This window comes from Oncorhynchus gorbuscha, linkage group LG15 (assembly GCF_021184085.1).
Source record: "Oncorhynchus gorbuscha isolate QuinsamMale2020 ecotype Even-year linkage group LG15, OgorEven_v1.0, whole genome shotgun sequence".
In the NCBI taxonomy this organism is placed as follows: Eukaryota; Metazoa; Chordata; class Actinopteri; order Salmoniformes; family Salmonidae; genus Oncorhynchus; species Oncorhynchus gorbuscha.
Genome location: NC_060187.1, coordinates 63,788,804 through 64,017,202, shown reverse-complemented (window position 1 = coordinate 64,017,202; position 228,399 = coordinate 63,788,804). Strand labels below are relative to the sequence as shown.

Here is a 228,399-nt window from a genome sequence, read left to right as displayed (position 1 = left end):
TGCCTTACCTTTTGAAGATCTTCTTCTGTTGGCACTTCAAAAGCCCCAGTTACATCACAAATGGTCCTTTTGTTCGATAAAGTCCTTCTTTATATCCATAAAAACTTAATTCAATAATCCACGGGTTTCCCTCCTTCAAAATGCATTCAAAATTAATCCTAAACATTACCAATAAACTTATCCAAACAAGTCAAACAATGTTTATAATCAAACCTCAGGTACCCTAATACGTAAATAAACGATAAAATTTAAAACGGAGAATAGTATGTTCATTACCGGAGATGAATAACAAATAATATGCTTTCACCCACGCGCATGGAAACACTACAGCCAAAATGAGAGCCACTTAGAAAAACTACAACTTCTACCTCATTGTTTTCCAAAAACCAGCCTGAAGCTCTTTCTAAAGACTGACATCTAGTGGAAGTCCTAGGAACTGCAATCTGGGAGGACTCGCCTCATAATAAACATTGAAAGCCATTGGAAACAGTGGAAGGCTGAACATCTTTTTTTTTTGGATTGTTTGTCCTCTGGGTTTTGCCTACCATATCAGTTCTATTCTACTCACAGACATCTTTTTAGCAGTTTTACAAACTTTTTCTATCCAAATCTACCAATTATATGCTTATCCAAGCTTCTGGGCCTGAGTAACAGGCAGTTTACTTTGGGCACGCTTTTCATCCGGACGTGAAAATACTGCCCCCTACCCAAGAGAGGTTAAGAATTGTTGCCTACTCTTACCACCTGGAGTTTACCCGTCAGGAAGTCCAGGATCTAGGGAGGTGTTCAGTCCCAGGTTCCTGAGCTTGGTGACGAGCTTGGTGGGCACTATGGTGTTGAACGCTGAGCTGTAGTCAATGAACAGCATCAATGATATGGACTCAGCATTATTCATGTTCATGTTTTCTTTGCAATTCCTACCATTCACATCAACTTATATGTGCAACTTGTCCTTTTCAACATGGCCGCTGTCTTCTGTTCTTCCCTCCATAGGTGCTCTATTAGGAGGTGAACTGAACAACTCCAACGGAGGATGCCCGAGCCCTGTTCGTAAGTGACGTCTACTTCTGCTAAAATACCTAGTTGAGTCGTTTTTACCTAGCAAATAAGATGATACCGTATACACAGTGAACTGCGTCTCTGTTGTAGCTGTGACAATAGATTATTAGCTTGTTAGTTTTTACCCTTCATGGATTTCCTTGACGTGATGAGAGTTGTGGGTTATAGTAAAGCATAAAAGGTGTATGGATTACACTTTGGGACAGACTCCACTGTTTGATGGAAGAGAAAAAGATGTCACGTTAGCTGGTCGATTGCAACCTCCACAAACACTGACACTCATGTACTCAAACACACACACACACACACACACCTGTTGGCCAGCGACAGCTGAGGGTCACAGGAATGCCGCTTGTAAATAGCCCAGGGGGTTGATGGGAAATAGAATGAGAGAGAATGAAAGACTGAGGAAACGAGGGAGAAAGAGAGGTGTAGAGAGAGACCTGAATGACATGAACACTCTGACCTAGCATCTTCACCGTCTCCTCACCCCCCCTTCTTCTGTCTCCCCTGACCCCGCTTTCTCCCTCCCTCTCTCTGTCCTTCTCTCCCTCTATCGCAGCTGTTCCCCCATGTCCCCCCCTTTACACACACACACACACACACACACACACACACACACACACACACACACACACACACACACACACACACACACACACACACACACACACACACACACACACACACACACACACACACACACACACACACACACACACACACACTCCAATCCCCTGTGGTTCAAACTGTACCTTGTCTTGGCAGAGCCATCTCCTCAGAGGTGACTTTGACACCGGCCAGAGCCTCACTTCTAATCTAATTGCTCAAGGCATGCAGTCATCGGTAGATTACAATATAATCAGATATTGTACTACAACATCTTCCCCAAAAATGAATGGCTGTATTATTGTGTAGAGCAGAATATGTTTTTCTATTTGAGACTAAGGGACTAAGCAACAAATTTTAACCTAGATTTTGTGAGCATAGGTTCGGCTTTCACATTGATATCAATGAAAGACTCGTACGACAATGAGTTACACAATCCTATCTCAAGTTTCAGAATCAGACCCAAGTCACATAGTCATGGAACAGGGACCACAGTAGTCACGATGCCTTTCTCTCTCTAAACTGGGGTTGTCTCAGTAACCCTCCAGTGCAGTAAACAGTGCGGTGGTCCCAAGACGCAGCCTGCTAGCCCGCTGACTCTCTCTCTCTTCCCCCTCCTCCCTCCAAATCCTCCTCCCCCTCGCTCTGTCGTTCTCAGCTGTTGAACACAGACCCAGGCTCTGGGCTCAGGGAATGTCACCATTGACGTCACCCGACATTCTTGAGATTCCCACGCCCGGCACTGGGTAATAGGAGTAGAGCCTGGGAGAGCGAGTACACACACACACTCACAGGTATACACTAAAACGCATATGTTGATGCATGCATACATACAACACATAAACACATACATGAACATGTACTTACACAAACACATGCATGGATAAGCATTCACACAGGCATATAATGAGTGTGAATTCTTACACACTAGAGCCCTGTTGTTCAAAGAGCCCAGGGCCTGGGGCCAACATCTGACTAACACATGTTCTTTCTCCTCCTTCATCTCCCTCTGTTGCTGGGGTAGATGAGTGAGCATCCAGTTTCTTAGAGGAAGGACTGAGCGAGTGTCTGTCTGCTAGGTCAGGTACAACTCAAAAATCCACCATCGCCCTGTTCCACTTTTTGCCTCGGCTGTGGCTCACACTCGTGAATTCACATATTCCCATCCCAAAACACCTCAGTATAAAGTAACCTTCACTGGCTGCCCAGAGTCCTCTATCCAGTTATGAATGGCGCGAGCAAAATTATGGTAACTGTTACGCATTTGTATGTTTGATGGAAGTAGTGTGTTATTGATACTGCTGACACAAATGAGTCTGGAGCAAACATCATTCTCTCCTTGCCACTCGTGTGTGTGTGCGTGTGCGTGTGCGCGTGTGCGTGTGCGTGTGTGTGTGTGTGTGTGTGTGTGTGTGTGTGTGTGTGTGTGTGTGTGTGTGTGTGTGTGTGTGTGTGTGTGTGTGTGTGTGTGTGTGTGTGTGTGTGTGTGTGTGTGTGTCTGAACTGAAGTATGTGTGACTGAGATGAAACGGTGTCACATGCTGGTAGCATCTGGGACACGTCATGGAGCAACTTTTATCTGCTATCGCAGAACCCTGCCCAGCTCTAGGGAGTGTGTGTGTGTGTGCGCGTGTGTAGTTGTGCATCTGACTGTGTGCCTGCCCACAGTATGTGTGCATGTCTCTTTGTATATATCTCTCTCTCTCTCTCTCTCTCTCTGTTTTTCTCTCTCGGTCTGTGTGTGTCTACTGTCTGTGTTTGCCTGGTTGTGTTCCTGACAGTGCTGGGAAAGTCCCCCGCTCCCCCATCCACACAGTGTGCCTGTCTTTCTTTGAGTCAACGGCTCCTTTTAACCAAGTAAGGGGAAATCAGGCTGAGGGTCTGTCCCATGGCAAGAAGGAATGCTGTTGTCTGAGTAGCTTGATGCTGTCCCAGATTAACACTGCTCACCATTGAGCCGTTCGATGGCTCTTCATAATGAGTGAAACCAAAACGAAGCGTACGCTGTTTGAATTGTGAACAAATTCAAATATTAGAGTTTTTTTTATTTTTTATTGTGTCTTATGAGACGACCCATTAGGAGGTTGGAATGTCTTGTGTAATAACAAAAGGTTGTTTCTCTTAGGGATGTGTCACATGACGTAACCTGAAGGGGACTGTCTGAATGTTGACATAGGGATGCCGTAGGGTTGACATAGGAATGACATTGCTCCTGTAGTGAAAAGCTATGATGTTTTGTCAGTAGTGTTACAGTGTAATGCGTGAAAGGGTCAAACGAGTAATGTTTACAGATTCATACTAATATTCACAGCGTTACAGTTGTCCTACAGTAAGTGATAGGCATACACACACCACACAAACACTCCTTGCATTCCTTAACACCATATTAATATCTCCTCTCCGTCTCCCTCTCAACCAGCGAACGGCTACATCAGTGCCAGGGCCTCCCCCGGCCTCCTCTCCGTCTCCAACGGCAACAGCCTGGGGAAAGTAGTCCTGGCCAAGTCTCCACCTCCGCCCAGCCCTCAGATGGTGAACAGCCGCAAGCCTGATCTCCGGGTCATCACCTCTCAGAGCGGCAAGAGCCTGATGCAGCTGGTGAGCCACAGAGAGATTCACTACGGGAGCTCTACTGGCCCAAACTGAGTGTTGTTTTCTCACATTGATAAATGCTTCATTGGTGTCCCGCCAGTCACAAAACAATGGGCTGCTGAATCTTTATGAATCTCTATTCCTTCTGAGATAAACATTTAATACCAAAATGAAGCGTATGCTGTTTGATTTGTAAACGGTTGAAATAGAGGTATTTATTTATTATTGTGTCTTGTAACTCAACACATTTTAGGAGGTTGGGATGTCTACAGTAATAAAGTTTTGTTTCTCAGAGTGGTGTCACTCGGAAGCTCACATTTTTCTACAAAACAGATGCTGAGTCATTATTTGTTTATAAAGCAATTGAACAATTAATAGGACAGCAATTATAATAAGATTAAATTCAAAGGTTGATTTTGGCACACACTGAGTGTGGCTTTAGACTGTGCTAAAGAAGGATTGACTTCAAAATGCATCCATGCATCTCATCATTGCCGTTCTGAATTTGATATTTTCGTGAGTGTGTGATGAAATATCCCCCCAGAAGCTGATCTGAGTTCAGTTTTGCATTTCCCCTTAATGAGCCCAATGGTTAATATTAGGAATGGGGGCTGATCCTAGATCAGCAGGTTAGTACAGAGCCGTAACCCGTGTTCTCTGTCCTACTGCCCCCTGCAGACCGATGAGGAGCTGGAGTTGGTGAGTGAGGTGAATAGAAACTCCTAGACTTGACTGTGGTTGCTGTGTCAACACTGTGGTCTCACAGGCATGAGTGTCATACTGGTATACTGTCGTACTGGTATATTAGTAGATAATTAGTATACAGTATTTACAGTGTAGTATCAGTCGAATAAGAGCACAGTACAATGTACAGTACCAGTCAAAAGTTTGGACACCTACTCATTCCATGGTTTTTCTTAATGTTTTACTATTTTCTACATTGTAGAATAATAATGAAGGCATCAAAACTATAAAATAGCACATGGAATCATGTAGTTACCAAAAAAGTGTTAAACAAATCAAAATATATTTATATTTATATATAAATATAATATAACAAGGCACACCTGTTAATTCTAATGCATTCCAGGTAACTACATTTATAAAGCTGGTTGAGAGAATGCCAAGAGTGTGCAAAGCTGTCATCAAGGCAAAGGGCTGCTTTGAATAATCTCAAATATATTTTGATTTGTTTAAAACTTTTTTGCTCACTACATACTTCCATATGTGTTATTTAATAGTTCTGATGTATTCACTATTATTTTACAATGTAGAAAGTAGTAAAAAATAAACCCTTGAATGAGTAGGTATGTCCAAACTTTTGACTGGTATTGTATGTTATAGAGTAGTGTGTATGCATACTATGTGTGGTAAATCCAAAATGGAGGTAAAGCTCTCTGTGAATGCATTGTATTTTGGCATGTGCATGGGTCAACTCCATGTGTGTGTAATCCATGTTGGGATGGTCATTGTGTATAGGCTACAGTACTCTCTGGAGTGTGTGTATCCATTGACTAGGACAAACTGTTTACAAGGTGATACCAATGGCACAATGACCTCCACCCCTGGAGAGTCTGAGCCCCGACTCACACACTTATCACCACGCACCAACACACACACAATCACTTTGACGCTCACTCTGGTTGTTCTGCCCGATGCATGCCTCTCAAGCAATTCGCATGATTCTCCATTTGAGTGGAACACTTCCGAACACCTCCACCAACTGTCCGTTCACGTGGCCGTGAATATTGGTGTTTCCGTGTCATAGAGAAGTCCGTACAGGCCATGAACCATACAGGCCAGGATGTCCCCACCATCGTTTCTATTTGATACTGTTAGCGAATGTCATGGTACTGCGTGGGCACAAACCTTCTGGTTTAAAATAAGTCTTTACTTCCTGTGTCCTGATGTTCAAGCGTCTTTCCTGTGTCCTCTGTCTTCCCAGAATGCTCAGAGGTTAGGCGGTTCACAAGGGAACCTGTCCACGCCAGTGATTTCCGTGGCGACGCCCAGTCTCCTAGCCCCCTTCTCCGCCATGCAGACGGCCTACAACACTGGTGAGGAAAAGGGTACTCGCTGCTCACGGGCAAAGCTTGCAGAATATTGGAATTGGACACACACTGTATGTCTTAAAGCAAGTGTATTAGGGCCAGTGGATGACAGAAACACAAGGGTGAATACTTTTGATTAGTTTCTTCAGTTATTCTCTTTTTGTCAGTCTGCTCTGTAATTACCCAAATTGGCAAAGGCAGAAAATAACACAATTTACCACTGTAAGTGAATCGTGTGCATATTCACTTTGATCAATGTGTGAGTATTTCTCCTTCTCTCTCCATCTCTCTCTTCCCCTCCCTCCCCCTCCCTCCATCTCAGAGTACCAGCTGACAAGTGCAGATCTCACAGCGCTCCAGACATTCACACCATCAGGGTTGCTGCCTAGCAACATGTCCACCTGGCAACAGCAACCAGCAGTATCCCAGCAGCAGCAACAACAACAACAGCAGCAGCAGCAACAACAACAACAGCAGCAGCAACAACAACAACAGATCAGCTTGGCGTCACTCAGTAATTTGGTGTAAGTACACTTCCCCGGTCACCCTATTGTATAAGTGTAGCTAGCTGCATCCTAAACCAGTGGCATTCAAAGTTGGGGTCGCGACCCCTAGTGGGTCCCCCCATATTTTTAATAATAATAATACAATTAAGAGTACAGATTATTGTATGGAACAATATACAAAAACAATTATTAAGTAAATGTATTTATTGGTTTCTTTTCATTTTAATAAGAGCAGAAAATGCAATTCATTGACGGTTGTGTCATTCAATTTTAACATTGTGTCGTTAGATTTGGGTTGGGATGGGAGAAGTTCATGGGGGGAAAAATGGGGTCACCAGAAATTAAAGCTGAAAAAATTGAGTCCCCACTGAAAAAGTTTGAATACCCCTGCCCTAAACCGATATCTGCGTTGCTCTCAATTCATGAGTTTTAGTTCAAGGGAATTAACCCAAAACTTTCCCCATACTATGTGACCAATCATTGAACAGTAACTTCTCTCCCATGCCATACAGACTATCCCTCTGTACTTACCTGTTCTTTAGCCCATAGACCCGTAAACACACATGCACTTACTGTCTGCACACAATTCCATCAGCAAGTCTGAGTTACTAAAGCCGTGCATCATTGGCATTTGACATGAAATTAAGCATTTGTCCTCGAGAGAAGCATAGCATGGTTGATAGCTACAATAAACTGCGACCCAAACTGAACACCTCAGACTGTCACTGGTATCCACTTGCTATAGTATAGTATGCATCAGAGGAGGCTGGTGGGAGGAGCTATAGGAGGACAGGCTCATTGTAATGGCTGGAATGACCACCTGCTGTAGGCTAATGCTAGCTAGTGATCCTCATTAGCTCTCAGCTTTGTCTCGTTATTAGCATTGTTAGCGCTAAATTGTGGCGGCTAGGCTAGCCGCGGGGTAGCTGTATGTAACCGCCTGTTTGTTCTCCCCCTTGTCCACAGCATGTGGGGCGCAGAGAAACAGAACGGGGAGATGGCTAACTGCATTTCCAATTTCGCTGCTAACCTGAGGTGAAGGAATTAGCATCTAGCGCTACATGTGTGGTTATCATCATGCATTTACTGTTTGTCGTATCAAATTAAGTTTGTGCGGCTCTCAGGTTGGGTTAAATTCATAAGAACATAATGAAGGTATAGCAGTTTAGATTTCATGTACACTTACACTGTAAAACATTATTTATATATTATTCTTTTCCCCCCTATTTCATGACATCCAATTGGTAGTTAGTCTTGTCCTATCGCTGCAACTCCCGTACGGACTCGGAAGAGGCGAATGTCGAGAACCGTGCGTCCTCTGAAACACAAGTGTGCTTCTTGACACACTGCACGATAAACCCGGAAGCCAGTCGCACCAATGTGTCGCGGGAAACACCATACACCTGGTGACCGTGTCAGCGTGCATGCACCCGGCCCGCCACAGGAGTCGCTAGAGTGCGATGTGACAAGGACATCCCAGCCTTGCCAAACCACCACTAACCTGGAGGACACTGGGCCAATTGTACGCTGCTTCATGGGTCTCCCGGTCGCGGCCGGCTGCGACACAGCCATGTATTGAACCCGGATCTGCGTCTTTCCTCTTTCTTTTATATCTTGTTTCTGAGGCTTGTTTCTGAGTGTTGGAACCAAAGAGAGAAATATGGCAGCCGCCCAACGCTGTGTGCGTCAGTCTCACAGGACCGCATTGACACACACCAAGAATGAGTAGTGTAGTCCTCCTTTTTTGTCTTGAAGCACAGGTCTATTAATCTCTCTCACCTGGATGGCCTGATAGTAAGACCAATAGTTAGATTTCACTCATCCGTACTTCATATGATCAGTGAAACTGCTGCTTCAAAGTAAGGCACTTGATCAAACCGTTCTCATTTTGCCCTGAAGAGCACGTTCCACCCACGATTTGTTCTCTCACACAAGCGTTTGATTACATAGGCTATACGTACAGTCCCGCTGTTTCTGTTATTTATTCCCTTGCACAGTAGCTGCAGTGAGCAGACACTTCCAATCAAAGGTGATTGACGGTTTTTCACTGCAAACCTTGCGTTCCCTGTCGGCCCTGGTTACTCGCCGTGGGAAGTGAGGGGGGAAATGATTTCTGCCAGTTTTTTTTTTCTCCACTTCCTTCTCTTGCACTGAGTGGCCAATCATTCCAGAGCCTCCTGTAAAGACTCACTGCAACTAGCGTGCACCTGTTGACTAGCACACCAATCTAAATGTTAATGCTGTGTCAAGGGCGTCCCGCTAGCCTTCCCACGGTGACTTGTTTATTGAATGGCTGCCTTCAGCCTTGCAGGATGTGTTGGTCTCTGTGTTTGAGGAACCCAGCTGATGCATTCAGGAGAGAAGGGGTCTGAGTTGAGGAGGTTTAAGGGGTTTTGGAGAAATGCATCCTGTTTAGGGAACATGTCCTTAATGCAAGGACAGACAGATATGTCCTTTTGCATTGGAGAAATGGTGCACACACACACACACACACAACTCGCTACCTCAGTATGTTGCTATCTGTCTATCACTTAACTCGCTCTCTGTCTGTCTCTTCCTTTCAATATCGCTTTCTGTCTGTCTGTCTGTCTCTCTGTCTGTCTGTCTCTGTCTGTCTGTCTCTGTCTGTCTGTCTGTCTGTCTGTGTCTCTGTGTCTCACGCATGTTTTACAATGTACACAGAAATGAATAGTTGTTTGTGTACACACTGCTGATTTGTGTGCTGTGCACATAATATCCTATTTAGTTCAGAGAAAGCTCCTTTCTCCTCAAGGAATAGTTGTTTGTTTGCACAGGCAACAGGATAGGGAATAATTGTGTCAACACATCCACTCCAGCTTGATTACCCTACATTGCAGGAAAGGGAAAAATAATAGAATCGATAAAATAACATTTATTTAGGGACTACATTGATGTCTTGGTCAATAAATTCAAAATGATGAGTCTATAATTACATTTTATTTAGAAAATTAATACCCAATGTTTGAATGTAGAGTGATTTAGTCATGTTTATAATAAGTATTTTCTAACTCTGCCAAGTTGTTGGGCTGTCTGTTATGTACATTAATGGAGAGCAGGTTTCTGAATCACCCTCCCTGTGTTAGTTTCTCAAACTTTCTTGTTTACCCTCCCTTTACAGCATGGCCTCTCAATCAAACTTGCTATTTGGCAGGGAAGAGGGTCTCTGCTGGTACTGTATATCTCCTCAGTCAGAGGAGACTGGTGGGATGAGCTATAGGAGGATGGGTCATTGTAATGGGTGGAATGGAATAAATGGAACAGAGCTTAACATGTGGTTTCCAAATGTTTGACATGTTTGATACTGTTCCATTCCAGCCATTACAATGAACACATCTTCCCATAGCTCCTCCCACCAGCCTCTTCTATCTTCAGTGTATAACTAGCCACACAGCATGGCACTGTTTCCCAAACCTGGTCTTTGAGGACCCCCATGCATGCTGGTTTTCATTTAAAACCAGATCCAATAACTATTCAACAGAAGCTACTGGTAATAATCATCCATGCAACTCACTATCAACTCAGTTTAAGCTAATTTATTGAGAGATTGGTTTAATGTGAAAACTGTGCACACAATGGTCCTTCTGGACCAGGTTTTGGGAAATGGCGCTATACTGTACTGTACTGTAACCGTGTGCTTCTGACTGCGCCAGCTGTGTTAGTGCTCTGAGCGAGCCTTCATCACTGTCACCAGCCTGCTGACTCTAACCGTATTATTCTCCATAGCAACAGGACCCTTGTGACACTATAATCCATCAACCTGTACAAGTCCATAATGCCGGGCTTACACTTGATAAAGTGGTACATAGAGGCAGAGTAACACAGTCAAGGGTTTAGGGAGTGAGTGTGCACATGAGCGAGAGCATGTGTGTGTGTTGTAGGGTACAGAATCACATTCTTGCATCTTTTACTGTGCAATCGTGAATATATAAAATAATATGAATGGGTCATTGTGCCCTATAAGTACACTAGCTTAAAGGCCCAGTGCAGTCAAAAACATGATTTACCTGTGTGTTATGTAGAGTGAGCAAAAAAAGTATTTGAACAGTGATTTATTTGATTTGTTGTTTTGGCTCTTTACTCCAGCACTTTAGATTTGAAATGATACAGTGACAAAATGCAGACTGTTAGCTTTAATTTGAGGGCATTTTCATCCATATCTGGTGAACCGTTTAGAAATGACAGCACTTTATGTACATAGTCCTACCATTTTATGGGACCAAAAGTATTGGGACAAATTCACTTATGTGTATTAAAGAAGTCAAAAGTTGAGTATTTGGTCCCATATTCCTAGCACGCCATGTTTACATCACTGTTGTTGTTGTTTCACCTTATTTTGTGACCAATCATTTTGGAGTCACTTTTAGTGTAAATAAGAATAGAATACGTTTCTAAACACTTCTACATTAATGGGGATGCTACCATGATTCTGGTTCATTTTGAATGAATTGTGAATAATGATCACTGAGAAAGTTACAGACACAGAAATATCATACCCCGCGAAAAATGCTAACCTCCCCTGTTATTCTAATGGTGAGAGGTTTGCATGTCTTGGGGATATGCTATTTGTAACTTTCTCACTCATCATTATTCACGATTCATTCAGGACTATCTGTAATCATGGTAGCATTCACATGAATGTAGGAATGTTTAGAAATACATTCTATTCTTATTTGTGCCAATACTTTTGGTCCCCTAAAATGGGGGGACAAAAAGTGCTGTAATTTCTAAACGGTTCACCTGATATGGATGAAAATACGCTCAAATCAAAGCTTGACAGTTTAACCTCATAGTATCATTTCAAGTCCAAAGTCCTGGAGTACAGAGCCAAAACAACACAAACTGAGTCACTGTCCCGATAGTTTTGGAGCTCACCGTATATTCCCACACTGAGGATGGAATAATACTGTGAAAAGGCCCTTTTAGTGTAAGAGCTGTTTGAAAATACTTTTGGAAAAAAATGGCTGCTTGTTTTTGTGGGATGGAGATTTTGCCTGCCTGGTGAATATCTTTTTTATTGGTCTGTTCACTAATTTACCGCCTGGTGACGTCCAAACCTCTCTGCCAATAACAGCTAGTTTTCAGTTTTCCACTCCACACTCATGAGAAATTGCTCTTTGCAAGAAAGCTATTTTTGTTTGTTTTCAATTAAAATAGTCAAAAAATAATCACAGTAACATATTTACTTGTTAGCCAGAAATGATTTGATATTGAGATGAAAACTGCTGCGTTGAACCTTTTTTGAAGGGTGATCTGATTTAAGGGTGAAGTGATTCAAGTGAGTTGGCTTTTCCAATCGAGGGGAGTGGTGTGGGAGAGAGGGGGAGGGTGCTAGGGAGTGGTGTGGGATAGAGGGGGGAGGGTGCTGGGGAGTGGTGTGGGAGAGAGGGGGAGGGTGCTGAGGGCTGTGTGAATTTACAGATGGGACTTGTTGGCGGGGTGTGAAGTTGGAGATGTCTGGGTACAATTGCATGAGTTACTAAATGCTAAAGATAAGTGACTGTGGACACATGGCACAAGGCATGGGAGTGGTCTTTCGGAATCCAGAGTCCGTCTGCATGGCTTGTGGACCGTGCACTTCCGTGTGGCCTTTTCATCCAGTCTGTTTGCGCCTCTGTTTGTGTGTCTAACCTCAGTCCATCAACCTATAGTCACTTTTAAAAGCTATTCCAATCCTAATCTTGACACAGTGTTCCCTAAAACATTTAGCAGTGAAACATTACCTGTCGTTAAAAATTAGCCAAAACAGCCCAGGGTGTGAATGAAGAGTAGGGTGGAACACAGAGCACGGCACATAGAATTGAAGACCTACGCGAAGACCTATCTACCACTCCCATAAACAATTACATTCTTTCTCTCTGCAAGGTTCTGTTTGTGTTTCCGCTACTCAATTTGCTGACACATTTGGCATCTAGGATCCTCCCCCCTCCACCTATTGTGTGGAGGTGTTGACTCTATGTTCCATCAGCGCTTACTACACTGTGTGCTGGTTAGCAGGTCCCTCTCTGGGATCCTGTATTTAAAGTGATGTTCGTGGTAATGTTGATATGTGTGTTTGTAAGTAGTGTTGCAGTTACCCTGGCTGACCAGCAGATGTCAGCACACGTCTCACCATTTCTCTCTCTTTTCTCGGTCCCTCCAGGCCGGTGGGCCACTTACCTCAGGGCACCATGCTGACGATTAACACCAACCCCAACATCAGCATCAAGTCGGAGCCCGTGTCGCCCAACCGCGACCGCAGCACCCCATGCTCAACAGCTGGGGGTGGCGGAGGAGGGGGCCTAGTGACCATCACAGGGGCCCCTATGTCAGGCCAGTACCCAGGGGCCTTGCGCCTGGAGCCGTCCACCCTGCAGGGCCGCTCACCCGTCGGCAGCCTGAGCAGCAATGGCAGCTCCTACGAGGGTGACCGGGACAATGGGGCCCAGGGGCAGGCCCAGGACTTCCACCACCAGGGAGGGGCCTCCTCGGCCATGGGGCTCCTGAGGCCCTCGTCCACTCAGGAGCAGCAGGAGCAGGAGGGGGCCAATGTGAAAAGAATGAGACTGGACACCTGGGTCACATAGATGTGTAGAACAAGAGAGTGAAGGGGAGAGATGCCCCATCCCACACCCTTTTAACGTATGTACAGTAAATGCTGACCTCACACCCATGCCTCCACAACACACAAACACACACATGCACCGGACACGCCCATTTGCGCATGCTCTTCTACTCTTGCACACACTCTTTCTCTCACAAATGTATGCGTTGACACACAAGCTGCATACTGTTTTCACACTATATTGTACTACACACACACACACACACACACACACACACACACACACACACACACACACACACACACACACACACACACACACACACACACACACACACACACACACACACACACAAACACCCTCTATAGGGGCAGAGTTACCGAACCAGGGATTACATGTCAACATAGTGTGTTGGACAAGATTAGGATTGGAATGAATGAGTTCTCTTTTGATCAAGCAGGCTCGGTCTCCTTTTCGTTTTGAAGGGACAGAGAGCAGCTACAAAACTGACTGACTATTGACTGACTAATGACATTGCTGGGTTTTCTCTTCATCCTCTACATCACATAATACACACCTGGTATCCTCTAGTCTTTTATCCACAGTAGGTCTCTAGTCCAGCTGCACTGCTCTGTTGAGAAACAGTAGAACAACCAAAATGAATCCACTTCTTTGTATCTGCCCAGTGGCACTGTTATATCCAGCTTTTGGTGTTTTTGTAAAGAGTATGAGATTTGTGAATGAGATTTAAACTTTTTTTTAAATATATTGCGTCCTCTCTCTGTCTGACTGTTGTCCATCAACCATCTTTAAATTTCTATTAACATTTCTGTTTTAGATTTGAGAACCCAAAATTCACTGAGTCAATCTGATTAGCGATCCATTTTATAAGACAGGATTTACTCTTCTAAAGTGGACGATTCTTGTTTTGTTTAGTTTTAGCCAGGTATTTAATCTGAAACATCGATACCTTATCTAGGTCAAATACTGTTTTATCAGGGAAGGGCTGCACTAGCTCTGACACATGCTACAGATACCTACCGATCAACTTCAGATGCTGCGTGTGTTTCCTGTTCTGTGATATCTATTTCAAATGCTCTTTTTGTGTTTTTTTTTTTTTTTTACTACCTTCTTGACTTTTCGATTTTCACCACGTTCAAATCCATCCACACTCACACACACATATTTTTGTTAAACAATGCCTGTGATTCAGAAGGCTCTGAATAGGAGATGAAAAAGTGAAGAACTGTGTATATAAACAATTTGTTCTGTTTCCTTCTGTATGGCTTTTGTATAGCAGGGACATTGTTTTTTTGAGGGTAAACATATAGAGCATATAAATATATATTTAAACAGCAGCGATAGCAGATTTTGAGAGTAAGTGATGAACTGCATACGATGCAGAGGAAATGATAGATGACAGGGATTGTATATAGAAATATATGTTCACATATGTTCAGCAGGATATCCCTAAAAGCTAATGTGTTGATTCTCAGTGGGTCTTTCTATTTATGTGTACATAAGTGTACTAGGTTGCAAAGCCAGGTGAGGGTGCTAGAGGGACAGAAAAGGAAGTAGCAGTGGATTGGACTGTTTGAGTGAGCAGTGGTTAGTGGAGTGCACTTTAACCCCTTCCTCCCCCCAAGCCCCCAAAATGCCCCCTCTCTTTAAAAGCCAGGTGTCCTCCAGAAAGGGACAGTCATGTCTGCATGTCCTCGGGCACGTCAAACTCATTCAACACACACACACACAAACACATTTTCACACATTAGCCAGACAAGTATCCCCTGTGCTTTCTGTTAGAGGAGAGTTCCCTGGCCACATTAATTAATTACAGCATTTCACTCATTGAACCGTAGTGTAAACTCGACCGCTCCCTACCAGTGACTTAAGACAAGTCCATCTCACGCTCATTTGACCCCTGCCACTATCAATTGTCTGCCAAAACGCCTCATTGCTCCACACACTCAAACACCATACTCGCATATACTCTGCACTCCGTCCAGAACATGTTCAAATGACCTCCCATTGGCTCTTTATCGTTTTATATTGTTGTAGTTGTTGCCGTAGGGATTGTGCAGCCTGACTCGTCAGGAGTCTAGACGATCGTCTAGAGGTGGATGGCAGAGAGAGAGGGTGATCACGCCTGCCGGTATATTCACACACCCTTAGACTGTAAGACTGTTGTGTCCTGAGCTTTGAACAAAACGTTGACCCTGATGTTTTAAAGTTTTTTAAATAATAATGGTAGCCATGTCTTGAATAGGGCCACATGCCATGAAGCGATGTTTCATACCTAGACTAAATGGTGACTAGCGGAAGCAGGCGATGGGGTTGGTTAGTACTATGGACGCTGGCCAATCGAGGTGTTGTATAAAGCCCTGACATTATCCCAGAACAACACTAAGGGTCACTGTAATCACAAATGAAAAGACAATCGTCATGACAATAGTTAACCTGCGCCCCCATATTCCCCATATATAATGAATGATGTTTAGAGAATCTCACTTTCCAGTGTTAATTTGTGCTGGTGACAGTTCTATTGTCTGTTTTTATTATAATTGTTCTATGATAATTGCTATTATTACTGTTAATATTATCATTATTGTGACCATCGATGGTAATTGTAATGATGATATAGAAAAGGCCATTTTATTTTTTGCGGTTTTGTGTAGGTTAGGAATCTTGTTTTATTTGAATTTTATTTGATTATATATAAATATATTTTTGTTTTGTTTTCATTTTTTGTTTAGTTTTTTCTTCAAAGGGTGTACTAAAATTGCACGATTTATGACGCAAAACAAAACGGCTGTAGTAATATTAGTACATGTGAGATCATGAAAGGTGGTAAACAAGTTTAATATGATAACCAGTTCAATGCTGCAATTTTTTTGTCAAATGTACAAAACTTAGTCTACAGATAGTAAAGTGACGACAAGACACATTTAATTTATTTCTGACCAGACACAAAGATGTCAATGCATGGGCATAACACAAACAAAGAATGAATCCTGTTATAGGAAATGCATATGAAATGTAATATTAATAAGAATATACATCACCCAGAAATAAAATAGAAATTGAAGAAAAAAAGTACAATTATAGCTAATATATTGTGTTCGGCTAGTCTGCTTTTTGTTGTAAACAAAATGAACTTTTTTGTTGTTTTTGGAGAATGATATACAATTTGTGTATATTTTCATAAATAAAGTATGCACTGATGTTATTACAAATTCTATACTGCTTTTACAAAAAGTGTTTGTTATTGTACCAAAGTATCCATTTGTCCCTTCTTACCCTGTTTTCTGGTATTTTATATATTAAATAGACAAGTTGACCTACAAAAAGGTTTGGTTTGTTATTATGATTTACATTAGAATGTGCATTTGTGTTGTTCACCATCAAAACATGATCATTTATCAATACAAACTTGTTTTCTGAAAAAAGTTTTCTGAAACGTGATTTATCAGCTATGTTTGGTAAGTGACAGACAATATGGGACTATTGAGAGAGTAGTTTATTAACTGCCAGAGATCTGTGAAGTGGAATGATGTATTTTCACCATAAGATGTCATCACATGTGCTGGTAATGCTTTGGGCATCATTATCACGTGTTCAGATCTACTGAATTATTTTAAACCTAAACCAAACTTGTTCTGGTTTGTCTTAGTTTTATGAAATGGAAATGTTTCTAGAAATCATTTTCTATTTCGAGTCACATTTAAAGCATTCCATTTTTCGCAAGCGAAGTAATAAACTTAATTGACTTAAACTGCATGTTATGTGAGACACTATGCCACGGTATTTGAATGACATAACTAAGATTAATACAAATAAAACTAATGTTGATATAAAATTATTCTGTTTCTAAATCATAACTCATGGGAGGGAAAGAGAAAGTCAAATGAACTTGGAAGGAGAGACTTGGGAGAGTTCTCATGGAGAAATGTTGTATTGAGGCGTCTATTCACTGCATGATAACTTTTCCACTGACATAATCTCTACTTATTTAGAGAAGTGCAAGATTTAAGTTTCTAAATGTATCATTGGACATTTAAATTGCACAGTAAACAAATAGTTAATAAATAAGACCCTGTGTAGTCCCAATTTTCTGAATGAGAGAGAGATGAAGTAACGAGACAAGAGGATTGGAGCGATGTGGTGGGGGTGTAATTTCCCTCCTCCAGACAGTTGACCATAGTGTCAGCTGGAAGTGGCAGCTGTTCTGTCCTGTGTGGCCCATGAACACATGTCTCAGACGCACACTTCTGTCTCCAATGGCAATGGCCAACTAATAATCATGTCTAATCCAGACCACTCAGTCTGTGGCAGTATACCTTGCAGGTTAGCGTTTTTTGTCATGAATCTTATTCTGGAGGCAGCTCTGCAGAGTGTAATACAAAGTAATTCAATATGATTTGAAACCTAACCTTAACCACACTGCTAACCCTAATGCCTAACCCTAAATGAATACCAAAAATATCATTGTTGTTTTCATTAATTATTACAATTTAGCCAATTTTGACTTTGCAGCTGGCCTAAGGGGAAATCACTCAGTTCTGCCTCCAGGACAAGACTCATGACAATAAACACCAACCTACTTGTATATCATCCTTTTATCACTATTTACGGAGAGCAAGCTACGTTGTGTGTGTGTGTGTCACGTGGCCAGCGATGAGCCAGGGTGTGGCTCCACTATTGCAATCAAGGTCATTGGCTGGACGTGTGTGATTATTTCTGTTACCCAGTTGCTGATTGCCAGACATGACCTTATCTCATCATAAGGGGACCTTTTTCTGTGAGAATGATTCACACATTCTTTGGAGCAGCTGATGTGGTTGTGAGATAGCAGCTGGAGCCAAACCCTGTCAGATGCAGCTCTGTCTAAAGTGCTTTGTCGTTTGTCCTTGGTAAGTGGCACTTGTCCTTAGTGATGTATTCATACAATTATTTGAGTCTAACAGAACGAGTACATACTGTATATGCATCAGGTTGCACTGATTGAATATATCTTTCTATTCTGTTTACAACATGGCACGTATAACATTTCTTTTCCTTATAGCCCATTGTTTTCAAGGGGTGGGCCAGTTGAAACTTTAGAACAGAGAAAAGGAAGGCCAGCTAAGGAGCCACCCCTTCCTCCGTCTGATTTTACAGGTCTTCCGTCACATGAAGTAAATCAACAGAATGGGAATAATGGATGACAGATGGTTGTCGAAAGAGAGCAAACACACTCCCTGTAGAGATCTGGTATAGTTTTACATCCCTCCTGTGTCAAATCCACATACACTCACCAGCCCTGCAGCTGAGCCCATCCCCCCAGGTTAGCCAGAATGGCCCAGCTGAAATGGCGCCTCTGGTCGCAGCCGGACATAGTGACCAAGCACTTTCAGCCTCTTGCATCAGATATGGTCATCCTGGCTGTTTGTCAGGAAACTATTCTTCTATTAATAGCACTAGGCATGTGTTCCTGGGATAGACATAGCTTGTCCATCCACAACATCTCTTTCTATAAGTATTGTTATTTCATATACTGTAGATCATCTTGTGCCTATATAACCTAGTTAGTTTATTCTTATTCCCTGAATGGAATATGTAAAGTTGTATTGCCATAGCTAGTTATAAGGCTGACTGGGAGCCATAGACATTAGAGAATAAGAGCATGCCAGACAGCTGCCGTAATGCCATTCCAGCACCCAGCCTTTCACTCTCTGAATGGCTGTGGTTTCCCCCTTTATTCAATCAGTCATTGCACAGACTTGGGCTGTGAGCAGGCAACCGGCAGCTAAAATAGCCAACATTGTTCTGAAGACTGACTAATGAATGACAAAAAAAGGGGGAAAGAAGGCCGTGAGGCGGGAAGAGGAGGTGGTGAGGGGAGGTCATCCATTGTTCCTTGTTGCCCATTTTATCCCTCGGTCTTCCCATGGGATGGTTGTTTGTTATGGAGGGCCCAGTGTGGCTTTGAGGTCCTGCTTTGAGGTCAGTAAAGCTGGGATGGTGCCAAATCTCACCTCCCACACCGCCCCCGGGTCTCACTCACTTTAATGTAATACACAGAGGAAACAGATCGATGCTGAGGGAGAAGCCAGCTGTTTTCTTGGCCTGGTCTAAAGGTATACTTTCCTCTGAGCTTCATCCAGATTTCAACAGACACTGGATAATTATTCTCAGAACCCGTTGTGCGCTGGTCTTTCCTCTATCAGAAGAGACACATACCCTGGATAATAGACCGTCCTTGTAAAATAACTGACAGTTTCTTAACTGACTTGTTTAGTTAAATAAACGTTAAATTGACCACAAACAATGGACCGTGGTGTGTTTATTTGTTTATATTTCTGTTTTTCTCCCTTACTTTTTCAAAAGCTTTTTGTAAATATTTCAATGTCGAGTAATATCAAACGTGCATCGTGAAATAAGTCCTACACAGTTCTTAAGCAAAAAATAAAATGTATAAACATATTTGTCAATTTGTTTTATTTTTCCAGGTATGTTTTTTTTTTTGCGTGCATTTCTACAGAAAGAACACTGGCCAAAGAACAACACACGTTTATTTTTGCTGTAATCGTGAACAAAGCATAACTAATATGGTACCATGTTGTTTCATTGTATGTTAGTTATACGTTGTGACACTGTGTTGTGAAACGCTTTAATAAAATGAAGGCAAACTGTTCTTCTGGGATTTCAAACCATGCACTGCTGAACATCTAGACAAATGGCTACCCAGACTATTCACACCCCCCCCCCCCATCCACACCACTGCCACTCTCTGTTGTCATCTATGCATAATCACTTTAATAACTCTACCTACATGTACATACTACCTCAACTAACCGGTGCCCCTGCACATTGACTCTGTACCGGCACTCCTCTGTATATATTGTTATTTTTTACTGCTCTTCTTTAATTACTTGTTACTTTTATCTCTTATTCTTATCTGTATTGTTTTAAACAGGCACTGTCGTTAGGGGCTCGTAAGTAAGCATTTCACTGTAGGGTCTACACCTGTTGTATTCAGCGCATGTGACTAATACAATTTGATTTGATTTGCTGCTTGTAGTGTGTGAGTTGAAATATCAAATGACAATCATAAATAGCACTATTCAATGGAGTAAGTCAAGGGGGTATGAATACCTTCTGAAGGCACAGCTGGAGTCCTTATCAAATGGACTTAAGATGTTTTTAAAAAATGTTGCTGCTAGAGAAAACAAGCTCCCAGGTCTTGTGCAGTGAAATACCTTGGTTCTGACTTTTGCTCTGATTGATTTCCTTCAATCAGTGCAATCAAATCAACTATCAATTAATGGCAGTTTGGAATGCTTTGACTTTCAAATGTCCTTTCTTTGGTTTTTAATTTGTTCTTCAAAGGGGGGAGGCAAAATAAACAAATTCTATTCAAACATCAATTTGTAAAACTTACAAAAAATGGCCCTCAATGTCTTGAAATGGAGTAGGTACACTGGTGGTTAGTGCCAGCAGGGTGTGCACCAAAGCACAACTTTTTGGTTTTTGAAAACAGCATAAATATTTGACGGTCTGTGCTATCTCGCATCCTTGGGACGTCCCTACCCCATTGAAGTTGACATTTGAAATGGTGTAGGTAAGGATTATGGTGATAGTTAGGGTTTAGGGCAGGGACATCCGAAGGATCCCGGAGAGCACTGAATTGTCATGACATTCTGTGACATAGTACATTCATGTTTGGATGAAATTATCGTTTCATTTACTTTCCACTGTGAGGACCTATGTGAATCAATGCTCAAATTCAAAGCCTGTAAAATGTAAATAGTTTTACACTCTCAGTAACACTTGTTACTTATACTTTACTCCTTTATAGAAACCATGCTGAAATTGTTCCTATTCTTCCCCAGATGACCAGGAGTCTCCATCTTCAGAACCTTCAGAAGTAACATTCACACCCTCTACCACATCTTTACAAACAAGCTGCTTCACCTGTGAGGGCATCTGTTTGTCCTCTTCTTCAAGGGTGGAAGCTTTAGGTGTGTCACTGTCCATCTTTGTGTTCCAATTAGTTGCCTGTGGATTCTCCAAATCCACCCAAGATAGGTTGTTAGCCAAGGCTAGGTTCTGATTGGGTAGATCGGTCACATGGTCATATGGCTCATCCGGTTGATAGGGGGCTCCTGTCTCCAGATTGGAACCCCAGAAGTTGTTTTGTACACCAGAGCTGAGGAAGCTGTGGAGGTCCCGGCCTTCGCTGTCAGTTTTGGATGATCTCTCGGAGTCTCTCTTGTGACCTGCAAAAGGATCTCCAGATTCCAGGTGTTTGTTTGGACTTTCTAAGACTTCCCATTCATCTGTCTGAAGACATTCATTACTTGCCTGATAGCTAGTGACCTCTTCTGCAGAATGTTTAATAAGAGTATTGCAATCCTCATAGTGAGAGACTGCCACATCTAACAAGTCTTCCTGATCTGCAGTTAGATTTGCTTTGGTGACAGGTTGCAAATACTGGCTTGCATTTGGCGACTCATCATCTGTGCTGTTGGACTCTTCTATATCCAAGTTGTTCATGTCAGTTTGACTCTCAGGCCTGCTGTTTAAACTGCTGTAGATAGAATGGCTTTCAGTGAAGTCTGCATGAGTCGACATATAAAGGTTCTGGTCATCCTGTCCTTCTATTTTGTCTGGTACAGCTTCAGTTCCCAGTCCCCCACTGAATACCTTACCTTGAGCCAAATATTCTGCTTTGGATATTTCTACTGAACCTTCTCTAACAGATGTGTGTTCAGGTGTCATTAGAATCCTAGAGTGCACCGAATACATAACCTCTGAGGAAATACACTCTTGCTCAGACTGATTCTGTTTCTCTGCACCTGGAGGTATACGCTCTTGCTCAGACTGATTCAGTTTCTCTCCACCTGAAGGTATACGCTCTTGCTCAGACTGATTCAGTTTCTCTCCACCTGAAGGTATACACTCTTGCTCAGACTGATTCAGTTTCTCTCCACCTGAAGGTATACGCTCTTGCTCAGACTGATTCAGTTTCTCTGCACCTGGAGGTATACACTCTTGCTCAGACTGATTCAGTTTCTCTCCACCTGAAGGTATACGCTCTTGCTCAGACTGATTCAGTTTCTCTCCACCTGAAGGTATACGCTCTTGCTCAGACTGATTCTGTTTCTCTGCACCTGGAGGTATACACTCTTGCTCAGACTGATTCTGTTTCTCTGCACCTGAAGGTATACACTCTTGCTCAGACTGATTCAGTTTCTCTGCACCTGAAGGTATACACTCTTGCTCAGACTGATTTAGTTTCTCTGCACATGAAGGTATATACTCGGGATCGGATTGATTCATTTTCTCTCCACCTGAAGGTATATTCTCTTGTTCAGATTGACTCAGTTTCTCTCCGCCTGAAATTATATACTCTGGCTCGGATTGATTCAGTTTTTCTCCGCCTAAAGGTATATTTTCTTGCTCGGATTGATTCATTTTCTCTCTGTCTGAGGGGTATATTTTCTCCGCCTGTTATATCCTCTTGTTCAGATTGATTCATTTTCTCTCTGTCTGAGGATATATGTTCTTGCTCACATATATCCAGTGTCTCTCCGCCTGAAGTTATATCCTCTTGTTCAGATTGATTCATTTTCTCTCTGTCTGAGGATATATGTTCTTGCTCACATATATCCAGTGTCTCTCCGCCTAAAGGTATATTTTCTTGCTCGGATTGATTCATTTTCTCTCTGTCTGAGGATATATGTTCTTGCTCACATATATCCAGTGTCTCTCCGCCTGAAGTTATATCCTCTGTCTCGGATTGATTCAGTTTCTCTCCGCCTGAAATTATATACTCTGGCTCAGATTGATTCAGTTTCTCTCCATCTGAGGGTATGTTTTCTTGCACATATAGATTCAGTTTCTCTCCGCCTGAGGGTATATACTCTTGTTCAGATTGATTCAGATTCTCTCCATCTGAGGGTATGTGTTCTTGTGCATTTAGATTCCGTTTCTCTCCGCCTGAGGGTATATACTCTTGTTCAGATTGATTCAGTCTCTCTGAGTGTATCTGCTCTACCTCCTCACTGTATAATATGTCTTGTGTCTGGTTAAGTTCAGTGTGAGACTCAATTTGAAGACTCAGTACTGACTCACTCTCAATCATCTGCCCAGTAAAGTGTTCACTGTAACTGGATATAGATAAGTTCTCAAGCTCTTGCTCCACCAATCTATCAATTCTTTCTTCATTATAGTCCTCATCAGAGCACACCATGGAGTACTCTCCAGGTTCTGTAAGTTCCTCATAGGATTGCTCCTCTTCCGCCTCCTGAATCAACTGATCTACAGCATTCTCCTCATCGTTCTCCTGTGTAGCATGCTCCTTTGTTTGGCTAGCATCCATGTCCTCTTGGTGAGTGGAGCCCATGTTACGTTCCTGATCTATGACATCCCCTTCTGACTCTTCACACAGATCCTCCATGGTGTCAAACTGTTTGGACTTGCCTTCGCCCCAGGTGTCTGTTCCTGTCTGGCAAACCTCCCTGTCCTCTTCACCATCACTGGAGTCACTCTCGCCCATGTGTGAAGCCTGAGTGTTGACATCAGTCTCGTCACTCTTGTAACGGATCAAGGGGTGTGTGTCGGCTAGTGTGTTGTCCTGAGCATAGCTGTCGCCTTCTAGCTCAGCCCTACATGAAACAGAATTATTTTGACAGTAGTTTGCCTCATCATGATCCTCTTTGTCATTGTCGGATATGTTCAGTTTCTCTCCTCCTGAAGGTATTTGCTCTTGCTCAGATTGATTCAGTTTCTCTCCTCCTGAAGGTATTTGCTCTTGCTCAGATTGATTCAGTTTCTCTCCTCCTGAAGGTATTTGCTCTTGCTCAGATTGATTCAGTTTCTCTCCGCCTGAAGGTATATGCTCTTGCTCAGATTGATTCAGTTTCTCTCCTCCTGAAGGTATTTGCTCTTGCTCAGATTGATTCAGTTTCTCTCCGCCTGAAGGTATATGCTCTTGCTCAGATTGATTCAGTTTCTCTCCGCCTGAAGGTATATGCTCTTGCTCAGATTGATTCAGTTTCTCTCCGTTTGAATTGATATACCTTTGCTCAGATTGATTCAGTTTCTCTCCGCATGAAGGTATTTGCTCTTGCTCAGATTGATTCAGTTTCTCTCCGCCTGAAGGTATATGCTCTTGCTCAGATTGATTCAGTTTCTCTCCGCCTGAAGGTATTTGCTCTTGCTCAGATTGATTCAGTTTCTCTCCTCCTGAAGGTATTTGCTCTTGCTCAGATTGATTCAGTTTCTCTCCGCCTGAAGGTATATGCTCTTGCTCAGATTGATTCAGTTTCTCTCCGCCTGAAGGTATTTGCTCTTGCTCAGATTGATTCAGTTTCTCTCCGCCTGAAGGTATTTGCTCTTGCTCAGATTGATTCAGTTTCTCTCCGCCTGAAGGTATATGCTCTTGCTCAGATTGATTCAGTTTCTGTCCGCCTGAAGGTATTTGCTCTTGCTCAGATTGATTCAGTTTCTCTCCGCCTGAAGGTATTTGCTCTTGCTCAGATTGATTCAGTTTCTCTCCGCCTGAAGGTATTTGCTCTTGCTCAGATTGATTCAGTTTCTCTCCGCCTGAAGGTATTTGCTCTTGCTCAGATTGATTCAGTTTCTCTCCGCCTGAAGGTATATGCTCTTGCTCAGATTGATTCAGTTTCTCTCCGCCTGAAGGTATTTGCTCTTGCTCAGATTGATTCAGTTTCTCTCCGCCTGAAGGTATATGCTCTTGCTCAGATTGATTCAGTTTCTCTCCGTTTGAATTGATATACCTTTGCTCAGATTGATTCAGTTTCTCTCCGCCTGAAGGTATTTGCTCTTGCTCAGATTGATTCAGTTTCTCTCCATTTGAATTGATATACCTTTGCTCAGATTGATTCAGTTTCTCTCCATTTGAATTGATATACCTTTGCTCAGATTGATTCAGTTTCTCTCCGCCTGAAGGTATTTGCTCTTGCTCGAATTGCTTTAGTTTCTCTTCATTTGAAGGTATATACTCTTGATCAGACCGATTGGGTTTGGTTTCTCTGTTATTCCACATCTCTTCCTCTTTCACATGATACTTTGCTTCTTTCCAATCATACATTCTTTCTCCAATTCCATTCTCTTCATTGTACCCTCCCACTCTATCCCATGCATCCTTTACCTCCCCATTGGGGTTCAGTGCATGTTGTTCCTCACGTTTGTTAGACATATCATTTTCATCATCCACTTTTGTGAAATGTATGTCACCTTCCTCCACTCTTTCAACATGGTGAAATACCTCTTCTGACCAGTGAGAAGCTTGAGCAGATTCATATGAGATCATCTCCTCTTGGTTGAACTTATCGATTCTTTCTGTCATATCATTTTCCTTAATGAATCCTCCCAATCTTTCACGATCCTCCTTACCATACCCATAGGGGTGCAATTCATCTTCCAATTGCTCCTCATGTTTGTTAGACATATCATTTTCATCCTCTTTTGGGGGATGAATAACATCTTCCTCCAGTCTTTTAACATGGCGAAATGCCTCTTCTGAACCGTGGGAGGCTTGAGTGGATTCATATGACATATTGTCCTCTTGGTTGAACTCTATTGGCTTGTTGTAACTTTTCCCCGCCCCATACTCAAAAGCTTGACTGCTTGTGAAGGTCTCAAATGCTTGTTCTAGCACTGATGCAGTTTCAGATTCCAAGCCTTCATTTCCCACCCATTCAGCATCTTTCTTTGCTGTTTCAAGATCTCTTTCCTCCGATGCATTCATGGGACCATAAGGCAGATCTAGTAGAGGTTCCTCTTTTTCAAAAGACATTTCAAAAGGTACATCATTATCATCATTCGCTGAGAAAGCAGAATGTGCCCCTGTCACCGAACCTGCTCTCTCATAGCTCACTGAAGGGCTGTAGAGCTCTTGAGCATCAGTGCTGAACACAGTTGGCATACTGAAGCTGGTCTCGACCCGGTGACTCATGGCAGATTCCAGAACGGGTTTCTCTTCAGCAAACCAGGTTCTGACTATGTTCTGATCCTCTTCCTCCTTTTCCAAATCCCACATGGATTGTTCCTTGTGGTCAGATCCAAGCCAAGATACAACATCAGCACCTGCCTCTTCAGTGGGAGGTGAGAGAGGCTCAGCATAGTTGACTTCTTTATGGACATCTTGGGGACTGAAGGGGTGGGCTGAAATTCCGTCCTGTGGTACTTTGGGGAAAGGCGTTGAACAACTTACCTGGTGGTTGGACCCTACGCCAAAGTCGATATGCTCTCCTGTCTTTCGACAACTCTCAGGTGTTTCATTCAGAGTTACCCGATTTTGAGTCCAGATTGGTGATGTGGACATCAATGTCACATTGGATCGTGGGCTTGCTCTATGGATGGTAGAGATGGGCCTGATCATGTGACTGGTAGCCAGCTGTGTCTGGAAGCTTTGCTTAACCCCTCGGGAGCTGGGCACTCCATCTGTGAATTACATAGGAAGATTATTGAATAGGTAGACCATACATAATGGTACTGGGTAGGCCACAGGCCAGGGACTATTGTAGATAGACATCAATAAGGTTGAAATGACACTGACAGTAATCTTAACAATACCAGGAAACATTCACCAATGCTTTGATTGTAAGACAAAAAGCAATCTCTGTCTATTCCAAAATGTCTTCAGTTTTATCTTAGGTTGACAGAGATCTCGAAACCCCATCCCAAAGGCAATATTAGGAGACATGGTCTCCTGAACAGAGGTTAGACAGTAATGGAGAGATATTGATCATGACTTCCTTCCCCTCCAGTCTGAATTACCGGAAAGCAAAGCCATATGGCTCAATGACCTTTGGGGACTAGGTAGCTTGCGTTACAGAGCACAAAGCGTCTAGCTCAGCCCCCTAACCAACCCACACCATCCCCCACTCGTTTTGGTCTAATGTGAATATATACACTGTACAGTACAGAGTCAGGACTCGCCCACCTTAAGTATGAGGAAGATTCCTTTTGGTTTACAGTACAATTATACAGCAACAGGAGTACATGTCATGGAGGTGTTGGCTTTGACACCTATCAATATCATGTTGTACTACAACACAGTCACTGATCTAGCTGGCAGATTCCTGTATGAAGTGATCATTTACCAGAGATGTAGGTGCTCCTTAGCTGATTTGTTGAAGAGAAATCCCCCTTCAGACTTTCATTGTCCAGTAAAGCTCTGAGGGAAAATAACAGACAAACGAGAGAAGGATTCATAAAGGGAAAGTGATGTAACATTTTGTTTGCAACACTATCTAGAAAATCTTATGTCCTGGTTAGAAGCAGCTTGAATACTAATGTGACGAATAACCAAAATAATGTGTACTTTGGCCACACTAGGGGGTATTCTGAAATGATGTGTCATAGGGTGGGGTGAGAGGAGTGAAGTGGGAGGGCCTTTGTTGCCAACATGAGATCTGTTGTTATGGAAATGTGGGGACGACATTGTCATTTGACGAGCCATCTGCTGTGCATACCACTGCCATCAATTCCCCCTCTCACATACTCACAGCCTAAAATACAGGCATGCACGCCCTGACATTCTGATGAGCCCAAGCAGAACTAATACCATTTGTATTCTCAGATGTGGACCATGCCCATTCCAACACACATTCAAACCAGCATCTCTAATGAAACAATACTTAGAAACTGGTGCACATGTATATCCCAATATGATCCCAGAATCACATTCCAAGTGTTGCTCAATGTGTTCTATTGCGCGTTGGGATGTACTGTATAGGTGCCGATAATATGAATTTGATGCATTTACGAAATCTCTTTTGAGACCTGCTGTCTGCTTCTCCCCCTGCCTCTTATTCCTGTTCCTCTAGACTCCCATAGCTCATACGTTGGTCATCCCCTGCTGAAACCTTGGGGTCACTATGGAGGGGGAAGAGACCAAGGGAAAGATAAAGGCGCCACTATAGAGGCCCATATAAAGTTACCCTGCTCAAGACAGCTGAGACTGGCCTTTTCAAGGGGATGACCTTTTGGGCCAGACGGCTGAGCCCTATTGGACAACAGGCCTTGGGCATCTACATATTGTTCCACATTCTCACAGGGGGAGGGGTGATGGGGCTCAGTCCAGTTGAAAAGCCATCTTTGAATGTGATAAACTAGACATCTAAATCAGCATGGACATGGGGACTAATAATAACGGCTTTCTCACAAATCGGTAGAAAAGTACAAAGAAAAAGAACATGTTTGGAAAATAACTATTTTCATATTCTGATCGACAAGCTCTTTTGCAGACGTCAAACATGCGTGGGCTTGGTGTCGCTTTTTCAGCCGTTGCCGCCTGCATCAGAGTTCAAACCAACTCGAGGTGACACTTTTATTTGAAAATTCCCACGTCTCTCTTACATGAAAAAAATGACACTACCTCTCATCACCTTTGGCTGTGTGCCAATAGTCTTTCATGGCTTCCTCCCCATGTCTCCTTTCCCTCTACAGTTGATAAGTAAAATAACTGGATGGATGGCCATCAACATACTTTCATCTGTCATGGTCTATCCGATCAGTGGTTGTGAAGATAAACAAGTTAGTAAAGACTGATGTCCAACTTGAGATCATTGTGTACAAGTAAAGCTCCAATTGACATCAATGCATGATTTACTAGTTACCCTTTAGCATTTGGCCCAAAATGTCTATAGTTTTGTGCTAAAGATATGATGAAAGAGGTACTGTAGCTTCTGATATATGTACTGTGACATGTACCGTACCTGTATGTGGCCACCTCCATGCCCAGAGACATCTTCAGCTGCAGCAGACCCCTACTTTCTGTCAGGAGAGTGTCAATCTGATTTCCCAGCGCCCCCTTCTCCATCTCCAACACGTCCAGATGGGCCTGTGGAACAGGAAAAGGGAAGAGAATTGATTGGAAATGGCATTGATGTTATCCAACCATAGCACATGAACAGGTATTGAAGGCACCTGATTATGGTTCCTGGTCCCATGGCAAGAGCTTATGACCAGCATAGAACATAGAATGTTCAATGTTGTGTTCCCTGCATCTAATGGTTGGGCCCCAGTGTGGATTTTTGACCTTTCTGGACAAATAATGACCTGGAACTAATTCCCAGAGCCCCAGCCTAGGCCGAGTCCAACATGCTGTTTCTGTCCAAACATTTCATTAGCATTTCAAATGAAAGGGAGCACAATATAAGCCTTCTCAGAGATACTGCGTTGGTATGTTTCTACGTCATAGATATCGTCAGACTCATTTGGACAAAAACACCTCGTTTTCCTAAAATTACCATATTGTTCCTGTTTTTATTTTGGGCCATGTCCATTTGAAAAACGTTCTGCTATGACTGACATTTGAAACACTGTTTTACCCTGGTTTGCTCAACTGGAAGCAGCTTTAGCTGTCTAAATTAACTGGCAAGATACACAACGAAGCACATTGTAATTTGTCTTTGGACTGAAATCATTTGAAGGTCCTATATCCCAGACAGCAGTCACATTCAGACAACACACTCAAGATGTTTTAAACAATGCATGATTATTAAAGCATAACTCGATATGGAATTTAATAGTATGGTTAGGAATCTCACTTATATGGCTCAGTTCAGGTTCAGGTGAACAGGAGTTTTAAATAATCTAATTGACACTGTTTTATGATTGAATTGGCAAATGACACTGTTAACAAAGTTATGCGATATTGACATGAATAAACCCACACCCATAAATACGCCCACACCCAAAGACCAGGGTCGGCTACTTTAACTGTTCTTACCTGCAGGTTTTGTATCTCTTGCCTCTGCATGTCTCTCTGTTTGGCCACACTCCTCTCCAGACACTGCCTTCTATCCTGGGCTGATTGCAGCTCATTCTCCAGGGCATGAAGTTTCAGTTGGCTCTCATTCTTCTCTTGGCCCACCTGGGCCAACCGGGTTCTGGCCTGGTTTAGAGACTCGTCCAGGCTGTCCACCTGGCCCTGAAACACCATGGCCGCCTCATGCCACGCCCTGACAGCCATCTGGGAGTACTCCTCACCCAGCTCCTGGAGGCTGGGCAGCTGGGTGCCCGTTTGGGGTGGAGGGGGTGGCAGTGCAGGTCTGACATGGATTAGTGTAGCCTGGAAGCCGGCAACATCTTCCTGGTGGGTTTTTATCTGGAACTGGATTTGTTTCTCTAGCTGGCTCACCTTCTCTCCTAACCAGATCTGAGCCCTCCTCTCCTCCTCCATCTGCTTCCTGCTGTCTGCCAGCTTCTTCTTCACCTCCCCATGGGCGTCCGCCTCCCACTGTCTCTGCAGCCCCAGGACGTAGAGCTCTTCACCCAGGCTCCCTAGCTCCAGCTCCACCCGATCCTTCTCCCTCCAGACTTCCTCTACCTCTTGCCTGGCCAGGCTCAGCTTGTCCTCCAGGCCCATCCGCCCCCCCTGGCCGCTGCCCCTCAGGGCCTGGATCTCCTGGCATAGTAGCTTGTTCTCCTCCTCCAGCAGCCTCACTCGGCCCAGGTAGGTCTCCAGGCGTTGGTTGAGGTTCAGCATCTGGAGCTTGTCGTCAGTCCGGTGGCTGTGGTGGTGTCGGAGGCGGTGGAGCTCCATGTCAGAGAGAGAGGACAGATAGTAATGCTGGTTGAGTAATTCAAATTTCTTTAAGTAAAGAATTCCTCACCCTGGAGCGAGCAGGTTCTGGCAATGTGTGTGAGGTGCTGATTCGGTCTCTCTCGCTCTCTCCCTCTCTCTCCAAGCCTGTGTGTGATGGTCAGAATGTGCTGTGAGGCTGCTTGCCTACTGGAGTGTGACCGCTGGTGAGACACTCTCCTTTCATACTGGAATTAATGCAGGGGCAGGGCAGAGGGGAAGAACGGGGAGGAGGGATGGAGAGGAGGGAAGAGAGGGAGGTGGGAGTGAGCGGTGATGTCATTTGAGGGTTAACTCTAGCTCTGCTGGGAATGTCTTTTTCTTATTCACTGGGAGAAATTCACATTTTGATTGAATGATTTCTGTTATCTCTCTACAAGTACATATTCAGTTATAATTTATGAAATGATGTATTTCTTTAGACCATTTCTTTTTCTGATAAAAAAAAACATATTGTGTGTAATTGTTAGACTACTGAATGTAATATGTAAGGCTAAATGGCATAGCACGAATACAATACTCTAATACGGCACTGTAAATGAAGAGACTTGACAGGAAGCCTAGAGGAAACATTTGTAGTTGGACTAAGACAACTCTGATTGTCACACATGTTTAGAAACTATAGGCCAAATCAATCTAATTGGATAGTTTTTTGATAAAATAATAGTGATGTCCATTTTGACCTCACTACTACCCTCTGGTGACAGTATTTCAACATTGCAGCAGCCCCACGTCCATACAGTATCAAGTCCACTTCCATTCAAACTTGATCTTATGGTTGGGAAAGGGGGGTACTTAATCAATTGTGCATCTGAATGCCAACAACTGAAATGTGTCTTCCGCATTTAACCCAACCCCTCTGGCTTAATAGTGTCCTGAAGATCTATTGCAGACATATGGGAAATGAATTAAAGACAAATGAGAAACACATTACAACATGTTCTGAAGTCTTAGCAAGCCAGGGTATTCCCTTGGACTTGTAATCCAGTCAACCACAATGTGAATTGGCCAACTTCTCAAACTTCTCAAACTTCTCAAGCAACCACTGACAGGAGGATCTTCAGAGGTGTCCTCATGCTAAAACAAGTGAGCATAGAATGAGATACACTATGCACAAAAGTATTTCTGTTTTCCATGCACAGTTGTCTGCCTATTGTTTCCGTACAGTTTTTCATATTGAGTACAGGTGTATTGACAATGGCACGTCAACACGACTTCCTCTTCTCAGTCAGGTGAAATTGTTGTCTGACATGAGTAATGCAAACCAGAGTCTAAGCAGAAGTACTAATACAGGTCCTAATTGGAGCCATCGCCACTCGTGTAGATCAATACTGGGTAAGGTTTCTCTGTACTTGTATCTCTAAGAAACACACTGTTGACAACTAAAGGATGTCAGAAGAGCTGCATTATTCTACAGTGGTTTTCAAGAATCCCATAATTTCTTTGCTGGAAGGTGAGTCTTGGCCTTTCTTTCTCATCTCTTCATCAATGTCACTCACTTTTATTTAATTTCGTTCAGTTTCAAAAAATGTCAATTCCAGACTGAAGACTATAACAATCACAGTTGTTTGTGAATATTCCAAGTAAAGGGCCCATAAATCAAGTGAGCCAGATATGGCTGCTACAGTATGCTGAGTCATGTTCATGTTTTTCTACTCTGCCGTTATGTTTTAATCAAGTACAAATTACATTCTTAACCCATGTCATCTCATGGCAAGAATATGTCACAATAGCAAGAATATATTTGTTGTACTTTACAGGCTCTAGAGAAGTTAAAGCTGTATTTATAATCAATGTTTCAAATATTATATATTATCATATCATTTAGAGAAGTTTCATTTGATTTCTCAGAAATGGTCAGAAGACCACAAGCATATTTCCCAATGATGTACTTTTACAGACAAACTTGGCACCAGAGGTCTGTACTCAACAGATTTAAAAAACAAATACCTGGTTGAAATAAAAATATATTTTCCATATAAATATATTTTTTAAACGGTCTAGTTTACAAACACTATATATACCAAGGTATGTGGACACTTGTTCAAATTAGTGGATTCGGCTATTTCAGCCACACCTGTTGCTGACGGGTGTATAAAATTGAGCACACAGTTATGCAATCTCCATAAACAAACATTGGCAGTAGAATGTACTTACTGAAGAGCTCAGTGACTTTCAACGTGGTACCGTCATAGGATGCCACCTTACCAACAAGTCAGTTTGTCAAATTTCTGTCCTGCTAGAGCTGCCCCGGTCAATTAAGTCCTGTTATTGTGAAGTGGAAACAATGAGGAGCAACAACAGCTCAGCCGTGAAGTGGTAGGCCACACAAGCTCACAGAACGGAACCACCTAGTGATGAAGTGCATACCGTGTAAATATTGCCTGTTCTCGGTTGCAACACTCACTACCGAGTTCCAAATTGCCTCTGGAAGCAACATCAGCACAAGAACTGTTCGTCGGGAGCTTCATGAAATGGGTTTCCATGGCCGAGCAGCGCACACAAGCCTAAGATCACCATGTGCAATGCCACGCGTAGGCTGCAGTGGTGTAATGCTCACTGCTATTGGACTCTTGAGCAGTGGAAACTCGTTCTCTGGAGTGATGAATCATGCTTCCCCATCTGGCGGTCCGATGGACGATTCTGGGTTTGGCGGATGCCAGGAGAACGCTACCTGCCCCAATGCATAGTGCCAACTGTAAAGTTTGGTGGAGGAGGAATAATGGTCTGGGGACGTTTTTCATGGTTCGGATTAGGCACCTTAGTTCCAGTGGAGGGAAATCTTAACACTACGGCATACAATGACATTTTAGACGATTCTGTTCTTTCAACTTTGTGGCAACCTTTTAGGGAAGGTCCTTTCCTGATTTAGCACGACAATGCCCCCATGCACAAAGCAAGGTCCATACAGAAATGGTTTGTCGAGATCGGTGTGGAAGAACTTGACTGGCCTGCATAGAGCCCTGACCTCAACTCATCGAACACCTTTGGAATGAACTGGGACGCCGACTGAGAGCCAGGCCTAATCGCCCAACATCAATGCCCAACCTCACTAATGCTCTTGTGGCTGAATGGAAGTTCCCGCAGCAGTGTTCCAACATCTAGTTTAAAACCTTCCCAGAAGAGTGGAGACTGTTAATACAGCAAAAGTGGGAGCAACTCCATTATTAATGCCCACGACTTTGGAATGAGATGTGTCCACACACTTTTGGTCATGTAGCACATGTGCCTTAATTTTCAATACATTGAATCCATGTACTTGAGGTAAATTAATTAATCCACATACACAGTGTCTCTAATTTATAAAATACAGTACCGGTCAAAAGTTTGGACACACATACTCATTCAATTATTTTAAAAAAAACTATTTTCTACATTGCAGCATAATAGTGAAGACATCAAAACTATGAAATAACACATGGAATCACATAGTAACCACAAAAAGTGTTAAACAAATCCAAATATATTTTATACCTAATATTATTCAAAGTAGCCACCCTTTGCCTTGATGACAGCTTTGCACACTCTTGTCATTCTCTCAACCAGCTTCATGAGGTAGTCACCTGGAATCCATTTCAATTAACAGGTGTACCATGAGGAATGCTTTTCCAACAGTATTGAAGGAGTTCCCACATATGCTGAGCACTTGTTAGCTGCTTTTCCTTCACTCTGAGGTCCCCAAACCATCTCAATTGGGTTGAGGTCGGGTGATTGTGGAGGCCAGGTCATCTGATGCAGCACTCCTTCACTCTCCTTGGTGAAATAGTCCTTACACAGCCTGGAGGTGTGTTTTGTGTCATTGTCCTATTGAAAAATGTATTATTGTCCCACTAAGCGCAAACCATATGGGATGGCGTATCGCTGCAGAATGCTGTGATAGACATGCTTGTTAATTGTGCCTTGAATTCTAAATAAGTCACAGACAGTGTCACCAGCAAAGCACCCCCATACCATCACATCTCCTCCATATATCACTAGCCACTTTAAACAATGCTACCTTATATAATGTACTTACCCTACATTATTAATCTCATATGCATACGTATATACTGTACTCTACATCATCTACTGCATCCTTATGTAATACATGTATCACTAGCCACTTTAACTATGCCACTTTTTTTACTTTGTCTACATACTTATCTCATATGTATATACTGTACTCGATACCATCTACTGTATGCTGCTCTGTACCATCACTTATTCATATATCCTTATGTACATATTCTTTATCCCCTTACACTGTGTATAAGACAGTAGTTTTGGAATTGTTAGTTAGATTACTTGTTGGTTATCACTGCATTGTCGGAACTAGAAGCACAAGCATTTCGCTACACTCACATTAACATCTGCTAACCATGTGTATGTGACAAATAAAATTTGATTTGATTTGATTTTTATTTGATTTGATTTGATACTTCACGATGGGAACCACACATGCGGAGATCATTTATTCACCTACTCTGTCTCTCACAAAGCTACGGCGGTTGGAACCAAAAATCTAAAATTTTGACTAATCTGACCAAAGGACAGATTTCCATCAGTCTAATGTCCATTGCTATTTTTTGGGGGCCAAGCAAGTCTCTTCTTCTTATTGATGTCCTTTAGGAGTGGTTTCTTTGCAGCAATTTGACAGTTGATGTTGAGATGTGTCTGTTACTTGAACTCTGTGAAGCATTTTATTTGGGCTGCAATCTGAGGTGCAGTTAAATGCTGATTTCTGAGTCTGGTAATGCTAATGAATTCTGGCTCTTGATAGACTGTCGTTTCTCTTTGCCTATTTGAGCTATTCTTGCCATAATATGGACTTCTGGTCTTTTACGAAATTGGGCTATCTTCTGTATACCACCCCTACCTTGTCACAACACAACTAGCAACTGCAAGCTAGCTAGCTAAATTGCCAAAAATGTTTCATGCTTTTCAACCTGCCCCCAAATTAACATAATTGGTTCAGAGTTTGTTTAGATATTTCAACCTGCGTGTTGTGATTGCGTTTGGTGTGTGGGACCAAATCAATTTGTGCATGTGCGGTTCGGGCATGGTGTTTTGGTGGAAATGGCACACACAGGGATGAGACGCCATACACCTCGTCCAATTCTCCCTTGTGCCGATAGGGTGAACTTCTGACTGCATAATACAGCCACCATCCGCTGGGATATTGTGCTGTATCGCTACCATCTTTCTACAACACACACACTCCTACTCTAGCCATTACCTGGCAGCATCCCCACTCACACCAGTTTGTGTTTGCCCTCTAGCTGAGGTGTTTCAGGAGGCATATCTGTGTTGTTACTGCTACGAGAACAAACTCTTTGATCTGGGGCAACGATCGGCTCAAACATGAACGGCTTCAGTAGGTTTATTGGCTCCCTAACTAACAATTATGTCATTCTCTGTAATAAACTCATTCTCAGACTTGGAGCTACTCTGTAAATTCAGGCATTTTGGGGAATTCCAAAATACTCTCTCCTGCCAGTGACGCAACAATGCCAATATGGTGATTTACAATTACAGTTAGATGGCATTCTTAATCATAGTGTTTCCATTTCCCTTTAATGATTTTCAAACTCCTCATATATCTTCTTACGAATCTTCTTATGTTTGGTCTGATGTCTGGTGCTAGGCAACCAATTTAGCAAGCTATCTAGCTAGCAATGGCAATCATGTTAGCATATTTCCTACTGAGATGACTGTTCTAAAATATGTACTTTGGTTTAAAATAATCTATACTGAAACTTTAATTTGACGTTTGAGTGGATTAAACATGTTCAATTGCTTATTCTCTCACTGCCCAGAGTTTAAGACAAGGGTTTATCTATCATGGAATTAAGAACAAATCCAATAACTTTATTTTCAAGAATCTAATTTCTTGTAAACTTTTTGCTTAAGGAGAAACATAAGAAATAGTGCAATAACATTTCCAATAACCTTTTTGAGGAATAGCAACTTTGCTTAACTTTCTTTAAGTTAATAATACATTTATTGTTAAGATGACTTTGTGAATCTGGGCCCAGATGACTACCTCATGAAGCTGGTTGAGAGAATGCCAAGAGTGTGCAAAACTGTCATCAAGGCAAAGGGTGGCTACTTTGAAGAATAGGAAAGCAACAGGGACGAGGAGTTTTGACAAAGAAACTGGGGTCTATGAGTAACAAATAGTAACATCTAAGCGTAGGATATGGATGTATCAGTACTTGATTGTTTCAATATTAGGGTATGGGGCATGTCTGGGAAAATGTAGGAAGAAATGGGTTAATATTATTGAATATGTATGTGTCCCCTTTCTCTTCCCCACAGAGAAAAAAGAGGAAGAAACAGTATATGCTGAAGTTAAGGGAAGTGCGGTCACTCAACGGAATCCTGCCACAGCAGGTACATTTGAGAGATACCGAACTGCGGAAGATCTGCGTTATTGTGCAATTAGTCTCTCTAGATATCCGGGTTGCCTCAACAATTAAAAAATGTTTCGCTTTAACATCGTCTGAACGGCAATTTGGCATAGAGGAATTATGTCTCTGCCTGTGGGAGTACCTTATCCGCTTGAATAAAATAAGAAATAGCAACAAAGAAAAAAGCTAAATGTAGATAGATTTCCTCAAATTATCCACCATTTACTGTTCAATTATTAGATTTCATCAAATTATGGAATAACGCTTACCATTAAATGTATACACTGCTAACATGCTAACAATTTGGCTATAATAACATGAATCTTATTTTTGCTATTCCTAGTGGATGAGAGGCCTGCTCTCCACTCTCAACCCTTTCGAGGAGTGGCGGTGTGTTTGGGTGTTCTTTGTGTCCTCTTGGTTTCAGCCATTATAGGCCTCTATGTGTACTGTGAGTATGTGGATCATAACATAATATGGATTGTGGAGTGGTGCAGGATGACATCATAGAGTAAACATGTCCTTCTCTCTCCATAGTCAGCACTGCCCTGTCAGAGCACAACACAAAGTTGGTGAGGGAACTGGAGCAACTAACAGATGTGCGTGCATTCCTACTGGCGGCCAATCAGGACCTTACGAACCTCAACAGCAATCTGAGTACAGCCAATCACATTTTGCAGTGTGATTATAGCAAAGTAAGCACTGCAAACCAACGTTTAGCGGCTGAGAAAGAAGCATTGTCAAGAGAGAGGGATAGACTGAACTGGAATCTTAGGTACATATATCAGTTTGAAAATTTTCCAGTCAATCAATATTGTTCACCAAAGGATGATGTAGGAGGTAAGCCCCCTTCCTGTTGGCCTTGTTTTCGTCATAGTGTACACCACGTGTCAAACTCATCCCACGGAGTGCCAAGTGTCTGCGGGTTTTCGCTCCACCCTTGTACTTGATTGATGATTTAAGGTAACTAATTAGTAAGGAACTCCCCTCACCTGGTTGTCTAGGTCTTAATAGAAGGACAAAACTAAAACCTGAAGACACTCTGCCCTCCACGGAATGAGTTTGACACCCTTAGTGTACACTAAAGACAAACTTTACACTTTCTATCTTACTCTGTAATATTGATAATACGTATGTAGTACAATTACCAACTAATAATTATTACCTGTAATTCTTCATCGTTGCAGAGAGAAAGTGTAACCCTTGTCGAAGTGGTTGGATGTTGTTCCAATCTAGTTGTTACCAGATTTTATACCATTCCAGTCCCTGGAAGACCTGGGAACAAAGCAGAGAGAATTGCAAAAAAAATCATTCTGATCTGCTTGTCATAGGAAGTCAAACGGAACAGGTGGGACAATGCTACAGACTAGAGTTTTGAGGGACAGATGAATTTCACTTTTAAAGTGGATCTCCAAAAAGTGAAATGGGAACTATATTATAATGTGTGACATGTAGATATGAGCTCAAGGTAAACCAGTTGTTACTGAAAAACAAAAGCTCAAAGGTCATTATACTGCTGCTACCTGTTATGCCTTTTGTTATTCTCGCTCATTTGGACCTGATTAGATACATTTATTCGTAACGTTTAGACACTCTCTCCTGAAACTGTGGATTACCATATAAAAAATGTTTTTACTTGTGGTTTTATTCATTTCACATTCAGGAATTCATTCATAACCACACTCAATACTACTTTGATATTCATCATGGATACTGGATCGGTTTGACTGACATAGCTAATGTCAACCAATGGCTCTGGGTTAATGGAAGTCACCAGACTGATGGGTAAGGACCTTTCATGCAATGTAAATACAACAAAGACACATTGTTAAATCATTATTTGACTCAGTCATTTCTTTTCATTCATGGCGGTGTTCTCTTTTCACAGGTTTTGGAAGAGACAAACTGGGGGGGGTAATTGCGTGTTAACTGTCCCAAATAATGCGCCTTTGGCTAATTGGAATGCTGAATCATGTAGCATGCAGAACCGTTGGATCTGTGAGAGTAGAGCCTTACTATGGTCAGATTAAATTGCAGGGACACTCTCTCAAGAGGTATTCTCACATACTGAACTCATATATTATTGCATCTCCACTTGAGAATTACATTGAGTTTTATTCTGATTTAAGGACCCCTGCAACTGTCTGTTGTGGTCAATTCAAATTCACTCAATTCAGGAAGTGATTTTCATTTACAATGGAAAACCTTCATTAGCTGACTTCAATTTGAATTGACCCCAATCTGTTTCTGTTTGTATGTTTTTGAATCGAGGATCTGTCGTAATGTAGCTATAGAGAAGTTTTTTAAAATAATGTTCCGTTTTGACCTTTCATATAAATCAGGCATATTTTCTTTAATGTCAATCATTTCACTTTGACAATAAATGTATGTTCTTCTATTGTCTTACTGTATTATGTTCGTAGTGTTTTAGAATAACATTTGTTTTGGCCTTTTCATAGATCAGAAATCATATCATATTCAGTTTACAAAGCAAAGCAGGACTTGTCTTCCAAGATTGTCTTCTTTCGATTTTGAAAGATCTTACTTAGCATATGAAGTACAAGTTTAATACATGGAGTGGAAGTTTAAAGTTTTTAATGAAATCACTGTTTTATAAACTATACAATACTTCTAAATCAGTAGCTTTAGGCACTTGATTAAATCTGTATTTAAAGCAGCAATCAGGAGTTGAAACCGTAACAAAGTACATCCCGCCCCTGTTTTGGTAAAAAAACAAAAACAAAAGGCTGAGGGATGGGGCTGGAGAAATGTTACCGCTGTCAAATTCATAGAAGGAGCCATGGATGCAATGCCTGACCATCCATGATATCAAAATGATAGTTTTAACAATGCTATGAGGCTATGCAGTGTTTGTTTACATGTATTTTGATGACAAACATTGGAGGAAAACAAGCTTATATTTTTGGTTCTGATGGAGAATCACAGTTGAACGAAGCTCATGAGGCATTTATAAGTTATATTCTTTAAGAGTCCATGGGTACATATCATTCATTTAAGTCCAAAATGGATTCCTCTTTAAGCATCATGCAAATGTGTCACATCAGAGAGTAGTAAGGAAAGCTCATTGAGCAAAAGACGGGCTCCAATCCTTTATTCAGCCCATCAATTATCCAATAAGATGAATTTGATAAGATTACTAAATCTTTTACACAAAATAGTCTCAATCTTTATCAGATAAACTAAAAACCATTGTGTCCATATTTAATTAAATAATTGCAAATGTATATGCAGAGACGGTCTTCTACAAAACAGTAATGTCAATCAAATCATGAATTTCTCCAAGTGACTGACTCAGACACGAATATCAAAAATAAGAAGTCATCCAAGAACCAAGAGGATTCAGCGGAGATAGTGTGTTCTAACGTAGAGAAACCAACCAATCAGAAACTCCGGTGGACTCTCCTCCGAAAAAGAAATTGGATGCAGCAATAGAGGAGAGAGAGATGAAGGGAGAACCGTGGAGGAGGAACCTAAAATAAAAGGTCAAAACAAAAAATGTGAAGAGGACAAGCAGACAGTAGAGGACAGGTAACATGAGTCCATACCTCTAAAAAATAAATCAAATGGAACAAGATTGATGAGGACTTGCCTAAGATTGTTGGAGAGGCAAATAGGTCAGGCATTTAGAAGGTTGTGGTCAGAGCTCCAATGTTCACTTCATCTCAGACACATGAAACCACCATATGAAACACAGTATATTTGAATCTGACATTATTGCAAAACCATGAAAAAAGGATGCTTTGTTTCCTGTCAACAATCTACTTCATAGTGGAATGGATATTAGAAAGAATTTTGTGTGCATCAACTGGTGTTTATATACCGCTTCTTGTACGGTGGTCCTGTATTGTTAATATTCTCAACATGGATGTTTTAAACAATGCCACATCAGATAAAAGGTTGCTAGATATGAGCATAGTAGTGTCCATGTTTATTTGGAATAAACAAATGGCGTAGCTATTTTCTCAGATCCATTTTGACCTCAGTACTACCCTCTGGTGACTGTATTCAACATTGCAACAGCCCCACGTCCATATTGTACTGTAGCAACCCCGCTTCCATTCAACCTCAATAGTGTACTGAAGATCTACTGCATTCATATGGGAAATGACTTAATATCTATTGCAGACAAATTGGAAAACTGTTACATTTTCTGACATCTTAGCAAGTCAGGGAATTTCCTTGAAATAGTAACCAGTCAATGTGGCTCGATCTACTTATTTTTTTAAGAATCAATCAGTGACTGGAGGGTATGGCAAGTCTTCAGAGATATGCTCACCCTAAAACAAGAGAGGAATGAAAGACAATCGTATTTCTGCTTCCCACAGCTATGGAGCTTTCCATATTGAGTAGCACACAGCAATGTTACCATCATGACACGTAAACATACATTCCCCTTTTGAGTCAGACGTGTGAATCTGTACAGTGAAATGTCTGCCTGTGAAGTAACCTCATCGCCAGGCTCAATTGCTACAGTGACAGAGAGCCGGCTGGGTGGAGATTATCTGTGAGTAATTAATGCAGACCAGAGTCAACCCAGAAGTACTTATACAGATCCTATTGGGGATAACAACAGTAGTCGCACTTGTAGAAATAAAGCGTATCGAATCACGCTTCAGACCAGCTTGAAACAAAAAGGGAATCCCAAAACGCCTTCCTCATTCCAGGACACTTCAACAGGTAAATAAATACATTTAAATAAACTGAGAAATAAAGAAAAGGCGCTTAGGAAAGGCGTCCAATGATGAAACATAAGACTGTTTGCTTTAAATGAAACAGATCAATGCAGACAGAGAGCTATTTTTCTTTATTTTCCTGATAGTCACCTGTTGAAAGGTCCTGTAGTAAGGAATGCTTTTTAACAGTAGTCGCACATGTATTTCAGACAATGTTGGTTATGACTGTCTTTTTATCTGAAGGATGCCAGAAGAGCTGCATTACTCTACAGTGGTTTAAAAAAAATAAAAAATGTCTTCACCAAAAGGTGAGTCTTCGCATTTCTTTCTCTCTTCATCTATCTTACTCTCTTATAGTGCATTTCTACCAATTCAGCTCATTCTCACTGCCAGACCTAGCAATAAAACGGTTTTACTTAAATTGCCATGTTTTTAAATGTTCAAATTGATTGATGCTTAAAACAAGCAAGCCGGTTATGGCAGCTATTTATTCCAGATTATTTGAATGTTTTACCAATTCTATGTTGGAGAACATTGATGCCAAATTAATTGTAAATTAAGGTTTAATCAAGTACCTCTGTGTAAAAATGAATGAATAATCTCCCTATCCCACGAAATAAGGGGAAAAGAAGGAACATATGCCATATATTGAAGTAAAGGCAAGGTGCACTCAGTCAACCTGGTCCTGCCACAGCATGTCTTAAATAAGAGCTCAATATCCACCACTTATTGTTCAATTATTTGACTCCTTCGAATAATAGCATACTGTCAGATTCACTAATGAAGCATATTAAAATGTAGCTATAATGCACTCCTATCTTTGCTATTCCTAGTGGAGGAGGGCCCTGCTCCCCACTCTCAAACCTTTGGAGGAGTGGCATTCTGTTTGGGGGTTCTTTGTGTCCTGTTGGTGTCAACCATTTTACCTCTCTGTGTCTACTGTGAGTATGTGCATCATAAAGACATCATAATATGGAATTTGGAGAGGTGCAGGTTGAGTAAACATGTCCTTCTCTCCACAGTCAGCACTGCCCTCTCAGAGCACAACACAAATTTGGTGAGGGAACTGGAGCAGCTAACAGATGAGCATATATCCCTACTGGCAGCCAATCAGGACCTAATGAATCTCTACTGCAAGCTGAGTGTAGCCAATCACATTTTGCAGAGCGATTACATCAAAGTGTCTACTGAAAACCAACAATTGAAGGCAGAGAGGATGAACTTGTCAAGAGACAGGGATGGGCTCAACTGGACTCTTGGGGTCATATTTGAGTTGAAGAATTTCCCAGTTGATAACTACTGCCCATATGAAGATGCCAACACCAAAGGTAAAGTTTCCATCCTTGTTAATATTTCCTCATTCATTTGAATTGTTTCATATGCTGATGGTCTAGAATGTGTCACAATGATACATTGTTACTTTAAATGTCAAAAACACTATGTAGCTGGTCGTAGTGGTCCTCTGTTGCCCAGTTGATAGAGCATGGCAATGCCAGGATAGTGGGTTTGATTCCCAGGACCACTCGTAGAACAAATGTATGCACGCATGACTAAGTCGCTTTTTTTAGCATCTGCTAAATGGTATATATTAATATTATTCTATTACTTTGCATGTTTCATGTTGCACAGATAGAGAGTGCAAACCTTGTCAAGTTGGCTGGGTGCTGTTCCAATCCAGTTGTTACCTGTTTCTGCACATTAAAGTCCCCTTCGGTCACCTTTGGAGGACCTGGCAAGGAAGCAGACAGCACTGCAAAAACAACAATGCCGATTTGGTTGACATAGGCAATCAAGAGGAACAGGTAGGACACTACTACAGGTAAATGCTTTAATAAGGGAGATTCACACAGCCTTTAAAGGGTTGCTCAAGCAATACAAATGTACAAAAAGTAGGAATAGGAACCATATTAAAATGTGATATATAGCTACTGAATGTTCATGGAAACATCCTCATAACATGATGTTCATTAACACTGCTACAACTGTGCTCCTTGTTATACGGTATGAAAGTGGTACTTCCTGTTGTCTCGTTTTGTAGGCTAAGAATGGGCTTCAAATAAGACTTTTCTAACTTTTGGCAATGTGTCGTACTTCTTGAGCATCAAATATTTTGATAAAAGGAATCGGCTATGAGCTAATCAACAACTTAATAGAATTGTGTGTGTGTGTGTGTATATATATATATATATAATACACTGAGTGTACAAAACATTAGGAACACCTTCCAAACATTAAGTTGCGCCTCAATTTGTCAGGGCGTGGACTCTACAAGGTGTTCGAAAGCGTTCAACAGGAATTCTGGCCCCATGTGGACAATGCTTTCCACAGTTGTGTCAAGTTGGCTGGATGTCCTTGGGGTGGTGGACTATTCTTGATAAACACAGGGGGAAAAAACAGCAGCCTTGCCGTCCTTGACACACTCAAACTGGTACACCTGGCACCTACCACCATACCCCCATACCCCATGCAAAGGCACTTCAGAAAATCTTGCCCATTCACCCTCTGAATGGCACACACGGTCCATGTCTCTAGGCCTAAAATCCTTCTTTAACCTGTCTACTCACCTTCATCTACAATGATTAAAGTGTATTTAACAGGTGACATCAATAAAGGATCATAGCTTTTCACCTGGTCAGTCTGTCATGGAAAGAGCACGTGTTCCTAATGTGCAATCAGTGTATTTAATTATGTAAACTTGAAGCCCATTCAAAAAAGTAGGGGACTGACAACAGGAAATACTTTCATACTGTATTATCTTTCATTTGCACCAGATAAGATACATTTAGACAAGTCACACTGCCTCACAAAACTGTGGATTACTGTTAAATGTATCCTGTATTTATTTATATCTACTTGTGGTTTCCTTCATTTCTCATTCAGGAATTCATTCTCAACAACACTCAAGCCTACTATGATGAAGATCATGGGTACTGGATCGGCCTGACTGACATAGCAGAAGACGGTCAATGGCTTTGGGTTGATGGACGTAATCAGAATCTGACTGATGGGTAAGGACATTCCAAAGAAGCATGTTGCCTAAAACAATTCTTCACTAAGGGCTGGATTCAATTGGCACCGCAGAAGATTCACAAAATTTTAAATCAATGTTCCCACGTTTGCAGACTGCATTCATGGTCAACGCTGCATGCCGGCCCAATTGGAAACCATTACCTTTGAATCTTAACGTGGCTCTTCCACGATACAGATTGAATCCAGCCTTAAATCATTGTTTTTTCATTCATTGTAGGATTTCCTTTCACAGGTTTTGGAAGATTCAACCTGTATGGGGTCGCGATTGTGCTTTAACTAACCCAAACAATGCACCTTTGGCTAATTGGAATGCTGCATCATGTGGCCAGAGAAACCGATGGATCTGTGAGAGTAAAGCATTAATATGGTCAGGATAAATTGAGCCACGTTCAGTCAAAAAAAATATTGTATAGCAGTGTATAACAATTCTTAAATAGAACACTTGTGTAGGGCTTTCATAGGTTCCGTTTATTTATTTTTTAATAATTGCTGTTTTATAAGCGATGCAATACTTCTAAATCAGCAGCTTTAATTGTCACTTCATGTAAATGTACCTCAGAGTAGTAAGGAAAGTTATTTGAGCAAAGAAAATGCATTACTGTGCTCAAATGTAGCAACCTCATATCTGATGTTGATATCACATTGTTTAAAACAGCCGTGTTGAGAATATTTAATACAAGACCACCAGACAAGTATAAAAACACCAGTTGACGCTGAAATATATATTTTCTTATAGTCTGTAGCTGAATTTTTCCATACAAATAAATATGTTGACAAGAAACAAAACATCCTTTTTGCATGGTGTTGCAATAATGGCCATTGAGCGTTAATTAGAAATATACTTCACTTCATTAGATGGTTTCATGTGTCTGAGACTTATTAGAGCGCTGACCCAAATCCCTGACCCGTTTCCTCTCCAACTAGTCCTCATCAATCTGGTTGCTGTTGTTTAGCTTTCTTCTATTTTTTTAGAGGTATGGAGTCCGATACATCATGCAACCTGTCCTCTACTGTCTGCTTGTCCTCCTTGCATTTTTTCTTTTGACCTTTTATTTTAGGTTCCTCCTACACAGTTCTCACTTCCTCTATTGCTCCATCCCGTTTCTTTTTCTCTTTTGGAGGAGAGTCCACCAGGTTCCGATTGGTTGGTTTCTCTATCAGAGTGTTCCATCTCCCCAGCCACCATAGCCACCTCTGTTCTTGGAGGACTTCTTCTTGGTAGTAGTGTCTGAGTCAGTCTGTTGCCGAGTGGCACCTTCTCCCTCTGAAGCCTCTTCACAGCCACCTCCGGCTTAACTCCCTATAGAGATGACAGCAGTTTCACACCTCTCCATTTAGATGACAGCTCTCGCCCTCTTCCAACACCTTCCTCTGTTTTGAACGTTTCCTCTTGGTTGGCTGAGCGTTGTCTGTTGTATTATCTTCCACAGAAGATAATAGTCCTTCCTCTACAGGAACCACTGCCACCTCTCCAGTGTTCTCCTTTGAACTTCCCTTTATTTCCATGTTGGTACTTCTGTAGACGACAGCAGAATCAGCATTCTCTTCAGCCACATTCTCACGGGTGTCCTCAGTGACTCTTCCTCTCCCCCCCCGGGTCTCATCCTTCAGTTCATCCTCGGGGATCTGGGCAGCTGGCTGGGTAACGGTGGTGACGCTATCTGGTGTTGCAGCCGCTAGTTGGTTTTTCTTGCCATACTTTGCCATGAACTCTTGCTCCTGCTGCTCCAGTCTGGCTAGCTTGGCACTCATGGTAAGGCCGTATCTGGCTCCTCTGTGGCGAACAGGAATAGGGACAAACAATGTTTAGCTTCCTTATTAAGACGTGCAAGACCAGGTTCAAGCCCTTCACGAACAGCATGCACCAAGATAGAACACACATTCATGTGATTTGTTTATGGTTTATTACAAACTTATTGGTGACAAGCAACTTACTTACTTGTGAGCGGTGCGTCCTCCACAAGCCTTCACCAGGTCAGCGTCAAAGGGAAATAACATTTATTATTTAACCCTGTGAGTACATAAAACCACTGTCGTTAATCTTCACATTGATATGAAAACAAATAACCTTCAAATTTATATTAATCCCTGTATGGTGGTGGATGGTTTTGGGCAGTGCGGTTCTTACTTGGTGGTGCTGGAGAGTTCCAGTCTCTGGTCTTCATCGTCAGAGCTGTACTATCAAGAGGGCTCATTGGCACAGATATGGAAGTGTGTTCCAGTTAGATTTGTTTATCTGTACCTTCACAAAGCATCCATAAAGTTTATCTTCCCAGCATGGCTTTCGTTGGCTGCTGGTTGGAAATCATTCCTTCCTCTTCCTCCTCAACCAACTTCTTCACCTGCACACCATTCTACAACAGAAAGGTGGAGATGTAGCCTAGGCCCAATGTAAGTGTGTGTGTGTGTGTGTGTTAGTGGTAAAATACTCTTTCATTTCACTCACCCCTTCTGAGGACTTATTTCTCCAAATTAGAAGATGTCCCACCCCTCCCTTGCCACATTCACTATGCTAGCCTCACATACCATTCTTCTGCCGACAAAGACCTTTACCTGTGAACAGTAAGTACTGCAGTGAATCTCCTCCTCGTGGACTGCACCAGATTTGCCAGGTCTTGCTGTGAGATGTTACCCCACTCTTCCACCAAGTCACCTGCAAGTTCTCTAGCCCTCACCCTCCCATCCGTTCCAACAGGTCCCAGACGTGCTCAATGGGATTGAGATCCGGGCTCTTCGCTGGCCATGGCAGAACACTAACATTCCTGTCTTGCAGGAAATCACGCACAGAACGAGCAGTATGGCTGGTGGCATTGTCATGCTGAAGGGTCATGTCAGGATGAGCCTGCAGGACGGGTACCACATGAGGGAGGATGACATCGTTCCCTTTAACGCACAGCATTGAGATTGCCTACAATGACGACAAGCTCAGTCCAATGATGCTATGACACACTGGCCCAGACCATGAAGGACCCTCCACCTCGATCCCGCTCCAGAGTACAGGGCTCGGTGTAACGCTCATTCCTTTGACGATAAATGTGAATCCGATCACCACCCCCGAAGAGACAAAACCACGACTCGTCAGTGAAGAGCAATTTTCGCCAGTCCTGTCTGGTCCAGCAACGGTGGGTTTGCGCCCATAGGCGACGTTGTTGCCGGTGATGTCTGGTGAGGACCCGCCTTACAACAGGCCTACAAGCCCTCAGTCCAGCCTCTCTCAGCCTATTGTGGACAGTCTGAGCACTGATAGAGGGATTGTGCGTTCCTGGTGTAACTCGGGCAGTTGTTGTTGCTATCCTATACCTGTCCCGCAGGTGTGATGTTCGGATGTACCGATCCTGTGCAGGTGTTGTTACACGTGGTCTGCCACAGCGAGGACGATCAGCTATCCGTCCTGTCTCCCTGTAGCGCTGTCTTAGGCTTCTCACAGTACGGACATTGCAATTTATTGCCCTGCCCACATCTGCAGTCCTCATGCCTCCTTGCAGCATGCCTAAGGCATGTTCATGCAGATGAGCAGGGACCCTGGCTATCTTTCTTTTGGTGTTTTTCCAGAGTCAGTAGAAAGGCCTCTTTAGTGTCCTAAGTTTTCATAACTGTGACCTTAATTGCCTACCGTCTGTAAGCTGTTTGGGTCTTAATTAATGACCGTTCCAAAGGTGCATGTTCATTAATTGTTTATGGTTCAATGAACAAGCATGGGAAATCATGTTTAAATCCTTTCAAATTATCTTTGAAAGACAGGGTCCTGAAAAAGGGACATCTCTTTTTTTGCTGAGTTTATTTAGTGGAATTACATATCCTTTAACCTCAGATTGGTGATGTTAGTATAAAAGAATATAGTCATCACGAAGACAAGATTGATTACTTAAAACCAGATCAATATATTTGGTTTTGTACACACGTGCTGGGATGCGCAGAACGCGGCGTTAATGAAATGGCACGAAAAATTTTGGGTCAGTCTCTCTATAATAAAGTTTCTAGCCACACCAATGGATTTGACAATCAAACTATCACTTAAATATCAGCCAACCGTCATCACTGTTGATGTCCTATGGGTCGTGATAACTTAAACAAATCACAACATTTGGGTTAACAGAAAGTAGTTTGTTCTCTTTTTTTGTGATGCAGCTTCCGGAAATCAACGTCCGACATTCCAAAATATAGATATCAGCCTTCTACAAGTTCTCATCTAACCAACCATATACAGGTTATTCCAAGATTCTGTGTGGCCTTTGAATAGTGTTAGTTTAAACAGCGCTACACTCCAAACGTTTGCCCCCTGTTCAACACTTGTTTACCCCCTGTTCAACAATTGTAGCTAGCAGTCACCTACAACATTGTCCTCAGTGATGTACACATTATTCCATGTGGTTTTCGATATGAGTGATTGACAAATGTGTTGGGTTTCTTTTTCTGTTTAGGCAAACCTCAAATCAAAATGAATCACCCCAATGTAGCCCACTGTCTTCTACAGGTGATGTAAAAATATCTCCAGTGTTTTTAGTTTCAACAGGGCGTACCCGATTTCCCCCCCGAATCGATATCAATGATTTATTGCCACCAGTCAAAACAGGGTTTTTGGTGCATAACAAAATACAAGTAATATGATTACTAATTGTTGCACATGTATGATAGTACATTTTATGTTTAGGTTTTCAAGATACACGGTTTCTGCATATTGGGTATTGTTTTGGACACGTTAAAACTGTTTTGACATTGGGCTATTTATCCAAATGGCTTGTGGAAAGGAAGCAGTAACAGCATCATTTAACAAGTTTTAGGAATATAAATTTAACTTTCAACATTAAATTCCAATGGTATTGTACTTAAATCTGGTTAAAAAAAAACTGCTGAATGAGTCCAAAAATGTGCTGTGATGGATTTAAATCACCAAAATCGCCCTGCCTACTAAGTTCAAGCTGACATATGTATAACGTTACACTTGATATATTATCATTGCTACTGTTATTTTCACTGTTGTTTTTATTTCTTTACTTACCTATTGTTCACCTAATACATTTTTTTAACTTAGAAATTACACTGTAAGTAAGCATTTCACTGTAAGGTTGTATTTGGCACACGTGACAAATAAACTTTGATTTGAGAAACTCCTGTCCGTAATCGATGTTCATTAGCTAACAGATTGTCTATCATTAATTGACTATACTGTTACTAAATACAATTCTTGAAAATCTAACATTAACGTTACCTTGTACCCAGCCACGACGCAGTAGTTGTTACCGAGTCTAGTTGATAGGTATTCGACTAGCCGGACTGTTCCCCGGACTCCATGTGTAGGGATTTGTACAATGCACAAACAAGGCTATTGAACCTGACATTGGTGTCTGTCTTTATTCCTTTATCCAACATGTCATACTGAAACAGTAGTTGTTGCTCTGCAAACTTCAGTCCACGGCTCCTTCCCCTAACAGTCTCTGCCATTTACTTCCGAAGAAATGAACATACAATTATGTATTAATTAGATAGTTGAACAGTAATGCACAAAGAATACACTATTTCCTCAAATATAATACACAAATTCCCGTTTGGAAGTCTGCAATAACAAAAAAAAACAAAAATACTGCTCAGACAAAGTTCAGTTTGGGTTTAGCTAATCTAACAATAGTAACGTTAGCTAGGAAGTTTTAAGAGAACATTTACACTTGAATGCAAGTCATTAACGTTACTGTGCTAATAAGGGCTGGAAATGAAATCATAAACAACGACCGGAGTAATGGAACTAATTACTTTCACCTCGTCTGGTTATCTAGACTCACATCGTTGTTCAAAAGAGATACACAAAAACGTTTTCACAGTTCTATTGAAACCATGAGATAAATTCAGCACGCTGACACGACACCGGAAAATACTAAACTTCTTGTTCTTCTTCGACGAGGTTTAACGGCAGTTGGCATCCAATAAATGTTCCATTACCGCCACCTACGAGACTGGAGTATAACTAACTCCCTTGTACTTTGCTTGTAAATTCAAAATAAAAACAAATCACCAAATACCCTACCATCTAACCCTACACTCACCACCCTACTCCACTATTTAAATATATCTAGGCTACTTCAGGCCAACAGCCTGAAAGGACAGGTCACCACCACTCAATACACCCTGTAACCCTTCTGACATTAAGTCTCTTACACCTAAATATCTCTCTGTAGCATCCACCACAACTTTTCTGCGACTTACATTCCATCCCTGCAGTACAGTTGAAAATCATTGCTATAAATGCAAAAACTCCAATCTGACTGAAGCATACAGTAACTGTCGAAAGATTGAACACACCTACTCATGCAAGGGTTTTTAGTTTTACTATTTTCTACATAATAATGGTGTCAGGTAACCTAGTGGTTAGAGTGTTGGACTAGTAACCGAAAGGTTGCAGGATCAAATCACTGAGCTGACAAGGTAAAAATCTGTCGTTCTGCCCCTGAACAAGGCAGTTAACCCACTGTTCCAAGGCCATCATTAAAAATAAGAATTTGTTCTTAACTGACGTGCCTAGTTAAATAAAGGTAAAATAAAAACATCAAAGCTATGAACACATATGGAATCATGTAGTAACCAAAAAAGTGTTAAACAAATCTAAATATATTTTATCTTAAACAGCTTCACCTGGAATGCTTTTCCAACAGTCTTGAAGGAGTTCCCACATATGCTGAGCACTTGTTGGATGCTTTTTCTTCACTCTGCGGTCCAACTCATCCCAAACCATCTCAACTGGGTTGAGGTCGGGTGATAGTGGAGGCCAGGTTATCTGATGCAGCACTCCATCACTCTCCTTCTTTGTGGTCAAATAGTCCTTACACAGCCTGGAGGTGTGTTTTGGGTCATTGTCCTGTTGAAAAGCAAATTATAGTGGGACTAAGCGCAAACCAGATGGGTTGGTGTATTGCTGCAGAATACTGTGGTAGCCAAGCTGTTTAAGTGTGTCTTGAATTCTGAATAAATCACAGACAGTGTCACGAGCAAAGCACTCCCACACCATCACACCACCTCCTCTATGCTTCACGGTGGAAACCACACATGCGGAGATCATCCGTTCACCTACTCTGCATCTCACAAAGACATGGCGGTTGGAACCAAAAAGTCAAATTTGAATTAATCAGAACAAAGGACAGATTTCCACCGGTCTAATGTCCATTGCTCGTGTTTCTTGGCCCAAGCAAGTCTTTTCTTCTTATTGGTGTCCTTTAGTAGTGGTTTCTTTGCAGCAATTTGATCATGAAGGCCGGATTCACGCATTCTCCTCTGAACAGTTGATGTTGAGATGTGTCTGTTACTTGAACCCTGTGAAGCATTTATTTGGGCTGCAATCTGAGGTGCAGTTAATTGCCGATTTCTCAGTCTGGTAATGCTAATGACGTCCTCTGCAGCAGAGGTAACTCTGGGTCTTCCTTCCCTCTGACGGTCCTCATGAGAGACAGTTTTTCACAGTTTCTTAGTAGTTTCTGCGACTGCACTTGAAGAAACGTTCAAAGTTCTTGACATTTTCTGCATTGACTGACCCTCATGTCTTAAAGTAATGATGGACTGTCATTTCTCTTTGCTTATTTGAGCTGTTCTTGCCATAATATGGACTTGGTATTTTACCAAATTAGGCTATCTACTGTATACCACCCCTATCTTGTCACAACACAACTGATTGGCTCAAACGCATTAAAGGAGGAAAGAAATTCCACATATTCGCTTTTAACAAGGCACAACTGTTAAAGTTAAAACCCCTCTGGGATATGTGGGAACTAGCGTTCCACCTGGCCAAAAGCCAGAGCGCCAAATTCAAATAAATTACTATAAAAATCAAACTTTCATGAAATCACACATGTAAGAAAAAAAAAGAAAAAAGAAAAAACGTAAGACACCAAATTAAAGCTACACGTGTTGTGAATCCAGGCAAAATGTCAGATTTCAAAAAGGCTTTTCGGCGAAAGCAAACAATGCTATTATCTGAGAGTAGCACCTCCGTAAACAAAGAGAGAAAACATATTTCAACCCTGCAGGCGCGACACAAAACGCAGAAAGAAAAATATAAATCATGCCTTAGCTTTGACGAGCTTCTTCTGTTGGCACTCCAATGTCCCATAAACATCACAAATGGTCCTTTTGTTCGATTATTTCCGGCGATATATATCCCAAATTTATTTATTTGGCGTGTTTGATCCAGAAAAACACTGGTTCCAACTTGTGCAACGTGACGACAAAATATCTCAAAAGTTACATGTAAACTGTGCCAAAACATTTCAAACTACTTTTGTAATACAACTTTAGGTATTTTCTAAAGTAAATAATCGATCAAATTGAAGACGGGATGATCTGTGTTCAACACAGGAAGAAAACAAACTGACGCTACCTTTCTGGTCACACTTGAAGTGACCCTCGTTTTGAACAGGACTACTTCTTCATTACACAAAGGAAAAACCTCAACCAATTTCTAAAGACTGGTGACATCCAGTGGAAGTGGTAGGAACTGCAAGAAGGTCACTTAAAAATCTGGATTCCCAATGAAAACCCATTGAAAAGAAAGTGACCTAAAAAACAACAACATCTGAATGGTTTTTCCTCAGTGTTTCACCTGCTACATAAGTTCTGTTATACTCACAGACATGATTCAAACAGTTCTAGAAACTTCAGAGTTTATATCTTATCTTCTGGGGATGAGTAGCAGGCAATTGAATTTGGGCATGCATTTGATCTGGATATGAATATACTGCCCCCTGTCACCAAGAAGTTAATTGAAATGCAAACCAGGTGACTACCTCATGAAGCTGGTTGAGAGAATGCCAAGAGTGTGAAAAGCTGTCATCAAGGCAAAGGGTGGCTATTTTGAAGAATCTCAAATATATTTGTTTAACACTTTTTTGGTTACTACATGATTCCATATGTGTTATTTCATAGTTTTGATGTCTTCACTATTATTCTACAATGTATAAAATAGTAAAAATAAAGAAAATTAGTAGGAATGAGTAGGTGTATCCAAACTATTGACTGGTAGTGTTTATCACTTGTTGGCCTATCCCTCTGTACTGGTACAGATCTACTACAGTACTCACACCACTCCTCTCAAAGTCCCTCCCCCTTGACCCATCTTCCTCTACTTTCTTCACTGCCTCAGCATATGATAACTTCTACACTCTAGCCCTGAAAACCTCAACCTGCCTCTTTCGCACTGCACATTTCTGATCCACAGTCCCATGGGCACCCCTACAATTAACACATATCCTGTGGTGTAAAGTACTTAAGTAAAAATACTTGAAAGTACTACTTAAGTTTTTCAGGGTATCTGTACTTTACTTTGCTATTTTTGACAACTTTTACTTCACTACATTCCTAAAGATTAAAAAAAAACTTTTTACTCCATACATTTTCCCTGACACCCAAAAGTACTCGTTACATTTTGATTGCTTAGCAGGACAGGAAAATGGTCCAATTTACACACTTGCCAAGAGAACATCCCGGGTCACCCTACTGCCTCTGATCTGGCGGACTCACTAAACACACATGCTTCGTCTGTAAATTATGTCAGTGTTGGGAGTGTGCCACTGGCTATCCGTACATTAAAATAACAAGAAAATGGTGCCGCCTGGTTTGCTTAATATAAGGACTTTTACATTTTAATTTACCTTTTGATACTTATGTATATGTTAGCAATTACATTTACTTTTGATAGTTAAGTATATTTAAAACCAAAATAACTTTAGACTTTTATTCAAGTAGTATTTTACTGAGTGACTTTCATTTTTACTTGAGTAAGTTTCTATTAAAAGGTATCTTTATTTGTACTCAAGTATGACAATTTGTTACTTTTTCCACCATTGCACATATCCCTACTTTCCCCAATGCTACACATTCCTTTGTCTTATGCCCTTATGCACACTTCTCACACCTAGGAACCTCCCTCCTACACACTGCTGCCACCTGTCCAAAGGCTTGACACGTGTAACAACGTAAGGCACAAAAGCTCATACGGGATAACTAACATCACTTTGTCGGGCAAAGACTCAACATCAAAACTCAAAAGAACAGACAACGACTTCTGTTTCACCACTCATGCCACCCTGTCTGCGTTGCACCAAGTGACTAAACACTGTGGTGTATTCTTTACGTTTCTGAAACAGAAGCAAACAGAACGCAACAGGGAGAGACCTAGCGGAATTTGTCCAATAGTAACTCTCGTTTGGACCACAGGAGGTTGGTGGCAAGTTGGTGGCACATTAATTGGGGAGGACGGTCTCGTGGTAATGGCTGGAGTGGAATTAGTGGAAAGGTATCAAATAAATCAAACACATGGTTTCCATATGCTTGATGCAATTCCATTTACTTCGTTCCTGACATTATTATGAGCCATCCTCCCATCAGCAGCCTCCACTGGTTTGGACTAATGATTACACCCCAATGTGCAGAATCGGCAACATTCTGAACTTGTTTCCAGTTTTAGTTGATTAGAAGTGGTTTTGAACATGCAAATAATCATTATTTAATTGGTAAATTTAGTACTTGTCAGCCAAACTGAACAGAGAATGTATTGCATTGCCATTCCAATACCAACCCTTACCCAATACATATGTGAAACTCACAGAAGGCTGCTGAGGGGAAGACGGCTCATAACAAAGCCTGGAACGGAGCTAATGTAATGGCATCAAACACATGGAAAACATGTGTTGGATGCATTTGATACCATTACACCTATTCCGTTCCAGTCCTTACCACAAGGCCATCCTCCCCAATTAAGATTCCACAAACCTCCTGTTTTGAAACTACAGTCATTTGAAATGAATGTACCCTATATCCTTCCGACAGTGGACTCTTGATTAGCCTGTCACAGTTCTGACAGTGGGCCTACCTGCCCCCTTGTTCTTGCAAACCTGCTTCCTAGGGCCCCAATGGAGAAACCCCATGTTAGGGCCCCAGAGAATATTGCATTGTGATAATGTTTTCCTCAACAGCTGTTTTCCCAACATTTCCAACTTATACCCTCGGCAGATCATGGAACTTCTTTAATTGGTCTAGCTGCTCGCCATTAATGGAGGGTTTCTTGGCCGCTGAGAGGAGTTCCGTTCCCTTCCATGATTTCCTCCAACATTGCCGCCAGTTACTTCCTGCCGAGTTTATAAAAATGTTGCATGTTTCTTATAATTAATGGAGCCTATGGGAAGACATTGTAATTGTTTTACTTATCATGCTTTGAAAATGTCAATGATTTATAATTAATATCATATTTATCACAATATTTTAAAGCAGCAGCTTGCCACATGAGTAAGTCTTTCATAACCCACAAGGGGTCATATGAGATAGAGAGAGAGAGAGAGAGAGAGAGAGAGAGAGAGAGAGAGAGAGAGAGAGAGAGAGAGAGAGAGAGAGAGAGAGAGAGAGAGAGAGAGAGAGAGAGAGCAATCTGAAAATCAACAGATGGGCCATGATCAAGTACATCTTTACATAATATGTCATTTGTCTTATTCCATGAATTTCTGCATGACATGAGCTCAATTGATTTTAATTTAGCTTTTGAGTTTGTGTAGAGACATAGGTTACAGTTCCATTCTAACTGTGTCCCCTGGCTCAATTAGTGCACTTCCGGCAGGTGGACATGATTAGTTCCATCCTACAGGAGTCCACTCAGGCTTTGCCTCATAGGGCCCTGGTTGGGCACTCCAGCCTACAGGAAACCATTTTATTTCTTCCTTGGGCTCTTGGTTTCCTCACGACAAGGATGTGTGCACCATTAACCCACCATGCTGTGCTGTTTATCTGTGTGAACACTCGGCGGTAGGAAAAACCCACGTCCTGAAGTCCCCAGTTATCATCACCAGCCTACTGTTTACCAGGAGACTCTTCTCTTGCTGCCGTACAGTCCCTATATACCACCCAGACACACGGTTAGCACAGCAGTCGCAACATATATTGTGAGCCAGAAATACCCAATGTCAATAAAACGTGTGTCCACTGTCTGGTCATGTTTAACATTCCTGTCCTGAAACTCAGTGCCCTACTGAGGAGGGGAAAACCCCAAGGGGAAAGAAAGAAGAGGAAAATAAGGTATAATGTGCAGTATGCATATTGTCATTTTTCAACAGGAGTACATTTACATGACTAAACCTTTACAACACCAGGCCTACTATGTTGAATTATTGGTTCTGTACAGTGGTGAAAAATGATTTAAAGATGCCTTCATCAAACACTGCGTCTACATGATATCACGGATGTACTCGGTCTGTCCTCCATATGAGCCAGTCGTAGCAAACTGATGTTCTGTCTACCTAGCATGCAATGAGTTATTTAGTTTCCCATCGAGTATTCATTGCCGATTGGTCCTTACTTACAATCTGAACCACAAATTCTTGATCATATCTCCTCATCCACTTCTTCAGATCTTAAAACTACTCTACAGTAATGAATAGCGATCATGTATGACAAAGAATTGAATAAAACTCCAATGTGCACTTTGAAGTGATCACCTGCTGTATTAGTTCAATACCACCGAAAATGTACTAACCATATACTTTAGGCCTTCAACAAGATAATAAATCAATTTGCCAATTTCGTTTTTGTTTATTGTGAAAAGTCTAATTGCAATCAAATGTTTACTATTCTATACTTGTATCTCTCTTTCTCTTTCTCTTTCTCTTTCTCTTTCTCTTTCTCTCTCTCTCTCTCTCTCTCTCTCTCTCTCTCTCTCTCTCTCTCTCTCTCTCTCTCTCTCTCTCTCTCTCTCTCTCTCTCTCTCTCTCTCTCTCTCTCTTCTCTCGTTCTTCTTTCCTGTCACAGTTTTTCAATTCGCTACTTGCCTCTCCTCTCAATCCACGATCTGCGACGACAGACCCTCCCCCGATGGATGCGGCTGAAACCAATGCACTGAAGTTGTGAAGTTATGCTACTGCTCTTTCTTCACTGACTTCATCTGGAACTCATTTTGCACCGCTGAAAATTTGTTATAATATCTTGAGGTAGCCTACTTTGAGATCGCAAATACAGTGGATTAACAACAAATGATTTTCACCCAGGTGAGTACAGAAAACATATGCGTTTAGAAAACAAACGATAAAGTCTCTATTGTAAAACCAAGATTATGATTATGCCTGATTATTTGCATATTATTCAAACTGTAGCGGTCATATTTAGATCTGTATGATTTTTAAAATTCTCTCCCATACTGTTGTCTTGCTTTTTTCACTGAAGTACAGCACATACAGTAATAACACGTGAATACTGAACATTTGTATTTGGAGTGCCGATTTTGTGAGTATTTCTTGTCATTAATGTTTGCTGGGACATAGCCATATCCTCAGTCTTCATAACTAAACCGGGTCAATTCATATTTTGTTAAAAGGATTAGCCTATAGTCTTGATATGCAATGCATGATCTGACTATCATAGAGTGCCATCTTAATGGGTATTGTTTGATCAGGCTTGCAGTTGATTGGTTTAGCGTTCAAGTTGTTTCAAAGAGGGTGCCACTTTTCATTTTATTAAGTGCCTCTGGGGTATTCCAAGATCTTAATTGACCTTGAGGCCTATGTTGTGGCAAGGCAAGAGTCATGACTAATGGCAATGAAACGTGGAGATGAGGTGGTTGTCACTTCTAGCAGTGTGCGACACATTGTGACACGGCCTGAGTGACTGAGTCAACTAACCTTCAACTCTTCCATGTGTAGTCTGTCAAGTTGGAAACATACCAAATAGGACAATCATAGGGCAACGAAACGTGGACATGGATCTGGCGGATCTGTCTCACCCAGTGGCTTTCATATCTATGTGGAGCACATTTCCTCTTTGGATGACACATATAAAGTTGAAGTCGTAAGTTTACATACACTTAGGTTGGAGTCATTAAAACTCGTTTTTCAACCACTCCACAAATTTCTTGTTAGCAAACTATAGTTTTGGCAAGTTGGTTAGGACATCTACTTTGTGCATGGCACAAGTAATGTTTCCAACAATTGTTTACAGACAGATTATTTATCTTATAATTCACTGAATTACAATTCCAGTGGGTCAGAAGTTTACATACACTAAGTTGACTGTGCCTTTAAACAGCTTGGAAAATTCCAGAAAAAGATGTCATGGTTTTAGAAGCTTCTGATAGGCTAATTGACATCATTTGAGTCTATTGGAGGCGTACCTGTGGATGTATTTCAAGGCCTACCTTCAAACTCAGTGCCTCTTTGCTTGACATCACAGGAAAATCAAAAGAAATTGGCCAAGTCCTTAAACCTCCACAAGTCTGGTTCATCCTTGGGAGCAATTTCCAAATGCCTGAAGGTACCACATTCATCTGTACAAACAATAGTACGCAAGTATAAACACCATGGGACCACGCGGACGTCATACGAGTCCTATATTGACATAACCTGAAAAGCCGTTCAGCAAGGAAGAAGCCACTGCTCCAAAACAGCCATAAAAAAGCCAGACTACGGTTTGCAACAGCACATGGGGACAAAGAACATCCTTTTTGGATAAATGTCCTTTGGTCTGATGAAATAAAAATATTGCTGTTTGGCCATAATGCCCATCATTATGTTTGGAGGAAAAAGGGCGACGCCTGCAAGCTGAAGAACACCATCCCAATCGTGAAGCACGGGGGTGGCAGCATCATGTTGTGGGGGTGCTTTGCTGCAGGAGGGACTGATGCACTTCACAAAATAGATGGCATCATGAGGGAGAAAAATTATGTGGATATATTGAAGCAACATCTAAAGACATCAGTCAGGAAGTTAAAGCTTGGTTGCAAATGGGTCTTCCAAACGGACAATGACCCCAAGCAAATTTGAAAGCATAGTTGTGGAAAAATGGCTTAAGGACAACAAAGTCAAGGTATTGGAGTGGCCATCACAAAGACCTGACCTCAATCCTCTAGAAAATTTGTGGGCAGACCTGAAAAAGCGTGTGTGAGCAAGGAGGCTTACAAACCTGGCTCAGTTACACCATCTCTGTCAAGAGGAATGGGCCAATATTCACCCAACTTATTGAGGGAAGCTTGTGGAAGACTACCCAAAACATTTGACCCAAGTTAAACAAGTTAAAGCCAATGCTACCAAATACAAATTGAGTGTATGTAAATTTCTGACCAACTGGGAATGTGATGAAAGAAATAAAAGCTGAAATAAATCATTCTCTCTACTATTATTCTGACATTTCACATTATTAAAATAAGTGGTGCTCCTAACTGACCTAAAACAGGGAATTTTTATTTGGATTAAATGTCAGGAATTGTGGAAAAACTGTGTTTAAATGTAATTGGCTAAGGTGTATGTAAACTTCTGACTTCAACTGTACTCTTTGTATGGCTATTTCTTATTGCTATAAAGGTAAGCTATATGTCTTTGTTTTTCACCCAGCTTTACCTTAGGACTGCGAACTGGCCTAAAATCCTCCAGTGTAGTACCCAAAGAGATCTTGTGAATGGAGGCTCTTGGGAGAACCTGGCGCTGTTGCACATAGAAACACATGAACACTCAACACCTGGAAATGAAAGATAGGACATGTGATTTACACAGTAAGCCGCTGCCACCTGGACCTGACAGCACCTAAACTCCCATCTACTGTGCTCTTTAAGACAGCTCACCAAAATCCTCAGGAAAACACATTGATATTTGTCTGTAGTATGCTGACCTCTTTACAATTTTAGATACCCACTGGGCACAGACGTCAATTCAACATCTATTCCACGTTGGTTCAATACCATTTCATAGAATTGTTATTTGATTATTTTTACATTTTTAATTTCACCTTCATTTAACCAGGTAGGCTAGTTGAGAACAAGTTCTCATTTACAACTGCGACCTGGCCAAGAAAAAGCATAGCAGTGTGAACAGACAACAACACAGAGTTACACATGGAGTAAACAATAAACAAGTCAATAACACAGTAGAAAGAAAAAAGGAGTCTATATACATTGTGTGCAAAAGGCATGAGGAGGTAGGCGGATAGTTACAATTTTGCAGATTAACACTGGAGTGATAAACGATCAGATGGTCATGTGCAGGTAGAGATACTGGTGTGTAAAAGAGCAGAAAAGTAAATAAATATAAACAGTATGGGGATGAGGTAGGTAAATTGGGTGGGCTATTTACCGATGGACTATGTACAGCTGCAGCGATCGGTTAGCTGCTCAGATAGCAGATGTTTGACGTGGAAACATAATGAATTCAACCAGCGTGTGCCCAGTGGATAAATCGAGATTCCGTGTGGATTTTTCTGTCTGATGTCCATACATACTGCTCTGCATATTTACAGTACACCTCTTGGATACGTGTCTGTTTGTCTACAGACTGTTACTGACATCAGTCAGTACTGTATGAAGATTTGGTGATCTCTTTTCTGTCTGTGGTCTAACTACAGATTCCTCTCTTCAATCAAACAGCTGGAGTTTCTCCATTGCTCTCCTCAGACTGGCCTTCTATGACCATCTGTTTCTCCATCCAAGAGGTGAAGTATGGAGGTCTGGTGAGCCATCGGATATGTTTTGATTTGGGATGACACTGGCCAGACACACCAGAGCCGAGGTAGAAATAGGACGAGTAGAGATGAGGTAGTTACAGAATATTTACTTCACGTTAATTTGATCTTCCAAATGGCAGAAACCCTCTGTTTGTAAAAGTTTATTTTAACACCACAGAGTACACTGGGTCTCTATGTGTTTTCTTTTGAAAGCTAGGGCTTTTCATGAAAGGTTTATACCAGGCCACACACCATTTGTGTGTTGTTATTGAGTTGAGATTGTAGTTGTGGATCCTTGCTTGTTTTTTATCCAAACATGTCACTTTATGGACTCAAAACATTGTTTATATAGAAGGTGGATTAATGGTTGTACTGTACAGAGGGCCCGGGAGGTTCTTACAAGGTTTTTTGACATCGTAGTCTGGCAGATTTAATGTTGTCAAATCTACACAGCAAACTCCCAGTTGATTCATAAACCTCCCAAGGATTTCTTTCCCTGCCAAAGTGATTGTCAATATTAAAATTAGTACTCGACTTGATTTGATGATTGGTCAATCTTGTCTTTTCAGTCTTTTGTGCAGATAAATCATCGTAATGGAAAACAGCAAAAAGCAATGGCACGTTCAAAAGAAGGTAACAGAGATGTAATATTCCTACGACATGATTGTATAAGTTTCAACTCCATATGCTCTGCAGCCGTGCAGATCATTTGGAGCAGATACGACTGCAGCCATGCAAGATGTGGTTTTGGACCAGTTTTGCTGTGGAACATGGACAGTTACTATAGGCTCTGGCTCAAATAAACTTTCATAAAGAACAGTTGGATAGAGGATCGGGGGGGAGGGGACTGGAAATGGCTAATGGAGTGACCACAGAGGACTTGTACTGTGGTGAGTGTCTTTGAAGCTGCTTGTGTTGTTGGTTGGTTGGGTGGGTGGGTGATGTTGGGTAGGGAGGGTGGTATTGTGGAGGAGGTGGTGGAGACGTGTAATTAAGATTTGGGGGCCTGTTCTGGTGCCTCTCGTTTCATGTCTATAGAGGAAGGCTGTAGCAAACAGAAACCTGAGCTGTGGAGGGAGGAAATGTATTCCCTTTAACGTCTCATTGCTTTCTCAAGTCGTCTTGAGAAAATGGCTGTGCTTTTTCCACTCTTCGTTTCTTTCAGCAGCTGGTGTGAGGTCATTTATGTAAATGGAGCAAGAGCCATTTATTTTCTCAACTGTTGGATAATAGGTCATATTTATAATATAATGTGAAATCTGAATGCTAAAATAAAGAACTGTTATGTCATGCTTGGCACCCCAGTGACATGAATAGGTAGAGCCCCACTTGATGTTTTTCCCAGATCCTGACCTACAGCCAACCCAGTCGTCCACCAGCTGTGTGGAGCAGTGACTCCATGGCTCTCCATCATGCATTTTATGAGATCCCCTCCGCTCACAAACATTTCCATTATTCAGGTCAGGTAATAAAAGGGAGAGTTAGTCACAGAGAAATGCAGAATGAGAGAGTATCCCTCGTCAACATCACCATTATTCAAAATAACAGACTATGTTAGCGTCCCAGTGGATTTGCTCTTAGAAATTCTGGATACAGCAATGCCAGGATGGGTATGATGGTGTTGGTAGAGGATCGTTTTTGTTTTACCCGCCAGAATCCCTCCTCAGATGTGTTTACTTGTCAGAGGAAGGGAAGGTTGGAATGCAGACCTGGGTTTACAGGCAAGATGTTTCCTATCTGCTTCCTATTGTTTGTCCTAGTTCTGTCGTCTCCCTGCGCTCCACAGCGATGAGCGAGGGAAAGAGCTATGAGAATGTGGACTTGTGGGGGTTTGGGAGACTGGGGATGTTTTAACTTCATTTTCTTTTTGCACCCTGGCAGATAAACAGAGCAGAACAAACAAACTATTTGCGTGAAGAGACAGCTTGGCCCCTGTGTTTTATAAGAGGTGAGCGAGCACATGAGTTAGTAGAGTCCATATTGAGCCATCTTTTTTTTAAATGATAGAATGACCTACAGTGCCTTGCGAAAGTTTTCGGTCCCCTTGAACTTTACAACCTTTTGCCACATTTCAGGCTTCAAACATAAAGATATAAAACTATATTTTTTGTGAAGAATCAACAACAAGTGGGACACAATCATGAAGTGGAACGCAATTTATTGGATAATTCAAACTTTTTTAACAAATCAAAAACTGAAAAATTGGGCGTGCAAAATTATTCAGCCCCTTTACTTTCAGTGCAGCAAACTCTCTCCAGAAGTTCAGTGAGGATCTCTGAATGATCCAATGTTGACCTAAATGACTAATGATGATAAATACAATCCACCCGTGTGTAATCAAGTCTCCGTATAAATGCACCTGCACTGTGATAGTCTCAGTCTCCGTTAAAAGCGGCGCATAGAGCATCATGAAGAACAAGGAACACACCAGGCAGGTCTGAGATACTGTTGTGAAGAAGTTTAAAGCCGGATTTGGAGACAAAAAGATTTCCCAAGCTTTAAACATCCCAAGGAGCACTGTGCAAGCGATAATATTGAAATGGAAGGAGTATCAGACCACTGCAAATCTACCAAGACCTGGCCGTCCCTCTAAACTTTCAGCTCATACAAGGAGAAGACTGATCAGAGATGCAGCCAAGAGGCCCATGATCACTCTGGATGAACTGCAGAGATCTACAGCTGAGGTGGGAGACTCTGTCCATAGGACAACAATAAGTTGTATATTGCACAAATCTGGCCTTTATGGAAGAGTGGCAAGAAGAAAGCCATTTCTTAAAGATATCCATAAAAAGTGTCGTTTAAAGTTTGCCACAAGCCACCTGGGAGACACACCAAACATGTGGAAGAAGGTGCTCTGGTCAGATGAAACCAAAATTGTACTTTTTGGCAACAATGCAAAACGTTATGTTTGGCGTAAAAGCAACACAGCTCACCACCCTGAACACACCATCCTCACTGTCAAACATGGTGGTGGCAGCATCATGGTTTGGGCCTGCTTTTCTTCAGCGGGGACAGGGAATATGGTTTAAGTTGATGGGAAGATGGATGGAGCCAAATACAGGACCATTCTGGAAGAAAACCTGATGGAGTCTGCAAAAGACCTGAGACTGGGACTGAGATTTGTCTTCCTACAAGACAATGATCCAAAACATAAAGCAAAATCTACAATGGAATGGTTCAAAAATAAACATATCCAGGTGTTAGATTGGCCAAGTCAAAGTCCAGACCTGAATCCAATCGAGAATCTGTGGAAAGAACTGAAAACTGCTGTTCACAAATGCTCTCCATCCAACCTCACTGAGCTCGGGCTGTTTTTTGATAGAGACATACCCCAAGCGACTTACAGCTGTAATCGCAGCAAAAGGTGGCGCTACAAAGTATTAACTTAACTTTGTATTTATCATCATTAGTCATTTAGGTCAACATTGGATCATTCAGAGATCCTCACTGAACTTCTGGAGAGAGTTTGCTGCACTGAAAGTAAAGGGGCTGAATAATTTTGCACGCCCAATTTTTCAGTTTTTGATTTGTTAAAAAAGTTTGAAATATCCAATAAATGTCGTTCCACTTCATGATTGTGTCCCACTTGTTGTTGATTCTTCACAAAAAAATACAATTTTATATCTTTATGTTTGAAGCCTGAAATTTGGCAAAAGGTCGCAAAGTTCAAGGGGGCCGAATACTTTCGCAAGGCACTGTATATGATCAAGATGACCCCATTTAAAGGATGCTTTTGAAGTAGTGCTGAAGGAAAGGAAGAAGCAGTAACACTTACTTTTACAGTGTGTTAACTGCAAGGAAATGACTTGGTACCTACTCACAGCTATAGCCATTTATAGTTATTAGTTGTTAGGCTACCATTAGTGCATGCTGCATTTCCACTTCAACTTATTTTTTATATTTTTTTACATAAGTTCAGATCTCTACTGATTAGTTCCCACTTTCCACACATGAAAATAAAGTGTTACATTTGTTTGCCGTGTCCTTGATGGGCTAAGATCATACCCAAAGAGGAAGGGATGCTCCTGGCCCCTCTCCTTCCTTGCCTGCCCCCCGCGTTATTTGCCCAGGACGTCCTGTGTGGTGGCGGTGGTGTGCATCTGGCCCTTGTTTCCAGGTCGCCCCCTGCCTTCCTGTTCTGTCGAGCAGACCTGCAGGTGTGACACAAAGCATTTGTTTTACCATATGATTACATTTTGCATAATGACCACATGGCTGTATTTTCCTCTTACTCTTTGCTGAATGTATCGCTTTTATGTTTTGGAGCCAAAGTGAAAAAAGTAATGCTGCCACCTATAGGTCTGGGAATAGGTTACAGCACCACAGCTGTGAAAAGCATAGTCGCAAAGACAAAGGATAGGAACATTTCTAAGGGTTCACCTTCAGGGTAGCACACGTGGCTCAAGTTCTAAAGTGACAAAATAAAAAAAATGAGTTTGGTCTTTGACTTCCAAATGCTCAGAACGAGGGATATATTTTGGTTCTGTGAAGAAAAAGCTGCGATAAAAGAATCACATTAATAAGGAGCAGATTTCCTCCTCGTCCTCCAAAGGCAGTGCACCGAAGGCCAGAGGCAGGCCAGTAAATCTATTGGGTTTAACTGAGAGGACTTTACTGGCCCAGACTGAACTTCCTGGAAAAACAGAGAGGTAGTAGAGATAGAGAAAGAAAGAGACAAGTACCTTATGATATGCATCCCACTCTTAGTTCTTTCCCTGGTTACTGTCCCATTGAGTTATTTTTGCTAGCATGTCACAGTACCTTTCTGATGTGCAGTCATTCAGCCATAATGCAGACAGAGGGACGAGTCTGTAGATGCACATCTGCCTGCATGTGTTTAGGTCTATGTCTCTTCATGCATTATGCATAATGACCGAACCACATACCCTGCAGGCTTTTTACATTTAGGGGGTACATGAGGTAAATAAATGCCCAGATGGGACACCATTATTGCTCCCCAAACAGGAAACGATGCCCAGAACTCATCCTGTAGATTTAAAGAAGATGAAAAACAACAACAGTAACAGAGAAAAGATATACCAACAGCTACTCAAATGGGTTCCAGCTCGCGCCTGTCTCACTGACTGCAAATAAACTTGCCAGGCAGTTACATTAGAAGTGTTGTCTTAATCGAAAGCAGATGCTGCGCGGTCATAGTCTGTTATCGTAAATTGCTCTTAGTTTCATGGAACTGTGAAGTAAAAAAAAAATGTGAAGGCCCAGTGCAGTCAAACTTCTGTTTTGTATCATATTGTAAAGAGCTTATGAAACGAACAATGTAAAAGTATGAACAAATGTGATCAGTGGTATTTCCTGATAGTTGCTGGTTGAAAATACAATATACACAGGACCTTCTAATTAGCAGGTTTTCATGGGAGGGAGTTTGGGCTTTCCATGGCGACATGGGGTAAATTGGTTAATAGACTAATAACAAAGAAAGTTCTAAACCTCTCTGCCAATAACAGCTAGTTTTCAGTTTTCCCCTTCCCACTCTGAGCATTCCCAGACAGTCCTTGCAAATGTTTTGCTTGAGAGATAGTTTTTTGCTTATATACAATTTTGCCCATTTGAATTGAAATCTATTACAGTAAAGTACTTAATTGTTACCAAGAAATGATTTAATATTGATATAAAACGGCTTCATTAGGCCTTTAAAGCTAAATACCCATGGCATGAAATGTGTGGTGCTTGAACCATGTGTTATTGAAGAGGACACTGAATCGGATACTCAACCATGGGATTCTGAAGGATCAGTGTATGTTACACTAAATGTTGAAAATCTGTATTTATTTATTCCTTGAAATGTCTTTAGTTTTTCTAAAGATCTGCATTGCACCAAAACTTATATATTAGGAATTACAATGTCTGTATTGTAGAAATACTTAAACTAAGGTATATTGTAACATCCAACTCTGTGTTATTGTACCTATCAGGGCCGCTGTGTGTCCTGTTTGAGACCATGGTTCTGTTTGCTTTAGTGTTAGCCAAGGCAGAGGGGGGTTGCTACCACACCTTGCCACTGGAGAAGGGACTGCAGCAAACATATGGGACTAGTAGTATGAAATCTGCATGGGATTCAACCAAGGGAAAGGGGATAGTGGATAGAGATGGAAAGTGTGCGTGCACACACTTGTTGTGGGGGAGGGCATGTGAGGCCCTCCATGAAGTCACTGTTGGTCTCTGTGTGTGCACATCTGTGTTTATGTGGATGTTTGATCAAAGTTTCTTTGATGGCTAGGCAATTCTTGCTGTCCACATCAGTTCAGCATTTCCTTTTGTTAAAGTACATTATGCTTGGCTGTTTCCCTTAGTGAGAAAATACAGAGCAAAACATTATTGGAATACTGTACCAGTGCTGCTCTATGGCCACGATTAATTGGGTATTGATTGACAGACCGCAAAATTGAGGAAGTAGGAGAGGCAGAGAGTGTTTTTGAATATGCCACCTCCAGTGTAGTAAATCCAGATGTGCACAGTTTCAGACTACGGTGTGGTCATAAAACAGGCATGACTTTTCTAGACTTGGGTGATCATAAGGAGGAGAATTGATATCGTAACAGGACTTCTACGGTCCTCAAACATCATTTGATGGCAATTTGCAATACTCCAGAATGTTATGATGAGTGATCAGATGAATTTCAATTAATTGCAGTCCCTATTTGTCCCTATTTGCCATGCAAATGAACTGAATCCCCCAAAAACATTCCCCCTGTATTTCAGCCCTGCCACAAAAGGACCAGCTGACATCATGTCAGTGATTCTCTCATTAACACAGGTGTGAGTGTTGACGAGGACATCACTCTGTCATGCTGATTGAGCTTGAATAACAGACTGGAAGCTTCAAAAGGAGGGCGGTGCTTGGAATCATTGTTCTTCCTCTGTCAAACATGGTTACCTGCAAGGAAACACGTGCCGTCATCATCGCTTTTCACAAAAAGGGCTTCACAGGCAAGGATATTGATGCCAATAAGATTGCACCTAAATCAACCATTTATCGGATCATCAAGAACTTCAAGGAGAGTGGTTCAGTTGTTGTGAAAAAGGCTTCAGGGCACCCAAGAAAGTCCAGCAAGCGCCAGGACCGTCTCCTAAAGTTGATTCAGCTACGGGATCCGGGCACCACCAGTACAGAGCTTGCTCAGGAATGGCAGCAGGCAGGTGTGAGTGCATCTGCACACACTGTTAGGCAAAGACTTTTGGAGGATGGCCTGGTGTCAAGAAGGGCAGCAAAGAAGCCACTTCTCTCCAGGAAAAACATCAGGGTCAGACTGATATTCTGCAAAAGGTACAGGGATTGGACTGCTGAGGACTGGGGTAAAGTCATTTTCTCGGATGAATCCCCTTTCCGATTGTTTGGGGCATCCGGAAAAAAGCTTGTCTGGAGAAGACAAGGTGAGCGCTACCATCAGTCCTGTGTCATGCCAACAGTAAAGCATCCTGAGACCATTCATGTGTGGGGTTGCTTTTCAGCCAAGGGAGTGGGCTCACTCACTCTCGTACAGCTCTGTGTACTACTCCCTTCACAGAACAGTGCAAATTGGCTCTAACCAGAATAGAAAGAGGAGTGAGAGGCCCCGGTGCACAACTGAGCAAGAGGACAAGTACATTACAGTGTTTAGTTTGCGAAACAGACCCCTCAGAAGTCATCAACTGGCAGCTTCATTAAATAGTACCTGCAAAACACCAGTCTCAACGTCCACAGTAAGAGGCAACTCCGGGATGCTGGCCTTCTAGGCAGAGTTGAAAAGAAAGGCCATATCTCAGACTGGCCAATAATAAGAAAATATTAAGATGGGCCAAAGAACACAGACACTGGACAGAGGAACTCTGCCTATAAGGCCTGCACCCCGGAGTCGCCTCTTCACTGTTGACATTGAGACTGGTGTTTTGTGGGTACTTTTACTGCTTCTTTAATCAGCACAACAGTTTTCAGCCAATTGTGCAAGTTCTCCCACTTTCTCATTTTGTCTGTCATAGTTGAAGTGTACCTATGATGAAAATTACAGGCCTCTCTCATCTTTTTAAGTGGGAGAACTTGCACAATTGGTGGCTGACTAAATACTTTTTTGCCCCACTGTAATTGCAAAAGGGTTTTCTAATGATCAATTAGCCTTTTAAAATGATAAACTTGTATAAGCTAACCCAACGTGCCATTGGAACACAGGAGTGATGGTTGCTGATAATGGGCCTCTGTACGCCTATGTAGATATTCCATTAAAAAAACTACACTCAATTTGATGTTATTTTAATGGACCAAAAATGTACTTTTCTTTCAGAAACAAGGAACCCAAACTTTTGAACGGTAGTGCATGTGTAGTCCGACATTATGAGGAGGGTGATGTGTAGAGGTTTGACTGGTATCCGAGTTTATAACCCCTTTTTCTTGTTCTCAAAAAAAAAACTTCACACCTTACAGACTCATAACTCTTCACTGTCAGGCGCCAAGGCCTTTTTTGATCATGGCATCATGTGTGAAGTGACTCAACGGGTAGTATAACAATAGGCTTGTGGGGTCCAGGGCACCACAGAGACCTTCAGACTATAGGGAACGTCCTGTTGTAATGTCACCACCATATTGTAGTAGGAGAGGGGATTTTACTACGGGGTATGGCAGGAAGAGCAAAGGAAGGGGTAGTTCTGAACAAGCAAGCTACTGATGATGATTCATGCTGTCAGAGCAGAAAAATCAACATTCCTGTGAATGTTTCAATGGTTATGATTATCAGGATGTCTAGAAGTCACAACACAAATTGTGTAATTGTGAAAATCTCAAATGATGTAGATATTTATTGTTTCGTTATTCAAGACCTGTGTGTCAGGATGCTACAGTATTTCTTGAGGATAATTATGGTAAACGTGAATCTACAGCGGAGGATTCGGTTATGAATGGGGTTATACCATTCGTGGATTGTTCTTTTATACCAACTAAACTGTACTAAACACCTTGTCTCCAGCATGGAGGTTCATTCACTATGAAAGCTCACTGTACACGCATGGAGTCTCTAGAATAATACCACTTGATTCTATGGTAATTACATATGGTCTCTAAAATAATACCACTTGATTCTATGGTGATTACATGTTCAGAATCCTGAACTCTTACTGGAGCCTTCTAAGCGATGGTCTCACGATAATGCCAAACGGTGTGGTCTTTCTACCGTGTTCTTCAAGCCTGTGTTTTCTGGTTATGGTTTGTGGAAAGCCTTTTTTATTTACAAGAAGCCCAAGTGTCTCTGCATACATTATGATCCCAGTACATTACGGCGCATATAATTACTGCTCCGTATGGTCATGTCACTCCAAAACCTCAGCCAGGGCCTCCATTTTAGGTTTTCCACCATTTCATATAGTTAAGTTTGCATAGAAAATACTATTTATACCCTGAACAGTGCTTTTTTAATCTGAGGTGAGTGTTTTGGGGTGTACTAAACATGTACATGTGCATGTGTTTTTATTCTGGCTAGAGTACTCCGGAGTGTTTGTGTTTGTGAGGACCCCTACACTTTCTCTGACCAACGAAACCACAGTCACTCTGCCTGTGGTTTTGGTCTGGAGTGTGCCGGCCCTAGAGGTAGTTTACACTGTGTGGCTAGCTGGTTGCAGACGAGAACACACAAGCCCTCACTGTGGAGCAATGCCGCAGGGATGTACTCAACTTGGAGAGAGAGGCCACAACTTGGCCAAATGCCCAACACAACAAGAGAGAATATGTTCCCAGAGTGTCAGTACACGTTTCAGTTGGCCAGGCAATGATACCAACCTTATCTATAAGATGACGCCCCCGAAGAGGATGACTGACGTTTTACATGGACATCAGAACAGCGATTACTCACCACAAACTGGAAGAAGCTTTTTCCTTTAATGAGTCCGATGAGAAGGATATACTGCTTTCCCGGGGGGAACAGGCCCAAATCCCAGTCATTTGCGTAAAGAAAAGACGGAGAAAAAGAGAGCGCAGGCTGGGCTGCCTTCTGAGAATCCGTAGGCAGGCGAGTAAACTCCCACTGCCATCCGTTCTACTTGCTAACATGCAATCATTTGAAAATCAACGATTATGATTATCCTACCAACAGGACATTAAAAACTGTAATATCTTAATGTTTCACCGAGTCGTAGCTGAACGGCGTCACAGATAATATATAGCTGGCGGGATTTTCCATGCACCGGCAGAACAGAGAAGAAGCTACGTCTAGAGGGGTGGGGGTGCGTGTCTTTTTGTCAATAACAGCTGGTGCGCGATGTCTAATATTAAAGAAGTCTTGAGGTATTGCTCGCCTGAGATAGAGTATCTTATGATAAGTTGTAGACCATACTATCTTCCAAGAGAGTTCTCATCTATATTATTCGTAGCCGTCTATTTACCACCACAGACCGATGCTGGCACTAAGGCCGCACTCAACCAACTCTATAAGGCCATAAGCAAACAAGAAAATGCTCATCCAGAAGCTGTGCTCCTAGTGGCCGGGGAATTTAATGCAGGCAAACTTAATATATCATATCAACCAGAGGAATAGAAACTGTAGACCTCCACACAAAGAGATGAATACGAAGCTCTTCCCCGCCCTCCATTTGGCAAATCTGACCGTAATTGTATCCTCCTGATTCCTACTTACAAACAAAAACTTAAGCAGGAAGTACCAGTGACTCGGTCAATACGGAAGTGGTCAGATAATGTGGATGCTACGCTACAGGACTGTTTTTCTAGCACAGACGGGCATATGTTTATCCAATGGCATTGAGGAGTATACCACCTCAGTCATCGGCTTCATCAAAAAGTGCATTGAGAACGTCGTCCCCACAGTGACCGTACTTACATATCCCAACTAGAAGCCATGGATACAGGCAACATCTGCTGCATCGAGCTAAAGGCTAGAGCTGCCACTTTCAAGGAGCAGGACACTAATCTGGACGCTTTTAAGAAATCCCGCTATGCCCTCAGACGAACCATCAAACAAGCAAAATGTCAATACAGGATTAAGATTGAATCCTACTACACTGGCTCTGACGCTCGTCAGATGTGGCAGGGCTTGAAAACTATTACGGACTACAAAGGGAATCCCAGACGCGAGCTGCGAGCCTACCAGACGAGCTAAATGCCTTTTATGCTCGCATCGAGGTAAGCAACACTGAAGCATGCACAAGAGCACCAGCTGTTCTGGATGACTGTGTGATAACACTCTCGGTAGCCAATGTGAGCAAGACCTTTAAACAGGTCAACATTCACAAAGCCGTGGGGCCAGATGGATTACCAGTAAGTGTACTCAAAGCATGCGCGGACCAACTGGCAAGTGTCTTCACTGACATTTTCAACCTCTCCCTGACCAAGTCTGTAATACCTACATGTTTCAAGCAGAGCTCCATAGTCCCTGTGCACAAGGAGGCGAAGGTAACCTGCCTAAATGATTAGCGCCCTATAGCACTCACGTCGGTAACCATGAGGTGCTTTGAAAGGCTGGTCATGGCTCACATCAACAGCATCCTCCCAGATACCCTAGACCCACTCCAATTCGCATACAGCCTAAACAGATCCACAGATGACGGAATCTCAATCACACTCCACACTGCCTTTTCCCACCTGGACAAAAGGAACACCTATGTGAGAATACTGTTCATTGACTACAGCTCAGCGTTCAACACCATAGTGCCCACAAACCTCATCACTAAGCTAAGGACCCTGGGGCTAAACACCTCCCTCTGCAACTGGATTCTGAACTTCCTGACAGGGTGGTGCGTACGGCCCAGTACATCACTGGGGCCAAGCTTCCTGCCATCCAGGACCTATATAATAGGCGATGTCAGAGGAAAGCCCATAAAATTGTCAAAGACTCCAGTCACCCAAGTCATAGACTGTTTTCTCTGCTATCGCATGGCAAGCGGTACCGGAGCGCCAAGTCTAGCGCATCCATTTGTTTTGTACACTGCTGCTACTCGCTGTTTATTATCTATGCATAGTCACTTCACCCCTACCTACTGTACATGTACAAATTACCTCAACTAACCTGTACTCCCACACACTCTGACTCGGTACCGGTACCCCCTGTATATAGCCTCGTTATTGTTATTTTATTGTGTTACTTTGTATTATTTTTTATTTTTTACATTAGTTCATTTGTTAATATTTTCTTAACTCTTCTTGACCTGCGCTGTTGTGTAAGTAAGCATTGTAAGGTCTACACTTTTTGTATTCGGTGCATGTGACAAATACATTTTGATTTGATTTCATTTGGATATATTAGGTCTGAATGATCATGCATGAACTAGCTTCAAGTATTAGCTTAACAACACCATAAGTCACATATTCCATGGCTGACTGTTTGGCCATGTGTAGAGCTCATGTTGATGTTCTAATAAGGCCCAAAACAACATCATTGCCATGGTACCCTTATCAACTCTCCCTCCGTTATCTATTTCAGTCTGTTCAGTGTCACCTTATCGACAGTGCCTATGACATAAGCTTTCTACACCAGAACCACATGACCAACATTACAGGGATAGAGTCTAACACATACAACCCAACTCTGGTTTATCAGACTGCTAAGCTGCTCTCAAGGAGTAGCGTAGACCATCACGTAGACCTCCTGACCCAATCATCTGTTATTTTGGGGGCCCAATCCCCCAACCTTTTTCTTTTTGGGGGGGGGGGGGCAATATGTGTGCCCTGTATGCCTGTTCGGTAATCCGGCCCTGCTCACACACAGGCCCTGGGCCCGTTGCCTGACAAAAAAATAATATGGTGCGTGTCCCTCCTTTCCCCTAGATAGCATATGATAGCAAAATGTGTAGAATTGCTGGAAATTAGCTTTAAAACTGCAAAATGTTCTGTCAGCCTTATGACAGAATGTGTAGAATAGTATTATAAAACTGCACATTTTTCTCTCTGCACCATGGCTTATTTCCCCTGGAGGTCGGTGGCCCAGGGCCCCAAATGCGGTAGTCCGGCCCTGTATGTGAGGCAGAAGAAGAGAAGTGTGGGGCAATAGAGTTGACATACAGACGTAGGTTCTGTTTTATTTTTCCATAGCAGCTACTCTGATTTAACAAAGTGTTAGAGAAGTGTTTTATGACTCAAACTGTGGCATAGATTGGCAGACATCATTACGTATACAGAATGTTACTGTATTGAAGAGGCTGTTGCTGAGAAGGGTTGTGTTGAATCATTTCCAAAAGGCTGACCGAATCAAACAGATTTCCTGAGGTTCAATAACATTTTTAAAGAAACAGACACCCAAAAGTGATATATCAAAGTTAAGAACAGATCAAGTTCAATAAATTATTTTTGGTCTTTTATCTTTTGCCATAAAAGTTGAACTAGTGGCCAGTTGATAAACTTAAACCAGGGATGGGTAACTGTGATGGGGCTGGGGGCCACCATCTGAACTCATCGTGAGGGGCCGCAGTGGCTCGCCGGTCTGCGTACCCACAACCATACCCACATCCATACCCACACACGCAGTCAGAGCCAGCCCTAACCTTTTGGTGGCTCTAAGTGACATTTTGTTGGGGCCCTAAGTGACATTTTGTTGGGGCTCTAAGTGACATTTTGTTGGGGCCCTAAGTGACTGTCATAACAAGAGAAAAACATCTGATGCACGACCAAATTTTGAAATTCTACTATTCTCACTCTCAACAGTAAGTTGAGACCCCGACTGAGTTTAAAATATACATTTTTTAATTTATTTTTAGGTTGCTCCGTGGGTCTACAAAAACGGACCACTAGTTGCCCATCCCTGACTTAGACACAAATGCTTTTGTCAGTTGTTAATCATTGGTCATCACAGTGTTTAGCTGGGGTTGGTTTTGTTTTCTAATGGTCCACAAACATTTTCAAAGACTCGTGACCTCTTGGCCTTGTTGTGTATGTGTAAAAGCTGAGTGTTATGTCTGGCAGTGTCATGAGAAGATCAGTCGATGACGATACACATCATCTAGAATACTTCACTCAAGTAGAGGTTCCCACAATACTCTGGTCCCAATACAAGATAGAAGTTGAGTTGAAGAGTCATGAAGAAAATAAGAAGTACAATATTATGATTGAGGAAATTAGACATAGGGATGACATACAGTTGACATAGGGACCACTTGATTTGTTTTTCAATAGCAACTACCCTGATTTAACGTAGAATTAGACGTAGATTTAACGTAGAATTAGAATCTATGACTCAAACCCTAGCATAGATTAGCAGACACCATTACGCACATGTAACTGTATTGGAGAGACTGTGTTGCGTTGAATCCTATCCAAAGTGTTTTACGTCTGTGCTTTTTCGAGAACATTCAGCGAAACAAAAGCATCAAACAGATCTGCTGAGATACAATAACAATTCTGTAAGAGGAAGACAAAAGAAGCAGACACCCAAAAGTTAAAGGTGTCTTTTTTTGTCTCCGGGTCAAAGGTCAAAGTTCAAGAACTCATAGTTCATTCGCATGAATCCTACAGAAGACAGCACACTCTGCAGCTCCAAGCTCACTCAGCAAAATACAGCCTTGCGAAAAGTAACTTCCCAAAAGACGAACCCCTCCTTTTTCCCTCCATATCATCCCTTTGTCACGCAAATCCTATGACAGCCATCAACAGCATATGAGCTGCCAGGACAAGACTTTCCACTCAGAATGTTCCAGTGTGTGGGGGGTGAGACTTGTGGTCCGGTACCACCCTTAATGTACAAAGCCTCACTGTGAATACCCGCAAAATGTGTCATGTTCAAGAAACAATAAAAGATTTAATGGATAAATGCAAGAAATTGACCAAATCAACAGTTACGCACCACATATATTTCTGATTTGCAAAAAACGTTCATGTTTCAGAAAGTTTGAATTTGAAAGATTGGGTGTGGGGTGGTGTGTAGTTGTTCCGTCAAGTCCCCATTCTTCCAAAGGGTTGTTGATGGTGCCTACTCCCTTTGCCCCCACACCCGCCCACCTAACATGTGGCATTACAGCGTCTAGGGAGTGTGGGCCAGCCTACCCCTGGTCGAAGGAGCCGACTCTCTCATGCACGTCATGAAGACATTCCAGATGCAAAGGATTATGGGATGATATATCTAGTTTACAGTAACTGTGTTTTAATGGAGGGTATAGGGGGAAAGGGGGTGGGGGCTAATGCTGCAGAGTCGGGACTATAGACTGCGGTTAGAGTGACACATCAAGCTCTCCATCTTATTCACTCCAACTGGCAATGCCTGTCAGCTTGAGAGCACTTTTATGGATTTGTTCTTACAGTTCATATGTAAATTGATGACACAAAGTCTAAAGCTTGAAATGGTTATATTTGTCCTAAAAAGGCTCTTGATACCACTAATCAGGGGAATTGACATTCAGAAGCGTTCAGCCAATTATATCATGTTGACAAGTTTTGGTTGTTACATTACCTAAGTGATATGCATTGAAAATCATATATGATTTAGCTCAAGCTTTTTTAAATAATATTTTCTGTATAATGTTCAACTATAGTGTATAATGTTCAGCTTCTGAATGTCATCTATCATGAAAATGGTACAGCTGGTGACATTGACCTTTGATTGGTTGTTGTTACCTTATAAGTATCATAGAATCATAAATAGGAGTTGACTGGAGAATGGATATCAACCTCATTACAAAGTGTTGACTCTTAGCCCATCGTTTTTGCGCAGTGCAGACGTGGCGAATGCAATACTGAAGTGAATAAACTGTTTTCCTGTGTCATTTTCTCTCTTTTGCTTCAATAATTTGGGACATTTGGACATTTAGAAATGGCATTCATATTATTGATCATGTAACATTATTATAGCATTTTACAATGCCAGGAGATTCCCAAGAGTAACTTTGAGAAATGACTGTGAACTTGAGACTTCATAGTGTGTAGCTTAGTTTCTTAGTCTGGCTTAGATATTGCACCCCTCTATATGAAAATCGAGTTGTTATTGGCATCCCTCTCTCCTCCCTCCTTTCCTCCCTCTCTTTTCTCTCTCTTTTCTTTCTCTTCTCTCTCTCTCTCTCTCTCTCTCTCTCTCTCTCTCTCTCTCTCTCTCTCTCTCTCTCTCTCTCTCTCTCTCTCTCTCTCCCCCTCTCTCTTTTCTCTCTATTCTCTCTCTCTCTCTCTCTCTCTCTCTCTCTCTCTCTCTCTCTCTCTCTCTCTCTCTCTCTCTCTCTCTCTCTCTCTCTCTCTCTCTCTCTCTCTCTCTCTCTCTCTCTCTCTCTCTCTCTCTCTCTCTCTGTCTCTCTCTCTCTCTCTCTCTCTCTCTCTCTCTCTCTCTCTCTCTCTCTCTCTCTCGCTCTCTCTTTCTCTCTCTCTCTCTCTCTCTCTGTCTCTCTCTCTCTCGCTGTCTCTCTCTCTCTCTCTCCCTCTCGCTGTCTCTCTCTCTCACTGTCTCTCTCTCTTTCTCTCTCTATTGCTGTCTCTCTCTCTCTCTTGCTGTCTCTCTCTCTCTTGCTGTCTCTCTCTCTCTCGCTGTCTCTCTCGCTGTCTCTCTTGCTGTCTCTCTCTCTCTCTCTCTCTCTCTCTCTCTCTCTCTCTCTCTCTCTCCCTCTCGCTCTCACTCTCTCTCTCGATGTCTGTCTCTCTCTCTCTCGCTGTCTTCACTTTCTCTCTCTCACTGTCTACCTCAATTAACTCTCTCTCTCTCTCTCTCTCTCTGAATCTGTTTTTCTCTCTCTGCTGTCATGCATATGTACAAGAACACACACTGTCTCTCTACAAAACTCTCTCTCTCTCTCTCTCTCTCTCTCTCTGAGGGAAACACGACACGACGACAGGGCAAAACATAGACACAGCACGGTGAATTATAAATGAGGATCCGACAGGGCAGGTACGGGAAACAAGGAGAGAAATCTCGATAGAGAGAAGAGAGCGAGAGAGTGAGAGAGGGAGGGGAGAGAGAGGATAGAAAGAGGGAAAGTAACAAGACCAGCAGAGGGGAATAGAATGGGAAGCACAGGGACAAGACATGATAATAAAGACAAAACATGTCTCTCTCTCGTCGAGAACGCATGTCCATGATCTTATGATAAATAGGTGCGCTCTCGACAAGGACGGGAGGGGGAGGGAAGGGACGGGGGTGCGAAGAAAGGGACACTCTCTCTCTCTCTCTCTCTCTCTCTCTCTCTCTCTCTCTCTCTCTCTCTCTCTCTCTCTCTCTCTCTCTCTCTCTGTCTCTCTCTCTCTCTCTCTTCTCCTTTTTTATTTTCTCTTTCTCACTCGACCTGTCACCAATCCACAGCCAATGTTTTTCTCTCAATTTTATTTTCCTTTGCGACTCTCTGTTCCAAAGAGTGACTAATATTTTCTACCTCAATTAACATTTCAACCTCAAAGAGAGAGAGGAGTAGAGGGGAGGGAAACAGGCAAACAACATTTGAACAGTGCCATGTGCAGTGTCTAGAATTTCACCATATACTGACAGTATAAAAACAACTCTACTCTAAAGAACATTTGAATGACACTAAGTGGTAGTGTTTTTACAACTAATGCCGGTTTGCCTGAGGCTGATGCCATGTAGGTGTTTGTACACATGCATATACACACACTCTCATTCAAATAAACATATACAAGAACACACACATACATGTAATAGTGCCAGACATGCACACAAACATATACAGTTCGCATTGCTGTTATGATTTTAAGTCGTCCTTGATGTCCTTTGTTGTTTATTTTTATAATAATGTTTTTGCATTGTTGTTTGCTGTTTTCTTCTGTCTTTTGCTTTTTTCTCTTTAGTCCATTCTCTTGGTAGTTGGTGCATTCGGGGGGGGTTCTTGGGGGTGGGGGTTCATTCTCTTGGTAGTTGGTGCATTGGGTGGGGTTCTTGGGGGTGGGGGTTCATTCTCTTGGTAGTTGGTGCATTGGGTGGGGTTCTTGGGGTGAGAGGGGGTTCATTCTCTCTGGTAGTTGGTGCATTGGGTGGGGTTCTTGGGGGTGGGGGTTCATTCTCTTGGTAGTTGGTGCATTGGGGGTTCTTGGGGGTGGGGTTCATTCTCTGGTAGTTGGTGCATTGGGGGGTTCTTGGGGGTGGGGGTTCATTCTCTTGGTAGTTGGTGCATTGGGGGGGTTCTTGGGGGTGGCGGGGGTTCATTCTCTTGGTAGTTGGTGCATTGGGGGGGGTTCTTGGGGGTAGGGGGTTCATTCTTGGTAGTTGGTGCATTGGGGGTTCTTGGGGGTGGGGGTCCAATCAGATCCTTCTGTTGGTAGTTGGTGCATTGGTGGGGGGTTCTTGGGGGTGGGGGTTCATTCTCTTGGTAGTTGGTGCATTGGGGGTTCTTGGGGGTGGGGGTTCATTCTCTTGGTAGTTGGTGCATTGGGGGGGTTCTTGGGGGTAGGGGGTTCATTCTCTTGGTAGTTGGTGCATTGGGGGGGTTCTTGGGGGTGGGGGTTCATTCTCTTGGTAGTTGGTGCATTGGGGGGGTTCTTGGGGGTGGGGGTTCATTTCTGGTAGTTGGTAGTTGGTGGGGGCAGTTGGTGCATTGGGGGGTTCTTGGGGGTGGGGGTTCATTCTCTTGGTAGTTGGTGCATTGGGGGGTTCTTGGGGTGGGGGTTCATTCTCTTGGTAGTTGGTGCATTGGGGGGGTTCTTGGGGGTGGGGGTTCATTCTCTTGGTAGTTGGTGCATTGGGGGGGTTCTTGGGGTGGGGGTTCATTCTCTTGGTAGTTGGTGCATTGGGGGGGTTCTTGGGGGTGGGGGTTCATTCTCTTGGTAGTTGGTGCATTGGTAGTTGGGGGGGTTCTTGGGGGTGGGGGTTCATTCTCTTGGTAGTTGGTGCATTGGGGGGGTTCTTGGGGGTGGGGGTTCATTCTCTTGGTAGTTGGTGCATTGGGTGGGGTTCTTGGGGGTGGGGGTTCATTCTCTTGGTAGTTGGTGCATTGGGGGGTTCTTGGTGCATTGGGTGGGGGGGGTGGGGGTTCATTCTCTTGGTAGTTGGTGCATTGGGGGGGTTCTTGGGGGTGGGGGTTCATTCTCTTGGTAGTTGGTGCATTGGGTGGGGTTCTTGGGGGTGGGGGTTCATTCTCTTGGTAGTTGGTGCATTGGGGGGGGGGGGGGTTCTTGGGGGTGGGGGTGGGGGTTCATTCTCTTGGTAGTTGGTGCATTGGGTGGGGTTCTTGGTAGTTGGTGCATTGGGGGTTCTTGGGGGGGGGTTCATTCTCTTGGTAGTTGGTGCATTGGGGGGGTGGGGTTCTTGGTAGGGTGCATTGGGTGGGGTTCATTCTCTTGGTAGTTGGTGCATTGGGGGAGGTTCATTGGGGGTGGGGGTTCATTATCTTGGTAGTTGGTGCATTGGGTGGGGTTCTTGGGGGTGGGGGTTCATTCTCTTGGTAGTTGGTGCATTGGGTGGGGTTCTTGGGGGTGGGGGTTCATTCTCTTGGTAGTTGGTGCATTGGGTGGGGTTCTTGGGGGTGGGGAATGGAATTAATTGTATTTAAAAAATACATAAAAAAATATTCCTGGGGGGGACTGTGGGAGGGGTCTCGAATGGTTGAGGGACAACTATTAGGGAACTGTGGGGGGATCTTGGAGGGTTCGTGTTCACGTTTTTTGGCCTGGTGGTAGATCGGTCAACGGGCCCTTGAGCAGGGCATTGACCCTGGATGCTTCTGTGTGTCGCTTTGAATGGGAATCTGTTGGATGACTGGTATGATGTAGTTGTTGAGCGGCTTCACTGCAAGTATATTGTATGTTTCGAATATTCAATAAATAATAAATAAATAATATTAAATTACATTTTTAAAAACTCTCTACTCTTATTTAAGGAGCATATTATCCAATAGCGACCATTAAGACACCACCCCACTCAGGACTGGATTGTCTTGGAAGACAAGAAGCTTTAGGATGCTCAGTAAATGTGAATTAATCACTATTTAATGAATATTGCACGGTTCAAATGATGGTAAAGATGAAATAATAATTATAAAAAGTTTCTGTAAATATGTGTGAGTTGCCTCCTGAGCTGTATGTCATTAAATGAAAACTGTGAACGCAATCTGTGTGAAACCAAATCAAATATTTTTCCTTAGTCTCATTTCTGAGGCTTTTGCAAGACTCATGACTGAAATTGAATGGTAATAACATGCATAAGAGTGTCTCGGTCTTGCAAGATTAATGTGACACGAGTACATCTGTTTTCATTTGGGCCTTGTTTCCATTGAAGTCCCTGTGCAGTTCTGGAAAGAGCATTGTGGGGCCCTTTTAAACATTAGGACATTCTCCAGTTGGTACGATCGGCACACGCGTGGGCCACTTGTTTAGATCTGTGACGCTTGACATTGTGAGCCAAGACGAGTCCAATGAATTTGTGAATATACTCCGATACTATAAATAGTCTCTCTGTACTCGGTTCAATGTATGGGACTCATTTTGTGCATGGGAACGTTTTTTAGAACAGGAAAAACAAATGAGCTGTCGATGAAACTATTAGAAAGTGTGTGCGTGCGTTGTGCTGTGTATTCCTAGCTTCTTCTTTTTTATTGAGCCACATGAAAGTCCAATTGAGATGGTCTGCTTTGCTCATTGAAACTAACCAAAAAAGCCTTCGAGTGCAGGCCGCTGCATTAGAGGTCCAGAACCACTTCTGTACCATTCAAGGCACATAGAGACACCTCTGGCACCTCTGGTCCAGACTACACCCCGGACCTAATAGATAAGTAGAGCCAAATCTGGTGCCCATCTGCACTTTTAACATAATAAATAATAATAATAAATATATTTTGCCGTCTGTGTATGTTTTTTAAAATCTTATGTCGATTACATGAAGCAGCACAGAAGGATCATCTTGATTTGTATAAAAGACGATGGAAAAAAAGACGATGAGGATTAAGCTAATAACTGTAAGTTTTCGTTTTATAAGAGTGTGCTCTCAGCAGCAAAGGCTTGTGTAGGAATCAGTAATCAACCCACATGTGTGGGTGGAGTTGCAAATAAAAGACTACTTTTGGGGGGGGGGGGGTGCTGAACCATTTTACCCTCTCTGAGCAGGGGTCTGCTACCTACTTACCAGCTATGTCTACCGACCTACCGTTCAATTTAAAGGTAACCCAAACATGTAATGTGAACTGCGCTGCCTTCACTTTCAGCCGGAGCTGTCTCTCTTCACGTCTGCTCTCATCAAACCTACGTTCTCTTTCTCGGCACTTAAGCATTCCCATGCGGTTTCAAGACTTTGTCTAATGAAGATCAATTAAAAAGAAAAAAGCTAATGAAAAATATTTACTTCAGTCCAATGAAGTGGCTGCTGAAGTCGATTGCTCCTCTTAATAAAAACCATATGCCTGTTCTTATAAAATTCTGTTTTTGTGGTGCAGCTTTTTAAGGCGTTAGAGTGTGTGCCAGAATGTGTATTATCTGCTGACACAGAGGACAGGAGGATTGTGAAGGGTGATCTATCAAAAGCAGCAGATCAGTGAATGAACATGATTTATGTTACAGGGGGAATTGTGCCAAATCAACTCATAGCTACAGCTGTAGGTTTAGTGTGACTGCTGTGGTGTGGCTACAGGTTTTTGTTACTCTGATTAGGAGAATGCTTAGGCTGAAGCCCCTAAAAGGGATCCTAGCATGGCATTGTTGAAGAACCACACCCTTACATTGTGGGGGGAGAAAGAGACCTTGTGAAGGGCTAGACCTAGACTTATTGAAGTGGCTTGTTGTTCCTCTCTTTGCTTGACTGAACAAAAATGCTAAATATCTCATTTGGAATAACCATAGAAATAGCTGAACAGCCCTTGACCAATTTTATGTCAACATGAGTCCATCCTCCAAAGACCGTCCCTTTCCCAAGATGAGGGGACTGGCCCTTCAGTCGACACCCATGTTATAGTGCTCCTGAACTTCCCAAAATGTCCATAGGAGTTTTTGGGGGAAAAGACCACTTTCTCTGTGCCGGCCTCCCTACCGCTCCTTGAGAGCCTTCTCCGGTCCCCATCACTGGGCGTTGCCCTAGGTCTGTGTTTTGATTGGATCCAGATGGTGTGAGTGTGGAAGGGGACATGGCAGAAGAGTGTGGAGTCTTCTCTCCAGCTCTGATTGATAATAGCTAGGATGGTAGCTGGAGTCGTATTCCTCCCCCCAAATCCATTTCTGCCTCGCTCGCTCGCTCACTTGCTCTTTCTTGCTCTCTCACAGATTCAGTGTTGGAAAAAGTATCCAATTGTCATACTTGAGTAAAAGTAAAGATTCCTTCACAGAAAATGTCTCTAGAAAGTCACTCAGTAAAATACTACTTGAGTAAAAGTCTAAATGCTTTTGGTTTTAAATATGCTTAAGTATCAATAGTAAATATAAATGGTTAAATATACAATCATTTCAAATTCCTTATATTAAGCAAACCAGACGGCACAATGTTTTTTTACGGATAGACAACGGCACACTCCCAACACTGGGATAATTTACAAACTAAGCATTTGTGTTTAGTGAGTTCACCAGATCAGTGGCAGTAGGGATGACCCGGGATCTTGATTCATGTGTGAATTGGACAATTTTCCTGTCCTGCTAAGCATTCAAAATGTAAGTACTTTTCGGGGTGAGGGAAAATGTATGGAGTAAAAAGTACACAATTGTCTTTAGGAACGTAATGAAGTAAAAGTAAAAGTTGTCAAAATATAAATAGTGTAGTACAGAAAATGACTTAAGTTGTATTTTTACTTAAGTACTCTACACCACTGCTCAGATTCCTCTGTTCTAAGTTGCCATATGGGGAGAGTAGGGAGCGCGATGGGGAGGGTTTTCGTACGTGGCTCAATGCTGGCCCGCTGCCTTGCCTCTGCTTAGTGTTTAATGCACTCTTTTACAAGGGGTAATGCTTACCATGCTTTATAGGTGCTGAAAATATCATTAGATTCCCCTTGGAGTGAAACTACAGGAAGGTTTCAGATAAATGTTCATATTCTTTACATTGTGAAGTGTTTGATATCTTTGTAATTCAGATGGCGGGCTAAAAGCAATGCCAAACAAAAAACAGACAAGTATCAGTTTATCAAAGTCCGTATGATTTGATTTGTTGTTTAATGAGAGAAAAAAAGATAGGTATTTGCTTATCCCCTTTCCTGCTAATAACCTGATCCTTAATAACTAACCCTCTCCTCCAATGTTGGTCCTCATGCTTTCGATCTGTAGCCTATTATCACTGCTATTGCTCCCATAGACAGGCATTATAAATATCCTCCATAACCTTTTTCCTCCCTTTCTCTCCTCAGGACCATGCAGTCACTGCAGACCTGTACCGTCCTGCTGGTTCTGAGCGTTCTGACTGGCCTGTCCTGGTCTCTGAATCCCAGGGACCCCAACGTATGTTGTCTATGGGAGAGGTAAGTCAGTGTAGCTCATCTCATGTCATTGTACCAGAATAGAAGGGAGCACATTTTTTGTTTATACTGTTTAGTTTGTGATAAAGAAATAGAAGTAGCAGCAGGTTTCAAGGTAGATAACTTGTTGTTCGTTGTTGCACTTATCATTGAAGATGTAGCACAAAATATCAACTTCAGGTTGTCTCAACTCTAGACATTTAACATTTAACATTTAACATTTAAGTCATTTAGCAGACGCTCTTATCCAGAGCGACTTACAAATTGGTGCATTCACCTTATGACCATGATGGGTCCGTTCTGTCAATGTATTATTATGTCTGAATATATTTTGTCCTTTCATGCAGCTTCACAACCTCAGTGAAGGAGTCATATGCCCACCCTTATGACCAGGTGACAGAGGAACCTTGCTCTGAGCCACGCACCTCCTACAGATGCACCCGTCACAGGTAACACAGTCTGCTGACTCACTTCATGTTTACTTCCTGGTTGTGTCCATGAGGTCAGAGGGTAACAGGAAGTATTCTCTATTTGACTTTGTGTTGGCCAGGATCACCTATAAGACAGCATACAGACAGGCGGTGAAGATGGACTACCGCCGGAGGTACCAGTGTTGCCCAGGTTACTACGAGAGCAGAGACAAATGTGTCCGTAAGTTTAACGTCATGGCTTTTCTTTATTAGCATATCAAAACAAACTTAGAAGATTCATCCAGTTTTGTGCTTGGTTGCTGAGTTGGTTACATTCTGCAGAGTTGACATGCACGGCTTACATAATATATATACTCTCCACAAACATTCTAATCTAGTAAGGGTGTGTTTGTGTGTGTTTTTCATCACTAGCCCGCTGTACTAAGGAGTGTGTCCATGGGAGATGTGTTGCTCCAGACCGCTGCCAGTGTGAGGGAGGCTGGCGTGGCGACGACTGCTCCAGTGGTGCGTTACATCAACACACACACACACACACACACACACACACACACACACACACACACACACACACACACACACACACACACACACACACACACACACACACACACACACACACACACACACACACACACACACACACACACACACACACACACACTGCAGGAAAGGACAAATGACCATTACTCAAAAACTGATCCTCACACACAACACTCAATCACACATAGGGCTTTCCAATGGAAAGAGCAAGGGACCAAATAAACAGTGATGCGTCATTGAAGTAAGCCACAGTCCAGAAAACAGTTTATTAGACCAGGAGGACACTATGTCCCACTGCCTTCCCTTCCTTTCACCTGCCATTGTATGCTACATCAAGTATATAACATCCCCAAAGCTTATACTGCATGCTTAGACCCAGGGCCCGGGATGTAAAATCAATATTTTCCGTATTCTGCAAGTATACACTTTTGGAATCCTATGCTAAAAAATGCATAGTTTAAAAAAAAGCTTTAGCTCAGCACAGGATTAATGTTTTACATTTTATTTATCCCAGAGACATTTTATTAACCCAGAAACTTCTAGTTAATCAATGCCAGTTTTCTTCTGAACTCAAACAGGTCACTAGTACAGTGCTGAATGGAGGGCTTAACTTAAGCTGGTGGTGTGTGATGCCTTCAGAGGGGATGATGGGAAGGGGAAATGGAAAATGTTACCCCTTTCCCACTTTGTCTCTCTCTCCTTCTCTCTCTGGGCAAACAAGTGCTGGCCTCGGCCCCATACTGCTGAGTCCTATAATAAAGCACACTGGCAGAATGAGAGCTGACACTTCCTGGAATAGATTCTTGTGTGTTGAGCTAGCTGTGGGAAATGAGAGAGAAAGGCTGAGGTTTAGCACAGGGAGCTGAGAGAAAAACAGAGGAAGAGGGAGAGAGAGAGACCAAGAGAGAGGGGGAGAAGGGGCGGCAGAGGCAGCCAGAGAGAGTGAGGAAGAGGGAGAGAGAGAGACCAAGAGAGAGGGGGAGAAGGGGCGGCAGAGGCAGCCAGAGAGAGTGAGGAAGAGGGAGAGAGAGAGACCAAGAGAGAGGGGGAGAAGGGGCGGCAGAGGCAGCCAGAGGAGAGTGCGAGAGAAAGAAGTGGACAAAGAGAACGAAAGAGGAAGAAAGAGAGAGAAATAAATGTAGTTTAATAAGAGATTGTTTTGGGAAGAGCGATTGTGATGGAATAATACATATTTGGTGAGGTCGGGGGGTTTGGATACAGAAAAAGAAGACTGGTTGAGTTTTGATACTTAAGAATCGAGTGATATACTCTAGAAGGGTGTGTGAGAAAGAAGGGTATGTGGAAAAGAAGGACTGGATGTGGTTCAGTTAGATAGGTGGGAGATAATGCTGTGGTTGGATGCAGATGTGACCTCCACCACCACTTGGACAATACACTTTGGGAAAGAAGATAAGTGTCTCACCTTATCTTAATGCATTCCATTTACTGTACAATGGAGACTTGCCATTTTTAAAGAGCGCATCAATCGAAAAAATGTAACTTTTGAACCCTGATCAGATGTAAACAAACATATCGACAATCTCCCTGAGAACAGGTCTGGGCTCTGTTATAAGTTGAGTAAGTGCAGAGGCTTGGGCACAGCCAGCTGGTCCTAGCACAGCTCTTCAAAGCATAGGTGTCCAATCCATCATGTTTCACTCACCCACACTCATGGCTGGCCTTGTCAGGCCTGGACTATGATAGCAGATAGTAGAAGGCCTTAGTACCCTGCAGGTCCTAAATCTCCATTGGCGTCCTGGAGAACGCCTGTGCAAACATTATTGCTGCTCCAGCTGAGCTTCCCATAACTCAATGTGTCACACACTCCAACTGCAGCCTCTCAGCGTCTCTGCCCACACAGGGAATGAGTACATGTGTGATTCATTTAAACAAAGAAAGGAGAAAAAGGTCTTGTTCTGAGTTAAAGTAATAAACATTTCTCTGCTATGTGGTACTTTACGCTCCAAACCCTAATTTGGCCATACTGTCCCCTCCATTTAATTGTCAAAGAAGTCCTGCTTGAAACTGTGACACAGTGCATACTGTATGTGACTGAAGGAAAGAGAGGTGGGTGGAAGATCTCACGATAAACTACGTAGAAAAGATACCGTTCCTGTAGAAAATGTGTGTGCTTGCTTCAGCTGTCTAAAAGTATTTTTCTCATAGTGGAAGAAGTAGTAGTAGTTTTTACTGCAATCGTAGTTGTGACTGAAGCAAGCACACTAGAATCCATTTAGAACCCTATGATTTGTTTGTGATCATTCCCCAATAACCTCAATGAGACAAGTATCAATCTATCATTGAATGGTTGTCATCATGATAGTTAGTGAGATCATCACTTGTGTGCAAAGCATCAGTTACATCACCTGTATTGGGATATTGTTTTTTTCCTTTGAATAGGGTTTGTACCGCAGTCTGTCTGCATTATTGATGAGACATTGGAGGAGTCAGTGTGTGTCCATGTGGGATCCTGGTTCTCGTGGAATCCGGAATGATCCCCCCCCTGACGCTCCTTAACTCTGATTGAAATCCAAACCCTGTGCCAATCACCGGTTGGCGATAGCCGCCGGAGCCATCCCGAAAGGCCGCTGTAAAATTCTCAATTTGAACCTCATCCATCTTGTTGGCTCCATGCAAATCGCCCTGTCAATCGTGATTCACAAGTCTGTAACATAAGATTCTGGAGCTATTAGGGCTAGAGTTGGACGTAGACTAGGTCTCTGTTTGTTGGAAATTCATGACTATACATGTATAGATTTATTGTCCCTGGGGGCGTGATCTTTACCATTGTCTTCTACTCAGGTTCCTGTGCTGTTGTTGTTGGGATGAAACGTGACAGTCCCAGTGGTCCAAATGGAATTTCATTGGATTTGTTTTTGTTAATGTGCCTTGCAATGACATCACATATAGTATACAGTGTAACACCATACGACTACATCAGGTTAAGTTAACATACAGAAAACCTTTTCAGAGATATCAGATGGAAAACATTGTACACTGGCCCACCAGTCCACTGTATGGGCTTTCTTTTTTTACATGTCTGTTATCGTCTGGGTCTGTGTGTGTTTTCCAGCCTGCGATGACCAACACTGGGGTCCAGGTTGTGGTCAGCTGTGTAAGTGTGAGAACGGTGGCCTGTGCAATCCTGTGACCGGTACCTGCCAGTGTCCTCCAGGCTACATTGGGCGCCGCTGCGAGGACCCCTGCCCACCAGGCACCTTTGGCAAGGGCTGTCTTCAGAAGTGCCAGTGTGGAACTGGGGGTTCCTGCAATAAAGTGACCGGAGAGTGCCTGTGTCGAGAAAATTTCACTGGGACATTGTGAGTTGTAGAACTAACGCTCTCTCAAATAGGCCTTCAGCAGTATGTATCAATATAACGTAAATAGAATGTTAAGGTTGGAAAGACAAAATGCAGAGGCAGTAGACTAATTGTTATACCATATCCTATGGCCTTATTCCATCCTACCAATGCAGGAAAAGAACCCCTTTTGGAACACTAGGTTAGAGCGTGAGTCATTAGTTACACCCTGTGTTTTAGATGCCTCTGAGGATGAGTCATTAGTTACAACCTGTGTTTTAGATGCCTCTGAGGATGAGTCATTAGTTACAACCTGTGTTTTAGATGCCCCTGAGGATGAGTCATTAGTTACAACCTGTGTTTTAGATGCCCCTGAGGATGAGTCATTAGTTACAACCTGTGTTTTAGATGCCCCTGAGGATGAGTCATTAGTTACAACCTGTGTTTTAGATGCCCCTGAGGATGAGTCATTAGTTACACCCTGTGTTTTAGATGCCCCTGAGGATGAGTCATTAGTTACAACCTGTGTTTTAGATGCCCCTGAGGATGTCATTAGTTACAACCTGTGTTTTAGATGCCCCTGAGGATGAGTCATTAGTTACACCCTGTGTTTTAGATGCCCCTGAGGATGAGTCATTAGTTACAACCTGTGTTTTAGATGCCCCTGAGGATGAGTCATTAGTTACAACCTGTGTTTTAGATGCCCCTGAGGATGAGTCATTAGTTACAACCTGTGTTTTAGATGCCCCTGAGGATGAGTCATTAGTTACAACCTGTGTTTTAGATGCCCCTGAGGATGAGTCATTAGTTACACCCTATGTTTTAGATGCCCCTGAGGATGAGTCATTAGTTACAACCTGTGTTTTAGATGCCCCTGAGGATGAGTCATTAGTTACAACCTGTGTTTTAGATGCCCCTGAGGATGAGTCATTAGTTACAACCTGTGTTTTAGATGCCCCTGAGGATGAGTCATTAGTTACAACCTGTGTTTTAGATGCCCCTGAGGATGAGTCATTAGTTACAACCTGTGTTTTAGATGCCCCTGAGGATGAGTCATTAGTTACAACCTGTGTTTTAGATGCCTCTGAGGATGAGTAGAGAACCACTAGGAATTAGTGGGAACTATTTATATGAGGCAGCTGCCAACGTCAGAAATCAACACAGCACTCTAATAGTCCACCCTCAAAAAATGTGTTGATCCATGACCCAGGAAACAAAACTGCAAAATGTCAGCAACTAGGTAGATAATCTTGTGAATATGAATACTGTGTGATTCAAAACTTGTAAAAGTTGCATATTAATTTGTTTAACATTTTTTAAGTTATGTCTTTAGCATCAAAATCATAGCGCATCTTCGATAATATCCCTAGCAATGCTCCTAGCAACGTTATGGATAATATCCCTAGCAATATCCCTAGCAACGATAATATATCCCTAGCAACGTTCCTAGCAACGTACCGGTCCTTCACTGATCCAGATGAACCCGTATTAGATGTTTTGTCAGCTGTATTTAGCTTACAAGGGCCATCATTGCTTTTGCCTTCTAGCCAAACTAAAGACAGCACATTTGCCAGCTAACACAGCTCTCAAAACATTCAAGGTCCCGACAGCTACATAATGCGATGTTCTGAAATCTGATACAAAAATCTATTTAGCACCTTTCAACAGCTTCTGATCTTGCATTATTGTGGGATTTCTCCGGTCCGGTACATAAGTTGCTTTCTGCAAGGTTGGACAATGGAAAGTGTGTAACAAATGTAACCAAGGTGTAGCATGCCAACCTCATTATGTTGCTAGGGGAAATGACCCAAAATGCTATGATTTTGAAATTGTATCTTTGATTTGTAATATTTAAGCAACGTGCAACGTTTCCAAGTTTTGAAACACACAGTCCTCATACTCATAAAATGATCTGCGTAATGATGTTTGCTTCCTGGGTCACGGAATGCCTTTTCTGAAGCCTTTGTTTTGGTGGGAGGCCCTTTGACAATAAGCACTAGTAGAAGTGTTTGGCAATGTACCACTATTGATGAATTCTACTGTGTACAGTTGAGTATTTGAAGCAAGTGCAATAATTTTATTTGTCCTTGAACAACTTTCTCTGTATGCTTATGCACTGGATCGCAAAGAGGTTCCGCTAAATTGAAAAAGATAGGAACTCGTTAACTTGTACCCTACATTTCCATCTCTACACAATCTGAGTTGAGCTGCCACTCAGAGTTCTTTCCTCCATGTTCCTCAGCTGTGAGAAGGCATGCCCAAGGAGTCCATGCCCGCTGCGATGCCCGTGCCAGAATGGGGGAATCTGCCAGGGGAAGGGGATCTGTGCGTGCCCCCCTGGGTGGACGGTATGTTTCCTGATCCCTACATTGACTCAAACACAGCATCAGTGGGTCAACGTGGAACTCTTTGTCTTTTGAGGTTATCAATCAGATCCCTCTTTTAATGTCATCGTACCATGTACACTCTCTCTCTCTTTCTCTCTTTGTCTCTCTCTCTTTCTCTGTCTTTCTCTCTCTCCCTCAGGGTGAGGTGTGTACAGAGCGCTGTGCAGAGGGCAGGTTTGGTCCTAACTGTGCCCACGAGTGTGTGTGCCACAACCGGGGCCACTGCGACCCTGAAACAGGCCATTGCCAGTGTGCTGAAGGCTTCACTGGAAACAGGTGTGTGTGTTTATCTAACTCTCTGCAGTAGAGACCGATGCATGTGCCATATACTCAACCTGAGCCCGTGGTTGGGTAGGAGTTGTTTATATTATACAGTTCATGTATCTGTCATACAGGATATTAAAATAGGGTACAAACAGAATAGTTTCTGATTCAGTTCGAGCCAGATATATGTTATTCCACTTTGGTTGCGGAGCTTGTCCTGATTTGTGTGTATGTGTGGTATCTCCACAGGTGCAGCGAGGAGTGCCGGGTGGGTAGTTACGGGCGGGACTGTAAGGGTGTGTGCGACTGTGCCAACGGGTCTCGCTGCTATAACATAGATGGAGGCTGTCTGTGTGAGCCTGGCTTCAGTGGACCCCAGTGCAGAGAGAGGATGTGTAGGCACGGCACCTACGGCCTTCAATGTGAACGCACCTGCCGCTGCCACGACACACACACACTCAGGTATGGATCAAGAAAGGGTACACACACACACTCAGGTATGGATCAAGAAAGGGTACACACACACACTCAGGTATGGATCAAGAAAGGGTACACACACACTCAGGTATGGATCAAGAAAGGGTACACACACACACTCAGGTATGGATCAAGAAAGGGTACACACACACACTCAGGTATGGATCAAGAAAGGGTACACACACACACTGCCACATAACAAATCACACACACACACAAGCCCATAATAGTTTTTACATTATTTTGTTGTTTATAATTCTTAGATTTGTTAAATCCTGTATTAATTGTGCTCACCCATGTGACCATGTTCTCTTCTGTCCATTGGCTAGCTGTCACCCACTGAAAGGCGAGTGCACGTGCCAGCCAGGCTGGGCGGGGCTTTACTGCAACGAGACCTGCGCCCGTGGTTACTACGGCCATGGTTGCCTGGAGCCCTGCCTGTGTGTCAACGGAGGGGTGTGTGACAGTGTGAGCGGGGGCTGCCACTGTGCCCCTGGGTACACGGTGAGTGATTAAGACAGGCAACACTGGGGCATAGAATGGCACTGACAATAACTAAAGCATCATTTATTTGTGTTATTTACTTAAGGTAATAAACACGCATGCAGAAATGTATACTCATATTGCATATATTCTGCTTTTCTGTTGTTGTGAGCTGTTATAACCTGCTTATGTCTGTTGCGTAGGGTGCTCACTGTGAGAGTCCCTGTAAGAGTGGTACCTATGGGAAGGACTGTTCTCTGGAGTGCTCCTGCTCCAACTCAGTGGACTGCTCTCCCATTGATGGGACCTGCTTCTGCAAAGAGGGTGAGTCACTGATAAGAGACAGTCTGACTGAGCGAGAATAGTCACGCAGACATACTCAACGGTGTGAAGTGTGTCTGTGGCTACCGTATTGTGTGAACCAGTCAGTTAGAACGCGATTCCATCTGTGTCGCTGAAGCGTTACAGATTGGGCAATCTAAATTTAAACAGGACTTCCTTTTGAGCCGACGTGCGCAGCGTTTACCGTCACCGCAGTCACCGCTAGCTAACGTGGGAACATTGCCTTTAAAGTTCAATCACGCTGTAACCTTGAACCTCCGCGACACCGTTCCAATCCAGCCATAGGTATCAGAAGCAGACCTGTGTTTTGTTCCAAAATAGCTGCTCCTCTTTACAGAAAGACATTTAGACAAATATACAGGCAGACAGACACAGACATGTATGATTCCTTTACAAAATGTCCCTCTCTGTCTCTCTCCAGGCTGGCGAGGGCGGTACTGCTCCATGCCCTGTTCTAAGGACACCTGGGGCCCGGGTTGCAACGCCACGTGCCAGTGTGCCAATGGGGCATTGTGTAACCCAGCCGACGGATCCTGCACTTGCACTCCAGGCTGGCAGGGGCCCCTGTGCGACCAACCATGTCCCGTAAGTGCCAGTATGATACTGTAGCGATAACGTTTGTTAAAAGGAAACATGATCTTAACGTAACTTGGGCCATTCATTGCATATATTAGTAATGTTACTCATACTATAATCACTGTCTTTATCTCTTTACTGTAGCTCATTCTGTGCATCCATAAGTCTATATCTGGACTTCCAACTTATCTTCAGTCCTCCTATTCCTCAATGAGGAAAATCTGCCAACTATGATGTATTTACAGTGTATCTTGCCAAAGTACAGTTTGCTTGACTCTGACTGTGCTGGCCAAATGGTTCAGGGATTCCCTTGACGATGCTTTCGTGGTTGGCATGTGTTTGCTGTACAGATGGGCACGTTCGGGCCAGGCTGCCTGAAGAGGTGTGACTGCCTAAACGCAGACGGCTGCCAGGGTGCCAGCGGGCAGTGCCAATGTCTGCCAGGGTGGACTGGTAAGCACCGACGCCCCCGTTGAGTTTGTGTCAGCTTGGGATGGACCTGGAAATTAGTCAGTCCAATGTGATCTACAGGTTTTAACCTCTCTCTGTGTCTCTCTCTCTGTGTCTGTCTCTCTGTCTCTCTTTCTCTGTGTCTCTCTGTGTCTCTCTGTCTCACTCTCTGTCTCTCTCTATGTCTCTCTGTGTCTCTCTATGTCTCTCTCTCTCTCTCTGTCTCTCTCTGTCTCTCTCTGTCTCTCTGTCTTTCTTGTGTGTGCTTTTCTCTCCTAGGTGCCCGCTGTGCCCAGACATGCTCAGAGGATACATGGGGACGTCACTGTAACCAGAGCTGCTTCTGTCAGAACAGTGCCACATGTCTGCCACACAGCGGTGCCTGCGTTTGTCTCCCTGGTTACTGGGGACCCACCTGTCAACAAAGTGAGTACAGAAAATGTTTGATATTGATGCCTGTATAAATAAGTAGAAAATGTCACTCTATCACCATCAATCTCATTCATATGCTAAATTGTGTGTCAAGTTGCTAAATTGTTATGTATCACCATAATCTCTCTCTTTCAGTGTGCAGTGCGGGTGTGTATGGTGACCAGTGCAGTATAACATGCCCGTCCTGTGCCCACTCCTCCTCCTGCCACCATGTCACAGGCCAGTGTGTGTGTACCCCCGGGTACACTGGAGCCCTTTGTGAACAAGGTCAGCACTAAATCATATCTCACCTATAGTCAAACTAGCGCACATATAGAAGACCCGCAGCATCTTGGCATACTTTAGTGCTTTACATGGTCATTTTTTTATGTGTGTATTATATTTGACCTTGACGTGTGTTTTGGTGTAATTCCTAGCCTGTCCAGGGGGTCTCTATGGTAAGCAATGTACTGGAGTGTGTAGATGTGCCCACAACTCATCGTGCCACCATCAGGATGGGTCCTGCCTCTGCCCCCCAGGATGGACAGGCCCTGACTGTACTCTACGTAAGTCTGGCTCTATTGATTTTTTACTGTATCACAACATATGCCCAACTTGACCTTTGCTGATTGAAATCAATGCCATTTTTTTTTTTTAAATAAAGAGTTCAAATTCACGAGTCATACTTTGAATCTCTGCATGTGCCTCTAGAATGCCACCATGGGATGTTTGGCCTTAACTGTGCCCAAGTCTGCTCCTGCCCGCCCAACTTCTACTGCGACCCACAGACAGGGGAGTGTGTGTGTGAATCAGGACCAGGGATCGACTGCAAAAAAGGTATGGTCTCCCCTTTACCCAATGAACAGTTACGAACCATACATCTGTTTACAAGCTAGTAATGACATACTGTTGCCCATAGCTACCAGACTATAATAGTTGTCTATTGCGTTGTCTATTGAATCTGCTACAATCCAGTTAAATAAGACGGTAATGAAACTTTGGTTATTATCTACCTAAGACTATTCAGCATTAAGTATTGTGACGGTGATGACTGGAGGGCCTGTGACGGTGATGACCCTTGTTCTCTGTGCTCCACACAGAACGCTTTGTGAGTATGATGGTGCCCGTGTCCCCGGGGGAGAGGGACTCGTGGGGGGCCATCGCAGGCATCGTGGTGCTGGTCATGCTGGTGGTGCTGCTGCTGGCCCTGCTACTGCTCTACCGCCGCCGGCAGAAAGACAAGCAAGCCAACACACCAACAGTCTCCTTCTCCACCTCACGCACCGTCAACTCCGAATACGCAATACCAGGTACTGTATTGATACAGCATTGGTGTAAAAGATTACGTTAAAAAACAAATGTTTGCGAATAGTTTGACCACATAATGTATCCATACTGTAGCGCTGGCTAGGTTACAGTTTTGGTTAGGATTCATACACAGTAATGTATTTTATACACAGTGCTGGTTATTGATGTCATTTCCCTTCTTGCTCAGATGTTCCTCACAGCTACCACCACTACTACAACCCCAGCTATCACACATTGACTTGGAGCAGACCCCCTCTACCACACGTCTCCAACAACCAGGACCGCGCCATCAAGGCAAGTGTCATTACCGTCACCTCCGTCTCGAGTCAACTCTGTTACACCCGTGTCCTTTATACAGGATATGCTTGTTTGAGAGGAGCTGTACGATTTCCGATTGGTTAATATTGGTGTCTTTCAACCAGAACACCAATAACCAGCTCTTCTGTGATGTGAAGAACATGGAGAGGGAGAGAGGCCTGTTCGGGGTGGAGAGCAATGCCACTTTGCCTGCAGACTGGAAACACCATGAGGCTCGCAAAGAACCAGGTCAGTCTTTTTTACTGCCTGTTTCAAACTGCCCGTTCTTCACCAACTTTCATCCTCCATTTCATCACCTGATATTGATTTAATACCAAGACAGGATATTTGTCTTTTATGAGTTTGCTATAAATAAATAGATTATGCAAAATGTTTCATGTTTACAGGAGCTTTCAGCATTGACCGCAGTTATAGCTACAGTGCCAGCCTTGGGAAATATTACAACAAAGGTAGTTTTCCATGCTTTCCCTTTTCTCCTTCATTTGCAGCAACTCCAAGTTAATGTGAAATATGCTTGCTTTTCTCTAGAACTACTCTAGGCAACATGTCCATCAATCCATTTTCACACATGCCTTCCTTTTGTGGAACATCTAACATAAAACATGCCTGAACTGCCAACCCATCACCAGATGACAAACTACATGTGAACTGGCTGACCCAGAGCCAGTCAGCTCCTCTGTTAACTTTTACACTTTGCCCCTTGTTAGTAACAGAACTAAAGGATACTGGGGTTGCAGCTAGCAGCAGTTCTCTGAACAGTGAGAACCCCTACGCCACCATTAAAGACCTGCCCGGCCTGCCCTTCGTCCCTCCTGAGAGCAGCTACATGGAGATGAGGACGGCCGTGCCCCATGACAGGTCCTACACCGAGATCAGCCCTCCACCATTCAGCACAGCAACATTACGCAGAGGTGGGTTAATATACTGTTGTTCAAGACCCTTCCAATTTATGTCAGTAGTATACACGGAATATCTGGCTATGCTAGCATGTAAAACAACAAAACAGACAATTCTCTATCACTATGTAAAATGTTTAGGTTTCACATAGCATACTCAAAACAAAAATATTAGACTGTGCAAATAGACAACTGAGATGGATGGGTTTCCGTCACACATGGTTGAATGAGCAGTACTGTTTTCATGGAAATGAAAGGAGGTCATGTGAGGAAAGGGAGAGGGGAGGAAACCACAGGAATGGATTGGAAAGTCTCAGTATGAGAGCTGGAGAAAGGGTTGACCATAGCAATAACCTCATTCCTAGGCCAGGAGAATCATACCATATATTTCATAGTATGATCCTTAAATTTACCATTCACATTATTTAAAGAAAATCTGAAATATAAACTCCAGTAGACAGATGACAATTACACTTACAATGTTTATTTCACATTTTTCAGAGCGCAGTTCCCTTGGGCAGGTCCCAGAGCAGGAGCCCCATAATCACTATGACCTCCCTGTGAACAGCCACATCCCAGGACACTATGACCTGCCACCTGTCCGACGCCCACCCTCTCCCGTACGCAGGAGACTGCCCCAATGACACCAGCCCTACTCTGAACATCACAACTCAGAAGAACTACTTTTAAACGTTACTGCCAATCAAAAACATTGGTAGGAAGTTGTCTTGGGGTTATTCAAGGCTACAAAACAGTCAGTTGCAGCAGTGACAGTCAGTGCAACCTGACAAAGACAGCAGATTATGCCGATGCTTCTGTCAGTAGGTTTACATAGTAACACTGCCCCCTGGTGGATTAAGGTGGCATTTTATCCACCGTTACACTCTTGTGATCCAGACTCAAGGACCAAGGCATGTGGGGATAGGCTTTGAGAATGCCAGTATCGCAGTTTGAGGACATACATGCATGCATTCGAGTTTGACCAAACTTGGGATTCCTTCAAATGTTATTTTCACACTGCAGATGAAGGGATTTGGCTTTTGGAGCACTTGATTTGGCATACAAGCCTTTTGACCAGAATGACATAAACCGGGACGGCAATTGAAAGACATTTTTATATCTCCATGATGTCAGTAGTTTAGTATGATGTCCTCTCAAGCCCCTTTAGACAATAGAATGTCAGCTTCCAATTAGGGGAAATCCAGAGCACATTTGTACAGCTAGCGCCTCAGAATGTTTTTCAATGTAATCATGCAATATGTTGTATATAATGTACATTAAATGGCTTAACATTGTATGCACTTGTTCAGAAGCATTTTGTGCTCAGGTAGCTACTCTAATGTCACACATCAAACCACAGATGACATTTTATTAAGAAGTCAACCACAAGACGGCATTTGTTGGGAAAATAGTTTTCATTGTGTCTTCTTGAACAGAAAAGGCTGGTAAATCATCACTAATTCATTCTACCTGGATTGCATGGTTTTCCCATATTAGGTATAATCATTTCTTACAAATTCAATTGAGCATTATGTACAAGGGCAATTTCCGTACAAATATGCAACTATAGCCAACATGCTCTGTAAATCTGTAAATCTATAAATTCCATCGTCTTTAAAGACAAAATATCGCATATCTTTGGAATTGACACCTCATAATGCAAAAAGAATACATCATTTCCAATGATCACTAGCAGGTATCAATAAGGCACTTGAGACATGATGAGAAAAGAAATGCTGAAAAGTGACAAAAGTAATTATATATGTATAAGTAAAAAATATTATTGAACTTCTCTAAGGTATGTCTGGGGCAGTGAGAATAATCACATTTTCTCCAAATTGGTAGTGATAGAAATGTGTATGAAGTACAAAAAAAACTTAAATATTGCATAAAGTATCAAGTATTCTCAGAAACTCTTCACTGCTTATGCATCCTATAAAAAGGCTGCCAGACTACTGTACATGCCTCTATTAATATATTCAGTGGATAAATCTTTGTAGATGATTGTAGCTCATTTTTGACATACCGGTAATTGTAATTGCCGCCGCCGCCCCTCCCGGGAAAAATAATAATAAACATGCCCAAAAGAAAAGACACTAAGCTCAGAAAAGTGGGAGAGAGGCCCCTGGACAATAGTTTAAAGACTACCAATACATGAATACAGAGGATGTCAATGTTAAATTGGTATCATGTGAGGAATAGATGGTTTAAGTTTCATTTAGGTTTCCTTCTCAAGTTAAATACTCTCTGACCTTGTCAAAGTGACACCTTGATAATTGATTACACTGAAAATATGGCACCAACATGTTTGCCAATGCAACATACTGTGTAGTTCATAAATAAAGTCAACTTTCGGCCAGATAATACCACATAGTCCAACTACCCCTACGGGCCATTCAGGCTCAGGCTTACTTGTCCAAGGTTTACTTTCTATCTGTACCCATTCTTTCTGACACTACACCTGATACAACGTTACAGAAAGTACACATTGTTGCACTGCTGTCACGAGAAGGTAAACATTGTACTTTCATTTAAAATCAACACACTTCCAACTCAGACGATTTCTGTCTTTAGAGTCTGACAAACCAGAACATCTATTTCTCAAGCTGCCACATTCCCTAAAACCTAAAAATGGAAGGTCAATATTAGAAGGTTACAGTAACATTACTACAATCCATCTGGCAATTATCTCAGATTCAAAAAGCAAAATAATCCATACAAATCATATTGTTTTGTCTAGATCTGATGAGTTGCCCTACAGTATAACTACATAAACAAAAAAGTGTGGCATAACTGTTTTGTCATACAAGACAAAGGTGAGGGCAGACAATAATTATCAGCCTCTAAGAGGAAACTATTTCTGGAGGTTAGAGGTCATGTCAAGACCGTACTCAACTTTACAATACAGTACTACTTGGTCTTCCCCATGTCTGTGTGCTCATCTCGTTTTGGTATCCTTTCGTTAACAACTACATACCTCTTTCAAGCCTGTGAAAACAATTCACAATTTGGAACCTATATCCATATTACCATAGTTGTCTGATTGTTTCATGAGTAATAATATAGATGTCATTCCATAAAGAAACTACTGTCTTGTGTTCAGAAAAATAAACCACTTGATGGCAGTGTCAAGTTTGAGCTCCTCTTTGTAACTATGGCTTTAGAATGACCAATCCCATCGCTCAGTCTAATACAAACCCCCATAATCCTCTAGCGGTCAGAGGGGGTTCACTCCATCTCCATTTAGTGACATTCAGGACATTCTATGGTAGTGTATTTGGAATACCAGGCCTGAGATCCCTGGTTCCAGCCCCCATATCCACTGATTCATAGCAGGGTTTGCTGCTGTGCGTGTTTAGTGTTGTGACAGTTTAGACATGACGCAAAAGCCCACTATGGATCAAAGTCCACTGTAATGGTTAAAGGTGCTTTCTGTGCCTCTCTCCCTAGATATGGCCCTAAACAGTGAAAGCATCTGCCCAGCCCACATGCAATAACTAGAATATACAAGCAGCTCATATATCTGAAGTGAATACACAGCTTTTGCCAAACACCAAAGGCAATCTAACCTGCAGATTATGTCATACAAAATAAGACAGATCATACATCAAACAAAGGAAATAAAAAAGTTATTTAAAAAAAAGGCATCTCCCATCCATGTGTGGTGTGGGGGGTACTTGTCCAGGTAAGTTGGTGCCTGCCTGGCTTTACATGATGGAGCAGTTCTCCGGTCTGGGACCTCCCTGGGAAAGACAGGAAGTGACACAGGGGCGTTAGAGGAAGTGAGGGGACAGGAAGGGGCTGTTGTCATAACAGCAGGAGACACAGGAAAACTGGAATAACAGTGTTGCTGTGTGAGAGAGAGATGTTTGTGCTTTGAAACAGAAATAGTGTGTGTTAAAACGATATACATGATCAAACAGATGGAGTCCTACAGTACCTGTCTGGGTGAGTTGCTACCCATTATAAAGAGGGGAGACAGCAGGCCCTCAGGCAGACCTCCTCCACTGCTGATGGAGCAGGAGCCACTGGACACCCCTGAGGTGGCACAGCTCTTATCAGACGGCTGGCCACATGAGCCACAGACCACCGTGCGGCTCCGCAGGTTGTAGTCACTGTCCACGCCGCACGCACTGTGGTTGCCCTGCAGAGGGAGACAAAGAACAGAAGGTTCCAACATTACTGGTAAATACTAACTGTAGCCACTGAGGCAGTGGTTCCTACACTTTTTAGCACGGAGACCCAGTAATGGTAAATAAAAGTCTTTCCATTTTTCTTGTCACCCTTTAGAGAAGTATTTAAGTGTATCATCGCACACCCCTGGCCTTATTCAGTGACTAAATAAGTACTCTACATAAATGAACCTATTTTCATCTGAAACAGGGGATCCTGAACAACATTTTGGCTCAATAGCCTTCCTCACAGTGCAAGTATAGTTTGAGTAATTTATTTATCATCCTGAGCCTGTGTTTTTCATAAAACGTGAGACTCACGTCATCGTCATCATCTTCCTGGAACAGGGTGCGTGTAACCTTCCTCTGTGCCATTTCCTATGGGAAAGAGAGGCGCAGAACAGTCAGTTTGACAACCAGCTATGACAGGAGTAAGGTTTTTTACCAAATCTCACATGTATTCAAATATGTAGGATAGGAAGTGGGATGATGTTGCCAAGAGAAAGACTGAACTGTCAACGGGACAATGGGAAGGTACAACTACAAACAGGTGCATGTAACGTGTGCCTCTCACCTCTCCATTGGCGCTGACCAGGATGGTTTGGAACAGGTCTCCGCTGCCCCATGAGTTCTGGGTCTTCCACACCAGGTCTGAGGGGGGGTTGTGGGTGCCGCCTGCTCCTGAAGCCCAAATCTACAGAGCGAAGAGGTACAGGACTGTCTTATGACCTGATCACATACTATAGATGCTTTACACACAGGCCCACATTGTGACAAACATGCTGCTCTCTGTTAGAATACACACTTCTCTCAACATGGTGTACTAAAAACTGAACACATGCATAGTTGATGACAGTGCAGACATGATGAAGGTTTTACTCACTGTGACGGTCTGTCCTGCCTTGAGGTTGAATTTGGGGGGGAACTTGTAGACGATGGGGGTGCTGGTGCCCACCTGTCTCTTCACCTGCCAGTGGCCCAGAAGCTGGTCCTGAAGGAGAACAGACAAGCATCAAGTGGGTTTCAGCCAACGTCAACTAAAAATCACTAAGTAGAAAAGTGATTGTCCTTTTACAACATCAGCCTAACATGGTGTTTTTACTACAGTAGCTTCCTTACAAAACCTGTGCATTTGACCATAACAGAAAGAATGCGACAATGGGTGCTTTCTGCTACGATGCATGTCAAGCTGACCGATGAACTCCATACCTCGTTGGCCTTGTTGCTGAGGCGGACGTACTTCCCCTCCAGGTCCACCTCGTCCACGGTGACGCGGCCGCTAGCGGAGGCCTGCTGGGCAATGCGTGTACGCGTCACGGCGCCCCCCGCCAGGCTGGAGGTCTCGCTGTCGTTGTCATTGAGCCGTCTCTTCTTGGCGCTAGCCGTGCCTGAGGAGTTGCGGCTGCCGCTGGTGGACTGGACCACTCGGGCGCTGTGGCTGTGTCCTGAGCCCGAGGTACGGGTGGTATGGGTGTGTGCTGAGCCCGAGCCGGTGGTACGGGACACAGTGACTCGGGTTGGGGGAGGGCTGGGAGACAGACGCAGTCTGGGGGGGTGGCAGAGAAGAAGATTGTTGATACAAATCTAGTGTGGGTGTGTAGGTTACATGAGTTTATTTACTTCAGTCTGTGTGTAAATGTCTGTGTGTGGCTTTCAGTGCTCGTGTATGCATGATGTGTATTGTGCATATCTGTCATGTCTCCTCACCTCTCCTCCTCTCCCTCCAGCAGTTTACGATAGGCGCTGATCTCCATGTCCAGGGCCAGTTTGATGTCCAGCAGCTCCTGGTATTCATCCAGCTGTTGCTGCATTCGCATACGCATGTCCCCCATCTCCCTCTCCTTGTCCTCCAGGCGCCGGCGCATCGTGTCCCGCTCCCGGGCCAGAGACTCCTCCAGCTCACGCACCCTGGCCTCCCTCGCCGCCAGCTTACACACAGAGGGTTGATACCCCGGTTAGACCAACCAAAAGGGCCATATTTGACAGAGACGAGATGAACTGCGCTAATACTTTGCATTAGAATCAACACTAGAGCTAAGATAACAGCTGTCAGAGCTCCACAGTACGGAAATGTACGGTAAGAGACTTCTGTGATTGCACCCTGTCCACCTGTCAGCCGTACCTGTTTCTGCAGCTGGCTGAGCTGGGAGGACATGCCCTCCATCCGCACGCGGGTCTGCTGCAGCTCCTCGTGAGCCGCCCCCACCAGGGTACTGTTCCTGTCTGCGGAGTGACGGGCGTTCTCCAGCTGAGACACACACAGAGCCAGAGAGGTCAAAACGAAACCACACTACATGTGTCTGTGCTAGGTTGGCACTGGGCCAGTGAAAGCATGTTGAATGATGCATGGACAATACTACCGATTTCAACTGGATGGACAGCTTAGTGAAATTAAAATGAAATAACACAATCGATTTGAACTGATTTACATCTAGTCCACGTTTGAGCTGGTAGTGTGGACCAGTGGGTTGTGCTCCCTACCTTGGAGGTGTAGGTCTTCTCGATCTCCTCCTTATAGATGCGGACCTGCTCCTCGTGCTGGGCTCGCAGCTCCATCAGGGCCTCAGCCAGCTTACTCTCGTAATCCTGCTTTGTTCCTGCACTGTCAATCTCCACCATGCGAGACTCGTGCCTGCGCTTGGACTCCCTCAGCTCCTGCAGGGAGATAGACGGTACAGGCATACTTGAGTTATAGAAGAGGGGGTGAAGAGGTAACCTCATAAAACAGACTGATCTCGGTGTTCCATCAGTCTAGTTTGGAAGGCTAGTGAAGAGGACAGATGAGGAAACAAAAAGGAAGAGAAAAAAATAAAGTCTGAGGTAAAAAGAGAGGTCAAGGGGAAAAAGGAGCGCTAGTGTAAGAGTGGAAGGTAAAAGAGGGAGAGAGACCGAGAGAGAGCCTCACCTCTCCGTAGATGTTCTTCTGGAACTGCAGTTCTTCCTTGAGGGTCTGCAGGCGGTTCTCAGCGTCCACTCTCCTCAGCATCTCATCCTGAAGCTGCTTCTTAGCATCGCCCAGACCTGTCTCCAGCTAAGGGACAGAGAGTTTAAAGTTTGATGTTCACCTTTAGGGTGCTGTTAGATTAGATCAATTATTAATCATTTGTTGATCTGAAATCGCTAGAGTTATCAAAATCGCTTTAGCGAAGAGAAGCTGCATGTAAGATGTCAAAGCATGACTGGGTGAAACGATAGTTCAATTATGTGACCAGAAGGTGGCGTAGGAATATTATTCATTTCAGAGTTCAATGAGAACGATCCATGGTGATGCACTGACCTTGTTACAGCACTAACCCAAAAGTCATATTCACAGTTGATAGTTCTTTAAAAAGTAACATGTTTTTCTTTATATACACTGGAAGATGAAACATGTTTTTTCAATCATATACAGTTTGAACCCTGTACCTGAGGAGAGAGTATATAGTATGTGTAGAATTCAGAGTTGGCCTTTACCACTAGTCTCTTACCTTGGCTAGTTGGGCCTTTAGGTCCCTAACCTCAGCATCTAGAGAGCGTTTCTCCCCCAGGGCAGTGGACAAAGAGGCATCTTTAGAGTTCAACAGAGCCTCTAGATCCCTCAGCCGGGCCAGAGCTGCCTCTAGGTCCGACTCCTTCTTCCCATTTCTGTTGAGACATAGGTAGACAAATATATCAGTTTCCTGTTTTACTAACACGGTCTGTGTTTGAGCAACTTGTGTCTAATGCAGTATGATTACAATAAAGGCTGTTATGCATTTAGGCTCTTACAAAAAGAGTCAAACTGTTTAGTAACCTCTGTACATAAACTTCCCATTGACCAACATTATCCACATAGGTTCCAATTCTGGGATGACGTACTCACTACCACTACCTATGAAAGACTCATAAATGCCTTGAGCTGTCCTTAACTGAACTCCCATCATATTGAATAAATTAATTGACAGGGACATAATTGAATCAAGCTCACGTGTTCTAAATAAAAGGCCAACAGACACTCCTGAGGGAATCTCAGTTAAATCAAACACGGTTGCAGAGATCCAACTTTTCCCTCAGCACATATCCTGACCACATTCTGCGCATGTGTTTCTTTACCTCTACTTTACACACACATTTTTGTGGTGTGATAATTCTTCAAGTGTTAATGCTGAAACGCCCATGCAGCATCTGCATTCCAACCATTTGAGCTCAATTCAGTTAAATGTTTACATTTGAGTCATTTAGCAGATATTCTTATCCAGAGCAATTAGGGTTAAGTGCCTTACTCAAAGGCCATCAACAGATTTTTAACCTAGGTCAGCTCAGGGATTCGAAACAGCTACCTTTCGGTTATTGGCCCAACGTACTTCATGGGGATATGCAATTAGATCTTGAGTTATGAAGTTGTCTACAGTGTTGTTTTGAATGATAAACAGTGAGCAGATTCAAGAGCAGATGGTGTTAAACTGTAGCAGAGCCTACTTGTGTATTTTGCCTAGTGGCGCACGCTTTTGAGTTTTGGCCACGAGAGAAAAATGTGGTGGTGTTTTGTCCCTACAGTAATGTTATACTATGCTATTATATTCGGTTATGTAGAATACGATCATTATGTGATCTTGCGGCCATTGATTCAGCTTTGATCTAACTTTATTAAAACGAGCACTATCCGCCAGAGTAGCCTGTTCTCTACGATTAGAGCAGAGATATGCGTGAAAAGTTGAAAATAAACATGCGCAGAAGCTTCGAGGCTTTCTGAAAATTTGGACCGCATCCACGGCCTAAATAAAAAACGTTAACATTTGTTGTTTGCATGTGTGTGTTTTTTTTGTGTCAGACCGCTAAAGCAGGCATCAATTTGCCGTAGTGGTAAAAAAAAAAAAAAAAAAGACTTGGTCCCGGACCGTGGAAAAACTATGTAGCCAAACAGAAGAGGATGGGAAAGTGGTGGCTTGAGCATCATACCAGTTTGGCAAAGGCGCTCATTGAAAGCCGAGCAGGAAATAGATTCCCCGTTATTAAATTTGGCCCTTGCATTTCAATGTTCATGATCACTAATGACGCCCATCTGCTTGGGAGATGGCTTCCAGACGGCTAACCCACCACACTCATGCTCCCCCAGCCACTGCCAGCCTACAATAATCCTCTCTCCTTCCAAATGTATACATGAATTCAATAAAAAGACACAAAATCAGAACCATATGTATACGCCAATATAGCCTACACCAGTACAAGAACACACAAAGTATACAATGGAGTAGAAATATGCTCTGCCACATACAGACTAGCTCTTGTCCCATCTCAGATTTCACAAAGGCCCAGAGAGCACTAATGTTCAGCAGGATGAGTGATTGATGGACTGTTGGCATCCAACCACATTTACCGGCACCGGCCACCCACACAGCCCCCACCATTTGCATGAAAACAAAGACCCAACACAGTATCCTTCATGCACAGGAACACAAACACCCATACATATATTACAGTGATAATGGACAAGATCCAGCAATTGAAATGTAGAGGCATATTAGTCTGAAAGGTCCATTTAAAAACATAGTCTGCATATTTAATCAATAATAACTTAACTATACATGTGGCAGTAAACTGCCTACTCTGATCTGAATTAATTCAACCATTATTCTTGATTTCTAGAGGCTTAAAAAAAACTCTACCCCAGTCTACATTTGATTTGATCTAGATTTGATTACTCGTTAGACTTTATGACAGACACCGGCGTCATATTTAGCTTATCTTCCACCTGTGTGGATGGAGAGGACCAGTCTAAAAGCTTGTACTGATAAGCCTGACAGACAGAGAAACACAGGAGAGCTCAGTGGGATGGAAACAAGGAGTCATGTGAGGAATGTTCTGGTACTGTTGCCGGACAAGGCCAGGCAGGAGAGATGGAAGGGGGGGGTTCTTGGAAGAGAGGGATAAGAAGAAAGGAATTATTTCCAGTCAGCTCCTGTGCTGATATATTTCCACTGAACTGCAAAAAGAGTCACTGTTTTAGATAGCATCTGTGACATAAGAGCTAGGCCTCACACATACACAGGCCCTCATACACCCAGCTACTTGGAGGGCATGAGACAAGGTAGTGTGAAGACATGTCCCACTAAATAACAACCTCTCAACCAAAAACAAGCAAATCAAGGTGGACAGCTTAGTGACTGGGGACAAATGAAACAGCAGTTACTCTACTGTTATTGTCTTTTTTACAACCTACGTTCAACAAGATTTGTTACGTTTAACCACCTTTGGTGTTGCCAAGTTCCCTCTGGCTTATAGCCTAACTGTGGCCTCAATCAAGTTCTCACTGTTCCAATGGTTGGGAGGGTGTTTGTGTGGAATATTTTATAATAGTAATTTAAATATAATAGACATGGGAGAACCTAGAATAACCCAACGTAGGGCTGTTAGTCCTGTGTTATGAGGCATGAGTGTGAGTTTGTGTGTCTGCATGTGTGTTTAGCCCAACTTGCACACTGAGTTGGAACAGTAAAGCACTTGTGTCCAGACATTCAGTGTTTAAATAAGACATGTAAACATTTCATGCTGGGGCTACATTAATGCCTCCAGAACTGTAGCTTGTGTGTGGGTGGTGGGCCATTTATTATGACTAAATGGGCTATGTGGATCAGCTCTGGTACTGAACCTATGGTGATATAGAATGTAAATAATAAGCATGTATATGATATTCTCGTGAATGGCTGGTAGCTCCCGAGTGGCGCAGCAGTCTATGGCACTGCATCTCCGCGCTAGAGGCGTCACTACAGACCCTGGTTCGATTCCAGGCTGTATCACAATCCGGTTGTGTTTGGGAGTCCCATAGGGCGGCGCACAATTGGGACTGCGTCGTCCCTGTTAGGGTTTGGCCGTCATTGTAAGTAAGAATTTGTTCTCAACTGGCTTGCCTAGTTAAATATAAAAAGGGTAACATCAAATGGCTATAAGATGATATAGGACATAGTAATACAGGCAGCCTGGCTGTGATGACATAGGTCATTCACATTCTGAGTATGGCAATATTGGGTGTGATGTGTGTCAGTAACTTTGTTCATCAGCTGTAGTGCTGAGGATATAGGTGATAATGAATATGAATGGCATTGTTGATCCGCTCTAGTGTTGAGGATATGGAAGCCTGTGTATCCATAACTGCCAGTGAGCCTGCAATGCGTTTGTTTGCTCCAGGATGTCGACTTAACGGAATGCATGACCTGGCTGAACGTCATGCCTGAGAGCGTGAATGTGTGTGTGCAAACTGAATACATTTGTAGAGCAAAATGTACTTTGAAAAAAGTTTACATTTGAATCCATCCAAACTTGGACCCCACCTCAGAAACCGGTGTGGATGGAAGTCTGTTTATCAAAACAGCATGTGTTGGATGTGGACAGTTTATGCAACTGAATTTTTAGGGGATAAAATAACCAAACCGGTATACTGTATTTATAGCATATAGGGTGTGATGTGTTCAATTGTCACAATTACTCACAGGACATTGATCCAGGCATCTAGAAACCATGTAAAGAAATGGAGTTAAGGAAGCCTACAGTTAACGGTCTATTTAGATCAGAGAAATAGTCGATGATGCTTCAAAAACACACAGTAGCCCGACTGTTTCTCCTGTGCACATTACTGTTGTGATAATCTTGGTTACCCAGAAGTAAAATTCTCTTGCGAAAGTTGGCCAATTCCTGTTTTACTTCTGGGGGGAATGGTGTTAACAATTGTGATTATCTTTATGCAAAGGAAGGAAGCAAAGTTTCCTCCCTTGGAAATGGAAACTCTCGGCCAAACCCCTGCCTTCCGCTAATTCCCCCAGTGTTAATCATGGCCAAAATGCGCATTTTATATTTCATGAATTTTTACAGAGAGACAATTTGACTTTGTGGCTGTGTAATCTAGTGGAAACCAGTTATCATCCACACATGGGCTTGAAAAATCGACCACACCAGTTTAAGCACCGCGGTCACCCAATCCCGATTCGTCCAAGTAATCAACGACGAAAACCACAAACTGCTGCTGCTCGTAATCAAATAATTCTGTGAGCCTTGACAGATTCCTGCCGTTTCATCTGTCCACCAGAGATTACTGTTGTGACAACAGTGTTATATCAAAGCTCACACAACTTTTAAAAAAGGGCAAAGGACAAAGAGCCGTCTCAAAACGTTTTCCAGTTTACATAGTGAGCAGCAGATCTACTGCCGAATGACAGTTTAGTGAGAGTGAGAGAGAGAGGGAGAAAGAAAGGTGAGGAGAGAGAGAAAAGGGGAGGAATAATAAAATGGAGGAATGTGTTGGTTCAGCCTCCACTCTTGGGTGACTCACTGCTATCTTTGTCCGCCTCATTCCTCCACTCTTGGGTGACTCACTGCTATCTTTGTCCACCTCATTGACGACAATGGAGCGAGCCCACCCCCAAAAAAACTAAACTACGGAAAACCCACAACCTGGCTATTTTGCTGTGCCGTTGCTATGACAGCAGAGGCCTACTCATCTAAAGTATGGCATTTCCCCACATTTTGGATATAATGGATAAACACGTAGAATTTCACTGCCGATGCTTACTTTGAGCATATTTCAGAGCTAAACTCAATTGAAAAAGTTTCCTCCCTCATAGGCCTATTTCGAAAAGCTTTCCTGTTAGGCTCCTGGTGGAAAATCTAGCCTATAATTACTACAATATGACAGATGAATCATGCGGGAATACCCACAAAGTCTTAAAGTATTTTAATGTCCTGGCAGCAGTAATACCTAAATAATGATTCACTATGAAGACCAGCCAGAAACCAGAGAACGTATCTGTTTCCCATGAAGTTGATGTTAAACAGATCATTCATTGTATGTACTCTAAATCATATTTTAAAAGGGTAGGAAGCATATGAACAATACTAGACACTTCATTTTAACCAGGGATACATATAGTTCACATCCAAATGACATTTTACACAAATACTACAGCGGCATGATTATAGACAACTATGAACGCTCCTATACTCTGTGTGTGTGTGTCTGTGTGTGTGTGTGTGTGTCCGTCCGCACCCATCCTCTGGTCCCCTCATACTACCACACCCACTTTCTGACTCGCTCTCACACACACACACACACACACACACACACACACACACACACACACACACACACACACACACACACTAAATTACTTGCCCAGTTCCCCGACCTTGTAAACACAGCCATTTCCCTATCAGTGCAGGCTAACAGTGCACTGAAGTGAGGCAGTCAACGCTAAATCACCCCACTAATGGGAAAGGCCAAATCTCAATGGAGTCACACAGTCAATCAGGCAGTGCAAAAGGCCCTCTGGCCTCTCTGTGCTATTAGGGGGTCTGTTAGGAATGAGAATGTAATCCCCCCTCCCGTGTTACTACAAAGTCTTCCACTGCACAGAGTTGTAATGGTTGATTGATCTTATTGGTACGGTGCGCAACTAAGGAACGACACCCACCAGTCTGGCTGGCATGTGTGAACGTGTGGGTGGGTTTCCTTGGAAGTTGGAAATTACAAGGGGTCCTCCGTCCCTAAAGACGATCTTTGGGCTCCCATCCCTATTAATAGCAATCCTTCACAATCCCATTTTCCCAATACCAAAGTGGTAAGTTTAGGACACAGAGAGCCTAGAGGGGAAAAGGCTGTTGAATAATGGGGTCTTAGTGCAAACAAGGTCCAGAAATAGCAGTAGAGAGTTTTTCCAAGACCAACAGCCAGACTACACAATGTGTCAGAGTTTCAGGAGAATGCTGAAAACAGCATTGTTTAAATGAAAAAATGTGCGGTTCATATTTAAAGTTAAGTATTCAGACCGTGGATTGGTTCAACCTACTTCTGTACTGATTCAACAAAATGTTTAAGTATGTCATGTATTATTTCAACTAAAAGGTTGTTTATGTGAACATCATTTAGAAGCACTGTTAAGAGGACATGGAAATCTCTGACATTAAAAGAAAATATTATAATCCAAAGTACAGGCTGGCACATGATCATGTCTCTTCTGGGATCAAAACACAATGGAAAGGATTGTTTTCATTCCGTGTGTGTGTGTGTGTGTGTGTGTGAGATAAATCACAAGGGGAAAACAACCCAGCCATAGCCAGAAGCCACCCACTCACCACATCCATATGGGCAGATGGGAATAGATTTCCTAGTGTTTCACCACCAGCATCATGGTGCTCAAGACTGCCATCTTCCTATGTGTTTCACCACCAGCATCATGGTGCTCAAGACTGCCATCTTCCTATGTGTTTCACCACCAGCATCATGGTGCTCAAGACTGCTATCTTCCTATGTGTTTCACCACCAGCATCATGGTGCTCAAGACTGCCATCTTCCTATGTGTTTCACCACCAGCATCATGGTGCTCAAGACTGCTATCTTCCTATGTGTTTCACCACCAGCATCATGGTGCTCAAGACTGCTATCTTCCTATGTGTTTCAAATAGACAAGCAGTGTGGGGGGGCGAGGTTACAGAGGGGAGGCCATAAACAGCCTACACATGGGTCATGCTCAGTAGGTACAAAAAGTTTTGAAACAGAAAACTAACCCCCCCCCACATCAAAATGTTTTTTTCCCCCCCTGTCATGTCTATTGAACATGACCCTGCTTTTTGCCTCCCATAATATCCCCATTCAAACACATGGCCAGCAATGACCAAAAGAAAGCATCTCTCCCACAGATAAAGCTTTTTATGTAGCTCTGGCTCTGTGTGTACGTGACACAGGCCTGGTTCCACTTTCAATGATAGTGAGTTAGTGATTCACCATGATATGAGTCAGAAGCCTGGTGCCCTTTCATTCAGCATGTTGGCATAAAAGCTAGCTATTGTTTGATTGTCTAGCCCCGATAAGGTAGAGAACACAGGTTAGCCAGTTTGTCCTTGTCTATTACCACTTGTAACACTCGTTTTATAATACTTCAACTGTCAGGAGAGTTACCGACACACAGAAAGTGATGTAGCTATGTAAATTAATTCTTACAGCTCTAAATGTATTTTAAACCTGTAGTAGCCTGTATCACCTATGAGCTTTAGTCAAATTTCAGACGATAACACTAATGAAATGAATTGAGATTGCTTGGAATCAAACTACTGCATACTGACAAAGTTTAAATACATTTTAACCTTGGTAGAACATACGCTCCCATGTAGATGAACAGCAAACAGTGTATGACTGGCTTTGACAGAGCAAACAGAGTCAGTGGGGACAGAGCTTAACTGATCTGAGGCCAAGTGGGGTGGTGTGTGTCCCCCCCACCGAAATCTGGTTGGCCACGCCAATGACCCCCTCAGAGATCTGATCGGTCTTCTCTGAAAATATATTGACATGATGGGCACCGAGCATCTCACTGGAAAAAGCATCTGAGCGAGCGAAACAGCACCCCTCTGTCTTAGTATGTGTAGCCCATGTATCTGATCTTGTCTGGCCAAGAAGAGTATGACATGTCCATACAGCATCAGATACATGGGCTACAGATAAGACAGAGGGGCGCTGTTCGCCTCACTTTCGATGCTTTCTCTGGTGAATTGAAGGAAAATTATGAAAGACCGTTAGACACAAATGAGAAATAATTTTATAAGTGTTTCTTTTTTTTAATTGTTCATTTTTGGAGACTTTGTAGGTTGAATGTCATTACACTTATGGCGTTTGTAAGATCCCTTTCCATTCAAATGGTGGCTGCACAGTGCACTGTTCGGATGCTGGACTTTAGAGTAGACAAACGTGTGCAGGTAACCTACTTGCCCTACTTTTTGATGTGATTTGTTTACCAATCAGGTGATAACATCAGACTGGTTGTGTTCATGACACATTAAAAGGGAATATTTCTACAGTTAAATTACATTAATTTACTATAAAGCCGATAAAAATACATTTGTGCAGGCACAAGAACACATAGGAGGTCGCTTAAGAATAAAAGACACCCCACTGAATGTCACGGTATAAATTTGCTCTCTGGATGTCACTTTCAAGTGAATTTACTGCTGTATGCTGCTGTTCTATAAAATCCTGACCTCAAATGCAAATACTTTTGGAATTGATTTATTTGAACAAGGAAATGTACCAAACTTAAGCATTTAATATGTGTTGAACCATTATATAATTGAAATTTGTACAACCCCCCCACCCCAAAAAATATATATACAAATCCCCCTAAACTGGGTCTGTGTCCCACCTTGGCCACCCCATTCAAAATGTTCTGAGCACGCCAATGAACAGATTCAGAGCTTAACTGATCTGAGGCCAATTACCCCATGCAGCTGCATTGAGTTACAATGAAAGCTCTGCTGTGGTGCCATGTGAATAGATGGGGAGTGGTGCTAACGTTAGCATTATGGAACTAATACAGCAGACTGTGTGGCGCCTAATAGGAGGAGCAGTGTTAGCTTTAACATTCTTTAGCCTATTCTAGCCAATGGGAATATGTAGTTAGATCCCAACTGTTTGATGCACTATGCAGAAATCGCGCCACCATTTCCTGGTTGCTAAAATTCTAATAGTTCGCTTAATTTCAGTTTGTGACAAAACAAGCAAGTATAGTGTAGAGAATCATTGTACCATCTAAATTGCAGTGAAATATATTTTTCATAACCAAAAATATTGTATTTTCAGCTGTTGGAAGCAGGTGTGCAAAACCGAAAAGTAAACTATGCAAAAACTAAACTTAAGAACAGGAAGCATAGAAGTAGTGCATAGAACAGCTCTACCGCTTCTTAGACTTACTTTCAACGAGAATGACAGATCTATAACCCACAGTTCTATGTGAATTTGGTCAAGTCGCCCAATGTTACACAATCCATCTTTAATGTTAAGATTAGTTCCCTTCTGCATTACGGTATGTAAACGTCAGTAAACATTTCCTTAGTGAACACTTGCATTGGGGAGTAGTCTATAACAGTGCATTGGACAACATTGGCCTGCACCTGGTTACACATCACAATCCTTTTAAAGCTTGGCTTGTATAGGCTCCAGTAAACAAGAGTGTTGTTTAGTGACACAAAATGCTAAACATCTGGAGGTCTTCCTGAATGTTCAAAATGCTCCATGCAAAACATCAAACTCTGTTGAAGGAAATGAAAACGCTTCAGACATATTGATAATCTCAAATGTACTTTGAGCATTCAGAGTTGTGGTAATCCACTGGCAGTTACATTACTGATCAGATTATAACATTTGGGGGTCGCATCCACTTCATCCACTACCAAATGGGAACTTCCCAGTGTGTTGTGTGTGTAACTTACGTTGAGGTGAGTGTGTGTGTTATAATTTGGGTACATACAATGTGTGTGTCTAAGTATGATGTGTGTTCGTGTGGAGTGAGCATGTGTGCAGAGGCCCAGCATTTTAAAGTGATTTACCCTGTTAGAGAGCGGATGACTCATTCAGCTTGGCTGGGTCTTGAAAAGAATCAAAGTGCTATGGAAACTCTTATCCACACACACACTCGTTCCAGCCCGCCAATGCCTTCTCCGAACACAGTACTGGTCTACTGAAAGGCCAAACACTACTCTTCAATTATCAAAACTCAGCCCAACAAAGAGAGCTCTATATAGCAGACATCACATGTACAGTCTTAGCACATGTGTTTTCCATTGCCATGTACTTTGTTAGGGCCAGTGGAGTGAGTAGCCACGAGACTAGCCTAGGTATACTCCCACTTGCCCCACTCACGCCTTTGGAGACCCCTAGAGCCTAGGGAACACTAAGTTGAAAGACAAAACAATGTATGAGAATAGCCATCAATTGTAGAACCTTCATATCAGACTTACTATTAACAACATTCCATGTTTTATAACTACAGCCACTGGAAGTCAGCCTTCAAGCTCCCTATTCATTACTAATCAATAAACTAGTTGAACAGCTGCTGAACTAACTACTAATGACACAGTAAACACTTGTAAAATGCTCTCAATGGGGCGGCAGGATAGCCTAGTGGTTCGAGCGTTGTGCCAGTAACCAAAAGTTTGCTGGATCGAATCCCCAACCAGAACTGTCGTTCTGCCCCTGAACAAGGCAGTTAACCTAGGCCGTCATTGTAAATAATAATTTGTTCTTAACTGACTTGCCTAGTTAATTAAAAGGTGCAATTTTTTTAATAAAAATAATCAACATGAAAACTGGCTGTTCATTTATTTATTTTACCTAGGCAAGTCAGATAAGAACAAATTCTTAATTTCAATGACAGCCTCGGAACAGTGGGTTAACTGCCTGTTCAGGGGCAGAACGACAGACTTGCCAGCTCGGGAGTTTTGAACTTGCAACCTTCCGGTTGTTAGTCCAACACTCTAACCACTAGGCTACCCTGCCGCCCCAAAATGACAAACAATGTTTCTATAACACATTTTTTAAATATACTTAAACATTTCAATAAGCCTGAACCTGTCTCTCTAATAGCAGGTCACAGAACAGGTTTAATTTGTGGCCTACACACCGTTGTGGCTAAAATAAAGTGTGTCACCCAAATCCAGGGAGCCTGTGGTCCAGACAGACTTGGTTCTGTATAACTTGAGAAGGTCACACTGTGTCACATGATACAGGCTGAGGTCATGCTGGTAGAATGACGCTGCCCTCAAGGGAGTTTTCAGAGAGAATCCAAACCTCCTGGGAGAAGCTGTAGTATAATAAACTGGTACACATTTCGTCCCCGAGGAAAACGAGTGGGGAAAATAAACTCAGCAGTGTGTGCAGCCTATCTGTTCCATGAAGAGCGAGCGCTTTAGAAACCAAATATTGATTCTTTGTGCCTCACGAACTGTAGCAAAGATGGATTCTATGTTGAATAAGACATTTTTCTTCTTATATTCAATTCAAGTTATGTTCTGCACAATTAAGGATGGGTACCAACTATTGCTTTCCCTGAGGTGAACTTCTATTGTGAACTTTAAACATTCATATCCAGAGGGATTGAGCCAAAAGCCTTTATTGAGAGGTTGTCTGAGTGCAGAACCAGAGTATTTCAACAGCTTTGATACATCATCATTCATTGGTGGGGAGAGGATGTTTGCTCTTGTCCATTTTAGAGGGAGAGTGACTTAATTCAAACACTTTAGCATAACAAATGGACTTCAATGGGTTCCTCCTGTCGTCCAGCTGTGTGTCAGCCCGGCAGAACATTCACATGATTAAATGGAAGTAGAGTGCAGTAGACGTCAGAGAATTGTTTAGAGTTTCCCTAAGCTAAAAGTAGCCGTACAGCCCTTGGTTACTAGTGGTAACCAAACTATGTGTTTATAAAATATTTGGGCCTACAAATAGACCACTTAGCCTCCTTGTATTACCATCCTTGTGGGTACCGGAAATCCCCAAAAGGACAGTAAAACAAGGTAAATTCTCCCTACCAGGACAAATGCTATTTGAAGCTTTATGGGTTAGGTTTAGGGTTGCGGGTTAAGGTTAGGTTTAGAGAAAATAGGATTTTGAATGGAAATCCATTTCAGGTCCCCACAAATATAGTAAAACATATGCTGTGTGTGTGAGCACGAGCGCAGAAATGAAACTGAGACAAAAACGTTCTTAATGAAGGAAATGTGTTCATGCTATATGATAAGTGTACTTCCTTCTGTGTTCTCTGATAGCTCCAAAGTGCTACAAGTTGGCATGGCAGCCACTCCAACACAAAATACATTACAGTAAATAAAGAAGCCAAACGACTTCATATCAGATTTTCCATCATTCAGGTCATTGGAATGAAATGACGGTTAAAAGAGGAAATACGTTGGGAAACTTCACACTGCAACCATATTCATTCTAATGAACATTTATCCTGCATACCGTACCCTCAATAGACAGACAAAACATCTACGCGTGTTAGAAGATGTTATCTGTCCTGTCCCACCATTAGCTACACTTATCTGTTACTCTTTGCCAACAGGTGTTACACACAGCAACCTTGGAGAAGAGTCTGGAAATGGGAGTGGGTTTTGAACTCCCTCAATGATCTAGCCCATTCCACCACCTTTGATCCCGAATGCCTACAACTCCGACCATAAAAAATAATTGTTCTACAGTTTGCAATAGATTAGCGAACCATCTTTACTTCCAGGGAGTGAAAGTCAAAAAGCAATAGGTTTTGACAATATAATTCAGTGGCATTTTTCAACAGGTGAACCAACAATAAGATCTAGAAAGAACACCGTATCTGCAGAGCTTGCATGGGTCTCCCTGTATATTGTCAACACGAAGCAGCCTATTCATCGTCTGGATGGGGAGACAAGGGATTGTCCTGCCAATGACGACCAGGAGCAGGTTCCCCCACACATGCTCCTATTTCACAGCCACAGATGGAAGGCACTGTGTCATGAGACTGGCGTCCGCCGCCCCTCTTAGGTTCCAGAGGAGGAGCATCCACAGTGGATAAGTAGACCTTGACGAATGTGGGAGTGTGGGCCAAGCCTTGGGGCTCATGTTGAAGCTTAGCAAATCATATTGCAGCATAGCAGCATCTTAGGTGGGTAGTCAATATTTTTAGGCTAGCCCGCTTGTGTTCTAGCCTAGCGATTCCTACTCTATCCTAACAGTGGAACATGCTTTAGCCAAATAAGGTTTGTTTTTATCCCCCCTGAAAAATCATTTACAAGCTAGACTGGGTTGTAGACGAGCAGTTTACATCCTAGTAGCCCAATGGCGATGGTCTGTCCTCAGGGGAGTTGCATGTGTCTGTTGCGACAAAGACGACTAAGAACAGGTGTGTATAGTCACAGGCCGTGGTAAGTGACCGTTACATCTGCTGCAGCACACTACAAAACAGGGCTAGAGGGCTTGGCACTGTATAATGTAGGCCCTACAGTAATGGGGTATTATAATATTTGAATGACTAAGAATGTTGTTGAAAGGGACATGCACACTTTATTTGTTGGGACGGTATACTGCTCTGTCTCTGATAAGAAAGTTACATTTACTTGCAAGTCCTCATAGGGCACCAGCCAAGGGTAATAACATGGTGTTGATAGGGAACTAGATGATACGTATGAACTATTAATAAAGATGGCTCGCTGCTCTGCCCCAGAAATCCAGACCTAAAGAAATGCCACAGCCAGCAGCTCCCTTCCCACAATCAAGGCCCTGAAAAACCTCTGAGTCACCACCCTGTCACACGCCCATGCCAAGACTCCCCAGCTGCCATGGCAACCAAACACTGGCAAACACACCGGCTGCAGCGTAAGAGACCGAGGCTGCCCACGCAGGCCTGAGAGATACATTTCCACCACACTTGTAACAAATGATTGGTTTCCAACAGAAGTTATAGGCGCTGTTGCTATTCTTCACTGAGCTAGGGACCTTACGGCACAATGGGAAAGAGAATTTAAGTGAACTGTAAAATTCCATTCACTCACCAAACAGACTTGGCTTTTAAAGAGAGTCACTACTCCTCAGACAGCCCAACTCACTCAACACACTCAAGTCAAGACCCAGAAGTCCACACCTTGACCAAGGTCGGCACTCAAACACAAACCCACCCCAGAGCCACACCCTCACCTGCAACGTTGGGCACACCAAACACTGTACATTCCATCTTGACAGATACACTGCAAACATTAATTGAAACATTAACCCAGTGAAAACACAATGGCACTATGGTTGAACAAGTAAGACTCCACCCTCACGTCTCTGTACAGACACCATTGCTTCAACATTGCAATTGCATGGTGTTGAAAACCAGAGTCATGCCAATGAGAAGCTGTTGAAGACCGTGTTTGAATAGCTTAAAATATTCCTTTTCTCTGTTTGCTACTCCCTGCGGAGGGAAGCCCCATGCATAAACGAGGGTACATTAAAGAAGTTTTTTTTTTAAAGTAAAATAACAAGTAAATACAACTAACACTTTCAACTGTCTTTCATTTTCTCAGACACACTGCAAACCGATTTGCACTTTGCCAAGATATTCAAACATTCCTGTGGAGTCATTGCAGGCCGTTGCCTGCTCGTAGGAGAGAGAGAGAGAGAGAGAGAGAGCGAGAGATGTGAGCTATTGTCTAGTCTGTGGGCACATTTACCCACTTAACTCTGGTAGACAGATCCCTTTAACATTCTCCCAAAGGTCTAAGTCTAACATACCCAGCCAGTTCCGATGGCTCAGTTGGTTGGAGAATGGTGCCAACACCAGAGTTTGGATTAATGCATATTTTATCTTAACCTGGAAACCTGCTTATAGGCTTTGATTGAAATGCGCTGTGTAATAATGCATTGCATGCATGGGATTGTGGGAGGGTTGACTGTCATTACACTCATAAGTCAAGCTAAACAGAGCGAGCTGTTTGTCAGGGCGTGGCCCCGTGGCTGGGCCCTTTGTCATTACCATGTAGGGGAATAGAGTATTACTACCCAACCTGATGAAAACCACCAGGAATGTACACAACTAATGTCAGGCATGTCGCTCTCCACACCTCTAAAGGATTTTAGAAGTCGGAGTTTAAGGTAGTGTGCATTCTGGTGCAAAATGGAGGTTGCATCACCCAGGTGTGGATTAGAAGCACTACCACTCACATCCTCAGTGGCAAACTGCCTTGGAATTAAAGGTTGCAATGGGTTAAATTCAATTATTTATTAGTAAAGGCTTATCTGACCAACGCTCTGACAAATGTGCCAGCATACTAGGTATCCAGTCCAGGGTGAAAATGGTTTCAGGGCTGGTGTACTTATGTTTTGGAAGAGAAAGAGGAACATGATGTAGTAGTGGAAATCTACTTAATTGAGAATGACTGTAGTGAAGGACTGGAGTAAGAGCAGACCTGCACTGGTTGATGAGTCAGAGCCAGTACAGGGAAATAACGTCACCACAAATTAGGTATAATGAAATGAGATGGTGTCTCGTCCTCTGGTTTGCATATGCCCCTCCCTATCATCATATAGTTGGTTGTAGGCAGTTAAATGTGTGTCAGTGAGATTACATGCTGAATCACAATCACTTTCAAATTTAGACTAAATTAATTAGCCACTTGGCCAAAACCCAATGTGTCCCTCAGCCAGAAACTTACAACAGGGAGCATGGCAATAGACTAACTTTATGACACCACAATTTGATACAGGATTACCCATAAACCTCCTGCCTTTCTGCCCCCATCCCAGGGTTTCCCCTAATAATAGTCCTGCAAACCCATCTTTGCTAGCTCTCTTGCCCCACACCTAGAACATTTGGCCTCAATTCAACTGAACATTTGTTTTTGCAGCCTTTACATGCTGCCTACAAAAAAAATGACCTAAACCCTACCAACCCAATGTGTCCTACCTGACTTTGAGCTCCTTGTAATCCTCCTTGACTTTTCCTAGCTCCAGCTGCAGTCGGGCGCGCTCCTTGGCCACCGAGTCGAGGGTCTTGCGGGCGTCGGCAAGCTCCGTCTCATAGGCCACCTTCATGCCCGTCACCTCACGGCTGATCTCGGTCTCGGACTCGGTGATGCGCAGCCGCAGCCCAGCATTCTCTATCTCCAGCGAGCGCACCTTGTCGATGTAGACGGCCAGACGGTCGTTGAGGTTGCACAGGTCGTCCTTCTCCTGCAGGCGAGAGATGCGGGTTGGGGAGAGTGGGGTGGCAGTCCCACCGCGGCTGGCTCGTTTCTGACCCGGAGATTCCATAGTGGACATCCAGCAGGTGGTTCAGGTGGTTGGCTGGGAGACAGGCTGTGGAGGGAAGGATTAATTAGTTAATCAACATCTGATACAGCAAATGTTAGAACAAGTATAGCGAAGCCTGAGGGAGGAACCATGTGAGTTAGCATGTGCCAAAATAGAAAATAGTAAAGGAGGAGGGGGTTGGGGCTTAGGTGTATAACAGCTACGCATCTCTCTCACCATCAGAGAAGCCCTACTAAAAATGCTGTTTGGGTGGTTAAGCAACTTTAGCTCTCTCCTGGGCAAGTCTAATTCCCACCGTCTGGCGTCTGCAGTGAACAGGCAATTAGACAATTTTGATAACACACAAAATATGTATTCAAGAACTACAGAAGCATACGAAACAATGAACAAACATTACACAAGCAAAGAATATCTGCATCATCTACCTTGTCCACCAACTGCTTGTTGAGACAGAGTGAAGAAGTACTAACAGCCTGCTAATTATGCCAGAGTCACTAATTCGGAGAAATGTGTCCGATGGTTGTCTCCCTCCACTTACATTCGGCTTGCCTAAATCTCAGTCATTACACCATGGCCTTGACTCACTACATAAACAAACACAGCAGGATGCCCTCACTAGGAGATGAAGAACCACTTTCTCAATGTTTAGATGGGCAGAGGCAGCAGTGAAATGACTGTCAGAAAGTACTGGATAAAAGGCTTTCGAAGCCCAAAAATCTAGCTGAGATTCACAGTAGATTAAATTATGTTTCCACAACATATTGACAATTAGCAATACAGAAAATTATATATATTTTCAATATCCATGTTTATATGTCAATATTAAAAAATTAATGTTAAAAATAAATATTGAAATCTAAATACTACTCCTATTACAGAGCACGCTGTAAAGCTTCTTATGCCACCAATTCTTGCTTTGTAGCATCTACAGATTAAACATTATGGAGTCTTAAAGGAGGCCTTGGTATGCCCGAAATGTCATAAATATGCCATCTTTGACTAATTATTTCTCAATTATGCTTTTAGATACACATTTTAAATACACACTGAATGTACCAAACATTAGGAACACCTTCCTAATATTCCACCCCCTTTAGCCCTCAGAACAGCCTCAAATCTTCGGGGCACAGACGCTACAAGGTGTTGAAAGCGTTCCACAGGGATGCTGGCCCATGTCGACTCCAATGGTGCCGACAGTTGTGTCAAGTTGGCTAGATGTCCTTTGGTTGGTGGGCCGTTCTTGATACACACGGGAAACTTGAGAGTGAAAAGCCCAGCAGTGTTCCAGTTTGACACACACAAACCGGTGCACCTGGCACCTACTACCATACCCTATTCAAAGGAACTTAAATAATGCTCTTGCCTATTCACCCTCTGAATGGCACACATACACAATCCATACCTCAATTGTCTCTAGGCTTAAAAATCCATCTTTGACTAATCTTCTCCCCTTCAACTGCCCTGATTGAAGTGGATTTAACGGGTTTCATCAATAATGGATTATAGCTTTGACCTGGTCAGTCAGTCATAAAAGAGCAGGTGTTCCTAATGTTTTGTACACTCATTGTACGTTAACAATCCTTCTTCCAAAGGACTGTTGTATGAATTTCATTTTGAGAAAATCCTCTTTTTTGTCTGGGTTTTGTGAGGAAGCACTCAGATGTAATCTATTTCATTACTCGTGCAATGATACAGCATTTATGATAAATAAGTAACTGATGAATGTGAACACCTTAGCACTACATATAATGCACATGTGTCAAGCCCTTTCCATAGATAATGAGGTACTTTTGGAAAGAGTAACTACTACATTACTTTCCCCAATAACCATGCATTAGAGTAACTTACACTGAATGACTTATATACTTTGAAAAGGTCACAGCCGAGTTGTTATCCTACACCCCCAACCGGTCAACAACGAAAGTGAAATGAAATTTGAACTGTACACTGTAGCCGTCAAGATCAAAGTACAAGCAGGAACCTATTCTCACATCTCTGTTAGTGTGGGCTGACATTCACAACTGTCAGTCAAAGTGCAACCAGAGCCAAAACGTCTTTACCTTACCTTAGTGAGAGTGTGAGGTTGTGAGTGGAAGCCTCCTGGTGGAGCAGTGTGTGTGTCTGCACAGCCGGACCTCTCTGGAAGTTCAGCTGCCGCTGTGTGTTGTAGATAGGTGTTCTTCTCTGGGTCTGAGGTGCCCCTGTGGAGTATAGGGAGGAGGATCAGTGCTGTCTGTGTGCCTTTGGCTCACGCTCTGGAATGGCTGTGTCACAGTCTCTCCCTGCACATGTATCGCTGGAGAAAGAGAGCGGGAAGTAGGGAGAGGGTGGGGCAAGGAGGAGCCAGGCTGGACTAATACAGATAGAACCCACACACAGCACAGCAACTACTTAGCTCCCTGGTGTCTCTCTCTCTCACTCTCTTTTCCTTTCTCTTTCATTCACAGTGGGCTCACAGACACAGTGATCCCAACTGCTTGGACATGTGGCCTGTCAGTGAAAGCTCCACTTTCAAGTGCAAACAGACAGAGAAAAATGGTTGGATGGAAAGTCCGTCCTGATACATTCTTTAAATTAACTGTATGGAGCTGTACAAATTTGTCTAGTCTGTAATTGCAAATCATCACCTTACTGTCAGCTCACAAAAAAAAGATTGTTTGCACCATTTTTTTAAATCAAAAGACCAAAAATTCCCAAGAAAATCGTCTATGTTACTGCTATATTTCCAATGAAGGGTACAGCACAGTACACCAATAAAGTAATTCCCATAGGTCATCTTCAAGCTCCCAGGTCTCTTTATCATCTCTGCTCGAAGATGGATCTTGTATTTATTGCCTCGGGGTGGAGTTAATGAAAGAACAGGTCCAATCAAGTCCAATGTCAGGAGGGGATGGTTATTCTGTGTGTGTGTGTGTGTGTGTGTGTGTGTGTGTGTGTGTGTGTGTGTGTGTGTGTGTGTGTGTGTGTGTGTGTGTGTGTGTGTGTGTGTGTGTGTGTACTGTTGATGGAGAGTGTGGGCATGGCATTGGACAGGCCCAGTAGCTATGGGAGTACCCTGGCAAAGCTCTAGTAGTGGAAAGGGCCTGTAATTTTGTGGCCTTCTCTCTCTGAGTCACATATCCCAGCACAAACAGCTCACTGTGTTCAGCGCTGCCCCCTTTTTTTACCCCTTCCTCTCTCCCATTTCTCTCCCTCCCTCCCGCTCACTGTTCTTGCTCCTTAGGCATTCCCCCTAAAAAGTGGTGGAAAAAGTACCTAATTGTCATACTTGAGTACTATATAAATAGTAAAGTAATGTGAAGACACTCCAAAAACCTACTTAAGTAGTACTTAAAAGTATGTTTACTTATGTACTTTACACCACTTCCCCTAACAAACAACAAGCTTGTTCCAAATGAAGTATTTACCCCAAACTCTTATACTGGACATTGGACTATACTAAAAAAGCAGCAAATAGCCTACTCTTTGGGTGGACTGCATCTGTGCCTGAACCATAGAGGACTCAAAAAAACATAGTACTAAGAAGCTACTACAGGGTTTGCTTCAAATTGTGGCGGCAGGTAGCCTAGTGGTTTTAGCGTTAGGCCAGTAACCGAAAGGTTGCTAGAGCGAATCCCCGAACTGACAAGATAAAAATATGTCGTTCTGCCCCTGAACAACTGACGGCCTGTTCCTAGGCCATCATTGTAAATAAGTATTTGTTCTTAACGGACTTGCCAAGTCAAATAAAAGGTTACATAAAAATTCACTTCATTTTGGTACCCGCACAAATAACATAACCATATAACCCTTTGGGTTAACAATAGTAGGACCGAGACAATACCAGAATCACAATACTCATTAGTATCGTGGCAAGGAAACCAAACACAAAATGGATTTGAACTCTTTAGGAAAACAGCCCTAATTTCGGAAACAAACATTATGTCATCCAGAGAAACATTTATTTATTTTCCAAACTATAGCACATAATATTTCACATACAGTTGAAGTTGGAAGTTAACATACACTTAGGTTGGAGTCATTAAAACTCATTTTTCAACCACTCCACAAATGTCTTGTTAACAAACTATAGTTTTGGCAAGTCGGTTAGGACATCTACTTTGTGCATGACACAAGTAATTTTTCCCAGCAATTGTTTACACACAGATTATTTCACTTATAACTCACTGTATCACAATTCCAGTGGGTCAGAAGTTTACATACACTAAGTTGACTGTGCCTTTAAACAGCTTGGAAAATTCCAGAAAATGATGTCATGGCTTTAGAAGCTTCTGATAGGCTATTTGACATAATTCGAGTAGATTGGAGGTGTACCTGTGGATGTATTTCAAGGCCTACCTTCAAACTCAGTGTCTCTTTGCTTGACATCATGGGAAAATCAAAAGAAATTGGCCAAGACCTCAGAAAGAAAATTGTAGACGTCCACAATTCTGGTTCATCCTTGGGAGCAATTTCCAAATGCCTGAAGGTACCACGTTCATCTGTACAAACAATAGTACGCAAGTATAAACACCATGGGACCACGCAGCCATCATACCGCTCAGGAAGGAGACGCGTTCTGTCTCCTAGAGTTGAACGTACTTTGGTGTGAAAAGTGCAAATCAATCCCAGAACAGCAGCAAAGGACCTTGTGAAGATGCTGGAGGAAACCGGTACAAACGTATCTATATCCACAGTAAAAACGAGTCCTACATCAACATAACCTGAAAGGTTGCTCAGCAAGGAAGATGCCACTGCTCCAAAACAGCCATAAAAAAAGTCAGACTATGGTTTACAACTGCACATGGGGACAAAGATTATACTTTTTTTAGAGAAATGTCCTCTCGTCTGATGAAACACAAATTGAACTGTTTGGCCATAATGACCATAATTATGTTTGGAGGAAAAAGGGGGATGCTTGCAAGCCGAAGAATACCATCTCAACCGTGAAGCACAGGGGTGGCAACCTCATGTTGTGGGGTGATTTGCTGCAGGAGGGACTGGTGCACTTTACAAAATAAACGGCATCATGAGGGAGGGAAATTATATGGATATATTGAAGCAACATCTCAAGACATCAGTCAGGAAGTTAAAGCTTGGTCGCAAATTGTTCTTCCAAATGGACAATGACCCCAAGCATACTTCCAAAGTTGTGGCAAAATGGCTTAAGGACAACAAAGTCAAGGTATGGGAGCGGCCATCACAAAGCCCTGACCTCAATCCTATAGAATGTTTGTGGGCAGAACTGAAAAGGTGTGAGCGAGCAAGGAGGCCTACAAACCTGACTTAGTTACACCAGCTCTGTCAGGAGGAATGGGCCAAAATTCACCCAACTTATTGTGGGAAGCTTGTGGGAGGCTACCCGAAACATTTGACTCAAGTTAAACAATTTAAAGGCAAAGCTACCAAATACTAATTGAGTGTGTGTAAACTTCTGAACCACTGGGAATGTGATGAAAGAAATACAAGCTGAAATAAATCATTCTCTCTATTATTCTGACATTTCACATTCGTAAAATAAAGTGGTGATCCTAACTGACCTAAAACAGGTAATTTTTCTAGGATTAAATGTCAGGAATTGTGAAAAACAGAGTTTAAATGTACTTGGCTAAGGCGTATGTAAACTTCCGACTTCAACTGTATATCAGATTTTAAAGGACCAAAGACTGTTCTGCTTCGTGTTCTCATTTTTGCCATGTAAAAAAGAAATATGATACTGGTATCCTCACAGCCCTAAACAGAGAGATCAGACTTTTGGATGAAGGCTGTTGCTTGATGTAAAACCAACACACAACGCGGGTCCGCTGAAATCCAGGGTCAGGAGTGAATGCTCTAACTCTCTGAGGCACTCATCCAGTCAACAGGCAGGAACAGGAATGACAGCCTGTGATGCAACTTACGAGACATGACAGGCAACATGTGGCATGTTAACTCTGCAGTCAGCCCTTTCTTTCTGCTTCATTCTCTTTCCATTCCCCTATAGCATTCCAAGAGGGCAGCAAAAAAAAGACACTGTTGAGCAATCTAAATGTTTTATTTTTTAGGAATGAGATACTCGATTAAATGCTGATGCACTACGTACAGGATGTGGCTGGGGTTATAGCATCAATTTAGACAAGTGTGTCTGGGTAAGCTTTATCTAATATTTTTATCTGGACACTTTGTTTACCTGGAACTTTTCCTTATTGTAGGCTACTACCACTTTTAGTCTTAACTACACTACTCACTGTTTAGCACATGACCTCATGTGAATCCTTAAAGAGATGGGTGGGCCTGGTTTAAGAGGATGTGAACAATACTGAATGGGTGTAGACAAAGGAAGCTCTCCAGTAGGTACCAAAAAATATTCAAAGGCCCTTTTCTCAAAAGTGATTTTACAAGCATATAACATTCAAAGCAGAATTACTTTCCCATAGTTCCTAAAAGAAATGCTGTGCATGATGTATAATTTTGTAGCTTCGAGTCTCTACTTTTATCCAAAGTAAAAAACACAATTTCAAATTTTGCTACATAAGACCGAATCCAGGTGGTGAGTCACATATCATCTAAGGCCACAGTAAAACTGCAACTAGTAATCAAAGTATGGAATATTCACCCTTAACAGTAGTATCACTTGTTACATTTCTCACTGCAAGGCATATCCTAGTTTATTTCATACTTCCACCTTGGTTTATTTTGTGTTAGCTTATGAAATGAACAAATGGCTACAGAAAATAATTTGACATGCAGCTGAGACAGGTTGCTATTAGGCTGTTTGCTCTGGTGTAATTGTTGTGACCAGGATCAATCTCTACAAAGTTCAACAAAAATAAATGTAAAGATACATCAGCCTACTTTGTATTAAAGTTTCAGTGTATGCTAAAATGGTTTATACTCTGTTGTATGAATGGTTTTTGATGCATTGTCCGACTGGTATTAACTGTAAATCCTTTACCCTCAGGGGAAGAATGGCAGGCTTCACTTCAGATGCTCTACTCTTCTGCTCCTGATTTACTAAATGTATCAGCAGAGTACAGTAGGACTACATTGGCAGACGATGTGCTAACTTTGTTTTGTACAGGCATCCTCCCTTTGGGTGGGTCCAAAAGATACAGGACCACAAGGGACAAAGGATCAAGCCCAAGGTCCCATTTAGCATAATTAGGAACATGATGTGATTATGAAGTGTCCCATAGGAACAGATAAAGAGGGTATAGGGCTCAAAATGGAAAATAACTCCAATGTGCCTCTTCCTAATCCTAACCACTTGTTTTAATGGCTGGCTGAATATCTAGTGAATGACTACTGAGGCTGATGAGCAGGCCCAAAATATGGGTTGGTAATGTAATGTAATTCATCTCTTATAATTCGCCCCCAAAAATATATTAATCTCTCACAATTCGCAAAAAAAGTAATTCATCTCATCATTCCATTCGTCTGGAATGGACATTTTGGTAGGTAGTACTTGACGTTTGAGAGACACGTGGCCGCGCCCCCTGCCTTATGTTATCCATCCAGTCAAGACAATTATTCCTCCTTCAGTAAACACAGGCAGAAACAAAGGCATAGGCGCCACCCACCGGCCAACTGTTGATGAGAACTCTGACTGACGTGAAGTGCAGGAATTACATTTTAGGAAACATATTATAGAAGGAAAAATTGTGACGGAAACATGCTGATTTAAAACAGCAAACCATTTCACCTCAACAGAATATGACCAGATTGGCTTCTATGATAAAACTTACCACAACCAGTTGGGGACTTTTTGGTTTGTTGACTGATGAAATAAAGTCACTTCAAAAACATACGCATTTGTCACCATTAAGTGAAATGTAAGTAGCCTACAATTGGTTTGAAATACTGATGTAGCCTAATTATAAACTGCCTGGCATACGGTGTTCCAGCCATCTGCAAATTTGATTTAATTACGTTGCTGCGCCCGCTAAAGTCTTCTTCTCTGGTATCATGGCGTTTGCTCATTTTGTTTGTGCATGCCGCCACCTGCTGTGCGGTAGTGTGGTCAATCACGTTATATTCATTTTGTGACACAAAAATAAAAAAGGAAGGGGGAAAAGGAAAAAACCGTCACCACGAACCCTGCACCTATAAACAGGTGTGTAGTGCTGAGGAAGCTTTTTCATTGTGAGAATAGACAGGAAATTAATTATTATAAATTCTGAATCAATTATATTCAATTACCACAAAAATTCCATGAAAAATAGAGTGACAAACCAAATAGAGATCCACAGTGGAGGTGTATAAATCTTGGTTTCAAACAGGGAAATAGTTCCAATAGTTTTTTCAGCGTTCATTTTTCCCACAGGGAATTTTAGAAACACTTAAAAGGAGCTTTATTTCGTGTAGTCTTACCCTGGCGTGAATTTTTGATAACCATGTAAATATCTCTCAGACAAGGTGATGTTTACCAATATTTTCAGCTCTATTTACTATCAGATTCAAAAATGCTAATTAGCATCAAAGTTGACATCATGCAGTTTACATGGTTACACATATTTACAGTTATCAAAACCGCTGAAAAACATTCCCACTGCATGATGCTGCCACCACCATGCTTCACCGTAGAGATGGTGCCAGGTTCCCTTCACACATGATGCTTGGCATTCAGGCCAAAGAATCTTGTTTCTTATGGTCTGAGAGTTCTTTAGGTTCCTTTTGGCAAACTCCAAGCGGGCTGTTATGTGCCTTTTACTGATGAGTGGCTTCCGTCTGGCCACCCTACCAAAATGCCTGATTGGTGGAGTGCTGCAGAGATGGATGTCCTTCTGGAAGGTTCTCCACAGAGGAATTGTGGAGCTCCCTAACCAAGGCCCTTCTCCACCAATTGCTCAGTTTGGCCAGGCAACCAGCTCAAGGAAGAATCTTGGTGGTTCCAAACATCTTCCATTTAAGAATGATGGAGGCCACTGGGTTCTTTGGAACCTTCAATGCTGCAGACATTTTTTTGGTACCCTTCCCCAGATCTGTGCCTCGACACAATTCTGTCTCGGAGCTCTACGGACAATTACTTCAACCTCATGGCTTGTTTTTTGTGCTCTGACATGCACTGTGGAACCTTATATAGACAGGTGTGTGCCTTTCCAAATCATGTCAAATTAATTGAATTTACCACAGGTGTACTCCAATCAAGATGTAGAAACATCTCAAGGATGATCAATGAAAACAGGATGTACCTGAGCTCAATTTCGAGTCTCATAGCAAAGGGTCTAAATACTTATGTAAATCAAGTATTTCTGTTTGTTACTTTTAAAACATTTGCTAAAATAAAAAATGTAAACCGTTTTCACTTTGTCATTATGGGATATTGTGTGTAGATTAATGAGAACATTTAAAAAATATATATTTAGAATAAGGCTGTAACGTAACAAAATGTGGAAAAAGGGAAGAGGTCTGAATAATTTTTGAATGCACTGTAAATATGTAGGCTACAGCGGGCTAGGTAGCGTAAATTATGGTTTCTCCCTGTCTTCTCTCGGTGGTGAGAATGATGAAAAACTGTAGGCTACATGTGTGTACTGCGAAGGCCTGTTGAAAAAAAATCTTAATTCAACTTTGATGTTCACTAAAACTTCAAGACCCCCTCTTGTGCAGGGCCTGTTCTAGCTTGGTATGTCAGGGTGGGAAATTGGAAATGTGAATCGGGCCAAGATGGAGGTAATAATGGATTTAGATTATAGTCCAATGAGATGCATGAATAGGCTACACCACACCAAAAGCTTGATTTTATGGTCGTTTTAAAATGAATTGCCTGCAAATTATGTTGATGATTAAATCTATGCAAATAAATTATATGAATTGATCATTCACCTCTGTTTTATTTTATTCTGTAATAGGGTATATTGTAACCATGTGTTCAAGCAAACTAAATCAAAGTTCATTTAGCGCTGTCCTTTTAGAACTACCAAGGGTGCTCCAATCATTTAAAATCACAATCATCATTATCTGTTGGCTATACCTAATAGTCCTGCTCATCACTTATTATATTATTACGAATAGAAGATTATCACTTTTCACAATGGTGCTCGTTTAGTAAAGTTAGGTCAAAGCTGAATCAATGTCTCGCAAGATCACATAACAGAACCGAATATAATAGCATAGCATGTCTACAACGTTACTGTTACACCAAAAACACCTCCTTATTTCAAACTAGATTTTAGGATGGTTAGCTGAAGCTAACCATCCTAACCAACAACAAAATATCCTATGCCAAAACTCAACAGAGCCACTAGGAAGGATATATGCTTTCATTGAAACAAAATACAAGAAAGGCTAATAGTTTGATGACACCATCTACTCTAATTCACTCACGAAAGAGTAATTCAAGAAGATCGAAATGCATTGGTAATTCCCATGAAACTGGTTGAGATCAATCAAATGATTGACATGCAGATGCAGTTTCACCAGTAAAACGTGAAGATTAATCATCTAACTGATCCTACACCGGGCCAATGGCCAGGTAGGACGGGACTCTTACGTTCAACAAACCTTGTAACTCTTCTGCAGTAAAACCTCGTACACCCAAGTACTTCTCTGCAGCTGCCACCACAACATCTATTTTCTGTGATTTACGTTCCATTTCTGCAGTACAGTTGATAACCATGGCAATGAACACTAAGAAGCCAACCTTACTGAAGCACAAATTCGTATCACTCTGTATTGACCCTAGGCCTACTACTCACACTTGACCCATCATCCTCTACTCTTTTCACTGTCTCAGCATACAACACTTTCTGTTCTACTCTAACCCTGGCAACCTCAACCTGTCTTTCTTGCACCGGGCACATCTGATCCCCAGCAACATGGGCACCCCGACAATTGACACACAGTTTTTTACACCGATACTACACATTCCTTCGTCCCATGCCCTCCTACACACTTCTCACATCTTGGAATCTCCTTCCTACACACTGCTGCAACATGATCATAAGCTTGGCATCTCTAACAACTTAATGTGTTCGGCACAAAAGCTCTCACTGGATAACTACATATCTTTACATTATTTTATCAGGTCTGCTTCAAAACTCAAAAGGGCAGACAATGTAATGTCTTCTCAGTTTCACCACAAGGACTGCACCTCACAAAAATGGCGGGCATCACAGAAACAGGGAATTTTCAATTTCAGTTGTCTAATCTCAACAATTAATGCCACCCAAGTAATCACTCCTTTCAAAGGTGTACTGCTCCGGAGAGCAAAGCAAGTCACAGGTCTTGTCCCTAGTCACGTGACGTGAAGAGTCTGCTTCCTCTGGACGGAAGAAACACAGAAAATCGTCACGTCCACCTTCTGTCATGTCTGCTCCCGCTCCCCTCTCTGGCGCTCGAGGGTGCCAGGCGGCCCATCATTACGCACACCTGTCACCATCGTTACACGCATCAGCACTTCATGGGACTCACCTGGACTCTATTACTTTATTGATTGCCTCCCCTATATCTGTCACTTCCTCAGTTTCTTCCCCGTGTCTGCATTAATGTTGTTTTGTTCCCCCTGTCCAGACGCGGTTCTTATTTTGTTCTATGTCCGTTTGTCCATAAAATATTCACTGCCTGTACTTGCTTCTCGTCTCCCAGCGTCTGTCCACACAGAATGCAGAAACCAACATTGCAAGCATCAGGGAGTTTAATTTTTTTTGGGGGGGGTTGGTTACGTCGGGTCCGGGTGCCACTGCCGAAGGAACCAGGGGTGCCTCAGCTGGCTCGTCAGGCTTCCATGCCTTAGCTGGCTCTAGAGGTTTTCTCGCCTCGGTTGGCTCGGCAGGCTCCCATCCCACGTCATGCCTCAGCCGGCTCATCGGGCTCCCACGCCTCAGCCGGCTCATCAGGCTCCCATCCCACATCATGTCTCAGCTGACTCGTCGGGCTCCCACGCCTCAGCAGGCACGTCAGGCTCCCATGCCTCAGCCGGCTCATCGGGCTCCCAAGCCTCAGCTGGCCCTTCGGGCTTCCACATTGCAGGCAAGCCCATCAGGCTCGCCCAGGTGGGACGTCAGGTACTGACACGCCTGCTCCTGTTCTCCTCCCTGGCGCTCGAGGGCACCATGTCGCCCATCATCACGCACACCTGCCACCATAGTTAGGCGCATCAGCGCTTCATGGGACTCACCTGGACTCTATTACTTTATTGATTGCCTCCCCTATATCTGTCACTTCCTCAGTTAATTCCCCATGTCTGCATTAATGTTGTTTTGTTCCCGGTCCCGACGCTGTTGTTGTTTTGTTATATTTCCGTTTATCCATTAAATCTTCACTCCATATGTACTTGCTTCTCGTCTCCCAGCATCTGTCCTCACACCTTCACCTATTTAAAAGTACCCAACTTATTTTCTACCCAGCCTAAGGCTACATATGGATCAGCCAAAAGGCAGGGATCCACTTTCTCTAAAAACTTTCCTCCCACTGGTCCCTGAAGTGGCAGGTAGTAGATTACGTAAAAATACTTTGTAACTAGTTCAAATTCCAATTCAAGAGGCGAGCACCCTGACTGAATTGTCGATCATTTCACAATAAAACAGTTTGTTTTTAATAGAAAATGGGGTTAAATATAAGGCAGATTATCTGTAGGCAAGCTCTGTGTGTTTCTTAGTTTAAGTTGAGACTTTCTTAAATTATCAGCCAACGTAGTAGGCTACGGCATCTGGGTTCGGTTTCTGATCTGGGCCTGAAATCCCATGGTAGATCTGGGCCCGGTTTCCAAAGAGCATCTTAAGGCTAAGTTCAGTGTTAGGACCATAACATCCTATGATTCTAAAATGAATTTAGCCTTAAGATTCTTTTTGGAAACCGGGCCCATATCACCATGGGTCAAGGGCAAGGCCAGACAGAGGAGGTGAGATGACATTTTCACTTTTTCCCATTGCACTGATCAATTAGCATATAACAGCATTTGGTGTCATCAGATTTCCATAAATGCAATAACTGAAATCTATCCATAATGTTGTTTGAAACAAGGGTCTGGATTATTTAATATACCTAATCTAAATGCCAGAAAATGATGACCATGCTCATAGAATTGAAAGATAAAATGTATGAATACAGAATCTGCATTAATATTGATACTGTAGGCTACATTGATTACTTTATTACCTACTTTTATCTGTGGTTTTCTTTCGTTTTCGCAACGGGTCGCTAAACAACCTATGGGAACTCCACACGATGTGTAATATGTGCAGGGTCACAAAGCCTTGGCACACACATCCATGGTCTCACATCACCTCTCCGAGTTGGGACTAACAATTCACTCAGAAAAGAGTTATCTAGTCCCCACTCAATGTGTGCACTTTCTGGGCTTGACATTGGACAATCAAATCTTTCGAGAAACACTCTCCAGAAAGAGTGGTATCTTTGACAAATTGTCTTTCAACATTCAAACTGAGAAAACAGGTGACAGCACTAGAGAGTCAGAGGCTCCTAGGACGCCTAGCTGCTGCAGTCCATTTCGTACCATTAGGCTTGCTCCACATGCGGCCAATACAGCATTGGTATGACAGAAGGGACAAACACAAAACGCTGGCAATTTCAATGAGTTGCTGGAGAGCAATACAATGGTGGCCCCTAGCATTTCAAACTCCAAGTGGAGTTCTCCTAGGTGCAGTTCACAACCCGATGTGACATAGACGCAGGGAGTCAGGAAGCAGGTGCAGTCGGTGAGTTTAACCAGAATGAACATAGAGAGAATACAAAAACAGGAGAAGCGTCTGAACATGAAAACAGAAACAATACTGCCTGATGGGTGATACAACGGAGTGCTAGATAAAGTGGAAGTAATCAGGGTAGTGATGAAGTCCAGGTGTGCCTAATGATGAGTTGCCAGGACCGGTAGTTAGTAGACCGGCGATGTCGAGTGCCGTTGCGGGGGAGCAGGAGTAGACATGACACCGGGTTACTATGATCACAGATGCCTCCCTACAGGGATGAGGGGCAGTCTTGATCCAGTCAGTGGTCCATGATGTATGGTCAGCACCATGGACAATGCCTCACATCAACGTACTGGAGCTCAATGCGGTTCACCTTGCATTCTGCCACTTCCTCCCAGTACTGAGAGGACAACATCTACTGATAAGGACAGACAACACATCCGTGGTTGCACACATCAACCACCGGGGCGGACTGAGGTCAATGGCACTGCACCAGATAACAAAGGTGATACACCTGCCAGGGGTGGAGAATCAGGCAGCAGACCTTCTCTCCAGAGGAGGCCCTCTTCCTTCAGACTAGAGGATACATCCCACAGTAGTGGAGAAGATCTGGGTGCGTTTCGGAAGGGCCATCGTCGATCTGCTCGCATCGCAATACTCAACCTATTGTCCTATTTGGTTCTCAATAAAGGGTCAATCAGGCCGCCTCGACCACACAGATGGCCAAGGCGGCTGCTGTATGCGTTTCCACCAATTCTCTTGCTCCCTCAGGTCTTGAGAAAGATCAGTCTCATGAGCGAGTCAGTTCTACTTCTTGGTCTGGTTTTCAGACCTTGTATAACTGACAACCTCCCAACCATGGGAACTCCCTCTTCGAGCGGACCTCCTGTCACAAGCGAACGGCAAGCTTTGGCACCCCAAACCCAGCATACTGAAGTTGTGGGTGTGGCCTCCAAACGTGACCGCCTTGTAGCTGCAGTGTTGCCCTCCTTGGTAATTGATACAATTCAGGCAGCCAGAGCATCCTCTACACCAAGCCTAGGCAAATTCAGTCCTTGGGGGCCTGATTGGTGTCACACTTTTACCCCAGCCCCAACTGACACACCTGACTCCAATAATCAACTAATCATGATCTTTAGTTAAAAATTAAATTAGTTTAAATCAGCTGTGTTTGCTAGGGATGGGGGAAAAGTGTAACACCAATCAGGCCCCTGAAGGACTGGAATAGCCCAGGCCTGCTCTACGTGAACCCTGTATTCCTAAAAGTGGAGGGTGTTCAGGAGGTGATGTGTCGACCATACAGAATCGCCATCTTCCTGACCAATTTCTGTCATTTTGACTTTCCTCCAGGAGCTTATGACTGCAGGGAAGTCCCCATCTACATTGAAGGTGTATATGGAAGCCATCTCTATGGGTCATGACCAGATTGCGGTTGCATCATCATGGGCACACCCTCTAGTATCGCAATTCGTGAAAGGTGCCCACAGGCTACGGCCCCCCAAGGCTCCTTCAGTACCCTCATGGGAGTCAGGTGTTGTCCTACTATCACTTATGAGCCCACCATTTGAGCCACTCTTCACTTGAGCTATGTGAGCTCTCAGTCAAGACTGACAAAACCAGTATTATTTCCTAATGTGCTTTCATCATCACATGCTAACCAGCCCTTAATCATAGCAGCATTTCACCCACCTCCCCACTTCTCACAGGAGAGTTGTGAGTTGCATTCACTTTGCCCGGTTAGGGCATTGAGTGCCTATCTTGCTACAACAAGAACTGTTTGTCAAACAGAACAGCTTTTTGTGTGTTATCGGGCTAACACCAAAGGGGAAGCAGAGACTGGCACATTGGATTACCAATGCAGTGTCAAAATCACACGCTGCAGCAAGTAGACCAACTCCAGACAGCCACTTCATGGGCACTGTTTAGAGGGGCTTCACTGGACTCTATATGTGCTGCTACAACTTGGGCAACAACCATGACTTTCATGAGGAACTAAAGACTCAATGTTATGTCCATACCATCAGTGGCGTCTCTGGACACTGCATGCTCTTTGAACACAGATAACTGAACACACCGTGAACCTTGTACTTATCAACCATCATTGAGAAAATGAATACAGAGGTCTTCTAGTCTTGGTGCAGTTGCACCCAATTGAAGCCTCATGTTGTAAGTTCTAGCTTTCAGCTTGCGTGTGTATACGGTTGTATACCACAGTTTAAATTTTGTGTTACCCTGTTGAGTAATTATATTATGTTGCATCCTGTGGGGGATATAAGGACATCCCAGGGACTCATCTGGAATAAGTTAAATGGTGAGTCATCCCTCTCTGTTGTTCGAAAGATCTCTTTGGTACAGCCTTTCCCATAGGTCGTTTGGTGACCAGTTACGAAAATGAAAGAGAATGGTGGATTATGGATGTAACCTTGGTTCTCTGAGTAGAGTAATGGGTCACCAAGCTTTCATGTCGTTCCTCCACCTCCGTGGAGTTCAAGTGATGTAATAGTCTGTATGTCACACTACCTTTTATAGTGATAGGTCACGTAGGTACAGTAAGGGTGTGGCGTGACTTTAGATGTATACATATTTGATATTAAGCATCTAAATCACATCCCGTGAAGGGGAAGGAGTTCCCATAGGTCATTTGGCGGCCCCTTATTCTACTCAGAGAACCAAAGTTACATCTGTAACCCAACTTTCTATTGATGTACACTGCTTTGTTAGGCATTATGACTTTGTTCACCTAGAAAAAACACACAGAAAGACCAGAAAAAGTGCAATAGGTTAAAGTAACTGTCAGTGGTGTAAAGTACTTAAGTACAAATAGTTTAAAGTACTACTTAAGCAGTTTTTGGGGGTATCTGTACTTTACTATTTATATTTTTGACTACTTTTACTTCACTACATCCTTGAAGAAAATATTGTACTCTTTACTCCATACATTTTCCTTGACACCCAAAAGTACTCTTTACATTTTGAATGCTTAGCAGGACAGGAAAATAGTCCAATTCACGCCCTAATCAACCGAACATACTATATCATCCCTACTGCCTCTGATCTGGCGGACTCATTAAACCAACATGCTTTGTTTGTAAATGATGAGTGTTGGAGTGTGGTTTGCTTAATATAAAGAATTTTAAATGATTTATACTTTTACTTTCAATACTTAAGTATATTTTAAACCAAATACTTTTAGACTTTTACTCAAGTACAATTTTACTGGGTGACTTTTACTTTTACTTGATTCATTTTCTATTAAGGTATCTTTAACTTTTACTCAAGTATGACAGTTGGGTACTTTTTCCACCACTGGTGTCACGCCCTGACCTTATAGAGCCGTTTTATTTCTCTATTTGGTTAGGTCAGGGTGTGTGGTGGGGTGGGCATTCTATATTCGATTTTCTATGTTTTTGTTTTTTGTTTATTTTGGCCGGGTATGGTTCTCAATCAGGGACAGCTGTCTATCGTTGTCTCTGATTGGGAACCATACTTAGGTAACCCTTTTTCCCACCTGTCTTTGTGGGTAGTTTACTTTGTTAGAGGCATCATAGCCTAAGTTAAGCGTCACGGTCATGTCGGTGTTTTGTTGGCGACATTTACCTAATTAACACAAATGTATGCTCACCTCGCTGCACCTTGGTCTCCTTCTTACGACGCCTGTGACAACTGGTAACTGTCCAGTGAAAGTTTCCATTTAAATGTTTTATATTCTGTTAACTCTGTTCTGTTAACTCATAACCCCAAATAATGAAAGCATAAAGTGGGAAAAAACACTTGTATCTCAAACAGACCATTTAAAAAAATGCTTGCTAGTTCCTCATAGAGAATGATGTCATCCTCAGCTGGCCAATCAGCGGTCTACTGTCAATAATATTCTTTATGATCAGTATATGCCCACACCATTCTGTTGTTGAGGTACTCCCGAAACATTTCAAATCTAATCAAATTGTATTTGTCACAAGAGCCGAATAGAACATGTGTAGACTTTACTGTGAAATGCTTATTTACGAGCCCTTCCCAACAATGCAGTGTTAAAAGTAAGAAAAATGTATAAGTAATAATAAAAATGTGCTAAATAAAACAAGGAAAATAGTAACACAATAAAACAACAATAACGAGTCTTTATGCAAGGAGTACCGGTACCGAGTCAATGTGCAGGAGTATGAGGTAGTTGAGGTAATTGAGGTAATATGTACATGTAGGTAGGGATAAAAGTGAATCGGCAATCAGGATAGATAATAAACAGAGTAGCAGCAGCGCATGTGAGGAGTGTGAAAGAGTATAAAAAACTGTCTGTGTGTGTTTGGCGTCAATGTGTGTGTGTGTGTGTGTGTGTGTGTGTGTGTGTGTGTGTGTGTGTGTGTGTGTGTGTGTGTGTGTGTGTGTGTGTGTGTGTGTGTGTGTGTGTGTGTGTGTGTGTGTGTGTGTGTGTGTGTGTGTGTGTGTGTGTGTGTGTGTGTGTGTGTGTGTGTGTCGGTAGAGTCTAGTGAGTGTGCATAGAGCCAGTGACAAAAATATGTATACAAAAAACACAGAAAAACTTATTATTAACATATTTCATTACTGTTTTTTGAAAGGAAAACAATTTTACACATTGTAATTAATTGTAGGCCATATTTGTTATCAATCTGACTTCAGTCTCTTATGGGTGATGTCATTAGAGAGTGGAAAACATGAGGTGAGGTGAACCGTACTCATCACTAGGTGTGTCACTACCTGCTGAGCATCGATGTGATCAGTTTGCTAAGAGAGAGAGAGAGAGGGGGGGGTGACCTAATACCCAAGAAAAGCGATGAAGTCATAGCCACCTGACTCATATTCCCAGCTGAGACCAGTTTTCCCAATCTCCATAAGCCTCTGTGTGTGTGTGTGTGTGTGTGTGTGTGTGTGTGTGTGTGTGTGTGTGTGTGTGTGTGTGTGTGTGTGTGTGTGTGTGTGTGTGTGTGTGTGTGTGTGTGTGTGTGTGTGTGTGTGTGTGTGTGTGTGTGTGTGTGTGTGTGTGTGTGTGAGCGTGCGTGCGTGCGTGCGTGCGTGTGTGCGTGTGCTTGTGTGCGTGTGCGTGCAAGAGAGAAAGTGAGTGAGTGTATGCCTGTCCAGGGAGTTGTTGGGGAGGATCATGCCTTTAATAGCGAAAGACGGTGTTGAGTAAACCTTGGTGTGGATATGTTTGTCACACCAATCCTACCACTCTCCTGTTACAAACACATTCCCTCACATACAGTAAATGGAGCTTGCCTTGTAGTGAGAGAAACACATTAACAGCCTCACTCACAAAGAAGTTTTATGGGGCTGTATTTATGGATTGCCGTTCATTGAGAAAATGCTGCCGTTTCATTGACAACTTCTAGTGTTCAGGGGAAAAACACAATCATGTGGATAAAGTCAGAGGCAAATAAAACCAGTAAGGACCAGGTTTAAGTGAATAACATATTGATAAGTGTCATGTTTGTCTAAGTCAAGATAACTGATTATGGTTTATGTGAAATAATCTGCAATATTAAACTGATCCTCTTACAGAGGATTCTATTGCCGTCTTGTCTGCACAAAGCTGATACAATGCAGGGCATTTTAGGCTATATTCAGCTTAGAATGAGATATTAGTGCAAGATATGACATGGTGTCATCATATGCAGGAGGAGTTACGTCATCCACATGTGCTGGTTCACTGTATGACATCAGCATTTGGCGCCAGGCCAACATCTCCATTGTGCTCATAGCATCATTCAGGAGACAGCGGGGCACCAAACATGTCATGAAAGGACATCTGGACATGAAAATCAAAGGGATGCCCCTTGGGGGTTTCTTAAAGATGTCTTTACACTCCATTAAGTCCACTTTGAAAGACAGACACTGTCCATAGGTGGATACGGTGTTTGCATGAGTTGTTGGACAAAGAGATTGTTGTCTGTCTCTGTGGCACAGTAAACCAAAGCACCTCCCCACAGATGCAGCTTCCCTTTCAGAGGGTGCAGAAGGGAGACAGGCATAATCAAACAGCCAGATGGTCAAGATCATTGAGAGTTTTTTATGTGGGCATGTAACATGACCTCAGCACTCTGGGTTTTATCAAGCATCCTCCATACACGCACAGCTGATGAGTTTGTACACTCAAACTACTAGGTAATAACATCTGGATGTAAACCAGGCCTGCTGTGTCTGACCTTTTAGCGGCATACTGTGTGAAACTTGTACTGAGTGGGGTCAGATCAGGATCCCTAAATGTAGGTTTATAGAGAGAAATAATGTAAGGAATACAGTATCATCACAAACAGGCCCATAACCCAGAGCCCCAGACACCCAGACAGCTTGGGGTGGGGGGGGGGAGATTATCCCTGATCTGTCCTCTTTATTGATTGGGCCTTGGGCTCCCTGCAGACCCCATTAATGGAGGCAGATGACCTCTTGGACAACACTGGCTCTGTGTGTCACTGAGAAGCTGTTCCTGCTCCAGCGTCTGCCACAAAGCCTCTCCCCCATCCTCACTCTCCCCAGCCCTCAAGCCTCTCTGCTCGGATAGGGGGATACAGACCCCCTCCCCCAGTCCTTTATTCATCCCCAGCAATCCGGCTGTTGGTGCTGTTGTTGTCATAGAGGCCTTGGGGTTAGGTGGACTAATACAGGGTTTTTAATCCTGTATTCCTTTGTACATATTAGTTCCCCTCTCCTCATGGGCCAGCCTTGGGAGAGCACCCCTTTCTGATTAGCACCCAGGGCAGGTGTCAGAGTCTAGACTCTCTAGACTATGATTATGCACAGGTACACCTGAACTGACCTTTGTTGTGACAGTGTCTTTCAACACATGACATAGCCTACTCATCTGTAGTGACTCAGTCAGTGTCTCATGTGAACAGAAGAGAAAGTTGAGGGATAAAAAAAAATGTTTGAACTATTTACAAATTAATTGCAGAAATTATGGATGAAAAAATGAGCTCATCTGCAGACTCAGGCACATTTACAGTACATTAATGTGAACACTGGAACGTTTACTGATTCATGTGAACTGTCCCTGTTAAATAAATGGCATATAACTAAATAAATAATTTATCAAATAATGATTTATTGAGTAATTGTTTCTCAGTTTCATACATACTCAATTTGTAATGGTTGTAAAAACAATTATGGCGTAAACATCATCATGGTTATAAATGAGTGTTTTATCAATGTATTAGGCTAAACATTCAATATGAACATGTAATACTGATGGATTACCACATTATTATGTATAGTTATTGTATAGGGATTTGTGCCCATGAAATTAGTGGCAGACTGTCTGATCACATACCCAGTCTGTCACATCCCAAATGAAGGAGAGTTGTTGTTGTTATCAGTAATGTAATGCATGACAGCCACATACAGTACATGGTGACAAGTGATTAATTGAACTCACTCAGTGGGGTTCAAGTCCTCAGATGATCTGGTTAAACCAGTCCAGCCAAACCATATCCACTTTGATAATACAATGAGAGCATCAAATCATTCGATGATATTCATAATCGGTTAGGCTAACTATAGTTTTGTCAGTGCTGAACATATCACCCATTTGAGGGTGGCTTTGGTGACAAACGTCAAGGTTTCCCCAGTTAGTTCGAAGGACACCAGAAACAGCAAGGCAACATAATTGCTTATGCGAAGTGCACAGTAAGAAGTAATGGAAACGGTAAATTACCGATCAAATGAACCGTATCGTGGTTGGTAAGAGAACAAGCAGTGATGCCCCCCACAGTTACCACAACACTGCCATGCGCACCCACACTGCGCCCGCGACAGGCACTATAGGCTACATTAGATATAGACTACTGTTCCGCTCCAATTCACTATTGAGAGTTTGTATTGTTCACTTGTGAAATGAGACATTGGATACATTTTAACTTAAAACACTGGAGATAGATTGTATTATTCAATTGTACTATTATTTGTATTATTATTATTACTACTAAGCACATGTGTCTTTGTGTTATTATACAACCATGCCGCCAGGCGTGGCTTCTCTAGAGGACATTTTGGTATGTAGATTTTGCGAGGCAAACGCGGTTCTTTGTTCGCGCCAGGCAAGAAATGCTGCAAGCAAGAGCTCTGCTTACTGGAAATATGTAAGGACATTTTTTTTAAAGATCCCTGCTGCACAGGGTCTGCAACGCCTGTCTGACAACTCCCTTTCTCCTCTCCTCCTCACCCCCTCCTCCTACGTTACAGCCCCCATGCGCAACGGCGCCCGAGACAACAACGCGGTGACCTGCCGCAACCCACGACGAGTGGGGTGGGCGGAACCCCGAAATATGTCACTTAACTCCTTCATCCTAGATAGACAGATAGACAGAATAACGCAAATCCTCCCCAATACAGTGAACGAAGTCGTTAAGGTTTCACAAATAAACTCCATCCAAAGTCCATCTATCCCTCAGTAGGCTACTGCGTCCCCACCATAGATAATACAACATTGGCAATATACCAAAACAGTACGCTATGGTGCCCAAATAGTAACCTGAATCGGGAAACAATCCTAAATGCATACACTTTTGACATTTTATTGAGGGGGAATTATTAAACTATAGCCCATGCATCCTTGTACAAGTAGCCTACAGTAAAAAGACCGTTGCGGTCTTGCATTGCAGGGATGGGGAATGAGTAGCGTTGCTTGGATCTAACGCATGGCTGATATGGACAAAGGAAAGGTGGAGGGAATATTTTTTATTTTTTCTCCATACGTGAGGAAAAACGCGGGGGTTGGTTTCTGAGATGCCACAGGCTTGGGAACCTGAGACGGAATGGTATAACGGGAGGGCGGTGCGTTTTGTCTCAGCAAGGAGGGGACTGTGTACCAGACGGGGTGGAGTGATGCATCGCCTAGCCCCTCTCCGTTCAGACGGCCTTGTGTCCCGTTTGCCTAGAGCTGAGAGAATACTGTATTGCAAGTAGGCCTATAGCAGACAGAGAGAGGGGCAGGTCTATGGGAGGGACTAGCGCAGAGGCAGAATTGGAAGGAGGAGGGGGCGGGGAGGCGGCACGGGTGCTGTTTCTCCAGTCTCTTTCCTCTGTCTTTGTCTCACACTCTTTTGTTAGCCATGCCTAGCCTGCTGGTTCTAGCAGGGATCATGGAGAAAAATGGGGGCTACGGCGGGGATCTAGCCGGCTCCGGGTACGGAAGCGAAGGTCTCCTAGTGCCACCGGACGAGGAAGAAGACGACTCCCGTGCCCTGAGGGTCGCGCTGGGCCAGCTGTCTCTACTGGGGCTTGGTGAAGGCGAGGACGGTGGTGGGGCTCCTGGAACGGGAGTACAGGATCGGAGTAACAATAACAATAACCATCACAACCATACCAATAATATTGGCGGAGGTATTGGTGACACAGGGCTTTTGCAAGGGAAGAACAAGTTATGTGTCCTGTACGAGGGTTCTTCAAGTGAGACGAAAGGACGAGGCTGCAACATAACAGAATGCGTCCCCGTGCCCAGCTCAGAACATGTGGCCGAAATAGTGGGGAGACAAGGTAAAGATTCCAACCAAATGTTCCTATTGAAAGTTATGTTGCAGTTCTGAGCTTAATGTGTCTCACGGTAGTTTGTAGGGTGTTTTGATAACGCTCTATAACTGTTACGTTAGCTGGTGTTATTGATATAGAAAAGGGAGTGGTGTTATTTTTTGTTGTATTCTTCTACACAGGCTTCCTTACCACTCTTTGGCCATGGTAACAAATCTGTTTCAAGTTAACATACAGTGGCAGAAACTGCAACATTGTTGCAACTAGGCTCAGTTCTATTGTCTGTCTAGTGAATTTCAAACGTGGGGAGACACAAAGCAGGACTGTAACCGTTACCTCATGGGCGCATTATTCCACATCCAGCCATCAATGTCAGCTCACAGACGCACACTTCAGGCAGGGATAGCACTTGCTTCCTTTGTCGTCTGAACGCGCGAGACTGTTAAAAAAAAACGCAACGTGCTGCTGGTAACGGAGGAATCTCGTTCGCCCTGAAATGTTTACAAATTATTTACTCTCTTTATTGTGAACGGAGCTTGTATTTGAGTGACGATTGATGTTTTCAAGCTGTTGTTTTCGGTTTCGTAAATTCAAATTATGTTAATTGTTTTTGTTGCTGACTGCCCCAGTGACACAATTAGACAATGGCAAGTGTGTTTCTCTATATTCTCTTTTCTTGAGCAGTTTAAAAGTGAATTCCCAGATTTAAGATGGATATATCTGTGTATTGAGTAATTGTCGAAGACCTCGACATGAACTTGAATGACAGCAGCTGTCAAACAAAGGTGTGAAAGTGAGGGGAGGGGTACCTTATTAGGCAGTGTTACCAGTAGACACTTGGGATGATCATAGGAATCGAAGCGTGACTCAGCCAGAAGTTGGACCAACGTGTCGAGTTGAATGTTGTGTGGTTCTTATATTTTCTGATATAAAATAAGAACAAATAATAACAAAATATGTTGCCTTTTTAAAACCTATTGCCCATATTGTTATTGTGATCAACTCAAATTGGCTATTTATCAGACTGTAATATATTGATTCTCCAGATTGCTTGTAACCTGTACAACTCTCAGAACCAGCAACTTATTGCTTTGTGCTACATGGTTGTTCTTGTTTGACTGCACCTATTGTTGACTGGCTCTGTTGTGTTGAGTCCAAACGAAACAGAGGGGTTGGTTAGACAAGCAGGGATAAACGGATGGGTCAATTGTTGGTGGGTCAGAGGCACTGGGCATTAAAAGGGAGTCACACCCAAACCAAGGACTCCCTTACCTAATGGGGGTAAGGGAAACCAATTCAGCCAGTGAATCCTAATTCATGTTTTGGGGATTACACAAATCCACAGGTCCCCACAATGTCAAGTGGGTCCAAGGCAGCAAAGACCATTTGCTTCAACTCCATTTTCCCACAGATGTGGGGATCTGGTTTTTGTTGTGCCGTTAAGTGCCCTCATCTTCCTGTGCGTCTCCTGTTCGTTACTCTGAAGTGTTTTAATAGGGTAACTGAAGACAGCCGGAGGGTGGATCCAGTGAGCACAAGTGCAGCAGAGGGCTTTGTGTTGACTGAGAAGTACTGATTTGGGGGATTGGGGATGAGCTCTTTTGATTCAGGGCCTCGTTAGTTAGTTCATATTCAATTTCCTCCTTCCCAGGGTCGACTACTGCCTGGTGAATCTGGCAAGTCAATGTCCAGTCCTGGAGAGGCAAATGTTATCATTTTCTCCTTTGTCAAAGTCATTTGAACTGATTCCGGGGGATGCTTTTTGTGTCGTCTAGGGTTGTAATTATTACGACTTTAGGTCAAGGGTGGGTTTGCTGTGCATGCGCCACTAACAATGCACACAGTTCTGGAAAGCATGCTCTCCAAATGAAAGACATGGCATACAGTTGTGGAATGATCTAGAATGATCTTTGTCATTTGCCTGAAGGAAATTGTAAAGGTTCCAGTGGAGTCCCTTTCTTTGTCTCCTCTGTTCATAGTTTTAAGTTTTACCTCGCCTATTGGTCGCAACTTAAATATTCACCTTCCTGCTACAAAGGATCACAAAACCTTACATCTATCCTAAGTTAACACATGGTTTAACATAATAACATTGTGGTTATTGCATGAGTTATAACTGTCATACATATATGTTAAATAACTATCATACATATTATAAAGCCTGAGTGTTCCATCTAACACCATCATGCTTGAACCCCAACTAATATCACCACCGCCATCGTCCTCAATAAATAAATAATAAATGTAGTTTGAACTCTTCAGCCCTCAGAGCCTCACTGAGTCACTCAGTCAGTGCCATCCAGGCTTCTGAAGTTAGTGCACTAGTAAGTGGGGCTATTTGGTAGCATTAGGGAAGCACATCTCCCTCGGTTAGAGGTGTTCAGACATTTGATCCACACTGCTAAAGTCCCTGCCCAGGGACTGCAGTTGAAAATAAGCAGGCTGTCTAAAATGGGCACTTTTATAGTAATGTTGATTAATGTGCACTGTCCCTGGTAAAACAACATTTTAATAAAGAAAGTAAAGTAAAGCGTGTTTAGGCTACTGATGTAATGGTGTGCTGTGATTTGTAGTGCTAATCAGAAGGACGAGCTGAGACCTGACCATTGAATAACTTGCTAGTTATTGTTACCAGACCACAGACATACATACAAGTCTCTTGAAGTCACTGCTAAGGGGAAACACTCAGGGATTCTTAGGGGTGGAACATAAACTTGCATTTCAGAATGAGAACGGTAGCTGCACACCTGCGTATATGTCACCACAGGCTGCCGTAGTGGGGCGTTGCATGCCGTTTCCTGTTGGGTGTAATATACAGTGTACGGCTGTGTTTACCATATCCCTCTTGACCTCAAGAGCTCTTAACCACCCTACTCTACAATTACTCATTTTTTATTCCCCTCTTGTATTATTACCTCATCTCAGTATTAGAGCCGAAGGTAATTTGACATGATATAGCATTAGCCTGTACTCTCTCAAATCTAGACTCTCGCTAAAAGCACTTAATATTGTCAGCTTTTACACACTGATCAAAATCAGAACATATGCACTACAATAGATGACCCAAAAATGATGTATGTGTGGACCGGAGGTACCAGACTTGTCAGTTCAAGGAGAGGGGCAGGTTGTTCGTGGCAACACTGTTGAATGCCTCCATAACTGTAGCCATAGCACAGAATAGTTCTGATGTCCTTTGGAAATGGGTACAATAACTAATCTGTTTAGCAATGTTAGATATAGGAAATGAAATAATGGGGTGTTCTACTTTGAGGTCTACAGTCTCTTCAATTATTTCAGATTGTACAGCAGATTGAGACTTGATGCCATGTGAAAACATGTGACTTAGTAATGATAATCTTGGCAGAAATGGGGAAAAAAAGTGTAATACTGTAAAATGTTGTAAAGGGGAGAATGACTAGTGAACATTGCTGGACTGTCTAAAAACTCTGAAGTTGTGAGCATTTTAGACCACAATTTGCCATCTTTTAAAAAGATATATCAAAGGTCAACTATAAATTCTGTCTTTGTTTCCATAGAAGAAGAAAAAACATTTAAAAAATGCTTTGTATTACCATGTAGTAGTAACAATCTTAGCTATTCGAAATTCCTCATCTTCGATGAGTGTTTCAGAAAATTGAATAAAAATTGTGTTCGTGGCTTTTTAAAAACTTTGTCTTTTGTTTCTGCAGGTTGCAAGATCAAAGCCTTGCGGGCCAAGACCAACACCTACATCAAGACCCCCGTGAGGGGCGAGGAGCCTGTGTTTCTCATCACGGGCCGAAAGGAGGATGTGGCCCTGGCCCGGCGCGAGATCATTTCTGCCGCCGAGCACTTCTCCATGCTCCGAGCGTCCCGCAACAAGCTGGGTGTGTCCTTCAGCGGTTCCCCGCCTGCGCCCCTGCCGGGCCAGACCACCATCCAGGTGAGGGTGCCCTACCGCGTGGTGGGGCTGGTGGTGGGGCCCAAGGGTTCCACCATCAAACGCATCCAACAGCAAACCTGCACCTACATCGTCACCCCTAGCCGAGACCGTGACCCCGTCTTCGAGATCACGGGATCACCTAGCAATGCCGAGAGGGCCCGTGAGGAGATCGAGGCGCACATCGCATTCCGAACGGGAGGTCTGCATGACCACAACAACGAGAATGACTGCTTGGGGCCGGATGGCGGCAGCCCAGTAGGCTCCGGGGGTCTGGAGAGCCGCCTGCAGCAGGTGTGGGGTCTGCAGGGGGGCCAGCGCAAGCCGTTGACCAGCAGCTTCCGCCAGAACTTCTCAGATACCATGGTTGGAGGAGAAGGAGGTGGCATAATCTACAGCAAGGGCAACTTCAACAGCCCTGGAGAGAAGCCCTGTTCCTACTTTGGCTCAGAGGGCACCCAGAGTTGGGGAGACCCAGACTACCCAAAACAGGTGGCCTTCTATGCCCAGCAGCGCTCCAAGAGCTTTGGAGGCCTGCCCCTGCCCCTGACCAGACTCTCTCCAGGCCTTCCTGACCCTTGTGGAGGGAACAACGGCAACTCCTCGGGCACTAGCATCACTATTCTGTCTGGCTCTCCTCATGCCCAGGCCCGCCGTGCCCATAGCGAGCCAACCTCGGGCGCGGGGTTCCCTGGACGCCTCCCTGTACCGGACTCGCCACCAGCCATCCTCCGGGACTGCATGACCTGCTTCGAGAGCAAAGTGACGGCCGCCCTGGTGCCCTGCGGCCACAACCTCTTCTGCATGGAGTGTGCCATCCGCATCTGTGAGCTCAACCATCCAGAGTGCCCGGTGTGCCACACCCTGGTCTCTCAGGCTATCCGAATATTCTCCTAAAAAACACCACGTCAGTTTTTAACATTCGTTTTATCACAGTGTTTGTTCTACAATTATTTACTATTATTATTATTATTATTATTATTATTATTATACTTTTCTTTTCTCAGAAAATGTTTTTAAAAAACAAGCAGATATTTTAGAAGGCACTGCTTGCTTTACTAAAAAGTATAAGAAATATTTTGAATTTTTTCTTTTATATATATACATATATATTTTATAAAAGTTTTGTTTATAAGAAAAGTATAGTACCTAGCATTTTTTCAGTTTTTTTTACTGCTGCTGTTTTTCATTCACGAATCACAGTGTGGGCGGAGTAGTAGGAACGTGAACAGTTTACGATTCAGATTTATTTTACCATGAAGTGGTTTTATATGGAGAAAAGGAAAGAGGTGATAATTGAGGTTCAGTTTAACTCCCTGGTATCTTATCTGTACCTGAATGATATGGGAAGTCAAAATCAAACAGAAGGAAAAAGATTGAATCTTTCATTGCACCTTATAATCGTCTTGGTTTCGGATAGTCAGATTAATGATTGTCAATCATCCAGAAAAATGACATAGCTGATGAAAAGGCAAATCCCTCAATGTGGCTCAAAAAAATGGAACAAAGCTTTGATATTGTCATTGAAAGTCTAAATTTGTTCCAATCGAAGGACAGACTATTCCATCATTGTCATCTTTCTGACATTTGTGTCCCTTTACAAGCTTGTTGTTATACCTGGTAGTCCTCCCTAAACACCTGTTAGAATGGTAACAATATGGGACCGAATAGCAGACAAACGCCTTTCTTTATGCAGATATGTCTTACAGATTTCCTTTTTCACAAAGAGGTGAATGAATGAATGCTACACATTGTATTGCTGAAATATCACTACAGTTTGGTGAAAAGTTTCAGCGATGCCTGTTCCTCGTGGCACTTGAAAAGCATGTTTCTTTCGCCGGTGTTAAGCACTGATTTCATTTGTGAGGTCAAAAGCCTTGGAATTCGTCCAGTTGGCTAATTTGGGAGATCTGTCTCCCCGACGGACTAGTTTCAAAGCCAACTTATACCCACTTTATTGTCTTATGTGGTAATTTAGCTGTTAGCTGAACGATGTAGGACAAAAACGAGAGCCACTTTTGACAGGCATCTCTCTGAGGTTTGCGCAGTTAGAGCGTCAGCCATTAGAGTGGACAGAAGCTGAGGAAAACACTGAGCTGTTCTCTGAATTGGTAATAGAGTGTGCCTAAATGGGCAAAAAGCTCCTAGAATACAGTACCACCATCCACAGAGCTCCCTCGCCACCCCCGTCCAGCAGCTTTGTATTTTAGCTCAGAGGCCTCTAATTATCAGAGCTGTGCAGAAGCAGGTGTTTTTCTATCTTTTTTGGGAGTGGCTTACCCCCCCCGCTTACTGTTCGATCGTTGGCTGTTGAAGGTAGTAATGACTGCAGCTGACCCAGAATGCATTGCCTCCCTGAGTGGGGCGTATTGTCTGGGCCCAGCGGTGGCGTGGGCCCGGAGTGCTCGGACACGGCCCGGAGAGACTCATTGATAATTAGGCAAATTAGCCGGTCCAGGTGCGGACCGTGTGGCGACCCTGGTGCTGAATGGGGGGGTGAGACAGAGTCCCGGCGTGGGCTGCTGACCACCCCACCCCTCTGTCACAGGCACAGAAGGTCCAGTCTGGGTGCAGCTGGGCGAATGGGACCCCTCCTTCCATATCCCCCTCCCTCTTTCCTTCTCTGCTGCTCTGAGCTATCCCTACTGGGGAGAGGGGCCTCCTTTGTCCCAACACTCAGGAAAAAAGCAGCATATGAAAGAAAGAGACCAACTGAACAGGCTGCCAGCTCTGAAATGAGAGTGAGGGGACTTTGGAGAAAGAAAGGATATCTACAGTGTCAGTAGATTCAGTAATTACCTAGTGTACAATTCTGACACACAGATCCAAGTCTTTGAAATGCCCCACTGAACTAGATGTCTCCATGTGTTCTCAATAACATAAGGGTATGAACACATGCAGACATATATCATTTAAGAGTACGAGGAGTCTGATCACTTGGAGTTCATCGCCCCCCCCCAATTTGGATGGAGGCCTTTGTGACAGAGAGCGAGTGCAGATCGAAGTTTCCATAGAGAGGCCCCCCCCCCCTTTATCTCCTGTCTGTATGGGACATCCTGCAGCTGCCCACTCACCACAGACACACAGGCTTAGCCAATGGCAGGCTAGCACTGGGCCTTCAGAATGAAATCAGACGATTGTAATTGACAGGAAAGCGGAGGAAACGCCCCATTTAGCCACCACTCATGCTGAATCAAATTACACACCCTTTGCCTCTGCCTTAGCCCCAGCCTGGGGATTTCAGAGGGAGGGAGGGGGGATTAGAGCCGTTGGAGGATAAGAGGGTTTTTTGGGGGGGTGGAGAGAGAGAGAAGGCTGCTCTCAAAGAAAAGAGAACCTGCAGATCTCGTCTTTGTGAGAGGGGTAGTTAGAAGGCTGCTGCCTCATGTTTGCTGGTGGTGGCAGGTGAACAAGGACATGCTGGTGATTCAGCTGGTCTCCCACTAACACTGCATCAGATCGCTCTATTAAGTTGTTTTTTCTGGAGAACTCTTTTGCTCAACTTTTGTCCATCAAAATAGAATTAAGTTACAATAGACTGTTGTCCCTAGTCTAGGCAGCAACAGAGCCCCCCTTTTCCCCATTGTATTGTCAGCAGACCACTCCTGTTGTCCATGGACTGGGAAGAAATAGAACTGTACTTTCAGAGTATCTAAATTCTATTACATATTTAGAAATTAATTGACCATTTATTAATGGGGAGAACTGCACAGTGGTTTGGTCTGAACTGTCAATGACAATTTCAAGGCAGTATAACGCTGTTAACTGAATATAGTATTTTCTATTCTTTTTTTATTTTGTTTTAAGCCTGAATATTTTGTATTAAAAGATAAATATTGCTTTCACTTTGGCATGAAAGTTTAGTGACATACAGTAGGCCTTCAATAGTATTGCCCCTTAAAAAAACGTTCACGTAACTATTTGTCAGAAAAGAATGTGAATCAACCGAGTTGGGTGGGATTAAATGGAATTGGGGAAATTAGGCTCTTAAACCCTTTACATTAAAATATAGAGTAAAGCACCTTATTATAAGAAAACACATATAATTAATACCAAACCGACCACTGATGGTGAATATTTCTTCATAGATTTTGAAAGACATGCACATAAGGTTTCCCTATCATGTTTTTATAATATAATTATTGTTATTCCTTGTAGTAGTGGTATTATGGGAGACCTCTCATCCATTCAGTCAGTACTGATGACTTGGTTGAGTTTGCACTGGTTTAATGTAGAGGGCTTTTTAGAGAGTCTCACTGTTTTAGAGGCTGTGGGAGAAATTTGCATTGTGCTTTATGAGAAAGGATTCTGCGCATCTGTGTATATATATATATATATATATATCAGTAATTTACATCCAGTCAAATGCCTGCTATATAAGTGGGATTTTGATTATTTTTACAAGGTGAAAATATCATTTTGAATTTGTTTGTTTATGGACTTTTAAGATCACTTTGATTTATATATATATATATATATATATATATATAAAATGTCCCCTCATCCTTAAACATAAAGACGTATATTGATAGGCTACTTATATGTATGGATCTAATAAACTTAAGCATTTCATCAAGTCAAATATATAGATAAGAATACCACAATACCACATACTGTAATGATGAATACAGGGCTGTATTGATGTTTCCACTGACATATACCAATACATTCTCTCAAATATGTGAAGAAATGTGTTCTAAAATATTCCAAGATCCTTTTGGGTGAATCAGGTTTTTATGTACATTAGGATGAAAAGCAATAATGTCAATACTGCAACAGTAAACAAAAGAGCCAGTGTAGTAAATTCATAGAATTCAGCACCATCCATAACGCAACCTTGATTCATTTGAATATTATTCCACTTTTGGTTAATATCTTCTAAAAATGCATATGGATTTATGCCAATGTAGGATGAGTAATGTAATTAATTAGTAACAGTTTCAGGCACAATAGCATGTTTTTGTTGCTTTCCTACGTCTTGCTTTTAGTAATTTTTGACTGCTTAATCCCGTCTTTTTAACATTGAATATTAATAAGACTGCAAGTATACCTCAAATACAAGGTGTGCCAACACCAGTGCAACCTCAAGAGTTCCTCCTCTTAGTATATGTGGAATTTTGAGGTCACAATACCTATTATTTGAAAGAAACCAATTGCATTGTACAAGTAAGCTTTTCAGTGTAAACATACAATGCTTTTCAGGAACATAACATGAACAATTGAGGCATTTCCTGTCTGTCAAAAGCAGGAAGTCATAACAACTTAAATCACACACTAAAGTAGACACAATGGCAAGACAGAAGGTTGGATTATTTCCATAGGATCTATCTAAGACCTCTTCCATATGAACGTATACTGATGCCCAATGCATTGAGCCAAACATTTTCATCACTTGGGAAAGTAGCATTTATTTAACATGTATTACTCTGTATTTATTCATGTTTAGGGAGAAATGTTTATAGTTACCATAAGCATATCATGAGGATATATTTCAGTTTTTAGATTGGTTCCAAAACATATGTAGCTGATTTGATGGCACAATTTAATTATTTATTTTTATGCTGTCTGTTATAAGTAGTCATTATACAGCATTTAGCTGATTTAAAATAAAAGGTCAAAAGGTAGCCAAAGAACAAAACCTTGGAAGAGGTTCGAGGACATCTATAGAAATGATATTGCTAATCGTAAGCTTACAATTCTACGAATGTTAACACATTTCGACCATATCATAGTTTGGATTTATTGATGAAGGTGGCTGAGGTCAATACAATATTAATCAGCTTTCGTTTTAAATAACCCACTAGTGATAGTTTTGTCAAAAGTCGTACAGCATACAAACTTCAGTCAATATCTGTGAAATGGAGCTTGTCTCAATAAAGACGTCCTGTTTCAGTTTGGTCTTTTTTTATGCTACAGTAGCTTCAGTGATCAACTACCCAATCACTGCCCAAAGACACTAATCCTAATGCATCACCCTCTTAAGTTGTATTTATATTGGTTTTATTGTCAACTTAGATTTATGAATAATGATGTCAATAAGTTTTGTTTCATCACAGCTCTTAATATGAAAACGCTAGACTTGTCTTAGGAAGTTTATGTTTCTTCAGAATGGGGCAGGGACACATAATAAATGAGAAAAATAAGGGTTAGAGATTTGTCTTTGTTTACAATTCTGTTCAAATTCATGTTGAATTTCAGCTGAAGGGCTAGATTTGTCTCAAAGACCCCAGACTGAACAATAGTTGAATAATACATAAGAAAGTTGTTAAGATTATACAAATACCCTGCAGTACCTTTGTTAGAGTTCAAAAATAATACTGCGGTTTTAATTTAATATTGTTTCTAGTTAACTTTATTTTCCATGTCGAAGTATGATAGCTGAAGTTTAGTCCAGTACATAAGAGTAAAATTAAGATCCCATGGCATTAACATATTTCATCAACATAACCACAAGGTGTATAAAAAGCTTTAAAGAAATTAAGATGGATTAATTCCATATATTTACCTTGAAGTGTAATTGATATAGAAATTCAAATAATGACTGTCTTATAAGATGAGGTATAGCTTGATATATGCACCCAGTCACCCAGTATATGAAGTACTCCACTTCCTTTAGTGGAGAAACAAAGATGGCGGTGAGAACTCTTAGGGGGATGTCTATTTCATTCACTTTTTTTTCAATTGTTAGTGTTCTTTATAATATATTAAAGTAACCGTAGAAACTATGAACAGTTTTCTTCTCTTTAACAAATGTACAACTCTTTATGCATTATGTATAACAATAATAGCACCCCTTTCAAGGAGTGATAGGAAATCCTTTACATTGACGCACTTAAGCAATTATTCTGACCTATCATAATCACAAGATGAGCAAGTAATGCATTTGAATGTAAAATAAATTACCATTGCACTCTTTTTACCTTTTGGTTTATACATTTTAAAGTGAGCTGGAAAGAATTTGTGAGAAGGTTTCACCGCAGTCTATAGAGTTCTTCCACATACATTTATAGAAAGCAACTTTAAAAATGAATATTATTACAGTTTCTTAAATCTATTTTGCTAACATGGGTTATTATTTCATAGAAAGACGAGGATTAAGTCAGTTTCAGGATGTTATTTATGAAAATCTTAAAATGAAAACATATTTATGAGTAAGCTCAAGAAATTTGTTTTTTAATTAAAAAGACAAGAAGTTAATATATTTCTAAACACAGGAAAGTTGGTTTCTACTAACGGTTAAAAAAATAAAATACGTTTTATTTATGAAAGTTATGGACTCACCTCCACACTGTATTTCATTGTAAATGAAATATAAGCTGATGTGGGTTCCCCATAACTTATATTTTAACTTCCGATATGCACTATTTAAAATAACACCAGTGCATTCACAGTGGAATTATGACAGAAAATATAATATTTTTAGGATTTGGAGGTATTTTAGTCACTGAGCATCAATATTGTGCCTCAATTACACATGTATTTTTTGCATCAGCACTCTCACTATGCTGCTTGCTTACCTTTTCCCCTTTGACTAACCCCATACTGACTGGCCCCATTACACATTTCCTCTGGAGTCTTAACTTGCTTTTATTAATCTCTAACTTTTTATGCTAACACAGCTTCAGTTGTGATTGCAATGCTGAGAACGAGTGATTCAGGTGTCCCACAGGGGCACATGTTAAACACATTCAGATAAACACATTCATATGTCTACTACTTGGGACCCTTTGTGATTGGTAAGGCAAGAGAGGACATCATCAAAGCCTTAATGAATGATTACCTGAAAATTGGGCTCAAGTTTCTTCGTGAAAACATGACAGGCTGAGAACTGAGCTGAGTGATCAATAGTTTAGCACATAGGCACACTGTGTCGTAGATCTATGGTAACCAGCCACACACACACACACCAACACATTCATATCCGTACTAGTTTGCATGTATCTTGTATGGTCACCTAGACTGGATAAACACCACAGATCCTTTGTGTTTGGTTTTAACACAAGGGGTCTGGGGCTGGTTGTTCCTTGTAGAGTTTCATAGTTGGCGCCCCTTCAGAAAACAGAAAAGGACAAGTGTTTCAGGTGAAGCAAAGAGAGGCCGTTTCTGTCCCCATGTGACACGGTCAGTATTTTACCGTTTTCATTATCTCATCCCAGTTCTATAAAAAAGGGAAGGAAAGCTTGATTGTCATTCCTTCACATATGAATGAACATAATGTATTTATTTAATCTCAAAACTAGGTAGTTAAAAGTGAATATTTGTCGTACAATTCAACATGTCAGGACGGTATTTTCCGCCACAACTGACTGAAGCAGGGGGACTGAAATGACCTTCACGTCGTCCTCTTCTGAAGGGGCCACCACAGTCTGACAGTCTTTGGTAGTGTTTCTTCAGATTCTCCCGGCACCGTAGAAGTGTTTCATACCGGTCTATAGTGGTCTTAGTGCATTAGTTTTGGGTCAGCATCTCCTGGCTTTAGTTTCTGGTTTCTCTGTGATCAGTGAGAGAGGGTTTGCCATGTGGCTGGCCGTCACTTTGATAAAATAAAAAGTCTTCTTTGAACTGTTACAGTGTGTCATGCCCGCAAGAGGCATGTGATATTGCAGGTTTATTTCTTAGCACATGTTTTTGTGAATAATTTGATATTTTATTATTGTATCTGCGCCATATTAGTTTTGGTTTCTGTTTTTTTTTTCAAAGATTCAAGATGTATTGTAAATGTTTCTAATAAAACAAAAATGAAATCACTTCCGATGGATGCTCTGCTTTGTCGCATGACTATTTTTAAAGTTGCAGTTGTGAAATGGCAAACCATTACCATACAGTAACTCCACAGTATGCCATTTTTCAATGAAAAGTAGGCACATAAGGCATAAAATAAGGAGCAAGACTTAAGAAATTACATTTATTTATACATATGCAATCTAAATATACACATGAGAATTAACATTTTTAAAAACCTAACCTTTACTACCCAATTTACTATTGGGAATGCCACAAGGGTGAAAAAAACTCAGCAGGATAATGACTGTTTACACTGTTGACCTTTTGGCTGTGGTAATGGCACCCTGAAACTTTCCCCACACCTCCCCTCTTTTGCCAATCTATCAGATCTATAAGGGCTAGCATCCTCCGTAGTGCTTACTCTTACTAACATGACAGAACTACACACACCCAGAAAAAAAAGAGAAAATAAAACCATACAAAGAGACCTGGGACACTCTTATGGGATATCCCAGAAGGCATGATACTGTTCCAGTTACAATGGAGTTAATTTACAGTAAAACAAGCCATCTTGGGTACATCAGAGACCCAGCAGCAGGCAAGGCTGAGTGCCCTTTACTACCCATCTCTTGCAACATGAGCTGTCCATCCATCCAGGACAGCAGGGAGGGCTCCACTGAGACCATGGTATATGACCAGCACCACTACAACCAATATCCCCTCATCACTCTCCCATATCTCCACAGCCACAGGGAAAACGACAGCAATTCAGTTAAACCAGAAAAAAAGGATGGTTCACAGTGGTAAAGGAGCAAGACTGGTTTGTTAGCAAAGAAGATATAGGCTTATGTGAGAAAAATTGCTGCGCACAAAGTACTTTGTAATGGGTTTCATCAGAAGAGCAAACTTTATTCTGTGTAAAGACAAAGGGAAGTCGAAGTGCACTGATAAAATGGACATGAAAAGTTCTCCACGGACCCCCATTTTGTGCAGTTTAGATTGGCCTGACATTCGACCAGGTACATTTGGGATGAGATGGCATAACTCCTCGTTTCCCCATTAGCCAAGGGTAGTTACATTTAATAACTCAATCATAAAAGGATTTGATTACCAGTGAAATCAAGAACAAAAAGATAGAGGACACCCTTCATATATAGTAAGCAGCTTCAGGTCAAACCCACCCAGTGTTGCATGTTAGCACAAACCCTTTGGTCAAAGAAGACCTCAATATAGTGTTAAATAAATATCATTGGGACAAACTCAAATAAGTTTGGGAGGAGCTGACTGACAATGGAGAGGGGGGGGGGTTACACTTCAGTGAAGTCAGGTCTTCGCTGCCGAATCTTATTGCCCTTTTGCTATGGAATTGGGTGTGTTCACAGGCCTATTAAATTGAGCTGACAATGGGGGGGGGGGGGGGTCAGTTCACAATGAGTGAGACAAAAACTGTAAAGATATGGCGGACCATGCCCTAACATGCTCAATTTCTCAATTCATGTAAATTAATTCAAATCATGTCCTCTTTCATATTTAAAACCGATCAAGTCAAGGCATAACCATAAAGCTTATTGAATTAGATGGGGACAGACTTCACAGAAGAAACAATGCAAAGAGGCTACAGAAACACTTGGTTGCCCCCCCCCCTTGTCTCCCTGTGTATCTCTCCCCTTGTTTCTGTCTGCCTGTATCCTTGTCTCTAGGTTTCTCTTCATCTCCCTCCCCGTCTACCTGTCTGTCCCTGACTCTCCCTAGCGGTGGTGAGGCCTCAGTTGTTCTGGCAGCAGGCACTCGACTTGGCAGCGTTCTGCGTGGGCTGCACCGTGATCGGCACCACATTGGAGTTGGGCGAGAAGTCTGTGTCGCTGCGGCCCGTCATTTGCCTCTGGGACACGATGTTGTAGATGGCTGCAGGAGACACAGACAGAGACAAGTGAGAACACAACAGCCGCTGTTGGGTTGTTAGGTGATGAGAAAGGGAGCGTGTTTCGTCAAACACTACAGTGGATACAAAACTCACAACAAGATGGTAATGCAATGGGGACCTAACAGCATTTCACTTTCCAGGGTTGTGTAAATAAATACCAAAACAAACATAAAATGGAGAAAAGTTGTCATAGAAACCAGCAGCACCCTGTGGCTCCTAGGGACTGAACTTCTGCACCTTCCGTAGGATTACTCGAGTCTGGCACGCAAAACTAACTTCAGACCGACTCATACATGCCACTGACTGATGGTGAATCCCCCAAGTCACTTCCCGCCACTTCCCACTTCCCGCCGCTTGAAAACAAGCACACAAGATGACCTAAGCTAACCCTTGATCTGGTATTTCAACGACTAGCTCGTCAGCATGCTTCCCGGGTCAGGGAGTCTCTAGTTCAATTCCTACATGGCTGTGTTTGAGCACGGCTATGCACTGTTCACCTCTCTTAAATTAGCTAATTAGAACTATCATTAGCACAAGTTTCTATGAATGAAAAATTTGTTGAAGAGTAGAATGACTAATTGTACAAATGCAGGCAGTGGGAATTGTATGTGGAGGGAGAAAGCAGAACACAAATAGCAGGGAGCATGCTGACAGCCATTTATCAACTGATTTGAAGGCCTCAGTGAGAGGCTTGTTCCTCAGACACTCTTGGGTTTTTGAGTTGGCCGTTGCTCATTTTCTATTTTATAGTGGCCACACATTAACAAGGGCCTTTCTAAGGTGTGGCTAATACGTCAGTAAGTTGCTCTTGTAGAAGTACTTCATGTGAGTTGTTCTGGGTATGAGGGACTAAATTGTGTCTTCCTAAAACGACTAGACATCTGGAAAGCTCATATTTGCATTCCAATGTACATATTGCAACCAGACCCAACCACTAAAGCATTTATTTTTCCTGACAAACATCAGATCTGATAGACAATCACACTTTGTGTGATCCTCAGAGTGTCCTTGGAGCATGCCAATTACAGATGCTTTTGACCTTAATAAAAATGTCAGGTACTGTTCAATTTACTGCAGAGTAATCTTACAGTAGAGGCCTCGTAATAACCTGGATTTTGCTGCCATCTATTGGTGGAAGATGAATCACCGCTGAACACATGGATTACAAAGCTCTGAGTATAAATAAATAAATATATATATACACACTAAAGGAACGTTTGGTATGGCCATTAATATAAGATGATGTGTGAAGGGGGGGCCTTTACATGGACAAGTGACACTTTAAGCCTTTTAAGTGTTAAAGTAGGCCAGCTCTTTCACAAGATGGCATGATTCTGTGTGCACTACAGGGTGAATACAAGCTGCTTTGGGGCAATTTCACTTTAAAATGTATACCAAACAAAAACCATTGATTTCAAAGTTGAACAAACCATAGAACCCTATACATAAAAAATAAATGTAACAATTTCCTTCAAAAATGTTAAAAACACATTTACAGGAAGAACTGTGCAGATACAAAGTTTGGTAACAGAATAAAACGGAGGGATATTCTACCATAATTCTGCAGTTGTTCCAATAATTTACTGTAAAAAAAGTAATCAATGGTTTTTGTTTGGCAACCATTTTAAAGTGAAAAAAAAAATTGGAGTAGCAGTGTAATTCCGTATCGATGGAACCGCCCCTTGTTAAATTCACAAGCAGTTCTAGTGTATATGGTAGGCAGTGTACACTAACCTGTGAGAATGGTCTGGAAAGCCAGCTCCACATTAGAGGAGTCTAACGCCGAGGTCTCCAGGAAAGACAGTCCATGCTTCTCTGTGGAAAGTGGAGAATTTTGTTTTTAATAAAATTTTAAAAAGCATTATTCATTGTCTGTACTAGTAGGCACTTCATAAAACAGCCATCCAGTCATTATACGTCACCAATGAGGCTATTTTCAACAGCCACCACAGAATAGGCTAACTGATAAAAATGACATGATGTCGATGACCCTTCGTAGTCTTGCTGCATGAGCCAACCCTGGTGACAAATCAATAACAGAAATTGAACGAGAGCCTATGGTATCACATGGTATGCTTGTTTACTCTACACAATGACGTCTTCTAGAACAATTCCATTCAAGAACAATTCCATTCATTCATATATAGCCACTCTTATCAAGAGCAATTTACAAGTCAAAGTGTATTCCATGCATGAAATAAGACTCAAGGTCATAAGTAAACACTAGAACCATTATGCAGAGCTACAAATGATAAGTGTGATAAGCTGGAAATGTCACATTGGAGTGTGTAGAGTAGCTAAAATCACAAGTCATAATGGAGCCAACTCAACTGGCTTTTTTTCAATTGCTGGGGATGTGCATTCAGAACCAGAAACAGCTGTTAATCACTGACAGAGGCAGCCTGTTAGGAGCTCTGTTGTCTCCACATCAAAGAGCAGCCCCAAGGGGGAAGTAGACAGTGACAGAGAGTGGAGGGCATTCCCTTGTCCACTGCGAGGCTCAGGTGCATCACTTTCCCCAGGCCCAGATTATTTTTGAAATGTGTTTGAAATGCCCTTGTTCCAATAGGGAAAGCAAGATTATGGTAATACTTATTTTAAAAAATGGTATTGTGTTGTTCAACTTGCCGCATCGCTTTATATCCACTGCTATCGCGAATAAAAAAGTAAAAATTATTGAGGGAGAAACAACTTTCCTGTACTGTCCAATTGGCTTGTTACGCTGTAGTAGAATCAACACAAACAGATCAAGTAGCTATAAAACTAGTTGATGTAAGGGTACCTGCCAAGGCCTTTGCCTCGTCCGTGGGCACGGCCCTGAGGTGGCGCAGGTCACTCTTGTTGCCCACCAGCATGATGACGATGTTGCTGTCAGCGTGGTCCTGCAGCTCCTTCAGCCAGCGTTCAGCGTTTTCATACGTCAGGTGCTTGGCGATGTCGTACACCAGCAGAGCCCCCACTGCCCCACGGTAGTACCTACACAGGGGACAGGAGAAGGAAACTAAGTGTTACTGGGAGCAGCTGAGCATTGGCTGAGTCAATGGAGTGGTAGATTTAGTTTGTCATTCCCTACATGAAATGCTATTGCATACATCATAAGCAAAGGACTCAAAGTTGTCAACAAGATGAGAACATTAGTAAATTATCAGAAGTAGGCTGGAATGTTCTGTACGCACAAACATCCCCAATGGCTGGGTTTACACAGGAAACCCAAGTCTGATAATTTTTCTATTAGTCAGTCATTTGACCAATCCCATCAGATCTTTCAGAGCTCATTTGTGAAAAGATCTACAGGATTGGTCAAATGACTAATTAGTTAAATAAAGATCAGAATTGGGCTGCTTGTCTAAATGTTGCAAATATGTCAAAAGATGACTGGCAGACAGACAAAACAAATCTCTATGCGTGCAAGCTGTGTTAATACTCACGCAGAGGTGATGGCTCTGTAGCGCTCCTGTCCTGCCGTGTCCCAGATCTGGGCCTTGACGGTCTTGCCCTCCACATGGATGCTGCGCGTGGCAAACTCCACCCCAATGGTGCTCTTGCTCTCCAGGTTGAACTCGTTACGGGTGAAGCGGGACAGCAGGTTACTCTTCCCCACTCCAGAGTCCCCAATCAGCACCACTGGAGCACAGAGAGAGGAGTGAGGGCATGAGTCAGACAGACACCACCAGAATAACGATACAATATGTTACCCACTGTACAGGTGTTGACAACTTGTTTCCTACGAAGTAGGAATAGGAACACTCAGTGGGGGTAAAACCGGTCTGACAAAGACAATCATGGTAGAAGAGATGACAGCTCCTGATTGGGTCTAAGAGCATTGTGCCATGTGTCTGCTGCTCTGTTAGTGATTAACGGTCTACTGAGAGGGCATGACTGTACTTGACTGTAATTCAATAAACAATATTTGTGCAAAACACAGGCCATCTGGCTTGTTTTTGCTATAGACTAAAGACCCATGACATGAAGTTTCAAACTTTGTGAGGGAGCGCCTAGGCTAAGTATTGTCATGAATGACAAAAGATGTATTTAATTGACCAAGAAGATGATGCCTTGTGAAGTTCAGCCTATTCACTTCTGAACCCTGCCCTTATGGAGCAATGAAACATTTGGCACATGTTCCCGTTTTGACACCCATTCATTTCCAAACATAAACGGGGGTGTGTTGGGAAAGAGGATTTTACAAGGACTGAAATCCAGGTGAGTCAGGAGGAAAATCCTAAACTCATAAGCTCACCACCTTGTTATTAGGAAATAGGAACTGGTTGTGTGTTGACGAGGCCTTATTGACACATCTCCCACAGAATTTAGGCAAAGCTCATTACATGAAAATACTACAGTGGTGCAGCAGACACAGGTAGAAACCTGCCTACCAATTGACAATTGCGCCGACTGACTCAAGCTAGGTGAACCTAACAAAAGTTAACTTGTTCCACAGGCAATTCATCGGCAACACTCCATATAAGTCCCTCTTCCTTAAAAATCTCAATTCTGGCCTCCCGAGTGGCACAGTGGTCTAAGGCACAGCATCGCAGTGCTAGCTGTGCCACTATAGATTCTAGGTTTGAGTCCAGGCTCTATCGCAGCCAGCCAAGACCGGCAGACCCATGGGGCGTCGCACAATTGGCCCAGAGTTGTCCGGGTTAGGGGAGAGTTTGGCCGGCAGTGAAGTCCTTGTTTCATCATGCACTAACAACTCCTGTGGCAGGCCGGGAGCCGTGCACGCTGACACGGTCACCAGGTGCACAGTGTTTCTTCCAACACATTGGTGCGGCTGGCTTCCAGGTTAAGTGGGTATTGTGTCAAGAAGCAGTGCGGCTTGGTTGGGTTATGTTTCAGAGGATATAAGGCTCTCAACCTTCACCTCTCCCGAGTCCATAACCGGAGTTGCAGCGATGAGACAAGACTAACTACCAATTGGATACCACAAAATGAGGGAGATAACAGGGTACAAAAAAAGATATCAATTATATTTCCCAATACAATATAAGGAAGTTATTTTAAGTAGGTCTATCTGATCTAGAAGTCAAATCAACAAGAAAGCATTTCATTATCTGTAAAGAGAGCACTCAGTTTAAATAAGCACTCAGTCATTTAAACAATAAAGCTGGTCAACTTGTTGTGCAACATTTACAGGCTCCTTGTCGGAAGCAGTGATTCAACCACTCACCTGACTGACTCATGCCTAAACAGTGAGGGTGCAGTAAAGAAAGAAACTAAACGCAGGAAACTGGAGGGGGAGGAACCTACTGGTTATGTGGCCTACTGACAGTCCTCACTTTAGGCTCTATGGGGCAGTGCATTCTAGCTGTATTCAGATAATTGTGCTATTTGGCCAGCACCAAGGTATTTTATCTGAAAGTGAAGTTATGCTCATATTCCCTACTGTATAGGGACACACACACTCACTTGAATCATGCAGGTCTTTCCAGTTTGACAACGCATGTTAAAATGTAGAACCCCAAACAAACAAAGGACACTGTGCACTTTATTTCCCTTGTCCAGGACAAAACAACCCACACTGAAAGTAGTTAGTGTAAGTAAGTACAGGGGAGCAGTAAGTATCCACTATCATTGTAAAATACCAATGGTTGATGTATTCTTACAAATGTAGGCCTACACACTCTTATGTAGGCCAAACAATAGGCTACAGTGCATGTGCACAGAAATGTCTGGGAAAGGTACGACTAGACAACATAGAACCCAAGGACCAGACAAGTCATGTTGAGAAGGGGCCAATAAGCTTTCACTCTATGCTATCGGTTAGATGAATTAGGTATCATTTGGCCAAGGTCATCTTTACTCTACTCCATTCAGATGTAAACAGATCATGGAGATGACCGCTTTCTCTAAACCCAGAGTGACCCACCACGACACCAGGTCAATGGAATCCCTACAAACAGAATAGTGCTTAAAGGCTAAACCATGTGGTCACTGGTCACCTTAGGGCAATCGGTTTGAGTAAATATATTGAGGTGTCATCCTGCCATAATCAGTGGGCTATATGACTCCTGTTGACCAATACTTCCTCTCCTGATGATTGCGTCATAGGCCCACCACAAGATGACTAAACAGATGTCACTTTGGTTAGCTCCATGGTGCTTATTAAATGTCTGTGTGCAGTGGGTGCTGTTGCAATCAACTAGCCTACTACACAGTTGTATCCATATTTCTACTGAATTGAAACAACAGTTACAGAAATTCAGAGTGAAGTTGTTACTGTAACTGCTACGCATTACCGTATGTCATTGAGAATTGATTTTGGCAGCGCTCGTTACGTAGTTGCAGCAACACAGTCCGATTACTTTTGACAGGGCGGAAGCGGCGACAAAATAAATGTATTATATTGAAATCGGTGTGGCGCTGAACCGACTCTAGGTCGAAATGACTACACTCACGACATGGCAATGTCCTAGTAAAGTATCGTAAACACACTCACCTTTGAAAAGATAGTCATATTCGTCTTCTCTATTCGTCATTTCTTCAACGTTTCTACCTATGGAATGTGAAATGTTCAAACCCTCCCGTGGTGGTTTCTCTGTTCAATTCGACAAAACTTCTTGACCATTTATCTCGCAACCGACCGCTTCGGTAGAACGAACAACCGGGTCAAAAAGGTAAATGATCAATCACTATGTCAACGTCTCTAATATATTATTCGACTATAGGTCTCATATTTGACTGTGAAATTTTAAAAGACAACAAACTACCTTTCACAAACTTTCGACTCCTCTTCCCTACCACTTGTAATTTGCCATTTCCGAGCGACGTAACATCGAGTTTCTAGCCCCGCCCTTTACCCAGTTTCGACTGGCCAATCGACGACAGATACCGGTCACTGGCTTTCCTGTGATTGGTCTATTTTGTTGTCGTTCATGATTTGCCTCCATTGATCCTACTCATCGCCTCTTGGGTGACGTCTTCAGTCTCAAGTCTTCCAGGTATGCTGATGCTGCGTTCAAAACAACTGGGGACTCGGATCTCGGAAATCTCCGACTTCGGATATCAGTGCGTTCAAGACAACTGGGAACTACTGGCACACAGCTCGGACACCCATGCATACCCCACAAGACATGCAACCAGAGGTCTCTTCACAGTCGCCAAGTCCAGAACAGACTACGGGAGGCGCACAGTACTATAGAGCCATGACTACATGGAACTCGATTCCACATCAAGTAACTCAGGTCAGCAGTAAAATTTGATTTAAAAAACAGATAAATACACCTTATGGAACAGCAGGTACTGTGAAGCAACACAAACATAGACACATGCATACAAACACGATAACATACGCACTATACACACTTGGATTTTGTGTTATATATATGTGGTAGTAGAGTAGAGGCCACACAATATGTTATGAATGTATTGTAATGTTTTTAAATGTATTAATATCTTAATTTTGCTGGACGACGGTAGTAGGCAGCAGCTAATGGGGATCCATAATAAATACAAATGCAAAACTCAGGAAAAAAGAATTCTGACTGGGACAAATCTTTTTGAACGGTCATCCAACTCGGAATTCCAGGTCGGGAACTCGGACCTCTTTCTACAGCTCCGACGTCAGGATTTGACCACATTCTTTCAAAGTTCCCAGCTGTCTTGAAAGCACCATGACCCTCAGGTTTAATGGATCCTTAGCACAGTATCATAATGACATCACAGCACTGCAGCACTTGAACTGCAGGCTATGCTTATGCAGCTAAATAAATGCAATCAATATATACTTTTGTGTCTGGATGTAGGCCTATTTATTGTATTTTTTTGCACCTTGGGTCTGAAAAAAAGCACTTTACAAATTAATTAGTATAGGTTTAGCTAAGGGCAACTTATGAGATCAATATGGTCAATGTCTGATCATTAATGGGATATCTTCATTATAATCAAAAGTAATCCTCACGGATGGAAAATGTAGGCTATTCCATTATGTTCTTGTCTATCAGTTGCCATTTGTGTATTATACTTATTGGCATATGCATTTTTAGATGTATTATTATGATGAATTGGCAATTATTGTGAAGGAAATCAAATGTAAAAAGTGATAATTATAAGGCAAGTAATAATGAACCTGGCATTTGAGTGCAAAAAAAATATTCCTGTATTGTTGTAAAATCCCCCCACAATAAGAATACACCGTTTTGGAACAATTAAAGCAAAAGATTAAAAAATGACATGTAACTGTACTTTAAGTAAACAGAGCACAAACAACAGTGACAGCAAATTTAATTAATCAAGCTTTGTGTAAAAACATGGTTTTGGCACTTGTTGTCCAACCTCAGTCACTAAAAATGCAAATATTCTGTACATCAGTTGACTACCTTTAAAAATAAAATCATCCTAAGCAACATTGAATCTTAGAAGTTTACACAAAAATGCTGTTTGATATATTTTTATATTCAAATGATTGCTGGATTCTTTGGGGGTAAAATGTACCCCCAGCCATGTACATACACATTCCATCATCTTTAGGAATGGAAAACTCATTCTGTCTGCCAACATGTAACTATGTCACATCAGAGTGGTCTTGATCAGCATCATTCTTTTCAATCAGGCTTGCACCCTTTGGGCACACTAACTAGAGGAAGATGGAGTGCTCTATTCCACATGAGGGGGTGGTTTGTCCCATCAGAGGTTCCTACAGCAGGGCTTCTTCTCTTCAGGGTCGCCTGCAGCTCTGGGGACGGGGCTGGCCAGAGACACGGCACTAATGGACCCCCGGGTCACCTCTTTACTGCTCACCTTCCTGTGAATCTCTGATGGAAGAGGCACAGGAATATAGTGTGAATTATGGTGCAACAAACAGTGACAAAAAAACATTGACCACAAACTGCCAGTGACAACTGCTTACACAAAACAATAAATGTGGCACAAGCATTTTGTTCTGCAATGCCAACTTTCCACTCAGTTTAACTGATGAATTACAGAGCATTGATTGCACTACTTTTACACCAAAAAACAAGGTTAGCTAGAGAGATAAAAACAAACAAATCAATAATAGGGTTGGTACTGTAAATATATAAAAGTCAATTACCTCCAAGGACATTTTGGAATGCAGTCTCAACGTTTGTGGACTCCAAGGCTGATGTCTCTAAGAACAATAGGCCATTCTTTTCTGCATAGAGCAAGAGAGGTAGTGTTTACTGAGTATTTTCTCAAAATGTAGGTTTGTCAAATTTGGGGTGAACTAGTGACTCAAGCCCAGTGCTTGATATGGACTGAAATAGGTTCTGGTACTCATTTTGGGTGCTGATACTGTTTATATTTACAATAGGTGCAGGAGCTCAACAATACCTTTGAGCTAATAGTCTATAAGAGGAACAGGCACTCAAGCAGTAGAACATTTGCGGTGGCGGTACTCAGATCCCAAGTCAAGCACTGCTCAAGCCACAAATGTTAACCAATAAAGGCTATTGGCCTATTGGCTGTTGTGAATATTAGTATATTAACAAGGCAAAACCACAATTCACTATATAAGGGAACAACATTTTGAAGTTTATGCAATTTATTATGTTTATTACAATGGAGTCATTGTTATTATCCTAGGATATATTCATGGTGTCAGAGTCTTGGCAGCTGTACCTGCAAAGTCCTTGGCATCCTCAGTGGGCACTGATCGCTCTGACCCCAGATCAGTTTTGTTGCCCACCAGCATGACTACGATGTGAGGGTCTGCATGGTCATATAGCTCCTTAAGCCAGCGCTCCACACTCTCATAGGTCAGATGCTTGGTGATGTCATAGACCAATAGTGCTCCGACAGCTCCTCTATAATAACTAGGGAGAAAATATGAAAAAAATATGTAACCTGATGTTTTCATTCATATTTATAAAATATGTGATGGGTGATACCCTCCGAGTATCCATATCCCATTTTTCTCTTGAAATGCCATGTAGGCCTCCATAGTACGATACACTGAACCGACAAAAGCATTGTAATATTCTAATAGACTTGGTTTTTGATTGCAGAAGGACATTTCTAGGGAAGGAAATGTGCATGAGGGAATTATTCAGTAAAGTATTTACTAAACTCTTGACAGAGAAGAATTAATCCTGCTGTGGTATAGCATATCCTCAGATTTTCCATGTCATTAAATTGAATGGACACAGTTTTATTGTTTTGAAACGTGTTTCCATGCCATTAACCCTTCCAGAGCCTTTACAAAAGAACAAGTCAGGAATTTCTTAAGTCAGAGAAGAAAAATGTTTGGGTCTGGATGTGTATTGAATATGCCCAGCCATAATGGATATTTAGACCAAAATGCACAAGTAGTAAATGACTGGAACAGTGAACCTGCTGTTTATTCCTCCAGGCTATCTGGGCAAAGTGTGAAACCAGTGCCTCTCCACGTGGAGTGTTTGGGCCTATAATACCACCCAAGATGCCCACACAATAGTGAGAAATGGTCCCTTTGTGTGTGTGTGTGTGTGTACGTGGGTCCACAGTTTCACCCAGATTACTCACGCAGAGGTGATGGCCCTGTAACGCTCCAGCCCAGCCGTGTCCCAGATTTGAGCCTTGATTATGAGACTTTTCAGTTGAATTGTGCGTGTGCTGAACTCCACCCCGATGGTGGTGCGGCTGTCGTGGTTGAACTCGTTCTTGGTGAAGCGGGAGAGCAGGTTGCTCTTGCCAACGCCAGACTCACCTATGAGAACCACTAGAGAAGAAAGAAGGGGGAGAGGAGGGCATGAGTTCTAGTGCACCAGAAACATGTTTGAATATGTGCTTTACATCCCCCGTGAGTCTCTATTATGTGAATGAAGGGGACTAGGTGTTTCATCCTAGATGTAGAACACTTTATATTGCCATAGTGCAGACGCACAATAGTATCAGGTGTAGAACCTCAAGGTGCCATTTCAGGGCACAACACATATGGAATTACATTAATGAGAGTAAGTAATGTTTTTTTCACACAAAAACAATGATTCTTCAATGTCCCCCTTTCTTTACTGTTAAAATCTAGCTCATGTGATCCCATTGATTAACACAAACTCATAACTACAATAAGGCTGCTCCCTGAACTTCCTGCAAATAGCATAACTCTTAGGTGAGTCCTAGGTGTGTCCTCATACAGCCCACTCAATATCACTAACCCTACCCTAAACCCTCAGTCTTAGTCTGCTGCTCATTATATCATTAGTACTCTCTTCACAACGGTGTTCTATGACAGAAACAGCACCACACCTGTGCAAATAGTTACTGGGACAATTATGTTAAGTGAGGAATGTAGAACAAACCATCTGAGAAGTAGCATCAAAATCATGGCTCAGGTGTCTTTAAAATAATAGTATATACAGTGATGAGGGGTCAGTTGTTGAAGAGAACCAAAGGAGAACCAGCGAGTGTGTGTGTGTGGGGGGGGGTTATTGCATTGCTCTTGGGGAATTTCCTGTAGTGAAACAGGCCTTCAAAAGAGGAAGCAACTAATAAAATCAGGTGGTACAGTTCACACTGATACTTCCCTCTATCTATCTTGCTGTGAGCAATACTGAGTCCAAACAGAAGAGGTACAAGGAACAATGATGCCCCCCTATATGTTTCAGTGACTCATGTGTTTGCTTCTAGAGTGTGAGCAGCTGACTCAGAAAGCCAGTCTTGGCCTACTTGACAAACATATAGGAAAATATGACCACATGTCAATGACACCATGATTTCAACACAGCTGACTGAGCTGAGCCAAACACCAATTTCTGCTTTAATCTCAACCATGAGAATGTGAGTTGAACCAAGATAAGCATCCAAGTTCCATGGCGCACCAGCAAGAAAGATATAAGGAAACCAAGAATGTGATAAACGGCAGTGTGCAGAAGGTTTAAAAAAAAGTGACATGTTTATTCAGTACGGTCACCTTTAATACATATTCTATTTATTGCCCTCCAAACCCCTAGTGGGGAAAAGATTAGCAAGTATTTATTATCTTCCCTGCATGCTGATTTATGCTACAGAGCTTTTAACAGGCAATAAGATATTTGTCAAAAGCAAAAATGTTGGGATCATGCCTGTTCATGTTCACAGACTTACATTCTACAGCAACTATCCAGTTTCTGGTCCCCGAACCCAGTTTAGATTTAACCTGAGGTGTAAAACAGGCAGCAGGAAAGAACGTTTACGAGATGTTCTACTTTGGTTTGTTTTGGGTAATTGTTCACTCCATTGGCAGATCATTGTTCTGCTTTTGGTTTTTATTAGGTGAGATGAAAATGTTGCCATTTACCCCTCCCATACTCAGTAACCTCTTATGCAAACAATATCCCTGGTTTCCATGGTAAATAGGATAAGAGGCCTTGAAGCACTTTACTGGCCTGGTTTGACTTTGTTCTGAGGCAAAAGGGAAGTAAGTTGCGGGGAAAAAAACTCATTTAATAATAATTCAGATTTACTTGAATTGATTTATGACTGAGCAGTTCCCTCAACTTATTTACCTATAAAAGCTTCATTTACGTTTAGACAATCAAAGCAGGGACTCATTTAGATTTTACTTCATGATGTCTGGATAGTTTCAAAAATAAAGCTATAGTAGAATTAGGCCTAGTCCTTCGTTCCAGAATGAATGGCAGAAACTTCCATGTGGTTCAGCGAAAACACCAAATTTAACGTCATCAACCTCCCCTGGCCCAACTAACTGGGTTTTCTTGTTTCCCTAGTCGACAAATCACTTCACCTCATCATGCACATCACCACCTCCTCTACCATACCTGTAGCATATAGGACTTAGTAAGTCATGTAGTGAAACAGTACACATGCTTCTCTGGTGTGACTATAGACATAATGGAAAGAGTGATAGGATCAAATATTCAGGAATGTGTGTTTTCATGGAATGATATTGACAAGCTTGTGAAACTCACCACAATAACAGTTGGAGGTCAAGAATGTATTCAGTTACATACAGAAATAGCATTCAAGTTCATAGAAATAGCAACATTCTTGAAGTAGCACTGTCTTGACTTGTAAAATACCAACAGTAGCATATTAATGAACCTCAAGGTTAGATGCATTCTTAAAAGTAATGGATAAAACTTCTAGACCTGGGCTCGTATCCACAAAGTGTCTAAGAGTAGGAATGCTGATCTAGGATCTGTTCATACAGTCATATTCATCATGACCTAACATGTTAAACAGATCCTAGATCAGTACTCCTATTCTGAGACGCCCTGTACTACAGCCCCGTTTCAGGACACACCCTAGACTTTTTCTGTAATTTCAACACAGGTGGGAGTGACCTGCATCATTTATGTGTGGTATATGTGTTACTAACAATCTACAGTGTGCTTTTGATACTGTGCTGGCACTTAGCTTCTAGCCTTAGCACACACATCAAGTAACATAATTCAATGGTTGTCTGTACTGAGCAACACTGCACTAGCTCTAACTACAAACAAAGTAGGTTTGAGTCACTCTGTTGACATACAAATTATATCATCATGGTGGCTCAGTTAGTAGAGCATGGCACTTGCAACACCAGGGTTGTGATTTCAATTCCCATAAAAGACCAGTAAGCAAAAAAAGTCTGAACATGTATGCAATCACTACTGAATAAGTGTGTGCTACATTATGTAAATGTAGGACATCAATCTGTTAAATATGAAAGAACAAGGACTCACCCTTAAAGACAAAGTTGTAGGCCTCATCTGAACCCATGAGGTACACCTTCAGTGGTCCAGCTCTCAAGAGTGTGAGGGGAGAAAGGAAAGATGACACTTCCCCAGAAGCCACTCACCCTAATCTTCAGATTTAAAAGAACCGCACAAACACTTTGCAAGTCACCTGTCCCCCTCTACGTTTAATAGAAACCTAGATTGTTTACAAGGAACTTGCTCCGCTGTGTCATCAGGTAGTTCTGCTGAGGAATGATGGGGGTTGGGGGAGTGGCTTGGTGTAAGTCTATGGCAGGTTGAACAGGTAGGACAACCACATGAGCAACTGTATGAAAAAAATAGATACATGCCACCTGCTGGACAAACAAAATGATTGCCTTCAGGAAATTACGGTTTCCCTATCCCTTTTACATGGCGAAAGACAATCATTGCTTCCTCTGAGGTGTATTCACAGGACCTATCTGTCAAATAGAACCTAATTTATTGCAAAACATTTTACTACGGTATGCAACTAATGAATAAACCCCTGGTTCTGTTCATCTCAAACCAGGAACACAAAGTAACAACAAAAGGGACCTAGAAACAGTATTGATAAAGTTCTGAATTGACAAACACAAATATATATCAGTAATAACAATACTGTCAAACAACTGACAAGGTAATGCAATATTAGGTCTGTTCAGTAAACCTGTAATGTCAGTTCTGCAAAAAACTCCTTGGTACCCTTGGAACTAAAAATCTAACATATGAATCAAATGGTTTTATGTATTTCATATCTTTGAAGACAAATACATATTGATTTTTCATTGGAAAAAAAACAGAGTTTATGGATAGCCTGTTACAAAAGGATATCATAAATGTTATTGTGTGGCAACAACAGACAAATGCAATATTCTGACTAGGGTAAACAGCGAATGCCTTAAAGTTAATGTGTCAGCATTTTCAGCAGTTGAGAAAGGAGTCCTCTTACAGGCAGTGAAATTCATTGAAGATTTACATAGCCCGCCTTACACAATATGTGAACTTGACATTTGAACTGCATGCCACAAACGGCCAAATTACTAAACAAACATTAAGTTAGAGCATACGGAGTATAAATACAGTAATCAGAAGACAAATACTCAGTCCATTCATACACAGACTGCAGCGTTTCATGAAGACCAGGTGAAGCATTCACATAAGCAACAAGTGTTCTTGTATTATCACGGGAGATAAAATTGAAGACAACACTCCAGCCAGACTTCCCCTATGATGCAGCAACTTGGGTTAAAGGTTCCTCCAGGTACAGCACCAACGCTTCAGCCTAGAAATACCATACAGACAGGAGATATATGCTTAGTATGGTATGCAGACATAGTCTGTGCTCATGGCTCTTTAAATGGCATACATACTTGTTCTCTTCAAGAATTAGTCATTGGTGTTTTGTCATTTCAAATACAACACAATTTGCACACCAATGTCATCCACACTCAAAGTATTCTTCCTCACCTTGGCTTTAAGCATTCCAAAGCCCACTGTCTCTTTGGCATACATGCACAGCAGTAGGTTAGCTACCCGTGTGATGGCCACCCTCCCTTCCTGCAAAGATAAGATAAGAAAGGAATTGATAAAAATGCATGTACATTGAATTTCAATTTACCTTTAGTGGTACTACCTCCCAAGCTGCCAAATAGCCTAGGTCATCCTTTTCTACCACTATTTAACCATACGTTATCGGGCATACAGCTTAATTTCTCTGGAGCCTCGGACTGAGATACTCAAATGGATAACCAACGCAAGGCAGAATGACGTAACAAACATTTTGTTCATGCATGGTAACTAGACCATATAGTTCAAACTAACCATGCAATCCATCAGAATGAATTTCAGTTTATCTTCGTTAAAAGCTTGATGCCCGTTCTTGTCATAGGCCGACCAGATGTTGCTTGCAATCGCAGCGGTCACTCGAGCGTCAGTGTCCCCATAGCCAGAGTAAGCCAAAAGAGACCCTTCATTATTTAACAATCTGCGGGGAGAACATGTAAATAAGTTAGCCAGAGAGAGTGTTAGCTAAGACTTACCTCCATGTAGGTAGCTGTCGTTACAAGTCATCTTTAAGAACAAATAATTAACCGATTTAGCTTGTTAGAAGAAAATAATGCTATATTCACGTGCCTCACCCACTCAGTACTTACAGTGTGCTTTGTACTCCGCTTGTATTTGCCTGGCTGAGAACTTGCGTCAATGCTTTTGGCCGCAACATGGTTGGAGTGAGCAATACTTTGCAGCAACTGAATTAATTTAGGCGAAATTATGAAGTGTATTTTACCATCCAGTTCAGTGACTTCTTCCACAACAACACCATCCAGTCAGCTGACTCCTTGAACTTCCTGATACAAATCGTAATGCATTATGGGAATGGCAGTGGTTGCGTTCCAGACGATTGAAACCGGTCACTGGAATAATATATTCAAAGTGCACCTTTTCAGCTCAGATCTGCCCCAATTCTAGAATTGATATCCTTTTCATGTTGCTCCTGAGATGTTAAACACTTGTCTGAGTAAGAGGACTGGGGGAGAAACTGTATTAGAAGAGAGTTAACTGCAGTATCCTGACTGTGGCTAATTGCCATTATTGAAAGGAACAAAATGGCATATCAGTTAAAAATTCTTAATAGCTACCCCGAGTAATCTCTTTGCAGAGGCCGGATGAGTCTAACATTAGCATTGCTTTAAACTTCCCAGCCCAAGCATAGTTGATGAGACTGAACTAGCCAGTCATGTTTATAACTTACACAGCTTTCCTTTAGCCACCATTTTAGACCAGGATCTTCAAAGTTATGAAATTATCATAAATTGAAGATCTAAGATATCCATGTTAATTATTCATTTGGTCATCATGGAGGAACATAAACGAATCCAAGCTCCACTCTGGTGAATGTTAAAACAGCTTAATTTCCATTAAGATACTTAAATGTTTATTACAGTTCACAATTTATATTTTCAAGCTTGGTCCTTTAATGAGCTACCAAATATTCATGGTCACCACTAACTTTCCCACCTCTCAGACTACACACAACAAATCCCGTACACGTTGAACAAATCATCCATATCAAGTTCATGTAATTTCATAACATAGACAATGTAGACTAGTGTTAATCACACACCTGGTCCTAGAGGGTTGCAGTCAGTGTGAACAGGCTAAGTCTACAACACTAACTACTCATCAAGATCATGAAAAGCTGAATCAGATGTGTTTGTGCTGGGCTTGCACTCAATTTCAATTTTACTTTGCCAAAAGGGTGCGGATTGGTGTAAGCTTGGGCTAAATGGAGTTTCCACCACCTTTCTCACTGCAGTCCAGTCTAGAGCTTTTAAATCTGAGGTGTGATGAACAGGTGTGCATTTTGAGAAGGTTTGATCATCTGAATTCAGCATAGGGTACATCCCTCCAGGATCAGGAGTGAAGACTACTAGTGTAGACCATGCTTTTGAACTAAATGAATCACCACCACACTTGAGCACATTTCTTGAAAGGTATTATTAGAATAGATAACAGAGTGAAGGGATTCCAAGAAAATGCAGAGCTGAACAGATTTTCTTTAACTGTAGGTACTGCAACTAATATGTATGGGTTTAAGAAAAATAATTCTCTATGCCATTAGTACACTTTGTCATTATAGATTCAACAAATTATTTTGGTATATATTGCTGAAACCAATACATACATTTTTATCAGGCACTACACCACTGCTTGTATGAAAATACACAAAATGGTTGACGTAAAAGGTGTCCGCATTTTTATCATTGCTCAGATTAAAAACATCGGAGGTCTGATCACTTAACCAGAGCCTAAACTGTTGAAGAATTTACACTCAATAGCATTCATTGACTCAATGTAGCATTAACTACAGAGCTAACCAAGCTACCTTGTTTGACCTTCCAATCTGAAAATCATCCCTTCCAAAAAACCTGAAAGTGTAAGCAAACAGCTGAACCAGGGACGCTATAGTGCTCAAACAGAGAGTCCAACAGCCTGTATGAGTTTTGAAGGAATACATCAAAATGTCAAGAAATTCTTAAAGCAGAAGGTAAACTGAAGGTGAGTGGTAAAGAAAAGAGAAGGTAACTTCTACAGCTCCTATAATAAATACTAGCCAATCAGGCATGATAGAGTGAAATTAAGTAAAAACAAGCAGGCTCTCATGAAAATAAAAGGTCAGAGGAATCCCTCATTCTATGATTTCAACACTCACATCCCTCCAAATTTCAACTTGTTACCGGCTAAACACAATCCATTAAGATGGGTTAAGTTGGCAACCTCATGCATTTCCAGCAAATGGGCACAGTCATTTCAGAAATAGTCTCCCATAGTCAGAGGAAGTAGTCATGTTAGTGGTGGCGTCATTTTGCAGCGATGTCATCATTCCACAGGGTTGATATGAGGTCTCTCCAATAGAAACTTGAATCTGAACACCCACTTCCTGCCCCCATATCTTTCCTACAATTCACAGATCAACCAAAGAGATGAATAGTAATTGGAATTCAATTGAGTCTGAGGGGCTTGTCAGACTGTGATGGACTGTGTTCATTTGTCATCTCCCACTCCAGCACCCCCCCCTCCCTAACCCTTCTCTCCCGGTAATCTCAGGGGGCTAAGGAAGTTAGGAGGGCTGGGAGCCCAGCAGTCTCTCAATGGCAGCATTGATGTCTCCCCCCGTGGCGATGAGGGCCTGCAGGTTGGCCTCACGGTTGATGAAGCCCATGGCGCTGAGCTGGTCCAGTTGCTGCTGAAACCGCACCTCCGGGGTTAGGGTCTGTGAAAGGGAGCATAGCCAAAGTCATTTTTATATGAGCCTGCATGAAAAATGTTGCTAGGTTCCTATTTGAGTGACTGTTAGGAGACAAGTCTCAGTGCCAGTATTAATTGGTTTTAGGTCAATGAAGCCAGTTGAAACACAAAGCTAATGCTAACCCACTGGACAATAGCAAAGTATAGTTACCAAGTAGAAAGTCAGAAATTGTGTTTACAGCTCAATGACATACCAATGAGCCGCCTCCTCCCCCAGCAAACATCTGTAACATCTGCTGCATGAGCTGCTGCTGTTGCTGGGATGGGTTAGTGGCAGCGGTGGGATTTGAGCCCTGTGTTGGGGGAGGAAGGTTTTCTGGGGCCACACTGCCTCCTGTGGTTGGAGGAATCACTGGGATCTCACCAGGAGCCAAACTAGGAGAAGAACCACAGTTAACCTCTGGGATATTCGGGACGGTAGCGTCCCACCTCAACAACAGCCAGTGAAAGTGCAGGGCGCCAAATTCAAAACAGAAAATCACATAATTAAAAAACATACAAGTATTTCACACCATTTTAAAGATAAACTGTCCCAAAGAAGTTAAAGTGGCATCATCAAGAAAATCAAATGTATAAAGCACAAGTCTCTCCAGTAAACATCTACTGGATAACAGATGGTACAGTACCTGGGCATGAGCCCGGGGGCTTCCGTCTGTAGGGTCTGCAGGCCCTGCTGGATCTGCATGAGAGCCTGCATGGCCCTGGGGTTAGTCATAACAGACAGTGACTCAGGATTCTGCATCTGTAAAATAACCATCCATTTGGTCAATCCAAATGATATTCCATTTAGTCACAGTTAGAAACTCAATGCCTTCCATAACACTGTCATCTTTCTTTTTTTTCTTCTTTTTGTCACTATGTGGAACTAAAGTGCATAACTGGAGACAGAAATCTGACCTGTTGGAGAAAGACCGGCATCTGATGTCTCAACTGTTCCTGTAACTGGGTGTTTCCGGCAAAGAGGGGGTTGTTCAGCATTGCCTGAGGAAAATAGTAAAGGATTAAGCAATGATTCTACACACAAAATAGCCTAGAATATTCATCTTATCAGTATGATTCAGGACTACTGCAAAGAGGGATAAAGTTGTGCAGACCTGCGAGGCGAGTTCAGGATTCTGCGCCAGCGACTGCATCATACTGCGCATGTAGGGCGCAGACAGCATGTTCTGCATGAGCTGGGGGTTCTCAGAGATCTGCTGCATCAGACTCTGCATGCCAGGGCTACCGAACACACCTGGACAGATTATAGGGAGTAGAATGAGAGAAACAGACGAATCAGCTAAGCAGCAAAACAAGGGTTATACTCAAGGGTGGTATGTTAATACAGATGTAAAGGGAAATATAGTTTTGCAGATTGACTAAAAGGTGAAAGTGCTTCTTCTGAGGTAGTGGTCTTACCATTGCCCAGCCCAGAGGCGTTGATGCCCAGGGGGTTGGAGGCACTGGGTGCAGTCCCGCCAGCGGAGGAGGTTGTCGTCGTGGAAGCGCCAGTCCCCCTGCTTTCTGAGGGGGACGTTCCAGGGGGTCCCCATGGGTTTGGTAAGGGTTCCCTGTTCTCTGTTCTGGAGGGCTGCACGCCAGAGTCTAAGTTGCCCCCCAAAGCAGAGAAGGGATTGTTTCCAAACTATTGATGAAAAAAAAGGAAAGTGGACTAAATCACACAACCGGACTTGATTCAAGACAATTGTCTACATATGATATTTGCAGGAATAATAGCTACCTGCTCTCTAGCGGCACTGAACATAGGCTCCTGGATGTCTGTGTACATCCTCCGGAGGGCGTTGTATCCCCCAGGAATGCTCTCCAGGTTGCTAAGCGCCCGGTCCTGGTTACGCATCATCTCCTGCATCATGGCTGGGTTCCTTGCCAACTCCATGGTCTGAAGAGAGGAAGGGAGTTAACATTATGCATCTGCGCATGAGCCTCCTCACATCCATTCCTCCCACAATTTGAGAGTGGTGCGGTTTAAGTCTAGTTTTTAAAAAGTAGTTTAAGGGTTTGGGCCTATGTACATTTGCAATGTTACATAGACCCCTTTTTACATTTAAACTACATTGCAAGCTAACTACATAAAAAAGCAAAATGGTTGGAGTAATATGCTCTTCAAGCATTGGTTCTTTAGAGGGATTCAAGTAAAGACAAGACACACAATGATAACCCAAAACCAAGTCTATTACACCTTGGGCAAAGGACCCATCTGAGCACCAGACCTGACCTGTCTCATAAGTTCAGGGTTGTTGAGCATGTGGGAGATCTCAGGGTTACGCTCCATCAGCTGCTGCATCTGAGGGTTGGTCACAATCATCTGCCTCATCAGGTCTGGGTTAGACATCATGTTCTGCACCAGAGGGTTGTCCATAATCTGAGACAGCATCTCTGGGTTGGACATCAGCTGTCTCTGCATCTGCTGCTGCATCTCCATGAAGTTGGCTGAGCCCATGCCCATGCCTGACAGGCTAGATAGGTCACCAAACCCACCTATGCAGACACAAGGGGGCGGTGGATTACTGGAAGGACATAGGTTAATGCCTAGTTGTGTGGATGTTGAGTAGGTGTAAGGCGATATGGTCGTCTTTCTGTGAGATGGTTTAGTGGGGACTGGGTCACTAACTCAGTAAGTTGGGTGGCAGAGTGGAGGCTGGGGTAGGCCCAGTGCCTGGTGTTGTGCTGGCATTGGGCACTGCGCTAGGATTGATGCTGCTGTTGGCCTGGGGGGTCCCAGAGCTGGATGCAGAGGACTGGGATGTGCCACCAACTGTAGTCCTGGAGAAAAAGCAAGGTCATTATCAACCTAAATGTTCCCATTATCTATCACTCACACATACAATGGTGTTACTAGAATAGTGGGCAAGCAAATAGTCTTACTTGGGAGCAGTCTTGATGACAAGGTGAACAGTGAGTCCGTCCTTGATGCCGTGTTGGTTCAGTGTGTCTCCATCCTTTAAGATTTTGCCAGCAAAAATCAACACCAGCTGGTCCTGTTTGGCATTAAACCTTTTGGATATCTCCTCTTTAAACTGTATGCACGAGACAGAATGAAGTGGCAGGTGAAGACAAATGGGAATAAAGAGGATATATACACATCCAAATCATTCAGTGTTGGTAAAACTATTTTAAAAGTTATATTGGCTTAGCTATCTCGAAATCTATCGTTAGCTAGCGAACTACGTGAATCTGCTAGCTGTGTCGCTTTTAGTTTTTATAAGAACCATGAGGTCAAATGTTAATGGTTTAGGAAGTCACCAAATACAGCATTAACCATGTCGCTAGCCGTAAGATTACGATCAGATTCCAGAGGGTGGGTATAATTTGTGGAACCTTCCAACATGAATATGTTCCATAACAAGGTTGCCCACAAACAACGCATACAAAGTTGTATATCGCCAGAATAAGATACCGGGTAGGATGTGGGCTATTTCAAACATTTTCACTAACCACATTTACTCCGACAAACGTCTGTCTCTCTGGTGGACAAACATTAAGAATAAGCTACGTGGTGAGTTGATGCATATTCGGCAGCTAGTTAAATTGATCGTGCTACTGTATGCGTTGTTTCCTTTTGGAACGTTCCACAAATTATACTCACCAGTTTCCCAATTGGCTTTCGCAATGGCCGGAGCCTCCATTGGCTAGCCGGTTATCAGCTAGCCTGGCCGCAGCTGAAATTAGCTAGCTAGATGAGATTGACAGCGACAAACGTAGCTGGCTAGCTTGCTCACAAGCTAACGTTAGCTAGTTACGTGGTTAGCTAGCTCATGCTTGTTATATATGTATTTATACATTGCCGATTGTGCAAAACACGAATCAAACTACCGTTTTAAGGAAATGGACAAGGTGAAAAGAAAGATTACTAGTTGGGAAATTGGGATAATGCTTCCCACTTAACATCGTAAACGAGCTAGGTAATAGTTAGCAAGTTGGCTAGCTAACTTCGATGTATGCTTGTTAGCCACAGCATGACTTGCATAACTGACTGTGTAAATAAATGCGAATACCTGTGCGACAGAAGAATCCTCCGAGATCGCTATCTCCTCTTTATCTTTCGGAGTTTTTACTGTGACCACGATCATGGTCCCGTCTGAGGCAGCATTTTCAACAACGTTGGAATCCACAGTGGGATCTGTGCCGCTGTTCTCCGCCATCTTTACTCCTCTTCAAATTCACTACATCCAGAGAGGAAGAGGTGAAGCGAGAGGTTTTACTCAGCCCAAAATATGTCCACCAAAATACGATTCGTTTGTATGGTCATTGAGTGTCAAATTTGGTTAACGAAATTTTGTATATTTTATTTGCTATGTGGGGGATGATTGTATCAATAGAAGTTTCGTAATGGTGTACGGACGTGGCATTTCGGCATCTTTGAAAAAAAACGACTTCATATCGGAGTTGTGCCTGTTGTCATAGAGATAGATAGAGGACTCATCCTATATACGTTCAGGCATGGACATTGTCATATTGAGGACTTCAACCATTAAAGCTGTCAACTAGGTGGGGATTCCTATGAGTTGGGAGCAGTTAGCCGATGAAGAAGATAATTTACTACTTTAAAATGTAGATAGCCTTTTAAAGGTGCTGTCACAGACACTATAATCGCACATACAAAGATGAGTCCTCTATCTATCTCTATGGCCTGTTGTACACACTCGTTCGGGCCATTCATTGGCTAGAATGTTCCCACCTGCTCTCACATCGCCCGCCTTCCATCTTTGAGAACATGTACTTCCATTGTTATAGCGGTCACTTTACTATCTTGTCAATATAATAAACAATCTTTACTACATCACAAAACTAGCTAACAAGATTCTCAAGCTGAGATGAAAGCAGTATTAACTGAGGTCTTTGCAACGTTGAAGTCTAGTGGTGTGGGGGTGTCATTGCATTTCACATAAATGTATGTGTGCTACTCAATGATGTATATGAACACAGATGTAAATCATTGGTCCAACACTGTCAAATCTAAAATTGTAATGCTGAGAAAAAAAGTGAGTAAATACTTTAAATATTATATTTAAAGGGGCATTCTGTAGTTGCTACATGCATTTTTGGACTTAAGAATGAATTATATAAATTGATTCTTGAATAATATAATTTATGCCTCATGATCTTAGTTTAACTGTCACACCCTATCAAAACCCAAAATATAAAACAATGTTTGTAAACAATGCAAACAAACACTGCATCCTAAAAACTTGGTCGAAAAGAAAATGTTAACTCATGGATGGTCAGTCCTTGCACCATCATGTTTATGAATGTGAGAGTGGTTATATTTCGCCTGGCCCATCCCTCAGCTTTTTTACCATACCATTACAGAGTTGGGGTGTCTACTTTGTTATTGTTTTAACTGCAAATTGGCCCTTTAAATTATTGTTTTTTTTTCGTGCGGCAATGAGCATAAAATCCCACATGCATTAATTATTTAATGACATGAGAATTAGGTTTAGAATGTGAATAACAGCCTATTAGGCCTAATAACTAAATCAAAGCACTGCATGACCCTAATGCATTTTACCTAAAGTCATATCTTTTTTATTTTTTTATATTAATGAAAGCTGTGATGGAAACAGGAAGTTTCGGGAGGCTTCAATTTTATAAACGCCAACAGATAATTTGTTCATTGGACATGGTGGGATCTTTTTGTGTCGGTAAAATTAATTACGCGAGAAATGGCGGTGGAAACGCCTTTATGCGCAAATATTGATTTGATATAATAATTATCATATGAAAGTACATTTTCATGTGGCGCGCGCGCAGGGGGAAGGGGGTCCCGGGTGAAAAGGGTTGGCATCCCCTGGTGTAGATAATCATTGTAGGCATACTATCTAAACCGGGGGTGTCAAACTCATTCCATGGAGGGCAGAGTGTCTGCGGCTATTTGTTATTTCCTTTCAATTAGACCTAGAGACAACCAGGTCAAGGGAGTTTCATTCTAATTACTAACCTTAATTAGTTAATCAAGTACAAGGGTGGAGCGAAATGGGTGGAATGAGTTTGACACGTGACCTAAACTGCTGTGAAATATATATTTTTCCATAACCAAAAATATAGAATTTTCAGCTGTTTGAAGCTGGAGTAGCCTACAAAACCGAAAGCAAAAGACGCAAAAACGAACCTTAAAACCGGGAGCCATAGCCCACATAAAACTGTTCTACCGCTTCTTAGTAGGAAAAAGACTGCAGTCCCCACAAGTCTTTGCGAAATTACTAACATGTAAAACATCGTAGATTTGCTTTCAATGGGAATGACAGTAACAATTTACATATTGCAGCTTTAAGCGAAGAAGTACATTTTGTGTGCACTACATCCTCACGCATGGACTTTTATCCACAACAAGCCTGTTTGGTGGAAACACAACTGGTGGGAAAATGTGCATATCTTTCTTTGTGTATTTGAGAATATTCATATGGAAATCTGTTGCCAATTTGCTGGAAACCTAGCTATCGACGTTCTTAACGAGGCTCGTCTCACATTGGTGACCGCAGATCAAAGCTGAGAATGTACCATTTGACTTTATAAAAAAAAAAACAGTTTGCATATATTTCTCAAAAAAGTATGTAAACACTACGAGGCCACACCTATCCTTTATCAGTATGCTATAATTTTGTTGCCAATCTGCAGAGGTCAGAACACCAGCACCTGTGTGAAACTCGTTAGGCCAGAGCTGTATGTGAGTATCCCAGTCTTTAGCCAGGTGAAACATTTTATTTCAGTCTTGGTATAGGAAAGCCATCTAGAAAAGGTAGGCTATATAGGAAATCAGGAGTATGATTTTTGGATTTGCATTATATTATTCTAGGTTTTTTGGCAGGTTGTTGCATGTTTTCCTCCTTTAACGTGTCCACTGAGAAATGTCTGTTTATATATATATATATATATATATATATATACATGGTAATCAGGCAGGTGATTGAGTCTGATGACAGGCGTGCGTTATACTCAGCAGCCTGACGACCCCGAGCGCCAGAGAGGGAGTGTACTGACATATGGCTTTGGTGCAATGATGTAATTCACAGGTATACACAGATAGTTATGAAAAAGTAAGCATAGTCTGGACTGATATTAATATATTTTTTTATCATGGTGTCTTTATTTGGCTTTTCAATATTTTACCACCACTACCACCCTCAATCCCATGCTCCATTGGCTGATTATATTCTCCCATCTGTGTATGAAACAGCACGGTTCCTGAGTAAAGCCTCTCTTCAACATTTCAGTCTCTATCTAGCTAATCACCTTTGATAAATGGTACGACATTAATTGCAGAACAAGGTGACTTTGGTAAAGTGAGTACACTGCTCAGGAAAGTGCAAGGTGACATCTTTTTAGACTGAGTTTATACACCATTCATAACCCTCTAACACCAAAATGTCAATGACAAACGAGTCAGTCCTTTGTTGTATGATTTACTTTTAGAGGTTTTTGCCAAGGAAAGGACCTCTTCTTCAATGACAAAGGACTCCTACTCCCAGAATCCTACAAGATTGGCTGGATGGAGGCTATTGTTAATGACAAATGAATCTCTGATATCACCATACCTGGCAAAGAACAACTGTTGAGTCCTCTCTTTGTGTGTGTGTGGTGGGGAGGTTCTTCAGTATGACAGGAATCCATTATATGTTTATGATTCAGTGAGGGAAGGGTTAACCTCTCAGGATCTCTTTAAAGTGAGGAGGAGGGCCTGCTGGGAACTAGCTGAGACTGGCTGAGCCCTCCCTACAAGCTACTTCCCTGCAAGAAAACCAAACTGCGCAACAAGCAATTGCAAGAACGGGTGAGCTCACTTTCTCTAAAATATATGTTGAATAATACGTTTTGAGTGAATTTAAATATGTGTAGTTTCATGCTCTCAAAAAGAAATGTAATTACAAAATAGTATAAAAATAGATGATATCAAACAATTCACACTGCAACGTAAAGCAGTTATAGTCAATGCAAACATTTGTCGTGGTTTACATTCTCTCGTGAGTCAGGGGATGGATTTGATTGGGGAACATCCAATGGTTGAGTTTGTTTTGCATGGCCGGGTGGGCCTGGGGGGCAGAGTTTGCTCATTTTAGACCATTCCATTGGTCCTTAAGTGAAATCTCTACACACCCGGGGCACTGGGACATTCAAAACGAACTCCACCACTGACAGACAGATGTATAACTCCTTGGTAGTACTGTATTTTACACTACTGTTTAATCTGGTTTACTGGGACATGATATGGTATGGGTACTTTCTGCTGCTAACTAAAAATTAACACAATTTGTAAATATCTGTAGCCTACTTGGTACAAAATGGGAGGAGTGCTTTTTAATTCAAAATGGTTGCCCTTGATGTTTTTTTATTTTTAAACCGTTATTATTGACTGTATGTTTGTTTATTCCATGTGTAACTGTGTTGTATGTGTTAATCTGCTGTGCTTTATCTTGGCCAGGTCGCAGTTGTAAATGAGAACTGGTTCTCAACTAGCCTGCCTAGTTAAATAAAGGTGAGATGAAATAAAATCACCCAGGTGGGTGCTATACATTGTAAGTGGATGATGTGAGTTTCCCAGAAGAGGGGGTTTCATGTTGTGCACTTCCTTCATGTGTCGCAGAAGCTCTAAACCCTTCTCATCACCACACTTCATGACATGCCCTATCTCCTATCATCTTTCAATAAGGCAAGAGATAACTGCAATTTAGTAAAGCAGAGCAAAAAAATAATGAGTAGATTCGCTTTAATGTAGTCCACATGGGATGGAACCTGTTTGTCAATATGACCCAATACACACTGTAGCAGTGACAGTAAGATAGCCCTTATTTAGGGCATATTCAGAGTGCTGTACAATGCAATACATCCTCAAACGAAATGGATAGTTGGTCCTTTAAAAAAAAGTTGTATCCTCCAGATACAACACAGACTTCATCAGATGTTATTGGAATGAATGTGCACCTTTTAACATCATGACTTACAGTATAAGGCATACACTTATTTTAACATTAAGATGATTGTTCTGCCTTTTGTTTTAGAGCTGTGTAACCAAGAGTGGCCAGCATGTCAGTGACTGTGACCAAAGGTGGAGGGGTGACTGTATTTACAGTGAACTCTAATGAAGGAAGCAGTTGGCCCCTGCTGTGTCAAATACTTGGGACCTTGTGCTACAGCCCAGCATGCTCAGTGTCCCAGGGACTGCGGAGGCTCCAATCAAGTTCCCAGTCAGCTCTGGGGGTGGGTGAACTAAAATAACACACACACCACAGCATACATGTCTTTCATCACTGGGTTGCATTTGTCAACTGAAGTGAGAGTTTTCTAAAATTATTATTTTCTTATTTAAACAGACTATACAGATCATGGTGGGAGTACTCAACATTGGCTTGGGAGCGATCCTTGTTAGCACTGATTATTCTAGCTCACTGCGATGGATTGGGGTTCCTTATTGGCTTGGTGGTGTGGTAAGCTTACTTTATTTTGTTATCGTTTACCATGTCATCATGTTTAGTATGCAAACACATGATTTCACTTGGAGTTATAACCACAGTAAACAAAACATAGTGTGTGCTGACCCACACTTGACCCAGACTACCCACACTTAAGTAGTCTTTTTTAAATAAAATGCAGGGCTGAAGTAAAAAAAAAAGTATTTATTAGGACAAATAATGTGTCGATTGTTTAGGTTGTTCGTATTTGATTTTGATATGTGTGCCTTCTCCTTAGTTTATAGCAGTTGGCATCATGTGTATCTTGGCTGAGAAGTTCCCCAGTCCCTGCTTGGTGAGTTCACTGATGCACATGCCTTAACTCTTTCCTGTCATTCCTTAGCCTCATTCCCTTCCTCCATTGAACAATCATTCAATCTAATCTAGCTGCATTATAATCATCAACTGAATATCTGAGACATCTAGTACTTACTCAGTTGAGTCAAACTGGTTTTATATTCCCTGATTGTGTTTTAGGTGGGCATCAATGTGTTGATGAACGTGTCAGGTGCTGCTCTGGCCATTACTGGAATTGTGCTGTATGCTGTAGACCTGGCAAACTACCATTTCTGGTGGATTTGCAATGATGACCACTACAACTGGCGAGATGACTACTATGGTGGCCAGGTGACAAAACCCCCCAGTGATCCGGAGAGGGATAGACTCTTGGCAAAATGCAAAGATGCCAAGCAGATTGCACAGGTGAGTGCTTTACAATGAAATGTTTTAATGATATTCATCATGTGAGGAAGGTGTCCCTGTCCCTGGTCTGTTCTAAGTAAAATATATGAACATTTGATTAGATAGATCAAACTGCTTGATTTAGCAATGAACATGTGTGTCCATAAACAGAGAGAGTGGGTACCATGTTTAAAGCACATTCTAATAGCTGGTATGCCAGTCTGTTTCTGTATTTTCCAGTGTTCACCAACACCACTATCTTGCTAAACAATCCAGTCAACTGTCAATATGTTCAAATCCTCCTCCGTGTGTTTGTTCTACCATTAGATGTTGATGAGTGCCTTGGACATTGTGCTCATCGTCCTTGCAGTTCTTCAGCTTTGTGTCACTATAAGCTCTGCAGTGTTGGGTCTCAAGGCTTTGTACAAGAATGGAAAGGAGGGAAAAGAGGTATGAACAAAACCCTTGAGCAGAGCGAATACAACGGCCATACAAATGGAAGTAGAGTTACAGTTAATCTCAACCAAGGTAATGTTTGTTGTGTCCTGCCAAGTAATGTGTAACTTTGCTCTGATATGTTGCAGAACATCCGGGACCTGGAGCAGTATAAGCCTCTGCTGGAGGAGGTCACCACTAACCCTGCAGCTTAAAGAACACTGATCTGATCTGATATACTTTATTGACCACGTGGGGAAATTTGTCATGGACGATTAAAGAGTGGTGCTGCTTCCACATGGAATACATAAATAAATAGAATCAAATGTATTCTACATAAATGGATCATCCTACAACCACCTCCACACCCACACATTTGTTGTTATACATACAGTATGTAGTACATATAGTTCACTTACTTAATTTACTGTAACGCCTACAGTGATTTTACTTTGTGTAAATGACAACTGACACTGATTGTATGTCTTCATGCTTTTTGTATTTGTCATTTTACCAAAACTGAAAGGACAGTTATAAAGGGGACTATATCAAGTTAATTACTGAATTGACTGTTGTATATGAATTTATTTCTGCATTTTGATAATTTCTTACTCTTTTATTCTGTTGCCCCCCCCCCTTAAAAAAAATAAACAAACTCTCTCAGCTCAAGTTTCAAAACAGTTTCACTAAACATTGACATCAGGTGGCAGTCATTCCCATACAAACAACCTATGAGCAACCAATGGTGTTTCTTGGAGGCATATACAGGTAACTGCCAAAATAAAGAAAACAGTGTCTTAAGGTCTAAGCTCATAGGTCGCAATATCTACTAAGTTAATATATGGAATTGTTTTAAGATGGTCATAAAATTGATAATTTAGCCATTTGAATTTGAGGGACCCTGTAGGTATATAAAAAAAATATATATTTGATGAAACATTGAATTTGGCCTTTACTGCTATAACCCATAGAAACATTAACACATTTGTACATGGCAAAACAAACAGTCCAGAAATAAATGATAAGGAATAAGGTTTTGATGTATCTGTCCTATACCCTGGGATTATGCCGTTTCTCTGGACCCCTGCAAGGTTGGAGTGGGCCCCCCACTCCCTACAATTAACATCAAATGCATCAGCCAGAGAGCTACTCACAAAAATTAGACTACCAACCACGGTCCATGGAGCTGAAATTGAGACATATCTATGCGGTTGCCTATCGGATTCATGATAGGGTTTCTGTGGTGCCAGGGCATGTAGCGTACAGCTTTGCTTTAGCAAATGGATACATGTTTATTGGTTATTTGGTTGTCATTTTCTCATGTTAAGCTTAACATTTCACAAAGCTGTGCACAGTGCCGCAAGGCTGCCATCATTTAACATTCTGGCTGGTGGCAACAATGTAATTCAAATTGGAAATATAACCTTTTCACACAGTGAGTGTGAAACGGTCGCGCCAGTTTGACTTGTTTTATGCATGTGATGTCAGAATGCACTCACTGTTCCAAAATGTGATTATTATGCAACAGGACAGTTAACATGCGCTGCCTACTAATTATCTATAGGCTGTGTTTCAACTTGTCAGTTTCAACTTATTTTCAAACAAGTTGTATTTTCTAACAACAGTTTGAATAGAGGTGTGTTAAGCCTCCTCATTAATTCACATTCAGTGTTGTGTAGAATTTATGTTTGAGGCTTTACTGAGCCAGATAAACTTTTCTCTTCGAGGAGAGCCCACCGCACTTCACTCATGTTTGTGCAAATCATGTATGCATATATTTGCTCAGTCTTGCAAGAATTGGAACATTTTCTTGCTGGCGCTCGCGTTGCCTAACTTGTTGTTTTCCTTACAAATAATAACTTTGGACATATGTGAGTTCCTATCAAAGTAAGTTCCTTCTTTTCTGTATATCGTGTTGTCGTTTCTACTGAAGGCGCATACTGCATGTACATTTGAAGTCGGAATTTTATATACACTTATGTTGGGAGTCATTAAAACTCGTTTTTCAACCACTCCACAAATTTCTTGCTAACAAACTACAGCATTGGCAAGTCGGTTAGGACATCTACTTTGTGCATGACACAAGCAATTTTTCCAACAATTGTTTACAGACAGATTATTATCCTTATAATTCACTGTATCACAATTCCAGTGGGTCAGAAGTTTACATATACTAAGCTGACTGTGCCTTTAAACAGCTTGGAAAATTCCAGAAAATTATGTCATGGCTTTAGAAGCTTCTGATAGGCTATTTGACATCATCTGAGTCAATTGCAGGCATACCTGTGGATGTATTTCAAGGTCTACCTTCAAACTCATTGCCTCTTTGCTTAACACCATGGGAAAATCAAAAGAAATCCCCAAATTTGTAGACCTCCACAAGTCTGGTTCATCCATTGGAGCAATTTCCAAACGCCTGAAGCTATAACATTCATCTGTACAAACAATAGTACACAAGTATAAACACCTTGGGACCACGCAGTTGTCACACCGCTCAGGAAGGAGGCACGTTCTGTCTTCTAGAGATGAACGTACTTTGGTGCGAAAAGTGCAAATCAATCCCAGAACAACATCAAAGGAACTTGTGAAGATGCTGGAGGAAACAGGTACAAAATTATCTATATCCACAGTAAAACTAATCCTATATCGACAGAACCTGAAAGGCTGCTCAGCAAGGAAGAAGCCACTGCTCCAAAACCGCCATAAAAAAGCCAGACTACAGTTTGCAACTACACACGGGGACAAAGATCATACTTTCTTGACAAATGTCCTCTGCTCTGATGAAACAGAAATAGAACTGTTTGGCCATAATGACCATCGCCATAATGACCATCGCAACCCCATGAAGCATGGGGTTGGCAGCATCATGTTGTGGGGGTGCTTTGCTGCAGAAGGGACTGGTGCACTTCACAAAATAGAGGGCATCATGAGGTAGGAAAATGATGTGGATTTATTGAAGCAACATCTCAAGACGCCAGTCAGGAAGTTAAAGCTTGGTCGCAAATGGGTCTTCCAAATGGACAATGACCCCAAGCATACTTCCAAAGTTGTGGCAAAATGGCTTAAGGACAACAAAGTCAAGGTATTGGAGTGGCCATCACAAAGTCCTGACCTCAATCCTATAGAATGTTTGTGGGCAGAACTGAAAAAGCATGTGCGAGCAAGGAGGCCTACAAACCTGACTCAGTTACACCAGCTTTGTCAGGATGAATGGGACAAAATTCACCCAACTTATTGTGGGAAGCTTGTGGAAGGCTACCTGAAATCTTTGACCCAAGTTAAACAATTTAAAGGCAATGCAACCAAATACTTATTGAGTGTATGTAAAGTTAGGACCCACTGGGAATGTGATGAAATAAATAAAAGCTGAAATAAATCACTCTCTACTATTTTCTGACATAAAATGAAGTGGTGATACTAACTGACCTAAATGTCAGGAATTGTGAAAAACTGAGGCTAAATGTATTTGGCTTAGGTGTACATAACCTTCAGACTTCAACTGTATGTATGTATGTATGTATGTATGTATGTATGTATGTATGTATGTATGTATGTATGTATGTATGTATGTATGTATGTATGTATGTATGTATGTATGTATGTATGTATGTATGTATGTATGTATGTATGTATGTGTGTGTGTGTGTGTGTGTGTGTGTGTGTGTGTGTGTGTGTGTGTGTGTGTGTGTGTGTGTGTGTGTGTGTGTGTGTGTGTGTGTGTGTGTGTGTGTGTGTGTGTATGTATGTATGTATGTATGTATGTATGTATGTATGTATGTATGTATGTATGTATGTATGTATGTATGTATGTATGTATGTATGTATGTATGTATGTATGTATGTGTGTATGTAACCTCAGCAAAAAAAGAAATGTCCCTTTTTCAGAACCCTGTCTTTCAAAGATAATTCGTAAAAATCCAAATAACTTCACAGATCTTCATTGTTAAGGGTTTAAAGACTGTTTCCAATGCTTGTTCATTGAACCATAAACAGTTAATGAACATGCACTTGTGGAACGGTTGTTAAGACACTAACAGCTTACAGACGGTAGGCAATTAAGGTCACAGTTATGAAAACTTAGGACACTAAAGACGCATTTCTACTGACTCTGAAAAACACACAAAAAAAGATGCCCAGGATCCCTGCTCATCTGCGTGAATGTGCCTTATGCATGCTGCAAGGATGTGGCTCGGGCAATAAATTGCAATGTCCGTACTCTGAGATGCCTAAGACAGCGCTACAGAGAGACAGGAAGGACAGCTGATCGTCCTCGCAGTGGCAGACAATGTGTAACAACACCTGCACAGGATCGGTACATCCGAACATCACACCTGCGGGACAGGTACAGGATGGCAACAACTGCCCGAGTTACACCAGGAACGCACAATCCCTCCATTAGTGCTCAGACTGTCCGCAATAGGCTGCGAGAGGCTGGACTGAGGGCTTGTATGCCAGTTGTAAGGCAGGTCCTCACCAGACATCACTGGAAACAACGTCACCTATGGGCACAAACCCACCGTCATTGATCCAGGCAGGACTGGCAAAAAATACTCTTCACTGACGAGATGCGGTTTTGTCTCTTCAGGGGTGATATTCGGATTCACGTTCATCATCGAAGGAATGAGTGTTACACCGAGGCCTGTACTCTGGAGCGGGATCGATTTGAAGGTGGAGGATCCACCATGGTCTGGGGAGGTGTGTCACGTCATCATCGGACTGAGCTTGTTGTCATTGCAGGCAAGAACTGCAAAATCTGGTGCAGTCCATGAGGATGAGATGCACTGCAGTACTTAATGCAGCTGGTGGCCACACCAGATACTGACTGTTACTTTTGATTTTGACCCCCCTTTGTTCAGGGACACATTATTCCATTTATGTTAGTCACATGTCTGTGAAACTTGTTCAGTTTATGTCTCAGTTGTTGAATCTTGTTATGTTCATACAAATATTTACACATGTTAAGTTTGCTGAAAATAAACACAGTTGACAGTGAGAGGACATTTCTTTTTTTTGTATGTATGTAGCATGATGTATTTACAGTTTTATTCACAAGTACTGGTGACAAATAATGCATTCCGATTATTGCATATATTGTAATGGACACCTATGATGTGTGTAAAATACTTTTTTGAAGGTTGTACTGATTATAATGAGCTAAGCTATTTGCCAGCTACCATGTTTGTTGACATTATACAACGCATTCTGTGTGACCAAAGATGTTATGAGGTGAAGGAACGGTCCACTCATCTTTCGGGTACACTTCCGGAAGTGAATGATGGTAGACGACACACCCCCTTCAACATGCATACTGTAAACAGACCAAACTCATCTTGTCCCCTCTTATTATATTTGGTCGATGAGAAAAAATAAACATTCAGGTGCGCACAAACTACCCATCGTCGGATTACTTTCGGTTTCTAGAAAGTGTTTTACTCAATTATTTAGATCAATGGTGAGCTCACCCGTGATGTGATTAATTCTAAATAGTAATTGCGATTAGCTAATTCATATTGTAGTTTCTGTCAGCCGAGACGTATAAACATATGACCGCTCTAGTTACGTCAATCTTTCCTCAGTTAGTGCTAGGACAAATGTGGCCTACATTTTCTGGTTTGGATGATTGTGTTATATTCTAGCTACTTCGGTGAATGTCTGAACATTGCATCCAAAATAAACTGGTCACATTTTGGACATAACTTTGTGTTTGTGCAAAACGTTTCTGTGAAAAAAGTGTTGCCAGCTCAAATGCTGATCGTTGCGTCAATCGAAAATGGACTTTCTAAATAAGCGTTCTAATCACACCGGTTTGATCTTACGTAACAGGGACCACTATAGAATGATCACACCCGTTTGTTGGTAGTGTGAAAAGGTTAAACATTGCAGATTTTAACATTTATTTTCGATAAACACAATACTAATCAGCAACCAATTTATTTAAAAAGACATACAACTGTCCTGTATATCCTACCTGAACCTGCATGACATGAGCAGTCCACGTGCTCTCTCCCAGCTTGGATAGAAAGTTGTTGGGTGTAAAACCAGTCTATTAATTCCAAATAACACACAGTCAGTCCACCCTCAAAACACTAGTTTACCATGGATTGTTTCATTAAGCAGTGTAGCCTATATAGCCTATAGCTATATACATTATTTAGCTGCTATTTATACACGTTTGTTAATAAAAAATTACACATCCAATAGCCTAACAATGCATCTGCCAATTTATTGGCTGTCCGGTATCCAGATGACCTGTCCCAGAGCTACCTCTACAGTTAATCTCTTTCTGTAACGTGTTGGCACCACAATTAAAGAAAATAAGACTCAATTAAAGATGTTGCAGAACTGCTATATTTGAAGAACCACTACCTTCTGCCCAGTTTCCCTGATGTTGCTACGGCAATAAAGCGTTTTTTAACCCTTTGTAACTGTGGAGGGGTGTCCGGTACGCCAGTGGCCCTATATCTGAGAAATATAACAAAACAAATAAATAAAATAATCTACTCATGTTTGGTCGTGTTATTCGTGGCACATTTTACCCCCTATGCATTTTTTGCCATTTTTACAGGGTTACCTTCAAATGACTTCACTGAAGCTTGTGTGGTTCATAGAGCAGAACAGCCGACACCTTTGTGTTCATGAGTCTCGGTTTTGTGAGAAGACCTCTTCTAAATGAGCACGTCCACAGAGAGTTCAGACGTAAAGCTTGTTGATGTCAAAGAGCAAAACAACCGACACTGTCGTGAGAGTCTCATCTTTCAATGATGGGTTCGAGTTTTACACCCGATTTTGTGACAAATTTCTTGTCCGGATTCATGTGTAGAAACATACCACTTTCACAAGCCCCATGATTTGGGAGAAGCGCAAACTTTATATCGGCAGAAAGAGGGGATTGCGCTGCAGCCACTACAATAAAGCTGTAAGTCTCTAGCATAAACACACGGGGAGCTGTTCAATATTCAAAATGATGTCACCGTGTGATGCACGGGTGCGTCAATCGACTGTAATAGGGCGTTGGGCCTTCACGAGCAGCTAGAACAGCTTCAATGCGCCTTGGCATAGATTCTAGTGTGTCTGGAACTCTATTGGATGGATGCGACACCATTCTTCCACAACAAATTCGATAATTTGGTGTTTTGTTGATGGTAGTGGAAAACACTGTCTCAGGCACCACTTCAGAACCCTATTTCAGTCACTGCACTTTTTCTCCCCAATCTCATGGTATCCAATTGGTAGTTACAGTATTGTCCCATTGCTGCAACTCCCGTACGGACTCGGGAGAGGCGAAGGTCGAGAGCCGTGCGTCCTCCGAAACACAACCCAGCCAAGCTGCACTGCTTCTTGACACACTGCCCACTTAACCCGGTAACGAGCTGCAGCAATGTGTTGGAGGAAACACCATACACCTGGCGACCGTGTCAGTGTGCACTGCGCTTGGCCCGCCACATGAGTCACTAGTGCGCGATGGGACAAGAAAATCCCTGCCGTCCAAACCGACCCTTAACCCGGATGACGCTGCAACAATTGTGCACCGCCCAATGGATCTCCCAGACGCGGCCGCCTGCGACAGAGCCTGGACCTCTAGTGAAACAGCAAGCACTGCGATGCAGTGCCTTAGACCACTGCACCGCTCAGGAAGGCCCTATTTCAGTCACTTCTAACCATGGTAGCCAAAATACTCACAAGCTAACGTTAGCTAGCTCATGCTTGCTATATACACACACACATATATATATATTATACATATGTATTTACACAGTGCTGATTGTGCAAAACACGAGTCAAACTGCTAGTAGGAACCGATTTTCAAGGAAATGGACAAGGTGAAAAGAAAGATTACTAGTCAGGAAATTGGGATAATTCTTCCCACTTAACATCGTAAACTAGCAAGGTAATAGTTAACAAGTTGGTTAGCTAACTTCGATTTATGTTTGTTAGCCACAGCATTACTTGCATAACTGACTGTGTAAATAAAATGGAAAACCTGTGTGACAGAAGAATACTCCGAGATCTCTATCTCCTATTTATCTTTCAGAGTTTGTTTTACTGTGACCAAGATCATGGTCCCGTCTGAGGCAGCATTTTCAACAATGTTGGAATCCACCGTATGATCTGTGCCGCTGTTCCCCGCCATCTTTACTCCTCTTCAAATTCGCTACATCTAGAGAGGAAGAGGCGAAGTGAGAGGTTTTACTCAGTCCAAAATCCGTCCACGAAAATAACATTTGTTTGTATGGCCATTGAGCGTCGAATTTTGTCAACAAATCTGTGTATATTTTAATTGCCATGTGAGGATTATTTGATCAAATAGAAGTTTCGCAATGGTATACGGACGTGGCATTTCGGTAACTTTGAAAAAAATGACTTGATGTCGGAGTTGGGCCTGTTGTCATAGAGATAGATAGAGGACTCATTCAAGCATGGACATTGCCATTGAGGGCTTCTACCATTAAAGCGGTCAACTAGGTGGGTATTCCTATGAGTTGGGAGCGATCAGCCGATGAAGAAGAAGTTAATTTACTACATTAAAATGGAGATAGCCTCAAAGGCACTGCCAATGGCTGTCACAGACACTATCATCTCACGTACACAAAGATGAGTCCTCAATCTAAATCTATGGCCTGTCGTTCACACGTGTGTCGGCCCTCTCATTGGCTAGAATGTTCCCACCTGCTCTCACATCGCCCGCCTACCATCTTCGAGGACATGTATTTCCATTGTCATAGCGGTCACTTTACTATCTTGTCAATATAACAAACAATCTTTGCTACATCACAAAACCAGCTAAGAAAATTCTCAAACTGAGATGAAAGCAGTATTACCTGAGGTTTTTGCAACGTTGAAGTCTAGTGGTGTGGGGGTGTCATTGCATTTGACCAAAATGTATGTGTGCTACTCACTTATGTATATAAACCCAGATATAAATCATTGGTCCCTATACTGTCAAATCTAAAATTGTAATGCTGAGAAAAAAGTGGGCAAATACTTTATATATACAATATAATATTTAAAGGAGGCAATCCACAGTTGCTACATACATTTTTGGACTTAATAAGGAATTATATCAATTGATTTTTGAATAATATAATTTATGCCTCATGATCTTAGTTCAACTATGACACCCTATCAAAACACAAAACATAAGATTGTTTTACTCCAATATTTGTAAACAATGTAAATGTAAACAAACACTGCATTCTAAAAACTTGGTTGAAAAGAAAATGTTAATATCATGGATGGTCAGTCCTTGCACCATCATGTTTATGAATGTGAGAGTGGTTATATTTCTCCTGGCCCATCCCTCAGCTTTTTACCATACCATTACAGAGTTGGGGTGTCTACTTTGTTATTGTTTTAACTGCAGATTGGCCCTTTAAATTAGTGGAAGTTTTTTTTCGTGCGGCAATGAGCATAAAATCCCACATGCATTAATTTAATAATTTAATGACATCAGAATTAGGTTTAGAATGTGAATAACAGCCTATTGGGCCTAATGACTAAATCAAAGCACTGTACGACCCTAATGCATTTTACCTAAAGTCATATCTTATTTTAAAAAAATATTCAATTTTATAAACGCCAATAGATAATTTGTTCATTGGACATGGTGGGATCTTTTTGTGTCGGTAAAATTAATTACGCAAGACAATGCGGTGGAAACGCCTTTATGCGCAAATATTGATTTGGTATAATAATTATCATATGAAAGTACATTTTGATGTGGCGCGCGCGCAGGGGGAAGGGGGTCCCGGGTGAAAAGGGTTGGGATCCCCTGGTGTAGATAATCGTTGTAGGCATACTACCTAAACCGGGGGTGTCAAACTCATTCCATGGAGGGCTGAGTGTCTGCGGGTATTTGTTTTTTTCTTTCAATTAAGACCTAGACAACCAGGTCAAGGCAGTTTCATTCTAATTACTAACCTTAATTAGTTAATCAAGTACAAGGGTGGAGCGAAAGCCCGGCTCTCCGTGGAATGAGTTTGACACGTGAACGAAACTGCTGTGAAATATATATTTTCCATAACCAAAAATATATACTTTTCATCTGTTTGAAGCTGGAGTAACCTACATAACCAAATGTAAAAGACGCAAAAACTAACCTTAAAACCAGGAGCCATAGCCCACATAAAACTGTTCTACCGCTTCTTAGTAGGAAAAAGAATGCACTCACTACTGTAAGTGTTTGCGAAATGACTAACATGTAAAACATCGTAGACTTGCTTTCAATGGGAATGACAGTAACACGTTACATATTGCAGCTTTAAGCGAAGAAGTACATTTTGTGTGCACTACATCCTCACGTATGGACTTTTATCCACAACAAGCCTGTTTGGTGGAAACACCACTGGTGGGAAAATGTGCATATCTTTCTTTGTGTATTTGAGAATATTCATATGAAAATCGGTTGCCAATATGCTGTAAACCTAGCTATCGACGTTCGTCTCACATTGGTGACGCAGATCAAAGGCGATAATGTACTATTTGATGTTTATTTTATTTTAAAGTTTGCTTATCTTTCGCAAAGCAAAAACAGTATGTAAACACTACAAGGCCACACCTACCCTTTATCAGTATGCTATAATTTTGTTGCCAATCTGCAGAGGTCAGAACACCAGCACCTGTGTGAAACTCCTTAGGCCAGAGCTGTATGTGAGTATCCCAGTCTTTAGCCAGGTGAAACATTTTATTTCAGTCTTGGTATAGGAAAGCCATCTAGAAAAGGTAGGCTATATAGGAAATCAGGAGTATGATTTTTGGATTTGCATTATATTATTCTAGGTTTTTTGGCAGGTTGTTGCATGTTTTCCTCCTTTAACGTGACCATGAGGACTGCTGAGAATGCTCTGTTTTGCCACCTCTACATGTTACTGCTTTTTGTGTAAGTATGGCTACAGGTATTTAAAATAAGTCCCCATTAATTCCAGAATGTGTATTGTAGGGGTTTACATTGTCCACTCTAAATTGAACCTACATTTTTTTATTTTAGTTTGAACTTAATGGAACAAATAAAGTTTATGAAATGTGAGCGGAATGCTGTGAGTCAACTCATGTTTTTGTGGTATACCATACATATGGTGTAACGTGTACACTGGGAGTTGGGAAACGAGTGGCACACCGACATGAAACGTTAACGCCTAGGGATTGAACTAAAGGGAGTGATTATATAAGGTAATCAGGCATGTGATTGAGTCCAGGTGAGTCTGACAGGTGTGTGTAATAATGAGCAGCCTGACGACCCCGAGCACCAGCGAGGGAGTGTACTTGACATATGGCTTTGGTGCAATGACGTAATTTCCAGGGATACACATATTTAATGAAAAAGTAAGCATAGTCTGGACTGATTGTTTTAAAAAATGTATTCATATTTTTTTTATCAAAGTTTCTTTATTTGGCTTTTCAATATTTTACCACCACTACCACCCTCAATCCCATGCTCCATTGGCTGATTATATTCTCCCATCTGTGAATGAAACAGCATGGTACCTGAGTAAAGTCTCCAACATTTCAGTCTCTATCTAGCTGATGACCTTTGATAAATGCTACGACATTAATTGCAGAACAAGGTGATGTTGGTAAAGTGAGTACACTGCTCAGGAAAGTGCAAGGTTAGGGTTAGTTAAAAAATTATTTTTTACTGTGAGCTTATACACCATTCATAACCCTCAAACTCCAATATTTCAATGACAAATGAGTCAATCCTTTGTTGTATGATTTACTTTTAGAGGTTTTTGCCAAGGAAAGGACCTCTTCTTCAATGACAAAGGACTCCTACTCCCAGAATCCTACAAGATTGGCTGGATGGAGGCTATTGATGATGACAAATTAATCTCTGACATCACCATACCTGGTACCCATGACACCATGGCTCTCTATGGAGGCCCAGCGGCAGAGTGTCAGGCCTGGGATTTGGGGGATCAGCTGAGGGCCGGCATACGCTATCTGGACCTCAGGATATTCGCCTTTGAAAACAAACTCTATGTCATGCACTGGGTTGTCTACCAACACAAGTCGTTCTATGAGGTCCTTGACACGATCAGAGCATTTTTGTCTGAATTCAGAAGTGAGGCGGTTCTCGTTAGAGTAAAGCCTGATTTGTTTGATAAAGAGAATGTTGAGGAGCTGGTTGGAAAAATGATTATTGATGATACAGATGTATGGGTGAAGTCTGACATGCCAACTATGGCTGAGGCAAGAGGAAAGATGATATTTGTACAGAAATCCAGCTTTAAGCTGGGCATTCCTCTCTTGGAAACAGACAGCAAAGGTGACTATGAAGTTACTCATATTGCAGACAAGGAGAACAAAATAGTGAAACACTTGACACAAGCTTCAGGTGATTGTGGTGGGGATTATATTGTTCTGAGCTACTCCAGTGGCACTGGCATTGGCACATTGTTGGGCATGTTTCTAACTCCCAAGAAGGTGGCTGAAAAGATTGACCCATGGCTCGATCAGTATCTGAGACAGTTCTCCAGGGACCACAGCAGTGTATGTTTCGGGGTGATTGCCATGGACTTTCCTGGTATCGACCTCATTCAAACAGTCATTAAGATCAATGATTGGTGAAGTGTTCACCCCTGGAATGTTCACCCATGGAAGTCATGATTATATTGCTTTCTGAAATGTTAGTTGACGCAATTAGATTAAGTGCAGCAACAACACATGACACATACTATACTTGATTGTGCTCATATTGAAAAGGAGCGAGATAGACTGACAAAGTAAAGAATTTAGTGATTGGAACGTAGTATTGGCATGCGCTCTTAAACAACAATAATGAAGACTTGGCACTACACGTCTTTGTACTTTGCCCCTGCTTGCTGTATTAAAAACAAAGAAAATCATTAAAATGGCAAAGAACAACTGTTGAGTCCTTACTTTGTGTGTGTGGTGGGGAGGTTCTTCAGTATGGCAGGAAATGACAGGAATCCATTATATGTTTATGATTCAGTGAGGGAATGGTTAACTTCCTGGATCTCTTTAAAGTGAGGAGGAGGGCCTGTTGAGAACTAGCTGAGACTGGCTGAGCCTTCCCTACCAGCTACTTCCCTGTAAGGAAACCAAACTGCGCAACAAGCACTGTGATTGCACAGGACCTGTAGAGGTGTCCCTCTCAATTGCAGGAACGGGTGAGCTCACTTTCTCTAAAAAATTGTGTTGTAGAATAATACGTTTTGAGTGAATTTAAATCTTAAATATGTGTGTAGTTGTTTCATGCTCTCAAAAAGAAATGATGTAAATAGATTATATTAAACAATTCACACTGCAAAGTTCCGCAGTTACTTTCTTCTGCTAACTAAAAATAAACACTATTTGTAAATACCTGTAGCCTACTTGGTACAAAATGGGTGGAGTGCTTTCTAATTCAAAATGGCTGCCATTGATGGCATCGCCCAGGTGGGTGCTATACATTTTAAGTGGATGATGTGAGTTTCCCGCATATCTAAGTAAACAATCAGTAGCCTAACTGTTTTACTGTAAAGTACTGCAGAAATTTGTGCTGTACTGAATTGATTGAATTCATTAGTTAATTGAGCAACATGGTAATACAATTGCTGTTTTATGTTTTGCACTTCCTGCTCATGTGTAGCAGAGGCTCTACACCCACTCATCACCACACTTTATGACATGCCCTATCTCCTATCATATTTCAATGAGGCAAGAGATTACTGCAATGAAGGAAAGCAAAGCACCAAATAATGGGTAGATTCACTTTAATGTTGTCCATCTGGGATGGAACCTGTTTGTCAATATGACCCAATACACACTGTAGCAGTGACAGGAAGATAGCCCTTATTTAGGGCAAATTCAGTGCGGTACAATACAACTTATTTTTTTAAGGACCAACTATCCATTTTGTTTGAGAATGTATTGCATCTACAGATACAACACAGACTTCATCAGATGTTATTGGAATGAATGTGCACCTTTTAACATCATGACTTACAGTATAAGGCATACACTTATTTTAACATTAAGATGATTGTTCTGCCTTTTGTTTTAGAGCTGTGTAACCAAGAGTGGCCAGCATGTCAGTGACTGTGACCAAAGGTGGAGGGGTGACTGTATTTACAGTGAACTCTAATGAAGGAAGCAGTTGGCCCCTGCTGTGTCAAATACTTGGGACCTTGTGCTACAGCCCAGCATGCTCAGTGTCCCAGGGACTGCGGAGGCTCCAATCAAGTTCCCAGTCAGCTCTGGGGGTGGGTGAACTAAAATAACACACACACCACAGCATACATGTCTTTCATCACTGGGTTGCATTTGTCAACTGAAGTGAGAGTTTTCTAAAATTATTATTTTCTTATTTAAACAGACTATACAGATCATGGTGGGAGTACTCAACATTGGCTTGGGAGCGATCCTTGTTAGCACTGATTATTCTAGCTCACTGCGATGGATTGGGGTTCCTTATTGGCTTGGTGGTGTGGTAAGCTTACTTTATTTTGTTATCGTTTACCATGTCATCATGTTTAGTATGCAAACACATGATTTCACTTGGAGTTATAACCACAGTAAACAAAACCAGGAAACATATAAGTAACTGGTGACCCACACTTAAGTAGTCTTTAAAAAAAAAAAAATGCAGGGTTAAAGTCAAAATGTTAAATTGTTTAGGACAAATAATGTGTCGATTGTTTAGGTTGTTCGTATTTGATTTTGATATGTGTGTCTTCTCCTTAGTTTATAGCAGTTGGCATCATGTGTATCTTGGCTGAGAAGTTCCCCAGTCCCTGCTTGGTGAGTTCACTGATGCACATACCTTAACTCTTTCCTGTCATTCCTTAGCCTCATTCCCTTCCTCCATTGAACAATCATTCAATCTAATCTAGCTGCATTATAATCATCAACTGAATATCTGAGACATCTAGTACTTACTCAGTTGAGTCAAACTGGTTTTATATTCCCTGATTGTGTTTTAGGTGGGCATCAATGTGTTGATGAACCTGTCAGGTGCTGCTCTGGCCATTACTGGAATTGTGCTGTATGCTGTAGACCTGGCAAACTACCATTTCTGGTGGATTTGCAATGATGACCACTACAACTGGCGAGATGACTACTATGGTGGCCAGGTGACAAACCCCCCCAGTGATCCGGAGAGGGATAGACTCTTGGCAAAATGCAAAGATGCCAAGCAGATTGCACAGGTGAGTGCTTTACAATGAAGTTTTTTAATGATATTCATCATGTGAGGAAGGTGTCCCTGTCCCTGGTCTATTCTAAGTAAAATATATGAACATTTGATTTGATAGATCAAACTGCTTAATTTAGCAATGAACATGTGTGTCCATAAACAGAGATAGTGGGTACCATGTTTAAAGCACATTCTAATAGCTGGTATGCCAGTCTGTTTCTGTATTTTCCAGTGTTCACCAACACCACTATCTTGCTAAACAATCCAGTCAACTGTCAATATGTTCAAATCCTCCTCCGTGTGTTTGTTCTACCATTAGATGTTGATGAGTGCCTTGGACATTGTGCTCATCGTCCTTGCAGTTCTTCAGCTTTGTGTCACTATAAGCTCTGCGGTGTTGGGTCTCAAGGCTTTGTACAATAATGGAAAGGAGGGAAAAGAGGTATGAACAAAGAACCCTTGAACAGAGCGAATACAACGGCCATACAAATGGAAATAGAATACGGATATGTAGATGCACACAGACACACAACCAAGGTAATGTTTGTTGTGTCCTGCCAAGTAATGTGTAACTTTGCTCTGATATGTTGCAGAACATCCGGGACCTGGAGCAGTATAAGCCTCTGCTGGAGGAGGTCACCACTAACCCTGCAACTTAAAGAACACTGATCTGATCTGATATACTTTATTGACCACGTGGGGAAATTTGTCATGGACGATTAAAGAGTGGTGCTGCTTCCACATGGAATACATAAATAAATTGAATCAAATGTATTCTTCATAAATGGATCATCCTACAACCACCTCCACACCCACACATTTGTTGTTATACATACAGTATGTAGTACATATAGTTCATTTACATTACATTTACATTTAAGTCATTTAGCCGACGCTCTTATCCAGAGCGACTAATTTACTGTAACGCCTACTGTGACTTTGCTTTGTGCAAATGACAACTGACACTGATTGTATGTCTTCATGCGTTTCGTATTTGTCATTTTTCCAAAACTGAAAGGACAGTTATAAAGGGGACTATTAATTACTGAATTGACTGTTGTATATATATAAAAAAAATCTTCTGAATTTTGATTATTTCTTACTATCTTTTATTATTTTGTCTCCAGTTTTTTGGCAGTCATTCCCATACAAACATGCACCATTGGTTGCTCATAGGTTTTCTTGGAGGTATATACAGGTAACTGCCAAAATAAAGAAAACACCAACATAATGTGACACTTTATCTACAAGGTTAATATATGGAATTGTTTTGTCATGGTCATAAAATTGATAATTTAGCCACTTGATTTTGAATTTGAGGACCCTGTTGGTATAAAAAAAATATATATTTGATGAAACATTGAATTTGGCCTTTACTGCTATAACCCATAGAAACACATTTTTTTAAACACATTTGTACATGGCAAAACAGATGGTCCAAAAATAAATTGTCAGGAATAAGGTTTTGAAGTGCCTGTCTTATACGCCGGCGTAACGCAGTTTCTCTGGACCCCTGCAAGGTTGGAGTGGGCCCCCACTCCCTACAGTAAACATAAAATGCGTCAGCCAGAGAGCCACTACCAACCTCTGTCCATGGTGCTGAAATTGGGACATCTACTTTGTGCATGACACAAGTCATTTTTATAATTTACAGACAGATTATTTCACTTACAATGCCTTGCGAAAGTATTCGGCCCCGTTGAACTTTGCGACCTTTTGCCACATTTTAGGCTTCAAACATAAAGATATAAAACTGTATTTTTTTTGTGAAGAATCGACAACAAGTGGGACACAATCATGAAGTGGAATGACATTTATTGGATATTTCAAACTTTTTTAACAAATCAAAAACTGAAAAATTGGGCGTGCAAAATTATTCAGCCCCTTTACTTTCAGTGCAGCAAACTCTCTCCAGAAGTTCAGTGAGGATCTCCGAATGATCCAATGTTGACCTAAATGTCTAATGATGATAAATACAATCCATCTGTGTGTAATCAAGTCTCCGTATAAATGCACCTGCATTATGATAGTCTCAGAGGTCCGTTAAAAGCGCAGAGAGCATCATGAAGAACAAGGAACACACCAGGCAGGTCTGAGATACTGTTGTGAAGAAGTTTAAAGCCGGATTTGGATACAAAAATATTTCCCAAGCTTTAAACATCCCAAGGAGCACTGTGCAAGCGATAATATTGAAATGGAAGGAGTATCAGACCACTGCAAATCTACCAAGACCTGGCCATCCCTCTAAACATTCAGCTCATACAAGGAGAAGACTGATCAGAGATGCAGCCAAGAGGCCCATGATCACTCTGGATGAACTGCAGAGATCTACAGCTGAGGTGGGAGACTCTGTCAATAGGACAACAATCAGTCGTATATTGCACAAATCTGGCCTTTATGGAAGAGTGACAAGAAGAAAGCCATTTCTTAAAGATATCCATAAAAAGTGTTGTTTAAAGTTTGCCACAAGCCACCTGGGAGACACACCAAACATGTGGAAGAAGGTGCTCTGGTCAGATGAAACCAAAATTGAACTTTTTGGCAACAATGCAAAACGTTATGTTTGGCGTAAAAGCAACACAGCTCATCACCCTGAACACACCATCCCCACTGTCAAACATGGTGGTGGCAGCATCATGGTTTGGGCCTGCTTTTCTTCAGCAGGGACAGGGAAGATGGTTAAAATTGATGGGAAGATGGATGGAGCCAAATACAGGACCATTCTGGAAGAAAACCTGATGGAGTCTGCAAAAGACCTGAGACTGGGGCAGAGATTTGTCTTCCTACAAGACAATTATCCAAAACATAAAGCAAAATCTACAATGGAATGGTTAAAAAATAAACATATCCAGGTGTCAGAATGGCCAAGTCAAAGTCCAGACCTGAATCCAATCAAGAATCTGTGGAAAGAACTGAAAAAGGCTGTTCACAAATGCTCTCCATCCAACCTCACTGAGCTCGAGCTGTTTTGCAAGGAGGAATGGGAAAAAATGTCAGTCTCTCGATGTGCAAAACTGATAGAGACATACCCCAAGCGACTTACAGCTGTAATTGCAGCAAAAGGTGGCGCTACAAAGTATTAACTTAAGGGGGCTGAATAATTTTGCACGCCCAATTTTTCAGTTTTTGATTTTTTTTTAAAAGTTTGAAATATCCAATAAATGTCGTTCCACTTCATGATTGTATCCCACTTGTTGTTGATTCTTCACAAAAAAATACAGTTTTATATCTTTTTGTTTGAAGCCTGAAATGTGGCAAAAGGTCGCCAAGTTCAAGGGGCCGAATACTTTCGCAAGGCACTGTATAACTCATTGTATCACAATTCCAGTGGTAGGAAGTTACATACACGAAGTTGACTGTGCATTTAAACAGCTTGGAAAATTCCAGAAAATGATGTCATGGCTTTAGAAACTTCTGATAGGCTAATTGACATCATTTGAGTCAATTGGAGGCATACCTGTGGACGTATTTCAAGTCTTGCCTTCAAACTCGGTGCCTCTTTGCTTGACACCATGGGAAAATCAAAAGAAATCAACCAAAACCACAGAAACATTTTTTTAAACCTCCACAAGTCTGGTTCATCCTTGGGAGCCATTTCCAAATGCCTGAAGGTACCACGTTCATCTGTATAAACAATAGTACGCAAGTATAAACACAATGGGACCACGCAGCCGTCATACCGCTCAGGAAGGAGACGTGTTCTGTCTCCTAGAGTTGAACGTACTTTAGTGCGAAAATTGCAAATAAATCCCAGAACAACAGCACAGTAAAACAACTTTGTGAAGATGTTGGCGGAAACAGGTACACAAGTATCTATATCCACAGTAAAATGAGTCCTATATCGACATAACCTGAAAGACCGCTGGGCAAGGAAGAAACCACTGCTCCAAAACCGCCATAAAAAAGCCAAACTAGAGAAATGTTCTCTGGTCTGATGAAACAGAAATAGAACTGTTTGGCTATAATGACCATCGTTACGTTTGGAAGAAAATGGGGTAGCCTTGCAAGCCGAAGACACCATCCCAACCGTGAAGCACGGGGGAAGCAGCATCATGTTGTGCGGGTGCTTTGCTGCAGGAGGGACTGGGACTTCACAAAATAGATGGCATCACGAGGGAGGAAAATTATGTGGATATATTGAAGCAACATCTCAAGACATCAGTCAGGAAGTTAAAGCTTGGTCGCAAATGGGTCTTCCAAATGCACAATGACCCCAAGCATACTTCCAAAGTTGTGGCAAAATGGCTTAAGGACAACAAAGTCAAGGTATAGGAGTGGCCATCACAAAGCCCTGACCTCAATCCTATAGGATGTTTGTGGGCAGAACTGAAAAAGCAATCAAGGAAGCCTACTACAAACCTGACTCAGTTACATCAGGTCCGTCAGGAGGAATGGGCCAAAATTCACCCAACTTATTGTGTGTGTAATTATTGTTGTGGAAGGCTACCAAAAACTTTTGACCCAAGTTAAACAATTTAAAGGCAATGCTACTAAATACTAATTGAGAGAATGTAAACTTCTGACCCACTGGGAATGTGATGAAAGAAATACAAGCTGAAATAAATAATTCCCTCTACTATTATTCTGACATTTCACATTCTTCTAATATAGTGGTGATCCTAACTGACCTAAGACAGGGAAATTTTACTTGGATTAAATGTCAGGAATTGTGAAAAACTGAGTTTAAATGTATTTGATTAAGGTGTATGTAAACTTCCGACTTCAACTGTAGATTAGGAGTAGAAAAATCCCTCATTGTCTCAAACTCATCCTTGCATCTGGGAAACTAAGCCAGGGTGGGGTTAAGACAACAACCCAGATGCAGATAACAACAGGATGAACCCAGAGTGACTTATGATACTCCTTGGTCAGCATGAGGGGGGTTGAACCAACCACGTCTGAGCATCGTTAGTGTCAGCTATATATAGTACTCTGCATTTGTGTAAAGGTTAGTTTACTCGGTCCAAAACGCAAGAGTGTGGGGTCAACCAGCCTCATTATTGCAATAATTAATCTATATTAAATAAAGATGACTGTTTGAAGAAATTACCAAATCTCTCTCAGTACTGAGTTTCCACGACAGTAGCCTACTATCTATAGCTATATATTTTATTTAGCTGCTATTTATAAACTTTTTATAAAAATTCCACGTCAAATAGCCTAACAATGAGGAAAAAAGTATTCCGCTTGAGGATAAACGTAGCCATTATTTATTGTTGATCTCAGCAGGTTTTGTCTGGCTAATAGCATACACAAATGGCCTGCAATCAAAGTCAATTAGATTAAATCCAACTTGAGAGACTCCTCTGGTATTCTAAAGGACTGTTGATATTACAACCACACAACTCAAACCCCAGTTCACCAGTATGAAGAAACATATTTTTTTTGTTTGTGCCCTCAACAACTGTTGTCCACTAAAAATGATAATCTGTTTGTATCTGACAATTTATTGGCTGTCCAGTATCCAGACGACCTGTCCCACAGATACCTATACAGTTTATCTCTTTCTGTAACATGTTGACGCCACAATTAAAGAGAATAAGAGACTCAATTAAAGATGTTGCAGAACTGCAATATTTGAAGAACCACTACCTTCTGCCCAGTTTACCTGATTTTGCTACGGCAATAAAGCTGTTTTTAAAGAATACCTGTAACTGTGGAGGGGTGTCCGGTACGCCAGTGGCCCTATATCTGAGAAATATAAGAAAACACTTGAACAAAATAATCTCGACCCATGTTTGGTCACATTATTCGTGGCACATTTTACCCCCAATGCACTTTTTGCCATTTTTACAGCCCAGTACAGGGTTATCTTCAAATGACTCCCCTGAAGCTTGTGTTGATCATAGAGCAGAACAGCCAACACATTTGTGTTCATGAGAGTGTCGGTTTTGTGAGAAGACCTCTTCGAAATGAGGACGTCCACAGCAGAGAGTTCAGACGTAAAGCTTGTTGATGTCATAGAGCCAAACACCCGACACTGTTGTTCGTGAGAGTCTCATCTTTCAATGGTGGGGACTTATTAGTTGTATGGTTCGGGTTTTACACACAATTTTGTAATGATTTTCTTGTCCAGATCCTCTCACGTGTAGAAAGAGACCACTTTCAGAAGCCTCATGATTTGGAATAAGCATACATTTTATATCGGCAGAAAGAGGGGATTGCGCTGCAGCCACTACAATAAAGCTGTAAGTCTCTAGCATAAACACACGGGGAGCTGTTCAATATTCAAAATGATGTCACCGTGTGATGCACGGGTGCGTCAATCGACTGTAATAGGGCGTTGGGCCTTCACAAGCAGCTAGAACAGCTTCAATGCGCCTTAGCATAGATTCTAGTGTGTCTGGAACTCTTTTGGATGGATGCGACACCATTCTTCCACAACAAATTTGATAATTTGGTGTTTTGTTGATGGTAGTGGAAAACGCTGTCTCAGGCACCACTTCAGAACCCTATTTCAGTCACTTCACTTTTTCTCCCCAATCTCATGGTATCCAATTGGTAGTTACAGTCTTGTCCTATCGCTGCAACTCCCGTATGGACTTTGGAGAGGCGAAGGTCGAGAGCCGTGCGTCCTCCGAAACACAACAGCCAGACGCAAGAATGTGTCAGAAGAAACACCGTACACCTGGCGACCGCCTGGCCCACCACAGGAGTCAATACTGCGCGATGGGACCAGAACATCCATGCCGGCCAAAACCTCCCCGAACCCGGAAGATGCTGGAACAATTGTGCACCGCCCCATGGGTCTCCCGGTTGTGGCCGGCTGCGACAGAAACTTGACTGGAACCAGGATCTCTATTGGCACAGCAAGCACTTCAATGCAGTGCCTTAGACCACATTGCCACTCGGGAGGCCCCAATTTCAGTCACTTCTAACGACGGTAGCCAAAATAATGGCCAACCGGGGATTTTTAGTCATAACCCTAAGCATGATGGGATGTTAATTGCTTAATTAAATCAGGAACCAGACTTGGAAGTACCTGCTTTTAATATGCTTTGTAGCCCTCATTTACTCAAGTTTTTCCTTTATTTTGTCAGTTACCTGTACATACAAAGTGAATAGATCAGTGAAACTAGGCTTTGCAGTCGTGTGACTAAGGAATTCAAATAATTTTTAAAGGCCCTCATCACAAAAGCAACCATTACCATTACAGAATAACAGTGAAATCATGAATAAATGACACTTTTGTCACATCTGCTCCTGCAACGCCCTCTACTGCTCATCCTGTGTCTCCTTGACCTGCCGCCACTCCCCCAGTACTCTCTCCCTCTCTCTCTGTGTATGTGTATGTGTGTGTGTGTGTGTGAACCTGTTCCATGTTCAAGACCTCTACAAATACTCAGTCCTGCCACGTCCACACTGCCAGATCGTAATCGCTGCTCAGTCAGTCCACGTGTCCAGCCGTTTGTTACCCTGTCCCAGCCCCTCTCGCTCCAGCCTCTGCACCTGGTTTCCTGCAACGAGCTTCCCCTGGCCTGCACTCCATCTTCCCCCTGTGTTTCAATAAATACCTTGGTTACTTCATCCAAGTCCCCTCGTCTGAGTCTGCTCTTGGGTTCCCCTGTTCCACTCTGCGTAACAACCTTGAGTTATATAAATATCATTGGCATTCTGCACATTGTTTACAATCCCAGAACACAGGGTGCAGCAGGATCTATGATAAATATTGTCTTTAGTGAAGAGAAGAGGAAATTAAAGGAGAGGAAATTGATGTAATATCAATATCATCATTCTTACCTTGCTTCAATTTGAATAAACTGCATAACAGATTGTGTAATAGATAGTCTAGTAAAGCCCAGTTAAAAATGTAAGGAATGACAAGCCCAAAATTCAACACCAGATTTGGTAGATGCCACCCACATTCAAGTGCTACGCATATGTGCAAAAAAATTGCATGATGGTACTATATCTAACTAGTTCATACAGATGTAGGATCTAAATTTGACTACTCTTTTGTTGCTGAGAATGTTCCTATGCCGCAGGAATATTTACTCAAAAACCATACTAACACATGGTTATATTAACAGTATTGCACATTGTCCAGCTAATAGCCTAACTACCCATCAAGCAACATTATGGACTGAACGTTCAAATCCTGTTGCTGCAGGATTATTCTGCAAAGACAATACTGGTCAATTGTACATAAATAAACCTTCCACGTGCCTTGAATATTACACCTTGGAAACCAAATGAAAAATAACCATGGATAAGACACCTGCCTGAGTCAGCTGTCAGTCAAACTCTGGTAGGAAACAGCAGTAAATGCAGTCTGAAATGATTCAGATATGGCTGACAACCAATATTGAGAAACATTGCATGTCGGCTCAGTTTTATAAACAGTCAAATGTATCATAAAACTCAAGTCTGTTAAGATAGATTATCCAAGCAAAAATGATTCAAGCCCATATTTCTCCAAAAATGTAACCAACAACCCTGAATGTGTCAGACACACCTGTCACAAATTGCACAATCTGGAGCAAATTTCTTCACACACCTTCAAATTTATCTAGTGTGTCTGTAGCAGGTGCCTGCATTGGATCCAGTGTTGTTGGTTGAAAATCCAAAGAAAATACATTTATAATAAGAGTTTGAGTGTGGTTTTAGGCGTGACCTCAGGTATGTCTGTGTGTCTCAATCACTTTTTCAAGGAACGGTTTGTCTTCTTTATTCTTCAGACACAATTATCTGGAGGGATTAAAATCATCAAGTACCAGTACCATATTACATTTGACATGATCACTTAGATTTGAACTCACAACCTCTGTATTTGTGGTATGCTCAGCAGACTAAACTCCATTACATGATGAAGGAAATTTCTGATGAACTTCCCCAATGACGTGGAGCTGAGACCAGGCTTTGTGGAATCTAGCTCCGATTACATCGATCCAATACTTTTAAAAAATGAAATTCCCACCATATTTGTCCTCTGTAGTTGCGTGGCTTTTTTGTTTGCTGAAGTCCATACTTGTTAATCGAATACCACCAACAACTCTTTTATTGTTGTGATTCAATTGGCACATGCGCATTTGAGCTGAGTTGCCATTTTAGAGCAACAACAATGAGAAAACTGATGTTTTATTTGATGAATTAACGGGGCAGCAGGTAGCCTAGCAGTTGTGGGGTAGCCTAGAGTGTTGGGCCAGTAACCGAAAGGTTTGAATCCCTGAGCCGGCAAGGTGGAAAAAATCTGTTGTTCTACCCTTGAGTAAAGCAGTTAACCCCCAACAACTGTTCCCCAGGCACTGATGTGGATGCCAATTAAGGCAGCCCCCTGCACCTCTGATTTAGAGGGATTGTGTTAAATGCATTCAGTTGTGCAACTGACTAGGTATGCCATCTGCACCGCTATTTTAGTAATTGGTTAATCTCACTATTCTCTCAACATGGATTTCAGTTTCTTATTTAAACAATTTGAGTTTTTTCTGTATAGTTGTCTAATGTTGGCCTTACAAAAAATGTGAAATAGCTGTTTTCACATGTTATTAAGCTTAAATGTCATATGTTAACATGTTAACATCACCTTTTCATATGTGAGAAAAAAACATGTTTTTATCTCACATGTTCAATGCAGTTGCACATGTGAAATTTGCTGTTTCACATTTTAAAATCAATCACATGTAAAACTCACATTTGCAGTATCACATGTAAGAAAACTTAACATGTGAGAATCTCCCTTTCACATGCGGAATTGCATGTTCTGATATGAAAAACAATCATTTGTGAAAATACAATTTGCAGTTTCACGTGTAAGAAAACTCGACATTTGAAAATGTCACACATGGAATTGGATTTTGACATGTAAAAAACAATCCCATGTAAAAATCCCATGTGCAGTTTCACATGTAAGAACACCACATCAATCTCACTTTCACATATGGAAATGGAAGTTGGAAACCATTCACATGTGAAAATCTGATTTGCAGCAGTTTCACATGTAAGAAAACTCCACGTCAAAATCTAACTTTCACACGTGGAATTTCAAGTTCACATGTGGTGGCGAAATAGTGTTATTCTCCTTACATGTGAAAAGGTAGTGTAAACATAGCAGTAGCAATGTTTCTAGATATGAAATAGCTAATTCTGCAATGCCATTCGGTAAAAAGGTAACTTAGCCTACCTAAGCATAATAATTCAAATGTGTTAAAAAATCATGATTTCCTATTTCTGAGCCATCAATTTGGGGTGTTACTGCTGCAGGCGCACACGTCTCTTCTTCATACGTTGGTCAGCGGTCGTTGGAAGAAGGTCGGTGAAAAGAACAGACAAGCTAGCACTCCTTATTTATACCGTTTAACATGTTAAAGTAAATCAGTTAACTCAAGTTATCTTTTGTCATTTTAGTGCTCTTTCTTTATTGCATTGTCTGAAAGCATTCAAAATACACGGAAAACATCCAAAATCCCTCATCTATACAGCTGACAACAACAATGTGATGTCAAAGCAAGTTGACATTGAGGTTAAAAAAAAGTGTGTTTATCAATTTACCTGATTTTGAGAACCATTACTTTGTACAAAATCAAGACGTCAATTTTCTTTTAATGCTTTTTCTATACAAAATCTGAAAATTTCAACTACATTTGAGCAAATTTGGAATTTTACCTCATTGTTGTTGTGTATTTTACCTTTATTTAAGCAGGGAGTCACCATTGAGACCAAGGTCTCCTTCATAAGGGAGCCCTGCATATATAATTTCATGAGACAAAAAAATACAGTATAAAACAAGTAAAATATAGCATAATACAAATATTCCAGAAAATCTGTTACATTCCTCAAATAAGAACATCCCCAATAAGCACCAGAACATCCAATTGTAATGTATTTTGTAGTTGCTTCCAGCAATGAGGTGCTTTAAAACTAAAAGCGGATTTACCTATATTTTAACAGAGAAGTTAGGTAAGTAGTAAGCTTGTGTAATAGGGCTTTGTAAAGAAAAAAGGAATAATGAAGTATACAGGACTTTAATGAGGACCAGGCAAACATTTGCTACAGGATGCAGTGGTGCAGTGGTGAGTATTAAAACGGTCACCCGTGATAAAGGGCTATGGTAGACGGCATCCAAAGGTTTAAGTAGTCCAAGTATGTAGTCCATCTGAAACAATTTTGCAAGAGGTAGAGAACACATATTAAATTTTTCCCACAATAAGTCGTTTTAAAGTTTTAAACCAACCACGGTTTTCCGTAAAGCAACAAATTCAGATTGTAGCAATAACATAGCCTGGTCAACAGTTGGGGAAAGGCATACATAAATGCAACAGCGTCGTCTGCATACAGATTAATATGACACGTTTTAACAGATAGACCAATTGTCAGGGTCCGGTTACGATCCCGGGTCTCGGGAGTGAGAAACAGTCACTTAACCAACTGAGCCACACAAATAGTCGGCAGAACCCAGAAGATGAGGCAGACACAGCAGTACTTGAGACGGTGTATTTAATGAAGTAAAAAGTGAAGTCCTTCAGAAAAACATGAAACTCCACAACCTGAAAAGGAATTCCACAAGAACAAAGGTAATCCTCCAAGACAAAAAGGTAAATCCACAAGGTGGTAGGTATAGCATAAAAAGCCTCAAAAGATACTCAAAAATAAATAAACAAGAACAAAAAAAGAATTCCACAAGAGAGTCCACCGGGATCAACAAGAGTTCACAGAATACTAGGGCTGGGTGCTAACATACAAACACAGAGCAAAGAACTGAGGAAAACTAAGGGTTTAAATACAATCAGGGGAGACGAGGCACAGGTGCAAATAATAATGGGGATCAAGGGAAAACAAAAGGTCAAAAAGCACAATGGGGGCATCTAGTGACCAAAAACCGGAACAACCCTGGCCAAATCCTGACACCAATATTATGTACATGAATAGTAAAGAGAACAGGTCCCAGTCCAGACCCCTGTTGTACTCCTTTTGTAATATCCAGGAACCTAGACTTGACGGCATCAGAAATCATGCATTCTGTCCTATCTGACAGATCATTCTCAATCAATTTGCAAGAAGCCTGATCCAGGCCTATTTCAGTCAGCCTTTGAATGAGAATGTAACGATCAACCGTGTCAAAGGCCTTGGAAAGGTCTACGAATAAGGCAGCACAATGGTTTTTATGATCTAAGCTATTTAACACATAATCTAGAAAAAGCGCAGCACTAAACGGTGGTTTAGCCAGGTCTAAAACTAGACTGGTGCACATTTAGAATAGAATGTAGAAGAGAAAAAAGTTCTTAGCTGAAACTTGGCCAGGGATTCTAAAACGGTGGAAAGGCAAGATAACTTGGAAATTAGACAGTAGTTACGTTGTTTCAGAGATTTGACTACTTTCCAGAAGTTCACTGGATTCCCACCATTCTCAGATACACCGTTCAAAAAGTATATTGACTTTGCTTTTCTGACCAGACATCTATTTCTCAAATGTCTGAAGGGCTGCCAGTCAGACATAGTATCAGTCAATCTAGCCTTAGCCCAAGCGGCATTTCTTTCCTGTAATTTTTCAGACAATTCATGCATGAACCAAGGGTTTGTTCAATCCGTTACTCTTAGTTTTGTATATGGAGCATGCTTATCAGCAACAGTGTTAATAAACAGAGGGGCCTGATCTGAGTCAGAGATAGAAGACATTCAAATGTGAAAATGCACATGTTAAAGTGTAGCGGACATGAGTTGGTCATGGTTCCTTATGGTCATGTAATGAGGTAGCCCCACCTGCGAATAAATAATTAGTGTAGGCCCTCTTGGTCTAATGATGTTGGCTTCTCCCGTGGGAAATCTGGGTTCTAATCCTGCCAGTTACAAGATCACACATTACATTTTTAATATCACAATGTGAAATGTTGGGAAAAGACCTGCTGTTTTTCATGTGATTTGTTCACATGTAAAAAAATTCATGTGAAATGTCACGTGTCCAAAAACCACATGTCTGACTTGTGAACATTTTCAGGTGATTTGTTCACATGTCCGAAAACCACTTGCTTTTTTACATGTTCTTTTCAGATGTGATTTTTTCACGTGTTCTTTTAGTTGTAACTGTGGTGGGCCTTTTTATTATGTATTGATGTTACTCTTGAATCACTATGATAAATATAATAGTTTTTCTTGAATGTATTTTTAACAAAGCTGGGATTTACTTTGAAGTCCAAAGTGTAGGAATAGAGGTGAAATGAGTTATTGACACAGACATGGTGGCGTAGCAGGAAGATCAGAATGCCGTGAACCAAGAGGTTGTAAGTTCAAGGCGAGGACATGTTGAATAATAATTACTGTATAAATAAACATACACAATGTAAGTCAAATACGTAAGTTGAAGACTATGTGACATTCATGAGACATCCTAGCCACTCCTTTTTGTTTGCAGGTATCACCTGTGAAATTTCATGTGAAAAGAATCCACTTGAAACTTCATGTGAAATATTCTCATATGTGAAGTGTTCCAAAATCAAAGGGTTTCCAATGAGAAAGGTTAAGTGATCACATGTTCCAAAACCACACAAATAACATTTCACATGTGCAAATCATAACACTCTGAAGACTCTGAAGATCTACTGCAGTCCTTTTCAACTCAGGTGTGTGCAGAATTAAATCACATTTAATCACGCACTGGAGTTGCTAGTGCGCGATGAGACAAGGACATCCCTGTCGGGCAAACTCTCCCATAACCCGGACGGCGCTGGGCCAATTGTACGCCGCCCCATAGGTCTCCTGGTAGCGGCCGGCTGCGACAGAGCCTGGACTTGAACCCAGACTCTCTAGTGGCACAGCTAGCACTGCAATGCACCACTCGGGAGGCCCCTATTTCAGTCACTTCTAACCATGGTAACCAAAATAATGGGCACTTCTAACCATGGTAGCCATAATAATGGGCACTTCTAACCATGGTAGCCATAATAATGGACACTTCTAACCATGGTAGCCATAATAATGGGCACTTCTAACCATGGTAGCCATAATAATGGGCACTTCTAACCATGGTAGCCATAATAATGGGCACTTCTAACCATGGTAGCCATAATAATGGGCACTTCTGACGATGGTAGCCATAATAATGGGCACTTCTAACCATGGTGGCCATAATAATGGCCACTTCTAACCATGGTGGCCATAATAATGGGAACTTCTAACCATGGTGGCCAGAATAAAGAGAGCAAAAAAAAGAAGGAAAAAAAGTGCAATCAATGAATGAAGGATTGGAGAAAAATAACTCAACTATATTCTGTAAACATGTTGTAATATTCAAAGGATGCAAAGGATAGACTGTAACTTAGGCAAACTTACATTTAAAAGTAATCAGTTCCCTTTGAAGCTTCTCACATGGGTTATCTGTATTCCTCCTTACATAAATAGACTGTCAGGTTCCTCATAGTGAAAACTCAATATATTCTCTGCAAAGGGTTTAAACTTCGCTGTACTTAGTCTCATAACCTTGTGATACAGCTTCAAAATGCTTAACTTCCTAGTTTCTCTGTGCAGTACCTCTGTGAGGGCCTTGTGATGCTGCCAGTGAATGTCTGGAGGCCACCATCTGATAACCATTTACGGGTTTCTATTTTCCAGGAGAAAATAAAGTCATTTCCACGGAGACAAGATGAAACAAGAGACAGGGTGACGTTAAGGTAGATAAGTGCCAGCACAATGTATCCCTGCATGGCGGACACATCTTTTCGTTACCTTGTGATGTTCCTGAGGTCACCTAATGGGCCAGCTCAATTACGGACTGTGTGGACAAATCATATCTATGGAAGAGTAATTTTGGTCCGATTGAAAGCACCTCTCAGCCTATTCACCAGTCTTGCATGGTCAGCCCTCTCTTGAATATAGACAAAGTCTAGCATGAGAGTGAAGCCATCCCATGAATGCGGAGGACACTTTGTGTTAGGTCAGGGATGGGCAACTCCAGAGCTCGGAGGCCTGATTGGTGTCACACTTTGACGCAGCTATCACACCTGACTCCAATAGTCAACTAATCATGATCTTCAGTTTAGAATGAAATTAGTTTAATCAGCTGTGTTTGCTAGGGATGAGGGAAAAGTGTGGCACCACTCTGGCCCCCGAGGACTGGAGTTGATCGTCCCCATTGTTACTTAAAAAGGATCGGACCCTTTTTTCAATTTTAGCCTAAAATGACATACACAAATCTATATGCCTGTAGCTCAGGACCTAAAGCAAGGATATGCATATTCTTGATACCATTTGAAAGGAAACACTTTTAAGTTTGTGGAAATGTGAAATTAATGTAGGAGAATATAATACATTAGATCTGGTAAAAGATAATACCAAGAAAAAACATTCATATTTTTTTTCATAATCTTTGAAGTGCAAGAGAAAGACCACAATTCATTATTGCAGTTTATGCACAATTTAGATTTTGGCCACTAGATGACAGCAGTGTATGTGCAAAGTTTTATACTGATCCAATGAACCATTGCATTACTGTTCAAAATGTTATATCAACTCTACCCAAATGTGCTTAATTGTTTTATTGATACATTTTCAAGTACATAACTGTGCACTCTCCTCAAACAATAGCATAGTATTATTTTACTGTAATAGCTACTGTAAATTGAACAGTGCAGTTGGATTAACAAGAATTTAAGATTTCTGCCCATATCAGATATGTCTATGTCCTGGGAGATGTTCTTGTTACTTATAACGTCATGCTAATCACATTAGCGTACGTTAGCTCAACCGTCTTGCGGTGGGGACACAGATCCCATAGAGGTTAAAGAATTTATGAATATTATGTCACAATTCCATTCAGATTGTTCAAAAAGTTGTTGAAGAAACAATGAGAATGGTTTCACAATATGGACACAGAAATCAAAAGGCAGACATTAAGTCAGTCTAATCAACACTGTTTTTGATTTTAGATTGTTCACGGGAAGGAGAAATTAACAATGAGTCTAGGTAGACACAAAACAGTAAGGACAAAAAGTGAAAAAAGTCCAGATCAATAGAGAAGATTCCAAATTACTGTCTAACAGGTAAAATAGAAATTAACCAGGATTCAGAGGGGAAAAGAGATGGGCCTTCAACAGAAGCCTTGAGGTGCTCCAGAATGTCCATCATGATATTACATTGCTCTGGATTATGTCATGTTGGATTACACACCAGAAATTGTCCCAGGCATGACACCCACACACCGGCCCATTTCTTCCCTTGAGGCCCGTATTATTAGGCAAATAATGATAATTCTGCACAATTCCCCTCATTTAGACAGGCCCACTGGCCTTAGATGGACCAGCCCATTTACCCAAACTGTCAGTTCTGATTACACATACCCACATTTGGATTATTCCTATCAAAGAATATCATGATCAAACATCTTGATATGTGGAGTTCATTATTAGCCTGTCTGCAAGTCTCTCTGATTTGGCCAATATCTTAACAAAAACATCAATGCTACTGCGCAGCACTGCTACTGTGCTACTGTACCGGCCACGGCCAGGAGGTCCGTGGGGCGACGCACAATTGGCCTAGCGTCGTTCGGGTTAGGGAGGGCTTGGTCGGTAGGGATATCCTTGTCTCATCGCACTCCAGCGGCTCCTGTGGCGGGCCGGGCGCAGTGCGCGCTAACCAAGGTTGCCAGGTGCACAGTGTTTCCTCTGGCACATTGGTGCGGCTGGCTTCCGGGTTGGATGCGCGCTGTGTTAAGAAGCAGTGCGGCTTGGTTGGGTTGTGTATCGGAGGACACATGACTTTCAACCTTCGTCTCTCCCGAGCCTGTACGGGAGTTGTAGCGATGAGACAAGATAGTAGCTACTAAAACAATTGGATACCACGAAATTGGGGAGAAAAAGGGGTACATTTAAAAAAACAAAAAAATTACAAAAACATCAATGCTACTGTCCAGCATTGTTGAATTCAAGAGACTATTTGTACTCATGCTTAATCATGGATTTTTTTTTATAGAAAATAAACTTATTATAGGTATGTGATTTTCTATGAGTTTTTATTTCTATTCATTTTTTATTTTAATTAGAAATTCACTTTAGTTTCAGTTAGTTTTCAGACTTTGATTTACTAGTTTTTATTTAGTTTGAGGTTTATAAAACAATTTCTATTTTGTTTTTATATGATTTATTTTCAGTTTTAGTGTTAGGGACAGAAGGTAGCGTGGGAGGCTAGGAGCGTGGGAGGCTGCCTCACCGTTCCAAAGCTATTGCTAGCTCTGGTTGATGTTGGTCATTGATATTCTCTTGCCTGTGTTGTAGGCCTATAGTTTGTGTTTTTGGGGATGTCACTTCTTGCCACTGGAGGTCAGTAATACATAAGGTGAGTAATACATAGGTTTGATTATATTTACATTATAAAAAATCTTAATATGACGTGGATTTAAAATGACAATCGTCTGTGTCCCACTCAGATTCAGACATTTCTGCCTCGCTGTTCAAACTATTGCTAGCTCTGGTTGATGTTGTTCATGGATATTGTCTTGCCTGTTCTGTAATAGCTTAATAGAATTGACTATGTCCGCCCCGTTGTCAGTTACTACGAGTAGGATTTTCTCTTCTGCTATGTCCCTTATGTCCAATGTGGTGCTGCTTATGTCCAACTGGTGCTGCTTCTAATTTAAAAAAAAAACTCATTTGAATTTGGTTGCCATGTTTTTGCTCTTTTCATGCAAACCGTTAAAGTTGGTTGTCCTAGCGATGCCGTTGACGTGCAGCTACTAATAGCTGGTGTCGATCTCACCTTGTCTTATCCTGACATTTATTTTATGATTCCTTGTGGGTGCTGTGCAGATTAACTTAGAGGTTGGTTAGATTTTCCCATTTATCTCTGTTCCACACATGCTGCTGACACTACAACACATTTGCTTTTGTTTTTTCCAGCAATGTACTCAAAACAATCCCATACAGGGCTTTACCTTTTGCTGCCACCATTGTTCACACTCACGGTCAGCGATCACCCTCTGATTTATTCCCTGTTAGCTAGATAGCTAGTGATAGTGATGCACAAGCTAGGCCTATTTGAAACATCGCCATCTACTGGCAGCATTTATCCGCCAGATTAAGAAGCTTGAAAACCCCATCAGAAAAAATGACTTAAAACCCCCATTTGAGAAGGAAAAAAACTACAACTAAACATAATTTATGATGGTTTGTCTTTCATTCTTGTTAGTTTTGCAGTCAAAGATAATAGTTTCAGTACAGTTTTAGTTTTTCAAATGTTTTTCCTGATTATTTTATTTCAGTTTACTAAATAGTTTTTCCAATTGTTGTTTTTATTTTAGTTTCAGGTTTCTTTTACTATAATAACCTTGCTTCACAGATTTTGCTAATATTATACATAGGAAGTAAAACATATTTGATGTGAGTTAGTTATTACACTATGGATATAATCGTTTATATAACATAATAACAGTTTATGATACATTTGTTTCTTAGTTATTCTAGGAAGATGTGAACTAGCTAGCTGGTGTGCTAGTAGTAGCCATTGTGCAATAACTTCACATCCCCTGAGACCTGAAGTGGTGTTGCTTCCAGTCTACCACAACCATGGGTTTGGATGGCTAGTGACATTAGGAACACCTTCCTAATATTGAGTTGCACCCACTTTGTCCCTCAGAACAGCCTACATTCGTCGGGGCATGGACTACAAGGTGTAAAAAGTGTTCCACGGGGATGCTGGTCCATGTTGACTCCAATGCTTCCCACATTTGTGTCAAGTTGGCTGGATGTCCTTTGGCTGGTGGACCATTCTTGATACACACGGGAAAATGTTATGTGTGAAAAACCCAACAGGGTTGCAGTTCTTTAACACTCAAACCGGGGCGCCTGGCACCTACTACCATACCCTGCTCAAAGGCACTTAAATCTTTCATCTTGCCCATTCACCCTCTGAATGGCACACGTAAACAATCCATGTCTCAATTGTCTCAAGGATGAAAAATCCTTCTTTAACCTGTCTCCTCCTCGTCTACACTGACGGAAGTGGATTGAACAGGCGACATCGATAAGGGATCATAGCTTTCACCTGGAGACACCTGGTCATTCTATGTAATGGAAAGAGATAAGGTTCCTAATGTTTTGTGCACTCAGTGTATATTTGAGAGTACAACGTGGAGTGTGAGTTTGCATCCCAGGTCGGCCAAACAGAAACAAACTCTAATACAGTTTCCTAAATATACGGTTGAAGTCGGAGGTTTACATACACTTAGGTTGGAGTCATTAAAACTCGTTTTTCAACGACTCCACAAATTTCTTGTTAACGAACTATAGTTTTGGCAAGTTGGTTAGGACATCTACTTTGTGCATGACACGAGTAATTTTTCCAATAATTGTTTACAGACAGATTATTTCACTAATAATTCACTGTATCACAATTCCAGTGGGTCAGAAGTTCACATAGACTAAGTTGACTGTGCCTTTAAACAGCTTGGAAATTTCCAGAAACTTATGTAATGGCTTTAGAAGATTCTGATAGGATAATTTGAGTCAATTGGAGGTGTTCCTGTGGATGTATTTCAAGGCATACTTTCAAACTCAGTGCCTCTTTGCTTGACATCATGGGAAAATCTAAAGAAATCAGCCAAGACCTCAGAAAAATAATTGTAGACCTCCACAAGTCTGGTTCATCCTTGGGAGCAATTTCCAAACGCCTGAAGGTTTCATGTTCATCTGTACAAACAATAGTACGCAAGTATAAACACCATGCGACCACGCAGCCGTCATACCGCTCAGGAAAGAGACATGCTCTGTCTCCTAGTGATTAACGTACTTTGGTGCGAAAAGTGCAAATGAATCCCAGAACAACAGCAAAGGACCTTGTGAAGATGCCGGAGGAAACAGGTACAAAAGTATCTATATCCACAGTAAAATGAATCCTATATTGACATAACCTGAAAAGCCGCTCAGCAAGTAAGAAGCCACTGCTCCAAAACCGCTATACAAAAGCTAGACTACGGTTTGCAACTGCACATGGGGACAAAGATTGTACTTTTTGGAGAAATGTCCTCTGGTCTGATGAAACAGAAATAGAGCTGTTTGGCCATAATGACCATCATTATGTTTGGAGGAAAAAGGGGGATGCTTGCAAGCCGAAGAATACCATCCCAACCGTGAAGCACGGGCGTGGCAGCATCATGTGTGCGTGCTTTGCTGCAGGAGGGACTGGTGCAGTTGACAAAATAGATGGCATCATGAGGTAGGAAAATTATGTGGATATATTGGAGCAACATCTCAAGACATCAGTCAAGAAGTAAAAAACTTGGTCGCAAATGACAATGATCCCTAGCATACTTCCAAAGTTGTGGCAAAATGGCTTAAGGACAACAAAGTCAAGGTATTGGAGTGGCCATCACAAAGCTCTGACCTCAATCCTATAGCAAATTTGTGGTCAGAACTGAAAAAGCGTGTGCGAGTAAGGAGGCCTACAAACCTGACTCAGTTGCACCAGCTCTGTCAGAAGGAAGGAGCCAAAATTCACCCAACTTATTGTGGGAAGCTTGAGGAAGGCTACGCGACACATTTGACCCAAGTTAAACAATTTAAAGGCAATGCTACCAAATACTAATTGAGTGTATGTAAACTTCTGACCCACTAGGAATGTGATGAAAGAAATGTAAGCTGAAATAAATCATTCTTTCTACTAATACTCTGACATTTCACATTCTTAAAATATAGTGGTGATCCTAACTGACCTAAAACAGGGAATTTTTACCGGATTAAATGTCAGGAATTGTGAAAAACTGAGTTTAAATGTATTTGGCTAAGGTGTATGTAAACTTCCCGACTTCAACTGTATAGTCTAGTAGAACACATACTTAATATCAACAAAACAGAAACATATCCATCAGACAATTTATTAACTGTAAGTATTTTTGACCCTGCTCTTTGCAAAGAGGGGATGTGAAAGTTCTGTCACATGGCCACATAATTACAGAGCATGTTGGGTGTTTTCAAACTATAATACCATAGCCAAAGCTTCTGTCCCTCAGATAGCTCTACTATGTGACTCCGATTGGTTTGCTATAATGTCATTGAATATATACAATACCGTTCAAAAGTTTTGGGTCACATAGAAATGTCCTTGTTTTTGAAAGAAAAGCTATTTTTTGTCCATTGAAATAACATCAAATTGATCAGAAATACAGTGTAGACTGTGTTAATGTTGTAAATGACTATTGTAGCTTGAAACGGCAGATTATTTATGGAATATCTACATGGGCGAACAGAGGCCCATTATCAGCAACCATCACTCCTGTGTTGCAATGGCACCTTGTGTTAGCTAATCCAAGTCTATCATTTTTAAGGGCTAATTGATCATTAGAAAACCCTTTTGCAATTATGTTAGCACAGCTGAAAACTGTTGTTCTGATTAAAGAAGCAATAAAACTGGCCTTCTTTAGACTAGTTGTGGATCTGGAGCATCAGCATTTGTGGGTGCGATTACAGGCTCAAAATGGCCAAAAACAAATAACTTTCTTCTGAAATTTGTCAAGTCTATTCTTGTTCTGAGAAATTAAGGCTATTCCAAGAAATTGCCAAGAAACTGAGTCTCAATGTCAACAGTGAAGAGGAGTTTCCGGGATTTGGTATTTGATTAGCATCCCCATTAGCTGTTGCAAAATCAGCAGCTACTCTTCCTGGGGATGCTGGCCAAAGACTGGCAAATAAAAAGAAAAGATTAAGATGGTCAAAAGAACACAAACACTGGACAGAGGAAGATTGGAAAAAAGTGTTATGGATAGACAAATCTACGTTTGAGGTGTTCAGATCACAAAGAACAACATTCGTGAGATGCAGAAAAAAATGAAAATATGCTGGAGGAATGCTTGATGCCATCTGTCAACATGGTGGAGGCAATGTGATGGTCTGGGGATGCTTTGGTGGTGGGAGATTTGAACAGGGTAAAAGGGATCTTGAAGAAGGAAGGCTATCACACCATTTTGCAACGCCATGTCATACCCTGTGGACGGTGTATAATTGGAGCCAATTTCCTCCTACAACAGGACAATGACCCAAAGCACAGCTCCAAACTATGCAAGAACTATTTATGGATGAATCAGTCAGCTGATGGAGTGGCCAGCACAGTCACCGGATCTCAACCCTATTGAGCTGTTGTGGGAGCAGCATGACCGTATGGTACGCAAGAAGTGCTCATCAAGCCAATCCAACTTGTGGGAGGTGCTTCAGGAAGCATGGGGTGAAATCTCTTCAGATTACCTCAAAAAATTGACAACTAGAATGCCAAAGGTCTGCAAGACTGTAATTGCTGTAACTTGATGATTCTTTGACGAAAGCAAAGTTTGAAGGACACAATTTTTATTTAAATTGTTATTTATAACCTTGTCAACATCTTGACTATATTTCCTATTAATTTTGCAACTAATTTCATGTATGTTTTAATGGAAAACAAGGACATTTCTGCAGATTTAGGCAATTCTCCAGTGCAGTATCAGCCCTTTCCTCAAACATATTATACTGTGGTGACCAAAGGCAAACAGCAAACCAAATAAATCAAGATAAAATAAATTAACATAGTAATATCCATGTTTGTTTTTATTTGATACAGTAATTGTGTGATACAAGTAAGGCATATTGATAGAGATACTAGAATAAAATAATAATTTCTTTGAGGTGACGTATTGCTATCATAAACTGGTTACCAACATAATTAGATCAGTAAAAATAAAATGCTTTGTCATACCTGTGGTATACTGTCTGATATACCAAGCTGTCAGCCAATCAGCATTCAGCGCTCAAACCAGCCAGTTTATAACGTTGAATATGGAGTCCTTGTGCCTCCCGGGTGGCGCAGTGGTTAAGGGCGCTGTACTGCTGTGCCATCAGCGACTCTGGGTTCCTCCCGGCCGCGACCAAGCCCTAACGACGATAGGCCAATTGGGCGTCGCCCCACGGACCTCCCGGCCGCGACCGGGAGGTCCGTGGGGCGACGCACAATTGGCCTATCGTTAGGGCTTGGTCGGTAGGGATGTCCTTGTCTCATCGCGCACCAGTGACTCCTGTGGCGGGACGGGCGCAGTGCGCGCTAGCCAAGGTTGCCAGGTACACGGTGTTTCCTCCGGCACATTGGTGGAGCTGGCTTCCTGGTTGGATGTGCGTTGTGTTAAGAAGCAGTGCGGCTGGTTGGGTTGTGTATCGGAGGACGCATGACTTTCAACCTTTGTCTCTCCCGAGCCTGTATGGGAGTTGTAGCGATGAGACAAGATAGTAGCTACTACAACAATTGGATACCGTGAAAAAGGGGTAAATTTTTTTTATTTATTTTTAAATAATATGGAGTCCTTATTACTTAGTTTAAGGGGGTGCCTTGACTTGTGTTCTTTTCATCCCCTTTAAAAAGGATGAAATGATTGGCAATGGCTAGTTTGTAATATGCAGGCCATAGACATCAAACCACCACTTCATAATTATTGATTGCATTTACAGTACTAGTCAAAAGTATGGACACACCCACTCATCCAAGGGTTTTTCTTTATTTTTACTATTTTCTACATTGTAGAATAATAGTGATGACATCAAAACTATGAAATAACACATTTGGAATAATGTAGTAACCAAAAAAAGTGTTATAAAAATGTATATATAGTTTATATTTGAGATTCTTCAAAGTAGCCACCCTTTGCCTTGATGACAGCTTCGCACACTCTTGTCATTCTCTCAACCAGGTTCATGAGGTAGTCACCTGGGATGCATTTAAATTAACAGGTGTGCCTTGTTAAAAGGTCATTTGTGGAATTTCTTTGCTTCTTAATGCGTTTGAGCCAATCAGTTGTGTTGTGACAAGGTAAGGGTGGTATACAGAAGCCCTATTTGGTAAAAGACCAAGTGCATTATGGCAAGAACAGCTCAAATAAGCAAAGAGAAACGGCAGTTAATCATTACTTTAAGACATGGTCAATCAAACCAGATAATTTCAAGAACTTTGTAAGTTTCAAGTGCAGACGCAAAAACCATCAAGCACTACAGTGTGATGAAGCTGGCTGTCATGACAACCACCACTGGAAAGGAAGACCCAGAGTTACCTCTGCTGCAGAGGATAAGTGCAAAGCTGTCACCAAGGCAAAGGGTGGCTACTTTGAAGAATCTCAAATATAAACTATATTTGGATTTGTTTAACACTTTTTTGGTTACTACATGATTCCATGTGTTATTTCATAGTTGTGATATCTTCATGATTATTCTACTATGTAGAAAATATTTACAAAATAAAGAAAAACCCTTGAATGAGTAGGTGTTCTAAAAGTAGGTGTTCTAAAACTTTTGACTGGTAGTGTATATAGCGCCTATCCAGATGTCATCTACCACATGTTTTGTAAAAGATAATATATAAAACAAGCAACATTTCTCAGAAAATAAAGGTGCAAAATAGAATGAATGCATGGAAAGTGGAATGGGTTAAACATTATGATACTAAATGTAAGCAGTTCATAGGGTTGTGGAACTATGGACTGAGTCGAGATGACCTGTGATACCACCATTTCTGTTGCACATCACAACAGGTAAAGATGTGACGAGCAGATCTATGCTAGGCATTCATGAGTAAACAAGCATATCTTCCTCCACCTTCACAGCAATAATATGTCTTAGCATGCCTGTGTAGTGGGTTGGTTGATCAAATCACATGGAATGGGAGCAGGTTCAGTGAAGCAGTATGTGTCAAAATAACAGAGACGGGAATGATAAAATGTCAGTTGAGTTGTCGTCATATCACTGGAGGTTGGTGGCACCTTAATTGGGGAGGAAGGGGCTCGTGGGATTGGCTAGAAAGGAATGAGTAGAATAGTGTCAAATACATCAAACACATAGTTGGACGCCATTCCCTTTGCACCGTTACAGCCCTTATTATGAGCCGTCCTCCCCTCAGCAGCCTCCACTGTGCCATATGAATGTAAATTGCAGCAGTTGAAATTGAATCTGCAAGTGAAAGTTCACTCTAAGGTGCTGTTTTATACAGTTGAAGTTGGAAGTTTACATACACCTTAGCCAAATACATTTAAACTCAGTGTTTCACAATTACTGACATTTAATCCTAGTAAATAATCCCTGTTTTAGGTCAGTTAGGATCACCACTTTAATTTAAGAATGTGAAATGTCCAAATAATAGTAGAGAATGATTTATTTCAGCTTTCATCACATTCCTAGTGGGCCAGAAGTTTACATACACTCAATTAGTATTTGGTAGCATTGCCTTTAAATTGTTTAACTTGGGTCAAACATTTTGGGTAGCCTTCCACAAGCTTCCCACAATAAATTGGGTGAATTTTGGCCCATTCCTCCTGACAGAGCTGGTGTAACTTAGTCAGGTTTGTAGGCCTCCTTGCTCGCACACGCTTTTTTTCAGTTCTGACCACAAATTTTCTATGGGATTGATGTCAGGGCTTTGTGATGGCCACTCCAAAACCTTGACTTTGTTGTCCTTAAGCCATTTTGCCACAACTTTAGAAGTATGCTTGGGGTCATTGTCCATTTGGAAGACCCATTTGCAACCAAGCTTTAACTTCCTGACTGATGTCTTGAGATGTTGCTTCAATATATTCACATGGTTTTCCTACATCATCATGCCATCTATTTTGTGAAGTGCACCAGTCCCTCCTTCAGCAAAGCACCCCCACAACATGATGCTACTTCCCCTGTTTGTTTAATCAGACCAGAGGACATTTTTCCAAAAAGTACAATATTTTTCTCCATGTGCAGTTGCAAACCATGGTCTGGCTTTTTTATGGCAGTTTTGGAGCAGTGGCTTCTTCCTTACTGAGCGGCCTTTCAGTTTATGTCGATACAGGACTCATTTTACTGTGGATATAGATACTTTTGTACCCGTTTCCTCCAGCATCTTCACAAGGTTATTTTACTGTGCTGTTGTTCTGGGATTTATTTGCACTTTTCGCACCAAAGTCTGTTAATCTCTAGGAGACAGAAAGTGTCTCCTTCCTGAGCGGTGTGACAGCTGCGTGGTCCCAAGGTGGTTATACTTGCGTACTATTG

The 228,399-nt window shown here is 42.0% G+C and overlaps 15 protein-coding genes across 44 annotated transcripts in view; 8 read left to right on the top strand and 7 right to left on the bottom strand.

Moving 5' to 3' along the window:
• Positions 1–16,618, top strand: part of LOC123997740 (myocyte-specific enhancer factor 2D homolog) — a 72,396-nt gene extending 55,778 nt beyond the window's left edge. For 3 of the 12 annotated variants that reach the window (XM_046302251.1, XM_046302254.1, XM_046302252.1), the window contains exons 6-13: positions 994–1,050; positions 4,088–4,266; positions 4,939–4,968; positions 6,206–6,317; positions 6,634–6,835; positions 7,784–7,852; positions 9,957–10,007; positions 12,978–16,618. In XM_046302251.1, coding sequence (XP_046158207.1) covers positions 994–1,050; positions 4,088–4,266; positions 4,939–4,968; positions 6,206–6,317; positions 6,634–6,835; positions 7,784–7,852; positions 9,957–10,007; positions 12,978–13,401 — 1,124 coding nt within the window. In that variant the 3' untranslated portion in view covers positions 13,402–16,618. Of the gene's footprint in view, positions 1–993; positions 1,051–4,087; positions 4,267–4,938; positions 4,969–6,205; positions 6,318–6,633; positions 6,836–7,783; positions 7,857–9,956; positions 10,008–12,977 lie in introns of those variants that run through there. The other 9 variants (XM_046302259.1, XM_046302260.1, XM_046302255.1 and 6 more) reach the window with 8 other exon arrangements.
• A 3,581-nt stretch (positions 16,619–20,199) lies between these two features.
• Positions 20,200–31,154, bottom strand: LOC123997738 (nestin-like). Of its 2 annotated transcripts, none has more exons than XM_046302248.1 (5): positions 30,128–31,154; positions 29,112–29,236; positions 27,495–27,568; positions 22,957–26,832; positions 20,200–22,802 (listed from the first exon to the last, which is right to left on the bottom strand). In XM_046302248.1, exons 1-5 carry the CDS (start codon positions 30,941–30,943, stop codon positions 21,238–21,240), a joined length of 6,456 nt encoding a protein of 2,151 aa, XP_046158204.1. In that variant the 5' UTR covers positions 30,944–31,154; the 3' UTR covers positions 20,200–21,237. The 2 variants fall into 2 exon arrangements, with proteins under 2 accessions (XP_046158204.1, XP_046158205.1); XM_046302249.1 differs by having other exon boundaries at positions 23,047–26,832.
• Positions 31,155–32,297: 1,143 nt separating this feature from the next.
• Positions 32,298–39,761, top strand: LOC123996341 (C-type lectin domain family 12 member B-like). Its single transcript, XM_046299713.1, has 7 exons — positions 32,298–32,435; positions 37,280–37,354; positions 37,715–37,822; positions 37,909–38,211; positions 38,559–38,719; positions 39,035–39,156; positions 39,260–39,761. Exons 1-7 carry the CDS (start codon positions 32,372–32,374, stop codon positions 39,399–39,401), a joined length of 975 nt encoding a protein of 324 aa, XP_046155669.1. The 5' UTR covers positions 32,298–32,371; the 3' UTR covers positions 39,402–39,761.
• Positions 39,762–41,944: 2,183 nt separating this feature from the next.
• LOC123997736 (asialoglycoprotein receptor 2-like) lies at positions 41,945–47,656 on the top strand. Of its 5 annotated transcripts, none has more exons than XR_006832175.1 (7): positions 41,945–42,069; positions 42,309–42,373; positions 42,899–43,006; positions 43,088–43,393; positions 43,695–43,884; positions 44,946–45,073; positions 45,328–47,656. XR_006832175.1 is itself a non-coding variant. In XM_046302242.1 (7 exons), exons 2-7 carry the CDS (start codon positions 42,358–42,360, stop codon positions 45,470–45,472), a joined length of 801 nt encoding a protein of 266 aa, XP_046158198.1. In that variant the 5' UTR covers positions 41,945–42,069; positions 42,309–42,357; the 3' UTR covers positions 45,473–47,656. The 5 variants fall into 5 exon arrangements, 4 of the variants coding, with proteins under 4 accessions (XP_046158198.1, XP_046158197.1, XP_046158199.1 ...); XM_046302242.1 differs by having other exon boundaries at positions 43,770–43,867; XM_046302241.1 differs by having other exon boundaries at positions 43,695–43,867.
• LOC123997737 (G patch domain-containing protein 4-like) lies at positions 43,872–50,974 on the bottom strand. Of its 6 annotated transcripts, none has more exons than XR_006832176.1 (5): positions 50,305–50,974; positions 47,542–47,648; positions 47,224–47,449; positions 47,035–47,106; positions 43,872–46,869 (listed from the first exon to the last, which is right to left on the bottom strand). XR_006832176.1 is itself a non-coding variant. In XM_046302247.1 (4 exons), exons 3-4 carry the CDS (start codon positions 47,091–47,093, stop codon positions 46,416–46,418), a joined length of 513 nt encoding a protein of 170 aa, XP_046158203.1. In that variant the 5' UTR covers positions 47,094–47,106; positions 47,224–47,449; positions 50,305–50,974; the 3' UTR covers positions 43,872–46,415. The 6 variants fall into 6 exon arrangements, 2 of the variants coding, with proteins under 2 accessions (XP_046158203.1, XP_046158201.1); XR_006832178.1 differs by having other exon boundaries at positions 47,224–47,648; positions 50,305–50,540; positions 50,873–50,968; XR_006832179.1 differs by having other exon boundaries at positions 47,224–47,648; positions 50,305–50,540; positions 50,844–50,951.
• Positions 50,975–57,885: 6,911 nt separating this feature from the next.
• LOC123997733 (platelet endothelial aggregation receptor 1-like) lies at positions 57,886–98,281 on the top strand. Of its 3 annotated transcripts, none has more exons than XM_046302235.1 (23): positions 57,886–58,102; positions 84,696–84,806; positions 85,151–85,252; positions 85,354–85,454; positions 85,646–85,738; positions 88,848–89,094; positions 91,316–91,421; positions 91,600–91,736; positions 91,974–92,186; positions 92,531–92,705; positions 92,888–93,008; positions 93,448–93,611; positions 93,953–94,055; positions 94,332–94,478; positions 94,620–94,751; positions 94,901–95,029; positions 95,175–95,300; positions 95,564–95,773; positions 95,959–96,065; positions 96,194–96,317; positions 96,476–96,538; positions 96,803–97,000; positions 97,487–98,281. In XM_046302235.1, the coding sequence occupies exons 2-23, from the start codon at positions 84,700–84,702 to the stop codon at positions 97,627–97,629; spliced, it is 3,048 nt and encodes a 1,015-aa protein (XP_046158191.1). In that variant the 5' UTR covers positions 57,886–58,102; positions 84,696–84,699; the 3' UTR covers positions 97,630–98,281. The 3 variants fall into 3 exon arrangements, with proteins under 3 accessions (XP_046158191.1, XP_046158190.1, XP_046158192.1); XM_046302234.1 differs by having other exon boundaries at positions 57,887–58,102; positions 96,797–97,000; XM_046302236.1 differs by lacking the exon at positions 96,476–96,538 and having other exon boundaries at positions 57,887–58,102; positions 96,797–97,000.
• Positions 97,448–128,546, bottom strand: LOC123997735 (lamin-A-like). Of its 3 annotated transcripts, none has more exons than XM_046302239.1 (14): positions 128,395–128,546; positions 122,757–122,892; positions 120,345–120,736; positions 104,625–104,781; positions 104,063–104,188; positions 103,639–103,812; positions 103,280–103,405; positions 102,865–103,085; positions 102,367–102,703; positions 102,041–102,148; positions 101,732–101,851; positions 101,479–101,535; positions 100,926–101,129; positions 97,448–100,728 (listed from the first exon to the last, which is right to left on the bottom strand). In XM_046302239.1, exons 3-14 carry the CDS (start codon positions 120,698–120,700, stop codon positions 100,693–100,695), a joined length of 2,022 nt encoding a protein of 673 aa, XP_046158195.1. In that variant the 5' UTR covers positions 120,701–120,736; positions 122,757–122,892; positions 128,395–128,546; the 3' UTR covers positions 97,448–100,692. The 3 variants fall into 3 exon arrangements, with proteins under 3 accessions (XP_046158195.1, XP_046158196.1, XP_046158194.1); XM_046302240.1 differs by lacking the exon at positions 128,395–128,546 and adding an exon at positions 123,319–123,455; XM_046302238.1 differs by lacking the exon at positions 128,395–128,546 and having other exon boundaries at positions 122,757–123,026.
• A 14,720-nt stretch (positions 128,547–143,266) lies between these two features.
• On the top strand, positions 143,267–156,439 carry LOC123997730 (RNA-binding protein MEX3A-like). Its single transcript, XM_046302232.1, has 2 exons — positions 143,267–143,781; positions 147,462–156,439. Exons 1-2 carry the CDS (start codon positions 143,358–143,360, stop codon positions 148,586–148,588), a joined length of 1,551 nt encoding a protein of 516 aa, XP_046158188.1. The 5' UTR covers positions 143,267–143,357; the 3' UTR covers positions 148,589–156,439.
• Positions 156,440–156,582: 143 nt separating this feature from the next.
• LOC123997729 (ras-related protein Rab-11A-like) lies at positions 156,583–165,119 on the bottom strand. Its single transcript, XM_046302231.1, has 5 exons — positions 164,782–165,119; positions 161,768–161,963; positions 161,122–161,315; positions 160,074–160,154; positions 156,583–158,320 (listed from the first exon to the last, which is right to left on the bottom strand). The coding sequence occupies exons 1-5, from the start codon at positions 164,819–164,821 to the stop codon at positions 158,181–158,183; spliced, it is 651 nt and encodes a 216-aa protein (XP_046158187.1). The 5' UTR covers positions 164,822–165,119; the 3' UTR covers positions 156,583–158,180.
• A 1,429-nt stretch (positions 165,120–166,548) lies between these two features.
• LOC123997727 (ras-related protein Rab-25-like) lies at positions 166,549–172,105 on the bottom strand. The gene is made up of 5 exons (XM_046302229.1): positions 171,944–172,105; positions 168,804–168,999; positions 167,922–168,115; positions 167,374–167,454; positions 166,549–167,095 (listed from the first exon to the last, which is right to left on the bottom strand). The coding sequence occupies exons 1-5, from the start codon at positions 171,978–171,980 to the stop codon at positions 166,968–166,970; spliced, it is 636 nt and encodes a 211-aa protein (XP_046158185.1). The 5' UTR covers positions 171,981–172,105; the 3' UTR covers positions 166,549–166,967.
• Positions 172,106–172,380: 275 nt separating this feature from the next.
• On the bottom strand, positions 172,381–174,317 carry LOC123997728 (ragulator complex protein LAMTOR2). Its single transcript, XM_046302230.1, has 4 exons — positions 174,112–174,317; positions 173,780–173,942; positions 173,426–173,515; positions 172,381–173,240 (listed from the first exon to the last, which is right to left on the bottom strand). The coding sequence occupies exons 1-4, from the start codon at positions 174,177–174,179 to the stop codon at positions 173,184–173,186; spliced, it is 378 nt and encodes a 125-aa protein (XP_046158186.1). The 5' UTR covers positions 174,180–174,317; the 3' UTR covers positions 172,381–173,183.
• A 1,120-nt stretch (positions 174,318–175,437) lies between these two features.
• On the bottom strand, positions 175,438–181,160 carry LOC123997723 (ubiquilin-4-like). The gene is made up of 11 exons (XM_046302220.1): positions 180,763–181,160; positions 179,633–179,784; positions 179,379–179,530; positions 178,983–179,245; positions 178,488–178,646; positions 178,166–178,391; positions 177,862–178,001; positions 177,665–177,748; positions 177,394–177,509; positions 176,962–177,142; positions 175,438–176,732 (listed from the first exon to the last, which is right to left on the bottom strand). Exons 1-11 carry the CDS (start codon positions 180,907–180,909, stop codon positions 176,580–176,582), a joined length of 1,773 nt encoding a protein of 590 aa, XP_046158176.1. The 5' UTR covers positions 180,910–181,160; the 3' UTR covers positions 175,438–176,579.
• Positions 181,161–182,125: 965 nt separating this feature from the next.
• Positions 182,126–200,187, top strand: LOC123997724 (1-phosphatidylinositol phosphodiesterase-like). Of its 5 annotated transcripts, XM_046302222.1 has the most exons (4): positions 182,189–183,121; positions 197,925–197,973; positions 198,115–198,202; positions 199,047–200,187. In XM_046302222.1, exons 3-4 carry the CDS (start codon positions 198,123–198,125, stop codon positions 199,888–199,890), a joined length of 924 nt encoding a protein of 307 aa, XP_046158178.1. In that variant the 5' UTR covers positions 182,189–183,121; positions 197,925–197,973; positions 198,115–198,122; the 3' UTR covers positions 199,891–200,187. The 5 variants fall into 5 exon arrangements, with proteins under 5 accessions (XP_046158180.1, XP_046158178.1, XP_046158177.1 ...); XM_046302224.1 differs by lacking the exon at positions 197,925–197,973 and having other exon boundaries at positions 182,126–183,560; positions 198,103–198,202; XM_046302221.1 differs by lacking the exon at positions 182,189–183,121 and having other exon boundaries at positions 197,846–197,973.
• LOC123997726 lies at positions 184,412–187,990 on the top strand. The gene is made up of 8 exons (XM_046302228.1): positions 184,412–184,535; positions 185,184–185,237; positions 185,761–185,959; positions 186,073–186,186; positions 186,449–186,505; positions 186,688–186,912; positions 187,219–187,341; positions 187,476–187,990. The coding sequence occupies exons 3-8, from the start codon at positions 185,786–185,788 to the stop codon at positions 187,539–187,541; spliced, it is 759 nt and encodes a 252-aa protein (XP_046158184.1). The 5' UTR covers positions 184,412–184,535; positions 185,184–185,237; positions 185,761–185,785; the 3' UTR covers positions 187,542–187,990.
• A 123-nt stretch (positions 200,188–200,310) lies between the features above and the next one.
• LOC123997725 lies at positions 200,311–203,551 on the top strand. The gene is made up of 7 exons (XM_046302227.1): positions 200,311–200,453; positions 201,329–201,527; positions 201,641–201,754; positions 202,009–202,065; positions 202,248–202,472; positions 202,779–202,901; positions 203,053–203,551. The coding sequence occupies exons 2-7, from the start codon at positions 201,354–201,356 to the stop codon at positions 203,116–203,118; spliced, it is 759 nt and encodes a 252-aa protein (XP_046158183.1). The 5' UTR covers positions 200,311–200,453; positions 201,329–201,353; the 3' UTR covers positions 203,119–203,551.
• Positions 203,552–228,399: the final 24,848 nt, after the last annotated feature.

What these genes read in the sequence shown, in the direction of transcription:
- LOC123997723 (XM_046302220.1), bottom strand. Translation starts at nt 180,909, where the DNA reads ATGGCGGAGAACAGCGGCACAGATCCCACTGTGGATTCCAACGTTGTT. An exon ending in ACCCTGAACTTATGAGACAG is followed by an intron (nt 178,647 to 178,982) that starts GTCAGGTCTGGT and finishes TCCTCTCTTCAG; the next exon opens with ACCATGGAGTTGGCAAGGAA. An exon ending in TCAGTGCCGCTAGAGAGCAG is followed by an intron (nt 178,392 to 178,487) that starts GTAGCTATTATT and finishes TTTCATCAATAG; the next exon opens with TTTGGAAACAATCCCTTCTC.
- LOC123997737 (XM_046302245.1), bottom strand. Translation starts at nt 47,093, where the DNA reads ATGTTATTTCCCTTTGACGCTGACCTGGTGAAGGCTTGTGGAGGACGC. An exon ending in GGAGGACGCACCGCTCACAA is followed by an intron (nt 46,870 to 47,034) that starts GTAAGTAAGTTG and finishes TGTTCGCCACAG; the next exon opens with AGGAGCCAGATACGGCCTTA.
- LOC123997729 (XM_046302231.1), bottom strand. Translation starts at nt 164,821, where the DNA reads ATGACGAATAGAGAAGACGAATATGACTATCTTTTCAAAG. An exon ending in TACAGAGCCATCACCTCTGC is followed by an intron (nt 161,316 to 161,767) that starts GTGAGTATTAAC and finishes TCCCCTGTGTAG; the next exon opens with GTACTACCGTGGGGCAGTGG. An exon ending in TTTCCAGACCATTCTCACAG is followed by an intron (nt 158,321 to 160,073) that starts GTTAGTGTACAC and finishes TGTCTCCTGCAG; the next exon opens with CCATCTACAACATCGTGTCC.
- LOC123997738 (XM_046302248.1), bottom strand. Translation starts at nt 30,943, where the DNA reads ATGGAGCTCCACCGCCTCCGACACCACCACAGCCACCGGACTGACGAC. An exon ending in ATGGAGGTGGCCACATACAG is followed by an intron (nt 27,569 to 29,111) that starts GTACGGTACATG and finishes ATTTTCCCTCAG; the next exon opens with AGCTTTACTGGACAATGAAA. An exon ending in ACAAGAGGATATAACTTCAG is followed by an intron (nt 22,803 to 22,956) that starts GCGGAGAGACAC and finishes ATATACCTTTAG; the next exon opens with GCGGAGAAAAACTGAATCAA.
- LOC123997736 (XM_046302241.1), top strand. An exon ending in TTTACCTCTCTGTGTCTACT is followed by an intron (nt 43,007 to 43,087) that starts GTGAGTATGTGC and finishes TTCTCTCCACAG; the next exon opens with TCAGCACTGCCCTCTCAGAG. An exon ending in TAGGCAATCAAGAGGAACAG is followed by an intron (nt 43,868 to 44,945) that starts GTAGGACACTAC and finishes TTTCTCATTCAG; the next exon opens with GAATTCATTCTCAACAACAC.
- LOC123997728 (XM_046302230.1), bottom strand. Translation starts at nt 174,179, where the DNA reads ATGTTGCGGCCAAAAGCATTGACGCAAGTTCTCAGCCAGGCAAATACA. An exon ending in AGCGGAGTACAAAGCACACT is followed by an intron (nt 173,943 to 174,111) that starts GTAAGTACTGAG and finishes TTCTCCCCGCAG; the next exon opens with ATTGTTAAATAATGAAGGGT. An exon ending in TTGGAATGCTTAAAGCCAAG is followed by an intron (nt 173,241 to 173,425) that starts GTGAGGAAGAAT and finishes TGGTATTTCTAG; the next exon opens with GCTGAAGCGTTGGTGCTGTA.
- LOC123997727 (XM_046302229.1), bottom strand. Translation starts at nt 171,980, where the DNA reads ATGGGTTCAGATGAGGCCTACAACTTTGTCTTTAAGG. An exon ending in GGATGCCAAGGACTTTGCAG is followed by an intron (nt 167,455 to 167,921) that starts GTACAGCTGCCA and finishes TGCTCTATGCAG; the next exon opens with AAAAGAATGGCCTATTGTTC. An exon ending in ATTCCAAAATGTCCTTGGAG is followed by an intron (nt 167,096 to 167,373) that starts GTAATTGACTTT and finishes CTCTTCCATCAG; the next exon opens with AGATTCACAGGAAGGTGAGC.
- LOC123997730 (XM_046302232.1), top strand. Translation starts at nt 143,358, where the DNA reads ATGCCTAGCCTGCTGGTTCTAGCAGGGATCATGGAGAAAAATGGGGGC. An exon ending in CGAAATAGTGGGGAGACAAG is followed by an intron (nt 143,782 to 147,461) that starts GTAAAGATTCCA and finishes TTGTTTCTGCAG; the next exon opens with GTTGCAAGATCAAAGCCTTG.
- LOC123997726 (XM_046302228.1), top strand. Translation starts at nt 185,786, where the DNA reads ATGTCAGTGACTGTGACCAAAGGTGGAGGGGTGACTGTATTTACAGTG. An exon ending in GTTCCCAGTCAGCTCTGGGG is followed by an intron (nt 185,960 to 186,072) that starts GTGGGTGAACTA and finishes TTATTTAAACAG; the next exon opens with ACTATACAGATCATGGTGGG. An exon ending in AGTTCCCCAGTCCCTGCTTG is followed by an intron (nt 186,506 to 186,687) that starts GTGAGTTCACTG and finishes ATTGTGTTTTAG; the next exon opens with GTGGGCATCAATGTGTTGAT.
- LOC123997735 (XM_046302239.1), bottom strand. Translation starts at nt 120,700, where the DNA reads ATGTCCACTATGGAATCTCCGGGTCAGAAACGAGCCAGCCGCGGTGGG. An exon ending in TCAGCCAGCTGCAGAAACAG is followed by an intron (nt 103,086 to 103,279) that starts GTACGGCTGACA and finishes TCTGTGTGTAAG; the next exon opens with CTGGCGGCGAGGGAGGCCAG. An exon ending in GTAGCAACTCACCCAGACAG is followed by an intron (nt 100,729 to 100,925) that starts GTACTGTAGGAC and finishes TGTCTTTCCCAG; the next exon opens with GGAGGTCCCAGACCGGAGAA.
- LOC123997724 (XM_046302224.1), top strand. Translation starts at nt 198,123, where the DNA reads ATGTTTTCCTCCTTTAACGTGACCATGAGGACTGCTGAGAATGCTCTG. An exon ending in TACATGTTACTGCTTTTTGT is followed by an intron (nt 198,203 to 199,046) that starts GTAAGTATGGCT and finishes ATTTACTTTTAG; the next exon opens with AGGTTTTTGCCAAGGAAAGG.
- LOC123997725 (XM_046302227.1), top strand. Translation starts at nt 201,354, where the DNA reads ATGTCAGTGACTGTGACCAAAGGTGGAGGGGTGACTGTATTTACAGTG. An exon ending in GTTCCCAGTCAGCTCTGGGG is followed by an intron (nt 201,528 to 201,640) that starts GTGGGTGAACTA and finishes TTATTTAAACAG; the next exon opens with ACTATACAGATCATGGTGGG. An exon ending in CTTATTGGCTTGGTGGTGTG is followed by an intron (nt 201,755 to 202,008) that starts GTAAGCTTACTT and finishes TCTTCTCCTTAG; the next exon opens with TTTATAGCAGTTGGCATCAT.
- LOC123996341 (XM_046299713.1), top strand. Translation starts at nt 32,372, where the DNA reads ATGTCAGAAGAGCTGCATTATTCTACAGTGGTTTTCAAGAATCCCATA. An exon ending in CATAATTTCTTTGCTGGAAG is followed by an intron (nt 32,436 to 37,279) that starts GTGAGTCTTGGC and finishes TCTTCCCCACAG; the next exon opens with AGAAAAAAGAGGAAGAAACA. An exon ending in ACCAAAGGATGATGTAGGAG is followed by an intron (nt 38,212 to 38,558) that starts GTAAGCCCCCTT and finishes TCATCGTTGCAG; the next exon opens with AGAGAAAGTGTAACCCTTGT.
- LOC123997733 (XM_046302234.1), top strand. Translation starts at nt 84,700, where the DNA reads ATGCAGTCACTGCAGACCTGTACCGTCCTGCTGGTTCTGAGCGTTCTG. An exon ending in GAGCAGAGACAAATGTGTCC is followed by an intron (nt 85,455 to 85,645) that starts GTAAGTTTAACG and finishes TTTCATCACTAG; the next exon opens with CCCGCTGTACTAAGGAGTGT. An exon ending in GACCTGCTTCTGCAAAGAGG is followed by an intron (nt 93,009 to 93,447) that starts GTGAGTCACTGA and finishes GTCTCTCTCCAG; the next exon opens with GCTGGCGAGGGCGGTACTGC.